Source organism: Saccopteryx bilineata, chromosome 6 (genome assembly GCF_036850765.1).
Source record: "Saccopteryx bilineata isolate mSacBil1 chromosome 6, mSacBil1_pri_phased_curated, whole genome shotgun sequence".
In the NCBI taxonomy this organism is placed as follows: Eukaryota; Metazoa; Chordata; class Mammalia; order Chiroptera; family Emballonuridae; genus Saccopteryx; species Saccopteryx bilineata.
In genome coordinates this window covers 4,513,753-4,802,110 of record NC_089495.1, presented here as the reverse complement: position 1 = coordinate 4,802,110, position 288,358 = coordinate 4,513,753, and the positions used below count along the sequence as shown (strand labels likewise).

At 42.3% G+C, this 288,358-nt stretch overlaps 1 protein-coding gene and 3 long non-coding RNA genes across 4 annotated transcripts; 1 reads left to right on the top strand and 3 right to left on the bottom strand.

Annotated features, from left to right (window-relative positions):
- Nucleotides 1-96,841: 96,841 nt before the first annotated feature.
- On the bottom strand, nucleotides 96,842-97,718 carry LOC136307658 (uncharacterized). The gene is made up of 2 exons (XR_010725978.1): nucleotides 97,451-97,718; nucleotides 96,842-97,073 (listed from the first exon to the last, which is right to left on the bottom strand). It is a non-coding gene; the product is annotated as an uncharacterized lncRNA (long non-coding RNA).
- A 3,839-nt stretch (nucleotides 97,719-101,557) lies between these two features.
- On the top strand, nucleotides 101,558-250,003 carry LOC136308487 (defensin alpha 4-like). Its single transcript, XM_066235872.1, has 2 exons — nucleotides 101,558-101,957; nucleotides 249,772-250,003. The coding sequence occupies exons 1-2, from the start codon at nucleotides 101,558-101,560 to the stop codon at nucleotides 249,882-249,884; spliced, it is 513 nt and encodes a 170-aa protein (XP_066091969.1). The 3' UTR covers nucleotides 249,885-250,003.
- Nucleotides 199,930-204,299, bottom strand: LOC136307661 (uncharacterized). Its single transcript, XR_010725981.1, has 3 exons — nucleotides 204,152-204,299; nucleotides 203,629-203,785; nucleotides 199,930-200,182 (listed from the first exon to the last, which is right to left on the bottom strand). It is a non-coding gene; the product is annotated as an uncharacterized lncRNA (long non-coding RNA).
- On the bottom strand, nucleotides 220,309-221,089 carry LOC136307662 (uncharacterized). Its single transcript, XR_010725982.1, has 2 exons — nucleotides 220,914-221,089; nucleotides 220,309-220,523 (listed from the first exon to the last, which is right to left on the bottom strand). It is a non-coding gene; the product is annotated as an uncharacterized lncRNA (long non-coding RNA).
- Nucleotides 250,004-288,358: the final 38,355 nt, after the last annotated feature.

The following is a 288,358-nucleotide window of genomic DNA, read 5'->3' as shown; positions in this document are numbered from 1 at the left end:
TAGAAATAGATTTTACTAAAGTAAAGCCACCTACACAAGAATACAATACCTCTTAGTTTTTATTGACACCTTTTCAGGATAGGTAGAAGATTTCTCTACTAGAAATGAGACCATAGTAACAGGTGTTAAGAAATTAGTATATGAAATGATTCCAATATTTAGGTCTAATAATAAGCCTGTGTTTATATCTAAGGTCTCACAGCTAGTAGGAAATGAACTCAATATTAATTATTAGATATTACATTGTGCTCACAGGCCTCAGAGTTCGGGAAAATAAAACCTAACACTGTAAGAATTTCTGACCAAATTTATTCTAAAACTGGTGGAAACTGGACTAGCTTATCCACCTACTTCTGCTAAAAGCTAAATGCACCCAAAATTCACCCCATATAGAATTATATTACTCAAGGTAACACCCCTTCTACCTAAGATCCCTTACAGACCCCCATGAAGACGGTGCAAACAATCCCACTAATCCCTGTAAGTGGACCCTGAGAAGGACCACATGCCCTGCTCCAGCCACAAACGAGGAACTGGCTGGTCTACATACTACAGAAGCTTGAGGAACTGTGCTGTGGATCTCCTTATAGTTGAACTTTGGGAAGGGAGGGACACTAAAATCAGGGAGAGGCCAGAGCAGGTCATCTTAAGGTCTGATACGTGTGCTGCTGTAGGTCATACAGAAGGGAAATATAAGCCCCTTTGCTAGAAGGGAAGCTACGAGGTAAATAATACATATGTGTGCTTATAGCTACCCTTATTAAGTAACCTATAAATATTAGCTACTTAGAGGGAGGACACTTCCAAAATAAGCATATTTTTAAAAAATTACTTGTTGCCAGCTTGGTTGTCACTAAAGTTTTAAATTTTTGAAATAAAGAGTTCTGATTAATTAGAAAGGGATTGTAGATTTTTAATAATGAATGGTAGGAAGTATAGAGATACTTTTGAAAGAAAAAAGAAGAAAGTAAGTTGTTATGAAAGCTAGTTATTTCTAAATAGATAAGAGTTCATAAAAGTTAAGAGTTATGTAAGTTGCAGAAGGTTTGTGCAAGTTGTAAGCACTTTGAAAGTAGGTAAACTCTATCAAATTAATGACACTCAGAAGTCACTATACCCTTATACTACAGGGTAATAAAAAGCTAAATCAAGGATTTGATTAAAACTTAAATAAAACCAGTGGGGAATGTAACAATGTGCCAAGAAAGTGTAAAACTGTTAGCATGAACAACGTCGGTTCGTATGCCTTATTTAATTACCATTATGAAATTTTTGCATTTCTGTAAGTGCAAACTTGCAAACTAAGTAAACTGCAAGTTGTCTTGTCAGCAAAGATACTTTAGCATGACAGAAACTGTGCAGCAGAACTTCCTGATAAGCTAACATTAGTTCTGCTTCTATAAATTGACGCTTGTGGTTTTTGCCTTTTAGACCATAGACCCTAAGTGTTCAGATCTGCAGGATTTGGGTCTGTCTTGCCCTGCAGTGGCTGGCTTAAAATAAAATTCCTGTTTTTTTCTGATTTACTTATTTCACTTCGTATCATGTTATCAAGATCCCACCATTTTGCTGTAAATGTTCCGATGTCATCATTTCTTATGGCTGAGTAGTATTCTATAGTGTATATGTGCCACATATTCTTTATCCAGTCATCTATTGACGGGCTTTTTGGTTGTTTCCATGTCCTGGCCACTGTGAACAATGCTGCAATGAACATGGGGCTGCATGTGTCTTTACGTATCAATGTTTCTGAGTTTTGGGGGTATATACCCAGTAGAGGGATTGCTGGGTCATAAGGTAATTCTATTTTCATTTTTTTGAGGAACCACCATACTTTCTTCCATAATGGTTGTACTACTTTACATTCCCACCAACAGTCAACAGTGTATGAGGGTTCCTTTTTCTCCACAGCCTCTCCAACATCTGCTATTACCTGTCTTGTTAATAATAGCTAATCTAACAGGTGTGAGGTGGTATTATTCCATACGTAGGTGGGACATAAAAGTGAAAGTAAGAGACATTGATAAGAGTGTGGTGGTTACGGGGGGGGAGGGGGGAGAGGGAGAGGGGAAGGGGGAGGGGGAGGGGCACAAAGAAACCTAGATAGAAGGTGACAGAGGACAATCTGACTTTGGGTGATGGGTATGCAACATAAGTGAATGATAAGATAACCTGGACTTGTTATCTTTAAATATATGTACCCTGATTTATTTATGTCACCCCATTAAAAATAAAATTATTAAAAAAATTTCCTTTTAAATTATTCTATAGTTTTGGTATCTTTCTGGAACTCGCTGGTCACTTTACAACACTTTCTCTCTCTCTCTCTCTCTCTCTCTCTCTCTCTCTCTCTCTCTCCCTTCCTCCCTCCCTCCCTTTCTTCCTTCCCTCCTTCCTACCTTCCTTCCTTCCTTCCTTCCTTCCTTCCAAGGCTGGTAGAAGAAATAGAAACTGTGTCCTCCTCTTGTATGTGCCCTTACTGGGGAATCGAAATGACCACCTTTGTGCTCCTGGTTGGCACTGCAATCAATTTGAGCAATCTAGCCCAGGGTTAATTTATTTTTATTTTTTTATTTTTATAAATAGAGAAAAGAGAGTAGAGAGAAGGAAGGGGGAAGGGAGCTAAAAGCTGCCCGTTCAAAAGGCAGGCGTAAAAGTTCCTGTGCTTCCCCATTTTTATCATCTTTTCCTTTTGCCAATGGCCCCATGACTCCCCAGTGTAATCCTTCATTCTACTGGCCCAGGATCTGGACAGCATGTCCCAGGCTTTTTTTTAGCTCAGAGTGACCAACAGACAGTGTTCTGACCAATAAAGTATAACTACTGACAGTTAAAGTTTAAAGAGGTATTTATATTTATTTATTTGTTTGTTTGTTTGTTTGTTTATAGTGAGAGAAAGGAAAGAGATTTCAATTATCATCTTGTTGCAGCATTTCTTCTGTTCATTGATTTATCTGATACCTGCATTGACCGAGGGCTCAATCCAAGCCAGTGAACCCTTGCTCAATCCTTCAAGCAGAATTTGGGTCTGCCTAGCCCTGCAGCAGCTGACTTAAAATAAAATTCCTTTTAAATTATTCTATAATTTTGGTATCTTTCTGGAACTCACTGGTCACTTTACAACACTTTCTTTCTTTCTTTCTCTCTTTCTTTCTCTCTGTCTCTGTCTCTCTGTCTCTGTCTCTCTGTCTCTGTCTCTGTCTCTCTCTCTCTCCCAAACCACTGAACTTGGACTCAAGTCTGTGATTTTTGAGCTGAATCCAGTGACCTTGGGCTCAAGCCAGCCACTTTGGGCTCAAGCCAGCGATCTTGGGATCACTTCTATGAGTCCAGCTAAGCTGTTGACCCCATTCTGAAGCTGGTGAGTCAACACTCAAATTGACGAACTTGAGTTTTCAAACGTGGGACCTCAGTGTCCCAGGTCAATGCTCTATCCACTGTGCCACCACGGCTCAGACAGAATTTTATTATTTTTATACAATAAAATAAAGTGTTTTTACTGAGTGTAGTTGTACAATGCTATTGTTAATATTTTGCTCTGTATCTGTATTGAAGGATAAAAGGACCTGAATTTGTGCAGCTCTGTTCTGACCAGGAAGAGGACAGTTACCAGATTTGGATGGTGGAACAGGAAAATGAGAGAATCCGTCCTGAGACCAAGTTGAGACATGACACCCACGTCCTGTCCTGCCCGCATGCAGATTGCTGTGACTTGGGAAAAATACTCCTTACTTTCTGCCGGCCCTGGTGGCTGGGATCCCGGGGCCCTGGTGTGGCTGAGAGCAGTCTGCACCTGGACTGTGAGGTTTGGGATCTTTTGAATGTGATTCTGAAGAACTCCGACATGGGGTCTGGGCTTTGTTTCTGTCACGAGTTAGAAAGGAGAACACATTCCCATGTCTAGGAAGTGCCTGTGTTTATTTTCTCCGAAGGTTCTTTCTGTTTGACATTGGTTCTGAAAAATGATATAGTTGGCCCATTTATTTAAGTAGGTTGTTCAGATTCATTTTTAAAATCAGAAAATGTCCTCTTCGTCCAAACAGACGCTGATCATTTCAAAGTGCGTCATTTCCCCTCTGCCTCTTTTTCTTTCCCTCAGATAATTTGCAGTATTATGAGGTTTTTAAAAGTTTTGGTAAATTTTGAGTTTTTCCCTTTGTCACTGCGGTCTGTATGTAAAGCCATGGTCACATGGTCTCCCACGTGTCAGTGCTCTCGTGTTTTGGAGGGGTGGAACTGAGAGGGACACATGGTGACTGATGGTAAAGGTTCAAAATAAAGTGTTTCTTCTCATTCAAACATTTGCAGAGAAAGGTCATCTGAAGTAGAAGTGGCCACAGGGCAAAGAGCACATAGAAGGTTCTATGAGCACAACACAGCCTCAGGGTAGAATCCAAGGTCCTGGCTTTAGGATGTGTGTGGCGACCTTGGAACAGGAAGAGGGGGCAGAGAGGTGCTTGTTGTCTGAAAATAAGGCTTGTCTGTCTCGGAGGCTTCCCTGCAGCCTCCCTCTCAGCTCAGGACTGAGTGCTTGTCTTTGGCATTGCTAAAAACATACTGTTTCTTTGTAGGTTATATTAGATTTAGGATGGGATTATTGTAACTAGTAGACTGAATCTCTTTAAACAGAGATAGAGAACGTTGAGACCAACTGTTTCCTTTGACATTGACTCATTTACCATTAGTGATCCAAACGAGGACCATTGAGGTCACGGTCACTAGACATGCTGAGCTTTACCAGTGGCTCTTGGAATCCCCTTTCTCAGTTCATTATTTGAGACCATTGATACTGTCATTATGCTCCAGTTTTGGTGTAGTTCTTACACTGTAGTTGGTGGCACCCTGATTTTGAGTCCTGGAGGTGGAAGCTGACAGTCTCATGGAAATTGATAGAGCTGTTCAAAGCATGAGAGAATTGAGATCAATTCTTGCACTGGTCAATGGGCTAATCTCACCACGGCATCCAAGGGGAACTATTTATTTCACTGCTCATTGGGCATGACCACTCTACTGAATGTCTCATTTTCCTTGTTTGAGACCACAGATGCTGGTTAATATACTGTTTTTTGGTGTCATTCTTACTTATCGCTGTTTGTTGCACATTGAACCATTAGGTCAGTTGATACAGCTAGGAATACGCACATGTGACTGAAACGCCTGCTTATCCTGAGAAAATATACATATCTCTACCCTCTCCCATCTTAAAATAAAAGAACATGTAACAGAGTCCATTGGAACCGCCTTTCCTGAATCAACAACACCTTTTGGAATACTCCAGACACCATTCTTCTTTGAGTTTACTTTTGAATGGATTAAATTTTGTCTGTTAAGTTTTTCTAAATATGCTCATTTTTGCTGCTTTTGTTATAGCTGTGAAAATGCTCAAATTGTTCATTATTGGGCTGGAAAAGCTGGATAACTTAATGTAGACCATTAAGGACAGAAATCCCTGTAACGGTGAATCACACACATAAGAAAAATGGAGGGAAAAAAAAGTGAAACCGTAATTTTAATGCTTGAAGTTTATTCAGGACAAAGAAAGGAGACAAGGGACAGGTACAGACACTAATGCACTCTCAGGTACTCAGCGGAATGTCACCGCGCTCTTGGTCTCGGGCCACAAACTCAGACGCAGCAACGAACAAATGCACCGCCAATTGTCCTGCATCTTCCAGACCTACGCTCATTTCTATGGCATCTTCCACGTCTACACAGGCAGACACCACCTCGTCTCCGAAGGGCTGTGTAGAAAAAAGGGGTTCGGGCACAGTACAGATGGACACAGGGAGCAGAGACACAGCGAGAGTAAGAGACATGAACTCAGGGAAGACGTGTCTACTATGGAAGAACATACCTGCCGGGTTAGGGTGAAGGGTCACGTGTCTAAGTTACAAACACTGGCTGACTCTGCATTGAACACACAGACCCATGACCATCTCTGACCGGAGTCCACCACATCCGTACTCATTCTCTGCCCCGCCCCCATCCTCCTCTCCCCTCGTGGTGCCTGCTTCTCTCCTCCCTCATCCCACCCCCCAATTGTGATCCCCGACTCCACACCCCTCTGACAGGCCCTATGATAGGGTCAGACACTTTAGGATGTGGGCAGTGTCACCTGAAGCTCCTTGAGTAACGCTTTCCACTTCTGGAAAGGGGACGGCCACATCCTGGTCCTTGGTCTCACGCTGGTCTTGGGCGGGCACCTGGTCAGCTGTCTCCTTCTCCGGCTGAGCCCTAGCCTGGAAGGCCAGGAGGAGCAGGGCAGCGAGGAGGGCGAGGGTCCTCATGGCTGAGAGTCCCCTGGAGGTGCGGGTCGGGTGTGAGAGAACAGTGAGTGGTGGGGAGGGCAGACCAGCCTGCACTTATAGTGGGGTGGGCGGGGCTAAGCTACCATAGGGCAGTGAGGGCAGCGGGGCCTCTGGCTGGACTGTGGCCAGAGCCATGTGGCCTCCCGCCCCTTTTTGGCAACAAGCATACCTGGGCTCAGGGCCCACACTTGATAATAATGATGACGAGGGCCTGGTGTGTGTTCTGTGTGCCATCGGCCTGGGTATTTACCTTCTAGTGTTCAGAGAGGATGAGGAATCGTGCTCTGCTTCAATGAGTACAGTTAACAACAGTTTTCTGTGTCTTGTGGGGCCCAGCTCCTATTTGAAGTGCCCGACACTTAAATGCAACTCTTGCCCCAATGGAGTGGAGGGACCAAGGTGCAACTTGAGGGTCATCACTACCTTGTGGAGGCAATTTTAATATCCTTGGTTATACGTTCTGTGGTGGAGGGGACTGTAATTCAGGCTCAGGTGAAGTGAGCGCATGGGACACAATGGAAGTTGTTGGTCAGAGCAAAGACAAGTAAACATGTGTTAAGGACGTCATAGAACTATGCTCATCACATAAACCACTAATCAGTTCCTTACATCTTTCTAAAAAATCACAAAGACAATTAAGTTTCCATAGACCCATTATGAGATATATGATGTTTTTCCTAAAAGTATAATTTTGGCCCTAGCTGTTCAGCCAAGCCTGTGGATGTCCCAGATTTGACTCCTGTTCAGGGCACACAAAAGAAGCGCCCATCTGCTTCTCCACCCCTTCTGCTATTCCTTCTCTCTCTCTCTTCCACTCCTACAGTCATGGCCCAATTGGAGTGAGTTGGCCTTGAGGGCTTAGGATGCCTCCACATCCTCCTCCTCAGGCACTAAGAAGAAATTGGTTGCTGAGCAACGGAGCTACTGCCCAGATGGGGAGATCATAAGGCCCTAGTAAGTTTACCGGGTGGATTTTGATTACGGTGCATGAGGGAATCTATCTGTGCCTCCTCTTCTCTCACTGAATAAGAAAATATAATATATATGTATATATCAATTTATGCACAAAGGAAAGTTGACAAGGCAGCTCAGTGATGAGTGAGAAACCCTGTCCTTCCTCCCTCGCTGCCCTCCCTTCCTTCTGCCGGAACCTGCATGGTCACGTGCTGTGATTCCTATTTCTTTTCTTTTTAAGAATATTTCTTCCATTGATTTCATGAGAGAGAGCTCTTGCACACTCATGCACATGAGAGAAGCATCAACTTGCACTTCTGCTTAGGTGTTCCAATTCCCTGTGCATTCATCGGTTGCTTCTCCTACGTGTTCTGACCAGGATAGACCCACGACCTCAGGGCTCTGGGACGATGCTCTATCCACTGAGACAGCCACCAGGGCTTCTTGTTTTTTTATTCAATGCAAGCATCGGCTTGAAAGAGTTATATCAGCACGCAAAGACTTGTGTAACTGTTTACAGTGTTCACATCCCAGTGTGATATATGTCACCATTCTTTAAAATTTTTAATTTTACTGATTTAGAAAAGAAGGGAAAGAAAGAGAGATAGGAACATCAATTTGTTCTACCATGTGCCCTGACCAGGGATCAAACCTGCAACCTCTAAGCTTCGGGACAATGCTCTAATAATCCCAGCTATCTGTCCATGGCTCTATGTCATCAGTCAGTGCTCTCTTATCATCATTAAACTCTGACAATTTTGTTATTTCTAAACATTTCCAGTTATAAGCGTGACTCCCATGAGTATACTTTTAAAAACACCATCTTGCTATTTCTGACTCTCTATTAGATAACAGTCAAGCAGTAGATTTTGGGGTCCAAGCACACATCTTATAAATCCAATAGACATTAATTTTTTATACTCAGTATAGCTCACCCTGATATCAGTCACCAAACATATGAGCCCCACCACTGCCCACCCTCAGGGAAAGGTGTTTAACAGGCACCGTGATTCCCCAACTTCATCCTCCTTTCTTCCAGCCTGGGTTTTGGGCAGCCACATATCTGTTAGAAATACACTGGATGTCCCTGAACACCTGCACTCAGAGTGACCAAAAAATGACATTTGGACGATTGAAAGGTAACATCTGAGACGGGTTCCTTTTTAAATAATAAAATGAATTACTGTTACTCCTTCATAGTTGTGTTAGGCTATTGTTTTATATTTTCTCCTCATTTCCGCATGGAGGACGGGAGCACCTGGACTGTGGCTGCCGTGTCTGACCAGGAAGAGGACAGGTCCTCGACATGGACGGCGTAGCAGGAAGAGGCGAGGTGTCCGTCCTGAGACCACAGGTGAGCTGTGTCCCCCACATTCCGAGCTGCCCACAGGCAGATTGCTGTGACTCAGGAAGACCACACTTCACACTTTCTGCCGGCCCTGGGGGCTGGGATCCGGGGACCTGGAGTGGCTGAGAGCAGTCTGCTCCCCGGACTGTGAGGTTTGGGACCTTTCCCAACCTGATAGGTAAGAACTGCTGTCCCACATGAGTCCTGGCTTTGTTTCTGTCATGAGTCAGCAGGAAAACACATCTCCACAACTGAGGAGTGCCTGAGTTTATATTCTTAGAATGTTCTTTTGATTTTAGCCTATGATTTGGAAAGAAAATATTTGGGTAATTTATTGTTGTAGATTTAAAGATTCATTTTTAAAATTGGGACATTATCTCTGACCCTAAGAAAAGACCTTCCCCCATTTGAGTACCCAGTTTGTTATCCAGGTTCAAGGACGGGGGCAGGGGTGCTACTCCAGGTAGTGTGATCTACTGAGGTGGGGGGGACAGTGACTCAGACTCTCTGAGGTGAGCCCAGAGGGACACAAGGGAAGGAGTTGGACAAAGTTAAGCTGAAAGACACATGCATTTCCTGACATTGGTAACATTTAAACATATCGTATGAACTGCTCTCCAATGACTTGTGTTCTTTTTTAGAAATAGGTGATACAACGAAGTTCCTGTAACCTGCCTCTGAAATTTCTGATGTTTTGAACTAAAAAAGAAATTCTTGCAACAAAAAGAAAATTCAAAAGGGAACTGAATGATGAGTGAGACTATCGGACCCCTCCCTGCGCCAGCCCTCCACCCACTCTGCAGGAGCCACCAGGGTCCCCGTGTTCTGAGTGTCCTTCCTCACCCCAGGCTTTACCTCAAACACTGTTCCAGCAGCGCACACAGTGTTTATATGTCACATTTTAGCAGTCTCTCATTGATCGTTAAATTCTCACAGTTTGGTTATTGCTAACTATTTTCAGTTCCAAGCATAACTACGGTGAGTTTCCTCTTCCTAAGTTCTGACTGTCTTTTAAAGAACTGTCCCTAGAAGAATGCAGGGTCAAAGTAACACATCCTAAACATTTAAGAGACGTTAATGTATCATCCCCTGCATAGGTCCTGTGGACATCGCTCACTGAAACATATGACCCCACCTTCTGCCCACGCACAGTGGGATCTGTGTAAAAGGCTTCGTGATCCCCCAATATTGCCATTTTTTTCGTTCAGCCTGGGCTCTGGGCAGCAGTGTGCTTTGTTCAAAATACATTAGACGTCACAGACCCTCTTGCAGCCCAGAGTGACTTTTAAACTGAGTTCAGACCATTTAAATGTAATCCTTGAGTCAGACCCATTATAAAAAAATAAAATGAATTACTGTCACTGTTTATAGTTGTGCTGTTATTGTTTTATATTTTTTCACTTTATTTCTACATGGAGGGCGGGAACAGCTGGACTTGGGGCCTCTCTGTTCTGCCCATTGGAAGGACAGTTACTGCAAGTGGATGGCGTAACCAGGCAATGGGAGATGCCCGTCCTGAGACCCCAGTTGAGGCACATCCACCACCTCCTGTGCTGCCTGCATGCCGATCGCTGTGAGCTGTAAATAACCTGCTCATGACTCTCTGAAACCCCTGGTAGTGGGGACCCTGAGGTCCAGGCATGGTGGAAAGCAGTCTGCTACCTGAACTGTGAGGGTTGACATCTCTCCCAGAGTGACTGGTAAGATGTGAAACCGGATGGAGTCCTGGCTTTGTGTCTCTCCTGAGTCACGGGGCAACATGTGTCCACATTGAACAAGTACCTCTGTTTATTTTCTCTGAATGTCCTTTCTTCTTGGCATCGGTTTTTGGAAATTAAATACTTGGCCGATTGATTCCTTTTGGGTTGTAGGGCTTATTTATACATTCAGGAAATTGTCACTCTGTTCCAGGGGCTGCGGAACATTTGCATGGTCTGTCATTTCCCTTTGGCTCTTTCTCTTGTTTACACAAATGCTTTGCATTTTTATGTGCTGTTAAATTTTTGGTCATTTGTGAGTTCTGTCTCTTCCCTACTACTGTTTGTAAAGCCAGTCTTCCGTGTGTCAATGGTCTCGTGTCCAGGGGCGAGGGCATCTGAGATGAGCACATGGTCGTTGCGGTTAAGTTTCAGAATAAAGTTTTTCTTGTTAGAAATATTCACTGGGAAAATTTTCTTGAATTACTTTATACACCATGTATAAGATGCATACCATATATACGACGCACCTTAATGTTAGGGCCCGAAATTTGAAAAAAAAATATATTACATCAAGTTATTAAACACAAGCGTTATTCAACATAAAACTCATACGAGTCCTCATCACTATCAAAACCTCCATCCAATACCTTGTCCTCGTCTGTGTCTGATGATGAATCACTGTCTACATATATTAACTTGTCCTCAGTTCCATCGATGGCATTGGAAATGCCACAACCACTGTATAAGATGCACCCAGGTTTTAGACCACAAAGTTTTTGGAAGAGGTTGCATCTTACACATGGGGAGATATGGTAAATATGGCTACAGTGCAAAGATCAAATGGCAGGTTCTAGGAGTACAACACAGTCTCAGGGTGGAATCCAAGGTCATGGCTTTAGGACGTATATGGCTACCCTGGAACAGGAAGAGGGGGGTAGAGAGGAGCTTGTCATCTGGAAATAAGGCTTCTCTGTCTCCTTGGCTTCCCTGCAGCCTCCCTCTAAGCTCAGGACTGAGATCCTGTTCGTGGCATTGCTAAAAACATACCATTTCTTGCTAGATTATGTTAGATTCAGTATGAGATTTTTGAGACTAGACTCCATCTCTTTAAAGAGAGTTGAGATCAACTCTTTTAATGTACAATGAACTAATCACCTTTTTAGGGTTCATGGGGGACCATCATTTCTCTGGTCAAAAGCATGACATGTGATACTGACCAGATCAGGAATCCCCTCCCTCTTGTGATTATTTGAGGTGACCAATGCTGGTCAGTCTGCTCTGGTTTGGGTGTAGTTCTTACTTTTCCTTGTTGGTGGTACCCTGGAACATTAGGTCACTTGATCTTGTTGATACAGCTAGGAATGTGCACATGTGACTAATACACTTGCTCATCCTGGAAAGTATCTCAGCATATCAATGTCCTTTCCTGCCTTAGAATAAAAAAAAACAAATACAATGCTCATTGGGTCTACTCTTCTTGAAGTTAATGGCACCTCTTTTTTTAAATTTTCTTACATGAGAAGCAGGCAGAGAGACAGAATGCTTCATGAACCCAACTGGGATCTACCTGGCAAGGCCCCTACAGGGCACTGCTCTGCCCTTATGGGGCCATTTCTCTTTGGCTTGGCAACAAAGCTATTTTAGTACCTGAGGTGAAACCGTGGAGCCACCCTTAGCACCTGGAGCTATCTTGCTCTAACTGAGCATGGTTTGGGGGGAAGAGAGAGAGAGAAAGTGAGAGAGAGAGAGAGAGAGAGAGAGATGGGAGAGGAGGAGGGGGAGAGAAGCATATGGTCACTTCTCCACTGTACTCTGACTGGTCATTGAACACAGGATGTCCATACACTGGGCTGATCCTCTACAATTGAGCCAATCATCCAGGCCCAATAACACCTTTTAGTACACTCCATAGAAACATTTCACTTTGAGGATTCCAAGATGCACAGACTCACAGCTCACATCACCAAACTGGATTACAAATTAATTTAGGAAGAATCAGCATGAAAAACCAACTCTGGACTACAAGAACAGCTCTCAAAAATTAAGGAGCAAAGAAGCAGCCATACTGAGCCTGGTACGGAGTACCAAGGAGTATTGAGTCTCCCCTGCTTACAGGAAGAAGGAGGGGGGGTGAGTCTGAGAGCTCAGAAGGGTTCTCACTCCAAGGAAAAGAGAAGAAAATATTGCTCACAGCCACTTGCCTGGGGCCCTGGTTTGAAGTGTGTTGAAAGGGCTGGCTTGTCTTTGTAAAAGAAAGGGGAGAGAGAGAGACAGACTGTGAAGGGCAGAGGAATACATGTGATGACTCATTCAGTGCTGGAGGCAGCCATACCTGGGGGAGGGGTTGATCATTCCATACAATACAGGACTAAAGTAGCTCTGGGTGACCCATCTTCTCCAGACACCTCTCCAGCTTTAATCAGCACAAAAAGACACAGATGAAAATAAGAAGTGTGGAGGAGGGAAGTAACTCAGTTCTCCATGGAGATCTGAGATACATCTCTTCCTACTGAAGCTAAGAAAACACCCTGCCCCCAGAAAGAGTAACTGGCAGATCAGGCCTTCAGAGTCTCAGGTTATAGCCATCGCATTCCTGGATGCAGTTTCAAATAAGCCCCCTACTAGGATTCATAAACAAGACTACCAAGTGTTAAGAAAACTGATAAGAAAACAAATCAAGACTTCAAAGCAGCTCTACTAGAAAAGCCAAATCTGAAAGTGAATTACAAATAACAGCTGATGTCAACCCAAGAAGACCTAAAAATAACACAGCTGATAACTGGAGGCAGACTACAACAAGCCTAAACTCAACCAGCTCTACAAAAATACACTCAAACACACAGACATAATGAGAAGACAAAGAAGTGCAATCCAAATGAAACCACAAGAGAAACCTCCAGGAAATGAACTGAGTGATATGGAAATAACCAAACTTTCATATGCAAAGTTTAAAATAATAATTGCAAGAATGTTTAGGGATCTTAGAACAACAATAAATGGTCATTGCAAACACTTAAATAAAGAAATAGCAAGTATAAAAAAGGACATTGAAATATTTAAAAAAAATCAATCAGGGATGACAAATACAATATCAGAAATAAAAACCACAATGGAAGAAATTAAAAACAGGATGGATGAAGCTGAGGATCAATGCAGCAATTTGGAGGAAAAGTATAACAAAGGCATGGAAGTAGAGCAGAAAAAGAAAAGAGACAAAAAAATTATAAGGAAACTCTTAGTGAGCTCTGTGACAACATGAAGAGAAATAACATCCGCCTCATAGGGGTTCCTGAAAAAGAAGAGAAATAACAAGAAATAAAGACTTTGTTTTAACATATCATAGCAGAAAACTTCCTTAAATTAATGCAGGAAAAACTCTCACAAGTTCAAGAAGCACAGAGAACTCCATTAAAGAGAAACCAAAAAAATCTATGCCAAGACACATCATAATTAAAATTCCAAAGCTAAGTGATAAAGATCAAATATTAAAAGCAGATAGAGAAAAAAGTCTATCACCTACTAAGAAGCCCACAAAAGGATGACATCCAAATTCTCAACAGAAACACTTGAGGCCAGAAGGGAATGGCAAAAAATATTCAAAGTAATGCAGAACAAGAACCTACAGCCAAGAGTACTTTATCCAGCTAGGCTATCATTTAAAATTTAAGGAGAAATAAAAAGTTTCCCAGACAAAAAAAGAACTCAAAGAATTCATTCCAACCAAATCAGTGCTGCAGGAAATGTTAAAGGGTCTGTTGTAAACATATCAAAGGGGGGAAAGTATATAGCAAAAGAGGAATACAGCTTTAAAGAATAAAATGGCAATAAACAACTACATATCAAACATAACCTTAAATATAAATGGATTAAATGATCCAATCAGAAGACATAGGGTAGCTACATGGATAAAAAAAACAGGACCCGTACATATGCTGTCTACAAGAGACACACCTTAAAACAAAAGATGCACATAGACTGAAGGTAAAAGAATAGAAAAAATATTTCATGCAAATGGAAATGAAAAAAAAGCTGGGGTAGTAATACTTTATCAGACAAAATGGACTTTAAAACAGAGGGTATAATAAGATATAAAGAAGGACACTACATAATGATAAAGGGAACAATCCAACAGGAAAATACAACCATTATAAATATCTACACACCTAATATAAGAGCACCTAAATATATAAAGCAGACTTTGATGGATATAAAAGGCGAGGTCAACAGCAATACTATAATAGTAAGAGATTACAATACTCCACTAACATCAGTAAATAGATCTGCAAAAAGAAAAATTAACAAAGAAACAGCAAACTTAAAGAACCTACTAGATCAACTGGATTTAATAAATATCTTTAGAACCTTTCACCCTAAAGCAGCAGAATATACATTCTTTTCAAGTGCTCATGATACATTCTCTAGGATAGACCACATTTTAGAGCACAAAAGTGGTCTCAACAAATTTAAGAAGATTGAAATCATATAAAGCACTTTCTCTGATCACAATGGCATGAAACTAGAAATCAACCACAACCGAAAAACTCAAAAATTCTCAAACACATAAAAATTAAAGAGCAGGTTGTTAAATAATGAATGTATTAACAATGAGATCAAAGAAAAATATAAAAATTCCTAGAAACAAATGATAATGAGCATACAACAACTCAAAATTTATGGGACACAGCAAAAGCAGTACTGAGAGGGAAGTTCATAGCACTACAAGCGTACTTTAAAAAGCCAGAAAAAGCTCAAATAAACAACTTAACTCTACATCTAAAAGAACGAGAAAAAAACAGCAAGTTTTTTTTCTTCCTTCTACTACATCTGGGCTGAAGGAAATAATAAAGATCAGAGAAGAAATAAATGACATAGAGGGAAAAAAATAATACAGAGTATCAGTGAAACCAGGAGCTGATTTTTGAAAAGGTGAACAAGATCAATGAACCTTTAATTAGACTCACCAAGAAAAAAAGAAAGAGAACTCGCATAAATAAAATTAGAAATGAGAATGGATATCTAGCAACTGACACCACAGAAATACAAAATATTGTAAGAAATACTATGAAGAACTGTATACCAAAAAACTAGACAACCTAGATGAAATGAAAAATTCCTTGAAACATACAATCTTCCAAAAATCAATCTGAAAGAATCAGAAAACATAAACAAACTGATTACAGCGAATGAGATAAAAACAGTTATCAAAAAACTCCCAAAGAAGAAAAGTCCTGAGCCTGATGGCTTCAAAATTGAATTCTACCAAATATTCAAAGAAGAACTAACTCCTATCCTTCTCAAGCTATTTCAAAAAATTCAAGCCCTGGCCGGTTGGCTCAGTGGTAGAGTGTCGGCCTGGCATGCAGAAGTCCTGGGTTTGATTCCTGGCCAGGGCACACAGGAGAAGTGCCCATCTGCTTCTCCACCTTCCCCTTCTCCTTCCTCTCTGTCTCTCTCTTCCCCTCCCGTAGCCAAGGCTCCATTGGAGCAAAGATGGCCTGGGTGCTGGGGATGGCTCCATGGCCTCTGCCTCAGGTGCTAGAGTGGCTCTGGTCACAACAGAGTGACGCTCCAAGATGGGCAGAGCATCGCCCCCTGGTGGGCGTGCCGGGTGGATCCCGGTCAAGCACATGGGGGAGTCTGTCTGACTATCTCCCTGTTTCCAGCTTCAGCAAAATAACAACAAAAAAAAAATTCAAGAGAAAGGAAGACTTTAAGATCCTTTTATGAGGTGAGCATAATTCTGATTCCAAAACCAGGCAAAGACAACACAAAGAAAGAAAATTATACACCTATATCCCTGATGAATATAGATGCTAAAATCCTCAACAAAATATTAGAAAACTGGATCCAGCAATATATGAAAAAAATCATACACCATGATCAAGTGGGATTTATTCTGAGGAGGCAAGGCTGGTACAATATTCACAAATCAATCAATGTGATTCATCACATAAACAAAAGGAAGGACAAAAACCATATGATAATTTTAATAGATGCAGAAAAAGCATTTGATACAATCCAGCACCCATTCATGATCAAAACTCTCAACAAAGTGGGAATACAGAGAATATAAATCAACATGGTAAAGGCCATCTATGACAAACCCACAGCCAACATCATACTCAATGGGAAAAAATTGAAAGCAATCCTGTGAAGATCAGTAACAAGGCAGGGGTGCCCCCTATCACCACTCTTATTCAACATAGTCCTGGAAGTCCTAGCCACAGCAATCAGACAAAAAGAAGAAATAAAGGGCATCCAAATTGAAAAAGAAGAAGTAAAACTATCATTATTTGCAGATAATATGCTATTGTATATAGAAAACCCTAAAGTTGCAGTAAAAAAACTACTGGACCTGATAAATGAATTCAGCAAAGTGGCAGGATATAAAATTAATACTGAAAAATCAGAGGCATTTTTATACACCAACAATGAACTGTCAGAAAGAGAAATTAAGGAAACAAGCTCCTTCACTATTGCAACAACAACAACAACAAAAATAAAGTCCCTAGGAGTAAATTTAACCAAGGAGATAAAAGACTTGTACTCGGAAAATTATAAAACATTGATAAAAGAAATCAAGGAAGATACAAACAAGTGGAAGCATATACCTTGCTCATGGATAGGAAGAATAAACATCATTAAAATGTCTATATTAACCAAAGTAATTTATAAATTCAATGCAATACCAATTAAAATACCAATGCCATACTTCAAAGTATAGAAAACATATTACAAAAATTTATATGGAACAACAAAAAAAAAGAACATGAATAGCATCAGCAATCTTGAAAAGGAAGAATAAAGTGGGAGGTATCACACTTCCCGATATCAAGTTATACTACAAGGCCATTTTACTCAAAACAGCCTGGTACTGGCATAAGACCAGGCATATAGAACAATGGAACAAAACAGATAACTCAGAAATAAACCCACAGCTCTATGGACAACTGATATTTGACAAAGGAGGTAAGAAAATACAATGGAGTAAAGACAACCTCTTTAATAAATGGTGGTGGGAAAATTGGACAGCTATATGAAAAAAAATGAAACTAGACTACCAACTTACACCATTCACAAAAATAAACTCAAAATGGATAAAAGACTTTAACGTAAGCCATGAAACCATAAGCATCTTAGAAGAAAATATAGGCAGTAAGCTCTCTGACATCTCTCGCAGCAATATATTTGCTGATTTATCTCCACAGGCAAGTGAAATAAAAGACAGGATAAAGAAATGGGACTATATCAAACTAAAAAGCTTTTGCACAGCTAAAGACAATAAGAACAGAATAAAAACACAAACTACACAGTGGGATAACATATTTGACAATACATCTGATAAGGGGTTAATAACCAAAATTTATAAAAAACTTTTAAATCTCAACACCAGGAAGACAAGCAATCCAATCCAAAACTGGGAAAAGAAATGAATAGCCTGACCAGGTGGTTGCACAGTGGATGGAGCGTCGGACTGGGATGCAGAGGACCCAGGTTTGAGACCCCAAGGTCGCCAGCTTGAGCGGGGGATCATCTTGCTTGAGCAGAAGCCCACCAGCTTGAACCCAAGGTTGCTGTTTCCAGCAAGGGGTTACTCAGTCTGCTGAAGGCCCACGGTCAAGGCACTTATGAGAAAGCAATCAATGAACAATTAAGGTGTCGCAAAGTGCAATGAAAAACTAATGATTGATGCTTCTCATCTCTCTTTGTTCCTGTCTGTCTGTCCCTATCTATCCCTCTCTTTGACTCACTCTCTGTCTCTGTAAAAAATAAATAAATAAAAATAAATAAAAATTTTAAAAAAATTAATAGACACTTCTCCAAAGAGGACATACAAATGGCCAATAGGCATATGAAAAAATGCTCAACATCACTAATTATTAGAGAAATGAAAATTAAAATCACAATGAGATATCACCTCACACCGGTCAGAATGGCGCTCATCAACAAAACAACACATGGCTCTTTCTTTTATCTCTGGGTAAGACATTCATACCTTGATACTTTTTTGTTTTTATAAAAAATTTTTGACCCTGGATGGTGGCTCAGTGGCTAGAGCATGGGCCGAGCATATGGATGTCCTGGGTTCATTTCCCTATCAGTCACACAGGCAAAGTAACCATCTGCTTCTTCCTTCTTCGATCTCCCCCTTCTTTCTCTCTTCGCTTCCTGCAGCAAAGGACTCGATTGGTTTGATGGATGGCTCAGGCACTGAGGATAGCTTGGTTGATCGGAGCCTTGGCCTCAGGCACTAAAAATAGCTCGAGACTCAAGCATTTGTTCCAGATGGGGTTGCCGGGTGGATCCCAGTTGGAGTACATGAGGTAGTCTGCCTTGCTATCTCCCCTCCTCTCGCCTAAAAAAAATTGTTTCAACTTTGGTCATTGGGGCTCTTTCAGATGTCCTTTATGAAATTTTAACACAGTGTGCTACATATTTCGGTAACATTATTTTACTTTCTGGCATTAGAAGATAATCCAGACTCATCCTGCATTTCCCTCCACCCTTTCAGAAGTCAGTCAGTTCTTCAAGGATCCCTAGTTCCATTTACTGGTAAATATTTAATAAGTTTTCAAAGTTATGTCAGTTATTTCTTCTCACTGCCTTTATTGTGGTCATACGATTAATCATAACCCAATTTTATCTGACTCAGTCTGCATCCCATTTTCAACCTACATTGACTTGAAATTTTTAAAAATGTACACACACTAAAATCCAAGCTTTGTGGTGTAGTATTCTAAGGGTTATCACATGAACCAATCATTCATTCCTTTTCATTGCTGCTTAGTATTCTGTTATACGATGTACCACCATTTATTTGCTAATTGAAAGACATCTGTATTGTTTCCCATATTTTGGGTAATTATTAGTAAAGCTGCTTTAAACAGTTTCATATAGGCTTTTAATGTGAACACACATTTTGACTTCCCCAGGGTGACTACCCAGGAGTGGGGTTAATGAATCGTTTGGTAAGCATGTGTGTCACTTTTACAAGCATAGGTTTAACTTGCCCAACTCTCTTCCAAAGCAGACTTATCATCTTGCATTCCTAGCAGCAGTGTATGAGAGATTGATCTGTTAGAAGAAGAAAGTCATTCAGCAGAAAGGTGACTAAGAAACTGTACCCTGACTATTTCAAACTGGGGGCTACTCTGTTACCACTGAAGACACCTTTCCCAGTTGTCTAGTCAGCAGGCTTCAGCTCTGCCATTCAAACCGCATCTGTGCTGGAAATGATTCCATGGGTTCTAAGGAAGTGGTTGTGAAGGACTCGGGCTATTTGGGAAGGCGCCTCTGGAGAGTAGAAGTCATCCCCATGTCTGTGAGTCTTGGCTCTCTGTGAAACAGTGGGTTGGGTTCTGTAATTCCTGAGTTCTGTTTCTATGGGAAAGTCTGAGTGGCAGCTGAAATCTTCCTACTCCTTGGGACTCTGACTAACTGGTTTACTGTTCAGTAATCAACCAACAGCCACAGCTGAGTACACAGGAGTCCTCAAGGGACATGAAAACAAGAACAAACTCTCAGCGCCTTTTCAACAAATAATACACACACACACACACACTCACACACATGGCCTCTCAAAACTCTTCTCCTCAGTCCATCAGTTTATGGACATGGGCAGACAGGTTCCAGGTGGCTCAGAGAACAGCAGTTTCAGTCGTGCAGGTGCAGACACTGAGGCCCAGGAAGGGAGACACCTGGCTGGGTGTCAGGCAGCTACTGAGTGCTGTGAGCAGACTCGGGACTGAAATGTCCCCGCACCCCAGTTCAGTGACCTGTCACTCAGGCATGCCCTGAAAAAGACCAGAAGCAGGACCTGTGTTAGTAGTGATGCTTTTATTCTGCAGAAGTCAGCACTGGCACGTCTCCCTGGCTGTGGGGGAGCACTCAGCTGTACCCAGAGTCGACTGTAGTGTCCGTACCAACTCCTGCAGTCCGCAGGCAGGATGGAGCTCCTGTGGGCTCTATGGTACCTGCAGGCACCTCTCATGGTTTTACATTCCAGCTTCCTCTTTTTTTTTCATTTCCTATGCAGGAAAGGGTGGCGGGGAAAGTATATATATATATAAACAAGACACAAAGGCATATTTCACCAAAGCTGCCCGCCTTCATCTTGTACAGCGAGACCATTTTGCTCTTTTATGATTCTGACGTGGCTGTTACCTCCGCACAACCTGGCACATGCTGACAGATACACAAGGTGGCCAGGTGGGACACTGGATATCCCATTAAATTTGAACTTTCAGATAAGCAACGGAAAATCTTTCTGTATAAGTATGTTTAAAGTATTGCATGCATCATAGTCATACTAAGAAGCATGCGTTGTTTACATTTAATTTAATAAGTAAATTTATTTTGGGGCTTTGTTGAATAGTCAATAAAACTCTCAGTCTTTGGAGCCAAGGCCACTTGGGATGGAGTGAAAGGCTTTCCTACATATAGTCCCCATGACTGGGAGCAAGTTACTTCCATTCTTATTGTCATGTGTGAGACAGGGCTATAAATACCTGCCCCGTACTTATCCATATTGTGACTAATGAGACAAAATGCGACTAATGAGACAAAAAATTCATAGACACAGTATGACGGTGACCAGAGAGAAAGGGAGACGGGGTGTTACTGAAAGGTAACGGGAGTCAAATATATCGTGGGTGACGAAAGGAGATGTGACTTTGGGTGGAGGGCACACAATACAACATACAGATGATGTATAATAGAATTGCATGGTTGAAACCTCTATAATTTTATTAACCAGTGTCACCCCAACACATTTAAGTAAAAATCGAAAAAGGAAATAAAACCAGTGAGATGAAAAGGTAGGTGCACATGGAAATAATTGGTTGGTAACGAAATGGAATTCAGAACTGAGAGGTCCATGAAAAACAAACAAACAAGAAGTAGAATAATAATTTTTGGAAATCAAGGGAAAGCTATTAGGGGTCCCCAATCTTTTTACATAGGGGGCCACTTCACTGTCCCTCAGACCATTGCAGGGCCGCCACATGCAGTACTCCTATCACTGACCACCAATGAAAGAGGTGCCCCTTCTGGAAGTGCGGTGGGGGCCAGATAAAGGGCCTCAGGGGGTTGCATGCGGCCCGTGGGCCATAGTTAGGGGATGCCTGGCAATGCTGGGAAACATTACATGCTACATTTCTGGTTGAATTTCTGGGATAAGGACAACTATTGAAGGATTTGTGAAGACTCATGCTTGAAAATATGAACTGTAAGTTCTCTTTGAAGGGACCAAAGGATTGGATAGTGTGAATGAGGAAGAGACTGGTGACAACATGACCCATGACACAGACAGGAACAGAATTCAATGGTGTAGCTCACTCCCATTCAGTTCTGTGGGGAGGACACAGTGGGGCTGAAGTCTTCATAGTACACTGATGGTGTCCCCTCTCCCCAGCGAGGGGTGACCAGAGCCCAGTACAACCCAAGTGCAATCATGAAATGGGAGCTTTCACATGACCCTGAGCCTGGGACTCTCTGAGGCAGAGGAAGCTTGCAGATGCATCATGGGTAGTCATGTGATTAAATAAATTTTCAAAGAAAAACACTGCAGAGTGTCCTTTGTCCCGGTTATGGGATTTGGGGTGCCCCCTTCAGTGTCGCACCAGCATGTGGTACATCCCCTCATCCTTGTCTTGGCTCTGAGATCGAGGGAGTCTATCTGGATAAACACATGTTCACTGGTATACTCTCCGACTTCTCTCTTCAATCAGGAGGCTCTGGGACCCTCAGGGGAAGGTTTCGGAGCTAAAGTGCGTCTACCCAGAGGGGATCCCTATGTGTGTTGAGTGAGGGGCTCATGTAGAGAAACAGAGCCCTGCTGACTTGGACAGGGCACCCCACAGAGCTCTGGGTTGAAGTCCCAGAGCCTCCCAGGAAAGAGACAGCAGGCGGGGTCAGCATCGGCACGCCCCCTGCCGGCCATGTTGTCCTCCTTCTGGTGGTCAGTGCCCTCCTCCTGTGTCCATGCTATGCTGTCCTGTTTACTTGTCCTTTCACAAAGGGCTGCTCTGTACACCTCTGACTTGGCTCCACCACGTCCACTGGAGGGAGTCACTTCGTCCTGCTCAGCTGTGCCACCCAGAGGGTAACCATTGATGAGGCTGTGTTTCCCCTCACAGACCAGTTCATAAAGGAACGGGACCAAGTCCACTCCCGTAGAGGTTTTATGGGCCAGATGGAGAATTAGCAGGTGACCACGTGTTAACCAGGCAGGACAGAGTGAGAAGCATGACGATAAAAGGAGTGAGGACTCGGGCGGAGCAGAGGAGGGAGGGGTCTGCCCTTTCTGTGGGGACCGGTGGTGATGTCCCCGAGGTGGAGGGGACCAGTGGGGTCCCAGTGAATGAGGCTCCCTTGGGAGGGGTGGTGTGGGGCGGGCAGGGGGCCTAGGAAAGCAAAAGGTAGGAATGCAGTGCCTAGTCACAGGAGAGCGTGGGGAACTTTAGGGGGGCAAAGGGGACTCAGAGGGAAACATTACCCTGGAAAGCACGGAAGGGCCCCTGCACAGTGTCCTGAAGTTTGTCAGTGAGCTTGAAAGGGCTCCTCAAGGATTTTGGAGAGTGACCTGTCAGGTCAGTCACCGCCCAGTAACCATAATGACAAGAGAGCAAAGTTCCTTGTCTTTGAAAGATGCTGTTTAATTTGATTTACATTTTATGTCTGTGCACAGGTCTTGTCTCTGATTCCTGAGGGTGACAGGACCCTTTGCTGGTGTATCGCTATTTTTTGCAGCATTTAAATCCTGGCAGGAAGCAATTGGCTACATGTGTTCTGTTTGCAAAGCAACGGAAGGGCTGGCACACGCCTCCTCTCTGCCTGCAGGTCTGAGCAAGACCTACAGAGAGAACAGAGAAGGCAGAGACATGTCAGAAATCCGAGCCTCGTGGCAGAAGGATGATCCGGTTCAGTGTCCCCTGGACAGATCCCAAAGATTGCAGGTTTTCTGTGACAATGACAAGAGATGAGTGTGTAATATGAGGATCCAGATTTAGGACAGAGACTAGAATGGCTGAAGTCGAGACGATCCGTATGTTTCTAGAACCAGCAGGTTAAAGGGTCTGAGCCGTAGGGAGTGAAAGACTGGACGAGAGTCCCTGCCACTTCAGGTCCTCCGAGTGAGGGACAGTCCCCACGAAGCCCCGCTGAGTCAGGGACACACACCTGTGGTCTCTGGATCAGATACAGCTAGTGGGTGTGTATTTTATCTCTTTGTTTTGTCAGCTAAGGATTTGAGCTGAGCAGCCTCTTTAATGTCTAAGAACTGTTTAAGAAGGACTTCGCATTGACATAACTTACAAGTGAAAATGGTGGTCGTGTTTCTGGACCCTGAGAACCCTCTCCGATCTGGACTGGGTCTCACTCTTCCTGGGCCTGCCCTTTCAGGCCACCCTGTGTCACTCTGCCTTCCTTCTTGTCTTCCTGGCCTCCTGCCTCCCCTCCCCACCCCGCCCTGCCCTTCCCTGGTCCTGCTCTGTGCTGGAATACAGCCAGGAGGAACACCGATTAAACGGGCTTTCTGGAATAATTTGTGATGTCTTAACCAATGACCTCACGTCTCAGTCTCACGCTACTCTCTCCCTCCTGTCTCCTTTCTTCCTTCATCCTTCTATTCGATCCCTGTAACACTGAGGAGACAGTCAAACATCAGCACCGAGGTCAGAGCCACCGGGACGGGCAGCTCCAAGCCCTGAACCAAGAGGAGCCTGGTCAGCGCGTGTCCTCGACACCTTCACGCTGAGAAGACAAAGGCACAGTGGTGTCCCCCACACAGTGTCCCCAAGTCCAGGCTGGCCTTGCTGTTCTCCACAGTTCTCTAGGTCACGGGAGACCCTGCCCTTTAGTTTAAAGAGTTAGTAAGTGACACTGTGCACTTCTGTTTTCCAACCAATTCAGATATCTTTCTATATGTAGGAAAAGCCATGTGACAGAGGCAGCCTCTGTGAGCAGCCCCATGTCTTGGAGGACGGTGAGCAGGTAGCATTTACCGGCTAACTGGCCCCTTCAAGGGCAGCTCTGAAAGGCTGGGAATTGCCAGGCCTGGCCCTGAACCGTCCTGTGGAGAAGAACTGTGTGCTTGGCTCTCCTGAGTCCTTACAATGGTCTATCTGGTCTGAAGGTATGTAGACGACAGAAGAGAGCAGGAGAGGGAGAGGAGGAGAGAGGGAGAGACAGAGAGAAGGAGAGACAGGGAAGTAGGTGGAGAGCTGGGGCACAGAGGGAGACTGTCCCGTCCGGTCCACCTGTCTGGCCCCTGGTGTCAGCCCCTCTTACCTGGAACAGCAAACAGAAACACGAGGAGCAAAGCAAACAGGAGCTGGTAGATCCTCATGGTGAAGCTGGTGAGCTGCACAGCTGAGTGGACAGCGAGCTCCACTTCGCTTCTTATAAAGGACCGGGTTCCCTTAGGATTCGGTGTGAGCTGCACCTCTGGTGACTTCACAGTAATTAAATTGTCTGTCTCTCATGTGCCATGACAAAGGCCCTGGGGCACCAAGTGCACCCAGTCATCCTAATGCAAATCGGGATGGAGACACCATCTGAAGGGACTGGCCCAGGAAGAGTGAGAGCCAGTCCGGGTCAGAGAGGGTTCTCAGGGTCCAAAAACACAACCACCATTTTCACTTGTAAGTTATGTCGATGTGAAGTCCTCCTTAAAGAGTCCCCCTGCCTTGGGACCAGCCCGGTCCCCCTGTGCCGCTGGGCACACGTGTGGCGTGGACGGACGGGATGCAGGCTGGGCTGTTTCCGTGTGGGAACAGACTTCCTGGAACGCACCTTCCCGCCCCGTGGCACTTTGAACAAGTCCACACTGTGTTTCCTGAGCACATGGGGATGGTCTCATCCACGCTGGGAGCCAAGCCTGTCTAATTGCAAGGAACAAGGGACACAGTGGGCCTGACCTGAGCCTCCGAGGTTCCTGTGGATGGTGACATTCATGTGGAATCTGCAGTGGTGGGGTTCAAATAATTTCACAACCGGTCTCTGTCCTCATGAGAGTAATAAGCATTAAAAAAAAAAAGATATAGCAAAAGGTAGTTCATTATTTCAAGCATTTAATATTTAAATAATAACAATAAAAGAGGTATAAAAAACTAGATTAAGTTATAAGAAAGAGTTGTTTTATACTTGACCAAAAACAATAAAATTGTTATTTAAGGTATTTACATATTGATACTTTTTTTATTCATTGAAAGGAGGGGGAGGCAGAAAAAACGGATTCTTGAATGTGCCTTGACCACGATCCTTCAGCAAGCCCACTTGGGGGCAAGGCTCTGCCCATCTGGGGAGTTTCTCCATTGCTCAATAACTGAGCTCTTGTTAGTGCCTGAGACAGAAGGCATTGAGCCATCCTCAGTGCCTGGGGCCAACTTGCTCCAATTGAGCCATATCTGCAGGAGGGTGAGAGAGAAACAGTGAGAGACAGAGAGAGAAGTAAGATGGGGAGAAGTGAAGAAGCAGATGGGAACTTCTACTATGTGCCCTGACTGGGAATTGAACCCAGGACATTCACATGCCAGGCCGATGATGCACCACTGAGCACACTGGCCAGGGGCCCATATTGTTTCTTGTTTACCATCCTCACTTGCAATTCTCTTTACTTTTATTTGAGTATAATTCGCTGTGTGATTTATCCTTAACCATCTCTTTCCTGTAGGAATAGGATCTCATTTCTTTAGAGGCAGGCTGACCAGGCTAACAGTCATTGTGTTTGATAGATTAGAAACACTTAGGTGACTTCTCTTCTCTGAATATATTATGTTCATCTTTGAAAAACCCCTTTCTGACAATATTTCTGACAATAATTTTAGCTCTTTAAATACTTTCAGGAATTGCATAGTTTCCTGAATTTTTAAAAAAGTTTTCCATGAAATCGAGATAATCATTAATATCAATCTGGTAAATAAAAATGTCATTAAAGACGAGCAACTGTTCTTCAACTGCTTTCTATATAAATAGCACATCTTCAATATTCCAGTAATCTCTGCAGTTGTGCAGATAAACTATAGAATACTACTCAGCCATAAGAAATGATGACATCGAATCATTTACAACAACATGGTTGGACCTTAATAACATTATACTGAGTGAAATAAATAAATCAGAAAAAACTAAGAACTATACGATTCCATACATAGGTGGGATATAAAAATGAGACTCAGAGACATGGACAAGAGTGTGGGGGTTACGGGGTGGGGGGGATGAGGGGGAGGTGGTTAGAGGATGGAAGGGGCACAAAGAAAACCAGTTAGAAGGTGACGGAAGACAATTGGACTTTGGGTGATGGGAATGCAGCATAATAAAATGTCAAAATAACCTAGAGATGTTTTCTCTGAACACATGTACCCTGATTTATCAATGTCACCCCTTTAAAATTAATTTTAAAAAAAAAGAATGAGGAATGTAAATTTGTGCTTTCCACATTGGGCGGCTGCCCAGCCACCGAACTTAGAGAGAAACCTGATTACAAAGTGCCATTTTAATAACCGGTTTACCAAACTCAACAAAAAATTAGGTATCAGTTCGCAAATAGAATTATTTAGGGAAATTACTCGTTGCCCGGCGTAGATTCTATTGCTGAAGGGATAGTGTCCATGTGTTCAGTCTGTGCCCAAGTAAATACTAAGCAAAGTAGGGAAATTAAGAAATAGGGAAAGAGGAACGTTCCCAGGTGAACATTTAGAAATAGATTTTACTAAAGTAAAGCCACCAACACAGGAATACAAGTACTTATTAGATTTTATTGACACCTTTTCAGGATACATAGAAGCTTTCTCTACTAGAAATGAGACCACAGTAACAGTTGTTAAGAAATTACTATATAAAATGATTCCCAGATTTAGCTTGCCCATTAATATTAGGTCTATTAATGGACCTGTGTTTATATCTAAGGTCTCACAGCTAGTAGGAAAGGCACTCAATATTAATTAGAAATTATATTGTGCTCATAGCCCTCAAAGTTCGAGAATATTAAACCAAACTCAGAAAGAAGTCCAAACCAAATTCATTCTAAAAACTGGTGAAAACTGAACTAGCTTACCCCCTAGTTCTGCTAAAAGCTAAATGTACCCAAAATTCACCCCATATAGAATTGTATTAGGGAGGCAACACCCCTTCTCCCTCAGTTCCCTTACAAACGCTCATGGAGACGGTGCAAACAGATCCCACCAAACCCTGCAAGTGGACCCTGAGAAGTACGACATGCCCTGCTCCAGCCACAAACATATGACAGAAGCTTGAGGAACTTCACCATGGGACTCCTCATAGTTAAACTTTGGGAAGGGAGGGAAACTAAAATCAGGGAAAGGCCAGAGCAGGTCATCTTAAGGTCTGATATGTGTGCTGTTGTAGGTCACACAGAAGGGAAATATAAGTCCCTTTGCTAGAAGGGAAGCTACGAGAAAAATAAAAAATATATGTGTGTTCTTATAGCTACCTCTATAAAGTAACCTATAAGTATTAGCTAATTAAAGGGAGGACACTTCCAAAAATAAGTATGTTTTTAAAAAATTGTTGCTAGCTTGGTTGTCAATAAACATTAAAATTTTTGAAATCAATAGTTCTGATTAATTAGAACAAAATTGTACAGTTTTTATACTGAAAGGTATAAAGAGATACTTTAAAAAGAAAAAGAAAGAAAGTTAGTTGTTATGAAAGCTAGTTATTTCTAAATAGATAAGAAAGTTCATAAAAGTTAAGGGTTATGTAAGTTGCAGAAGGTTTGTACAGGTTGTAGGCCATTTGAGAAAAGGTAAACTCTATCAAATTAATGACACTCAGATGTCATTATACCCTTATATTACAGGGTAATAAAAGCTAAAATAAGGATTTGATTAAAACTTAAATAAAACCAATGGAAAATGTAACAGTGTGCCAAGAAACTGTAAAACTGTTAGTATGAGCAATACCATTATTTATGCCTTCTGTAATCCCCGTTTTTGAAATTTTTGTATTTTTGTAAGTGCAAACTTGCAAACTGAGCTAAATCACAGGTAGTACTGTCAGCGAAGATACTGTAACATATCAGAAACTGCAGCAGAGACTTCCTGATAAGGTAACAGCCAGTTCTACTTCTGTAAACTGCTGCTTGTGGTTTTTGTCTTTATAAAGCCCAACACTCTAAGTGCTCAGGGTCGCATGATTTGGGTCTGTCTACCTCTGCAGTGGCTGACTTAAAACAAAACTACTTTCAAATTGTTCTGTAAATTTGGTGTCTTTCCAGAACTCGCTGGTCACTTTACAACACTTTCTTCCTTCATTTCTTTCTTTCTTCCTTCCTTCCTTCTTTCCTTCATCCCTCCCTCCCCCCTTCCTTCCCTTCCTTCCTTCCTTCCTTCCTTCCTTCCTCATTCTTTCCTTCTTTCCTTCATCCTTTCCTTTTTTCCTTCCCTTCCTTCCTTCCTTCCTTCCTTCCTTCCTTCCTTCCTTCCTTCCTTCCTTCCTTCCTTCTTTCCTTCTGAGGCTCATAGAAGAAATAGAAACCTTGTCCTGCTCTTCTATGTGTCCTTACTGTGGAATCAAACTGACCACCTCTGAGCTCCTGGCTGGCACTCCAAGCACCTGAGCTTTCTGGCCAGGGCTTAATTTTTTATTTTTACAGATATAGAGAAGAAGGGAGAGAGAGAGGGAAGAGGAAGGGAGCCCAATGCTGCCCACACACAGTGCAGGCGTAAAAGTCCCTGTGCTTCCTCATTCTAATCATTCATTCTTTTTGCCAAAGGCCCTGTTACTCCCCAATGTTTTCATTCCTTCTTACGGCCCGGGATCTGGGCAGCATGTCCCAGGCTTTCTTGTAGCTGAGAGTGACCAATAGACAGAGTTCTGACCTATAAACTGTAACTCCTCACAGTTTAAGTAATAAAGTAAATTTTATTTATTTGTTTATTTATTTAGAGAGAGAGAGAGAGAGAGAGAGGAAAGACAGATGAAAATCACCAACTTGTAGCAGCACTTCTGTTGTTCATTGATTTATATCATATGTGTATTGATGGGGGACAGGGGGCTCAAGTTAAGCCACTGAACCCTTGCTCTTGCCAGAGATTTTGAGCTAAAACCAGTGACCTTGGGCTCAGACCAGTGACCTTGGAATCACTTCTATGAGTCCAGCTAAGCTGTTGACCCCATTCTGGAGCTGGTGAGTCAGCACTCAAACCAGCAGCCTTGGTTTTCATACATGGGACCTCAGTGTCCCAGGTCAATGCTCTGTCCACTGTGCCACCACAGCTAAGACACTATTTTATTATATTTATACAATAAAATAAAGTGTTTTTACTGATAGTAGTTGCACAATGCCATTGTTAATATTTCGCTCCATATCTGTATTTGAAGTACAACAGCACCTGGACTTGTGCAGCTCTGTTCTGACCAGGAAGAGGACAGTTACCAGATATGGATGGCGGAACAGGAAAATGTGAGATGTCCATGCTGAGACCAAGTTGAGACATGACACCCACACCCTGTCCTGCCCGCATGCAGATTGCTGTGACTTGGGAAAAATAGACTCCTTACTTTCTGCCGGCCCTGGTGGCTGGGGTCCCGGGGCCCTGGTGTGGCTGAGAGCAGTCTGCACCTGGACTGTGAGGTTTGGGATCTTTTCCAATGTGATCCGTAAGAATTCCCACCCCAATTGGGTTCTGATTTTGTTTCTGTCACGAGTCAGCAGGGACAACACTTTCCCATGTCTAGGAAGTGCCTGTGTTTCTTTTCTCCGAAGGTCCTTTCTCTTTGGCATTGGTTATGAAAAATGAAATAGTTGTCCCATTTATTTCAGAAGGTTGTTAGGATCCATTTTTAAATTCAGGAAATGTCCTCTTTGTCCCAAGTACCGCAGATCATTTCAGAGTGTGTCACTTCTCTTCTGCCTCTTTCTCTTTCCTACAAATAATTCACATTATTACAAGGTTTTTAAAAGTTTTGGTTAATTTTGAACGTTGTTTCTTGCCCTCCATGGTCGGTAAAGCTGGTCTCCCATGGTCAGTGCTCTTATGTCTTGTCAGGACACTTGCTCACTGGTGGTAGAGGTTCAAAGTAAAGTGTTTCTCATTTGACTGTTTGCAAGAAAAAATCACCTGAAGTAGAAGAGGCCATGGTGCAGAGAACATGCAGAAGGTTCTATGAGTATAACACATCCTCAGGGTGAAATCCAAATTCGTGGCTTTAGGACATGTGTGGGGACCTGGGAACAGGAATAGAGGGGCTGAGAGGTGCTTGTCATCTGGAAATAAGGCTTCTCTGTCTCGGTGGCTTCCCTGCAGCCTCCCTTTCAGCTCAGAACCCAGCGCCTGTCCATGGCATTGTTAAAAATATGCTGTTTATTGCTAGATTATATTAGATTCAGTATGACATTTTTGAGACCAGTAGACTCTATCACTTCAAAGAGAGAGTTGAGATCAACTCTATTAATACAGAATGAATTATTCACTTTTTTCGGATTTATGGGGGACCATCATTTTCCTGGTCAAAGGCATGACCTGTGATACTGACCAAATCAGGACTCCCCTTCCCTCTGGCCATTATTTGAGATGACCGATGCTGGTCATTCTGCTCCGGTTTGGGTGTAGTTCTTACTTTTCCCTGTTGGTGGCACCCTGGAGCATTAGGTCACTTGATCTTGTTGATACAGCTAGGAACGTGCACATGTGACTGAAACACCTGCTTATCCAAGAAAATATCTCCACATATCAATGCCCTCTCCTGCCTTAAAATTAAAGAACAAGTACCATACTCATTGAGTCTAATCTTCTTGAAGTTAATGGCACTTATTTTTTTTTCCTTTTTAAAAAAATTTTCTTAAGTGAGAAGCAGGCAGGCAGAAAGACAGACTCCCTCATGTGACCTGACTGGGATCTACCTGGCAAGCCCCCTACTGGGTGATGCTGTGTCCTTCTGGGGCCATTTTTTTGTTGCACAGCAACTGAGTTATTTTAAAACCTGAGGTGAAGCCATGGAGCCATCCTCAGCACCTGGAGCCAACTTGCCCGAACTGAGCATGGCTAGGGAATTGGAAAAGAGAGAGAGAAGGGAGAGATATAGGGGGAAAGATGCAGATGGTCACTTCTCTGGTGTACCCTTACTGGGCATTGAACCCAGGATGTTCATACTCTGGGCCGACACTCTACCACTGAATCAAACTGCCAGAGCCCAATGGCACCTCTTACTACACTCCATAGGAACGTTTCACTTTGTGTTTCATTATGAATTGATTGAATATGGAAGGTTAAAGTTTTCTTAAATAAGAATCATAAAGCATTTTGCTGTTTTTGTTATTGCCATGTGATGCTCAAATGGTTCATCATCAGGATTAAAAAGGCCAGTTAATTTAATGTTGACCATTGAGGACATAATTTTCTGTACAAGTACATGACACTAACAAGAATAACAGAGAAAGAGACAAGATGGCCACAGAGCAGGCAGATGCTCCCACTCCCACTTCCCAGAACCAAGGTGGATTACAACTTAATTCTGAGAACACTCATCTTGAAAGTCCAACTTTGGGCTAAACTAAGAGGATTCTATAACCGAGGACCAACAATGAATCCAAGGTGAGACTAGTAGGAAAGGCAGAGACGTGGAAAAGGCTGCCTCGCTCCAGGGAGTGAGCAGGAGCCAGGAGGGATTCTTGTGAGGGTTGCCCAGAGATTTGTAAGTCCTCAGCCCCAAAACTAGAACTCAGCCTAGAGCCCTGGAGCCTGGAAGGGGCTTATACTGTATTTGAATGAGAAAGGAGCCTAGTTACATTTTGAGAGAAGGAGGAAGAACTGTTTGACCCAGGCTCTGTATTGAAAGGACTGCACACAGAGCCTTGCTCACAGCCCCTTCCCCAGAGTTCAGGAGCAGGAACCACTGGGACAACTGGATTTGCCAGGGCAGAGAGTGGTCTCAGAGGTGCAGGGGGAGACATTTTGAAGGATGGACAACCTAACCCCTGGGCTGAGTCACTCCCCAAATCTAAAGTGAACATTTTTCCTGGGAACAGCATCACCAGCAAAGGGAAGAAATTACCGGATCCACCTGAGGCTCCCCTACCCCATTTAGAAGAAAGAGGTGCTTAGAGGCAGGAGGCATGTTAGAGACACAAAGAGTGAGTGCAGTGGTCTAAGCTACATCGTCCCCTGTGCTGCTGCCTTTGCCTGGAGAGTAAGAGGCTCAAAGAGCTGGCAAATCCCCACTCTATCCCCACTCAGCACAGGGCACTGGGTAAGGCTCTATTTGTCAGAGCCGCTGGCATAATCAGGCGGGGCTGGGAGCCAGTTGTTTTCAAGGTGCCTTTCTATGCACCTCTAGGCGTGTCCAGAAGGCTTCAGCACTCTGTGGGACCACTTTCGCTAGGCTTTTGTTACTTTGTAACCTGTTTTGGCTGGGTAGAAGATGCCCTAGTCACTGTTTGCAAAGCAGGGGGTCTTACAAGCTGCCAAATCTCTCTTTTTAACATATAGCCCTGAGTATGAAAGCTTTGCCAATCAGAAATTGCCCCCACCCCTACGTGCATAGCATAGCAAGAGGCACTAAAAAATATCTCCCCTCTTGTCTTAGATCGCTGACCTGAGAGAGATCTTGTCAGTTAGGGTCTCATAGGTCAGTTGGGAGGTGAGCAGACTGTGGGTTAAGCTAATCCTTTCCTGTTCTGTTAGCTTGTATGGCTGGGTGAGGTGCCCCACCCTTCTGGAAAAGTTCGAGCATAGGGAATTTCGCTTTCGCGCACTCCCTGCGTGCCGCTCTTCAGGGCACAGGGGCGACACCGAGACTCTGGTCACAGCCCATGCAAAGGCCTCTGACTCTGCCCCTCTGTCCGGGAGCATGGGCACTCATTCCTGGGGCTCTAGGAGGAACCTCTCGCCCACTATCCGTGCTTGCTGACCAGGATATTGAGGTGGCCGCCCCTCGCCCAGGGTGAGGCACCCCGCCGCCCGGAGAAGTTCGAGTGTAGGGAAGTTCGCTTTCGTGGACTCCCCACGCACCACTCTTCAGGGTACAGGGGCAACCCCGGGACTCCGGTCATAGCTCACACAATGGCCTCTGATTCTGCCCCTCTGTCTGGAAACATGGGCGCCCACTCCCGGGGTGCTAGGAGGAACTTCTCGCACACTATCCACACTCACCGACCAGGAAATTGTGGCTAATGGTTGCCGCACTTGCGTGCCTTTGTCTAGGGTTTGGTACAAGTGTGAGCCTGTGTTGACTGGGTCGCCACAAGCACAGTCTTTCCTTGGCTTGGACGTCCGTGCCACAGCCTGGGTCAGACGTTTGTGCCGCAACCTGGCTCTATTCACCCGCTTTGCTCGCCTTAGTTCCTATTCTTTCAGTTCTAAGTGAAAGAAGCCCTTGTCTAGGTTAGTGAGGAAGGCGGAGTGTTCCTTTCTCAGTCTTATTTTCTTCGGGGTTGATTGTATATTTAGTCAATTTTTCGCTCGATCATACCTTCATGTTCAGTGTGGGACTTCTAGATGCTCCAAGGATAGAATTTTCTGTCTCTGGTTGAAGAACTTGTTGAAATTTTGGGGAGATTTATTGGTATTGCTCCTCACGGTGCCGTTTCTCTGACGTCACTTGTCATTGATCGTTAAATTCTGACAATTGGGTTTTCACTAAAGGTTTGTAATAAGTATAACTGCAGTGAATATCCTTTTATACACATTGTCTTGCTTATTTCTGACTATCTTCAAAAACCAAGAAAAGAAAGGCAGCTTAGACGGTGAAGGTGCTCACGGCTGAGGGTCATTGGGATGCACTGTGTAGATGAGAGGATAGGAGCTGGGTGTTAGGGTCGTGCAGACTCAGCCTGTGTTAATGAGAGAGTTAAAGGAGAGACAGCATTGCCCTCAGGGTGTGAATATGTGAGGGCACATGGCCTGTCCCAGGTCCTGCTCTTGCCCAGGGTCTCTTTGATGTCCTTCTGATCTCGCTGGTCCATCCATCGCATCTGTCTTTTTGCTTGGTGTTTATGCTTGTTTTTCATATGTGATGATTCATGTTTGCTCAGAACATGACAACCTTCCCTGTCTCTCACCCCCTGAGTGTTTACCAGTGCGAATGTGGGCTTGTGTGTCGGAGGGTCTCGAAGACATCAAGAGGTGCTTGTAAAACTCACTCAAGAGTGGCATAATCAGGGGGACATAAAGATTCTCTCCTGCGGCTCTGGGTACCCAATGGGATTTTTGACCCTTCTGAGGGAAACTACATTGAGTGTGCAATTCTATGCTGAGGAATAGTTTTTATGATTCACATTTGAACAAATGGTCATTTTTGGGATGTTCAGGAATTAAGGAAATGTGTTCAGCAGCATAAATACCTTTTGGAAAACACTGCTTAAGCCCTGACTCCTACCAAAGAAAGTATCCAAATAAGAAGACATTAGAGTAGAAAGACAGAGTTGGGAGAAAAATATCAGTAAAACTTATCTGAAGTCTTTTAATTAATTTAGCATAAATGGTTGATAAGGCTGTTGCTGAGAAATGATTAGTAAACAAAAGTAAAGTAAAAAAATATGTGAGCTGCCATTTGGAATCAATATTCCCAGTGTATTAGACCAAACGTGGGATTTGCTCAAGGGAGAAATGGGATCATGGGGTATTTTGAGATTACACAGATATTTTATTTCTCCTTTAAAAAAATTGCGGATCCTGCCTCAATTATGTGTATGGTGTTCTGATGATGATTTTGTATTTCCCATCACCTCTGTGTCTGATCATTGCCATTGTGCTATAAAGGAAAGTCATCCGTTCTCCATTACTCATCTAAATGTGGACACATGGCTCTTTCTTTTATTTCTGGGTTCGACTTCCATACTTTTTTGTTTTTATAAAACTGTTTCAGTCCTGGCCCATGGCTCACTGGATAGAACAACAGCCCAGTATATGAATATCCTGGGTTCATTTCCCAGTCAGGACCCAACTGCAAAGTGACCATTTGCTTATTCCAACCTCCCTCTCCCACTTCACTCTTTCTTCGCTTCCTGAAGCCAGTGACTCGATTGGTTTGAGGGATGGCCCAGGCACTGAGAATGGCTCAGTTTATCAGAGCATTGGCCTCAGGCCCTAAACATAGCTTGGTACTCATGCATTGGCCCCAGGTGTGGTTGCTGGGTGGATCCCAGTTGGGGCACATGTAGGAGCCTGCCTCACTGTCTCCCCTCCTCTTACCTAAAAATAAATTGTTTCAACTTTGGTCACTGGGGGCTCTTTCAGATTTCTGTTATGAACTTTAAACACAGTATGCTACATATTGAGGGACTATTTTTTTTACTTCCTGGCACTAGGAGATGCTCCAGACTCATCCTGCATTTTCCTCCCCCTTTTCAGAAGTCAGTTCTTCAGGATCCCTAGTTCCATTTACTGGAAAATATTTAACAAGGTTTCAAAGTTATTTCAGTTCTTTCTTCCCAACTGCCTTTAGTGCAGTCAGATGATTAATCATGACCCAATTTTATTTGTCACAGTCTGCATCCCATTTTTCAACCCACATGGAGGTGAAATTTTTAAAAATTTCCATACACTAATTACAAGCTTTATGGTGTAGTGTTCTAAGGGTTATCACATCAATCAATCATTCATTCCTCTTCATTGCAGCATAGTATTCTATTATATGATGTACCACCGTTAATTCACTAATTAAAGGACATCTGTATTGTTTCCCATTTTGTAGGGAAATTATGAGTAAAACTGCTATAAACATTTCATACAGGATTTTTTTTTAAAGAGGGAGTATGGTTGTTGTTGTTTTTTTTTTACATTTTTATTTATTCATTTTTTTAGAGAGAGGAGACACAGGGAGAAAGAGACAGAGAGAGGAAAGAGATAAAAAGAACAGAGGGAGTATCAGGAAGCATCAACTCCCATATGTGCCTTGACCAGGGAAGCCTGGGGTTTCGAACTGGCAACCTCAGCGCTCCAGGTTGATGCTTTTACCCACTGCACCACCACAGGTCAGGCCATACAGGCTTATAATGTGAACACACATTTTGACTCCCCAGGGTGACTACCCAGGAGTGGGGTTAATGAATCGTGCTGTCAGCATGTGTGTCACTCTTACAAGCATAGGTTTAACTTGCCCAACTCTCTTCCAAAGCAGACTTACTGTTTTGCATTCCTAGCAGCAGTGTATGGGAGTTTGATCTGTTAGAAGAAGAAAGTCACTCAGCAGAAAGGTGACTAAGAACCTGTACCCTGACTATTTCAAATGGGGGCTATTCTGTTACAACTGAAGACACCTTTCCCAGTCGTCTAGTCAGGAGTTCTTGGCTTTGCCATTCAAACCTCGTCTCTGCCTGAAATGATTCCCTGAGTTCTAAGGAAGTGGTTGTGAAGGACTCAGGCTATTTGTGAAGGTGCCTCTGGAGAGAAGTCATCCCCATGTCTGTGAGTCTTGGCTCTCTGTGAAACAGTGGGCTGGGTTCTTTAATCCCCAAGTTCTGGTTCTATGTGTTAATGTCTGAGTGACAGCTGTAATCTTCCTGCTCCTCAGGGCGCCTGACTAACTGGTTTCCCGGGATGTTCAGTAATCAACCGAGAGCCACTACTGGGTACACGAGAGCCCTCAAGGGACATGAAAACAAGAACAAACTTTGAGGAAGTTTTCCACAAATAATATACACACACCAACACACAAATAGTCTCTCTCTCTCTCTCTCTCTCTCTCTCACACACACACACACACACACACAGACACACACACACACACACACACAGGACCTCTTAAAGCTCTTCTCCTCAGTCCAGTGGTTTATGGACATGGGCAGACAGGTTCCAGGTGGCTCAGAGAACAGCAGTGTCAGCTGTGGCAGGGGCAGACACTGAGGCCCAGGAAAGGAGACACCTTGCTGTGTGTCAGGCAGCTACTTAGCGCTGTGAGCCGACTCAGGACTGAAATGTCACCCAAACGCTGCCCCTAGTTCAGTGACCTGTCAATTGGGTAAGCCCTTAGAAGGACCAGACACAGGACCTGCATGAATGAAGAGGCTTTTATTCCGCAGACGTCAGCAGTTGCACGTGTCCCTCACTATGAACGAACCCTCAGCTGCGCCCAGCGTCAGCAGCAGCGTCTGCACCGACTCCTGCAGTCCGCGGGCAGGACGGAGCACCTGTGGGTTCTCTGGTGTCTGCAGGCGCCTCCCATCATTTTACATTCCAGATTTCTCTCTATTTTATCATTTCCTGTGCAGGAAAGGGTGAAGGGAAAAAGAAGAAACAAACAAGGAATAAAGCAAGTTTAACTAAATCTGCCCATCTTCATCCTGTACAGCCAGACGCTGTCAGTTACTGTCCCCGGGACAAAATCTGACCGGTACCCGCTTTGCTGGGAACTGCGAGGGTAGAATGATTTTCAAATTTTTTAAATGATAGAAAATATTTTTAAAAAAACAGAAGAATAAAAATATTGGGTGATTTATGAGAATGATCTGAAATTCTAATGTGAGTGTCCATAACTATTGGTTTTATAGGAGGACAAGTGGCCCCTTCGTCCCCGTGTTGTTTGCAGCTGAAGTGACTTATCTTGACAGAGGACTTGTGGCGCACAAATATTAAAATATTAATTACCAGGCCTTTTCCTAAAACAGCTGCCCCGACCTCTGCAGGACAGTGTCTTGTTCTTTGCAGAAGAAGAAACTTTAGCTCAGACAGCGCCTGCGACGTGGCGGAACCACAAGATGACACGTATTCCTCACGGGTGTGTCATCAAAGCTTCCTGAAAGTGAGTGCCCTCTTCTTTGTCAGAGGGCAGCACCTCCCAAGCACGTGGCACCAGGGAGACAGTGGGTGTGGGACTGAGCATTCTGCCCCCTGCACACGGTGCCTCCCGCAACCCACGCAGTGAGAGCTGGCTCAGAAATTGTGATCTGTCTCAAGTGCTGCAGCCACGGCTCTGGTGAGCACGTGTGAGACAAGCCACACAGAAGGTGACAGGTCAGGGAGGTTGGCACCAGCAACTGTGACAGCACTGTGGGTGCAGGAAGGGTCTACAGAGAGCGAGGGGGACAAGGACAGGCAGCCACAGGGAGATCAGGAATGGGACATGTTTCCTTCAGAGTTCACGGCTTGTGAAGGCACCGTGTGGTGACGTCAGCATCCTCCACCAGGAGGTAGGAGACCCGCGCTTGATTCCTTCTCCTCCACAACCAGAGTTTCCTCTGGAAGCCCGGAGGCTCCTAATTTCCCATAAGAAGGCAAGGGAAAGTAATTATTCATTATACATGTGATTCATATATATTGATATGGATATATGAGTGTGTATCCAGATATTCATATATACATGTGGTTGATATCACTTATGTTATATGAATATGTATTTTTGTAGCTCCAACCCTACATTTACATCTATCTATCTATTTATCCCTGTATATATATTTATCTATATATTTACTTATATCTCTTGTGTGTCCATTTCCACCAGGCTGTTCACCAGGTCCATCCAGCTGTCTATTTTCATGACACAAAGTAGGAGTGACCTGCTGTGTAGTTGGGCAGGGCCAGAAGGCTTACATGGTGAATGAATTTGTTCTGCCCGAGCCCTTCATTACCAGTGTGTGACTGACACCCCTAACACTGTCCATCAACACGAGGACCAGCCACATTCACGGTGGTGGGGGCTGTGTCGGCCAGACCTCAGCAGTTAGGGGGAGCCAAGCACCCTGTGGCCACAGTCTATATGGACAAAAACAATGACCACTTTGCTCTTTTACAATTCTGATGTGGCTGTCACCACTGCACAACCTGGCACATGCTGACAGATACACAACGTTGCCAGTGGGACATGGGACACCCTGTTAAGTTTGAACTTTCAGATAAATAATGGAAAATCTTTCTGTATAAGTATGTTCCAAGTATTGCATGCGTCATAGTCATACTAAGAAGCATGCACTGTTTATATTTAATTTAATAAGTACATTTAATATTGGGAATTGTTGAATAGTCAATAAAAACTCGGTGTTTGGAGCCAAAGCCACGTAGGATTGAGTGAAAGGCTTTCCTACATATAGTCCTTCTGAGTGGGAGCAAGTTACTTCTGTTCTTATTCTCAGGTGTGAGACAGGGCTAAGAACACCTGCCCCGTACCTGTCCATATTGTGATGGGAGCAGGTGGGTAGTAGGATAAAGCTTCTGTGGTGACGTGGGGTTAAGGGGAAGAGGTCGATAGTGTTTGCTATTATTATGTGTCATTCGTAAGCTATGACGTCCCCTGTACATGTTATCTGTAAGCATTTCTAGTTACAGGCTTATTATCACCTGCTTCTGGAGGACAACCTTGTGAAAAGCTGTATAATTTCTGTAAGCATCTCCCTCCTTATTGGTGAAGCGAGTGCGCCGTGCACGCTGGGCTTCCATCAGGGGCGCTCTTCATCACTTCTCACGTATTTCGGGGCATCATTGGATTGCGAACCCCTTTGGCCCTTTCTGCCCTGGGTTCCAAGGTCACGCCTTTTAATCATCTTACCAGTCAGATGGCAGCTTACCTGTTACCATCTGTGTAAGACACTAGAAGACCAGGAAGAAGGAATAGTGGCCTCATCATGGAAATGAGTGTCTGGGGTCAGAGGAGGACCGGGCAGGGTCGGGGGGTGGCTCTTTCTCCAGTGTGCCCCGATGCAGGCAGGTCACCTGGGGACACAGGTGGGAGCCGTCAGCTGGAGAGAAGCAGCGCATATTCCTAATGCAGGTGCTCAGTGAGGGCGTGGCTGTGACTGGAGAATGGTCCCTCTATAGACACAGGCTCGCAGGTCCAAGCTCCTGCCTGAGTCAGAGGAAGGCCCTCATAGTAACGTCAGCACTTTGTAGCTGACTCTCACTTCTGCTATGACTTTGAGGTTTGGAGCTTTTTCTGTTTGAGAAAATAAACCAACTTCAAAACAGAGCTGTTTTTGCAAATCACCCAGTTATTCATTCATCTTCACTGCATATCAGCTGCCTGTTTAAGGCTGGGAAGAAAATCCCCATTTTAGCAGGCAGATGAGGAGAAATTCTGTAAAAGATAATCATCTCTTTTTTTTTCCTGTCATTAAAACTTTTTTGCTACCTGTTTAAAAGAGAGTGGATCCATCCTAGGCAAAGATCTTTACATGCCAAGCTCTTGAATAGAACACAACCAGAGGAGAATTTGGGTATGAGGGTATTTTTTTAACATTTTTTTTAAAAAGCTAACTTTATTGGGGTGACATTGGTTCAATGAGGTTCATAGGTTCCAAGTGCACAATCTATGACACATCATCTGTACACTGCACTGTGTGCCACCCAGAGTCGAGTCTTTCGTCATCACCATATATTTGACCCTCCTGACCTTATCCAACCCCCTCCCATCCCGTTTCCCTCTGGTAACCACCATACTGTTGTCTGTGTTTGGGAGTTTGTTTGTTTGTTTGTTGCTTTTTGTTTTACATCCCACATGAGTGACATCAGAGGGTTCTTGTCCTTTCCCACCTCACTAATTTTGCTTAGCGTGATACTCTCAAGATCCATCCATGTGGTCACAAATGACAGTATTTCTTTCCTGAGTATGTCTTAACACTTGCTGTACACTGCATGATTGTGGTAAAGCACAGAAGAATACGAGGAAAGCACTGAAATGCCTCCTTATGTCAGTTTTACTTTATAGTGTATATATGTGTCTCTTTTCTACCAAGCCATGCATTTCTAAAGTAACAGTCCTGTGACTATCTCACATTCTCAGTACCTGGAACACTTTGCCTGGTGTTGAGAAGATGGTCAAATATATGTTTAAATGAATGAGCACTAGTGTAGGAGAACTAATTCATGCATTAGTAAATAATTGCATGTATGGAGGGAATGAATGAGGGAGGGAAAGAAAGGAAAGAAAGTAAAGAAGGGCAGGAGGGAGGGAGGGAAGGAGGGAGGAAGGAAAGTAGGAAGGAAGGAAGGAAGGAAGGAAGGAAGGAAGGAAGGAAGGAAGGAAGGAAAGAAGAAGGGGACCCAAGGAACCTGACTTCCCTACTCTTCAACAATGGCCACCAATATTGGGGAGTAGAAATCTTTATTATAAACAACATGCAGACCTCAGATAAATCATCTGATCCATGAAATAAGCAGTGATCATTGGGTAGGTTAAAGGAGGCTTTTGCATCTTTTCATCAGCATTTAAATTTTTTACTATATAGACCTATTTCAGTTTAGTGATATTCACCTAAAAATAGAATAAATGTAGTAATCTGTTTAAATAAGTTACACTTAATTCTACACAGTAGCTTTGATGAATTTACTCCTTTACCCAAACATTAGTACTTTAATAGATATAATAATAACAATAATATTAATAAAAGTAATAACAGAAGAGAAAGTATAAATTGAAAGCTTTTGTCTGCATTCCTATCTCATGTATGTATATATATATATATATATTGAAAACAATAATTTTTATTGACTTCTAGATATAACACATGTATTCCCACCCCTTCTTCTACCACACAGGGTAGAAGAAACACCTACCGTGCAGCTGGTTCCTTCAGCCTCCCAGGCAGTCTGCTGCCTGTCCATTCAGACAGGGACACCTTAGAGTAGCTGCCTATTGCTACATAATGAGGGGTCAGATCAACAATGGACAGATGAGGGCTGAGGGAGGTCATGCAGGATGCACTATGATCCCTAAGGACAGGAGCTATTTTGGTGGAGAGGTGGAAACTAGTCAGACCTGCGAGCCATCAAACCCCCTGAGAGAATAATGAGAGGCAGTTGGGACAGTGTAGACACTCCTTCCAAAAATTGTGCTAAAAAAACAACAAACAAACAAACAAACAATAACCTAAAAGGACAAAATGAAGCAAAGGCTGATTAATGACATACAGTCTAAGAAGAGGTGTTTTAGTTTTTATACAAAAAAAAACAAATAACAACGTAAAAGACAAAATAAAGCAAAGACAATAAGCGAAGGCTGATTAACGACATAGAGTCAGAGAAGAGGTGTTTTAGTTTTTATCGAGAGCAGGTGAGAGTCTTGTCCATGAGTCAGTAAAGGAGGGAGCAGGACTCAGTGGAAGGAGCCCCTTAGGCTGCAGCATGAGCCCATGTGTTCATGATTCATGTGGAAAAGCCGTCCCCTCCTTGTGACTGAACTCAGGAGAGCATGTCTCCCAGGCAGGGGTCAGTATAAGGCACTCAGGCATGTGATGCCAACAGAACACGATCGATTTTTACAGAGTAAAAATTAAGTTTAGAAAAAATTAATATTCCCTTGAAGCAGATAAAAGTAAATAAATGGCAGAATCAGACAACAGTTAAGTGATAATTAAATAAACTAAAAATAAGGAAGAAAGGGGTGTGAGATGTGAAGTATGAGATAAAAGAGTAAATAAACCAGTGAGATGGATGTCACACACGTATATGGGATGGAAAAGTGAAAATGACTAATGAGCCAGAAACTCATAGACACAGAACAATGTGATGGTGACCAAAGGGAAAGGGCTGTTGGGTGTTACTGAAAAGTAACAGGTGAAATATATGGTGATGGAAGGAGACTTGACTTTGTGTGGTGGACACACAATACAATATACAGGTGATGTATATAATAGAATTCACACCTGAAACCTGTATAATTTTATTAACCAATGTCACCCAACACATTTAAGTAAAAATTAAAAAAGGAAATAAAACCAGTGAGATGAAAATGTAGGTGCACAACGAAGTTGGTTGTTAACAAAAAGGAGTATAGGTGGGAGAGGATCATGAAAAAACAAACAAATAAACTAGCAGTAGAATAATAATTTGTGGAAGTCAAGGGAAAGCTTAGATGCAGGAAAACAGATTACATGCTACATTACTGGTTGAATTTCTGGGATAAGGATAACTATTGAAGGATTTGGGAAGACTCATGCTTGAAAACATAAACTGTAAGTTCTCTTTGAAGAGACCACAAAATTGTTTATAGATAAGGAAGAGACTGGTGACATGACCCATGGGACAGACAGGAACAGAATTCAATGGTGTGACTCACTCCAGTTCAGTTGTGTGGGGAGACCACAGTGGGGTGGAAGTCTTCATAGAACACAGAAGGTGCCCACTCACCTCAGCCTGAGGGGTGACCTGAGCCCAGTACACCCCAAGTGCAATCATGAAATGGGAGCTTTCACATGACACTGAGCCCAGGACCCTCTGAGGCAGAGGAAGCTGGCAGATGCACCATGTGTGGTCATGGGATTAAATAAATTTTAAATGAACAATATTGCAAAGTGCCCTTTGTCTCTATTGTGGGATTTGGGAGCACACCCGTCAGTGTCACAGCAGCAGGGGTGCCTCCCCTCATCCTCGTCTGGCTCTGAGATCTGAGGGAGTCTTTCTGGAAAAAGCATGTTCACTGGAACAGTCTCCAGCTTCTCTCTTCAATCAGGAGGCTCTGGGACCCTCAGGGGAGATTTCGGAGCTAAAGTGCATCTACCCAGAGGGGAACCCTATGTGTGCTGTGTGAGGGGCTCATGTAGAGAAACAGAGCCCTGCTGACTTGGACAGGGCACCCCACAGAGCTCTGGGTTGAAGTCCCAGAGCCTCCCAGGAAAGAGACAGCAGGCGGGGTCAGCATCAGCACGCCCCCTGCCGGCCATGTTGTCCTCCTTCTGGTGGTCAGTGCCCTCCTCCTGTGTCCATGCTATGCTGTCCTGTTTACTTGTCCTTTCACAAAGGGCTGCTCTGTACACCTCTGACTTGGCTCCACCACGTCCACTGGAGGGAGTCAGTTCATCCTGCTCAGCTGTGCCACCCAGAGGGTAACCATTGACGAGGCCGTGTTTCCCCTCACAGACCAGGTCATAAAGGAACGGGACCAAGTCCACTCCCGTAGAGGTTTTATGGGCCAGACGGAGAATTAGCAGGTGACCACGTGTTAACCAGGCAGGACAGAGTGAGAAGCATGACGCAAAATGGAGTGAAGACTCGGGCAGAACAGAGGAGGAGGGGTCCCGCCCTTCCTGTGGGGACCGGAGGTGGTGTCCCCAAGGTGGAGGGGCTCCTGTGGGGACTGAGTGAATGAGCCCCCGTGGAAGGGGTGGTGTGGGGCAGGTCGGCGGACACAGGGCAGGAAGAAATAGCAGCGCTTTGTGTGTCATAGGAGAGCGCGGGGCACCTTTAGGAGGTGTGGGGGACTCAGGGGAACCATTACCCTGTAAAGCACAGTAGGGTACCCACAGCGTGTCCCTGAATATTAGTGGGGAAGCTTGAAGGGGCCCTCAAGGATTTCAGAGAGCGACCTGTCAGATCAGTCACCACCCAGTAACTACAATGACCAGAGGGCAACATTCCTGGTCTTTGAAAGATGCAGTTTAATTTGATTTTCATTTTATGTCTTTGCAAAGGGCACATCTCTGATTCCTGAAGGTGACAGGACCCTCTGCTGGAGCATGGCTGTTACTTGCAGCATCTAACTCGCCTCCCGAAGCAGTTGCCTATGCGTCTTCTGCCTCCAAAGCAACGGAGGGGCATGCACACGCCTCCTCTACTCCTGCAGGACTGAGTAAGACCTACAGAGAAAACAGAGAAACATGTCAGAAATCCGAGCCCTGTGGCAGAAGGACACACCAGGTCAGTGTCCCCTGGACACCCCCCCAAGGCCGCGGGTGTTCAGTGACAATGATAAGAGATGAGTGTGTAATATGAGGATCCAGATTTAGGACAGAGACTAGAACAGCTGAGGTTTGAGAGGATCCATATGTTTCTAGAACCAGCACATTAAAGGGTCTGAGCCGTGGGGAGGGACAGGCTGGCGAGAGTCCCTGCCACTTCAGGTCCTCAGAGTGAGAGACAGTCCCCAAGAAGCCCTGCTGAGTGGGTCACACAGGGTCAGTGGGCTCTGGATCAGACACAGCTGGTGGGTGTGTATTTTATCTCTTTGTTTGTCAGCTAAGGATTTCAGCTGAGCAGCCTCTTTAACGTCCAAGAACTGTTTCAGGAGGACTTGACATCGACGTAACTTACAACTGAAAATGGTGGTCGTGTTTCTGGCCCTGACAAACCTCACCGACCAAGTCCGGTTCTTACTCTTTCTGAGTCTGCCCTCCCCAGCCACCCTGGATGACTCCTGCCTTCCTTCTTGGCTTCCCGGCCTCCTGCCTCCCCTCCCCTCCCCTCCCCACCCCGCCCTTCCCTGGTCCTGCTCTGTGCTGGAACACAGCCAGGAGGAAATCTGATGAAACAGGCTTTCTGGAATAATTTGTGATGTCTTAACCGGTGACCTCACGTCTCAGTCTCACACTACTCTCTCCCTCCTGTCTCCTTTCTTCCTTCATCCTTCTGTTCGATCCCTGTAACACTGAGGAGACAGTCAAATGTCAGTCACAAAGGTCAGAACCACTGGGGCGGGCAGCTCCAAGTTCTGAACCAAAAGGAGCCTGGTCAGCACGTGTCCTCGACACTTTCAGGCTGAGAAGACAAAGGCACAGTGGTGTCCTTCACACAGTGTCCCCAAGTCCAGGCTGGCCTTGCTGTTTTACACAGTTCTCTAGGTCACGGGAGACCCTGCCCTTTAGTTTAAAGAGTCAGTAAGTGACACTGTGCACTTCTGTTTTTAAACCAAATCAGATATGTTTCTATACGTAAGAAAAGCCACGTGACAGAGGCGTCCTCTGTGAGCAGCCCCTCATCTCGGAGGATGGTGAGCAGGTGGCATTTACCAGCTAGCAGGCCCCTTCAGGGGGCTCAGGAAAGGCTGGGAATTGTCTGGCCTGGCCCTGACCCTCCTTTGTGGTGAGAGACAGGGTGCTTGGCTCTCCTGAGCGCTTCAGACAGTCTATCTGGTCTAAAGGTGTGTGTAGACGACAGAAGAGAGCAGGAGAGAGAGAGGAGGAGAGAGGGAGAGACAGGGAAGTATGTGGAGAGCTGGGGCACAGAGGGAGACTGTCTGGTCCTGTCCACCTGTCTGGCCCCAGGTGTCTGCCCCTCTTACCTGGAACAGCAAACAGGAACACGAGGAACAAAGCAAACAGGAGCTGGTAGACCCTCATGGTGACTCCAGTGAGCTGCACAGCTGAGTGGACAGTGAGCTCTGCTTCGCTCCTTATAAAGGACCCCAGTTCCCGTAGGGTTCTGTGTGGGCTGCACCTCTGGTGACTTCACAGTAATTAAATTGTCTGTCTCTCATGTGCCATGACAAAGGCCCTGGGGCACCAAGTGCACCCAGTCATCCTAATGCAAATCGGGATGGGGAAACCCCAGGGCACCTGTCCTCTGCCTTGGGACCAGCCACATCTCCCTGTGCCCTGGGCTCACGTGTGGCATGGACAGGACGTGGGCTGGGCTATTTCCATGTGAGAACAGACTTCCTGAAACTCACCTGCCTGCCCCGTGGCACATTGAACAAGCCCACGTTGTGTTTCCTGAGCACATGGGGATGGTCTCAGCCATGCTGGGAGCCAGGCCTGTCTAATTGCAAGGAACAAGGGACACAGTGGGCCTGACCTGAGCCTCCAAGGTTCCTGTGGATGGTGACATTCATGTGGAATCTGCAGTCGCGAGATTCAGATAATTTCACAACCTGTCTCTGTCCTAAGGACCGTTTTAAGTATTTAAAAAAAGATATGCCAAAAGGTAGTTTATTATTTCATGCATTTAATATTTAAATAATAACAATAAAAGAGCTATAAAAAACTAGATTAAGTTATAAGAAAGAGTTGTTTTTTACTTGACAAAAAACAATAAAATTATTATTAAAGGGATTTCCATATTGATACTTATTTTATTCATTGAAAAGAGGGGAGGCAGAAAAACAGATTCATTAATTTGCCTCAACCAGGATACACCCAGCAAGCCCACATGAAGGAGATGCTCTGCATAGCTGGGGAGATGCTCCATTGCTTAGTAACTGAGCTCCTCTTATTGCCTGAGGCAGAATCAATGGAGCCATCCTCAGTGCCTGGGGCCAACTTGCTCCAATTGAGCCATAGCTGCAGGAGGGTAAGACAGAGAGAGAGAGAAGAAAGATGGGTAGGAGTGGAGAAGCAGATGGGGACTTCTGCAGTGTGCCCTGACTGGAAATTGAACCTAGGACATCCACATGCCGGGCCGCTGCTAATCACTGATCAAACTGGCCAGGACACCATTTTGCTTCTTGTTTCGCAACCTCACTTGCAATTCTCTTCACTTTATTCGAGCATCTGTGGATGTGTGATTTATCCTTAACCATCTCTTTCCTGTACGAGTAGGATCCCATTCCTTTACAAGCAGGCTGAGTAGACTAACTGTCATTGTGTTTGATATATTAGAAACAGTTAGGGGACTTTTCTTCTCTTTATAGATTATGTTCATCTTTGAGAAACCCCATTCTGACAATAATTATAACTCTTTAAAGATTTTCAGGAATTACATAGTTTGAGGAATTTTTTAAAATATTTTCCATGAAATCTAGATACAGTCATCATTATTATCAATTTGGAAATAGACATGTCATTAAAAACAAGCAATTGTTTCTCAGTTGCTTTCTATGGAACAAGTACATCTTCAATATTCCAGCAATCTCTACAGTTGCGCAGATGAACACTAAAAAGAATGAGGAATGTAAATTTGAGATTTCCACGTTGGGCAGCTGCCCTGGCGCCCACCTTAGAGAGAACCCTGAGTACAAAGTGTCATTTTAACAACTGGTTCACCCAACTCAACAACAAATTAGGTATCAATTTGCTAATAGAATTAAAGAAATTACTATTTGCCAGGCTTAGGTTCTATTGCTGAAGGTATAGTGTCCAAGTGTTCAGTCTGAGCCCAAGTAGATACTAAGCAAAGTAGGGAAATTAAGAAATAGGGAAAGAGGAACTTTCCTAGGTAAACATTTAGAAATAGATTTTACTAAAGTAAAGCCACTGACACAGGAATACAAGTACCTCTTAGTTTTTATTGACATCTTTCCAGGATAAGTAGAAGATTTTCCTACTAGAAATGAGACCACAGTCACAGCTGTTAAGAAATTACTATATGAAATGATTCCCAGATTTAGCTTGACCATTAATATTAGGTCTCATAATGGGCCTGCGTTTATATCTAAGGTCTCACAGCTAGTAGGAAAGGCACTCAATATTAATTAGAAATTACATTGTGCTCACAGGCCTCAGAGTTTGGGAAAATTAAACCAAACTCTGAAAGAAGTCCTGACCAAATTCATTCTAAAAACTGGACTAGCTTACCCCCCTAGTTCTGCTAAAAGCTAAATTCACCCAAAATTCACCCCATATAGAATAGTATTAGGCAGGGCAACACCCCTTCTCCTCAGTTTCCTTACAGACCCCCATGGAGACGGTGCAAACAAATCCCACCAACCCCTGTAAGTGGACCCTGAGAAGGACCACATGCCCTGCTCCAACCATAAACCGGGAACTGGCTACTCTACATATGACAGAAGCTTGAGGAAATTCGCTGTGGGACTCCTTATAATTGAACTTTGGGAAGGGAGAGAAACTAAAATCAGGGAAAGGCCAGAGCAGGTCATCTTAAGGTCTGATACGTGTGCTGCTGTAGGTCACACAGAAGGGAAATATAAGTCCCTTTGCTAGAAGGGAAGCTATTAGGTAAATAAAAAATATATGTGTGTGCTTATAGCTACCCCTATAAAGTAACCTATAAATATTAGCTACTTAGAAGGAGGACACTTCCAAAAATAAATACATTTTTTAAAAATCACCTGTTGCCAGCGTGGTTGTCACTAAAGATTAAAATTTTGAAATGAAAAGTTCTGATTAATTAGAAAGGGGTTGTATAGCTTTAATAATAAAAGGCATAAGGTATAGAGATACTTTTGAAAGGAAAAGGAAGAAAGTAAGTTATTATGATAGCTAGTTATTTCTAAATAGATTAAAAAGTTAACAAAAGTTAAGAGTTATGTCTGTTGCAGAAAGTTTGTGCAGGTTGTAGACTTTTTAAGAAAAGGTAAACTCTATCAAATTAATGACACTCAGAAGTCACTATACCCTTTTAATATAGGCCTGGGGTCGGGAACCTATGGCTCACGAGCCAGTTGTGGCTCTTTTGATGGCTGCATCTGGCTCACAGGCAAATCTTTAATAAAACAATAATGTTAAAAATATAAAAAATTCTCATGTATTACAATCCATTCATTTCCTACCAGTCATGTTCATGGTTGCGGGTGGCTGGAGCCAATCAAAGCTGTGTTTCAGGACAACACCAAATTTTTATTAGATAATTCATAATGTACATTAGTCGTTGTATGGCTCTCACAGAATTACATTTTAAAATATGTGGCGTTCATGGCTCTCTCAGCCAAAAAGTTTACCGACCCCTGAAATAGGGTAATAAAAAGCTACATCAAGCATCTTTGATTAAAACTTAAATAAAACCAGGGGGGAATGTAATAACGAACCAAAAAACTGTAAAATTATTAGCATGAGCAACGCCATTTTGTATACTTTCTGTAATAACCATTTTGAAATTTTTGTAAGTGCAAACTTGCAAACTGAGCTAAATTTCAAGTTGTACTGTCAGCAAAGATACTGTAACATGTCAGACACTGTGCAGCCGAGACTTCCTGATAAGCTAACCGCCAGTTCTGCTTCTGTAAACTGCCTCTTGTGGTCATTGCCTTTTAAACCCTGGACCAGGCATGGCCAACATACGGCCCGCAGGCCGGACCCAGCCCGCGTAATGAGTTTATATGGCCCGCGATTAAAGTTTTAATATTCTTCGTATGAAGCACTGTGGAAATGAAATAAGTGGTACTTTTAAATCGTCATACATAAATTATGATATCTAACCATTGTACCACAATAAAATTGAAAATCTCAGCTACTCAGAAGCAGAAGCATCTTTGATTATTGGAAATCGAGATATTTAAGAAGATAGTGATACGTGGAAAAGAATCCCACGTGTAACTAATTTAGGTTTAACTTCCAATAATTGGTCAAATGGATCCATGATACTTCTTTATTTTTTAAAAAAATTTCATTATAAAGATTTACAACTTTTTACTCGTATGTGCAATTTTTATAAGCAATTGAATAATGAAAACTGTGGAAATTTAAAAAACATTACCAGGGAATATTTAGTAATCTTCAGCTCAACTTATATTTGTGAACAGACTTTTTCTTTAATGACTCTAAATAAAATACAACAAGATCAAGACTGAATGATTTACATTTAGAGGCTGTGTTAAGAATAGTTACTACAAGTATAGAGAGAGATATTTAAGAAATAAAAGGCAATGCAAAGCATCGCCACATCACATTAGATTTCTGTTAATTTGTTGTACTAAATTCTTACATTTATTCATAAACAAATTACATAATAAAATTTTGTTTACTTAAACAAATCGTTTTTGTATTTAACATTTTTTAATTTTAATATTTCGTCTGACCAGTGAAAAACATTTTCTTTCTAATCTGGCCCGGGGGCAAAAACTGTTGGCCACGCCCGCCCTAGACCCTAAGTGTTCAGGACTGAGTGATTTGGGTCTGTTTACCCCTGCAGCTGCTGGTTTAAAATAAAACTACTTTTAAACTGTTCTGTAATTTTGGTGTCTTTCAGAAACTCTCTGGTCACTTTAATCACTTCCTTCCTTCTTCCTTCCTTCCTTCCTTCCTTCCTTCCTTCCTTCCTTCCTTCTTCCTTCCTTCCTTCCTTCCTTCCTTCTTTCCTTCCTTCCTTCCTCCTTCCTTCCTTCCTTCCTCCCTTCCTCCTTCCTTCCTTTCTTCCCTCCTTCCTTCCTTCCTTCCTTCCTCCCTCCTTCTTTTCTCCTTCCCTCCTTCCTTCCTTCCTTCCTTCCTTCCTTCCTTCTTCCTTCCTTCCTTCCTTCCTTCCTTCCTTCCTTCCTTCCTCCTCCCTTCCTTCCTTCCTTCCTTTCTTCCTTTCTTCCTTCCTTCTTTCCTTCCTTCCTTCCTCCTTCCTTCTTTCCTTCCTCCCTTCCTCCTTCCTTCCTTCCTTCCTTCCTTCCTTCCTTTCTTCCTTTCTTCCTTCCTTCTTTCCTTCCTTCCTTCCTCCTTCCTTCTTTCCTTCCTCCCTTCCTCCTTCCTTCCTTCCTTCCCTCCTTCCTTCCTTCCTTCCTCCCTCCTTCTTTTCTCCTTCCCTCCTTCCTTCCTTCCTTCCTTCTTCCTTCCTTCCTTCCTTCCTTCCTTCCTCCTCCCTTCCTTCCTTCCTCCTTCCTTCTTTCCTCCTTCCCTCCTGCCTTCCTTCCTCCCTTTCTCTTTTCCTTCCTTCCTTCCTTCCTTCCTTCCTTCCTTCCTTCCTTCCTTCCATGCTTCCTTCCTTCTTTCCTTCCAAGACTGGGAGAAAAAAAGAGAAACCTTGTCCTGCTCTTGTTGCCCTTACTGTGGAATCGAACTGACCACCTCTGAGCTCCTAACTGGCACTCCAAGCACCTGAGCTGTCTGACCAGAACTTAATTTTTTTATTTTTATATATAGAAGAAGGGAGAGAGAGAGAAGAAAAAGGGAGCATAACGCTGCCCACACACTGGGTAGGCGTAAAGTCCCTGTGCCTCCCCATTTTTATCATCTTTTCTTTTTGCCAGTGGCCTGTGACTCCCCAATGTCTTCATTCCTTCTTCTGGCCCAGGATCAGGGTGGCATGTCCAAGAATTTTTTGTGGCTCAGAGTGACCAATAGACAGACTTCTGACCTATAAAGGGTAACACCTGAGAGTATAAGTAATAAAATGAATTTTATTTATTTATTTATTTATTTACTTATTTATTTATAGAGAGAGACACACAGAAAGAGAGATTGAGAAAGATAGAAGACAGAGATGAGAATCACCAACTTATTACAGCATATCTGTTGTTCATTGATTTATATCACACATGTGTTGACCTGGGGGAATATTTTAAGCCACTAACCCCTTGTTCACACCAATGATTTTGAGCTAAAACCAGTGACTTTGGGCTCAGACCAGTGCCTTTCGGCTCAACCCATGATCTTTGAGCTAAAGCCAATGACCTTGTGCTTAAGCCAGCCACTATGTGCTCAAACCAGTGATCTTGGGACTACTTATATGAGTCCCACTAAGCTGTTGACCCCATTCTGAAGCTGAAGAGTCAGCAGTCAAACCGGCAACCTTAGGGATTCAAACATGAGACCTCAGTGTCACAGGTCAATGCTGTATCCACTGTGCCACCACAGTTCAGAAATAATTTTATTGTTTTTATACAATAAAATAAAGTGTTTTTACTGATAGTAGTTGTACAATGCTATTATTAATATTTTGCTCGATGTCTGTATTTGAAGTACAACAGCACCTGGACATGTACAGCTCTGTTCTGACCAGGAAGAGGACAGTTACCGGATATGGATGGTGGAACAGGAAGATGTGAGATGTCCGTCCTGAGACCAAGTTGAGACATGACACCCATGTCCTGTCCTGCCCGCATGCAGATTGCTGTGACTCAGGAAAAACACTCCTTACTTTCTGCCGGCCCTGGTGGCTGGGATCCCGGGGCCCTGGTGTGGCTGAGAGCAGTCTGCACCTGGACTGTGAGGTTTGGGGTCTTTTCCAATGTGATCCATAAGAACTCCCACCCCAGTGGGGTCCAGGCTTTGTTTCTGTCACGAGTCAGCAGGGACAACACCATCTCATGTCTAGGAAGTGCCTGTGTTTATTTTCTCCAAAGGTCCTTTCTGTTTGACATTAGTTTCAAAAATGAAATGGTTGTCCCATTTATTTCAGTAGGTTGTTCAGATTCATTTTTAAAATCAGGAAATGTCCTCTTCGTCCAAGTACTGCAGATCATTTCAGAGTGTGTCATTTCCCCTCTGCCTCTTTCTCTTTCCTACGAATAATTTGCAGTATTATGAGGTTTTTAAAAGTTTTGGTAAATTTTGAGATTTTCCCTTTCCTACCACAGTCTGTATGTAAAGCCATGGTCACATGATCTTCCACACATCAGTGCTCTCGTGTCCTGGCGGTCGGAGCTGAGAAGGGTACATGGTGATTGTTGTTAAAGATTCAAAATAAAGTATTTCTCATTAGTTCGTTTCCAAGGAAAGGTCACGTGATGTAGAAGTGGCCACAGGTCGAAGAGCACATAGAAGGTTCTGAGAGCACAACACAGCCACAGGGTAGAACCAAAGGATGTGGCTTTAGGATGTGTGTGCAGACCATGAAACAGGGAGAGGGGGGCAGAGAGGTGCTTCTCTTCTGGAAATAAGGCTTCTCTGTCTCAGTGGCTTCCCTGCAGCCTCCCTCTCAGCTCATGATCAAGCGCCTGAACATACCGGTTCTTGCTAGGTTATATTAGATTCAGTTAGGAATTATTGTAACTAGTAGACTGAAACTCTTTAAACAGAGATAAAGAGACCAACTGTTTTCTATGACATTGACTCACTTACCATTTGTGATACGAACGAGGACCATTGAGGTCACAGTCACTGGGCATCTGAGCTTTACCAACAACTATGGACCTCCCCTTTCTCAGTTTATAATTTGAGACCACCGATGCTGGTCAGTATATTTTGGTTTGGGTGTAGTTCTTACTTTTCTCTGTTGGTGGCACCCTGATTTTGAGTCCTGGAGGTGGGAGCTGATAGTTTCATGGAAATTGATAGTACTGGTCAAGGCATGAGAGAATTGAGATTAACTCTTGCACTGGTCATTGGGCTAATCTAATCATCCAAGGGAACTATTTATTTCGCTGGTCTTCAGGCATGACCCACTGTACTGAATTGCTCATTGTCTTTGTTTGAGACCACAGATGCTGGTCAATATACTGTTGTTTTTATTGTAGTTCTTACTTTTCTCTGTTCGTGGCACCCTGATGCATTAGGTCACTTGATCTTGTTGTTACAGCTAGGAATGTGCACCTGTGACTGAAAAATATATATATATATATATATCACTGCCCTCTCCCATCTTAAAATAAAAGAACATGTAACACAGTCTATTGGAACTGCCCTTCCTGAAGTCAACAACACCTTCTGCTTCACTCCAGACACCTTTACCTTTGAGTTTTATTATGAATGGATTAAATTCTGTCTGTTAAGCTTGTTCTAAATATGTTTATTTGTTATTGCTGTGTAAATGCTCAAATTCTTCATAATTGGAAGGAAAAGCTGGGTAACATTGAGGATAGAAATCTCTGTAGAGCTGAACCACACACATAAGAAAAATGGAGCAAACAAAAAAAAAGGAACAGCAATTGTAATGCTTGAAGTTTATTCTGGAGAGAGGAAGAAGAGAAGGGACAGGTACACAGACTAAGTGCACTCTCAGGTCCTCAGTGGAGTGTCACAGCGCTCTGGGTCTCGGTCCACAAGCTCAGCCACGACAGCAGAAAGGGTACACACGGCCTCCTGACCTACAGCTTCCAGAGCGACGCTCCCTTCTAGCGCATCTGCCACGTCTGCACACGCAGACCCTTACTCTCCGAAGGGCTGTGGAGGGAAGAGGTGTTCGTGGGCACAGGGAGCAGAGGCATGGCCAGTATCAGGGACATCTACTCAGAGGAGACATGTCTACTATGAGAGACCACTCCTCCCAGGTTAGGGTGAAAGGTCACGTGTCTGTGTAAATCACAAGCACTGGCTGACTCTGTGTTGGTCACACAGACCCATGACCGTCTCTGACCCAAGTCCACCACATCCGTGCTCATTCTCTGCCCCGCCCCCATCCTCCTCTCCCCTCGTGGTGCCTGCTTCTCTCCCCCCTCATCCCACCCCCCGACTGTGAGCCCCAACTCCACGCCTTTCTGACAGGCCCTCTGATGGGGTCAGACCCTGTAGCATGTAGACAGGTGTCACCTGAACCTGCTTGCGTGACGCTTTCCACTTCTGTGACGGCAATGGCCTCCTCCTGGTTCCCAGGCTCAGGCTGGTTCTGGGGCTCAGGCTGGTTCTGGGCAGGCACCGGGTCAGCTGTCTCCTCCACGGCCTGAGCCCGGGCCTGGAAGGCCAGGAGGAGCAGGGCAGCGAGAAGGGCGAGGGTCCTCATGACTGAGTGTCACCTAGAAGTGTCTGTCGGTCAAGTGGGTAGACAGAGTGAGTGGTGGGGAGGGCAGAGCCAGCCTGCACTTATAGTGGGGTGGGCGGGACTCAGTGACCACAACACAGTGAGGGCAGTGGAGATACTGGCTGGCCTGGGGCATCTGATTTGGATAAGGAAATATTTGGTTGATTTATTTATGTAGATTTAAATTTTATTTTTAAAATAGGGACATTATCTCTGTGTCCTAAGTACTGCAGATCATTTCCAGAGAGTGTCATTTCCTTTTGGGCTCCTCCTGTTGTCTGCACAGATACTTTGTGGGGGGTTTTGAATGTAGTTTAAACATCTTTATTGTTAGTTTCTATGTTTGGTGTCTTTCCCACTAACGTTTGTAAAGGTAGTTCTTCCATGTGTTAGGGCTTTTGTGTCCTGCTGGTGGAAAGTGACAGTCTCATGGATATGGTGAGTAAATCACAAAATATACAGAGCGTTAAGATCAATTCTTTCATGGGACTTTGAGCTAATGTAACCGTGTGTCCAAAGGGGTCTCTTTATTTCACTGGTCATTGAGCATGACCAGGAACAATTATGTAATGGCTTCCGGTCATCATTCAGACTACCAACCATGGTCAGTATACTCTGGTTTTAGTGTCATTCTTACCCTGTCTGTTGGTGATACTGTGAAGCATTAGTTCACTCCATCTTGTTGATACATCTAGGAAAATGTATATGTAACTGATGTGTCTGCTTATCCAGATAATATCTACACATATCAATGCTCTCTGCGGTCTTAATACTGAAGAGTGAACAGCATGCCCCTTGGGTCCACCTTTCTTGGGGTCCCAGCCCCTGCTGGTGCACTCTGCAGAAATGTTTCCGTTCTGAGTTTCACTATGAGGGGGCTATATTTTGTAGACTGAAATTGTCTTAAATAAGAACTCTCTTCAAGTTTTTGAGAGCAGTTGACCGGTGTGAGTGGGTGCACGGATTAGTCAGGGTGGAGATTGTGAACAAAGAAGGGGGAAAAAATAGAAAAACTCATGGACAGGGACAACACTGTGACAATGGCTGGGGGACGGTGTGGGGGGAGGGGGAAGGAAATGGGAGTGGGGATTAACGGTGATTAAAAAAGAATAAATTATATTTCCTTTGGCTGGTTTGTGTTGCCCTGTGATGCTCAAATTGTGTATCATGGGGAAGCAACGACTGTTAACTTAGTGTAGCCCATTCAGAACAGAATTCTCTGTACAGGTGACCACACAGAGACGAATAGTGAAGAAGAAAAGAAAAAGCATTTAGTGAGTTTAAGGCTTGAGTTTATTCTGAGAGTGAAAGGAGAGAATGGACAGGTACAGGGATAAATGCTCTTTCTGGTCTTCAGTGGAACGCCGCAGTGCTCTGGGTGTGGGTCCACAGAGCTCAGTGACAGCAAAGCTTGCCGGGGTGGCCGTTGATCCTACAGTTCCCCTTGACACGCTCAAGGAAATTACATTAGGGGCCAGGTCGACATTGACAGCTGCTTATTATCCAAGGACCTGAGGAGGAAGAGGGGGTTCAGGCACGAAGGGCACGGTCACAGGTGCAGAGGCACAGCCAGACTCATGGAGAACTAGTGTCTATTTACCGTAGACACCTGCCAGGTTAGGGTGAACGGTCACTTGTCTCAGTAAATCACAAGGACAGGCTGACTCTGCGTTGGTCACACGGACCCATGACCATCTCTGACCGGAGTCCATCATGTCCGTGCTCATTCTCTGCCCCACGCCCATCCTCCTCTCCCCTCATGGTGCCTGCTTCTCTCCCCCCTCATTCTATTCCCGACTGTGAGCCTGGACTTCATGCCCCTCTGACAGTCCCACTGGTAGGGTCAGACCCTGTAACAGATGGACAGGTGTCACCTGAAGCCTCTCTAGCGAAACGTTCCTCTTCTGTGAAGGAGATGGCCACGTCCTGGTCCTCGGGCTCAGGCTGGTCCTGGGCAGGCACCTGGTCAGCTGTCTCCCGCAGGGGCTCAGCCCAGCCCAGGAAGGCCAGGAGGAGCAGGGCAGCGAGGAGGGCAAGGGTCCTCATGGCTGAGAGGCCCCTGGAGGTGCAGGTCGGGTGGGAGGGCAGAGTGAGTGGTAGGGAGGGCAGAGCCAGCCTGCACTTATAGTGGGGTGGGCGGGCTCAGCGACCACAGAGCAGTGAGGGAAGCGGTGGTTCTGGCTGGCCTGAGGCCAAGGCTACGGGGCCTCCCAGCCACTTTGATGCTCCTGTCCTCACTCCTTCTTGGCAGCACGTATCCGTGGGCTCAGTGTCCATACTTGTTTCATGGTGATAGTGATGATGAGGACCTATTGTGTGTTCTGTGTGCCATCTGCTTGGGTATTTACCTTCTAGTGTTCAAAGAGGACAAGGACTAGAGCTCTCAGTCATTGAGTAGAGGGAACAACGCTCTCTGTGTCTAATGCGGGGCCGTGCTCAGCTTTGGTGGCCCCGACCCTGTGACAAGGCCTTCCCCCACTGGAGCAGAGGGTTCTTTCTCCAGGTTCAAGGACTGTGGGGGAGGTGTGCTGGTCCTGGCTGGGTGATCTCCTGAGGTGGAGGGGACAGTGACTCAGACTCTGTGAAGTGAGCACAGAGGGACAGGAGGGAAGGAGTTGGTCAGAGTTCAGCTGAAAGACACGTTCATTTCCTGACGTCAGTAGGATGTAAACATATTGTATAAACTGCTCTCCAATGACTTGTGTCCTTAAGGAGAAGTACTCAACACAACAGAGTTCTTGAAAACTGCATCTGAAATTTCTGATGTTTAAAGTAAAAAAAAAAAAAAGTAGTTCTTGCACAAAAAAGAAAATTCGAAAGAAAGCTGAGTTATTAGTGAGACTATCGGTCTCCCCCCCTGTGCCAGCCCTTCACCTGCTCTGCAGGGGCCACCAGGGTCCCCGTGTTCTGAGTGTCCTTCCTCACCCCAGGCTTTACCTCAAACACTGTTCCAGCAGCGCTCACAGGACCGCATCCCTGTGTGAACAGCGTTGTATCATCCCAGCGTTTATAGGTCACCTTTTAGCGGTCATTCATTGATCACTAAATTCTGATAATTTGGTTTTTGCTAACTGTTTTCAGTTGCAAGCATGATGGCAGTGAGTATCCTCTGACTTATTAGTGACTGTCTTCTTTAGAAAGGTCCATAGGAGATTCTGGGTCATTTAAAAAACGTTAATATATCATCCTCTGCATAGACCCTGTCCACATCACTCACTAAAACATATGAGCCCACCTGCTGCCCACGCATAGTGGAAGTTGTTTAAAAGGCACCCTGATCCCCAATATCATCATTTTTCTTTCACTTAGCCTGGAATCTGGGCAGCCATGTGCTTTGTTAAAAACACACTGACTGTCCCTGACACTTTTGCAGCTGAGTGTGACCATTAAACAGAGTTCAGACCAATCAAATGTAAACTCTGAATCGAAACCATGAAGGGGGAGGGGGAGGGACACAAAGAAAACTAGATAGACGGTGACAGAGGACAATCTGACTTTGGATGATGGGTATGTAACATAATTGAATGACAAGATAACCTAGACATGTTTTCTTTGAATATATGTACTCTGTTTTATTTATGTCACCCCATTAACATTAATAAAAATTTATTTAATAAAATAAAATAAATTACTGTCACTGTTTATAGTCATTCTGTGTTATTATTTTATATTTTTTATCCTTATTTCTACTTGGAAGACGGGAGCAGCTGGACTTGTGGCCTCTCTGTTCTGCCCATGGGAAGGACAGTTACTGCATGTGGACGGCGTAGCCAGGCACTGGGAGATGCCTTTCCTGAGACCCCAGCTGAGACACGTCCCCCACCTCCGGTGCTGCCTGCATGCTGATCGCTGTGAGCTGTAAATAACCTGCTCCTGATTCTCTGAAACCCTTGGTGGCGGGGACCCTGGGGTCCAGGTGTGGCGGAAAGCAGTCTGCTACCTGAACTGTAAGGGTTGACATCTTTCCCAGAGTGACAGGTACGACCTGCATCCCGGATGGAGTCCTGGCTTTGTGTCTCTCCTGAGTCACGGGGCAACATGTGTCCACGTTGAAGAAATACTTCTGTTTATTTTCTCTGAATGTCCTTTCTTCTTGGCATCGGTTTTGGGAAATGGAATACTTGGTTATTTATTCCTTTTGGTTTGTAGTGCTTATTTATACATTCAGGAAATTGTCACTCTGTCCCAGGGGCTGTGGAACATTTGCATGATCTGTCATTTCCCTTTGACTCTTTCTCTTGTTTTAGTATATGCTTTGCATTTTTATGTGCTGTTAAAATTTTTGGTCATTTGTGAGTTTGTCTCTTCCCTACTACTGTTTGTAAAGCCCGGTCTTCCCTGGGTCAGTGCTCTTGTGTCCTGGGGGGGAGGGGCTAAGAGGGGTGCATGATCCTTGCCTGTTAAGATTTAGAATAAAGTGTTTCTAGTTTTATATATACACAGGGAAATTATTCTTGAATTACTGTATTTTCCCAGGTATAAGATGCTTCCCATGTATAAGATGAACCTTAATTTTGGAGCCCAAAATTTGAAAAAAAAAATGTATTACATAAAGTTATTGAACACAAGTTTGATTCATCATAAATTTTATACTTCTCATCACTGTCAACATTCCCGATCACTAGCTTTTCCCCATCTGTGTCTGATGACAAATCACTGTCTTCATATATTGCCTCTTCCTTGGTTCATCTAAGGCATTGGAAATGCCACAACCACTGTATAAGAAGCACCCAGGTTTTAGACACCAATTTTTTTGACAAAGGTTGTTTCTTATACATGGAGAAATACAGTCGATGTGGCCACAGTGCCAGGAGAAAATAGCAGGTTCTATGAGTACAACACAGCCTCAGGGTAGAATCCAAGGTCCTGGCTATAACAATGTGTGGCGACCTTGGAACAGGGGGAGGGGTTCAGAGAGGTGCTTGTCTTCTGCAAACAAGTCTTCTCTGCATCTCAGATACCTTTCAGTTTGGAGTTAAGGGCCTGTCATTGGCAAAACTGAAATATTCATTTCTTGCTGGCATTTATTAAAAGTAGTAACAGGTTTGTTTTAACTTGTATGTCATACCCTTTAAGAGAGAGCGGGCCATAAAGAGAGTTGAGACCAGCTGTTGCATTGGACAGTGGACTACCCTCCCTCTGGGAGCCCGAAGGGTAAGTCTGAGTAACCAGGACCAGTGACACTGACCAGATCGGGACTCCCCTGCCCTCCGGCTGTTATTTGAGATGACCAGTGCTGGTCAGTCTGCTCTGGTTCTGATGTCGTTCTTACTTTTCTCTATTGGTGGCACCCTGAAGCAGTAGGTCACTTGATCTTGTTAATACAGCTAGGAAAATGTATGTAACTGAAACACCAGCTTATCCTAGAAAATATCTACACATATCAATGCCTTCTCACATCTTAAAGAGTAAGAAACACGCGAATTGGATCCACCTTTCCTGGGATCAGCAACACCTTCTAAGACAACACATAGAAACTGCTGAATTTTCAGTTTCATTACGAATGGATTAAATTGTATAGGTTACCATTGCTTTCATTAGCAAATATATTTCTTTTTTTCATGTTTAGTTATTTCTGTGTGAATTCAAATTGTGCATCATGGGGATGCAAAGGCCGGTTGACTTAACGTAGACCATTGAGGGCAGATATCTCTGTCCGGGTGACCACACACGTAAAAATAGTGAAATGAAAACAATAAAAGACAGCCAGTGAGTGTAGTGCTTGTAGTTTATTCTGGAGAGAGAAAGGAGAAAAAGGACAGGTACACAGACTAAATGCACTCTCGGGTCCTCAGTGGAATGTCACAGTGCTCTGGGTCTCGGTCCACAAGGCTCAACGACAGCAAAGATTGTATAGCCGCCCATTCTTCCTACAGCTCCCAGAGAGACGCTCATCTCTATTGCATCTGCCATTTCTGCACGTGCAGACGGTCACTCTCCAAAGGGCTATGGAGGGAAGAGGAGGGTCAGGCAGGAAGGGGACAGGCACAGGGAGCAGAGGCACAGCCAGTATCAGGGACATCTACTCAGAGGAGATGTGTGTACCATGGGAGACCATAACTGCTGAGTTAGGGGTGACAGGTCACATAACTGTGTAAATCACAAGCACTGGCTGACTCTGCGTTGGTCACACAGACCCATGACCGTCTCTGACCCGAGTCCATCACGTCCGTGCTCATTCTCTGCCCCGCCCTCATCCTCCTCTCCCCTCGTGGTGCCTGCTTCTCTCCCCCTCATCCCACCCCCAACTGGGAGCCTGGATTCCACGCCCCTCTGACAGGCCCTCTGATGGGGTCAGACCCTGTAGCACGTGGGCAGGTGTCACCTGAAGCTTCTAGAGCGATTTCCTCTTCTGTGAAGGAGATGGCCACGTCCTGGTCCTCGGGCTCAGGCTGGTCCTGGGCAGGCACCTGGTCAGCTGTCTCCTGCAGGGGCTCAGCCTGGACTGGAAGGCTGAGGGCGAGGGTCCTCTTGGCTGAGAGTCCCCTGGAGCTGCGGGTAGGATAGGAGGGCAGAGTCAGTGGTGGGGAGGGCAGAGCCAGCCTGCACTTATAGTGGGGTGGGCGGGGCTCAGCGACCACAGCGCAGTGAGGGCAGCGGGACCTCTGGCTGGACTGCAGTTTGGGCCATTGGGCCTTTCAGCCCCTTTGATACTCCTGTCTTTGCCTCTTTCTGGCAGCACGTGTCCGTGGACTCAGTATCCACACTTTTTCATGTTAATAGTGATGATGAGGACCTGGTGTGTGTTCTCTGTGCCAATGCTTGAATATTTATTTCTAGTGTTGAAAGAGGACAAGGACTAGAGTTCTCAGTCAGTTAGAACAGGGAACAGTATTCTCTGTGTTTGATGTTGGACCATGCTCATCTCTGGGAACAAAGTTTTGCCCTCGTGGAGTGGAGGGCTCTCCTTGTAGGTTCAAGGGCATCAGTATCCTTTGAGGGAAGTTTTCAGGTACAGGGTGGATAGATTACGCGGTGGCAGCAAAGGTGCTCAGGTGCAGTGATCCCAGAGGGACACGAGGGAAGGAGCTGTCAGTATTAAGCTGAAAGACAGGTTCATTACCGGAAGTCAGTAGGCTGTAAACATACCACAGAAACTGCTTTCCAATGACTTGTGTCCTCTTGGAAAACAAAAAGCACAAAGATGTTCCTGTAACGTCCTTCCGAAATTTCTCATATTTCTCAATTTAAAAAAAATGAATTAATGCACACAGGAGAAAATTCAAAGTGACCTGAGTGATGAGAGAGACTACCGGTCCCCCTCCCTGCGCCAGCCCTCCACCCGTTCTGCAGGGGCCACCAGGGTCCCCGTGTTCTGAGTGTCCTTCCTCACCTCAGGCTTTACCGTAAACTCTCTTCCAGCAGTGCACACAGGACAGCGTCCCTGTGTGAACGGCGTTATCCCATCCCAGCGTTTATACGTCACCTTTTAGCAGTCTCCCATTGATCATTAATTTCTGACAGTTTGGTTATTTCTAAACATTTGCAGTTACAAGCATAACTGCAGTGAGTATCCTTTTACACACATCATCTTGCTCATATCTGACTGATTTTTAGATAAATGTCTATAATTAGATGGCCATGTTCAAGAACATGTCTCATACATTGAACAGACATTGATTTATTGTTCTCTGCAGAGGTCATCTCAGCATCACTCACCAAAATATATGAGCCCAATAGCTGCCCACGCACAAGAAGAGGTTTTTAAAAGCTGCCATGATTCCCCAGTTTTTCTTGGAAGCAATCTGGAGGTCATGTGCTTTGTTAAAGCAATACTTGATGTCTCAGACTTTCTTGCAGCTTAGAGTGAAGGTTCCTATGGAGACAGAATTAACAGAAATTGCAGGTAGAAAGACTAAACACTTCCTTAGGTCTTCAGTGCTCTGGGTATCGGTCCACAAGCTCAGTGACAGTGAAGCTTGTACAGACGGTCATTGATCCTACAGCTCCAGAATGATGCTCAAGAACATTTCAGATGTGTCCATGTCGACAGGTGCATATGTTTATTCTCTGAACACCTGTGGAGGGAAGAGGGGGATCAGGGACACTGGGGACGGGCACAGGGAGGAGAGGTACCTCTGACCTCATGGAGATCTTGTGAGAGGAACATGTCTACTCACCATAGACCAGACCTGCCAGTTTACGTGAGTTTGTGTAAATCACAGGGACTCTAAGCGACTCTGCATTGGTCATGCGGACTCATGGTTTCTTTGTAATGTCTATGATGTATGTGCTATCAAAATTTACCCAAGTGTCCCCATTCCAGCTTCATGTCCCACTCCTCCTTGATAATCTCTGTGTGTTTGACATCAGACTTGATAAAGCTATAAATCTAATTTGGATTTATATCAGCCGTCTAGCATAGTAAATGTTGGACCTAATGTCTCAGTAACATAAACTCCACCATGACAAGCATTAAGACCTCCGGTTGTGGCCAACAGAGCAGTTGTCTGTTTCCCCAACTCTGTTCGGCCAGGACAGCCATGGATGGTCCAAGAGGGTCTTGAAGGGGGAGCATCTGTGGACATTATTTAGAGGAGGTTTTTCTTCTGCTATTTGTTGAATCCTTCATGAATTATCACTGTAGACTTACAGATATTTTATACTTTCACGAATCATCCAATACTATGTCTTTCTTGCACAAATTATTCCAGCGTTGGCCACTAGGGGAGCTTTCAGTGTGCTCAGTCTCTTCCACTTGCCCCGAACATTTTAGAGCAGGCGACCCCAAACTACAGCCCGTGGGCCCCTGAGGCCATTTATCCGGCTCCCGCCGCACTTCCAGAAGGGGCACCTCTTTCATTGGTGGTCAGTGAGAGGAGCACTGTATGTGGTGGCCCTCAAAACAGTCTGAGGGACAGTGAACTGACCCCCTGTGTAAAAAGTTGGAGACCTCTGTTTTAGAGCCTTTTACTACTTTATGGCATCTTAGCAAAATACTTTTCAAGATGGCCATCACTTGGCTGAGGTAGTTCCTGCTAGAATTCTGCTCTACAAAGCTATAGTTTCTTTTGAAAATCACTAAGTAATTTGGAGATATTTTGAGATTATGCAAATATTTTATTTCTGCTTTAAAAAAATGGCAGATTATGCCTGAAATTCTGAGTATGCTGTTCTGATGTTGGTTTAGTTTTTCCCCATCACGTCTGTGTCTGCTCACTGCCGTAAGGAAAGTCATCCCTCTCCATTACTCATCTCAATCCAGACACATGGCTCTTTCTTTTATTTCTGGGTTAGACTTTCATACTTTTTTTGTTTTTATAAAAGTGTTTTGGTCCTGGCTGGTGGCTCAGTGGATAGAGCATTGGCCCAGCATATGGATGTCCTGGGTTTTGTTTCCAAGTCAAGGTACAGAAGTGACTGGAAATTTTCTGCTTCCTCCTCCCAGCCACTCCATCTTCTCTCCCTTTTCCCCTCCTGCAGTCAGTGGCTCAACTGATTCAAGGGCTGGCTCCTGCACTGAGGATGGCTCTGTTGGTTTGAGCATTGGCCTCAGGCACTAGAAATAGCTCAAGAACTAAGCATTGTCCCCAGATGTTGTCACTAAGTGGATCATTTTGGGGCACATGTCAGAGTCTGCCTTACTCTATCCCCTCCTCTTATGTAAAAATGTGTTTCAACTTTGGTTATTAGGGGCTCGTTCAGGTTTCTGTTGTGAAATTTAACACAGTAAGGTGCATTTTGGGAGACTGCTTTCTTACTTTATGGCTTTAGAAGATGCTCCAGACCAGACTCATCTTGCTTTTCCCTCCACTTTCCCAGAAGTCCGTCAGTTCTTCAGAGATCCCTAGGTCCATTTACTTGAAAATATATAACAAGTTTTCAAAGTTACTTATGTCAGTTCTTTTTTCCCCACCACCTTTAGGGTGGTCATAGTATTAATCATACCCAATTTTATTTGTCACAGCTGGCATCCTATTTTTAAATCCACATCAAGTTGAAATTTTTAAAAATTTACCTAAACTAAAAGCCAAGCCTTGTGGGTTTAAGAGTTATCGCATGAATCAATAATTCATTCATTTTTATTGCTGTATAGTATTCTATTATATGATAGAATAATACAATAGAATAATAGTACCATCGTTAATTTGCTAATTGAAAGACATCTGTACTGTTTCCATTTTGAGGGGCAATTATGAGTAAATTTGCTATAAACATTTTCATACAGGTTTTCATGTACACATACGATACATTTTTACTCTGCTAGATTGAATGCCCAGGAGTGGGGTTAGTGAATCGTTTGGTAAGCATGTGTGTCACTTTTACAAGCATAGGTTCAACTCACCCAACTCTCTTCCAAAGCAGACTTAGCATCTTGCATTCCTAGCAGCAGTGTATGGGAGTTTGATCTGTTAGAAGAAGAAAGTCACTCAGCAGAAAGATGACTAAGAACCTGTACCCTGACTATTTCAAACTGGGGGCTACTCCTTTACTGCTGAGACACCTTTCTCATCGTCCAGTCAGCAGGCCTTTGCTTTGCCGTTCAAATCTCGTCTGTGCTGGAAATTATAACGTGGATTCTAAGGCAGTGACTGTCAGGACTCGGGCTATTTGGGAAGATGCCTCAGGAGAGAAGAAGTAATCCCCATGTCTGTGAGTCTTGGCTCTCTGTGAAACAGTGGGCTGGGTTCTGTAATCCCCAAGTTCTGGTTCTGTAGTTTGATGTCTGAGTAACAGCTGAAATCTTCCTGCTCCTCGTGGCCCCGAACTAACTAGTTTCCCTGGTGGTTCAGTAATAAACTTAGAGCCCTCAGGGACACGAGAGCCCTCATGGACATGAAAACAAGAACAAACTCTCAGTGACTTTTCAATAAATAATCCACAAACACACACACAACACACACACACACACACACACACACACACACAGGACCTCTCAAAGCTCTTCTCCTCAGGCCATCGGTTTATTGACATGGGCAGACAGGTTCTAGGTGGCTCAGAGAACAGCAGTTTCAGACATGGCAGGTGCAGACACTGAGGCCCAGGAAAGTAGACACCTGGCTGGGTGTCAGGCAGCTGCTTAGCGGTATGAGCAGACTCAGGACTAAAATGTCCGCCACTACCCCCAGTTCAGTGACCAGTCACTAGGTCACACCCTGGGAAGGACCAGACACAGGACCCGTGTGAGTGGTGGCAACTTGTTTATTCTACAGACGTCAGCAGTTTCACGTGTCCCTCACTATGGACGAAACCTCAGCTGCACCTAGAATTGGCAGCAGCGTCTGTACCGACTCCTGCAGTCCACGGGCAGGACGGAGCACCCGTGGGTTCTCTGGTGCCTGCAGGCGCCTCCCATAGTTTTACATTCCAGCTTTCTCTTTATTTTTTAATTTCCTGTACAGGAAAGTGTGGAGGGAAAAGAAAAAAGAAACAAGGAATAAAGGCAAGTGTAACCCATGCTGCCCATGTCCATCTTGCACAGCAGACTCTGCCAGTTACTGTCCCCAGAACAAAATCAGCCCAGCACCTGCTTTGGTGGGACCTCCGAGGATAGAATGGGTTTCACATTTTTTAAACATAGACAAATTAAAAAAAAAAAAAAAGGACAACGAAAGAAAGAAAAATAAAGGATGATTTATGAGAAAGATCTGAAATTTGAATATGATTGTCCATAACTATTGATTTTATAGGAGGACGAGCAGGTCCCTTTGTCCCCATGTTATTTGCAGCTGAAGTGACTTATCTTGACAGAGAACTTGTGGCACACAAATATTAAAATATTAATTACTGGCCCTTTTCCCCAAAAAGGTGCTTGACCTCTGCAGGACAGTGTCCTGTCCTTTGCAGAAGAAGAAACTTTACCTCAGACAGAGCCTGCGACGTGGAGGGACCACAGGTGACACGTATTCCTCACGGGTGTGTCGTCAAAGCTTCCTGAGAGTGAGTGCCCTCTTCTTTGTCAGAGGGCAGCACCTCCCAAGCACGTGGCACCAGGGAGACAGTGGGTGTGGGGCTGAGCATTCTGCCCCCTGCACACGGCGCCTCCCGCAACCCACGCAGTGAGAGCTGGCTCAGAAATTGTGACCTGTCTCAAGTGCTGCAGCCACGACTCTGGTGAGCACGAGTGAGACAAGCCACACAGAAGGTGACAGGTCAGGGAGGTTGGCACCAGCAACTCTGACAGCACCGTGGGCGCAGGGAGGGTCTACAGAGAGTGAGGAGGAGAAGGACAGGCAGCCACAATGGAACTGAGAATGGGACATGTTTCTGTCGGAGTTCACGGCTTGAAAAGGCACCGTGTTGTGACAGACAGCATCCTCCACCAGGAGGTAGGAGACCCGGCTTCTGATTCCTCCTCCTCCACAACCAGTTTCCCCTGGAAGCCCGGAGGCTCCTAATTTCCCATAAGAAGGCAAGATAAAGGTAATGACTCATTATATATGTGAATCATATATATTGATATAGATATATGAGGATGTGATATTCATATATATCTGTAGTTGATATCATTTATGTTATATTAAAAGGAATATGTATAGAGATAGAGAGAGAGAGAGAGAGAGAGAGAGAGAGAGAGAGATAAAGAGAGAGGAGAGAGATGGGGAGGAGTGGAGAAGCAGATTGGGACTTTTCCTCGTGCCCTGACTGGGTGTCGAAACTGGGACAACCACATGCTGGGTGGATGCTCTACCACTGAGCACATTGGCCAGGGCCCCATATTGCTTCTTGGTTGCCAGCCTCACTTACAATTCTCTTCACTATTATTCAAGCATCAGTGGATGTGTGATTTATCCTCAACCATCTATTTCATGTATCAGTAAGATCACATTTCTTGAGAGGCAGGCTGAGTAGACTAACAGTCATTGTGATTGATATACTAGGAACAGTGAGGTGACTTCTCTCCTCTGAATACATTATGTACATCTTTGAAAAACACCTTTCCGACAATATTTCTGACAATAATTTTAGCTCTTTAAACACTTCCAGGGATTGCATAGTTTGAGGAATTTTTTTAAATGATTGCCATGATATCTAGATAATCATTAACATCAATATGGTAAATAGAAATGTCATCAAAGAGGAGCAATTGCTCTTCAGATGCTTTCTATGGAACTAGTACGTCTTCAATATTCCAGCAATCTGTGCAGTTGCGCAGATGAACGTTAAAAAGAATGAGGAAATTAAACTTGTGGTTTCCACATTGAGGGCTGTCCAGGCACCCATCTTAAAGGGAACCCTGATTAGAAAGTGCCATTTTAACAACCCGTTTACAAAACTCAAGAAAAAAGTAGGTATCAGTTCACTAACAGAATTATTTCAAAAAATATATTATTTGCCAGGCTTATAATCTATTGCTGAATGCATAGTATTCAAGTGTTCAGTCTGTGCCCAAGTAAATACTAAGCAAAGTAGGGAAATTAAGAAGTAGGGAAAGAGGAACTTTCCCAGGTGAACATTTAGAAATAGATTTTACTAAAGTAAAGCCACCATCACAGGAATAAAAGTACCTCTTAGTTTTTATTGACACCTTCTCAGGATGGACAGAAGATTTCACTACTTGAAATGAGAAACCAGTAACAGTTGGTATGAAATTAATCATTAATATTAAGTCTATTGATGGAACACCATTTATATCTTAGTTCTCACACCTAGTAAAAGAAGCACTCAATATTAACTAGAAATTACATTGTGCTCACAGGCCACAGAGTTCAGGAAAATTACACCAAACACTGAAAGAGTCCTGACCAAATTCGTTCTAAAAACTGGTGAAAAGTGTACTGGCTTACTTCCCCCCCCATTACTTTTAAACTCAAAATACACTCCAAATTCATGCCATATATAATTGTATTAGGCAGGGCAACACCCCTTCTCCATAAGATCCCTTACATACCCCCGCGGTGATGGTGCAAATGGATCCCACCAAGCCCTGTAAGTGTATACACTGTGAAGGACGACATGCCCTGCTCCAGCCACAAACCAGCAGCTGGCAGGTCTATGCACATCAGAAGCCCAAGGAACTTCACCATGGGAATCCTTATAATTGAACTTTGCAAGGAAGGTAAACTAAAATCAGAGAAAGGCCAGAGAAGGTCATCTTAAGGTCTGATACGTGTGCGGCTGTAGGTCATACAGAAGGGAAATATAAGAGTCTTTCCTAGAAAGAAAGCTACAAGGTAAATAAAAAATATATGTTATGCTTATAGCTACCCCTATAAAGTAACCTATATATATTAGCTACTGAGAGGAAGGACACCTCCCAAAAGAAGTATATTTTAACAAAATTACTTGTTGCCAGCTTGGTTGTCACTAAAGATTAAAATTTTTGAAATGATGAGTTCTGATTAATTATAAAGGGATAGTATACTTTTAATCATGAATGATAGAAAGTATAGAGATATACTTTAGAAGAAAAATGAAGAAAGTAAGTTGTTATGAAAGCTAGTTCTTTCTAAATAGATTTTAAAAGTTTATAAAAGTTAAAGGTTATGTAAGTTGCAGAAGGTTTGTGCAAGTTGTAGGCCATTTGAGGAAAGGTAAACTCTACCAAATTTATGACACTCAGAAGTCACTATACCCTTAAACTACAGGGTAATAAAAAGATAAATCAAAGATTGGATTAAAACTTAAATAAAACCAATGAAAAATGTAACAGGGTGCCAAGAAACTGTAAAACTGTTAGCATGAGCAATGCCATTTTATATACTTCCTATAATCCCCATTTTGAAATTTTTGTAAGTGCAAATTTGCAAACTAAGTAAACTGCAAGTTGTACTATCAGCAAAGACACTTTAACATGTCAGAAACTGTGCAGTAGAGACTTACTGATAAGCTAACAGCCGGCTCTGCTTCCATAAACTGACACTTGTGGTTTTTGCCTTTTAGACCCTAGACCCTAAGTGTTCAAATCCACAGGATTTAGGCATGCCTAGCCCTGAAGCGGCTGGCTTAAAATAACATTCCTTTTAAATTCTTCTGTAATTATAGTGTCTTTCTGGAACTCGCTGGTCACTTTAAACACTTTCTTTCTTTTTTTCTTTCTCTCTCTCTCTCTCTCTCTCTCTCTCTCTCTTTCTCTCTCTCCCTTCCTTCCTTCCTTCCTTCCTTCCTTCCTTCCTTCCTTCCTTCCTTCCTTCCTTCCTTCCTTCCCTCCAAGCTGTTAGAAGAAATAGAAACCATGTCGTCCTCTTGTATGTGTCCTTACTGGGGAATCAAACTGCCCTCCCTTGAACTCCAGGTTGGCACTCCAAGCAATTGAGCATCTGGCCAGGGCTTGATTTCCTGGGTGTTTTATTTTCTTTTATAGATAGAAATAAAAAAAAGGAAAGAGAACGAAGGGGAAGGGAGCCAAATTCTGCCCCTGCAATAAACAGGCGTAAAAGACCCTGTGCTTCCCCATAGTTATCTTTTCTTTTTGCCAATGACCCCGTGACTCCCCAATGTCTTCATTCCTTCTACTGGCTCAAGATCTGGTCAGCGTGTCCCAGGCTTTTTTCAGCTTAGGGAGACCAATAGACAGAGTTCTGACCAATAAAGTATAACTCTGTGAGTTAAAGTTATAAAAGCGATTTTATTTCTTTCTTTGTTTGTTTCTTTGTTTATAGTGAGAGAGAGAGAGAGAGAGAGAGAGAGAGAGAGAGAGAGAGGAGAGATGAGAAGCATCAACTTGTTGCAGCATTTCCATTGTTCATTGATTTCTTTCATATGTGCATTGAGCGGGGGCTCCATCTAAGCCAGTGAACCCTTGTTCAATCCTGCAAGCTTGGACTCAAACCAGTGACCTTCAGCTCTAGCCAGCCACTTAGGGCTCAAGCCAGCGATCTTCTGATCACTTCTATGAGTTCAGCTAAGCTGTTGACCCCATTCTGAAGCTGGTGAGTCAGCACTCAAACTGGTGAACTTGAGTTTTCAAACGTGGGACCTCAGTGTTCCAGGTCAATGCTGTATCCACTGTGCCACCACCACTCAGAGAGAATTTTATTATTTTTATACAATAAAATAGAGTTTTAACTGAGTGTAGTTGTACAATGCTATTGTTAATATTTTGATCCTTATCTTTACTTGATGTACAAAAGGACCTCGACTTGTGCAGCTCTGTTCTGATCAGGAAGAGGACAGTTACCGGATATGGATGGTGGAACAGGAAGATGTGAGATGTCCATCTGAGTCCAAGTTGAGATATGACACCCACATCCTATCCTTCCCACATGCAGATTGCTGTGACTCGGGAAAAACACTGCTTACTTTCTGCCGGCCCTGGTCGCTGGGGTCCCGGGGCCCTGGTGTGGCTGAGAGCAGTCTGCACCTGGACTGTGAGGTTTGGGATCTTTTCCAATGTGATCCGAAAGAACTCCCACCCCAATGGGGTCCGGGCTTTGTTTCTGTCACGAGTCAGCAGGGACAACAAGTTTCCATGTCCAGGAAGTGCCTGTGTTTATTTTCTCCGAAGGTCCTGTCTGTTTGAAATTAGTTTTCAAAAATGAAATAGTTGGCCCATTTATTTCAGTAGGTTGTTCAGATTCAATTCGGGAAATGTCCTCTTTGCCCCAAGTACCGCAAACCATTTCACAGTGTGTCATTTCCCCTCTGCGTTTTCTCTTTCCTATGGAAAATTTACAATCTTTTGATGTTTTTCAAAGTATTGGTAAATTTATGTTTTTCTCTTTGCCATCACAGTCTGTATGTAGAGCCACGGTCACATGGTCTCCCACACGTGAGTGTCAGTGCTCTCGTGTCCTGTGCGGGAAGGAGAAAAGAGGCTGAGAGGGGCGCATGCTGACTGATGGTAAAGGTTCAGAGTAAGTGTTTCTCATTTGACTGTTTGCAGGGAAAGGTCACCTGAAGTAGAAGTGGCCACAGGGCAACGAGCACATAGAAGGTTCTATGAGCACAACACAGCCTCAGGGTGGAATCCAAGGTCCTGGCTTTAGGATGTGTGTGGCCACCTTGGAACAGAGAGAGGGGGCAGAAAGGTGCTTGTCGTCTGGAAATAAGGCTTCTCTGTCTCAGTGGCTTCCCTCCAGCCTCCCTCTCAGCTGAGAAACAAGTGCCTGTCCATGGCATTGCTAAAAACATATTGTTTCTTGCAACATCATATTAGATTCAGGATGGGATTATTGTTAACTAGTAGATTGAATCTCTTTAAACAGAGATAGAGAATGTTGAGACCAATTGATTCTTTTAACATTGACTCATTTACCATTTGTGATCCAAATGAGGACCATTGAGTTCAAGGTCACTGGACATCTGAGCTTTACCAGTGGCTCTGGGACTCCCCTTTCTCAGTTCATTATTTGAGACCACCGATGCTGGCCATTATGCTCCAGTTTTGGTGTAGTTCTTACTTTTCTCTGTGGGTGGCACCCTGATTTTGAGTCCTGGAGGTGGAAGCTAACAGTCTCGTGGAAATTGATAGAGCTGGTCAAGGCATGAGAGAATTAAGATCAACTCTTACAGTGCTCATTGGATGAATTTAACCATTGCATCCAAGGGGAACTATTTATTTTGCTGGTCTTCGGGCATGACCCTCTATACTGATTGTCTCATTATCATTGTTTGGGATGACAGATGCTGGTTAATATACTGTTTTTTGGGTGTAGTTCTTACTTTTTTCTGTTGGTAGCACCCTGAAGCATTAGATTACTTGATCTTGTTGATATAGCTAGGCATACACATATGTGAATAAACACCTACTTATCCTGAGATAATATATAAATCAATGCCCTCTCACATCTTAAAATTAAAGAAAATGTAACACAGTTCATTAGAACTAGGTTTTCTGAAGTCAAAAACAAATTTTTGTATACTCCAGACACCTTTCACCTTTGAGTTTTATTATGAATGGATTAAATTTTTCTCTTAAGGTTGTTCTAAATATGTTCAGTTTTGCTGTTTTTGTTATTGCCATGTATATGCTCAAATTGTTCACTATTGAAATGGCAAAGCTAGATAACTTAATGTAGACCATTCAGAACAGAATTATCTGTAGGAGTTAAAAACACACATAAGAAAAATGGAGCACACACACACAAAAAAAGAAAGAAATACTAATTTAAATCTTCAAGATTATTCCAGAGATAAAAAGGAGAGAAGGGACAGGTACACAAATGAAATTGCACTCTTGGTTCCTCAATGGAATGTCACAGAACGCTCAAGACAGCAATGATTGTATGGACGGAAATTTCTCCAACACCTCCCAGAGAGACACTCATTTCTTTCACATGAGCCATTTCTGCACGAGCATTGGATGACTCTCGAAAAGGCTGCTGAGGGAAGACAAGGGTCAGGCAGGGAGGGGACTGGCAAAGGGCAGAGAGGCACAGCCAGTATCAGGGACATCTACTCAGTGGCGACGTGTCTACTATGGGAGACCACACCTGCCTGCTTAGGGTGAAAGGCCATGTGTCTGTGTAAATAACAAGGACCCAGGGTGACTATGCGTTGGTCGTGCAGTCCATGACATCTCTGACCCAAGTACATCACCTCCAGGCTCCTTCTGTGCCCTGTCCACGTACTCCTCTCCCCTCGTGCTGCCTGCTTCCCTCCCTCCTCATCCCACCCCTAATTGTGAGCCTGGACTCCACGCCCCTCTGACAGGCCCTCTGATGGGGTCAGACCCTGTAGCACGTAGGCAGGTGTCACCTGAAGCTTCTCCAGCAACATGTTCCAAACCAAAGAAGGAGATGGCCACGTCTTGGATCTAGGCCTCAGGCTAGTCCTGGGCGGGCACCTGGTCAGCTGTCTCTCGCAGAAGTTCAGCCTGGACCTGGAAGGCCAGGAGGAGCAGGGCAGCAAGGAGGGCGAGGGTCCTCATGGCTGAGAGTCTCTTGGAGGTGCGGGTTAAATGGGAAGGCAAACGTGAGTGGTGGGGAGGAAGAGCCAGCATGCATTTGTAGTGTGGTAGGTGGGGCTCAGGGACTAACCTGTGGGGCCTCTGGCTGGCCTGGGTCTAGGGCCACCAGGCTCCCAGCCTCTTTTTTGCTCCTGTCCCTGCCCCTTCATAGCAGCACATGTCCATGGTCTCAGTGCCCACATTTGTTTCATATTGATATTGATGATGAGGACCTGCTGTGTGTTCTGTGTGCCATCTGCTTGGGTATTTACCTTCTAGTGTTCAAAGAGGACAAGGACTAGAGCTCTCAGTCAGTGAGTACAGGGAACAACATTCTTCTGTGTCTGATGTGGGCCCTGCTCATCTCTGGAGGCCCCGACCCTGGGACCAGACCATCCCCCGTTGGAGTATGGGGTTTGTTCTCCAGGTTCAAGGACTGTGGGGGCGGGTTGCTGGTCCTGGCTGGGTGATCTCCTGAAGTGGAGGGGACAGTGACTCAGACTCTGTGAAGAGAGCACAGAGGGACATGAGGAAAGGAGTTGGTCAGAGTTAAGCTAGAAGAGAGGTTTATTTCCTGATGTCTGTAGGATTTAAACATATCATATAAACTGCTCTCCAATGACTTGTGTTCTTTTTTAGAAGTAGGTGATACAATGAAGTTTCTGCAAACTGCCTGTGATAGTTTTGATGTTTTAAAGTAAAAAAGTAATTCTTTGACAAAAAAAGAAAATTCAAAGGGAGCTGAGTGATGAGTGAGACTATCGGTCCCCCTCCCTGCGCCAGCCCTCCACCTGCTCTGCAGGGGCCACCAGGGTCCCCGTGTTCTGACTGTCCTTCCTCACCCCAGGCTTTACCTCAAACACTATTCCAGCAGCACAAACACTGTGTGAATGGTTATACCATCCTACTGTTTATACATCACCTCTTAGCAGTCTCTCATTCATCACTAAATTCTGACAGTTTGGTTATTCATAACTATTTTCAGTTGCAAGCATAATGTAAGTGAGAATCCTCCTGTTTATTTGTGACTGTCTTCTAGAGTAATGTCCATAGTAGCATGTAGGCTCAAAGTAACACGTCCTATACATTTAAGAGACGTTAATGTTTCATCCTCTGCATAGGCCCTGTCGACATTGCTCACTAAAACATATGAGCCCAACTGCTGCTCTCTAACTGTGGGAGTTGTTCATAAAGCCCTGTGATCCCCCAATTTTTTTGTTTATTTTTCTATGCCTGGGCTTCAAGCAGACATGTGCTTTGTTAAAAATACACCAGATGTCCATGACCCTCTTGCAGGTAAGAGTGACCATAAACAGAGTTCTGACCAAAGAGTCTTGACCAATCAAATGTAACATCTGACGCAGACCCATTATTAAATAATAAAATGAATTACGGTCACGGTTTATACTTCTTTTGTATTATTGTTTTATATTGTTTTCCTTTATTTCTACTTGGAGGACAGGAGCAGCTGGACTTGGGGCCTCTCTGTTCTGCCCATGGGAAGGACAGTTACTGCATGTGGACGGCGTAGCCAGGCAATGGGAGATGCCCGTCCTGAGACCCCAGTTGAGGCATGTCCCCCACCTCTGGTGCTGCCTGCATGCTGATTGCTGTGAGCTGTAAATAACCTGTTCCTGAGTTTCTGAAACCCCTGGTGGTGAGGACCCTGGGGTCCAGGTGTGGCAGAAAGCAGTCTGCTACCTGAACTGTGAGGGTTGACATCTTTTCCAGAGTGACAGGTAAGACCTGAACCCGGATGGAGTCTTGGCTTTGTGTCTTTTCTGAGTCACGGGGCTACATGTGTCCACACCGAAGAAGTGCCTCTGTTTATTTTCTCTGAATGTCCTTTCTTCTTGGCATCGGTTTTGGGAAATGTAATCCTTGGCCGATTTAGTCCTTTTGGTTTGTAGTGCTTACTTATACATTCAGGAAATTGACACTATTGTCCCAGGGCTGCGAAACATTTGTGTGGTCTCTCATTTCCCTTTGGCTCTTTCTCTGGTTTACACAAATACTTTGCATTTTTATGTGCTATTAAAATTTAAGGTCTTTTGTGAGTTTTATCCCTTCCCTACTAACATTTGTAAAGCCCGATCTTCCGTATGTCAGTGCTCTCGTGTCTAGAGCGGGGTTTGAGAGGGGCACATGGTCCTTGCTGGTTTAGTTTCAAATTAAAGTGTTTCTAGTTTGAAATATTCACAAGGAAAATTTTCTGGAATTACTGTATTTCCTCAGGTATAAGATGTTTCCATATATAAGACACACCTTTATATAGGGGCCCAAAATTTTAAAAATAAATTGTATTACATAAAGTTATGGAACTCAAGTTTTATTTATCATAAAATTCATACAAGTCCTCATCACTGTCAAGACACCAGTCCACTATCTTGTCCTCGTCTGCGTCTGATGAGGAATCACAGTCTTCCTATATTACCTCTTCCTCAGTTCCTTCTATGGCATTGGTTATGTCATAACCACTGTATAAGACACACCCAGTTATTAGACCCCAAATTTTTCAAAAAATGGTGCATCTTATACATGTGGCAATACGGTAGATGTGGCCAAAGTGCAAAGACCAAAGAGAAGGTTCTAGGAGTACAACACAGTCTCAGCGTGGAATCCAAGGTTGTGGCTCTAAGACGTGTGTGGCGACTGTGTAACAGGGAGAGAAAGGCAGAGTGGCTCTTGTCGTTGGAAATAAGGCTTCTCTGTCTCAGTGGCTTCCCTGCAGCCTCCCTCTCAGCTCAGGACCCAGCGCCTGTCCATGGCATGGCTAAAAACATACTGTTTATTGCTAGATTATATTAGATTCAGTACGAGATTTTTGTGACTAGTAGACTCAATCTCTTTAAAGAAAGAGTGGAGATCAACTCTTTCAATGGACAATGAACTAATCACCTTTTTAGGGTTCATGGGGGACCATCATTTCCCTGGTCAAAGATATAACCTATGATACTGACCGGATCAAGATTCTGCTTTTCTCTGGCCATTATTTGAGATGACCAATGCTGGTCAGTCTGCTCCGGTTTGGGTATAGTTCTTACTTTTCTCTGTTGGTGACATCCTGAAGCATTAGGTCACTTGATTTGTTGATACAGCTAGGAACGTGCATATGTGACTTAAATACCTGCTTATCCTAGAAAGTATCTCCGCATATGGATGTCCTCTCCTGCCTTAACATTAAAGAACAAGTACCATTCTCATTGGGTCTATTCTTCCTGAGGTTAATGGCACCTTTTTTTTTTTAATTTTCTTAAGTGAGAAGCAGGCAGGCAGAAAGACAGACTCCCTCATGTTACCCGCCTGGGATCTACTTGGAAAACCCCCTATTCGGCGATGCAATGTCCTTCTGGGGCCATTTATTAGTTGCCTGGCAACCAAGCAATTTTAGCACCTGAGGTGAAGCCATACAGCCATGCTTAGTGCCTGGGACCAACTGGTCCTAAACATGAGCAAGGCTAGGGGAGGGGAAAAGGGAGAGAGAGATGAGAAAAGAAGAGGGGGAAAGAAGCAGATGTTCACATCTCCAGTGTGTCAATACTGAGCATCGAACCCAGGATGTCCATACGCTGGGCCAATGCTCTACCACTGAGCCAACCAGCCAGGGTCCAATTGCACCTTTTAGTACACTCCATAGAAATGTTTCACTTTGAGTTTCATAATAAATCAATTGAATATGGAAAGTTAAAGTTTTCTTAAATAAGCATTGTGGTACTTTTTACTGGTTTTGTTATTGCTGTGTGATGCTCAAATGGTTCATCATCTGATTAAAAGGCTGGTGAACTTAAAGCTGACCATGCAGGACAGAATTTTCTGTGCAAATACATCACACTAACAAGAATAATAGAGGAAAAGACAAGATGGCCACAGAGTAGGTGGATGCTCCAATTCTCACTTCCCAGAAACAAAGAGGATTACAACTTAATTCTGAGAACATTCATTTTGAAAGACCAACTGTGGATTAACTAAGAGGATTCTATATCCAAGGACCACTGAAGAAGCCTCACTGAGACTGGTAGGAAAGGTAGAGATGTGGAAAGGGCTGTCCCGCTCCCTGGAGGAGCAGTGGCTGGGAGGGACTCTCACAATGGGGAGGGATGCCCAGTGAGTTGTGGTTCCTCATCAGCAAAATCAGAATTCCATCCTAGAACACTGGAGCTTGGAAGCAGATTTTAGACTGTATTTGCCTGAGAAAGATGCCTACATACTGTTTGAGAGAAGGAGGCAGAGCTCTCAGACCCAGGCTCTGTATTAAATGTACTGCATGGAGAGCCTCACTCACAGCCACTTTCCTGGAGCTCCAGGAGTGGGGAGCGCTGGGAGGACTGGAGTTGCCAGGGGAGAGTGTGGACTCAGAGGCACAGAGGGTGATACTCTGAAGGATGGACACCCTAACCCCCAGGCTGAGTCACTCCCCAAATCTAAAATGAACATTTTTCCTGGGAACAGCATCACCAGCAAAGGGAAGAAATTACCCTGCCCACCGGAAGCTTTACTGCCCCAGTTAGAACAAAGAGGTGCTTAAAGGCAGGCAGCAGGTTAGGGAAACAAATAGTGTGTTCAGAGGTCTAAGCTACTCTGCCCGCCGCACCGCTGAGTAATCACAGGGCATGGCCAGGATGAAGGCATCAGGGCACATTTTTGGAGGCCAGTGTGGTCCCTGTGAGCACGCAGACCAGCAGGCAGAGGCGGAAACCCTCCATGGCCACTACAGAGGTCTGGGCTTGCACATAGTCCTGCTTGCTGCGTGTTCCTTTTCTTGGAAGTGGAAGCTTAAAGAAGGGCTCCTCACACCTGACCCAGCTAAGACATAGAAAATGCCAACAGAAACAGCAAAGAGAAGAGAGATAACAGATAAGTAGTCCACTGTCGATTACAAGAAACAGCTGATGCCAACCCAAGAAAACCTAGAAAGAACACAACTAAAAATTGGAGGGAGACAATACCAACCCTAGCCTTAGCTAGCTTCACAAACAACACACTCAAATGAAGAGTGTCTACACAGACAAAATGGAAAGACAGAGAAATGCAATCCAAATGAATCAACAAGAAAAAACCCCAGATAAAGAACTGAGTGAGATGGAAATAACCAAACTATTGGATACAGAGTTTAAAATAATGATTTTAAGAATGCTCAAGGATCTTAGTGCAACAACGGATTGAAACAATGAGCACCTAAATAAAGAGATTACAAGCATCCAAAAGGACATTGAAATACTAAAGAAGAACCAGTCAGAAATGACAAATGCAATATCAGAAATGAAGACTATACTAGAAGCAATTCAAAGCAGGGAGGATGAAGCAGAGGACTGAATCAGTGATTTAGAAGACCAGATAAATGAAAGCACAGAAGTGAAGCAGAAAAATAAAAAGTGGCTCAAAAAGTCTGAAGAAACTCTAAGAGAGCTCAGTAACAACCTAAAGAGAAACAACATCCACATCATAACTATTCCTGAAGAAGAAGAAGAGAAAGAACAAGGGAGAGAGCATGTTTGAAGAAATCATAGCTGAAAATTTCCCTAAATTAATGCAGGAAAAAGTCACACAAGTACAAGAAGCACACAGAATTCCATTAAAAAGAAACCAGAACAAACCAACACCAAGACACATCATAATTTAAAAACCAAAGCTAAGAGACAAAGAAAAAATACTAAAAGATGCAAAGAAAAAATGTCAATCACCAACATAGGAGTCCCCATAAAGACGACATCTGACTTCTTAACAGAAACACTTGAGGCCAGAAGGGAATGGCAAGAAATATTCAAAATAATACAGAACAAGAGCCTACAAATAAGATTTCCTTATCCAGCAAGGCTATTGTTTAAAATTGAAGGAGAAATAAAAAGCTTCCCAGACAAACAAACAAACAAAAAAAACCCTCAAGGAATTTATTACAACGAAACCAATGTTGCAAGAAATGTTTAAAAGCCTATACTAAACAGCACACAGGAGGGGGGGGGAAATATAACAAAAGAGTAATTACATTTAAAGAATAAAATGGCAATAAACAACTACATTTTAAAATAACATTAAATGTAAATGGATTAAATGATCTGATCAAATGACATAGTGTAGCCGCGTGAATTAGAATACAGGACCCATACATATGTTGTCTACAAGAGACACACCTCAAAAAAAAAAAAAAGATTCACATAACCTGAAAATAAAAGCTTTAAAAAATATATTTCATGCAAATAGAAATGAAAAAAAAAACTGGGTAGCAATTCTTTTATCTGACAAAATAGACTTTAAAACAAAGGCTACAGTAAGGGATAATGAAGGTCACCACAGAATGATATTATTGAGTGCAATCCAACAGAAAGATATAACAATTATAAATATCTATGCACCTAATATGACAGCACATACATATATAAGCAGACTTTGATGGACATAAAGGCCAAGAGCAACAGTAATACAATAACAGTAGGGGATATCATTATCCCATTGACATCACTAGATAGATCCTCAAGAAAGAAAATTAACAAAGAAAAAGCAGACTTAAAAGACACACTAGATCAACTGGATTTAATAGATATCTTCAGAACCTTTCACCCTAAATCAGTAGACTATACATTCTTTTCAAGTGCTCATGGTACATTCTCTAGGATAGACCACATGTTAGGGCAAAAACGGTCTCAATAAATTTTTCTCTGATCACAATGCAATAAAAATAGAAATTAACTACAACAAAAAATCTGAAAAATACTCAAATACTTGGAAACTAAATAGCATATTATTAAATAACAAATGGGTTAACAATGAGACCCAAGAAGAAATCAAAAAAATTCTAGAAATGAATAAATATGACCATAAAACAACTCAAACTTTATGGAACACAGCTAAAGCAGTCCTGAGACGGAAGTTCATAACAATACAGGCATACCTCAAGAAGCTAGAAAAAGGTCTTACTATCAACTTAACCTTGCATCTAAAAGACCTAGAAAAAGAACAGCAAGTAAAGCCCAGAGGAAGTAGAAGGAAGAAAATAATAAAGATCAGAACAGAAATAAATGACAGAGAGTTAAAAAAAAAAATACAGATGATCAATGTAACTGGGAGCTGGTTCTTTGAAATGGTAAACAAGATCTATGAACCTATAATAAGACTCACCAAAAAAACAAAAAAAGAGAGAGGACTTAAATAAATAAAATTAGAAATGAGAGAGGAGAAATAACAACTGACACAAAAGAAATACAAAGGATTGTAAGAAAATACTGTGAAGAACTGTATGCCGAAAAATTAAACAACCTAGGTAAAATGCATAAATTCCTTAAAACATATAATCTTTCAAAAATCAATCTTCAAGAATCAGAAAAAATAAACAGAGCAATTACAACGAATGTAATCGAAACACTTATCAAAAATCAACCAACAAACTAAAGCCCTGGGCCAAATGGCTTCACAGGTGGATTCTACCAAACATTCAAAAAAGAACTAACTCTTATCCTTCTCAAGCTATTTCAAAATATTTAAGAGGAGGGAAGATTTCCAAGATCCTTTAATGAGGCAAGCATAATTCTGATTCCAAAACCAGGCAAAGACAACACAAAGAAAGAAAATTATAGGCCAATATCCCTGATGAATTTAGATGCTAAAATTCTCAACAAAATATTAGCAAACTGGATCCAGCAACACGTGAAAAAAAATCATACATCCTGTTCAGGAGGGATTTATTCTAGAGAGACAAGGGTGGTACAATATTCAGAAATCAATCAATGTGATTCATCACATAAACAAAAGGAAGAAAAAAAACCACATAGACATATCAACAAATGCAGAGAAAGCATTTGATAAAATCCAGCACCCATTTATGATCAAAACATTCAGTAGAGAGTAATGGCGGAGTAGGAAGCGATACCGATAAATCTCCCCCAAAACTCAACAAGATCTTCAACCAGAAACAGAAAAACGTATACTTGGAGCCTCCAGACGCTTCACAATACACCCGAAGGTATGGTCGAGTGAAAAATTGGCTAAATATATAACCAAATCCTGAAGGAAATAGGGAGTAAGAAATGCTCCGCCTTCCTCACTAACCTAAACAGGGCGGCTTTCTCTGGTAACTGTGAATATAGAAGCTGAGGCGGGCAAAGGGGGTGAATACATCCAGGCCGCGCACAAAAGGCCGAACCAGGCTGTGGCACGGAGATCCTAGCGGAGGAAAAACTGTTCCTGTGGCAAGCCGGGCAATACAAGCTAACACTCGCGCCAAACCCAAACAAAGAAAGACAAGCGGGGCAGCCATTTTACCCGTTCTCCTGGTTGGTGTGCAGTTAGTGGGCGAGAGATCTCTTCCTAAGCCCCAGAAGTGGGTGTCCGTGTTGCCCCACAGAGAGGCAGGGTCAGAGGCCTTTCTGTGGGCCGAAAGCAGAATCTCTGGGCAGCCCCAGTGCCCTGGGAAAGCCGCGCACGGGAGGGAGCGAGAACTAATTCCAACAGTGGAAATTTTCCGTGCTGGTGAGGGTTTCACTCAGGGAAACGCGGCCGGCCTCATATCCTGGTGTGCGCGCTCAGATAGGTAGTGAGCGATTCCTCCGAGTGCCTCGGCAGGGCGCACCCGTGTTATCACACAGAGGGGCAGAGTCAGGGGCCTTTGTGTGGGCAAAAGCGGAATCTCGGGCCGCCCCAGCGCCTTGCAAAAGCCGCGCACGGGGACGGAGCGAGAGCGAATTCCAGCGCAGCAAATTTCCATGCGGTTGGGGGTTTCACTCAGAGCGTGAGACTACTGGCCGGATATCCTGGTCTGCGCGCGCAGATAGTGAATGAGAGTTTCCTCCAAGCACCCCGGAAGTGGGTGCCCGCCTGTGTTACCGGACAGAGTGGCAGAGCCAGAGGTCTTTGAGTGGGCGGAAAGCCCGCCTGATTATGCTAGCAGCTCTGACTGACTGAGCCTTACCCAGAGCCCTGTGCTGAGTGGAAATAGAGTGGGGAGTTGCCAGCTCTTTGAGCCTCTTACTATCCAGGCAGAGGCAGCAGCAACCCCATAGCTGGATTATCAGGCTACTAATTGAGGAAGGAAAGACTAGGAGAAAGGCTCCAGGAACACGGACTCTCTCACTGTCGGAGCCTATGAAAGCTAATGAGCCTTGACTCCCAACGAGACTAAAGCACAATACATGACATTGCCATAGAGACTTATCAACTGCAAACCTCTACCTGAGCGTGCCAAAGGGGCAGAACCTGGGGTACAGAGTCACCGACCAGGAAGAGGGAGAGAAAAGAAAAAACAAGAAGATAACCTCTCAAAATCAAGAATAATCTGCAGACTTTATAACCTATCCCATTTTATTATATTTGTTCGTTTGTTTCTCTTATCTTCATTCTTGATACTTTTTTTCCTCCTCCAATTTGGCCGATTAACTCTCTGCCGGTCTTACTCTCTCCTCTCCTTGAACTACACTACCCATAAGTGTTACATCTCCCATTATCTTTTTTCTCCTCTTCCTTTCTCTCTATTAGGGTTGCACTCCAAAACCCTTAACTCTCTCTCTCTCCTTTCTTTTTTCTTCTTTTACTGGTTCCCTCTTTTTTTCTCTCTCTCTCTTTCTTTTCTCCCTCTATATTAGTTTCTTCCTTTCTCCTTTACATCTCCTCTCATTCAAACCTCAATAACAAACAAATTATCTTATCTGGGACTCAAACTTATGTTTGTGGCATTTTGGGGTGTTTTTACTTCACCTTTTTAACTCACTAGCTGTGCTCCCATCCCTGGTTCTCCATTTTATCTAGTTCTTGTTCCACTAAATACAATAGTATTTTTTTAATTTGTCCCCCCATTTTTCTGTTCTCTTATTCCTCTCATCATAACTCTTAGACAACACCAACACCTAAAAGCAAATCATTTTATTCTTGACCCAAATTTTTTCCTTATTTGCTTTTTGTGGGTCCATACCGCCCCCCCTTTTTTTTTTTCCTTTTTTTTTTCTTTTTTTTTTTTTTGCCCCTTTATTACTTTTCCCCAATTCAGGACCTCCATCACAGGCATTGTTTGTTATAATTCACAGTTCACCACAAGATTTTCTCAAGAAAAAGGGGAGAGGAGAGGAAAAAAGGAGGGGGGGAATAATTTCCTTTTTTTAAAAATTATTATTTTATTTTTCTTTATTTCATTATTAATTTTTTTAAAAAAAACAACTCTTTTTGATTTTTTATTTTTTTTAACTTTTTATTCTTTATTAAATCTCATTAATACTATCAACAAAACCACCCTCAGATGCCATTAAGGAAGAGAAAATCGAATATCATGGATACAAAAGAAAGAGAGGTAACACAGCTAGATGAGGAAAAATCTATGGAGAAAAAATTTAATATATTGGAAACCTTGGAGCTAAATGACAGAGAATTCAAGATAGAAATCCTAAAAATCCTCCGAGATATACAAGAAAATACAGAAAGGCAATTTAGGGAGCTCAGAAAACAACTCAATGAACACAAAGAATATATGTCCAAAGAAATTGAAACTATAAAAACAAATCAAACAGAGATGAAAAACTCAATTCACGAGCTGAAAAACGAAGTAACAAGCTTAGCTAATAGAACAGGTCAGATAGAAGAGAGGATTAGTGAAATAGAAGACAAGCAACTTGAGGCACAACAGAGAGAAGAAGAAAGAGACTCAAAAATTAAAAAAATGAGATAGCCCTACAAGAATTATCTGACTCCATCAAAAAGAATAACATAAGAATAATAGGTATATCAGAGGGAGAAGAGAGAGAAAATGGAATGGAGAACATACTCAAACAAATAATAGATGAGAACTTCCCAAGCCTGTGGAAAGAACTAAAGCCTCAAATTCAAGAAGCAAACAGAACACCGAGTTTTCTTAACCCCAACAAACCTACTCCAAGGCATATCATAATGAAATTGACACAAACCAACAGCAAAGAAAAAATTCTCAAGGCAGCCAGGGAAAAGAAGAATACAACATATAAAGGAAGGCCCATTAGATTATCATCAGATTTCTCAGCAGAAACTCTACAAGCTAGAAGAGAGTGGACCCCAATATTTAAAGTCCTGAAAGAGAGAAACTTTCAGCCACGAATTCTATACCCATCAAAGCTATCCTTCAAATATGAAGGAGAAATAAAAACATTCACAGATACAGAAAAGATGAGGGAATTTATCATCAGAAAACCCCCACTCCAGGAATTACTAAAGGGGGTTCTCCAATCAGATACAAAGAAAAAAAAAAAAACAGAGCCACAAGTAAAAGCTCCAAGAAGAACACAATAAAACCAAATTTAAACTGTAACAACAACAAAAAGAAAGAGGGGGAGAAGATGGAGATTAACAGTAGCAAAGGACGATGGAGTGCAAAAGTACTCACAAAATAGTTTGCTACAATGAACAGGGTAGGGACCCTTGTCATTACTCAAAGGTAACCACCATTGAAAAAACCACCACAGAAGCACATGAGATAAAAAAAGATAGCAACAGAGGAAAGATGTATGGAATACAACCAAATGAAAACAAAAGATAGAAAAACGAAAGAGAAGGATCAAACAAGACACAAAACTAACAGAAAGCAAGATATAAAATGGCAATAGGGAACTCACAAGTATCAATAATTACACTAAATGTAAACGGATTAAACTCACCAATAAAAAGGCACAGAGTAGCAGAATGGATTAAAAAAGAAAATCCAACTATATGCTGCCTACAGGAAACTCATCTAAGTAACAAGGATAAAAACAAATTCAAAGTGAAAGGCTGGAAGACAATACTCCAAGCAAATAACATCCAAAAAAAAGCAGGTGTAGCAATACTCATATCGGATAATGCTGACTACAAGACAGGAAAAGTACTCAGAGATAAAAATGGCCATTTCATAATGGCTAAGGGGACACTGAATCAAAAAGACATAACAATTCTTAATATATATGCACCAAACCAAGGAGCACCAAAATATATAAGACAGCTACTTATTGACCTTAAAACAAAAACTGACAAAAATACAATCATACTTGGAGACCTCAATACACCGCTGACGGCTCTAGATCGGTCATCCAAACAGAGAATCAACAAAGACATAGTGGCCTTAAACAAAACACTAGAGCACCTGGATATGATAGACATCTACAGGACATTTCATCCCAAAGTGACTGAGTATACATTTTTCTCCAGTGTACATGGATCATTCTCAAGAATTGACCATATGTTGGGCCACAAAAACAACATCAGCAAATTCAGAAAAATTGAAGTTGTACCAAGCATATTTTCTGATCATAAAGCCTTGAAACTAGAATTCAACTGCAAAAAAGAGGAAAAAAATCCCACAAAAATGTGGAAACTAAACAACATACTTTTAAAAAATGAATGGGTCAAAGAAGAAATAAGTGCAGAGATCAAAAGATTTATACAGACTAATGAAAATGACAATACGACATATCAGAATCTATGGGATGCAGCAAAAGCAGTGATAAGAGGGAAGTTCATATCACTTCAGGCATATATAAACAAACAAGAGAGAGCCCAAGTGAACCACTTAACTTCCCACCTTAAGGAACTAGAAAAAGAAGAGCAAAGACAACCCAAAAGCAGCCAAAGAAAGGAGATAATAAAAATCAGAGCAGAAATAAATGAATTAGAGAACAGAAAAACTATAGAAAAAATTAATAGAACAAGGAGCTGGTTCTTTGAAAAGATCAACAAAATTGACAAACCCTTGGCAAGACTTACCAAGGAAAAAAGAGAAAGAACTCATATAAACAAAATCCAAAATGAAAGAGGAGAAATCACCACGGACACCGTAGATATACAAAGAATTATTGTAGAATACTATGAAAAACTTTATGCCACTAAATTCAACAACCTAGAAGAAATGGATAAATTCCTAGAACAATACAACCTTCCTAGACTGAGTCAAGAAGAAGCAGAAAGCCTAAACAGACCTATCAGTAGAGAAGAAATAGAAAAAACCATTAAAAACCTCCCCAAAAATAAATGTTCAGGCCCTGACGGCTATACCAGCGAATTTTATCAAACATTCAAAGAAGACTTGGTTCCTATTCTACTCAAAGTCTTCCAAAAAATTGAAGAAGAAGCAATACTTCCAAACACATTTTATGAGGTCAACATAACCCTCATACCAAAACCAGGCAAGGATGGCACAAAAAAAGAAAACTACAGACCAATATCTCTAATGAATACAGATGCTAAAATACTAAACAAAATACTAGCAAATCGAATACAACAACATATTAAAAAAATAATACATCATGATCAAGTGGGATTCATCCCAGAATCTCAAGGATGGTTCAACATACGTAAAACGGTTAACGTAATACACCATATCAACAAAACAAAGAACAAAAACCACATGATCTTATCAATAGATGCAGAAAAGGCTTTCGATAAAATACAACACAATTTTATGTTTAAGACTCTCAACAAAATGGGTATAGAAGGAAAATATCTCAACATGATAAAGGCCATATATGATAAACCATCAGCTAACATCATATTAAATGGCACTAAACTGAAGGCTTTCCCCCTTAAATCAGGAACAAGACAGGGTTGTCCACTCTCTCCACTCTTATTTAATGTGGTACTAGAGGTTCTCGCCACAGCAATCAGACAAGACAAAGAAATAAAAGGCATCCATATCGGAACAGAAGAAGTAAAGGTATCACTTTTTGCAGATGATATGATCCTATACATCGAAAACCCCAAAGAATCTACAAAAAGACTACTAGAAACAATCAGCCAATACAGTAAGGTCGCAGGATACAAAATTAACATTCAGAAGTCAATAGCCTTTCTATATGCCAACAATGAAACAACTGAGAAGGAACTCAAAAGAATAATCCCCTTCACGATTGCAACAAAAAAAATAAAATACTTAGGAATAAACATAACAAAGAATGTAAAGGACTTATATAATGAAAACTATAAACCATTGTTAAGGGAAATTGAAAAAGATATAATGAGATGGAAGAATGTACCTTGTTCTTGGCTAGGAAGAATAAATATAATCAAGATGGCTATATTACCCAAAGCAATATACAAATTCAATGCAATTCCCATCAAACTTCCAATGACGTTTTTTAAAGAAATAGAGCAAAAAATCATCAGATTTATATGGAACTATAAAAAACCCCGAATAGCCAAAGCAATCCTAAAGAAAAAGAATGAAGCTGGGGGCATTACAATACCTGACTTCAAACTCTATTATAGGGCCACGACAATCAAAACAGCATGGTATTGGCAGAAAAATAGACACTCAGACCAATGGAACAGAATAGAAAGTCCAGAAATAAAACCACATATATATAGTCAAATAATTTTTGATAAAGGGGCCAACAACACACAATGGAGAAAAGAAAGCCTCTTCAATAAATGGTGCTGGGAAAACTGGAAAGCCACATGCAAAAGAATGAAACTGGACTACAGTTTGTCCCCCTGTACTAAAATTAACTCAAAATGGATCAAAGATCTAAACATAAGACCTGAAACAATTAAGTACATAGAAGAAGACATAGGTACTCAACTCATGGACCTGGGTTTTAAAGAGCATTTTATGAATTTGACTCCAATGGTAAGAGAAGTGAAGGCAAAAATTAATGAATGGGACTACATCAGACTAAGAAGTTTTTGCTCAGCAAGAGAAACTGATAACAAAATAAACAGAAAGCCAACTAAATGGGAAATGATATTTTCAAACAACAGCTCAGATAAGGGCCTAATATCCAAAATATACAAAGAACTCATAAAACTCAACAACAAACAAACAAACAATCCCATAAAAAAATGGGAAGAGGATATGAACAGACACTTCTCCCAGGAAGAAATACAAATGGCCAACAGATATATGAAAAGATGCTCATCTTCTTTAGCTATTAGAGAAATGCAAATCAAAACAGCAATGAGATACCACCTCACACCTGTTCGATTAGCTATTATTAGCAAGACAGGTAATAGCAAATGTTGGAGAGGCTGTGGAGAAAAAGGAACCCTCATACACTGTTGGTGGGAATGTAAAGTAGTACAACCATTATGGAAGAAAGTATGGTGGTTCCTCAAAAAACTGAAAATAGAACTACCTTATGACCCAGCAATCCCTCTACTGGGTATATACCCCAAAAACTCAGAAACATTGATACGTAAAGACACATGCAGCCCCATGTTTATTGCAGCATTGTTCACAGTGGCCAGGACATGGAAACAACCAAAAAGCCCATCAATAGATGACTGGATAAAGAAGATGTGGCACATATACACTATGGAATACTACTCAGCCATAAGAAATGATGACATCGGAACATTTACAGCAAAATGGTGGGATCTAGATAACATGATACGAAGCGAAATAAGTAAATCAGAAAAAAACAGGAACTGCATTATTCCATACGTAGGTGGGACATAAAATTGAAACTAAGAGACATTGATAAGAGTGTGGTGGTTACGGGGGGGGGGAGGGGGGAATGGGAGAGGGAAAGGGGGAGGGGGAGGGGCACAAAGAAAACAAGATAGAAGGTGACAGAGGACAATCTGACTTTGGGTGACGGGTATGCATCATAATTGAACGACAAGATACCCTGGTCTTGTTATCTTTGAATATATGTATCCTGATTTATTGATGTCACCCCATTAAAAAAATAAAATTATTTAAAAAAAAAAAATTCAGTAAAGTAGGAATACAGAAAACATACCATGACAAAGGCCATCTATAACAGACCCACAGCCAACATCATTCTAAATGGACAAAAGTTAAAAGCAATCCTCTTAAAATCAGGAACAAGGCAGGGGTGCCCCCTTTCATCACTCTTATTCAACATAGTTCTGAAAGTCCTAGCCACAAAAATCAGACAAGAAGAAGAATTAAGGGGCATCCAAATTGGAAAAAAAAGAGGTAAAACTATCATTATTTGCTCATGATATGATACTGTACATAGGAAACCCCAAAATTATAGTAAAAAAACTACTGTAACTGATAAATGAATTCAGCAAGATGGGAGGATATAAAATTAATACTCAGAAATCATAGGCATTTTCATACACCGACAATGATCTGTCAGAAAGAGAAATTAAAGAATCAACCCCCTTCACCATGGCAAAAAATAAATAAATAAAGTACCTAAGAGTAAATTGAACCAAGGAGATTAAAGATTTGTACTCAAAAATTATAAAACATTGATTAAAATAAATCAAGAAAGGTACAAACAAATTGAAGCATATACCGTGTTCATGAATTAGAAAAGTAAACATCATTAAAATGTCTATATTACCCAAAGCAATTTATAAATTCAATGCAATACTAATTAAAATACCAATGACATACTTCAAAGATATAAAACATATATTCCAAAAATTTATATGGAACCAAAGCAGAACACGAATAGCCTCAGCAGTCTTGAAAAACAAGAATAAAGTGGGAGGTATCACACTTCCTGATATCAAGTTATACTACTAGGCCATTGTACTCAAAACAGCTTGGTACTGGCATAAGAACAGGCATATAGATCAATGGAACAGAACAGAGAACCCAGAAATAAACTCACACCTTTATGGACAATTGATATTTGACAAAGGAGGTAAGAGCATACAATGGAGTAAAGACAGTCTCTTTAACAAATGGTGTAGGGAAAAAAAGACACCTACGTACAAGAAATGAAACTAGATCACTATTCACAAAAATAAACTCAAAATGGATAAAAGACTTAAATGTAAGTCATGAAACCATAAACATATTAGAAGAAAACATAAGCAGTAAGCTCTCTGACATCTCTTGCAGCAATGTATTTGCTGATTTATCCTCACGGGCAAGTGAAATAAAGGGCAGAATAAACAAATGAGACTATATCAAACTAGAAAGCTTTTGCACAGCTATATACAAAACACACAATGAAAGAACATATTCGACAATACTTCTCATAAGGGGTTAATAACCAAAACTTATAAAGAACTTGTATACTCAACACCAGGAAGATAAATAATCTAATCAAAAAATGGGAAAAGGAAATGAATAGATACTTCTCCAAAGAAGACATACAGATGAACAATAGGCAGATGAAAAAAAAGTTCAACATCACTAATCATGAGAAAAATGCAAATTAAGACCACAGTGAGGTATCACCTCACACCAGTCAGAGTGGCGCTCACTCATCAACAAAACAACACATAATAGGTGCTGGCGAGAATGTGGAGAAAAGGGAACCCTCCTGCACTGCTGGTGGGAATGCAGACTGGTGCAGCCACTGTGGAAATGATGCAAAATATCAGTATGGAGATTCTGCAAAATATTAAAAATCAAAGTGCCTTTTGACTCAGCCATCCCACTTTTAGGAATATACCCGAAGACAACCACATCAATGATTCAAAAGAAGAAATGCACCCTCATGTTTATGGCATGATTGTTCACAATAGCGAAGATCTGGAAAGAGCCCACGTGTCCGTAAGTGGATGAGTGGATTAAAAAGCCATGCTACATATACACAATGGAATACTATGGGGCCATGAAAAAGAAGGAAATCTTACCTTTTGTAACAACATGGATGGACCTGGAAACTATTATGTTAAGTGAAATAAGCAAAGCAGAGAAAGAAAAATGTCATATGACCTCATTCATTTGAGGAATCCAATAAACAATGTGAACTGAGGAACAGAATTAAGACAGAGGAGGGATCAAAGGGACCAGAGGAAAAGGGGATGAGAGGATGGGATAAACCTGAAGAGAAGTGGGGAGGACTCTGTGAGGAGGGGGGCAAGGGAGATGTTGAGGGGGAAACGGGGGAGGGGTGATGCATTCTGGGCTTCACTAGAATCTATGTAAACACAATAAATTAAAATCAATAAAAAATAAATGGAAAGAGGGAATAAAGCTGAACAGTGAGTTTATGCTTGAAGTTTATTATGGAGAGAGAGAAGAGAAGGTGCAGGTGCACAGATAGACGCTGTGTCAGGTCTTCAGAGGAACGTCACAGAGCTGTGGTCTCGGTTCACAAAGTATCGCTACAGCAAAGCCTGTATTTGTTACCAAAGCTAGTGCATCTCCCAGCATAAGACTCATTAACCCTGCAGAAGTGACCGGGTCGGCGCTTGCACCTGGTTCTTCCCTCAAGGCCTCTGGAGGGACAAGGAGGGTCAGACACAGTGGACACGGGCTCAGGGAGCAGAGGCACAGCCAGTATCAGGGACAGACACTGACAAGTGACCTGTCTATTGCCACAGACAATACCTGCTGCATTAGGGTGAAAGGTCACGTGTTGCATTCTCTGGCTCACCCTCATCCTCCTCTCCCCTCATGGTGCCTGCTTCTCTTCCCCGTCATCCCACCCCTGACTGTGAGCCCCAACTCCACATCCATCTTACAGGCTCTCAAATGGGATCAGACCCTGTAGCAAGTGGGCATGTGTCACCTGAAGCCTCTTGAGCGAAGCTTTCCTGTTCTGTGAAGGAGATGGCCACGTCGTGGTCCTTGGCCTCAGGCTGGTCCTGGGCAGACACCTAGTTAGCTGTCTCCTGCAGGGGCTCAGCCTGGGCCTGGAAGGCCAGGAGGAGCAGGGCAGTGAGGAGGGCAAGGGTCCTCATGGCTGAGAGGCCCCTGGAGGTGAGGGTCAGGTGGGAGGGCAGAGCCAGCCTGCACTTATAGTGGGATGGGTGGGGCTCAGTGACCACAGGGCAGTGAGGGCAGCAGGGCCTCTGGCAGGCCAGGGGCCAGGGCCACGGGGCCTCCCAGCCTTTTTGATGCTCTTGTCCCCGCCCCTTTTTGGCAGCACGCATTCGTGGGCTCAGTGTCCACACTTGTTTCATGTTGATAGTGATGATGAGGACCTGGTGTGTGTTCTGTGTGCCATCTGCTTGGGTATTTACCTTCCAGTGTTCAAAGAGGACAAGGAATAGAATTCCCTGTACTCATTCAGGGAGTACAGGGAACAACGTTCTTCTCTGTCTTTTGGGGCCATGCTCATCTCTGTAGACTACGGCACTTAGACTCAGTGGTTGACCCAATTGAGGGTAGGGTCCTATCTGCAAGTTTATGGTCATTACTACCCTGTGGGGGATATTTCAGTATCCTAAGGTATACTCTCCTATGGAGGACAGAGCAGTGACTCAGGCTCAGGTAAAGATGAGCACAGAAGGACAGAATGGACGCAGTTGGTCAGAGCAAAAGAGAAAGAGGCAAGAGTTAAGAATATCAGTAGAATCTGCACTCATCAGCCTGACCTGTGGTGGCGCAGTGGATAAAGCATCGACCTGGAAATGCTGAGGTTGCCGGTTCAAAACCCTGGGCTTGCCTGGTCAAGGCACATATGGGAGTTGATGCTTCCAGCTCAACCCCCCTTCTCTCTCTCTCTGTCTCTCCTCTCTCTGTCTCTCCCTCTCCTCTCTAAAAAAAATGAATAAATAAAAAATTTTTAAAAAAATAAAAAAAAAGAATCTGCACTCATCACATAAACCGTTCACCAGTTACTTATGTCCACTGTAAAAGTAACAAAGATAATGAAGTTTCCACAGACCCATTATGAGACTTGTGATGTTTTTTCAAAAAGTATTAATTTCGCCCTAGCTGTTTGGCCAAGCGTGTGGATGTCCCAGATTTGAATGCTGGTCAGTGCACACAAAAGAAGCGCCATCTGCTGCTGTACCCTCTCCCCTTCTCGCTTTTCTTTCTCCTTTTCTCTTCCGCTTCTGCAGCCATTGCTCAGTTGGAGTGAGTTGGCCTCGAGTGCTTAGGATGCCTCCATGTCCTCCCCCTCAGGCACAAAGAAGAGCTTGGTTGCTGAGCAATGGAGCTACGTCTCCACATAAGAGGACATTGGCCATAGAGGGCTTGCTGGGTGGATTCCGGTCAGGGCGCATGCAGGAATCTGTCTCTGCCTCCTCTCGTCTCACTGAATAAGAAAAAAATACATACATATATATACATATAGATATAGATATATAGATAGATATAGATAGATAGATAGATAGATAGATATAGATAAATAGATAGTGATAGATAGATAGATGATAGATAAATAGATAGATGATAGATAGATAGATAAATAGATAGATAGATAAATAGATAGGGCAATATATAAACTTATATACATACTTATAACTATATATATAAATTTATGCACAAAGGAAAGTTGACAAGGTAGCTAAGTGATGAGTGAGAACACCAGTCCTTCCTCCCTCACTGTCCTACCTCCATTCTGTGGAAACCTGCACTGTCACATGCAGCATATCCTATTTCTTTTCTTTTTAAGAAAATTTTATTTATTGATTTTATGAGAGAGAGCTGATGCACTCTCATGCAAGCAAGAGAAGCATCAACTGGCAGTGTTGCCCTGGCATTCCCATTCCTTGTGCATTCATTGGTTGCTTCACCTACGTGTTCTGACCTGGGATAGACCCACCACCTCAGAGCTCTGGGACGATGCTCTATCCACCAGGCAGCTGGCCAGGACCTCTGTCTCTTCATTCAACACTGGCCTTAGCCTATCACAGTTATGTCAGCAATCACAGACCTGCGTACCTATGTTTATATGTTCACTATCCCAGCGTAATATATGTCATCATTCTTCAAAAATGTCTATTTTGTTGATTTTAGAAAGGAAGGGAGACAGTAACAGGAACATCAATCTGTTCCACCATGTGCCCTGACTGGGGATCGAACCGGCAACCTCTGTGCTTCGGGAAAAATGCTTATCAATCTGGCTATCTGGCCAGGGCTTTATGTGATCAGTCAATGCTCTCTTATTATCATTAAATACTGACAATTTTTTTATTTCTAAACATTTCCAGTTATAAACTTGACTCCCATGTGCATACTTTTACAAACACCATCTTGTTTTTTCTGACTCTCTTATAGATAAAGGTCTAGGAGTAGATTGCAGGGTCCAAGCACACGTCTTATACATCTAACAAACGTTAGTTAATTTATTGTCCTCTGCAGAGCTCACCCCGACATCAGTCACCAAACATAAGAGCCCCACTACTGCCCACCCTCAGGGAAATGTGTTTAACAGGCCCTGTGATTCCCCAATTTCATTCTCCTTTCTTCCAGCCTGGGCTCTGGGCAGCCACGTGTTTGTTACAAATACACTGGATGTCCCTGAACACCTGCACTCAGAGTGACCCAAAAATGACATTTGGACGATTGAAATGTAACGTCTCAGACGAGCCCCTTTATAAATAATAAAATGAATTACTGTTACTCCTTCACAGTTCTGTCTTGCTATTGTTTTATATTTTTCTCGACATTTCTGCATGGAGGTCAGTCAGGTGTACCCGGACTTGTGGCCGCCGTGTCTGACCAGGAAGAGGACGGGTCCTCGACATGGACGGCGTAGCAGGAAGAGGCGAGGTGTCCGTCCTGAGACCACAGGTGAGCTGTGTCCCCACATTCCGAGCTGCCCACAGGCAGATTGCTGTGACTCTGGAAGACCACACTTCACACTTTCTGCCGGCCCTGGGGGCTGGGATCCGGGGACCTGGAGTGGCTGAGAGCAGTCTGCTCCCTGGACTGTGAAGTTTGGGACCTTTCCCAACCTGATAGGTAACAACTGCTGTCCCACATGAGTCCTGGCTTTGTTTCTGTCATGAGTCAGCAGGGAAACACATCTCCACGACTGAGGAGTGCCTGAGTTTGTATTCTTAGAATGTCCTTTCGATTTTAGCATCTATTTTGAAAAAAGGAATAGTTGGTTGATTTATTTCTGTAGACTTTTAGGATGCATTTCAAAATTCAGGACATTGTTTCTTGATCCCAGGAACGGCAGATAATTTCCAGAGCATCATTTTTGGGGGACCCTTTCTCTAGTCTATACAGATACTTTGGATTTTGATGTCATTTAAACATTTTTTGTTGTTGCTAGTTTCAGAGTTTTGGGTCTTTCCCAGTACTTTTGATAAGCCTGGTCTTCCAAGTGTTCATGCTTTTGTGTCCTGGAGGTAGAAGCTGACAGTCTCTTGGGAATTGATTGCACTCTTCAAAACATGAGAGAAGTTAGATCAACTCTTGCTCTGGTCATTGAACTAATCTCACCACTGCATCCAAGGGGGACTATTCATTTCAATGCTCACTGGGCATGACCCACTGTACTGAATGGCTCATTGTCATTGTTTGAGACCAACGATGCTGGTCAATATACTCTATTTTTGGTATAATTCTTAGTCTTAACAGTTGGTAGCATGCTGAAGCATGCTAGGAAAATGCATTGGTACAGCTAGGAAAATGCACATGTAACTGAAACACATACTTATCCTAGAAAATATCTGTATATACCAATGCCTCTACACATCTTACAGTGAAAGAGCCAGTGACATGCCCATGGAATCCACCATTCCTGCAGTCGACAACACCTTTCAGTACCTCCATAGGGAGCTTTTACTTGACTTTCACTTTGAAGGAATGAATGTGTTAGGTTCAAATGGTCCCAAATGAGATTTATGTTCATTTTTAAGGAGCAGGTTGGCAGCTGTGGGCAGTGAGTGTGGGCAGCTAGGGGGGAAGGGGACTGAGCACAAAGGACCAAAAAGAGGAAAAAAGATATTCTTATTGCCCGGGACAATAGTGTGGTGATTCCCAGGGACAGGGTGGAAGGGGGGAATCAAGGTGTTGGGAGATAAATGGAGATAGAAAATAATAACAAATATGGGCTCCCAAGGAATCAAGAGTTCAAATACTATAGAAATGTTTACCTGAACCTATGTACTCAGGTTGATCAATGTCACCCCTTTAAATTTAATTCATACAGAAAAGAAAAAAGACCAAAAATATAGAAAAGATCTATGTTCAATATTGCTATTTTTGTTAATGATGTTTAATGCTCAAATTGTTCATTATTGGGATGGAAAAGCCGGCTAATTTAATATAGACCATCCAGGACTGCAGTCTCCGTATGGGTGAACCACACACATAAGAAAAATGGAAGAAAAAAGAAAAGGGAAACAGTGAGTTTAATGCTTGAAGTTTATTCTGGAGAGAGAAAGAAGAGAAGGGACAGGTACTGAAAATAAATGCACTCTTGTGTCTTCAATAGAATATCACGGTGCTCTGGGTCTTGGTCCACAAAGCTCAGCGACAGCAAAGATTGTATAGACGGCCATTGATTGTACAGCTCCCAGAGAGACGCTCATTTCCTTTGCATCTGCCATTTCTGCACGTGCAGACGGAGACTCTCTGCAGGGCTGCGGAGGGAAGAGGAGGGTCAGGCACAGTGGGGACGGGCACAGGGAGAATAGACACAGCCAGTATCAGGGACATCTACTCAGAGGAGACGTGTCTACTATGGGAGACCACACCTGTCGGGTTAGGGTGAAAGGTCACGTGTCTGTGTAAATCACAAGCACTGGCTGACTCTGCGTTGGTCACACAGACACATGACCGTCTCTTCTGAGTCCATCACGTCCGTGCTCATTCTCTGCCCCGCCCCTGTCCTCCTCTCCCCTAGTGGTGCCTGCTTCTCTCCCCCCTCATCCCACCCCTGACTCTGAACCGCAATTCCACGCCCCTCTGACAGGCCCTCTGATGGGGTCAGACCCTGTAGCATGTGGGCAGGTGTCACCTGAAGCTTCTCGAGCGACACGTTCCTCTTCTGTGAAGGAGATGGCCACGTCCTGGTCCTCCGCCTCAGGCTGGTCCTGGGTGGGCACCTGGTCAGCTGTCTCCCACAGGGGCTCAGCCCGGGCCTGGAAGACCAGGAGGAGCAGGGCAGCGAGGAGGGCGAGGGTCCTCATGGCTGAGAGTCCCCTGGAGGTGCAGGTCAGGTGGGAGGGCAGATTGAGTGGTGGGGAGGGTAGAGCCAGCCTGCACTTATAGTGGGGTGGGCGGGGCTCAATGACCACAGCGCAGTGAGGGCAGCAGGGCCTCTGGCTGGCCTGGGACCAGGATACTCTTTGATACTCCTGTCCCCGCCCCTTCGTGCAAACACATGCCCAAGGGATCAGTGCCCACACTTGTTTCGTGTTGATAGTGATGATGAGGACCTGGTGTGTGTTCTGTGTGCCATCTGCTTGGGTATTTACCTTCTAGTGTTCAAAGAGGACAAGGACTAGAGCTGTCAGTCAGTGAGTACAGGGAACAACGTTTCTTCTGTGTCTGATGTGGGGCCCTGCTCATCTCTGCAGACCCCAACACTGAGACTCAACAGTTGCCTCAGTGGAGTGGAGGGTCCAACCGGCAAGTTCATGGTCATCTCTATGCTATGGTGGTGGTTTTACTATCTTAGGTTATAGGCTCCTGCGGTGGAGGAAGCAGTGACTCAGGCTCAGGTGAGGTGAGCACATGGGACACAATGGAAGTTGTTGGTCAGAACAAAGCTGAAGGACACAAGTGTTAAGGACATCAGTAGAATCTGTGCTCATCACAAAAACCACTCATCAGTTATTTAGGTTCTTCTATAAAAATAGCAAAGACAATGAAGTTTCTGCAGACTCATTATGAGATTATTGATTTTTTTTTAAGTATTAATTTTTCCCTAGCTGTTCAGCCAAGCATGTAGATGTCCCAGATTTGACTCCTGGTCAGTGCACACAAAAGAAGTGCCCATCTGCTTCTCCACTCCTTCCTGTCTCGTTTTTTTCTCTCCCTCTTCTCTGTCTCTCCATCTCTCTCTCCCTTTCTCTCTGTCTCTCTCTCTCTCCTTCTCTCTGTCTCAGTTTCTCTTCACCTCCTACAGCCATGGCTCAATTGGAGTTAGTTGCCATAGATAGCTTAGGATGCCTCCACGTCTTCCTTCTCAGGCACAAAAAGGAAATTGGTTGCTGAACAACGGAGCTACTACCCTAGATGGGGAGAGCATAGGACCGTGATGGCAAACCTATGACATACGTAGCCATTTTTGATGACACGCAGTAGCATGCAGACACATACCAGAGAAGTATGGGACCACATGCCTAGAAGGACGTTTCATCCTTCGCTCCTGCAAGGCCAGGTGCAGTGGTGAGGATAAAACATTTGCTCTAGTGCAGACACTCTGTGCAGGAGGTCTGTAGGCCAAAACAACAGAACTCCGGCACAGAGTGTCTGGTTCTGTTTAGGCCGTTTTTCTCAAAGTGACACACCACCCGAGTTATGCTCTGATTTTTGGCGAATTTTGACACACCAAGCTCAACAGCTTGCCCATCACTGGCATAGGACCTAGTGGGCTTGCCTGATGGATTCCAGTCAGGTCGTATGCTGGAAACTGTCTCTGCCTCCTCACCTCTCACTGAATAAGAAAAACAAAAAATAAAAAATAGAAAAAAAATATATATATATACATATATAAACTTATGCAGAAAAGGAAAGGTGACAAGGTAGCTGAATGATAAGGGAGAACACCAGTCCACATGCTGCGTTTCCTATTTCTTTTCTTTTTAAGAAAATTTGTTCCATTGATTTTATGAGAAAGAGCTCATTTACTCTCATGCACATGAGAGAAGCATCAATTCGCTGCTCTGCTAAATGTTCCAATTCCTTGTGCATTCAGTGGTTGCTTCTCCTACGTGTCCTAACCTGGGATAGACCCACCACCTCAGGGGTCTGGGACAACTTTCTATCCACTGAGACAGCTTCCAGGGCCTCTGTTTCTTTACTCAACACAGACATTGGCTTGAGCAGAATTATATCAGCACATACAGACCTGTGTAACTGTTTACAGTGTTCATCCCAGTGTGATATAAGGAACAATAGCATAACACAACTATGAAATAGTAACAGTAAATTTTTATTATTTAAAAATAGGCCCTTCTGAGACCTTACATTTCAATCTTCCAAATGTCATTTCTGGTGTCTCTGAGTGCAGGTGTTCAGGGATATCTAGTGAATTTCTAACAGACACGTGGCTTCCCAGAGCCCAGGCTGGAAGAAAGGAGGATGAAATTGGAGAATCACAGGCCTGTTAAACACCTTTCCCTGAGGGTGGGCAGCAGTTGGCCTCATGTGTTTGGTGACTGATGTTGGGGTGAGCTCTGCAGAGGAAATAGATTAATGTCTGTTACATGTATAAGATGTGTGCCAGGACCCAGGAATCTGCTCCTTGACTTTTATCTAAAGGGATTCAGTAATAGCAAGTTGGTTTTTGTAAAAAGTATTCTCATAGAAGTTATGCTTATAACTGAAAATGTTTAGAAATAAGAAAATTGTCATAACAAAATTATTTAATGATAATAAGATACAATTGACTGATGACCTTTAGCTCTGGCCGGATAGCTGGATTGTTAGAGCATTGTCTGAAGCTAAGAGGTTGCCGGTTCAATCCCCAGTTAGAGCACGTGGAGAAACAGATTGATATTCTAATCTCTCTCTCCCTCTCTTTCTTTCTAAAATCAATAAAAAAATAAATGTTTTTAAAGAATGGTGACATACATCACACTGGGATGGTGAACACTGTAAACAGTTATGCAGGTTTTTGCCAGCTGACATGACTGTGTCCAGGCTAAAGCCTGTGTGGAATGAAGAGACGGAGGCCCTGGTCAGCTGTCTCGGTGGGTAGAGCATCGTCCCGGAGCCCTGAGGTGGTGAGTCTATCCCAGGTCAGAACACGTAGGAGAAGCAACCAATGAATGCACAAGGAATTGAAACATCGAGCAGAACAGCAAGTTGATGCTTCTCTCACGTGCATGAGAGTAAAGGAGCTCTCTCTCATAAAATCAATGGATCAAAAATTTTTTAAAAGAAAAGAAATAGAAAACTCAGCATGTGACCGTGCAGGTTCCCACAGAACGGAGGTAGGACAGTGAGGGAGGAAGGACTGTGTTCTCACTCATCACTCAGCTACCTTGTCAACTTTCCTTTCCTCATAAATTTAAATATATATTTATATATCTTTTTTATCTTATTCAATGAGAGAAGAGGAGGCACAGATAGACTCCCTCATGCACCTTAACTGAAACCCAGCAAGTAAGCCCACTAGGGCCTATGCTCTCCCCATCTGGGCAGTAGCTCCATTGCTCAGCAACCATATTCTTCTTAGTGCCTGAGGAACGGGATGTGGAGGCATCCTAAGCACTAGTGGCCAACTCACTGCAATCAAGCTAAGGCTGCTAGAGGGGAAGAGAAAGAAAGAGAGAGAAGGAGAGAGAAGCAAGAAGGGGAAGGATGGAGAAGCAGATGGGCGCCTGTTTTGTGTGCACTGACCAGGAGTCAAATCTGGGACATACACACGCTTGGCCAAACAGCTAGGAGCAAAATTAATACTTTTATAAAAAATATCACAAATCTCATAATAGGATCTGGAAACTTTATTGTCTTTGCTGCTTTCATAGAAGAACCTAAGTAACTGATGAGCGGTTTTTGTGATGAGCACAGATTCTAATGAGATCCTTAACACTGTGTCCTTCTGCTTTGCTCTGACCAACTTTTTCCACTGTGTCCCATGTGCCCATCTTTACCTGAGTCTGAGTCACCATCCCCTCCACCGCAGGACCTATAACTTAAGATATTTAAACCTCCCCCACAGGGTAGTGATGACCCTCAACTTGCAGGTTGGACCCTACACTCTATTGGGGCAACTGTTGAGTTTAAGTGTCAGGGCGTCCAGAGATGATCAGGGCCCCACATCAGAAACAGAAGAATGTTGTTTCCTGTGCTCACTGAGAGCTCTAGTCCTTGTCCTCTTTGAACATGAGCAGGTAAATACCTAAGCAGATGGCACACAGAACAACAGCAGGTCCTCATCATCACTATCAACATGAAACAAGTGTGGACACTGAGCCCAGGGATGCCTGCTGCCACGAAGGGGCGGGGACAGGAGCATCAAAGAGGCTGGGAGGCCCGGCCGCCCTGGCCTCAGACCAGCCAGAGGCCCACTGCCGTCAGTGAGCTCTGCCCACTCCACTATAAGTGCAGGCTGGCTCTGCCCTCCCCACCACTCACTCTGTCCTCCAACCCGACCTGCAGCTCCAGGGGACTCTCAGCCATGAAGACCCTCGCCCTCCTCGCTGCCTTGCTCCTCCTGGCCTTCCAGGCCCAGGCTGAGCCCTTGCGGGAGACAGCTGACCAGAAGCCTGCCCAGGACCAGCCTGAGGCCGAGGACCAGGACGTGGCCATCTCCTTCATAGAAGAGGAACGAGTCGCTCGAGAAGTTTCAGGTGACACCTGTCCACGTGCTACAGGGTCTGACCCCATTTTAGGGCTTGTCAAAGGGTTGTGGTGTTCAGGCTCACAGTCGGGGGTTGGATGAGGGGGAGAGAAGCAGGCACCACGAGGAGAGAGGAGGATGGGGAGGGGCATTGAATGAGCACAGACCTGATGGACTTGGTTCAGAGACGCTCATGGGTCTGTGTGACCAACTCAGCCAGTGCTTGTGATTTACACAGACACGTGACCTTTCACCCTAGCCCTGCAGGTGTGGTCTCCCATAGTAGACACGTCTCCTCCACGTATATGTCCTTGATACAGGCTGTGCCTCTGCTCCCTGTGCCTGTCCCCAACGAGCCTGACCCTCCTCTTCCCTCCGCAGGCCTTCGGAGAGTCACCGTCTGCACGTGCAGAAATGGCAGATGCAATAGAGATGAGCGTCTCTCTGGGAGCTGTAGGAAGAATGGGCTTCTATACAATCTTTGCTGTCGCTGAGCTTTGTGAACTGAGACCCAGAGCACTGCGACATTCCACTGAGGACCCGAGATAGCGTTTAGTCTCTGCACCTGCACCTTGTCTTCCTCCTGTCTCCCTAATAAACTTCAAGCACTAAACTCAGTGTTTTGCTTTGTTTCGTTTCAATCCCTTTTCATACGGCTTGTTGATATGGTTCTCTCGTCTAGGAAATTGTCCCGAGTGCCCTATGGGACGGCACGCCATGTGGGTCTCACATCAGCTTTGCTCACGCCGGGTCTCGGGAACACAGAAAAGTGTCACAATTTGCTTGACGACCCAGCTTGTGCTCCTTGTATGTTGGCTCGGTTGCTGTATTTTCCCCAAATGCCGTCTTCATAGCCAGTTCTCCACGCCTGTACTTTTCTGATGTTTGACAAGTCAGGATGCTCTGGTGCAAACAATAAAACCCAGGTCCTATTTCAAAATGCAGGCTCCCTGACGGGAGAGTGGGAAGGAACGACCCTGTACGCGGGAGCGGCCTAAAGCTCCAAGGAGACAGCGAGTGTGTCTTCTCCAGCCGACACGTGCTCTTTCCGCCTGCACCTGTTCCCCTGTCCTTCCTGCGTGTGCTGGTCCCACGTGACTGGGCCGGCATTGCGGGGCTTGCCTGGTTACAACAGTTTCCGACCCCAGAGAGAAGGCTCGCATTGTTTGTGAAACTGCATCAAAGTTCCACGAGCGCGCTCAGGTGGATGAGGACTTGGGTCGATCCCTAGAGCGGTGAATTCGACCCCGAGCTCAAAGCATCCTGTGTCCAAGCTCCGCCTCCTCCTTCCTGCCAGTGGCGAACCCACTCCGCACACTGCGCACGCTCCGCAGGGAAGTGGTGTTCCACTCTGGGTTGCTGGGTTCGTACTTCAAGTACAGAAATGGAGAAAAGTATAGAACAATAGCATTGTACAACTATAATCAGTAAAGGTACTTTATCTCATATAAAAATAAAAACAGGCCCTGGCCGGTTGGCTCAGCGGTAGAGCGTCGGCCTGGCGTGCGGGGGACCCGGGTTCAATTCCCGGCCAGGGTACATAGGAGAAGCGCCCATTTGTTTCTCCACTCCCCCCACCTTCCTCTCTGTCTCTCTCTTCCCCTCCCGCAGCCAAGGCTCCATTGGAGCAAAGATGGCCCGGGCACTGGGGATGGCTCCTTGGCCTCTGCCCCAGGCACTAGAGTGGCTCTGGTCGCGGCAGAGCGACGCCCCGGAGGGGCAGAGCATCGCCCCCTGGTGGGCAGAGCGTCGCCCCTGGTGGGCGTGCCAGGTGGATCCCGGTCGGGCGCATGCGGGAGTCTGTCTGACTGTCTCTCCCCGTTTCCAGCTTCAGAGAAAAAAAAATTTATAAATAAATAAATAAATAAATAAAAACATCTGGCCTGACCTGTGTTGGAACAGTGGATCAAGCATCGACCTGGAACACTGAGGTCACCAGTTCAAAACCCTAGGCTTGCCTGGTCAAGGCACATATGGGAGTTGATGCTTCCTGATCCCCCCACATCTGTCTCTCTGTCTCTCTTCTCTAAAATGAATAAGTAAATAAATAAATGAATAATAAACATCTGTCTGAACAGCTGGTGCACAGTAGAGACGCGTTGACCTGCAACATTGAGGTCCTAGGTTTAAATCCCCAAGGTGGCCAGTTTGAGCGCAGGCTCACTGCTTCAACATAGGGTTAACAGCTTAGCTGGACTCATGGAAGTGATCCTAGGGTCACTGGCCTGAGCCCAATATCTCTGGATTGAGCCCAAGGTCACTGTCTTAAGCGCAAGGTCACTTGCTTGAATTCAAGATCTCTGGCTTGAGCCTAAAGGTCACTAGCTTGAAACCCAAGATTCCTGGCTTCAGCAAGGGGTCCCTGGTGTGGATTGAGACCCTGGTCAACACTCCAATGAGAAGAAATCAATGAACAACAGAAGTGCTGCAACAAGTTGATGATGCTTCTCATCTCTCTCTTCCATCTCTGTCTCTGTCGCTCACCATTGTATTACTTAAACTCTGAGGAGTTACACTTTATAGGTCAGAACTCTGTCTATTGGTCACTCTGACCTACAAGAAAGCCTGGGACATGCTGCCCATATCTTGGGGCGGAAGAAAGAATGAAGACATTGGGGAGTCATGGGGCCTTTGAAAAAAGAATAGATGTAGAATGGGGGCGGGGGGGCACGGGGACTTTAACATCTGACCTGTGAGTGGGCAACGTTGAGCTCATACGTTTTGTTGAATGATGGCGGAATATCCTCCACAGAAGAAAATAATGTAATGTCTGTTTTATGTCTAAAACAGTTCTTAGACTCCATATTCTAGGTCTAGGCCTTTGTATAACAGAATCACTAGTAAGCAAAATGATACATGTAAAGAGATACTCACTGCAGTTATGCTTACAACTGCAAATGTTTAGGAATAATCAAATTGTCCGAAGACAATGATCAATAATAAATAGAGAAATGATGACATATAAAACACTGTGACAAGCCTGACCATTAGCTCAGTCAGTGAAGAATGTCTTCCGGAACTGACAAAGTTGCAGGTTCGATCCCCAGTCAGGGCACAACATGGGACACAACCAGTGTATGTACGACTGAATAGAACAATAGATGAATGCCTCTGTTCTCCATCCCTTCTCTCTCCCTTCCTATCTCTACTGCTAAAAAATAAAAATTAAAAAGTTTAAGCCCTGGTTACAGAGGTCAGTAGATTGGAGAGCCATCTTGGAGCACAGAATTCCAGGTTCAATTCCCTGGTCAGGGCACATACAGGAGCAGCACAATGTTCCTGTATCTCTCTCCCTGCCTATCTCAAAAAAAAAAAAAAAAGAAAAGAATGAAAGAAGAAAGGGAGGGAGAAAGGGAGGGAGGGTAAGAGGGGTAGGGAGGGGAGGGTAAGAGGGGTAGGGAGGGAGGAAGGAAGGGAGGGAGGAAGGGAGGGAGGGAGGAAGGAAGGAAGGAAGGAAGGAAGGAAGGAAGGAAGGAAGGAAGGAAGGAAGGAAAAAAGGGGATACAAGGAACCTGACTTCCCTACTATTCTAACAATGGCCACCAATAATGGGGAGTAGAAAGATATATCATGAATGACATGCAGACCTCAAATAAATCATCTGAGCCATGAAGTAAGCAGTAAATTTTGGGGTTGGTTAAAGGAGGCTTTTGCATCTTTTCATCAACATTTTAATTTTTCACTATATAGAGACCTATTTCAGTTTAGAAAATATTCACCTAAAAATAGAGTAAATGTAGTAATCTGTTTAAATAAGTTACACTTAATTCTACATACTAGCTTTGATGAATTTACTCCTTGACCCCAACAATAGTACCTCAATAGATATAATAATAACAATAATATTAATAAAAATAACAGAAAATAAACTATAAATTGTAAGGTTTTGTCTACATTCCTATCTCTTATGCTTATATATTGAAAACTATCATTTTCATTGACTTTCTAGATATAACACATATATCCCCACTCCTTTCTTCAACCACACAGAATAGAAGAAACACCTACCGTGCAGCTGGTTCCTTCAGCCTCCCAGACAGTCTGCTGCCTGTCCATTCAGACAGGGACACCTGACAGCAGCTGCCCATTGCTATGTAATTAGAGGTCAGATCAACAATGGACAGAGAAGGGCTGAGGGAGGTCATGCAGGATGCATTATAATCCTAAAATGCACCTGCCTGCCCAGTGGAACTTTGAACAAGTCCACACTGTGTTTTCTGAGCACATGGTGATAGTCTCAGCCATGCTGGGAGCCAGCCCTATCTAATTGCAAGGAACAAGGGACACAGTGGGCCTGACCTGAAACTCTGAGGTTCCCGTAGTTGGGGACATTCATGTGGAATCTGCAGTGGTAGAATTTAATACTTTCACAAATGGTTCTCTGTCCAAATGACCGTTTTAAGTATTAAAAAAACTTATGCCAAGAGGTAGCTTATTTTTTCATACATTTAATACTTAAATAAGAACAATTAAAGAGGTATACATAATTAAATTATTTTATAAGAAAGAGTTGTTTTATACTTAACAAAAAACAATAAAATTTTTATTTAAGAGATTTTCATATTGCTACCTTTTTTTCTATTCATCAAGAGGAGAAGAGGCAGCAAGTCAGATTATTGAATGCACCTACACAATGACCCACCCAGCAACCAATTAAGCGGCAATTTTCTGCCCATCTGGAAAGTTGCTCTGTTGTTCAATAACCAAGCTCTTCTTAGTGCCTGAGGCAGAAGCCATGGAGCCAACCGAGAGAGAGAGAGAGAGAGAGAGAGAGAGAGAAGCAAATGGGGAGGAGTAGAGAAGCAGATGGGGACTTCTCTTGTGTGCCCTGACTGAGAATTGAACCTGGTATATCAACATGCCGGACCTATGTTCTACCACTGCACAAACTGGCCAGGGCTCCAAATTGCTTCTTGTTTGACATCCTCACTTGCAATTTTATTCACTTTTATTTGAGCATCATTCACTATGTGATTTATCCTCAACCATCTCTTTCCTGTAGGAGTAGGATCCCATTTCTTTAGAGGCAGGCTGAGTAGGCTAATAGTCATTGTGTTTGATATATTAGAAACAGTAAGGTGACTTCATTCTCTAAATATGTTTTGTTCCTTTTTGAAAAACCACTTTCCAACAATATTTCTGACAATAATTTTAGCTCTTTAAACACTTTCAGTAATTGCAGAGTTTTAAAACGTTTTCTATGAAATCTAGATAATTGTTAATATCAATATGGTAAATAGAGATGTTACTAAAGACGTTCAATAGTTCTTCAGCTGATTTCTATGGAAATAGTACATCTTCAATATTCCAGCAATCTCTACAGTTGCGCAGATGAACACTAAAAAAGAATGAGGAATGTAAATTTGAGATTTCCACGTTGGGCAGCTGCCCTGGCGCCCACCTTAGAGAGAACCCCAATTACAAAAGGCCATTTTAACAGCTGGTTCAGCCAACTCATCAAAAAATTAGGTAAGGTTCAATAATAGAATGATTTAAGGAAATCACTATTTGCCAGGCTTAGATTCTACAGCTGAAGGCATAGTGTCCAAGTGTTCAGTCTGAGCCCAAGTAAATACTAAGCAAAGTAGGGAAATTAAGAAATAGGGAAAGAGGAACATTCCCAGGTGAATATTTAGAAATAGATTTTACTAAAGTAAAGTCACCCCAGCACAGGAATATAAGTACCTCTTAGTATGTATTGACACCTTGTCAGGATAGGTAGAAGCTTCCTCTATTAGAAATGAGACCACAGTAACAGGTCTCATGTGTTAGAAATTAGTATATGAAATGATTCTGATATTTAGGTCTCATAATGGGCCTGTGTTTTTTCTAAGGCCTCACAGCTAGTAGAAAAGGTTCTCAATGTTTATTAGAAATTACATTGTGCTTACAGGGCTCAGAGCTCAGGAGAATAAAACCAATCTCTGTAAGAATTCCAGACCAAATTTATTCTAAATCTGGTGAAAACTGGACTAGCTTACCCTCCTACTTCTCCTAAAAGCTAAATGCACCCAAAATTGACACCATATAGAACTGTATTAGGCATGGTAATACATACCCCTTCTCCCTCAGTTCCCTTACAGACCCCCACGTAGATGGTGGAAACAAATACCACCAACCCCTGTAAATGAACCCTGAGAAGGACCACATGCCCTGCTCCAGCCACAAACCGGAAGCTGGTTGGTCTATATATAACAGAAGCTTGAGGAACTTCACCGTGGGAATCCTTATAATTGAACTTTGGGAAGGGAGGGAAACTAAAATCAGGAAAAGGCCAGAGCAGGTCATCTTAAGGTCTGATAAGTGTGCTTCGGTAGGTCATAAAGAAGGGAAATATAAGTCCCTATGCTACAAGGGAAGCTGTGATGTAAATAAAAATATATGTGCATGCTTATAGCTACCCCTATAAAGTAACCTATAAATATAAGATTCCATACATTGGTGGGACATAAAAATGAGACTAAGAGACATGGACAGGAGTGTGGTGGTTACAGGGGGTGAGGGGAGGGAAAGAGGGAGAGGGGGAGGGGGAGGGGTACAAAGAAAACTGGATAGAGGGTGACGGAGGACGATCTCTCTTTGGGTGATGGGTATGCAACAGAATTAAATGACAAGATAACCTGGAAATGTTTTCTTTGAATATATGTACCCTGATATATTGATGTCAACCCATCAAAATAAAAATTTATTTATAAAAAAAAATAAAATAAAATCTAAATTGGCAAAAAAAAAAGAAATAACAGCTGACACAACAGAAATACAGTGGATTTTAAGAAAATACTGTGAAGAAAAGTATGCCAAAAAATTAGACAACCTAGGTGAAATGAATAATTTTCTTAAAACGTATAACCTCTCAAAAATCAATCTGGAAGAATCAGATTACCTAAACAGACCGATTACACCAAATGTGATTTAAACAGTTATCAAAAAACTCTCAACAAACAAAAGCCCTGAGCCAGATGGCTTCATAGGCCAATTCAACCAAACATTCAAAACAGAACTAACTCCTATTTTTCTCAAAAAATTCAAAAGGAGGAAAGACTTCCAAGCTTCTTTTATGAGGCAAGCATAATTCTGATTTCAAAACCAGGCAAAGACAACACAAAGAAAGAAAACTATAGGCCAATATCCCTGATGAATTTAGATGCTAAAATTCTCAACAAAATATTAACAGACCAAATCCAGCAATAGATGAAAAAAATCATACATCATGATCAAGTGGGATTTATTCTGGGTGGGGGGGGGGCAAGATTGGTATAATATTTGCAAATGAATCAATGTGATTCATCACATAAACAAAAGGAAGGAAAAAAACCACAAGATAATATAAATACAGAAAAAGCATTTGATAAAATCCAGCACCATTTATGATTCCCTCAGCAAAGTGGGAATACATGGAACATACCTCAACATGATGAAGGCCATTTATGACAGACCAACAGCCCATAACATGCTCAATGGAGAAAAGTTAAAAGCAATCACCTTAAGGTCAGAAACAAGGCAGGAGTGCCTTCTTTCACCACTCTTATTCAACATAGTTCTGGAAGTGCTAGCCACAGCAATCAGACAAGAAGAAAAAATAAAAAGCATCCAAATTTGAAAAGAAGAAGTAAAACTATCATTACTTGCTGACGATATGATAGTGTATATAGAAAACAATAAAGTTGAAGTAAAAAAACTACTGGACCTGATAAACAAAATCAGCAAGGTGGCAGGATATAAAATAAATGCTCAGAAATCAGAGGCATTTTTACACACCAACAATGAATGGTCAGAAAATAAAATTAAGGAATCAATCACCTTTACTAATGCAACAAACAAAATAAAGTACCTAGAGTAAATTTAACCAAGGAGATTAAAGACTTGTACTTAGAAAATTATAAAACATTGATAAAAGAAATCAAGGAAGAAATAAACAAGTTAAAGCATATACCATGTTCATGAATAGAAAGAATAAACATCATTAAAATGTCTATATTACCCAAAGCAATTTATAAATTCAATGCAATACTAATTAAAATACCAATAACATACTTCAAATATATAGAACACATATTCCAAAAATTTATATAGAACCAAAAAAGAACACGAATAGCCTCAGCAATATTGAAAAAGAAGAATAAAGTGGGTGGTATCACACTTCCGGATATCAAGTTATATTATAGGCCATTGTACTCAAAACAGCCTCATACTGGCATAGGAACAGCCGTTTAATCATTGGAACAGAACAGAGAACTCAGAAATAAACCAACGCCTTTATGGACAATTAATATTTGACAAAGGAGGTAGGAGCATACAATGGAGTAATGACAGTCTCTTTAACAAATGGTGTTGGGAAAATTGAACAGGAATGAAACTTGACTACCAATTCACACTACTCACAAAAATAAACTCAAAATGGATAAAAGATTTAAATGTAAGTCATGAAACCATAAACACCTTAGAAGAAAACATAGGCAGTAAGCTCTCCAACATCTCTCTCAACAATATATTTGCTGATTTATCTGCACAGGCAAGGGAAATAAAAGACAGAATAAACAAATGGGACTATATCAAACTAAAAATCTTTTGCACAGCTAAAGACAATATGAACAGAATAAAAAGACAAACCACACAATAGGAGAACATATTCGACAATACATCTGATAATGGGTTAAAAACTAAAATTTATACTGAACTTGTAGAACTCAACACCAGGAAGATAAACAATTCAATTTAAAAAATGAGCAAAAGAATGAATAGACACTTCTGCAAAGAGGACATACAGAAGGCCAAAAGGCAGATGAAAAAATTGTCAACATCACTAATCATTAGAGAAATGCAAAATTAAAACCACAATTTGATATCACCTCACACCAGTCAGAATGGTGCTTATTAACAAAACAGCACATAATTAGTGCTGGGAAGGGTGTGGAGAAAAGGGAACCCTCCTGCACTGCTGGTGGGAATGCAGACTGGTGCAGCCACTGTGGAAAACAGTATGGAGATTCCTCAAAAAATGAAAAATGGAACTGCCTTTTGACACAGCCATCTCACTTTTAGAAATATAACCAAAGAACACCATATCACTGATTCAAAAAAAGAAATGCTCCCCCATGTTTATGGCATGTGTTTACAATAGCCAAGATTGGGAAACAGCCAAAGTGTCCATCAATGGATGAATGGATTAAAAAGCATGGTACATAAAAACAATGAAATAATATTGGGCCATGTAAAAGAAAAAAATCTTACCTTTTGCAACAACATGGATGGACCTGGAAACTATTATATTAAGTGAAATTAGCCAGGAAGAGTAAGAAAAATGTCATATGACCTCACTCATTTGAGGAATCCAATGAACAATGTGAACTGAGGAATGGTATTGAGACAGAGGAGGAATGAAAGGGACCAGAGGAAAAGAGAACAGAGGGAAAGGGGATGAGAGGATGGGATAAACCTGAAGGGGAGGGGGGAGGGTACTGTGGGGAGGGGGCAAGGGAAATGTTTTGGGGAATATGGGGGAGGGGGGATGCATTCGGGGCAACACTAGAATCTATGTAAACACAATAAATTAAAATCAATAAAAAAAAGAATAATGGAAAGAGAGAATAACTAAACAGTGAGTTTATGCTTGAAGTTTATTATGGAGAGAGAAGGAAGAGAAGGTGCAGGTGCACAGATAAACGCTGTGTCAGGTCTTCAGAGGAACATCACAGAGCTGTGGTCTCCGTTCACAAAGTATCGTGACAGAAAAGTTTGTATTTGTTACCAAAGCTAGTGCATCTTCCAGCATAAGACTCATTAACCCTGCAGAAGTGACCAGGTCAGCACGTGCACCTGGCTCCTCTCTCAAGGCCTGGGGAGGGAAGAGGAGGGTCAGGCACAGTGGAACCGGGCTCAGGGAGCAGAGGCACAGCCAGTATCAGGGACAGACACGAGAAGTGACCTGTCTATTGCCACAGACAATATCTGCCTCATTAGGGTGAAAGGGCACGTGATGCCCCACCCCCATCCTCCTCTCCCCTCGTGGTGCCTGATTCTCACCCCCCTCATTCTACCCCCAACTGTGAGTCCAAACTCCAGGCCCCTCTGACAGGCCCTCTGATGGGGTCAGACCCTATAACACGGAGGCAGGTGTCACCTGAAGCTTCTTGAGTGACGTGTTCCTCTTCTGTGAAGGAGATGGCCACGTCCTGGTCCTCGGACTCAGGCTGGTCCTGGGCCGGCACCTGGTCAGCTGTCTCCACCAGAGGCTCAGTCTGGGCTGGAAGGCCAGGAGGATCAGGGCAGTGAGGAGGGCGAGGGTCCTCATGGCTGAGAGTCCCCTGGAGGTGTGGGTCAGGTGGGAGGGCAGATTGAGTGGTGGGGAGGGCAGAGCCAGCCTGCACTTATAGTGGGGTGGCCAGACTCAGCAACCACAGCACAGTGAGGGCAGCAGGGCCTCCCAGCCTCTTTGATGCTCCTGTCACCGCCCATTCATGGCAGCACACGTCCATGGGCTCAGTGTCTACACTTGTGTCATGTTGATAGTGATGATGAGGACTTGGTGTGTGTTCTGTGTGCCATCTGCTTGGGTATTTACCTTCTAGTGTTCAAAGAGGACAAGGACTAGAGCTGTCATTCAGTGAGTACAGGGAACAACAGTTCTGTGTCTGACACGGGGCCCTGCTCATCTCTGGAGGCCCCCACCATTTACAACAGACTTTCACCTCAATGTAGTTGATGGTCTGTTCTGCCAGCACAGGGTCATCACTACCTTTTGGGGAAGGTTTTCATGTTCTGGATGGATAGGCTCTTGGAGTGGAGTAGACAGTGTCTCAGGCTCTGTGAAGGGAACACAGAGGGCCACGAGGGAAGGAGCTTGTCAGAGTTCAGCTGAAAGACAGATTTATTTCCTGACGTCAGTAGGATTTAAACATATCCTATAATGACCTTTGTCCTCTTGGAGAAATAGGTGACAAAAAATTTCCTGAAACCTGACTTCTAAAATTTTTATGTTTTAAAGTAAAAAGTAATTCTTGAACAAAAAAGAAAATTCAAAGAAAGCTGAGTGATGAGTGAGACTATCGGTCCCCCTCCCTGCACCAGCCCTCCACCCGCTCTGCAGGGACCACCAGGGTCCCGTGTTCTGAGTGTCCTTCCTCACCCCAGCAGCGCACAGGACTGCATCCCTGTGTGAATGGCGTTGTACCAACTTAGAGGTTTCTTTTTTGCTTTCTTTCTTCTCTCTTCTTTCTTTCTTTCTTTCTTTTTTCTTTCTTTCTTTCTTTGTTTTATCTTTTTTTCTTTCTTTCTTCATTCTTTTCTTCCTCCCTTCCTTACTTCCTTCCTTCCTTTTTTCCTTCCTTCCTTTTTTCCTTCCTTCCCTCTTTCCTTTCTTCCTTCCTTCCCTCTTTCCTTTCTTCCTTCCTTCCAGTGGATGGGAGATACTGAGATCCTTCCTTCCTTCTTTCTTTCCTTCCTTCCTTTTTTCATTTCTTCTTTCCTTCCTTCCTTCCCTCCAGAGGATGGAAGATACTGAGGTAGATTCCCACATGCACCCCAATCGAGATCAACTTGGCAACCTCATCAGGGCTGATGCTTGAGTACTGAGCTATTTTTAGCACTTGAGGCTGATGAGCTCCAACAGAGCTAATCCCAGCAATGGGGCTGATACTCAAAGCAATTCAGCCACTGGCTACAGGAGAGGAAGAGTGAGAGAAGCAGATGGTCACTTTCCCTGTGTTCTTTGATGGGGGATCAAACCTGGGATGTCCATATACTGGGCCAACGCTCTATTCACTAAGCCAGTGGTCCCCAACTTTTCTTGGACCACGTACCAGTTTAATGTCAGAAAACATTTTCACAGACCGGCCTTTAGGATGGGATAGATAAATGTATCACATGACCAAGACAAGCGTCAAGAGTGAATCTTAGACGAATGTAACAGAGGGAATTTTTTAAAAATCAAACATCGTTCAGACTTAAATATAAATAAAACAGAAATAATATATTTATTCTTCCTCTGCGGACCGGTACCAAATGGCCCATGGACCGGTACCGGTCGCCGCCCGGGGGTTGGGGACCACTGCACTAAGCTACGGTCCAGGGCCGACAGAGTACTTTCATGAGCAGTGAGGTTGGGGCGTCCTGGTTCGATGGAAGTTTTTCCTTTCTTGCACAGGGAACGTGAGGCTTTCTTCCCAGAACAAACATTCTTGGTCTCTCTACACGTCAGTGGCACGGTGACATGCGCGGCTTCTGTGACTCCAGCGTGAGCGTCAGCCTGCGGAGGAAGAAGAAGTGCACACTCCACATGCCAGGGCTGTGCCTGGGGGAGCTTCTGTTGTGACAGAACAAGTGAGCCGAGGCTTTCTCCTTCCATGTAGCGGCCCCACGCTAAGTACACTGAAGAGTTCACGTGTAGCGTGTCTACTCTGAATTAATTCTGAAGGCCGAGTCCTCGTGATGCCCTGTTCTTTATTCACTGGTTCATTTACTTTGCTGACACCTGCTGACCACCCGCCTTGTGCTGGGAACTGCAGAGGTGACTGGGGAGTGTGGATTCTTCTGCTAAGACACGCACGGACGCGGACATCTTATCCGACTTGGGTGCATCTGGAATGTCTTCCCAGGGAGGTGACTATGAGCAGAGTGTTTAAAAAATGAGTATGACTCATCCAGGGAGAGGTACAGGAGACAGTGGCACATGTGTTCTGATAATTAGGGAACAGCACATGCAAGGGCACCATGTCAGAACCATGACTTCCATCAGGTGAGGGGTGGGCTGTGATGAGAGATGAAGGCAGAGGAAGTGTGGTCCATGGATGGAGGACTTTAGACCTGAAAGAAAATTTGACCCTGTCTTTACAGCCTCAGGGAAGCACTGAAGAATGGAGAATGAAGGCGTGGAGGAGAGATGGAGAAGCTAGAAATCCACAGGCCATTTCAGTTATGATGCAATAATTGAAGTGTCAATGACTGAGGTGAAGGGTGGGAATTCAGACATTGACAAAGACATCAAGCAGGAGGCAGTTTTTAAACACCCGGGAGAGGAAGCGTGAGGAGCTGGTGCTTGGAGGTGGAAAGTGAGGAGAAGCCGGTTTCCGTTCTGTTTGACTCATCGGGTGATGGAGGTTTCCAGGAGTGGGGTCCCTGTCGAGAGGATGAAGGAGAGGTCAAGAATGGAGAGAATGATTCATGAGACATTAGGATGGACAGGGGCCAGGCTTCCGGCAGAGACAGAGGAGCAGTGGAGATGAGAGAGGACTGGATGGTGGAGATGCCACGAAGCCCCCGGATGGAGACACAGCCTATGGGAGCTTCCTGTTTCCATTCTGACGGCACCACAGTCAATTCAAAGTTACCAAAGACCTCTGAGGTGACAGCCATTCTGATGACCACGCCAACCCTGAGGTCTATTACAATGATCATGTCTACCTTAACAATAATTGAATTTATTACACTTATTAATTATTTTAACTCAATAATTAAACTTATTAGAGTATTACATTATCTAGGCCATTAAATATTGCCATTTGGTGTTTGATAGTCTAACCTTCTCAGGACATCAGTGGTGGGATTTCCCATTGTCCGCAGATTACAGAAGACAAGCAATTTGGAACTTCCCACACATTAGGGGCTCCCTTCACTAATGAGCTATTTAATGTGTTTGTTTGTGAAGAGATCGTCCTCTGAGCCCTTGCAGGGGTCAGTCAGAGTGAACCTCTGTGGTCACAGGTGATGAATCAATCCCAACATCCCATCCTATGTCTTTCGATTCGTTCTCTGAGGTAAATTTCAGATGCCCTGACAGCTCAAATTTCTTTAACCTGTCACTAAATTAATGTTTAAGTTAACCAAGCATCCTTCCAAACCACTCCTAGCAGCTTGAGCTAAATTATTTAAGCCAGAATCACTGATTTCTACATACCCGACCATATATTTGCCCAGTCCAATGCTCTGTTGTCTCCTTTCTGTTCTAACACTCTCTCAGGATGATTTCAAACAATATATGAATTGGTCCAACATTTGCAAAACCTTGCAATTCTTTTGACATGCACAGCACCTCCTCACGGTGAGACCTGCAGTGTTTCAGATTGTTGTCTAGCCATGATCTAGAAGCAAGGAGACACTGACCAGGTGTGTCTTCAGAAACACCTACATCTCCATCAACTGAGCCTTCTACACCTGCAGGCTAATATCTTTGCCTGAGGAGGAGGCTTCCATCAGCACGCAATGCAAAGAACTGGGAGTTCCATGTATTCACAATTATCAAAATTTACCCAAGTGTCCCCATTCCAGCTTCAGGTCCCACTCCTCCTTGATAAGCTCTGTGTGTTTGACTTCGGACTTGATAAGGCTATAAATTTCCCTTGGATTGTAAATCAGCTGTCTACATAGTAAATGTTGAGCCTAGTCCCATGATGGTGAACCTATGACACGCGTGTCAGCACTGACACATGTAGCCATTTCAATGACTCGCGGACGCATGCGGTCGCATACTAGAGAAGTATGAGGCTGCATGCTGAGAAGGACGTTTCATCCTTGGTTTCTTTACTGCCAGGTGCAGGAGCCGAGGATTTGCTGTAGTGTAGATACTCTGTGCTGGAGGTCTGTAGGCCAAAACAACAGAACTCCAGCACACAGCGTCTAGTTCTGGGGCTTCTGGTTAGGCTGTTTTTCTCGAAGTGACACACCACCCAAGTTATCCTCAGTTTTTTTGGAAAATTTCGACACACCAAGCTGAAAAGATTGCCCATCACTTTCAGAAACATAAACTCTGCCAATGCAAGCATTAAGACCTTCGGTTGTGGCCGACAGAGAAGCTGTCTGTTTCCCCGACTCTGTTCGGCCAGGAGAGCAATGGATGGGGCACCAGGGTCCTGAGGGCTGAGGGGAGGAAGGAAGCTGGTGATTTCCCCTTTATAGATTTTCCTTTAATTCATCTGTTTTCAGCTCAGAGCCCCTCGTTGACACCTTAGCCCAGCCCAGGGTCCCAAGTCCACAACCTTTCTGGTGCAGCCTTTCTGAAAGAAAACTATCCACCATCAACGGAGGTGGAGAGAGAGCAGGGTGAGCTGGGGAAGGGAACCCAGGGTCAGACTCCTCCTTGTTCAGACTTTCAGTCCCTTCCACGTGACTTCAGCCTCACTGTCTCCCTGCTCGCTGGTCCCTGTTAAATTATGTGTGACTAGTGCAGAGTTTCTCCACACCTGCGTCCAGTTTCCCCTATTGTTAATATCCTATGTGACCATGATGTATGTATGTCCTGACTCATGATGTAACGTTGATACATCATTATGAACTAAATTCCACACTTAATATGGGTTTCATTCATATTTCACCCATATCCTTGTTTATTTTTTCTTTTCTAAGCTCCCATCCAGGTGCTCTGTTACATTTAGTCACAATGATCCATTAATCTCTGGGCACTGTCTCAGGCTTTCCTTGTTTTCAAAGACCTTGGAAATTTTAAGGATTATCGTTAAGAGAGTTTGTGATTTATGACTGCCTAATGTGTGTGTGTGTGTGTGTGTATATATATATTTATGATAAGTCTGGGTGATAGGATTTTGGGAGGAAGATCACGGAGCTGAAGTGCCCTCCTCACCACATCAAGATGAGAGAACAGTACATGCTGTCAGCATGTCTTATTACAGATGCTGGAAACCTTGACCATCCAGCTGGAGGTGGTATCTCTTCACTGGGCAGGTGACCTCTTCCCTCATGCATGCTGTCCTCTTTGAAAGGAAGTTGTGAGCTCAGGTGTAGAGTTATCCTCCACCTTCTTAAGGGGGAGCATCTATGGACATTATTTAGAGGAGATTCTTCTTTCTTCTACTTGTGGAATCCTTCATGTATTATCAGTATGGACTTACAGATATTTTATACTTTTACTGATCACCCAATACTATGTCACTTGTTGGATAAATTATTCCAGCATTGTCCACAGGGGAGCTTTCAGTGGGCTCCTGTGTCTCATTCACTCACCCCCAACATTTTTGTGCATTTTACTACCTTTTGGCATCTTAGCCAAATACTTTTGCAAGAAAGTGATCTCTTGCCTAAGGTGGTTCCTGATAAATTCTTCTCTGCAAAGCTATAGTTTCTCTTTGAAATTACTAAGTAATTTGGACATATTTTGAGATTACACAGATATTTTATTTCTGTTTTTTAAAAAATGGCAGATCTCGTCTGCAATTATGTGTGTGGTGTTCTGATGTTGATTTTGTATTTCCCATCACGTCTGTGTCTGCTCACTGCCGTTTTGTCGTAATGAAAAGTCATCCCTTCTCCATTACTCATCTAAATACAGACACATGGCTCTTTCTTTTATCTCTGGGTTAGATGTTCATATTTTGGTACTTTTTTGTTTTTATAAAAGCTTTTCGACCCTGGCTGGTGGCTGAATGGATAGAACATCGGCCCAGCATATGGATGTCCTGGGTTCATTTCCCTATCAGGACACACAGGTCAAGTGACCATCTGCTTCTTCCTTCCTCGACCTCCCCTTTCTTTCTCTCTTCGCTTTCTTCAGCCAATGACTCGATTGGTTTGATGGATGGCTCAGGCACTGAGGATAGCTCAGTTGATCGGAGCCTTGGCCTCAGGCACTAAAAATAGCTCGAGACTCAAGCATTTGCCCCAGATGGGGTTGCCAGGTGGATCCCAATTGGGGTACATGAGGTAGTCTCCCTCACTATCTCCCCTCCTCTCACCTAAAAAAATTGTTTCAACTTTGGTCATTGGGGACTCTTTCAGATATCCTTTATGAAGTTTCAACACTGTATGCTACATTTTGGGGTAACATTATTTTACTTTCTGGCATTAGAAGATAATCCAGACTCATCCTGCATTTCCCTCCACCCTTTCAGAAGTCAGTCATTCTTCAAGGATCCCTAGTTCCATATACTGGAAAATATTTAATAAGTTTTCAAAGTTATGTCAGTTATTTCTTCTCACTGCCTTTATTGTGGTCATAGGATTAATCATAACCCAATTTTTTCTGACTCAGTCTGCATCCCATTTTAAACCTACATCGAGTTGAAATTTTTATATATTTCCAAACACTAAAATCCAAGCTTTGTAGTATAGTGTTCTAAGGGTTATCATATCAATCAATCATTCATTCCTTTTCATTGCTGCTTAGTATTCTATGATAAGGTGTACCACCATTTATTTGCTAATTGAAAGACATCTGTACTGTTTCCCATATTTTGGGTAATTATGAGTAAACCTGTTTTAAACATTTTTATACAGACTTTTAATGTGAACATATATTTTGACTTCCCCAGGGTGACTACCCAGGAGTGGGGTTAATGAATTGTTTGGTAAGCATGTGTGTCACTTTTACAAGCATAGGTTTAACTTGCCCAGCTCTCTTCCAAAGCAGACTTAGCATTTTGCATTCCTAGAGGCAGTGTATGGAAGTTTGATCTGTTAGAAGTTTGATCTGTTAGAAGAAGAAATCACTCAGCAGAAAGGTGACTAAGAAACTGTACCCTGACTATTTCAAACTGGGGGCTACTCCTTTACTGCTGAAGACACCTTTCCCAGTCGTCTAGTCAGCAGGCTTGGGCTTTGCCATTTAAATCTTGTCTGTGCTGGAAATGATTCCATGGGTTCTAAGGAAATGGTTGTCAAGGGCTCAGGCTATTTGGGAAGGTGCCTCTGGAGAGTAGAAGTCATCCCCATGTCTGTGAGTCTTGGCTCTCTGTGAAACAGTGCACTGTGTTCTGTAATCCCTGAATTCTAGTTCTGTGTGTTGATGTGTGAGTGGCAGCTGAAATCTTCCTGCTCCTCGGGGCGCCTGACTAACTGGTTTCCCCCGCTGTTCAGTAATCAACCGAGAGCCACAGCTGAGTACACAGGAGCCCTCAAGGGACATAAAAATGAAAACAAACTCTCAGCAACTTTTCAAAAAATAATACACACACACACACACACACACACTCAAAGCTCTTCTCCTCAGTCCATTGGTTTATGGACATGGGCAGACAGGTTCCAGGTGGCTCAGAGAACAGCAGTTTCAGTCGTGCAGGTGCAGACACTGAGGCCCAGGAAGGGAGACACCTTGCTGGGTATCAGGCAGCTACTTAGTGGTGTGAGCAGACTCAGGACTGAAATGTCCCTGCCCCTCAGTTCAGTGACCTGTCACTCAGGCACGCCCTGGAAAGACAAGACATAGCACCCGCGTGAGGGGTGACGTTTTTATTCGGCAGAAGTCAACATTGGCATGTTTCCCTGGCTGCGGGGGGTATGGGAGGGGCCCTCAGCTGCACTGCGAGTCAGCGGCAGTGTCCATACTGACTCCTGCAGTCCGCGGGCAGCATGGAGCCACCGTGGGTTCTCTGGTGGCTGCAGGCGCCTCCCATAGTTTTACATTCCAGCTTCCTCTTTAGTTTTTCATTTCCTGTGCAGGAAAGGGTGGTGAGAAAAAGAAAATATAAACAAGACACAAAGGCATGTTTCACCACAGCTGCCCGCCTTCATCTTGCACAGTGAGACCACTTTGCTCTTTTATGATTCTGACGTGGCTGTCACCACCGCACAACCTGGCACATGCTGACAGATACACAAGGTGGCCAGGTGGGACACAGGACACCCCATTAAATTTGAACTTTCAGATAAGCAACGGAAAATCGTTTTGTACATGTATGTTCCAAGTATTGCATGCATCATAGTCATACTAAGAAGCATGTGTTGTTTCTATTTAATTTAATAAGTAAATTTATTTTGGGTGATTGTTGAATAGTCAATAAAAACTCGGTATTTGGAGCCAAAGCCACTTGAGATTAAGTGGAAGGCTTTCCTACATATAGTCCCCATGAGTGGTAGCAAGTTACTTCTGTTCTCATTCTCAGGTGTGAGACCTGGCTAAGAACACGTGCCCCGTACTTATCCATATTGTGACTAATGAGACAAAATGTGACTAATGAGACACAAACTCATAGACACAGAACAGTATGACGGTGACCAGAGGGAAAGGGAGGTTGGGCGTTACTGAAAGGTAACAGGTCAAATATATGGTGATGGAAGGAGACTTGACTTTGGGTGGTGGACACACAATACAACATACAGATGATGTATAATAGAATTGCACAGCTGAAACCTCTATAATTTTATTAACCAATGTCACCCAAGACATTTAAGTAAAAATTGAAAAAGGAAATAAAACCAGTGAGATGAAAAGGTAGGTGCACAGTAGAAAGAGTCAGTTGGTAACAAAAAGGAATTCAGAACTGAGAGGTTCATGAAAAAACAAACAAACAAATAATAACAGAATAATAATTTTTGGAAGTCAAGGGAAAGCTTAGATGCTGGGAAACAGATAACATGCTACAGTTTTGGTTGAATTCCTGGGCTAAGGAACACTATGGAAGAATATGAGAAGACAGATGCTTGAAAATAAGACCTGTAAGGTCTCTTTGAAGTGACCACAGAGTTGTCCGTGTAGATAAGGAACAGACTGGTGACAATATGACCCATAGGACAGACAGTCAATGGTGTGACTCACTCCCATTTAGTTGTGTGGGAAGAACACAGTGGGGCAGAAGTCTTCATACAACACTGATGGTGCCCCCTCTTACCAGCCTGAGGGGTGACCTGAGCCCAGTACACCCCAAGTGCAATCATAAAATGGCAGCTTTCACATGAAACTGAGCCCAGGACCCTCTGAGGCACAGGAAGCTGGCAGATGCACCCTGGGTGGACATGGGATTAAATAAATTTTAAAGGAAGAATATTGCAGAGTGCCCTTTGTCCGGGTTATGGGATTTGGGGCACCACCTTCAGTGTCACACCAGCAGGGATGCCACCCCTCATCCTCATCTTGGCTCCAAGATCAAGGGAGTCTATCTGGATAAACACATGTTCACTTGAACAATATCCGACTTCTCTCTTCAATCGGGAGACTCTGGGACCCTCAGGGGAAGATTTCAAAGCTAAAGTGCATCTACCCAGAGGGGAACCTTATATGTGTTGAGTGAGGGGCTCATGTAGAGAAACAGAGCCCTGCTAACTTGGACAGGGCACCCCACAGAGCTCTGGGTTGAAGTCCCAGAGCCTCCCAGGAAAGAGACAGCAGGTGGGGTCAGCATCAGCATGCCTCCTGCCGGCCATGTTGTCCTCCTTCTGGTGGTCAGTGCTCTCCTCCTGTGTCCATGCTACGCTGTCCTGTTTAATTGTCCTTTCACAAAGGGCTGCTCTGTACAATTCTGACTTGGCTCCACCACGTCCACTGGAGGGAGTCACTTCATCCTGCTCAGCTGTGCCACCCAGAGGGTAACCATTGACGAGTCCATGTTTCCCCTCACAGACCAGTTCATAAAGGAATGGGACCAAGTCCACTCCCGTAGAGGTTTTATGGGCCAGACGGAGAATTAGCAGGTGACCACATGTTAACCAGGCAGGAGGGGCCCCGTGGGAGGGGTGGTGTGGGGCGGGCCAGGGGACACAGGGCAGGAAGACGTAGGAGCACAGTGCGTGTCATAGGAGAGTGCGGGGAGACTTCAGGGGCCGTAGGGGACTCAGAGGAAATCATTACCCTGTAAAACACAGGAGAGTCCCTGCACGGTGTCCCTGAAGTTTGTCAGGGAGCTTGAAAGGGGTCCTCAAGGATTTCGGAGAGAGACCTGTATGGACAGTCACCGCCCAGTAACCGCAATGACCAGAAGGCAACATTCTTGGTCTTTGAAAGATGCAGTTTAATTTGATTTACATTTTATGTCTTTGCGAAGGGCACATCTCTGATTCCTGAAGGTGACAGAACCCTTTGCTGGTGTATCGCTATTTTTTGCAGCATTTAAATCCTGGCAGGAAGCAATTGGCTACATGTGTTCTGTTTCCAAAGCAACCGAAGAGCTGGCACACGCCTCCTCTCTGCCTGCAGGACTGAGCAAGACCTACAGAGAGAACAGAGAAGGCAGAAACGTGTCAGAAATCCAAGCCCCGTGGCAGAAGGATGCAACGGATCAATGTCCCATGGACACACCCCCAAGGCCAGAGACTAGAACGGCTGAGATTCGTGAGGATCCGTATGTTTCTAGAAGCAGCAGGTTAAAGGGTCTGAGCCATGTGGAGGGACAGGCTGGTTGAGAGTTTCTGCCACTTCAGATTTTCCCAGTGAGAGACAGTCCCCACGAAGTCCTGCTGAGTCAGGGTCACACACGGGCCAGAGATCTCTGGATCAGACACAGCTGGTGGGAGTCTATTTTATCTTTGTTTTGTCAGTTAAGAATTTGAGCTGAGCAGCATCTTTAATGTCCAAGAACTGTTTAAGGAGGACCTAACATTGACGTAACTTACAACCAAAAATGGTGGTCCTGTTTCTGGACCCTGAGATCTCTCTCTGACCAGGTCCAGCTCTCACTCTTCCTGGGCCTGCCCTTTCAGGCCGCCCTCGGTGATTCGAGCCTTCCTTCTTGTCTTCCCAGCCTCCTGTCTCCCCTCCCACCCTGCCCACCATTCCCTGGTCCTGCTGGAATACAGCCAGGATGAAAACCGATAAAACAAGCTTTCTGGAATAATTTGTGATGTCTTAACTGGTGACCTCACATCTCAGTCTCACACTGCTCTCTCTCTCCTGTCTCCTTTCTTCCTTCATCCTTCTATTCGGTCCCTGTAACACTGAGGAGACAGTCAAACCTGAGCACCGAGGTCAGAGCCACTGGAGACGGGCAGCTCCAAGCCCTGAACCAAGAGGAGCCTGGTCAGCGCGTGTCCTTGACACCTTCACGCTGAGAAGACAAAGGCACAGTGGTGTCCCCCACACAGTGTCCCTGACTCCAGGCTGGCCTTGCTGTTCTCCACAGTTCGCTTGGTCATAGGAGACCCTGCCTTTTAGTTTAAAGAGTTAGTAAGTGACACTGTGCACTTCTGTTTTCAAAGCAAATAAGATATCTTTCTATACGTAAGAAAAGCCACGTGACACCTGCATGCTCTGTGAGCAGCCCCTCATCTCAGAGGACGGTGAGCAGGTGGCATTTACAGGCTAGCAGGCCTCTTCTGGCAGCTCAGGAAAGGCTGGGAATTCCCTGGCCCGGCTCTCACCCACCTTCGTGGCGAAGGACAGGGTGCTAGGCTTCCTGAGCGTTCAGACAGTCTATCTGGTCTAACAGTGTGTGTAGTCGAGAGAAGAGAGCAGGAGAGGGAGAGGAGGAGAGAGGGAGAGACAGAGAGAAGGAGAGACAGGGAAGGAGGGTGGAGAGCTGGGGCACAGAGGGGGACTATCCCGTCTGGTCCACCTGTCTGGCCCCTGGTGCCAACCCCTCTTACTTGGAACAGCGAACAGGAACATGAGAAGCAAAGCAAACAGTAGCTGGTAGACCCTCATGGTGACACCAGTGAGCTGCACAGCTGAGTGGACAGCAAGCTCTTTTCACTCCTTATAAAGGACCTCAGTTCCTATAAGGGTTTGGTGTGGGCTGTACCTCTGGTGACTTCACAGTAATTAAATTGTCTCTTACTTGTGCCATGACAAAGGCCCTGGGGCACCAAGTGTACCGAGTCATCTTAATGCAAATTGGGATGGGGAAACCCCAGGACACTGGTCCCCCTGCCTTGGGACCAGCCACATCTCCTTGTGCCACTGGGCTCACATGTGGTGTGGACAGGACACAACTGGGCTGTATCCGTGTAGGAACAGAGTCCCTATAATGCACCTTCCTGCCCCGTGGCACTTTGAACAAGCCCACGCTGTGTTTCCTGAGCACATGGGGATGGTCTCATCCATGCTGGGAGCCAGGCCTGTCTCATTGCAAGAAACAAGGGACACAGTGGGCCTGACCTGAGCCTTCAAGGGTCTGTGGATGGTGACATTCATGTGGAATCTGCAGTGGTGGGATTCAAATAATTTCACAACTGGTCTCTGTCCTAATGACCATTTTAAGTATTAAAAAAAAAGATACACCAAAAGGTATTTTATTATTTCATGCATTTAATATTTATATAACAACAATAAAAGCATTATAAAAAAACTAGGCTAAGTTATAAGAAAGAGTTGTTTTATACCTGACAAAAAAACAATAAAATTGTTATTTATGATATTTTCATATTGATACTTTTTTATTCTTTGAGAGGAGGGGAGGCAGAGAGACAGATTCTTGAATGCATCTCGACCAGGATCCACCCAGCAATCCCACTTGGGGGTGATGCTCTGCCCAGCTGGGGAGATGCTCCGTTGCTCAGTAACTGAGCTCCTCTTATTGCCTGAGGCAGAAGCAATGGAGCCATCCTCAGTGCCTGAGGTCAACTTGCTCCAATTGAGCCATAACTGCAGGAGGGTAAGACAGAGATAGAGTGAGAGACAGAGAGAGAATCAAGAGGGGGAGAAGTGAAGAAGCAGATGGAGACTTCTACTGTGTGCCCTGATGGGATTGGAACCCAGGACATCCACATGCCAGGCCAATGCTCTACCACTGAGCACACTGGTCAGGGCCGTATATTGCTTCTTGATTATCATCCTCACTTGCAATTCTCTTCACTATTATTTGAGTATCATTGGCTATGTGATTTATCCTTAACCATCTCTTTCCTGTAGGAGTAGGATCCCATTCTTTTGATGCAGGCTGAGTAGACTAATAGTCATTGTGTTTGATATTAGAAACAGTTAGGTAACTTCTCTTCTCTAAATATATTATGGTACTCTTTGAAAAACCCCTTTCTGACAATACTTTTAGTTCTTTAAACACTTTCAGGAATTGCATAGTTTCCTGAATTTTTAAAAAAGTTTTCCATGAAATCGAGATAATCATTAATATCAATATGGTAAATAGAAATGTCATTAAAGATGAGCAATTGTTCTTCAGCTGCTTTCTATGGAACTAGTACATCTTCAATATTCCAGTAATCTGCGCAGTTGCGCAGATGAACGTTAAAAAAGAATAAGGAGGATTATAAACTAATTTATGAATAATCAGTGTTAAAAACCAAATCTGGACTACAAGAACAGCTTTCAAAAACCAAGGAGCAAAGAAAAATCCACAACAAACCTGGTAGGGAGTGCCTGAATCTCCCCTGCTTACAGAAACAGAGGGGGCGGGAGGTGAGGCTGGGCTCTCACTCCAAGGAAAAGAGCAGTAAATATTGCTCACAGCCACTTGTCTGGCAACCGGGGAACGAGGTGTGTTGAAAGGGCCCGTTTGTCTTCCAAAAAGAAAGGGGAGAGAGAGAGATGGTGAGGGGGAGAGGAATGCAGGTGGTGACCTGAAAAGCTGACTCATTCAGTGCTGGAGGTGGCCATAACTGGGGGAGGAGCTGATCCTTCCACAAAGCAAAATACAAAGGTATTTCCAGGTCACAGAGATACAGACATCTCTCCAGCTCCAATAAGCACAACAAGACACAGCTGAAAACAAGAAGTGGGGAGGAGGGGCAGTAACTCAGGTCTCCATAGAGATCTCAGATACACCTCCCCCTACTGAAGCTGAGAAAGCAACCCACCCCCAGAGAGATTAACTGGCAGAAGAGCACTTCAGAGCCTCAGGTCACACCCACCAAATTCCTGGATACAGTTTCAAATAAGCCCCCTGCTGAGATCAGCAAACAAGACAATCACCTGTTAAGAAAACAAACAAATCAAGACTTCAAAGCAGCCCAAATTCTAAAGTGGATACAAATAATACCTAATGCCAACCCAAGAAGACCTAGAAACAACACAAGTGAAAACTGGAGACAGACAACACCAAGCCTAGACTCAACCAACTCTACAAAGAAAAAAACCAAACATACAGACATAATGAGAAGACAAAGAAGTGCAATCCAAATGAAACCACAAGAGAAACCTTCAGGAGATGAACTGAGTGATATAAAAATAATCAAACTTCCGGATACGGAGTTTAAAATAATGATTGTAAGGATGCTTAGGAATCTTAGAACAATAATGGATGGTCATCACGAACACCTAAATAAAGAAATAGCAAGTATAAAAAAGGATATTGAAATATTAAACAAGAATCAGTCAGACATGACAAATACAATATCAGAAATGAAGACCACAATGGAAGTAATTAAAAACAAGATGGATAGAGCTGAGGATTGAATCAGCAACTTGGAGGACAACTGGAATGAAGGCATGAATGCAAAGAAGAAAAAAGAAAAGAGACTCAAAAAGTCTGAGGAAACTCTTAGATAGCTTTGTGACAACATAAAGAGAAATAACATCCACATCATAGGGGTTCTTGAAGAAGAAGAGAAAAAACAAGGGATAGAGGCTTTGTTCAATCATATCATAGCTGAAAACTTCCTTAAATTAATGCAGGAGAAACTCTCACAAGTTCAAGAAGCACAGAGGACTCCACTAAAAAGAAACTGAAAGAAACCTACACCAAGACACATCATAATTAAAATACGAAAGCTAAGTGATAAAGAGAAAATATTAAAAGCTGCGAGAGAAAAAAAGGCTATCACCTACAAAGGAGCCCCCATAAGGATGACATCAGACTTCTCAACAGAAACACTTGAGGCTAGAAGGGAATGGCAAGAAATATTCAAAGTAATGCAGAACAAGAACCTACAACCAAGACTACTTTATCCAGCAAGCGTATCATTTAAAATTGAAGGAGAAATAAAACATTTCCCAGACCAAAAAAAAAAAACCTCAAAAAATTTATTACAACCAAACCAATGCTGCAGGAAATGTTAAGGGGCATGGTGTAAACACATCAAAGTGGGAAAAGAATATAGCAAAAGAGGAATACAGCTTTAAAGAATAAAATGACAATAAACAACTACATATCAATAATAACCTTAAATATAAATGGATTAAATGATCCAATCAAAAGACATAGGGTAGCTGCATGGATAAGAAAACAGGACCCGTACATATGCTGTCTACAAGAGACAAACCTTAAAACAAAAGATGCACATAGATTGAAGGTAAAAGCATGGAAAAAAAACATTTCATGCAAATGGAAATGAAAAAAAAGCTGGGGTAGCAATACCTATATTAGACAAAATGGACTTTAAGCCAAAGAATATAGTAAGAGATAAAGAAGGCCACTACATAATGATAAAGGGAGCAATCCAACAAGAAGATATAACTATTATAAATATCTACGCACCTAATATAGGAGCACCTAAATATATAAAGCAGACTTTGATGGATATAAAGAGCGAGATCAACAGCAGCACTATAATAGTAGAAAATTTTAATACCCCACTAACATCAATAGATAGATTCTCAAGAAAGAAAATTAACAAAGAAGCAGCAGACTTAAAGGACACACTAGATCAACTCGATTTAATAGATATCTTCAGAACCTTTCACCCTAAAGCAGCAGAATATACATTCTTTTCAAGTGCTCATGGTACATTCTCTAGGATAGACCACATGTTAGGGCACAAAAGTGGTCTCAACAAATTTAAGAAGATTGAAATCATATCAAGCACTTTCTCTAATTACAATGGCATGAAACTAGAAATCAACCACAACAGAAAAGCTCAAAAATTCTTAAAGACATGGAAACTAAATAACAGGTTGTTAAATAACGAATGGATTAACAATGAGATCAAAGAAGAAATAAAAAAATTCCTAGAAATGAATGATAATGAGCATACAACAACTCAAAATAAGTGCTGGTGAGGATGTGGAGAAAAGGAAACCCTCCTATACTGCTGGTAGGAATGCAGACTGGTGCAGCCTCTGTGGAAAACAGTATGGAGATTCCTCAAAAAATTGAAAATCGAACTGCCTTTTGACCCAGCCATCCCACTTTTAGGAATATACCCCAAGAAGGCCATAGAACGGTTCCAGAAGGAGAAATGCACCCCCATGTTTATAGCAGCATTGTTCACAAGAGCGAAGATCTGGAAACAGCCCAAGTGTCTGTCAGAGGATGAGTGGAGTAAAAAGATTTGGTACATATATACTATGGAATACTACTCATCCATAAGAAATGATGACATCGGATCATTTACAATAACATGGATGGACCTTGATAACATTATACAGAGTGAAATAAGTAAATCAGAAAAAACTAAGAACTATATGAACCCATGCATAGATGGGACATAAAAATGAGACTCAGAGACATGGACAAGAATGTGATGGTAACAGGGAGTGCGGTAAAGGGGTGGGGTGGGGGTGAGGAAGGGAGGGAGTGGGGTGGGGGAGGGTTGGGGCACAAAGAAAACCAGATAGAAGGTGACAGAGGATGATTTGACTTTGGGTGAGGGGTATACAGCATAATCAAATGTCAAAATAATCTGGAGATGTTTTCTCGGAACATATGTACCCTGATTTATCAATGTCACTACATTAATATTAATAAAAATAAGATAAAAAAAGAATAAGGAATGTAAATTTGTGCTTTCCACATTGGGCGGCTGCCCAGTCACCGAACTTAGAGAGAAACCTGAGTACAAAGTGCCATTTTAAGAACCGGTTCACCCGACTCAACAAAAAATTAGGTATATCAGTTCACTAATGGAATTATTTAAGGAAATTACTATTTGCCTGGCTTAGATTCTACTGCTGAAGGCATAGTGTCCAAGTGTTTAGTCTGAGCCCAAGTAAATACTAAGCAAAGTAGGGAAATTAAGAAATAGGGAAAGAGGAACTTTCCCAGGTGAACATTTAGAAATAGATTTTACTAAAGTAAAGCCACCAGCACAGGAATACAAGTACCTCTTAATTTTTATTGACACCTTTCAGGATAGGTAGAAGATTTCTCTACTAGAAATGAGACCACAGTCACAGTTGTTAAGAAATTCCTATATGAAATGATTCCCAGATTTAGTTTGACCATTAATATTAGGTCTCATAATGGGCCTGAATTTATATCTAAGGTCTCACAAGTAGTAGGAAAAGCACTCAGTATTAATTAGAAATTACATTGTGCTCACAGGCCTCAGAGTTCAGGAAAATTAAACCCAACTCTGAAAAATGTCCTGACCAAATTCATTTTAAAAAGTGGTGAAAATTGAACTATCTTACCCTCCCCCCAGTTCTGCTAAAAGCTGAATGCACCCAAAATTTACCTCATATAAAATAGTACTACTGAGGCAACACTCCTTCTCTTTCAGTTCCCTTACAGACCCCCATGGAGATGGTGCAAACAGATCCCATCAAACCCTGCAAGTGGACCCTGAGAAGGACGGCATGCCCTGCTCCAGCCACAAACCGGAAGCTGGCTACTCTACGTATGACAGAAGCTTGAAGAACCTCACTGTGGGAATCCTCATAATTGAATTTTGGGAAGGGAGGGAAACTAAAATCAGGGAGAGGCCAGAGCAGGTCATCTTAAGGTCTGATACGTGTGCTGCTGTAAGTCATACGGAAAGGAAATAGAAGTCCCTTTGCTAGAAGGGAAGCTATGAGGTAAGTAAAAATTATTTGTGTGTGCTTATAGCTACCCCTAAAAAGTAACCTTAAATATTAGCTACTTAGAGGGAGGACACTTCCAAAAATAAGTATGTTTTTAAAAAATTACTTGTTGCCAGCTTGGTTGTCACTAAAGATTAAAATTTTTGAAATTAAGAGTTCTGATTAATTAGAAAGGGATTGTACAGTTTTAATAATGAAAGACATAAAGTATAGAGATACTTTAGAAAGAAAAAGGAAGAAAGTAAATTGTTATGAAAGCTAGTTCGTTAAGAAAGTTCATAAAAGTTAGGGGTTATGTAAGTTGCAGAAGGTTTTTGCAGGTTGTAGGCAGTTTGAGAAAAGGTAAACTCTATCAAATTAATGACACTCAGAAGTCACCAAACCCTTATACTACAGGGTAACAAAAAGCTAAATCAAGGATTTGATTAAAACTTAAATAAAAACAATGGAAAATGTAACACGGTGACAAAAAACTGTAAAACTGTTAGCATGAGCAACGCCGTTCTGTATGCCTTCTGTAATCCCCATTTTTTTAATTTTTGCATTATTGTAAGTGCAAACTTGCAAACTGAGGTAAACCGCAAGTCGTACTGTCAGCAAAGATACTGTAACATGTCAGAAACTGTGCAGCAGAGACTTCCTGATAAGGTAACAGACAGTTCTGTCTCTTAAACTGCCACTAGTGGTTGTTGTCTTTATAAAGCCCTACACGCTAATTGTTCAGGGCTGCGTGATTTGGGTCTGTCTACTCCTGCAGTGGATGACATAAAATAAAACTACTTTTAAATTGTTTTGTAATTTTGGTTTCCTTCCTTCCTTCCTTCCTTCCTTCCTTCCTTCCTTCCTTCCTTCCTTCCTCCCTCCCTCCCTCCCTTCCTTCCTTCCTTTCTTCCTTCCTTCCTTCCTTCCTTCTTTCCTTCCTTCCTTCCTTCCTTCCTTCCTTCCTTCCTTCCTTCCTTCCTTCCTTCCTTCCTTCCTTCCTTCCTTCCTTCCTTCCTCCCGTCCTTTCAAGGCTGGAAGAAGAAATAGAAACCTTGTCCAGCTCTTCTATGTGTCCTTACTGTGGAATCAAACTGACCACCTCTGAGCTCCTGGCTGGCACTCCAAGCACCTGAGCTTTCTGGACAGGGCTTATTTTTTTTTTTTTTTTATAGATAGAGAGAAGAAGGGAGAGAGGGGGAAGAGGAAGGGAGCCCAATGCTGCCCATGCACAAGGCAGGCGTAAAAGTCCCTGTGCTTCCCCATTGTTATCATCCATTCTTTTAGCCAAAGGCCCCGTGACTCCCCAATGTCTTCATTCCTAAATCCAGCCCAGGACTTGGGCAGCATGTCCCAGGCTTTCTTGTAGGTCAGAGTGACCAATAGACAGAATTCTGACCAATAAAATGTAACTCTTGAGAGATTAAGTAATAAAATGGATTTTTCCTATTTATTTATTTATTTATTTATATGAGAGAGAGAGAGAGAGAGAGAGAAAGGGAAGACAGAGATGAAAATCACCAGCTTATAGCAGCACTTCTGTTGTTCATTGATTTATATCATACGTGCATTGACAGGGGAGAGGTATCACTTTAAGCCACTGAACCCTTGCTCATGCCAGGGATTTTGAGCTAAAACCAGTGACCTGGGGCTCAAAACAGTGACCTTGGTCTCAAGCCTGTGACCTTTGAGCTGAATCCAGTGACCTTGAGCTCAAGCCAGCCACTTTGAACTCAAACCAGCATCTCGGGATCACTTCTATGAGTCCAGCTAAGCTGTTGACCCCATTCTGGAGCTGGTGAGTCAGCACTCAAACCGGCAAACTTGAGTTTTCAAACGTGGGACCTCAGTGTCCCAGGTCAATGCTCTGTCCACTGTGCCACCACGGTGGCTCAGACACTATTTTATTATTTTTATACAATAAAATAGTTTTTACTGAGTGTAGTTATACAATGCTATTGTTTAATATTTTGCTCCATATCTGTATTGAAGTATAAAAGGACCTGGACTTGTGCATCTCTGTTCTGATCAGGAAGAGGACAGTTACCGGATATGGATGGTGGAACAGGGAAATGTGAGATGTCCGTCCTGAGACCAAGTTGAAAGATGACACCCACATCCTGTCCTGCTCGCCCGCAGATTGCTGTGACTCGGGAAAAACACTCCTTACTTTCTGCCGGCCCTGGAAGCTGGGATCCCGGGGCCCTGGTGTGGCTGAGAGCAGTCTACACCTGGACTGTGAGGTTTGGGATCTTTTCCAATGTGATCTGTAAGAACTCCCACCCCAATGGGGTCCGGGCTTTGTTTCTGTCACGAGTCAGCAGGGACAACACGTTCCCATGTCTAGGAAGTGCCTGTGTTTATTTTCTCCGAAGGTCCTTTCTGTTTGGCACTGGTTATGAAAAATGAAATATTTGACCCATTTGTTTAAGTAGATTGTTAGGATCTATTTTTAAATTCAGGAAAGATCCTCTTCTTCCCCAGTGCCGCAGATCATTTCAGAGTGTGTAACTTCCCCTCTGCCTCTTTCTCTTTCCTACGAATAATTTGCATTATTACGAGGTTTTTAAAAGTTTTGGTAAATTTGGAGTGTTGTCTCTTGCTCTCCACAGTCTGTAAAACTGGTCTCCCATGGTCAGTGCTCTCCTGTCTTCTCAGGACACGTGCTCACTGTTGTTAAAGGTTCAAAGTTAAGTGTTTCTCATTTGACAGTTTGCAGGGAAAGGTCACCTGAAGTAGAAGTGACCACAGGGCAAAGAGCACATAGAAGGTTCTATGAGCACAACAAAGTCTCAGGGTGAAATTCAAGGTCATGGCTGTAGGATGTGTGTGATGACCTTGGAACAGGAATAAGGAGTCAGAGAGGTGCTTGTCGTCTGGAAATAAGGCTTCTCTGTGTCCCTGTCTTCCCTGCAGCCTCCCTCTCAGCTCAGGGCCGAGCTCCTGTCCGTGGCATTGCTAAAAACATACCATTTCTTGTTAGACTATATTAGATTATTTTAGAATTAATATGTGATTATTGTAACTAGGAGTTTGTATCTCTTTTAGCAGATATAGAGAACATCGAGGCCAACTGATTCCTTTGACATTGACTCATTTACCATTTGTGATCCAAACGAGGACCATTGAATCAGTCACTGGACATGCTGAGCTTTACCAGTGGCTTTGGGACTCCCCTTTCTCAGTTCATTATTTGAGACTACCAATACTGGTCATTATGCTCCGGTTTTGGTGTAGTTCTTACTTTTCTCTGTTGGTGGCACCCTGATTTTGAGTCCTGGAGGTGGAAGCTGACAGTCTCATGGAAATTGAGCGTGCTGTTCAAGGCATGAGAGAATTGAGATCAACTCTTGCACTGGTAATAGGGTTAATCTCACCACTGCATCCAAAGAAAATTATTTATTTCACTGGTCATTGGTCATGACCCACTATACAGAATGTCTCATTGTCCTTGTTTGAGACCACAGATACTGGTTAATATACTGTTTTTTTTTTCTCTCTGTTCATGGCATCCTGAAGCATTAGGTCACTTGATCTTGTTGATACAGCTAGGAATATGCACTCGTGACTGAAACACCTGCTTATCCTGAGAAAATGTATATATCACTGCCCTCTCTCGTCTTAAAATAAAAGAACATGTAACAGAGTCCATTGGAACTGCCTTTCCTGAAATCAACAACACCTTTTGGTTCATTCCAGAGACCTTTCTCCTTGGAGTTTTTAAATGGATTAAATTTTGTCTGTTAAGCTTGTTCTAAGTATGTTTATTTTTGCTGTTTTTGTTATTGCTGTGTAAGTGTTCAAATTGTTAAGTATTGGGATGGAAAAGCTGGATAACATAATGTACATCATTCAGGACAGAAATCTCTGTAGAGGTAAACCACACACATAAGAAAAATAGAGCAAAAAAAAAGAGAAACTGTAATTTTAATGCTTAAAGTTTATTCTGGAGAAAGAAAGGAGAGAAAGTACAGGTACACAGACTAAATTCACTTTCAGGTGTTCAGTGGAGTGTCACAGGGCTCTGGGTCTCGATCCACAAAGCTCAGAGGCAGCAAAAAGCATATAAACAGCCATTTTTCCTGCATCTTCCAGAGTAACACTCATTTCTAGCACATCTGCCACATCTGCACACGGAGACCCTTACTCTCTGAAGGGCTGTGGAGGGAAGAAGGATTCAGGTATGTTAGGGACTGACTCAGGGAGTAGAGACACAGCCAGTATCAGGAACATTTACTCAGAGGAGACATGTCTACTATGGGAGACCACACCTGTCGGGTTAGGGTGAAAGGTCACGTGTCTGTGTAAATCACAAGCACTGGCTGACTGTGTGTTAGTCACACTGACTCATGACTGTCTCTGACTTGAGTCCATCACATCCATGCTCATTCTGGCCCTGCACCCATCCTCCTCTCTCCTCGTGGTGCCTGCTTCTCTCCCCCTCATCCAACCCCCGACTGTGAGCCTGAACACCACAACCCTTTGACAAGCCCTAAAATGGGGTCAGACCCTGTAGCACATGGGCAGGTGTCACCTGAACCTACTTAAGTGAGGCGTTCCTCTTCTGTGAAGGAGATGTCCTTGTCCTGGTCCTCGGCCTCCAGGTGGTCCTCGGTGGGCACTTGGTCAGCTGTTTCCTCCATGGTCTGAGCCCAGGCCTGAAAAGAGAGGAGGAGCAAGGCAGCGAGGCGGGCGAGGGTCCTCATGGCTGAGAGTCCCCTGGAGGTGTGGGTCGGGTGGGAGGGCAGAGTGAGTGGTGGGGAGGGCAGAGCCAGCCTGCACTTATAGTGGGGTGGGCGGGGCTCAGCGACCACAGTGCAGTGAGGGCAGTGGGGCCTCTGGTGGACCTGGAGCGATGGCCGCTGGGCATCTCAGCCCCTCTGATACTCCTGTCCCCGCCCCTTCGTGGCAGCATGCGTCATGAGCTCAGTGTCCACACTTGTTTTATGTTGATAGTGATGATGAGGACCTGGTCTGTGTTCTTTGTGGCATCTGCTTGGATATTTATCTTCTAGTTTTCAAAGAGGACAAGGACTAGAGCTCTCATTCAGTGAGTACAGGGAACAACGTTCTTCTCTGTCTTGTAGGGCCCTGCTCATCTCTGGATACCCTGACACTTAGACTCAGTGGTTGACCCAATTGAGTGGAAGACCCTACTTCCCGTTTAGGGTCATCACTATCCTGTGGGGGAAGTTATAATATCTTAGGTTATAGGCTCCTGCGGTGGAGGGAACAGTGACTCAGGCTCAATTGAGGTGAGCACATGGGACACAATGGAAGGAGTTGGTTAGAGCAAAGCAGAAGGAGACAAGTGTTAAGGACGTCAGTAGAATCTGTGCTCATCACATAAACCACTCACCAGTTACTTATGTCCTGCTGTAAAAGTAGCAAAGACAATGAAGTTTCTGTAGACCCGTTATGAGATTTCTGATGTTTTTTTCTAAAAGTATTAATTTGACCCTAGCTGTTTGGCCAAGCGTGTGGATGTCCCAGATTTGACTCCTGCTCAGGGCACACAAAAGAAGTACCCATCTGCTACTGTACCCCTCCCTCTCTTGCTTCTCTCTCTCTCTCTCTCTCTCTCTTTCAATTCTCCATTGTTCGATTGAAATGACTTGGCACCAAGTGCTTAGGATGTCTCCATGTCCTCTTCCTCAGGCACTAAGAAGAGCTCAGTTGCTGAGCAACAAAGCTAAGGTCGCAGAAGGGGAGAACATAGGCCCAGTGGGCTTGCTGGGTGGATTCTAGTCAGGGCCATGCAGGAATCTGTCTCTGCCTCCTCTCATCTCATTGAATAATATATATGGTGTGTGTGTGTGTGTGTGTGTATATATATATATACACACACACACACACACACACACACACACACACACACACAAAGGAAAGTTGACAAGGTAGCTGAATGATGATTGAGAACAACAGTCCTTCCTCCCTCACTGTCCTATCCTCATTCTACCCTAACCTGCACTGTCACATGCTGCATATCCTATTTCTTTTCTTTTTAAGAAAATTTTATTTATTGATTTTATGAGAGAGAGCTGATGCACGCTCATGCAAGCAAGAAAGCATCAACTGGCAGTTTTGCCTAGGTGTTCCCATTCCTTGTGCATTCATTGGTTGCTTCACCTACGTGTTCTGTCTGACCTGGGATAGACCCACAACCTCAGGGCTCTGGGATGATGCTCTATCCACCAAGGCAGCTTGCTGGGCCTCAGTCTGATTATTCAACACAGGCTTTAGCCTGTCACAGTCATATCAGCAGACACAGACCTCCGTAACTATGTTTATAGTGTTCACCATCCAAGTGTGATATATGTCATCATACTTTTAAAATGTTTATTTTATTGATTTTAGAAAGGAAGGGAGGAAGAGACAGGAACATCAATCTGTTGCTCCACATGCCCTGACTGAGGATCAAACCAGCAACCTCTGAGCTTCAGGACAATGCTCTAACAATCGGCTATACGGCCAGGGCTTTATGTCATCAGACAGCACTCTCTTATTATCATTAAATACTGACAATTTTGTTATTTCTAAACATTTTCAGTTATACGCATAACTCCCATGAGTATACTTTTACAAACACCATCTTGCTATTTCTGACTCTCTATTAGATAAAAGTCTAGTAGATTGCGGGGTCCAAGCACACATCTTATACATCTAACAGAGATTAATTTATTGTCCTCTGCAGAGCTTACCCCGACATCAGTCACCAAACATATGAGCCCCACCACTGCCCACCCTCAGGGAAAGGTGTTTAACAGGCCCCGTGATTCCCCAATTTTGTCCTCCTTACTTCCAGCCTGGGCTCTGGGCAGCCACGTGTCTGTTAGAAATACACCGGATATTCCTGAACACCTGCACTCAGAGTGACCAAAAAATGACATTTGGACGATTAAAATGTAACATCTGAGACAGGCTTCTTTTTAAATAATAAAATGAATTACTGTTACTCCTTCATGGTTGTGTTAGGCTATTGTTTTATATTTCTCCACATTTCTGCATGGAGGTCAGTCAGGTGTACCCGGACTTGTGGCCGCCGTGTCTGACCAGGAAGAGGACAGGTCCTCGACATGGACGGCGTAGCAGGAAAAGGAGAGGTGTCCGTCCTGAGACCACAGGTGAGCTGTGTCCCCCACATTCCGAGCTGCCCACAGGCAGATTGCTGTGACTCGGGAAGACCACACTTCACACTTTCTGCCGGCCCTGGGGGCTGGGATCCGGGGACCTGGAGTGGCTGAGAGCAGTCTGCTCCCTGGACTGTGAGGTTTGGGACCTTTCCCAACCTGATAGGTAAGAACTGCTGTCCCCAATGAGTCCTGGCTTTGCTTCTGTCATGAGTCAGCAGGGAAACACATCTCCACGACTGAGGAGTGCCTGAGTTTGTATTCTTAGAATGTTCTTTTGATTTTAGCCTCTGATTTGAATAAAAAAATATTTAGTTGATTAATTATGGTAGATTTTAAGATTTACTTTTTAAATTGGAACATTATCTCTGACCCTGGGACCAGACTGTTCCTTATAGTATTAGAGGTTTTGTTCTCCAGGTTCAAGGACTGTGGGGGAGGTATGATGGCCCTGGCTGGGTGATCTCCTGAGGTGGAGGGGACAGTGACTCAGACTCTGTGAAGTGAGCACAGAGGGACACGAGGGAAGGAGTTGGTCAGAGTTAAGCTGAAAGACACGTTCATTTCCTGACGTCAGTAGGATTTAAACGTATCATATAAATTGCTCTCCAATGACTTGTGTTCTTTTTTAGAAATAGGTGACAAAACAAAGTTCCTGCAACCTGCCTGTGAAGTTTCTGATGTTTTAAAGTAAAAAAGTAATTCTTGTACAAAAATAAAATTTGAAAGGGAGCTTAGTGATGAGTGAGACTGTCGATCCCCCTCCCTGTGCCAGCCCTCCACCCGCTCTGCAGAAGCCACCAGGGTCCCCGTGTTCTGAGTGTCCTTCTTCACCCCAGACTTTACCTCGAACTCTGTTCCAGCAGTGCACACAGGACTGCGTGCCTGTGTGAACGGTGTTTTACATCCCAGCGTTTATCAATCAACTTATAGCGGCCTCTCATTGATCACTGAATTCTGACAATTTGGTTGTTGCTAACTATTTATATTTTCAGTTACAAGCATAACTGCAGTGAGTATCCTATTGCTAATTTCTGTCTTCTAGAGAACTGTCCCTAGTAGAATGCAGGTTCAAAGTAACACATCCTAAACATTTAAAAGATGTTAATGTATCATCCTCTGCATAGGTCCTGTTGACATAGCTTTCTAAATCATATGAGCCCACCTGCTGCCCACACACAGTGGGAGGTGTTTAAAAGGCTCTGTATTCCCCAAATTTCACCGTTTTTTCATACAGCCAGGGCTCTGAGCAGCAGTGTGCTCTGTAAAAAATACACTGGGTCTCCCAGACCCTCTTGCAGCTGAGAGTGACCATTACACAGAGTTCAGACCAATCAAATGTAACCTCTGAGTCGGACCCATTATTAAAAAATAAAATGAATCACTGTCACTGTTTATAGTTGTGCTGTGTTATTGTTTTATAATTTTTCTCCTTATTTCTACTTGGAGGATGGGAGCAGATGGACTTGTGGCCTCTCTGTCCTGCCCATGGGAAGGACAGTTACTGCATGTGGACGGCGTAGCCAGGCAATGGGAGATGCCCGTCCTGAGACCCCAGTTGAGGCACATCCCCCACCTCCGGTGCTGCCTGCATGCCAATCGCTGTGAGCTGTAAATAAACTGCTCCTGACTTTCTGAAACCCCTGATGGCGGGGACCCTGGGGCCCAGGCGTGGCAGAAAGCAGTCTGCTACCTGAACTGTGAGGGTTGACATCTTTCCCAGAGTGACAGGTAAGACCTGCAACCCGGATGGATTCCTGGCTTTGTGTCTCTCCTGAGTCACGGGGCAACATGTGTCCACATTGAAGAAGTGCCTCTGTTTATTTTCTCTGAATGTCCTTTCTTCTTGGCATTTGTTCTGGAAAATGGAATATTTGGCCGATTTATTCCTTTTGGTTTGTAGTGCTTATTTATACATTCAGGAAATTGTCACTCTGTCCCAGGGGCTGTGGAACATTTGCATGGTCTGTCATTTCCCTTTGGCTCTTTCCCTTGTTTACACAAATACTTTGCATTTTATGTGCTATTAAAATTTAACATCTTTTGTGAGTTTTATCTCTTCCCTGCTACCATTTGTAAAACCCAGTCTTCCGTGTGTCAGTGCTCTCGTGTCCTGGGGGTGAGGGGCTGAGAGTGGCACAGGGTCCCTCCTGGTTAAGTTTCAAAATAAAGTATTTCTAGTTTGAAATATTCTCAGGACAAAATTTCTTGAATTACAGTATCTTTCCAGGTTTAAGATGCACCTTAATATTGGGGCACAAAATTTGGGAAAAAAGAAGTAGTACATAAAGTTATTGAAGTCAAGTTTTATTCATCCAAAAAATTCATATACTCATCATCATCATCAAAACTCCTGTCCATTAGCTTGTCCTCATCTGTGTCTGATGACAAATCACTGTCTTCATATACTGCCTCTTCCTCAGGTCCATCTATGGCGTTGGAAATGCCACAACCACTGTATAAGATGCACCCAGCATTTAGACCCCAATTTTTTTGACAAAGGTTGTGTCTTATACATGGGGAAATACGGTAGGTGTGGTCACAGTGCAAGGATCAAATAGAAGGTTCTATGAGTACAACACAGCCTCAGGGTAGAATCCAAGGTCATGGTTATAAGACATGTGTGGCGACCTTGGAACAGGGGGAGGGGTTCAGAGAGGTGCTTGTCTTCTGCAAACAAGTCTTCTCTGCATCTCATATACCTTTCTGTTTGGAGTTAAGGGCTTGTCATTGGAAAAACTAAAATATTTATTTCTTGATGGAATTTATTAAAATTAGAAACAAGTTCGTTTTAACTCATAACTCATACTCTTTAAGAGAGAGCGGGACATAAAGAGAGTTGAGACCAGCTGTTGCATTGGACAGTGGACTACCCTCCCTCTGGGAGCCCGAAGAGCATGCCTGAGTAACCAGGACCAGTGACACTGACCGGATCGGGACTCCCCTGCCCTCCGGCTGTTATTTGAGATGACCAGTGCTGGTCAGTCTGCTCTGGTTCTGGTGTCGTTCTTACTCTTCTCTGTTGGTGGCACCCTGGAGCATTAGTTCACTTGATCTTGTTAGTACAGCTAGGAAAATGTATGTAACTGAAACACCAGCCTATCCTAGAAAATATCTACACATACCAATGCCTTCTCACATCCTAAAATTAAAGAGTAAGAAACATGCGTATTGGATCCACCTTTCCTGGGATCAGCAACCCCATAGAAACCGTTTACTTTTCAGTTTCATTACAAATGGATTAAATTGTGTAGGTTAACATTTCTTTAATTAGCAATTATGTTTCTTCTCTCATTTAGTTATTACTGTGTAAACTCAAATAGTGCATCACGGGAATGCAAAGGCCGGACGACTTAGACCATTGAGGGCAGAAATCTCCGTACGGGTGACCACACACGTAAGAATAGTGTAAAGGAAAAAAAAAGGCGACCAGTGAATTTAATGCTTGAAGTTTATTCTGGAGAAAGGAGAGAAGGGACAGGTACACAGACTAAATGCACTCTCGGGTCCTCAGTGGAATGTCACAGTGCTCTGGGTCTCGGTCCACAAAGATTGTATACATGACCATTCTTCCTAAGGCTCCCAGAGAGACGCTCATCTCTATTGCATCTGCCATTTCTGCACGTGCAGACGGTGACTCTCCGAAGGCCTGCGAAGGGAAGAGGAGGATCTGGCACGGTGGGGACAGGCACAGGGAGCAGAGGCACAGCCAGTATCAGGGACATCTACTCAGAGGAGACATGTCTACCATGGGAGACCATAGCAGCCAGGTTAGAGTGAAAGGTCTCGTGTCTGTGTGAATCACAAGCACGGCTGACTCTGCGTTGGTCACACAGACCCATGACCGTCTCTGACCCGAGTCCATCACGTCCGTGCTCATTCTCTGCCCCGCCCCATCCCCCTCTCCCCTCGTGATGCCTGCTTCTGTCCTACCTCATCCCACCCCTGACTGTGAGTCTCAACTCCACACCCCTCTGACAGGCCCTCTGATGGGGTAACACATGGGCAGGTGTCACCTGAAGCTTCTCAAGCAGCAAGTTTCTCTTCTGTGAAGGAGATGGCCACATCCAGGTCCTCAGCCTCAGGTTGGTCTTGGATGGGCACCTGCTCAGCTGTCTCCTGCAGGGGCACAGCCCACGCCTGGAAGGCCAGGAGGAGCAGGGCAGCGATGAGAGCGAGGGTCCTCATGACTGAGAGTCCCTGAAGGTGTGGGTCGGGTGGGAGGGCAGAGTGAGTGGTGAGGAGGGCAGAGCCAACCTGCACTTATAGTGGGGTGGGCGGGGCTCAGCCTCTTTGATGCTCCTGTCCCCAACCCTTTGTGATGATGAGGACCTGGTATGTGTTCTGAGTGCCATCTGCTTAGGTATTTACCTTCTAGTGTTCAAAGAGGACAAGGACTAGAGCTCTCATTCAGTTAGAACAGGGAACAATGTTCTTCTGTGTCTGATGTGGGGCCCTGCTCATCTCTGAGACCAAAGCTTTGCCTTTGTGGAGTGAGGATCACCTTGAAGGTTAAAGCGCATCTTTATGCTTCCATGGAGGTTTTCAATTTCTGGGTCGATAGGTTCCTGGGGCTTAGGGGACAGGCACTCAGGCTCAGGTGCAGTGAGCTCAGTGGGACACGAGGGAAGGAGTTGGTCAGAGTTAAGCTGAGAGACAGATTTATTACAGATGTCAGTAGGATTTAAACATATCACATAAACTGCTGTACAATAACTTGTGTCCTTTTGGAGAAATAGCTGATGCAACAAAATTTCTGCAACCTGTATCTGCAATTGCTGATATGATATTTAAAGTAAAAAAAGTATTCTTGCACAAAAGAGAAAATTTGAAAGGGAGCTGAGTGATGAGTGAGACTATCGGTCCCCCTCCCTGCGCCAGCCCTCCACCCGCTCTGCAGGAGCCACCAGGGTCCCGGTGTTCTGAGTGTCCTTCCTCACCCCAGGCTTTACCTCGAACTCTGTTCCAGCAGCGTGAACAGGACTGTGTCCCTATGTGAACAGTGTTATACCATCCCAGCATTTATATGTCACCTTTTAGCAGTCTGTCATTGATTGTTCAATTCTGACAATTGGGTTTTGCTCAGGGTTTGTAATTATAAGCATAACTGCAGTAAGTATCCTTTTACACACATCGTCTTGCTTATATCTGACTATCTTGGAAGACTAAGAAAAGAAAGGCAGCTTAGAGGGTGAGGGTGCTCACGGCCGAGGGTCACTGGGATGCACTGTGTAGATGAGAGCTCACGGCTGAGAGTCATTTGATGCACTGTGTAGAGGAGAGCTCAGGGCCGAGGGTCACTGGGAAGCACTGTGTAGAGAACAGCTCAGGGCCGAGGGTCACTGGGATGCACTGTGTAGATGAGAGGACAGGAGCTGGGTGTTAGGATTGTGCAGAATCAGCCTGTGTTTATGAGAGAGTTGGAGGAGAGAGAGCATTGCCCTCAGTGTGTGAATATGTGAGGGCGGGTGGCCTGTCCCAGGTCCTGCTCTTGCCCAGGGTCCCTTTGATGTCCTTCTGATCTCGCTGGTCCATCCATCGTGTCTGCCTTTTTGCTTGGTGTTTATGCTTGTTTTTCATATGTGATGATTCATGTTTGCTCGGAACATGACAACCTTCCCTGTCTCTCATCTGTCTGAGTGTTTACCAGGGCGGATGTGGGCTTGTGTGTTGGAAGCCTTGAAGACATCAGGGGGCGCTTGAAAACTTGCTCAGAAGTGGTGTAATCAGGGGGACATAAAGGTTCTCACCTGGGGCTCTGGGTACCCAATGAAATTTTTGACCCTTCTGAGGGGAACTACATTGAACGTGCAATTCTGTGCTGAGGAATTTTTTTTATGATTCACATTTATAGGGACAAATAGTCTTTTGGGGATGTTGAGGAATTTAGGAAATTTGATCTACACAAATCCCTTTTGGAAAACACTGCTTAAGCCCTGACTCCTACCAAATAAAAGATCCAAATAAGAAGACATGAGAGTAGAAAGACAGAGTTGGGGGAAAATATCAGTAAAACTTATTTGTAGTCTTTCAATTAATTTCTCATAAATGGTTGATAAGGCTGTTGCTGAGAAAAGATTAGTAAACAAAAGTAAAGGAAAAAAAAATATGTGAGCTCCCATTTGGAATCAAATTCCCCAATGCATTAAACAAAACATGTGATTTGCTCAAGGGAGAAAATGGGATCATGGGGATATTTTGAGATTACACAGATATTTTATTTCTCCTTTAAAAAAAATGGCGAATGTTGCCTGCAATTTTGAGTATGCTGTTCTGATGTTGATTTTGTATTTCCCATCAGGTCTGTGTCTGCTCACTGCCGTTTTGCTATAAAGGAAAGTTGTCCCTTCTCCATTACTCATCTCAATGTGGACACATGGCTCTTTTTTTTATCTCTGGGTTTGACTTCCATAATTTTTGTTTTTATAAAAGTGTTTTGGTCCTGGCTGGTGGCTCAGTGAATAGAGCATCGACCCAGCATATAAAAGTTCTGAGCTCGTTTCCCAGTCAGGACCCACCTGCAAAGTGAGCGTCTGCATCTTCCTACCCACCTCTCTCCCTTCTTTCTCTCTTCTCTTCCAGTGGCCAGTGACTTGATTGGTTTGGGGAATGGCCCAGGCACTGAGAATGGCTCAGTTACTCAGAGCATTGGACTCTAGCACTTAAAATAGCTCAGTACTCAAGCTTTTGGCCCCAGATGGGGTTGTGGGGTGGATCCCAGTTGGGGCACGTGTTGGAACCTGAATCACTACCTCCTCTCCTCTTACCTAAAAATAAATTGTTTCAACTTTGGAACAGTGCTATGGTGTGCTTAAGGCATATTCCTAAAAGTGGGATAGCTTGGTCAAAAGGCAGTTACATGTTTAATTATTTGAGGAATCTCCATACTGTTTTCCACAGTGGCTGCACCAGTCTGCATTCCCACCAGCAGTGCAGGAGGGTTCCCTTTTCTTCACATCCTCGTCAGCAATTATTCTGTGTTGTTTTGTTGATGAGCGCCATTCTGACTGGTGTGAGGTGATATCTCATTGTGGTTTTAATTTGCATTTCTCTAATGATTAGTGATGTTGAGCATTTTTTCATATGCCTATTGGTCATCTGTATACCCTCTTTGGAGAAGTGTCTATTCATTTATTTTGGCCATTTTTTGATTGGATTGTTTGTCTTCCTGCTGTTGAGTTTTACAAGTTCTTTATAAATTTTGGTAATTAACCCCTTATCAGTCGTATTGTTGAATATGTTCTGCCATTGTTTCATTTTTCTTTTTATTCTGTTCTTATTGTCTTTAGCTGTGCAAAAGCTTTTTAGTTTGATATAGTCCCATTTGTTTATCCTGTCTTTTATTACACTTGCCCGTAGAGATAAATTGGCAAATATATTGCTGCGATGCATGTCAGAGAGCTTATTGCCTATGTTTTCTTCTAAGATGCTTATGGCTTCACGACTTACTTTTAAGTCATTTATCCATTTTGAGTTTATTTTTGTGAATGGTGTAAGTTGGTGGTCTACTTTCATTTTTTTGCAGGTAGATGTCCAATTTTCCCAACACCATTTGGTAAAGAGACTGTCTTTACTCCATTGTATGCTCTTACTTTCTTTGACAAATATCAGTTGTCCATAAAGGTGTGGGTTTATTTCTGGGTTCTCTGTTCTGTTCCATTGATCTATATGCCTGTTCTTATGCCAGTACCAGCTGTTTTGAATATAGTGGCCTTGTAGTATAATTTGATATCGAGATGTGTGACACTTCCCACTTTGTTCTTTTGTTTCAAGATTGCTAAGGCTATTCGTATTCATTTTTGGTTCCATATAAGTATTTATAATATGTGTTCTATATCTCTGAAGTATGTCATTGGTATTGCATTGAATTTGTAAATTGCTTTGGGTAATATAGACATTTAAATGATGTTTATTCTTCCTAACCATGAGCACAGTATATGCTTCCACTTGTTTATATCTTCCTTGATTTACCAATGTTTTAATTTTTTCTGAGTACGAATCTTTATTCTCCTTGGTTAAATTTACTCCTAGGTACTTTATTTTTTATTACAATAGTGAAAAGGATTGATTCCTTAATTTCTCTTTCTGACATTGTTGGTGTATAAAAATGCCTCTGATTTCTGAGTATTAATTTTATATCCTGTCACCTTGCTGAATTCATTTATCAGGTCCAGTAGTTTTTTTGACTGAGACTTTAGGATTTTCTATATACAATATCATATCTTCTGCAAGTAATGACTCTTTTACTTCTTCTTTTCCAATTTGGATGCCTTTTATTTCTTCTTCTTATCTGATTGCTGTAGCTAGGACTTTCAGGACTATGTTGAATAAGGGTGGTGGAAGGGGGCACTCCTGCCTTGTTCCTGATCTTAAGAGGATTGCTTTTAATTTTTGCCCATTGAGTATGATGTTGGCTTTGGGTTTGTCATAAATGGCCTTTATCATGTTGAGGTATGATCTCTGTATTCCCACTTTGCTGAGAGTATTGAAAATGAATAGGTTCTGGATTTTATCAAATGCTTATTCCGCATTTATTGAAATTATCATGTGGTTTTTCTCCTTCCTTTAGTTTATGTGTTGAATAACATTGAATGATTTGCGAATATTGTACCAGCCTTGCCTCCCCAAAATAAATCCCACTTGATCATGACGTATAATTTTTTTCATATATTGCTGGATCCAGTTTGCTAATACTTTGTTGAGGATTTTAGCATCTATATTCATCAGGGATATTGGCCTATAATTTTCTTTCTTTGTGTTGTCTTTGCCTAGTTTTGGAATCAGAATTATGCTCGCCTCATAAAAGAAGCTTGGAAGACTTCCTTCCTCTTGAATTTTTTGAAATAGCTTGAGGAGGATAGGAGTTAGTTCTTCTTTGAATATTTGGTAGAATTCACTTGTGAAGCCATCAGACCCAGGACTTTTCTTTGTTGGGATTTTTTTGATAACTGTTTCGATCTCATTTGTTGTAATCGGTCTGTTTAGGTTTTCTGATTCTTCCAGATTGATTTTTTAAAGATTGTATGTTTCAAGGAATTTGTCCATTTCATCTAGGTTGTCTAGTTTTTTGGCATATGTTTCTTCATAGTATTTTCTTACAATATTTTGTATTTCTGTTGTGTCAGTTGTTATTTCTCCTCTCTCATTTCTAATTTTATTTATTTGAGTCCTCTCTCTTTTTCTTGGTAAGTCTAGTTAAAGGTCATCAATCTTGTTTAACTTTTCAAAGAACCAGCTCCTGGTTTCTTTAATCCTCTGTATTGTTTCTTTAGCCCCTATGTCATTTATTTCTGCTCTGATCTTTATTATTTCCTTCCTTCTACTACATTTGGCCTTTACTTGCTGTTCGTTTTCTAGTTCTTTTAGATGCAGGGTCAAGTCATTTATTTGAGCTTTTTCTAGCTTCTTAAGGTATGCCTGTAATGTTATGAACTTCCCACTCAGTACCTCTTTTGCTGTGTTCCATAAATATTGTGTAGATGTATGCTCATTAGCATTCATTTCCAGAATTTTTTTATATCTTCTTTGATCTCATTGTTAACTCATTCATTATTTAATAATATGCTATTTTGTTTCCAAGTGTTTAGTATTTTTAAGTTTTTCTGTTATGATTGATTTCTAGATTCATGCCACTGTGATCCAAGAAAATGCTTGATATTATTTCAATCTTTTTAAATTTGTTGAGACACGTTTTGTGCCCTAACATGTGGTCTATCCTAGAGAATGTACCATGAGCACTTGAAAAGAATGTATATTCTGCTGCTTTAGGGTGAAAGGTTCTGAAAATATCTATTAAATCGAGTTGATCAAGTGTGTCCTTTAAGTCTGCTGTTTTTTTATTAATTTTTTTTCTTGAGGATCTATGTAGTGATGATAGTGGGGTATTGAAATCCATTACTATTATAGTATTGCTGTTGTTCTCATCCTTTATATTCATCAAAGTCTGCTTTATATATTTAGATGCTCCTATATTAAGTACGTAGATATTTATAACGGTTATATCTTCCTGTTGAATTGCTCCCTTTATCATTATATAGTGTCCTTCTTTATCTCTTATTATAACCTTTGTTTTAAAGTCCATTTTGTCTGATATAAGTATTGCTACCCCAGCTTTTTTTTCATTTCCTTTTCCATGAAATGCTTTTTTCCATCCTTTTCCCTTCAGTCTATGTGCATCTTTTTTTTTAAGGTTTGTCTCTTGTACACAGCATGTGTAAGCATCCTGTTTTCTTATCCATGCAGCTATCCTATGTCTTTTGATTGGATCATTTAATCCATTTACATTTAAGATTATTATTAGTCTGTACTTGTTTATTGCCATTTTATTCTTTAAAGCTGTATTTCTCTTGCTATATCATCTTCTCCCTTTGATCTGTTTACAACAGACCCCTTAGCATTTCTTGTAGCATTGGTTTGGTTGTAGTAAATTCCTAGAGTAGTTTTTTGTTGTTGTTGTTGTTGTTGTTGTTGTTTGTTGTTGTTGTTTTTTGTCTGGGAAGCTTTTTATTTCTCCTTCTATTTTAAATAATAACCATGCTGGATAAAGTAGTCTTGGTTGTAGGTTCTTATTCTGCATTATTTTGAATATTTCTTGCCATTCCCTTCTGGCCTCAAGAGATTCTGTTGAGAAGTCGGATGCCATCCTTATGGGGGCTCCTTTGTAGGTGATAGCCTTTTTTTCCTCTTGCAGTTTTAATATTTTCTCTTAATTGCTTAGCTTTGTGTTTTAATTATGATGTGTCTTGGTGTAGATTTCTTTAGGTTTCTCTTTAATGGGGTTCTCTATGCTTCTTGAATGTGTGAGGCTTTTTTCTGCCTCCATTTAGGGAAGTTTTCAGCTATGATTTGATTGAAAAAGGTTTCTATCCCTTGTTTTAGCTCTTTCTTCAGGAACCCTTATGGTGTCGATGTTATTTCTCTTCATGTTGTCACAGAGCTCTCTTAGAGTTTCCTCAGACTTTTTTAAGTCTCTTTTCTTTTTTCTGCTCTGCTTCCATGCCTTCATTTATCTTGTCCTCTAACTCGCTGATGCAATCCTCAGCTTCATTCATCCTGCTTTTAACTCCTTCCATTGTGGTCTTCAATTCTGATGTTGTATTTGTCATTTCTGACTAATTCCTTTTTATTATTTCAATGTCCTTTTTTTATATTTGCTATCTCTTTATTTAGGTGTTTGTAATGAGCATCTATTGTTCTTCTAAGCTCTTTGAACATCCTAACAATCATTATTTTAAACTCTGCATCTGGTAATTTGGTTATAGTTGACTCATTCAGGTCCTTCTCTGGGGATTTCTCTTAATTTATTTGAGTTGCATTTCTCTGCCTGCCCATTTTGTCTGTGTATAAGAAGGGTTTGCTGCTGGAGTACAATGGATGTTGCCTCTGTGTTCCCTAGCTGTGGTCTGTTTGTAGGCCTGCCACCCCCTCTGCCATTGCCTCGGGGGTTGGGTATGGGCATTGCCCATGCCTCTTGTTGCTGCTGTCACTACAGTTTCTGCCTCTCCTCCACAGGAGGGGATGTGTTCATGTACCAGGCTCTACAAGCCTCAGCCAGTCTCAGCCTGCACCCGGTCCCTGCATATGACCTTGCACTCTGCTCATGGGCCACAAGCCTTGGCCCTGAGGGCAGGGTGAACACCTTTGCTCAGCTACGGGTCTCTGCCTGTTTCGGTGCTTTCACCCCACCCCACAGTCAGAGGCAGCTCCTGTGTTGGGCCGCAAGCCTCGACTCCACAGGCCGATGGGGCTGCGGGTGCTCGCTCAGCTGCAGATCTCCACTCATTCTGGGCTTTTGCCCTGCCCTGGCTCACGTGTAGGGCCGCAAGCCTCAGCTTCACAGGTTGGGTGAGTCTGCATCCCAAACACCCGTGCCCTTGATCAGCAGCCGCTTTTTATGCTCTGCTCTTCCCATTTCCCTGCTCCTGCCCTTCCCCTGCCAGCAGGGTTGCAGACCAGTCTGCAGCCAGGCCAAACCACTTTCTCACATCCCCTCTGCCCCCACCAGGCTAGATTGAGCTCACACCAGGCTTCCGCCACCCCTCCCCCAGGGAATTGTGCTTCCCTGTCTTGCTACCTCCTGCCCTCCGGCGAGCCCTCAGCCATGTGGGGTGGGGATTCTGCAGCTCAGACTCTAAGACTCATTACTACCTGAAAGCTCCCTCCTTCTAAGCGGCTCTGCTCTGAATACCGCAGGAGAGCTTGTGTGGCTGGTGTCCTGGTTCCCTGTGCTGGTAATGCTGTTTCCAGGGGAAATATTCACTTCATATTTGGGGAGTGACTCATCCCAGGGGTTAGGGTGGCTGTCTTTCAAAGTGTTTCTCCCTGTGTCTCCTAGATTATACTCTCTTCCTGCTACTCCGGTCCTCTCCTCTCTCCCCATCCCCCAGAGCCCCGGGTGAGTGGTGGTGAGAGAGGTGTTCTGCGCGGTCCCTTTAAGAAGAATCCTGGGTCTGAGAAAACTGTCTCTCATAAACAGTATCCTGACTTGTTTTGCAGCTAAATACTGTCCATACGCCTCTTCTAGACTCTGGGGCTGCAGGCTGGGGCTTTGTCCTGGAGCCCAGGTCTCTGTCCTCTCAGCTAAACTATCTTTCCGTCACGCAAGTCTCTCCAGGCTGCAGTTCACTCCGGGGAGTTGGGCAGCCCTCTCCGAGTTTCTGCTTTTCCTACCAGTCTCAACATGGCTTCTTAAATGATACTTGGTTAAACAGTCCTCTTAGTTTAGTTCAAAGTTGGTTTTTCCAGATAATGGTTCTTAAATTAAGTTGTAATCCACTTTGGTTCTGGGAGTTGGAACTTGGTACATCCGCCTACTCCATCACCATTTTGCCGCCTCCATATAAGCTTTTAACGTGAATATATATTTTGACTTCCCCAGGGAGAATACCCAGGAGCAGGGTTACTGAATCATTTGGTCAGCATGTGTGTCACTTTTACAAGCATAAGTTTAACTTACCAGACTATGTCCCAAAGCAGACTTATCATTTTGCATTCCTACTAGCAGTGTATGACAGTTTGATCTGTTAGAAGAAGAAAGTCACTGAGCAGAAAGGTGACTAAGAACCTGTACCCTGACTATTTCATACTGGGGGCTACTCCATTACTTATGAAGACACATTTCCTAGTCGTCAGCAGGCCTTGGCTTTACCATTCAAACCTCGTCTGTGCTGGAAACGATTCCATGGGTTCTAAGTAAGTGGTTGTCAAGGACTCGGGCTATTTGGAAAGGCGCCTCTAGAGAGTAGAAATAGTCCCCATGTCTGTGAGTCTTGGCTCTCTGTGAAATAGTGGGTTGGGTTCTGTAATCCCTGAGTTCTGGTTCTATGGGTTGATGTCTGAGTGGCAGCAGAAATCTTCCTGCTCCTCAGGGTCTCTGACTAACTGGTTTCCCCGGCTATTCAGTAATCAACTACGAGCCACTGCTGGGTACACAACAGCCCTCAAGGGACATGAAAATAAGAACAAACTCTCAGTGAGTTTTCAACAAATAATCCACACACACACACACACACACACACACACGGCCTCTCAAAGCTCTTCTCCTCTGTCCATCAGTTTATGGACATGGGCAGACAGGTTCCAGGTGACTCAGAGAACAGTAGTTTCAGTCTTGGCAGGTGCAGACACTGAGGCCCAGGAAAGAAGACACTTTGCTGGGTGTCAGGCAGCTATTTAGCAGTGTGAGCAGACTCAGGACAAAAATGCCCCCTGTTCAGCGACCTGTCACTCAGGCATACCCTGGGAAAGACCCGACACTGTACCCGTGTGAGTGATGATGAATTTATTCTGCAGACGTCAGTGGTGACGCGTCTCCCTCACTGTGGGGGACCCTCAGCTGCGCCCAGAGTCGGCAGCAGTGTCTGTACCGACTCCTGCAGTCCACGGGCAGGATGGAGCACCTGTGGATTCTCTGGTGCCTACAGGCACCTCCCATAGTTTTACATTCCAGCTTTCTCTTTATTTTTATTTATTTTATTTTATTTTTTTTGCAGGAAGGGATGGTGGGAAAAAGAAGAAACAAACAAAAAAGAAATGAAAGTTTCACCAAAGCTGTCTGCCTTCATCTTGTACAGCAAGACACTGCCAGTTACTGTCCCTGGGACAAAATCAGCCCTGTACCCGCCTTGGTGGGACCAGTGATGGAGAAAGGTTTCCACATTTCTTAAATGGTAGAAAAATAAAAAATAAAAACAGAAGAAAAACAATAAAGGGTGATTTATGAGAATGATCTGAAATTCAAATGTGAGTGTCCAGAATTATTGGTTTTATAGGAAGACAAGTGGCCCCTTTGTCCCCTTGTTGTTTGTGGTGGAGGTGAGTTTACGTGACAGAGGACATGTGGCTCACAAAGAACAAAATATTAATTACCAGGCCCTTTCCCAAAAAAAACTGCTCGATCTCTGCAGGACAGTGTCTTTTCCTATGCATAGGAAGAAACTTTACCTCAGACAGAGCCTGCTATGTGGCAGTACCACAAGATGACACGTTTCTTCACGTGTGTGTCATCAAAGCTTCCTGAAAGTGAGTGCCCTCTTCTTTGTCAGAGGGCAGCACCTCCCAAGCACATGGCACCAGGGAGACAGTGGGTGTGGGACTGAGCATTCTGCCCCTGCACATGGCGCCTCCCGCAACCCACGCAGTGAGAGCTGGCTCAGAAATTGTGATCTGTCTCAAGTGCTGCAGCCACGGCTCTGGTGAGCACGTGTGAGACAAGCCGCACAGAAAGTGACAGGAAAGGGAGGTTGGCACCAGCAACTCAGAAAGCACCGTGGGTGCAGGGAAGGCCTACAGAGAGTGAGGGGGAGATGGACAGGCAGCCATGAAGGGACTGGGAATGGGACGTGTTTCTGTCGGAGTTCACGGCTTGTGAAGTCACCGTGTTGTGACGTCAGCATCCTCCACCAGGAGGTAGGAGACCCGGCTTCTGATTCCTCCTCCTCCACAACCAGAGTTTCCCCTGGAGACAGGAGGCTCCTAATTTCCCTTAAGAAGGCAAGATAAAGGTAATTACTCATTATATTAATATATGTGATTCATATATATTGATATGGATATATGAGTATGTGATATTCATATATAGCTGTAATTGATATCATTTAGATTATATTAATATGAATATGTATTTGCATAGATCTAACCCTACATTTATATCTACATCTATCTGTCTATCCACACTTATATCTCCTGTGTGTCCACTTCCTCAAAGGTTTTAACAAGGTCCATCCAGCTGTCTATTATCATGACACAGCACAGGGTTTACATGCTGTGTAGATGGGCGTGGCCAGAAGGCTTACTTGGTCAAAGAATTTTGAGCAGAAGGGACATGTCCTGCCGGAGCCCTTCATTACCAGTGTGGGGCTCCCCGAACGCTGTCCTTCGACACAGAACCAGCCACATTCACAGTGGTGGGGGCTCTGTCAGCCGGACCTCAGCAGTTACAGGGAGCAGAGAACCTGGTGCACACAGTCAATATGGATGGGCAACAATGAGCACTTTGCTCTTTCATGATTCTGACATGGCTGTCACCACCGCACAGCCTGGCACGTGCTGACGGATACATATGGTTGCCAGGTAGGACACGGGACACCCCGTTAAATTTGAACTTTCAGATAAACAACGGAAAATCATTTTGTATACTTACGTTCCAAGTACTGCACGTGTCATAGTCATACTAGGAAGCATACACTGTTTATATTTAATTTAATAAGTAAATTTATTTTGTAGGATGGTTGAATAGTCAATAAAAACTCTGTGTTGGGAGCCAAATCCACTTAGGATTGAGTGAAAGGATTTTCTATTAATACATATAGTCTACATGAGTTGGAATAAGTTACTTCTGTTCTTATTTTCAGGTGTGAGACAGGGCTAAGAACACCTGCCCCGTACCTGTCCATATTGTGATGAGAGCAGGTGGGTAGTAGGGTAAAGCTTCTGCTTGGCCTCGTCAATGGTTACCCTCGGGGTGGCACAGCTGAGCAGGATGAAGTGACTCCCTCCAGTGGACGTGGTGGAGCCAAGTCAGAGGTGTACAGAGCGCCCTTTGTGAAAGGACAAATAAACAAGGACAGCGTAGCATGGACACAGGACGAGGACACTGACCACCAGAAGGAGGACAACATGACCGGCAGAGGAGGGAGGGGTCCCGCCCTTCCTGTGGGGGCCAGTGGTGGTGTCCCAAGGCAGAGGGGCTCCTGTGGGGACCGGGTGAATGAGGCCCCGTGGGAAGGGTGGTGTGTGGTGGGCCAGGGGACGCAGGGCAGGAAGATATAGGAGCGCAGTGCGTGTCATAGGAGAGTGTGGGTAGCATTCAGGTGGCCATAGGGGACTCAAAGGGAACCATTACCCTAGAAACCTCAGAAGGGTCCCTGCATGATGTCCCGGAAGGTTAGTTGGGGAGCTTGTAAGGGTTCCCCAAGGATTTTGGAGAGCTACTTGTCAGGTCAGTCACCGAAGAGTAACCTTAACAACCAGAGGGTGACAGATGCTGGTCTTTGATGCTGTTTAACTTGATTCATATTTTATGTCTTTGCGAAGGGCACGTCTCTGATTCCTGAAGGTGACAGGACCCTTGCTGGTGCATCGCTATTATTTGCAGCAATGCGGTAGGTACCCGAAGCAGCTGCCTATCTTTTTTCTGCCTCCACCGCAAGGCCTGAGCTGGCATACGCCGCCGCTGCGCTTGCAGGCCCGAGAACAGAATACAGCAAGACCCAGAGAGAAACAGAGAAGTCAGAAACATGTCAGAAATCTGAGCCCTGTGGCAGAAGGACTCACCTGGTCAGTGTCCCCTGGAAACAACCCCAAGGCCACGGGTGTTCCGTGACAATGATAAGAGATGAGTGTGTAATATGAGGATCCAGATTTTAGACAGAGACTAGAACAGCTGAGGTTCGAGAGGATCCGTATGTTTCTAGAACCAGCACATTAAAGGGTCTGAGCCGTGGGGAGGGACAGGCTGGATGAGAGTCCCTGCCACTTCAGGTCCTCAGAGTGAGAGACAGTCCCCAGGAAGCCCTGCTGAGTCAGGGACACACACGGGTCAGTGGTCTCTGGATCAGACACAACTGGTGGGTCTGTATTTTATCTCTTTGTTTGTTAGCTAAGGATTTCAGCTGAGCAGCCTCTTTAACATCCAAGAACTGTTTAAGGAGGACTTCACATCGACGTAACTTACAACTGAAAATGGTGGTCGTGTTTCTGGCCCTGGGAACCCTCTCCGACCAGGTCTGGCTCTCACACTTCCTGGGCCCGCCCTTCCCAGCCTCCCTGGGTCACTCCTGCCTTCCTTCTTGTCTTCTCGTCCTCCTGCCTCCTCTCCCAGCCCCGCCCCGCCCTTCCCTGGTCCTGCTCTGTGCTGGAATACAGCCAGGAGGAAAACCGATAAAACGGGCTTTCCAGAATAATTTGTGATGTCTTAACCGGTGACCTCAGGTCTCAGTCTCACACTACTCTCTCCCTCCTGTCTCCTTTCTTCCTTCATCCTTCTATTCGATCCCCATAACACTGAGGAGAGACTCAAATGTCAGCATCGAGTTCAGAGCCACTGGAGACGGACAGCTCCAAGCCCTGAACCAAGAGGAGCCTGGTCAGTGCGTGTCCTCGACACCTTCACGCTGAGAAGACAAAGGCACAATGGTGTCCCACACACAGTGTCCCCAAGTCCAGGCTGGCCTTGCTGTTCTCCACAGTTCTCTAGGTCATGGAAGACCCCATCCTTTAGTTTAAAGAGTCAGTAAGTGACACTGTGCACTTCTGTTTTTAAACCAAATCAGATATCTTTCTATACGTAAGAAAAGCCACGTGACAGAGGTGTCCTCTGTGAGCAGCCCCTCATCTCAGAGGATGGTGAGCAGGTGGCATTTACCAGTTAGGGGGCCCCTTCAGGGAGCTCAAGAAAGGCTGGGAATTGCCCAGCCTAGCCCTGACCCTCCTCTGCGGTGAGGGACAGGGTGCTTGGCTCTCCTGAGCGCTTCAGACAGTCTATCTGGTCTAAAGGTGTGTGTAGAAGAGAGCAGGAGAGAGAGAGGAGGAGAGACAGAGGGACAGAGAGAAGGAGAGACAGGGAAGGAGGGTGGAGAGCTGGGGGCACAGAGGAAGACAGTACCATCCAGTCCACCTGTTGGCCCCTGGTGCCAGCATCTCTTACCTGGAACAGCGAACAGGAACACGAGGAGCAAAGCAAACAGGAGCTGGTAGATCCTCATGGTGACTCCAGTGAGCTGCACAGCTGAGTGGACAGTGAGATCTACTTCACTCCTTATAAAGGACCTCAGTCCCCGTAGGGTTCTGTGTGGGCTGCACCTCTGGTGACTTCACAGTCATTAAATTGTCTGTCTCTCATGTGCCATGACAAAGGCCCTGGGGCACCAAGTGCACCCAGTCATCCTAATGCAAACTGGGATGGGGACACACCAGAGCACCTGTCCTCTGCCTTGGAAACAACCACATCTCCCTGTTCCGATGGGTTCATGTGTGGTGTGGACAGGACGTGGGCTGGGCTCTTTCTGTGTGAGAACAGACTTCCTGGAACGCACCTGCCCGTCCTGTGGCACTTTGAACAAACCCACGTTGCATTTCCTGAGCACATGGGGATGGTCTCATCCACGCTGGGAGCCAGGCCTGACTGACGGTAAGGAGCAAGGGACACGGTGGGCCTGACCTGAGCCCCCGAGGTTCCTGTGGATGGGGACATTCATGTGGAATCTGCAGTGGTGGGATTCAAATAATTTCACCACCAGTCTCTGTCCTAACGACCGTTTTAAGTATTAAAAAAAGATACACCAAAAGGTAGTTCATTATTTCATGCATTTAATATTTAAATAATAACAATAAAAGAGGTATGAAAAGCTATATTGTTTTAAGAAAGAGTTTTATACTTGACAAAAAACAATAAAGTTGATATTAAAGGTATTTCCAAGCCACATGCAAAAGAATGAAACTGGACTACAGTCTGTCCCCTTGTACTAAAATTAACTCAAAATGGATCAAAGATCTAAACATAAGACCTGAAACAATTAAGTACATAGAAGAAGACATAGGTACTCAACTCATGGACCTGGGTTTTAAAGAGCATTTTATGAATTTGACTCCAAAGGCAAGAGTCAAACTTGGAAGGCAAAAATTAATGAATGGGACATCAGACTAAGAAGTTTTTGCCCAGCAAGAGAAACTGATAACAAAATAAACAGCCAACTAAATGGGAAATGATATTTTCAAACAACTGCTCAGATAAGGGCCTAATATCCAAAATATACAAAGAACTCATAAAACTCAACAACAAACAAACAAACAATCCAATAAAGAAATGGGAAGAGGACATGAACAGACACTTCTCCCAGGAGGAAATACAAATGGCCAACAGATATATGAAAAGAAGCTCATCTTCTTTAGTTATTAGAGAAATGCAAATAAAAACTGCAATGAGATACCACCTCACACCTGTTAGATTAGCTATTATTAACAAGACAGGTAATAGCAAATGTTGGAGAGGCTGTGGAGAAAAAGGAACCCTCATACACTGTTGGTGGGAATGTAAAGTAGTACAACCATTATGAAAGAAAGTATGGTGGTTCCTCAAAAAACTGAAAATAGAATTACCTTATGACGCAGCAATCCCTCTACTGGGTATATACCTCAAAAACTCAGAAACATTGATACGTAAAGACACATGCAGCCCCATGTTCATTGCAGCATTGTTCACAGTGGCCAGGACATGGAAACAACCAAAAAGCCCGTCAATAGATGTCTGGATAAAGAAGATGTGGCACATATACACTATGGAATACTACTCAGCCATAAGAAATGATGACATAGGATCATTTACAGCAAAACGGTGGGATCTTGATAACATTATACGAAGTGAAATAAGTAAATCAGAAAAAACCAGGAACTGCATTATTCCATACGTAGGTGGGACATAAAAGTGAAACTAAGAGACATTGATAAGAGTGTGGTGGTTACGGGGGGGAGGAGGAGAGAAGGAGAGGGAAAGGAGAAGGGGAGGGGGAGGGGCACAAAGAAAACTAGATAGAAAGTGACAGAGGACAATTAGACTTTCGGGTGATGGGTATGCAACATAAGTGAATGACAAGATAGCCTGGACTTGTTATCTTTGAATATATGTATCCTGATTTATTGATGTCGCCCCATTAAAAATAAAATTATTTTTAAAAAAAAGTGCCTCTGTTTATTTTCTCTGAATGTCATTTCTTCTTGGCATCGGTTTTAGGAAATGGAATACTTGGCCAATTTATTTTTTTTGTTTGTAGTGCTTATAAATACACTCAAGAAATTGTCACTCTGTCCCAGGGGCTGTGGAACATTTGCATGGTCTGTCATTCCCCTTTGGCTCTTTCTCTTGTTTACACAAATACTTTGCATTTCTATGTGCTTTTAAATTTTTTAGTCATTTGTGAGTTTTGTCTCTTCCCTACTACTGTTTGTAAAGCCCGGTCTTCCCTGTGTCAGTGCTCTCGTGTCCTGGGGGGAGGGGGGAGAGGGGTGCATGGTCCTTGCCAGTTAAGATTCAGAATAAAATGTTTCTAGTATTTTATATACACAGGGAAAATTTTCTTGAATTACTGTACTTTCCCAGGTATAAGATGCTTCCCATGTATAAGATGCACCTTAATTTTGGAGTCCAATATTTGAAAAAAAAATGTATTACATAAAGTTATTGAACACAAGTTTGATTCATCATAAATTTTATGCAATTTCTGATCACTGTCAACATTCCCGATCACTAGCTTTTCCCCATCTGTGTCTGATGACAAATCACTGTCTTCATATATTGCCTCTTCCTTGGTTCATCTAAGGCATTGGAAATGCCACAACCACTGTATAAGAAGCACCCAGGTTTTAGACACCAATTTTTTTGACAAAGGTTGTGTCTTATACATGGAGAAATACAGTCGATGTGGCCACAGTGCCAGGAGAAAATAGCAGGTTCTATGAGTACAACACAGCCTCAGGGTTAGAATCCAAGGTCCTGGCTATAACAATGTTGTGGCGACCTTGGAACAGGGGGAGGGGTTCAGAGAGGTGCTTGTCTTCTGCAAACAAGTCTGCTCTGCATCTCAGATACCTTTCAGTTTGGAGTTAAGGGCCTGTCATGGCAAAAACTGAAATATTCATTTCTTGCTGGCATTTATTAAAATAGTAACAGGTTTGTTTTAACTTGTATGTCATACCCTTTAAGACGAGAGCGGGCCATAAAGAGAGTTGAGACCCAGCTGTTGCATTGGACAGTGGACTACCCTCCCTCTGGGAGCCCGAAAGGTAAGCTGCTGAGTAACCAGGACCAGTGACACTGACCAGATCGGGACTCCCCTTCCCTCCGGCTGTTATTTGAGATGACCAGTGCTGGTCAGTCTGCTCTGGTTCTGGTGTCGTTCTTACTTTTCTCTGTTGGTGGCACCCTGGAGCATTAGTTCACTTGATCTTGTTAGTACAGCTAGAAAAATGTATGTAGAGGATGACGTCAGAGTAATGGCGGAGTAGGAAGCGATACCGATAAATCTCCCCCAAAACTCAACAAGATCTTCAACCAGAAACAGAAAAACGTATACTTGGAGCTTCCACATGCTTCGCAATACACCCAAAGGTATGATTGAGTGAAAAATTGGCTAAATATTATAACCAAACCCCGAAGGAAATAGGGAGTAAGAAATGCTCGCCTTCCTCACTAACCTAAACAGGGCGGCTTTCTCTGGTAACTGTGAATATAGAAAACTGAGGTGGGCAAAGGGGGTGAATAGATCCAGCCGCCGCAGCAAAAACGGCCGAACCAGGCTGTGGCTCAGAGATCCAAGCCGAGGAAAATCTGATCCTGTGGCAACCCGGGCAATACAAGCTAACACTCGCGCCAAACCCAAACAAAGAAAGACAAGCGGAGCGGCCATTTTACCCGGTTCTCCTGGTCGGTGCGCAGTTAGTGGAAGAGAGATTTCTTCCTAAGCCGCGGAGTGGGTGCCCGTGTTGCCCCACGGAGAGGCAGGGTCAGAGGCCTTTCTGTGGCGCTGAGGCAGAGTCTCTGGGCAGCACCCAGGCGTGTCCCTGGGAAAGCCACGCACGGAGGGAGTGAGTAACTAATCCCAACGGTGGAGATTTTCCGTGCTGGAGGCTGTTTCACTCAGAGGGAACCGCGGCTGGCCTCATATCCTGGTTTGCGCGCTGCAGATAAGGAGTGAGTGATTCCTCCTGAGTGCCTCGGCAGTGCTGCGCCCGTGTTATCGCAGAAGGGGCAGAGTCAGGGGCCTTTGTGTGGGCCAAAAGCGAATCTCGAGCCGCCCAGCGCCTTGCAAAAGCCGCACACGGGGACGGAGCGAGACTCAATTCCAACGCTGCAACTTTTCCCTGCGGTTGGGGGTTTCACTCACTAGCGTGAGACTGCTGGCTGGATATCCTGGTTGCAGACAGGTGAGTGAGAGTTTCTCAAAGCGCCCCGGAAGTGGGCGCCCGCTTTGTGTTACCGGATAGAGTGGCAGAGCCAGAGGTCTTCGATGTGGGCGGAAAGCGCCGCCTGATTATGCTAGCAGCTCTGACTGACTGAGCCTTACCCAGAGCCCTGTGCTGAGTGGAAATAGAGTGGGGAGTTGCCAGCAATTTGAGCCTCTTACTATCCAGGCAGAGGCAGCAGCAACCCCATAGCTGGACTATCAGGCTACTAATTGAGGAAGGAAAGACTAGGAGAAAGGCTCCAGGAACACGGACTCTCTCACTGTTGGAGCCTATAAATGCTAATGAGCCTCGACTCCTAACGAGAATAAAGCACAATACATGACATTGCCATAGAGACTTATCAACTGCAAACCTCTACCTGAGCGTGCCAAAGGGGCAGAACCCGGGGTACAGAGTCACCTACCAGGAAGAGGGAGAGAAAAGAAAAAGCAAGAAGATAACCTCTCAAAATCAAGAATAATCTGCAGACTTTATAACCTATCCCATTTATTATATTTGTTCGTTTGTTTCTCTTATCTTCATTCTTGATACTTTTTTTTCCTCCTCCAATTTGGCCGATTAACTCTCTACCGGTCTTACTCTTTCCTCTCCTTGAACTACACTACCCATAAGTGTTACATCTCCCATTATCTTTTCTCTTCTCTTCCTTTCTCTCTATGAGGGTTGCACTCCAAAACCCTCTTAACTCTCTCTCTCTCTCTCTCCTTTCTTTTTCTTCTTTTAGTGGTTCCCTCTTTTTTTCTCTCTCTCTCTTTCTTTTCTCCCTCTATATTAGTTTCTTCCTTTCTCCTTTACAACTCCTCTCATTCAAACCTCAATAACAAACAAATTATCTTATCTGGGACTCAAACTATATATGTGGCATTTTGGGGGGTTTTTACTTCACCTTTTTAACTCACTAGCAGTGCTCCCATCCCTGGCTCTCCATATTATCTAGTTCTGGTTCCACTAAATACAATAGTAAGTTTTTAATTTGTCCCCCCATTTTTCCATTTTCCTCTTATTCCTCTCATCATAACTCTTAGAAAACCAACACCTACAAGCAAATCATTTTATTCTTGACCCAAATTTTTTCCTTATTTGCTTTTTGTGGGTCCATACGCTCTTTTTTTTTTCTTTTTTCTTTTATTTTTTTTTTCTTCCCTTTTTTTTTTTTTTTTTTTTTCTTTCTCTCTCTTTTGCCCCTTTATTACTTTTCCCCAATTCAAGCCCTCCATCACAGGCATTGTTTGTTATAACTCACAGTCCACCACAAGATTTTCTCAAGAAAGAGGGGAGAGGAGAGGAGAGGAAAAAAAGAGGGGGGGAATAATTTCCTTTTTTAAAAAATTTTTATTTTATTTTATTTTTCTTTATTTCATTATTAATTTTTTTAAAAAATAACAACTCTTTTCGATTTGTTATTTTTTTTATTTTTTTTAACTTTTTATTCTTTATTAAATCTCATTAATACTATCAACAAAACCACCCTCAGATGCCATTAAGGAAGAGAAAATCGAATATCACGGATACAAAAGAAAGAGAGGTAACACAGCTAGATGAGGAAAAATCTATGGAGAAAAAATTTAATATATTGGAAACCTTGGAGCTAAATGACAGAGAATTCAAGATAGAAATCCTAAAAATCCTCCGAGATATACAAGATAACACAGAAAGGCAATATAGGGAGCTCAGAAAACAACTCCATGAACACAAAGAATATATGTCCAAGGAAATTGAAACTATAAAAACAAATCAAACAGAGATGAAAAACTCAATTCACGAGCTGAAAAACGAAGTAACAAGCTTAGCTAATAGAACAGGTCAGATAGAAGAGAGGATTAGTGAAATAGAAGTCAAGCAACTTGAGGCACAACAGAGAGAAGAAGAAAGAGACTCAAAAATTAAAAAAAATGAGATAGCCCTACAAGAATTATCTGACTCCATCAAAAAGAATAACATAAGAATAATAGGTATATCAGAGGGAGAAGAGAGAGAAAATGGAATGGAGAACATACTTAAACAAATAATTGATGAGAACTTCCCAAGCCTGTGGAAAGAACTAAAGCCTCAAGTTCAAGAAGCAAACAGAACTCCAAGTTTTCTTAACCCCAACAAACCTACTCCAAGGCATATCATAATGAAATTGACACAAACCAACAGCAAAGAAAAAATTCTCAAGGCAGCCAGGGAAAAGAAGAATACAACATATAAAGGAAGGCCCATTAGATTATCATCAGATTTCTCAGCAGAAACTCTACAAGCTAGAAGAGAGTGGACCCCAATATTTAAAGTCCTGAAAGAGAGGAACTTTCAGCCATGAATACTATACCCATCAAAGCTATCCTTCAAATACGAAGGAGAAATAAAAACATTCACAGATACAGAAAAGATGAGGGAATTTATCATCAGAAAACCCCCACTCCAGGAATTACTAAAGGGGGTTCTCCAATCAGATACAAAGAACAAAAAAAAAACAGAGCCACAAGTAAAAGCTCCAAGAAGAACACAATAAAACCAAATTTAAACTGTGACAACAACAAAAAGAAAGAGGGGGAGAAGACGGAGATTAACAGTAGCAAAGGACGATGGAGTGCAAAAGTACTCACAAAATAGTTCGCTACAATGAACAGGGTAGGGACCCTTTTCATTACTCAAAGGTAACCACCATTGAAAAAACCACCACAGAAGCACATGAGATTAAAAAGATAGCAACAGAGGAAAGATGTATGGAATACAACCAAATAAAAACAAAAGATAGAAAAACAAAAGAGAAGGATCAAACAAGACACAAAACTAACAGAAAGCAAGATATAAAATGGCAATAGGGAACTCACAAGTATCAATAATTACACTAAATGTAAATGGATTAAACTCACCAATAAAAAGGCACAGAGTAGCAGAATGGATTAAAAAAGAAAATCCAACTGTATGCTGCCTACAGGAAACTCATCTAAGTAACAAGGATAAAAACAAATTCAAAGTGAAAGGCTGGAAAACAATACTCCAAGCAAATAACATCCAAAAAAAAGCAGGTGTAGCAATACTCATATCGGATAATGCTGACTACAAGACAGGAAAAGTACTTAGAGACAAAAATGGCCATTTCATAATGGCTAAGGGGACACTGAATCAAGAAGACATAACAATTCTTAATATATATGCACCAAACCAAGGAGCACCAAAATATATAAGACAGCTACTTATTGACCTTAAAACAAAAACTGACAAAAATACAATCATACTTGGAGACCTCAATACACCGCTGACGGCTCTAGATCGGTCATCCAAACAGAGAATCAACAAAGACATAGTGGCCTTAAACAAAACACTAGAGCACCTGGATATGATAGACATCTACAGGACATTTCATCCCAAAGTGACTGAGTATACATTTTTCTCCAGTGTACATGGATCATTCTCAAGAATTGACCATATGTTGGGCCACAAAAACAATATCAGCAAATTCAGAAAAATTGAAGTTGTACCAAGCATATTTTCTGATCATAAAGCCTTGAAACTAGAATTCAACTGCAAAAAAGAGGAAAAAAATCCCACAAAAATGTGGAAACTAAACAACATACTTTTAAAAAATGAATGGGTCAAAGAAGAAATAAGTGCAGAGATCAAAAGATATATACAGACTAATGAAAATGACAATACGACATATCAGAATCTATGGGATGCAGCAAAAGCAGTGATAAGAGGGAAGTTCATATCGCTTCAGGCATATATGAACAAACAAGAGAGAGCCCAAGTGAACCACTTAACTTCCCACCTTAAGGAACTAGAAAAAGAAGAACAAAGACAACCCAAAACCAGCCGAAGAAAGGAGATAATAAAAATCAGAGCAGAAATAAATGAATTAGAGAACAGAAAAACTATAGAAAAAATTAATAGAACAAGGAGCTGGTTCTTTGAAAAGATCAACAAAATTGACAAACCCTTGGCAAGACTTACCAAGGAAAAAAGAGAAAGAACTCATATAAACAAAATACAAAATGAAAGAGGAGAAATCACCACGGACACCATAGATATACAAAGAATTATTGTAGAATACTATGAAAAACTTTATGCCACTAAATTCAACAACCTAGAAGAAATGGATAAATTCCTAGAACAATACAACCTTCCTAGACTGAGTCAAGAAGAAGCAGAAAGCCTAAACAGACCTATCAGTAGAGAAGAAATAGAAAAAACCATTAAAAACCTCCCCAAAAATAAAAGTCCAGGCCCTGACGGCTATACCAGCGAATTTTATCAAACATTCAAAGAAGACTTGGTTCCTATTCTACTCAAAGTCTTCCAAAAAATTGAAGAAGAAGCAATACTTCCAAACACATTTTATGAGGCCAACATAACCCTCATACCAAAACCAGGCAAGGATGGCACAAAAAAAGAAAACTACAGACCAATATCTCTAATGAATACAGATGCTAAAATACTAAACAAAATACTAGCAAATCGAATACAACAACATATTAAAAAAATAATACATCATGATCAAGTGGGATTCATCCCAGAATCTCAAGGATGGTTCAACATACATAAAACGGTTAATGTAATACACCATATCAACAAAACAAAGAACAAAAACCACATGATCTTATCAATAGACGCAGAAAAGGCTTTCGATAAAATACAACACAATTTTATGTTTAAGACTCTCAACAAAATGGGTATAGAAGGAAAGTATCTCAACATGATAAAGGCCATATATGATAAACCATCAGCTAACATCATATTAAATGGCACTAAACTGAAGGCTTTCCCCCTTAAATCAGGAACAAGACAGGGTTGTCCACTCTCTCCACTCTTATTTAATGTGGTACTAGAGGTTCTAGCCAGAGCAATCAGACAAGACAAAGAAATAAAAGGCATCCATATCGGAAAAGAAGAAGTAAAGGTATCACTTTTTGCAGATGATATGATCCTATACATCGAAAACCCCAAAGAATCCACAAAAAGACTACTAGAAACAATAAGCCAATACAGTAAGGTCGCAGGATACAAAATTAACATACAGAAGTCAATAGCCTTTCTATATGCCAACAATGAAACAACTGAGAAGGAACTCAAAAGAATAATCCCCTTCACGATTGCAACAAAAAAAATAAAATACTTAGGAATAAACATAACAAAGAATGTAAAGGACTTATATAATGAAAACTATAAACCATTGTTAAGGGAAATCGAAAAAGATATAATGAGATGGAAGAATATACCTTGTTCTTGGCTAGGAAGAATAAATATAATCAAGATGGCTATATTACCCAAAGCAATATACAAATTTAATGCAATTCCCATCAAAATTCCAATGACATTTTTTAAAGAAATAGAGCAAAAAATCATCAGATTTATATGGAACTATAAAAAACCCCGAATAGCCAAAGCAATCCTAAAGAAAAAGAATGAAGCTGGGGGCATAACAATACCTGACTTCAAACTCTATTATAGGGCCACGACAATCAAAACAGCATGGTATTGGCAGAAAAATAGACACTCAGACCAATGGAACAGAATAGAAAGTCCAGAAATAAAACCACATATATATAGTCAAATAATTTTTGATAAAGGGGCCAACAACACACAATGGAGAAAAGAAAGCCTCTTCAATAAATGGTGCTGGGAAAACTGGAAAGCCACATGCAAAAGAATGAAACTGGACTACAGTCTCTCCCCCTGTACAAAAATTAACTCAAAATGGATCAAAGATCTAAACATAAGACCTGAAACAATTAAGTACATAGAAGAAGACATAGGTACTCAACTCATGGACCTGGGTTTTAAAGAGCATTTTATGAATTTGACTCCAATGGCAAGAGAAGTGAAGGCAAAAATTAATGAATGGGACTACATCAGACTAAGAAGTTTTTGCTCAGCAAGGGAAACTGATAACAAAATAAACAGAAAGCCAACTAAATGGGAAATGATATTTTCAAACAACAGCTCAGATAAGGGCCTAATATCCAAAATATACAAAGAACTCATAAAACTCAACAACAAACAAACAAACAATCCAATAAAAAAATGGGAAGAGGATATGAATAGACACTTCTCCCAGGAAGAAATACAAATGGCCAACAGATATATGAAAAGATGCTCATCTTCTTTAGCTATTAGAGAAATGCAAATCAAAACGGCAATGAGATACCACCTCACACCTGTTCGATTAGCTGTTATTAGCAAGTCAGGTAATAGCAAATGTTGGAGAGGCTGTGGAGAAAAAGGAACCCTCATACACTGTTGGTGGGAATGTAAAGTAGTACAACCATTATGAAAGAAAGTATGGTGGTTCCTCAAAAAACTGAAAATAGAACTACCTTATGACCCAGCAATCCCTCTACTGGGTATATATCCCCAAAACTCAGAAACATTGATACGTAAAGACACATGCAGCCCCATGTTTATTGCAGCATTGTTCACAGTGGCCAGGACATGGAAACAACCAAAAAGCCCATCAATAGATGACTGGATAAAGAAGATGTGGCACATATACACTATGGAATACTACTCAGCCATAAGAAATGATGACATCGGAACATTTACAGCAAAATGGTGGGATCTTGATAATATGATACGAAGCGAAATAAGTAAATCAGAAAAAAACAGGAACTGTATTATTCCATACGTAGGTGGGACATAATAGTGAAACTAGGAGACATTGATAAGAGTGTGGTGGTTACGGGGGGGAGGGGGGAATGGGAGAGGGATAGGGGGTGGGAGGGGCACAAAGAAAACAAGATAGAAGGTGGCAGAGGACAATCTGACTTTGGGTGGTGGGTATGCAACATAATTGAACGAGAAGATAACCTGGACTTGTTATCTTTGAATATATGTATCCTGATTTATTGATGTCACCCCATTAAAAAATAAAATTATAAAAAAAAAAAATGTATGTAACTGAAACACCAGCCTATCCTAGAATATATCTACACATACCAATGCCTTCTCACGTCTTAAAGAGTAAGAAACACGCGTATTGGATCCACCTTTTCTGGGATCAGCAACACCTTCTAAGACAACACATAAAAACTGTTTAGTTTTCAGCTTCATTACCAATGGAATAAATTGTACAGGTAAACACTGCTTTCATTAGCAATTATATTTCTTTTTTTCAGGTTTACTTATTACTGTGTGAATTCAAATAGTGAATCACAAGGATTAAAGACCGGTTGACTTAATGTAGACCGTTGAGGGCAGATATCTCTGTACAGGTGACCGCACATGTAAGAATAGTGAAATGAAAACAATAACAGGTGACCAGTGAGTGTAGTGCTTGTAGTTTATTCTGGAGAGACAAAGGAGAAAAAGGACAGGTACTCCGATTAAATATACTATTGGTTCCTCAGTAGAATGTCACAGTGCTCTAGGTCTCAGTCACAAAGCTCAGCGACAGTAAAGATTGTATAGACGGCCATTTCTCCCACAGCTCCCTGAGAGACGCTCATCTCTATAGTATAAGCCATTTCTGCACGAGCAGATGGTCACTCTCCGAAGGCCTGTGGAGGGAAGAGGAGGCTCAGGCACAGAGGGAACAGGCACAGGGAGCAGAGGCACAGCCAGTATCAGGGACATCTACTCAGAGGAGACGTGTCTACTATGGGAGACCACAGCTGCAGAGTTCGGGGTGAAAGGTCACATGTCTGTGTACATCAGAAGCACTGGCTGACTCTGTGTTGGTCACACAGACTCATGAGTGTCTCTGACCCGAGTCCATCATGTCCGTGCTCATTCTCTGCCTCGCCCCCATCCTCTTATTCCATCACTGGGCCTGCTTCTCTCCACCTCAGCCCACCCCCAACTGGGAGCCTAGAGTCCATACCCCTCTGACAGGCCCTCTGATGCTGTTACACCCTGTAGCACGTGGGCAAGTGTCACCTGAAGCTTCTCGAGTGACACAATTCTCTTCTGTGAAGGAGAAGTCCAGGTCCTGGTCCTCGGCCTCAGGCTATTCCTGGGTGGGCACCTGGTCAGCTGTCTCCCTCAGGGGCTCAGCCCGGGCCTGGAAGGCCAGGAGGAGCAGGGCAGCGAGGAGGGCGAGGGTCCTCATGGCTGAGAGTCCCCTGGAGGTGCGGGTCGGGTGGGAGGGCAGAGAGAGTGGTGGGGAGGGCAGAGCCAGCCTGCACTTATAGTGAGGTGGGCGGGGCTCAGCGACCACAGTGCAGTGAGGGCAGTGGGACCTCTGGCTGGACTGCAGTTAGGGCCATTGGGCCTTTCAGCCCCTTTGATACTCCTATCCCCACCCCTTTCTAGCAGCACGTGTCCATGAACTCACTATCCACACTTGTTTCATGTTAATAGTGATGATGAGGACCTGGTATGTGTTCTGTGTGCCATCTGCTTTAATATTTATTTTCTGGTGTTGAAAGAAGACAAGGATTAGAGCTCTCAGTCAGTGAGTACAAAGAACAGTGTTCTCTGTGTCTGATGTTCAGCCCTGCTCAAGTCTGGGTCAAATATTTGCCCTTGTGGAGTGGAGGGTTCTCCTTGTAGGTTCAAGGGCATCACTACCCTTTGAGGGAAGTTTTCAGGTACGGGGCGGATAGACTACAGGGGTGGCAGGGACAGTGACTTAGGCTCAGGTGCAATGATCCCAGAGGGACACAAGGGAAGGAGCTGTCAGTATTAAGCTGAAAGACAGGTTCATTACCGGAAGTCAGTAGGATTTAAACATATCATATAAACTGCTGTCCAATGACTTGTGTCCTTTTGGAAAAAAGATAGCACAAAGATGTTCCTGCAACATCCTTCTGAAATTTCTCATATTTCTCAATAAAAAAAAAATGAATTAATGCACACAGGAGAAAATTCAAAGTGAGCTGAGTGATGAGTGAGACTATCGGTCCCCCTCCCTGTGCCAGCCCTCCACCCGCTCTGCAGGGGCCACCAGGGTCCCCGTGTTCTGAGTGTCCGTCCTCACCTCAGGCTTTACCGTGAACTCTGTTCCAGCAGTGCACACAGGACAGCGTCCCTGTGTGAACGGCGTTATCCCATCCCAGCGTTTATACGTCACCTTTTAGCTGTCTCCCATTGATCATTAATTTCTGACAGTTTGGTTATTTCTAAACATTTGCAGTTACAAGCATAACTGCAGTGAGTATCCTTTTGCACACATCATCTGGCTTATTTCTGACTGACATTCAGATAAATGTCTATAATTAGATGGCCATGTTTAAGAACATGTCTCATACATTGAACAGACATTGATTTATTGTTCTCTGCAGAGGTCATCTCAGCATCACTCACCAAAATATATGAGCCCAATAGCTGCCCACGCACAAGAAAAGGTTTTTAATAGCTGCCATGATTCCTCAGTTCTTCTTGGCAGCAATCTGGGGGTCATGTGCTCTTTAAAGCAATACTTCATATCTCAGACTTTTTTGAAGCTAAGAGTGAATGTTACTATGGAGACAGAATTAACAGAAATTGCAGGTACAAAGACTAAACACTTCCTAGGTCTTCAGTGCTCTGGGTATCGGTCCACAAGCTCAGTGACAGAGAAGCTTGTACAGACGGTCATTGATCCTACAGCTCCCAGAATGATGCTCAAGAATATTTCAGATGTGTCCATGTTAACACATGCAGATGTTTATTCTCTGAACACCTGTGGAGGGAAGAGGGGGATCAGGGACACTGGGGACGGGCACAGGGAGGAGAGGTACCTCTGACCTCATGGAGATCTTGTGAGAGGTACATGTCTACTCACCATAGACCAGACCTGCCAGTTTACGTGAGTTTGTGTGAATCACAGGGACTCTAAGCGACTCTGCATTGGTCATGCGGACTCATGGTTTCTTTGTAATGTCTATGATGTACGTGCTATCAAAATTTACCCAAGTGTCCACATTCCAGCTTCAGGTCCCACTCCTCCTTGATAATCTCTGTGTGTTTGACATCAGACTTGATAAAGCTATAAATCTAATTTGGATTTATATCAGCCGTCTAGCATAGTAAATGTTGGACCTAATGTCTCAGTAACATAAACTCCACCATGACAAGCATTAAGACCTCCGGTTGTGGCCGACAGAGCAGTTGTCTGTTTCCCCAACTCTGTTCGGCCAGGACAGCCATGGATGGTCCAAGAGGGTCTTGAAGGGGGAGCATCTGTGGACATTATTTAGAGGAGGTTTTTCTTCTGCTATTTGTTGAATCCTTCATGAATTATCACTGTAGACTTACAGATATTTTATACTTTCACTAATCATCCAATACTATGTCTTTCTTGCACAAATTATTCCAGCGTTGGCCACTAGGGGAGCTTTCAGTGTGCTCAGTCTCTTCCACTTGCCCCAAACATTTTAGAGCAGGTGACCCCAAACTACAGCCCGTGGGGCCCTGAGGCCATTTATCCGGCTCCCGCCGCACTTCCAGAAGGGGCACCTCTTTCATTGGTGGTCAGTGAGAGGAGCACTGTATGTGGCGGCCCTCAAAACGGCCTGAGGGACAGTGAATTGACCCCCGTGTAAAAAGTTTGGGGACCCCTGTTAGAGCCTTTTACTACTTTTTTGCATCTTAGCAAAATACTTTTCAAGATGGCCATCACTTGGCTGAGGTAGTTCCTGCTAGAATTCTGCTCTACAAAGCTATAGTTTCTTTTGAAAATTACTAAGTAATTTGGAGATATTTTGAGATTATGCAAATATTTTATTTCTGCTTTAAAAAAAAATGACAGATGATGCCTGATGTTCTGAGTATGCTATTATGACGTTGATTTTGTATTTCCCCATCACGTCTGTGTCTGCTCACTGCCATTTTGCTGTAAAGGAAAGTCGTCCTTCTCCATTACTCATCTCAATGTAGACACATGGCTTTTTCTTTTATCTGGGTTAGACTTCCATACTTTTTTGTTTTTATAAAAGTGTTTTGGGGACCTAAAAATAACACAACTGAAAACTGGAGGCAGACAACACCAAGCCTAGACTCAATCAACTCTACAAATAAAAAAAAAAAGAAGAAGAAGATGAGAAAACAAAGGAGTGCAATCCAAATGAAACCACAAGAGACACTTTCGAGAGATGAACTGAGTGATATAGAAATAATCAAACTTCCAGATGCGGAGTTCAAAATAATGATTGTAAGGATGCTTAGGGATCTTAGAACAACAATGGAGGGGCAGTTTGAAAACCTAAATAAAGAAATAGCAAGTATAAAAAAGAATCAGTTGGAGACGACAAATACAATATCAGAAATAAAGACCACAATGGAAGGAATTAAAAACAGGATAGATAGAGCAGAGGATCGAATCAGCGAGTTAGAAGACAACTGGAATGAAGGCATGAAAGCAGAGAAGAAAAGAGAAAAAAGACTCAAAAAGTCAGAGGAAACTCTTAGAGAGCTCTGTGACAACATGAAGAGAAATAACATCCGCATCATAGGGTTTCCTGAAGAAGAAGAAAAAGAACAAGGGATAGAGACTTTGTTCAATCATATCATAGCTGAAAACTTCCCTAAATTAATGCAAAAGAAACTCTCACAAATCCAAGAAGCACAGAGGACTCCATTAAAGAGAAACCCAAAGAAACCTACACCAAGACACATCATAATTAAAATACCAAAGCTAAGCGATAAAGAGAAAATATTAAAAGCTGCAAGAGAAAAAAAAGTTATCACCTACAAAGGAGCCCCCATAAGGATGACATCTGACTTCTCAACAGAAACACTTGAGGCCAGAAGGGAATGGCAAGAAATATTCAAAGTAATGCAGAACAAGAACCTACAACCAAGACTACTTTATCCAGCAAGGCTATCGTTTAAAATTGAAGGAGAAATAAAAAGCTTCCCAGACAAAAAACAACTCAAGGAATTCATTACAACCAAACCAATGCTGCAGGAAATATTAAGGGGCCTGGTGTAAACAGATAAAGTGGGAAAAGAATACAGAAAAAAAAAAAAAGAAAAAGGAATACACCTTTAAAGAAGAAAATGGCAATAAACAACTACATATCAATAATAACCTTAAATGTAAATGGATTAAATGATCCAATCAAAAGACATAGGGTAGCTGCGTGGATAAGAAAACAGGACCCATACATATGTTGTCTACAAGAGACACACCTTAGAACAAAAGACACACACAGATTGAAGGTAGAAGGATGGAAAAAAATGTTTCATGCAAATGGAAATGAAAAAAAAGCTGGGGTAGCAATACTTATATCAGACAAATTGGACTTTAAAACAAAGGATATAGTAAGAGATAAAGAAGGCCACTACATAATGATAAAGGGAGTAATCCAACAGGAAGATATAACTATTATAAATATCTATGCACCTAATATAGGAGCACCCAAATATATAAAACAGACTTTGATGGATTTAAAGGGCGAGATCAACAGCAATACTATAATAGTAGGGGATTTCAATACCCCACTAACATCACTAGATAGATCCTCAAGAAAGAAAATTAACAAAGAAACAGCAGACTTATTGGAAACACTAGATCAACTCGATTTAATAGATATCTTCAGAACCTTTCACCCTAAAGCAGCAGAATATACATTCTTTTCAAGTGCTCATGGTACATTCTCTAGGATAGACCACATGTTAGGGCACAAAAGTGCACTCAACAAATTTAAGGAGACTGAAATCATATCAAGCACTTTCTCCGATCACAACGGCATGAAACTAGAAATGAATCACAGCAGAAAAGCTCAAAAATTCTCAAACACATGGAAACTAAATAGCAGGGTGTTAAATAATGAATGGATTAAGAATGAGATCAAAGAAGAAATAAAGAAATTCCTAGAAACGAATGACAATGAACATACAACAACTCAAAATTTATGGGACACAGCGAAAGCAGTGCTGAGAGGGAAGTTCATAGCACTACAGGCACACTTTCAGAAGCTAGAAAAAGCTCAAATAAACAACTTAACCCTGCATCTAAAAGAATTAGAAAAAGAACAGCAAGTAAAGCCCAAATGTAGTAGAAGGAAGGAAATAATAAAGATCAGAGCAGAAATAAATGACATAGAGGCTAAAGAAACAATACAGAGGATCAATGAAACTAGGAGCTGGTTCTTTGAAAAGGTAAACAAGATTGATGCACCTTTAAGTAGACTCACCAAGAAAAAGAGAGAGAGGACTCAAATAAATAAAATTAGAAATGAGAGAGGAGAAATAACAACTGACACAACAGAAATACAAAATATTGTAAGAAAATACTATGAAGAACTGTATGCCAAAAAACTAGACAACCTAGATGAAATGGACAAATTCCTTGAAACGTACAATCTTCCAAAAATCAATCTGGAAGAATCAGAAAACTTAAACAGACCAATTACACCAAAGGAGATCGAAACAGTTATCAAAAAACTCCCAACAAAGAAAAGTCCGGGGCCCGATGGCTTCACAACGGAATTCTACCAAATATTCAAAGAAGAACTAACTCCTATCCTTCTCAAACTATTTCAAAAAATTCAAGAGGAAGGAAGACTTCCAAACTCCTTTTATGAGGCGAGCATAATTCTGATTCCAAAACCAGGCAAAGACCACACAAAGAAAGAAAATTATAGGCCAATATCTCTGATGAATATAGATGCTAAAATCCTCAACAAAATATTAGCAAACCGGATCCAACAATATATGGAAAAAATCATACACCATGATCAAGTGGGATTTATTCTGGGGAGGCAAGGATGGTACAATATTTGTAAATCAATCAATGTGATTCATCACATAAACAAAAAGAAGGAGAAAAACCATATGATAATTTCAATAGATGCAGAAAAAGCATTTGATAAAATCCAGCACCCATTCATGATCAAAACTCTCAGCAAAGTGGGAATACAGGGAACATACCTCAACATGATAAAAGCCATCTATGAGAAACCCACAGCCAACATCATACTCAATGGGCAAAAATTAAAAGCAATACCCTTAAGATCAGGAACAAGGCAGGGGTGCCCCCTTTCACCACTCTTAATTAACATAGTCCTGGAAGTCCTAGCCACAGCAATCAGACAAGAAGAAGAAATAAAAGGCATTCAAGTTGGAAAAGAAGAAGTAAAACTATCATTATTTACAGATGATATGATATTGTATATAGAAAACCCTAAAGTCTCAGTCAAAAAACTACTGGACCTGATAAATAAATTCAGCAAAGTGGCAGGATATAAAATCAATATTCAGAAATCAGAAGCATTTTTATACACCAACAATGAACAGTCAGAAAGAGAAATTAAGGAAACAATCCCCTTCACAATTACAACCAAAAAAATAAAGTACCTAGGAATAAACTTAACCAAGGAGACTAAAGACTTGTACTCGGAAAATTACAAAACATTGATAAAAGAAATCAAGGAAGATACTAACAAGTGGAAGCATATACCGTGCTCATGGTTAGGAAGAATAAACATCATTAAAATGTCTATATTACCCAAAGCAATTTATAAATTCAATGCAATACCAATTAAAATACCAATGACATACTTCAAAGATATAGAACACATATTCCAAAAATTTATATGGAACCAAAAAAGGACACGAATAGCCTCAGCAATCTTAAAAAAGAAGAATAAAGTGGGAGGTATCACACTTCCTGATATCAAGTTATACTACAAGGCCATTGTACTCAAAACAGCCTGGTACTGGCATAAGAACAGGCATATAGATCAATGGAATAGAACAGAGAACCCAGAAATAAACCCACAGTTCTATGGACAACTAATGTTTGACAAAGGAAGTAAGGAAATACAATGGAGTAAAGACAGCCTCTTTAACAAATGGTGTTGGGAAAATTGGACAGCTACCTGCAAAAAAATGAAACTAGATCACCAGCTTACACCACTCACAAAAATAAACTCAAAATGGATAAAAGACTTGAATGTAGGCCGTGAAACCATAAGCATCTTAGAAGAAAACATAGGCAGTAAGCTCTCCGACATCTCTCGGAGCAATATATTTGCTGATTTATCTCCACGGGGAAGTGAAATAAAAGACAGGATAAACAAATGGGACTATATCAAACTAAAAAGCTTTTGCACAGCTAAAGACAACAAGAACAGAATAAAAAGACAAACTACACAATGGGAGAACATATTTGGCAATACGTCTGATAAGGGGTTAATAACCAAAATTTATAAAGAACTTGTAAAACTCAACACCAGGAAGACAAACAACCCAATCCAAAAATGGGCAAAAGAGATGAATAGACACTTCTCCAAAGAGGACATACAGATGGCCAATAGGCATATGAAAAAATGCTCAACATGACTAATCATTAGAGAAATGCAAATTAAAACCACAATGAGATATCACCTTACACCAGTCAGAATGGCGCTTATCAACAAAACAACACAGAATAAGTGCTGGCGAGGATGTGGAGAAAAGGGGACCCTCCTGCACTGCTGGTGGGAATGCAGACTGGTGCAGCCACTGTGGAAAACAATATGGAGATTCCTCAAAAAACTGAAAATCGAACCGCCTTTTGACCCAGCTATCCCACTTTTAGGAATATACCCCAAGGACACCATAGAACGGCTCGAAAAGGAGAAATGCACCCGCATGTTTGTGGCAGCATTGTTCACAATAGCGAAGATCTGGAAACAGCCCAAGTGTCCGTCAGAGGACAAGTGGATTAAAAAACTTTGGTACATATATACTATGGAATACTACTCAGCCATAAGAAATGATGACATCGGATCATTTACAATAACATGGATGGACCTTGATAACATTATATGGAGTGAAATAAGTAAATCAGAAAAAAAACTGAGATGAATCCATACATAGAAGGGACATAAAAACGAGACTCAGAGACATGAACAAGAATGTGATGGCAACAGGGGCGGGGGGGTTGGGGGAGGGGGGAGGGGGTGAAGAAGGAGAGAGGGGTTAGGGGAGGGGAGGGGCACAAAGAAAACCAGATAGAAGGTGACAGAAGGCAATTTAACTTTGCGGGAGGGGTATACAGCACAATCAAATGTCAAAATAATCTAGAGATATTTTCTCTCAACATATGTACCCTGATTTATCAATGTCACTGCATTAAATTTAATTTAAAAAAAAAAGTGTTTTGGTTCTGGCCCTGGCCAGTTGGCTCAGTGGTAGAGCGTCGGCCTGGCATGTAGAAGTCCCGGGTTCGATTCCCGGCCAGGGCACACAGGAGAGGTGCCCATCTGCTTCTCCACCACTCCCCCTCTCCTTCCTCTCTGTCTCTCTCTTCCCCTCCCACAGCTGAGGCTCCATTGGAGCAAAGATGGCCCGGACGCTGGGGATGGCTCCTTGGCCTCTGCTCCAGGTGCTGGAGTGGCTCTGGTTGCAACAGAGCAACACCCCAGAGGGGCAGAGCATCGCCCCCTGGTGGGCAGAGCGTCGCCCCCTGGTGGGCATGCCGGGTGGATCCCGGTTGGGTGCATGCGGGAGTCTGTCTGACTGTCTCTCCCCATTTCCAGCTTCAGAAAAATACAAAAAAAAAAAAGTGTTTTGGTTCTGGCTGGTGGCTCTGGATAGAGCATCGGCCCAGCAAATGGATGTCCTGAGTTTGTTTCCCAGTCAAGGTACAGAGGTGACTGGGAATTCTCTGCTTCTTCCCTCAGCCACTCCATCTTCTCTCCCTTTTCCGCTGCTGCAGTCAGTGGCTCCATTGGTTCAAGGGTTGGCCCCTGCACTGAGAATGGCTCTGTTGGTTGGAGCATTGGTCTCAGACACTAAAAATAGCTCAGGAACTAAGCACTGTCCCCATTTGGGGTTACTAAGTGATCCTTTTGTGGCACATGTCGGAGTCTGCCTTACTCTATCCCCTCCTCTTACGTAAAAATATGTTTCAACTTTGGTTATTAAGGGCTCATTCAGGTTTCTGTTGTGAAATTTAACACAGTAAGGTGCATTTTGGGAGACCACTTTCTTACTTTCTGGTTCTAGAAGATGCTCCAGACCAGACTCATCTTGCTTTTCCCTCCACTTTCCCAGAAGTCCGTCAGTTCTTCAGAGATCCCTAGGTCCATTTACTTGAAAATATATAACAAGTTTTCTAAGTTATTTATGTCAGTTCTTTCTTTCCCACCACCTTCAGTGTGGTCATAATATTAATCATAACCCAATTTTATTTGTCACTGTCAGCATGCTATTTTTCAATCCACATCAAGTTGAAATTTTTAAAAATTTACCTACACTAAAACCCAAGCCTTGTAGGTTTAAGAGTTATCAGATGAATCAATAATTCATTCATTTTCATTGCTGTATAGTATTCTATTATATGATAGAATAATATGATAGAATAATAGTACCACGATTAATTTGCTCATTGAAAGACATCTGTACTGTTTCCCATTTTGGGGGGCAATTATGAGTAAATTTGCTATAAACATTTTCATACAGGTTTTAATGTACACATATGATACATTTTTACTCTGCTAGAGTGAATACCCAGCAGTGGGGTTAGTGAATCGTTTGGTAAGCATGTGTGTCACTTTTACAAGCATAGGTTCAACTCACCCAACTCTCTTCCAAAGCAGACTTAGCGTTTTGCATTCCTAGTAGCAGTGTATGGGAGATTGATCTGTTAGAAGAAGAAAGTCACTCAGCAGAAAGGTGACTAAGAACCTGTACCCTGACTATTTCAAACTGGGGGCTACTCCTTTACTGCTGAAAACATCTTTCTCATTGTCTAGTCAGGAGTCTTAGGCTTTGCCATTTACACCTCATCTGTGCTGGAAATGATTCCGTGGGTTCTAAGGAAGTGGTTGTCAAGGACTCGGGCTATTTGCGAAGGCGCCTCTGGAGAGAAGAAGTCATCCCCATGTCTGTGAGTCTTGGCTCTCTGTGAAACAGTGGGCTGGGTTCTGTAATCCCCGAGTTCTGGTTCTGTGGTTTGATGTCTCAGTGGCAGCTGAAACCTTCCTGGTCCTTGGGGCCCCTGACTAACTGGTTTCCCTGGTGGTTCAGTAATCAACTGAGAGCCACTGCTGGGTACACGAGAGCCCTCAGGGACATGAAAACAAGAACAAACTCTCAGTGACTTTTCATCAAATATCCACAAACATACACACCACACACACACACACACACACTCACACACACAGCCTCTCAAAGCTCTTCTCCTCAGTCCATCGGTGTATGGACATGGGCAGACAGGTTCCAGGTGGCTCAGAGAACAGCAGTTTCAGTCGTGCAGGTGCAGACACTGAGGCCCAGGAAAGGAGACACCTTGCTGGGTGTCAGGCACCTAGTTAGAGGTGTGAGCAGACTCAGGACTGAAATGTCCCCCAGCCCTTGTCCCCAGATCAGTGACCTGTCACTTATGCACGCCCTGGGAAAGACCAAACACTGGACCTGTATGAGTGGTGGCAACTTGTTTATTCTACAGACATCACCGGTTGCACGTGTCCCTCACTATGGAAGAAACCTCAGCTGCGACCAGAGTCGGCAGCAGCGTCTGTACCGACTCCTGCAGTCCACAGGCAGGACGGAGCACCCATGGGTTCTCTGGTGCCTGCAGCCGCCTCCCATAGTTTTACATTCCAGCTTCCTCTTTATATTTTAATTTCCTGTACAGGAAAGTGTGGAGGGAAAAGAAAAAAAAAAAAAGAATAAAGGCAAGTTTAACCCAAGCTGCCCGTGTTCATCTTGTACCGCGAGACTCTGCCAGTTACTGTCCCCAGAACAAAATCAGCCCAACACCCGCTTTGGTGGGACCTCCGAGGATAGAATAGTTTTCACATTTTTTAAATGTAGACAAATTTTTTAAAAAAAAAGGACAACGAGAGGAAGAAAAATAAAGGATGATTTATGAGAATGATCTGAAATTCAAATGTGAGTGTCCATAACTATTGGTTTTATAGAAGGACAAGCAGGTCCCTTTGTCCCCATGTTATTTGCAGCTGAAGTGACTTATCTTGACAGAGGACTTGTGGTGCACAAATATTAAAATATTAATTACTGGCCCTTTTCCCCAAAAAGGTGCTTGACCTCTGCAGGACAGTGTCCTGCCCTTTGCAGAAGAAGAAACTTTACCTCAGACAGAGCCTGCGACGTGGAGGGACCACAGGTGACACGTATTCCTCACGGGTGTGTCGTCAAAGCTTCCTGAGAGTGAGTGCCCTCTTCTTTGTCAGAGGGCAGCACCTCCCAAGCACGTGGCACCAGGGAGACAGTGGGTGTGGGACTGAGCATTCTGCCCCCTGCACACGGTGCCTCCCGCAACCCACGCAGTGAGAGCTGGCTCAGAAATTGTGACCTGTCTCAAGTGCCGCAGCCACGGCTCTGGTGAGCACGTGTGAGACAAGCCGCACAGAAGGTGACAGGTCAGGGAGGTTGGCACCAGCAACTCTGACAGCACCGTGGGCGCAGGGAGGGTCTACAGAGAGTGAGGGGGAGACGGACAGGCAGCCACGATGGAACTGAGAATGGGACATGTTTCTGTCAGAGTTCACGGCTTGAAAAGGCACCGTGTTGTGACAGACAGCATCCTCCACCAGGAGGTAGGAGACCTGGCTTCTGATTCCTCCTCCTCCACAACCAGAGTTTCCCCTGGAAACCTGGAGACTCCTAATTTCCCATAAGAAGGCAAGAAAAAGGTAATTACTCATTATGTATGTAATTCATATATATTGATATGGATACATACGTATGTTATAATTCATATATATCTTAATATATTAAAATGAATATGTATAAAGATAGAGAGAGACAGAGAGAGAGAGAGAGAGAGAGAGAGAGAGAGAGAGAGAGAGGAGGAGAGAGATGGGGAGGAGTGGAGAAGCAGATTGGGACTTTTCCTTGTGCCCTGACAGGGTATCGAAACTGGGACAACCTAATGCCAGGCTGATGCTCTACCACTGAGAACACTGGCCAGGGACCCATATTGCTTCTTCACTGCCAGCCTCACTTGCAATTCTCTTCACTTTTATTCGAGCATCAATGGATGTGTGATTTATCCTCAACCATCTATTTTATATATCAGTAAGATCACATTTCTTGAGAGGCAGGTTGAGTAGACTAACAGTCATTGTGTTTGATATATTAGGAACAGTGAGGTGACTTCTCTAAATATATTATGTTTTTCTTTGAAAAACACCTTTCTGACAATAATTTAAGCTCTTTAAACACTTTCAGGGATTGCATGGTTTGAGGAATTTTTTAAAACATTTACCATGAAATGTAGAAAATCATTAACATCATTTTGGTAAATAGAAATGTCATCAAAGACGAGTGACTGCTCTTCAGCTGCTTCCTATGGAACTAGTACGTCTTCAATATTCCAGCAATCTGTGCAGTTGCGCAGACGAACGTTAAAAAGAATAAGGAATGTGAACTTGTGGTTTCCACATTGAGGGCTGCCCAGGCATTCAACTTAGAGAGAACCCTGTTAATAAAGTGCCACTTTAAAAACCCATTTACAAAACTCTAGAAAAAATTAGGTATCAGTTCACTAATAGAATTATTTAAGAAAATTACAATTTACCCAGCTTAGAATCTTTTGCTGAAGGCATAGTGTTCAAGTGTTCAGTCTGAGCCCAAGTAAAAACTAAGCAAAGTAGGGAAATTAAGAAATAGGGAAAGAGGAACTTTCCCAGGTGAACATTTAGAAATAGATTTTACTAAAGTAAAGCCACCAGCACAGGAATAAAAGTACCTCTTAGTTTTTATTGACACGTTTTCAGAATAAATAGAAGCTTTCACTACTAGAAATGAGACCGCAATAGCAATTGTTATGAAATAATTATATGAAATTAATCATTAAAATTATGTCTATTAATGGAACAGCATTTATATCTAAGTTCTCACACCTAGTAAAAAAGGCACACAATATTAATTAGAAATTACATTGTGGCTTTCCTGAAGGCCACAGACTTCAGGAAAATTACACTGAACACTGAAAGAATCCTGACCAAATTCATTCTAAAAACTGGTGAAAAGTGCACTGGCTTACTTCCCCCCCATTGCTTTTAAATTCAAAATACACCCCAAATTCACGCCATATATAATTGTATTAGGCAGGGCAACACCTATTCTCCATAAGATCCCTTACATACCTTCACAGTGATGGTGCAAACGGATCCCACCAAGCCCTGTAAGTGGACCCTGAGAAGGATAACATGCCCTGCTCCAGCCACAAACCAGAAGCTTGGCAGGTCTATGCACATCAGAAGCCCAAGGAGCTTTGCCATGGGAACCTTTATAATTGAACTTTGGGAAGGAAGGTAAACTAAAATCAGAGAAAGGCCAGAGCAGGTCATCTTAAGGTCTGATACGTGTGCTGCTGTAGGTCATACAGAAGGGAGATATAAGAGTCTTCCCTAGAAGGAAAGCTACAATGTAAATAAATAATATACGTGTGTGCTTATAGCTACCCCTATAAAGTAACCTATAAATATTAACGTCTTAGAGGAAGGACACCTCCTAAAAGAAGTATATTTTTTAAAAATCACTTGTTGTCAGCTTCGTTGTCCCTAAAGATTAAAATTTTTGAAATGACGAGTTTTGATTAATTAGAAAGGAATAGTATACTTTAATAATGAATGGTAGAAAGTACATAGATAGTTTAGAAAGAAAAAGGAAGAAAGTAAGTTGTTATGAAAGCTAGTTCTTTCTAAATAGATAAAAAGTTTATAAAAGTTAAGGGTTATGTAAGTTGCAGAAGTTTTGTGCAACTTGTAGGCCATTTGAGAAAAGGTAAACTCTACCAAATTAGTGACACTCAGAAGTCACTATACCCTTAAACTACAGGGTAATATAAAGCAAAATCAAGAATTTGATTAAAACAAATAAAACCAATGGAAAATGTAACAAGGTGCCAAGAAACTGTAAAATTGTTAGCAGGAGTAAAGCCATTTTATATACTTTCTGTAATCCCCATTTTGAAATTTTTGTATTTTTGTAACTGCAAACTTGCAAGCTAAGTAAACTGCAAGTTGTACTGTCAGCAAAGATACTGTAACATGTCAGAAACTGGGCAGCAGAGACTTCCTGATAAGATAACAGTAGTTCTGCTTCTGTAAACTGCCGCTAGTGGTTTTTGCCTTTTAGACCCTAAACCAGTGTTTCCCAACCTTTTTTGTGCCATGCCCCACCTTAACCTTTCTAAAATTTTTATGTCCCCCATGTAACATACATAATTTTTAACATTAAAAAATTGATTTGTTCACTTAATAAACATAAATGATAGGTTCTAGGAAGAAATCACTATGAAATTGTTAACAAAACATAGTAAGTAAAATTTCAAAACATATAATGAAAAACAGAAATTTAAATTCCAAATAATTTTAATACAGATTTTTCTATATTAATTTATTATTTTAATTTAGTGTGATCCTTGTGCTTGATGCTTGCTGCACAGAGATTTTATATTAGGTTCCAATTTGGTTAGCTTTAGTCTCAAGTCTCCACGTTGTGCTATATCCAGCCAATTTCTTTTTTTTACCAGTAAATCATTTACAGCACTAAATCCACATTCAGCTAAAAATGAAGATGAAAACGGTAGCAATAGTTTTCTTGCACATTTGGTTGAATTTGGGTATTTGATTTCTGTTTCCTCACAAAGCCATGCCATCGCTCCTTTGATATTAAATAAAGCTTTAACTGACTCATCATTTTGCAATTCTGCGAGTTCATCTTGATACTGCATATTTGATATATCAGACAAACCCACTAACATTGGCTGCATCATCCATGTTGGGAAATCAATTTGTTTTAAATCAGAAAATCTTTCTTTTAAATCAGCCGATAGAATATTCAAATGATTGACAATAATAAGTAAAGCAGTATCAGTTACTTCACATTTTTGGAGCCAATGAAACTGTTTAAAGTTCTTGTTTTTAATATGTTGCTGACATAACTCAATATTGGTAATGAAACCAAATATCTTTGCATTTGCATTGACAAGTTTTATTTGTTCCTTGAAGTTGCTTATTTAATATATTTAGTTTTTTAAAGATATCGGCTAAATAACTCACAAATGCTTTACCATCTATTGTTAACAGATACTTCATTTCAGGTTTGTCGCTTAAAAAATCACTAAGAGTATCAAACAGTTCCATAAATCTTTTCAAACAGTTTCCTTTAGATAGCCATCTTACTTCAGTATGAAGTAAAAGTCTCACATGGTCTTCATTTTGTTCTTTACAAAATAGCTTGAAAAGACACTCACATTTGGCACTAGCTTTAATAGCATTAACACACTTTATTACTGTATGTAATACTTCATTCAGAACAGGCGAGATGTTTTTAGCTACCAAGTTTTCCCTATGAATAACACAATGCACAAGAATCATTTCTGGATTCGCATCTTTCATCAATTTTAAGCAGCCATTTTTCTTGCCCATCATATTGGGAGCACCATCTGCAGCACAAGATGTTATCTTTTTCATTGGTATATCATTGACATCTAAGTAGTTTTTTAGCTTATTATATATATCTTTGGAGGTAATGGTGCTTTCTAATATTTTACAGAACAACATTACTTCAGCAAAATGTCCTTTATCAATATATCTTATGTAAGTTATCAATACTGCCTCACTGTCTCTCAAAGTTGATTCTTCCATTTGCAAGGAGAATTTTCTTGTTTTCAGCTTTTCAATAAGTTGTTTTTCAATATCCTCACTCATTTCGTCTATTCTTCTGCTAACAGAATTGTTACTGAGTGGCATAGCTTTTACATCTTTGTCATCTTTTTCAAGAACTGTTTTAAGAAATGCTGATATTGATGGTTTTATTAAATTCTCTCCTATAGTGTGATTTTCTCCAGTTTTAGCGATGAATAAAGAAATTTGATAACTAGCCTCAAGAACACGATTATTAGTTGAAGTATGAGCAGTAAATAGAGACTTTAATGTTGTTCTTTTTTCAAAATTTTTCTTTAAAGTTTTAAAGTAACTCAAATCTGAATTACTATGAGCACTATGTTTCGCCTTCAAATGCGCCTCAAGATGACCTCGTTTCATTGATTCGTTGGTCAAGCATTGCTGGCATAAAAGACAAAAAGGAATCCGCTCATCGTGAACAGAGGGTATGAACCCAAATTTTAAATATTCCTCCGAATATTGATGAGTTTTTTTCTTGCTTGCACCACTCATTTTACTATGAGCTATAATAAAAATAAGATCAATTAAAAATTAATATTAAAATATGTGTTAAAATATATTCAATGTGACATAGAGTAAACGTATACTAAAAATTCATATTTATTTAAATGTATATAACACATTTACTATACTACCACTGCAAATCAAAAGGTATCTATATTTTTTCCACTTGACAAAATTTTCTGGAAAGTTATGCTTCTAAAATTAAAATTGCTGTGCATGCACTATTATAGCCCAAATAATATTTATAAAATATTAGTGCTTTCTAGCCCCGATGCAAGAAGTACTTAATAAAAAGTTTAATATTGATAAAAATAAAATTAAATACTTACCAATTATATCTATACAATATATATGTATATTTATTAAATCAACAAGCTTTTACAACAGTTTTGACTGACATTTATTTTAAATTAACACCAACTGAATGATGTGAAACACTACAGAAGTTGCGATGGGCCAATTAGGTGAGAATAACTGCGTTGTTTAGTGAGTTTTTAAAACGTCCAGGGTTCCCCACGGCAGACGGCACGCTCCGCTGTGAACCCAGGACGAAGTTTACTTGACGATGCCAATCATCCAGTTGATATTTTGGTCTCGTCAAACGAAATTATACTTAATAATTATTTACCGCAATTATTTAAGAATTGCATTTTTTGTTAAATTTGGCACCGATATCTAGCATTGCATTTAAATGGCCTGGGGCGAAAGAGTTAAAGTCGTGTCGAGTCCATTTTCAAATTGCCCCCCTTAACTATCGAATTGCCCCCCTGTGGGGAGTGGGCCCCGCGTTGGGAAACACCGCCCTAAACCCTAAATGTTCAGATCTGCAGGATTTGGTCTGTCTAGGCCTGCAGTGGCTGGCTTAAAATAAAATCCTTTTAAATTCTTCTGTAATTTTAGGCCTGACCTGTGGTGGCGCAGTGGATAAAGCGTCGACCTGGAAATGCTGAGGTCACCGGTTCGAAACCCTGGGCTTGCCTGGTCAAGGCACATATGGGAGTTGATGCTTCCAGCTCCTCCCCCCTTCTCTCTCTCTCTCTTTCTCTCTCTCTCTCTCTCTCTCCCCCTCTCCTCTCTAAAATGAATAAATAAAAAATAAAATTTATAAAAAAAAAAAATTCTTCTGTAATTTTAGTGTCTTTCTGGAATTCGCTGGTCACTTTAAACACTTTCTTTCTTTCTTTCTCCCTATCTCTCTCTCACCTCCCTCCCTTTTTCTTTCCTTCTTACCTTCCTTCTTTCCTTCCTTCCTTTCTTCCAAGGCTGGTAGAAGAACTAGAAACCGTGTCCTCCTCTTGTATGTGCCCTTACTGGAGAATCAAAATGACCACCTTTGTGCTCCTGGTTGGCACTGCAATCAATTGAGCCATCTGGCCAGGGCTTAATTTTTTGTTTTGTTTTTCTTTTATAGATAGAAAAAAGAAGAGAGAAGGGAGGGGGAAGGGAACCAAATGCTGCCCATGGAAAAGGCAGGTGTAAAAGTCCCTGTGCTTCCCCATTTTTATCATGTTTTCTTTTTGCCAGTGACCCCATGACTCACCAATGTCTTCATTCCTTCTACTGGCCCAGGATCTGGGCAGCATGTCCTGGGCTTTATTCAGCTCAGAGTGATCAATATACAGAGTGCTGACCAAAAAGTATAAATCTTGAGAGGTAAAGTTAAAAAAGGGATTTTATTTATTTGTTTGTTTGTTTGTTTGTTTGTTTATAGTGAGAGAGAGAGAGAGAGAGGAAAGAGAGAGATGAGAATCATCAGCTTGTTGCAGCATTTCCATTGTTCATTGATTTCTTTCATATGTGCATAGACCGGGGGCTCCATCTAAGCCAGTGAACCTATGCTCAATCCTGCAAGTTTGGACTCAAACCAGTGACCTTGGGCTCTAGCCAGCCACTTAGGGCTCAAGCCAGCGATCTTCGGATCACTTCTATGAGTCCAGCTAAGCTGTTGACCCCATGCTGAAGCTCGTGAGTCAGCACTCAAACCAGCGACCTTGAGTTTTCAAACGTGGGACCTCAGTGTTCCAGGTCAATGCTGTATCCACTGTGCCACCACCACTCAGACAGAATTTTATTATTTTTATACAATAAAATAGAGTTTTAACTGAGTGTAGTTGTACAATGCTATTGTTAATATTTTGATCCTTATCTTTACTTGATGTACAAAAGGACCTCGACTTGTGCAGCTCTGTTCTGATCAGGAAGAGGACAGTTACCGGATATGGATGGTGGAACAGGAAGATGTGAGATGTCCATCTGAGTCCAAGTTGAGATATGACACCCACATCCTATCCTTCCCACATGCAGATTGCTGTGACTCGGGAAAAACACTCCTTACTTTCTGCCGGCCCTGGTGGCTGGGATCCCAGGGCCCTGGTGTGGCTGAGAGCAGTCTGCACCTGGACTGTGAGGTTTGGGATCTTTTCCAATGTGATCCGAAAGAACTCCCACCCCAATGGGGTCCGGGCTTTGTTTCTGTCATGAGTCAGCAGGGACAACAAGTTTCCATGTCCAGGAAGTGCCTGTGTTTATTTTCTCCGAAGGTCCTGTCTGTTTGAAATTAGTTTTCAAAAATGAAATAGTTGGCCCATTTATTTCAGTAGGTTGTTCAGATTCAATTCGGGAAATGTCCTCTTTGCCCCAAGTACCGCAAACCATTTCACAGTGTGTCATTTCCCCTCTGCGTTTTCTCTTTCCTATGGAAAATTTACAATCTTTTGATGTTTTTCAAAGTATTGGTAAATTTATGTTTTTCTCTTTGCCACCACAGTCTGTATGTAGAGCCATAGTCACATGGTCTCCCACACGTGAGTGTCAGTGCTCTCGTGTCCTGTGCGGGAAGGAGAAAAGAGGCTGAGAGGGGCGCATGCTGACTGATGGTAAAGGTTCAGAGTAAGTGTTTCTCATTTGACTGTTTGCAGGGAAAGGTCACCTGAAGTAGAAGTGGCCACAGGGCAACGAGCACATAGAAGGTTCTATGAGCACAACACAGCCTCAGGGTAGAATCCAAGTTCCTGGCTTTAAGACGTGTGTGGTGACCAAGGAACTGAGAGAGGGGGCAGAGGGCTGCTTGTCATCTGGAAATAAGGCTTCTCTGTCTCGGTGGCTTCCCTGCAGTCTCCCTCTCAGCTCAGGACCAAGCAAGCACCTGTCCGTGGCATTGCTAAAAATATATCGTTTCTTGTTAGGTTATATTAGATTCAGGATGTAATTATTGTTAACTAGTAGATTGAATCTCTATAAAAAGACATAGAGCCCTGGCCGGTTGGCTCAGCGGTAGAGCGTCGGCCTGGCGTGTGGGGGACCCAGGTTCGATTCCCGGCCAGGGCATATAGGAGAAGCACCCATTTGCTTCTCCACCCCACCCCCTCCTTCCTCTCTGTCTCTCTCTTCCCCTCCCGCAGCCAAGGCTCCATTGGAGCAAAGATGGCCCGGGCGCTGGGGATGGTTCCTTGGCCTCTGCCCCAGGCGCTAGAGTGGCTCTGGTCGCGGCAGAGAGACGCCCCAGAGGGGCAGAGCATCACCCCCTGGTGGGCAGAGCGTCGCCCCTGGTGGGCGTGCCGGTTGGATCCCGGTCGGACGCATGAGGGAGTCTGTCTGACTGTCTCTCCCCGTTTCCAGCTTCAGAAAAGTACAAAAAAAAAAAAAAAAGACATAGAGAACATTGAGACCAACTCTTTCCTTTGATATTGACTCATTTACCATTTGTGATCCCAATGAAGACCGCTGAGTTCACCGTCACTGGGCATCTGAGCTTTACCAGTGGCTCTGGGACTCCCCTTTCTCAGTTCATTATTTGAGACCACTGATGCTGGCCATTATGCTCCGGTTTTGGTGTAGTTCTTACTTTTCCCTGTTGGTGGCACCCTGATTTTGAGTCCTGGAGGTGGAAGCTGACAGTCTCATGGAAATTGATAGAGCTGGTCAAGGCATGAGAGAATTAAGATTAACTCTTACAGTGGTCATTGGGGAAATCTAACCATTGCATCCAAGGGGAACTATTTATTTCGCTGGTCTTCGGGTATGACCCACTATATTGATTGTCTCATTGTCATTGTTTGGGATTACAGATGCTGGTCAATATACTGTTTTTTGGGTGTAGTTCTTACTTTTCTCTATTGGTAGCACACTGAAGCATTAGGTTACTTGATCTTGTTGACATAGCTAGGAATACACACATGTGACTGCTATCCTGAGATAATATACATATCAATGCCCTCTCACATCTTAAAATTAAAGAAAATGTAACACAGTCCATTAGTACCATGTTTTCTGAAATCAAAAACAACATTTTGTTCACTCCAGACACCTTTCACATTTGAGTTTTATTATGAATGGATTAAATGTTGTCTTTTAATGTTATTCTAAATATATTCAATTTTGATGTTTTTGTTATTGCCATGTAAATGCTCAAAATGTTCATTATTGAAATGGAAAAGCTGGATAACTTAATGTAGATCATTCAGGATGTCTCTGACCCGAGTCCATCACCTCCATGCTCATTCTCTGCCCCGCCCACATACTCCTCTCCTCTCATGGTGCCTGCTTCTCTCCCCCCTCATCCCACGCCCCTCTGACAGGCCCTCAGATGGGGTCAGACCCTGTAGCATGTGGACAAGTGTCACCTGAACCTTCTCCAGCAACATGTTCCGTACCAAAGAAGGAGATGGCCACGTCCTGCTCCTTGTCCTCAGGCTGCTCCTGGGCGGGCACCTGGTCAGCTGTCTCCTTCAGGGGCTCAGCCCGGGCCTGGAAGGCCAGGAGGAGCAGGGCAGCGAGGAGGGTGAGGGTCCTCATGGCTGAGAGTCCCCTAGAAGTGCTGGTTAAGTGGGAGGGCAAACATGAGTGGTGGGGAGGAAGAGCCAGCATGCACTTATAGTGCAGTAAGTGGGGCTCAGGGACTAACCTGTGGGGCCTCTGGCTGGCCTGGGTCTAGGGCCACCAGGCATCCAGCCTCTTTGATGCTCCTGTCCACGCCCCTTCATGTCAGCAGGCATCCAAGGGCTCAGTGTCCACACTTGTTTAATGTTGATAGTGATAACAAGGACCTGGTATGCGTTCTGTGTGCCATCTTCTTGGGTATTTACCTTCTAGTGTTCAAAGAGGACAAGGACTAGAGCTCTCATTCAGTGAGCACAGGGAACAGCTTTATTCTGTGCCTAATGTGGGGCCCTGCTCATCACTGGAGGCCCCAACCCTGGGACCAGACCTTCCCCCATTGGAGTAGAGGGTTCGTTCTCCAGGTTCAAGGACTGTGGGGAGGTTGCTAGGCTTGGCTGGGTGATCTCCTGAGGTGGAGGGGACAGTGACTCAGACTCTGTGAAGAGAGCACAGAGGGACAGGAGGGAAGGAGTTGGTCAGAGTTCAGCTGAAAGAGACGTTCATTTCCTGACGTCTGTAGAATTTAAACATATCACATAGACTGCTCTCCAATGACTTGTGTTCTTTTTTAGAAATAAGTGATACAAAAAAGTTTCTGCAACCTTCCTCTGAAAGTTTTGATGTTTTAAAGTAAAAAATAATTCTTGCACAAAAAAGAGAATTCTAAAGAAAACTGAGTGATGAGTGAGACTATTGGTCCCCCTCCCTGCGCCAGCCCTCCACCTGTTCTGCAGGGGCCACCAGGGTCCCCGTGTTCTGAGTATCCTTCCTCACCCCAGAATTACCTCAAACACTATTCCAGCAGCACAAACACTGTGTGAATGGTGTTATACCATCCTACTGTTTATACATCACCTCTTAGCAGTCTCTCATTCATCACTAAATTCTGACAGTTTGGTTATTCTTAACTATATTCAGTTGCAAGCATAACAGCAGTGAGTATCCTCCTGTTTATTTGTGACTGTTTTCTAGAGAACTGTCCCTAGTAGCATGTAGGTTCAAAGTAACACGTACTATACATTTAAGAGATATTAATGTATCATCCTCTGCATAGGCCCTGTCAACATCACCCCCTAAAAAATATGAGCCCTACTGCTGCCCACGCACTCTGGGAGGTGATTATAAGTCCCTGTGATCCTCCAATTTTATTGTTTATGTTTCTAAGCCTGGGCTCCGGGCAGCCATGTGCTTTGTTAAAAATACACTGCATGTCCATGACCCTCTTGCAGCTGAGAGTGACCATTACACAGAGTTCTGACCAATCAAATGTAACATCTGAGTCAGACCCATTATTAAATAATAAAATGAATTAATGTAACGGTTAATAGTAGTGCTGTGTTATTCTTTTATATTTTTTCCCTTTATTTTTAATTGGAGGATGGGAGCAGCTTAACTTGTGGCCTCTCTGTCCTGCCCATGGGAAGGACAGTTACTGCATGTGGATGGCGTAGCCAGGCAATGGGAGATGCCCGTCCTGAGACCCCAGTTGAGGCACGTCCCCCACCTCCGGTGCTGCCTGCATGCCGATCGCTGTGAGCTGTAAATAACCTGCTCCTGACTCTCTGAAACCCTGGTGGCGGGGACCCTGGGGTCCAGGCGTGGCGGAAAGCAGTCTGCTACCTGAACTGTGAGGGTTGATCTCTGTCCCAGAGTGACAGGTAAGACCTGCAACTCGGATGGAGTCCTGGCTTTGTGTCTCTCCTGAGTCACGGGGCAACATGTATCCACATTGAAGAAGTGCCTCTGTTTATTTTCTCTGAATGTCCTTTCTTCTTAGCATCGGTTTTGGGAAATGAAATATTGAATACTTGGCCGATTTATTCCTTTTAGTTTGTAGTGCTTATTTATACATTCAGGAAATTGTCACTCTGTCCCAGGGCCAATAGAACATTTGCATGGTCTGTCACTTCCCTTTGGCTCTTTCTCTTGTTTACACATATACTTTGCATTTTCATGTGCTGTTAAAATTTAAGGTCTTTTGTGAGTTTTGTCTCTTCCTTACTTCCGTTTGTGAAGCTCGGTCTTCCGTGTGTCAGTGCTCCCGTGTCTTGAGCGGGACTTGAGAGGGGAGCATGGTCCTTTCTAATTTAGTTTCAATTTAAGTGTTTTTAGTTTGAAATATTCACAAGGAAAATTTTCTTGAATTACTGTATTTCCCCAGGTATAAGATGTTTCCATGTATAAGACACACCTTAATATAGGGGCCCAAAGTTTGAAAAATAAATTGTATTACATAAAGTTATTGAACTCAAGTTTTATTCATCATAAAATTCATACAAGTCCTCATCACTGTCACAACACCAGCCCACTAGCTTGTCCTCATCTGTGTCTGATGTCGAATCACAGTCTTCATATATTGCCTCTTCCTCAGTTCCTTCTATGGCATTGGTTATGTCACAACCACTGTATAAGATGCACCCAGTTTTTAGACCCCAAAATTTTCAAAAAATGGTGCATCTGGTGCATCTTATACATGTAGAAATACTGTAGATGTGGCCAAAGTGCACAGATCAAATAGAAGGTTCTATGAGTACAACACAGCCTCAGGCTAGAATCCAAGGTCATGGCTTTAGGGTGTGTGTGGCGACTGTGTAACAGGGAGAGGGGGGCAGAGAGGTGCTTGTCTTCTGGAAATAAGGCTTCTGTCTCGGTGGCTTCCCTGCAGCCTCCCTCTCAGCTCAGGACCGAGTGCCTATCTGTGGCATTGCTGAAAATGTACCGTTTTTTGATAGATTATATTAGATTCAATACAAGATTTTTGTGACTGGTAGACTCAATCTCTTTAAAAAGAGAATTGAGATAAACTCTTACAATGGACAGTGAACTAATCACCATTTTAGGTTTCGTGAGGGGACCATCATTTCATTGGTGATAGGCATGACCTGTGTTACTGACCGGATCAAAACTCTGCTTTCCTCTGGCCATTATTTGAGATGAGCAATGCTGGTCAGTCTACTCCATTTTGAGTGCAGTTCTTACTTTTCCTTGTTGGTGGCACCCTGAAGCATTAGGTCACTTGATCTTGATACGGCTAGGAATGTGCACATGTGAGTGAAACACCTGCTTATCCTATAAAGTATCTCCACATATCAATGTCCTCTCCTGCTTTCAAATTAAAGAACAAGTACCATGCTCGTTGAAACTACTCTTCTTGAAGTTAATGGCACCTTTTTTTAATTTTCTTAAGTGAAAAGCAGGCAGGCAGAGAGACAGACTCCCTCATGTGACCCAACTGGGATCTACCTGGCAAACCCCCTGCTGGGCAAAGCTCTGCACTTCTGGGGCCATTCATCTGCTGCCTGGAAGCCAAGCTATTTTAGCACCTGAGGTGAGGTCATGCAGCCATCCTCAGTGCCTGGGGCCAACTGGCCCTAACTGACCATGGCTAGGGGAGGGGAAAAGAGAGAGAGAGAGAAAGAGAGAGAGACAGAGGGAAACAGAAAAAGAGGAGGAAGAGAGAAGCAGATTTCACATCTCCAGTGTGCCATTACTGAGCATCGAACCCAGGATGTCCATACGCTGGGCCAACGCTCTACCACTGAGTCAACCAGCCAGGGTTCAATTGCATCTTTTAGTACACTACATAGGAATGTTTCACTTTGAGTTTCATTATGAATCAATTGAATATGGAAAGTTAAAGTTTTCTTAATTAAGCATCATGGTCCTTTTTACTGGTTTTCTTATTGCCGTGTGAGCTCAAATGGTTCATCATCTGATTAAAAGGCTGGTTAATTTAATGCTGACTATGCAGGACAGAATTTTCTGTGCAAATACATCACACTAATTAAAATAATAGAGGAAGAGACAAGATGGCCACAGAGTAGGTGGACGCTCCAACTCCCACTTCCCAGAAACAGGGTGGATTACAACTTAATTCTGAGAACACTCATCTTGAAAGACTAACTTTGGATTAACTAAGAAAATTCTATATCCAAGGACCACTGAAGAAGCCTCACTGAGACTGGTAGGAAAGGTAGAGATGTGGAAAGGGCTATCCCACTCCCTGGAGGAGCACCAGCTGGGAGGGATTCTCACAATGGGGAGGGATGCCCAGCAAGTTGTGGGTCTTCATCAGCAAAACCAGAATTCCAGCCTAGAACCCTGGAGCCTGAAAGTGGATTTTAGACTGTATTTGCCTGAAAAAGGTGCCTAGATACTGTTTGAGAGAAGGAGGAAGAACTCTCAGACCCAAGCTCTATATTAAAAAACAGCATGGAGAGCCTCACTCAGAGCCAATTTCCCAGAATTCCAGGAGTGGTGAGTGCTGGGAGGACTAGAGTTGCCAGGGGAGAGTGTGGACTCAGAGGCACAGGGGTAAACACTTTGAGAGATGGACAACTTAACTCCTGGGCTGAGTCATTCCCCAATTTCCTGGGAACAGCATCAACAAAAAAGGGAAGAAATTACCCTGCCCATCAGAAGCTTTCCTGCCCCAGTTAGAAAAAAGAGGTGCTGCCCTGGCCGGTTTGCTCAGTGGTAGAGCATCGGCCTGACATGCAGAAGTCCCAGGTTTGATTCCCGGCCAGGGCACACAGGAGAAGCACCCATCTGCTTCTCCACCTCTCCCCCTCTCCTTCCTCTCTGTCTCTCTCTTCCCATTCTGCAGCCAAGGCTCCACTGGAGCAAAGAGGGCCCGGGCGCTGGGGGTGGCTCCATGGCCTCTGCCTCAGGTGCTAGAGTGGCTCTGGTCGCAACACAGCGACGCCCAGGATGGGCATAGCATTGCCCCCTGGTGGGCGAGTCGGGTAGATCCTGGTCGGGTGCATGCAGGAATCTGTCTGACTGCCTCCCTTTCCAGCTTCAGAAAAATACAAAAAAAAAAAAAAAGAGGTGCTTAAAGGCAGGCAGCATGTTAGGGAAACAAATAGTGTGTTCAGAGGTCTATGATACACTGCCCGCCGCACTGCTGACTGATCACAGGGCATGGCCGGGACGGAGGCATCAGGGCGTGGTTGTGGAGGCCAGCATGGTCCCTGTGAGCATGCAGGCTAGGAGGCAGAGGCATAAACCCTAGGCGTCCACAGCAGAGTCTGGGATCGCACACAGTCCTGCTTGCTGCGTGGGCCTTTTTTTTGGAAGTGCAAGCTTAAAGAAGAGCTCCTCACACCTGACCCAGCTAAAACATAGAAAACACCAACACAAACAGCAAAAGGAAGAATAATAGCAGATAAGTAGTCCACAGTGGATTACAAACAACAGCTGATGCCAACCCAAGAAAACCTAAAAATAACACAACTGAAAATTGGAGAGAGACAATACCAACCCTAGACTTAGCTAGCTTCACAAACAACACACCCAAATGAGGAATGTCTACACAGACAAAATGGGAAGACAGAGAAATGCAATCCAAATGAATCAATAAGAAAACCCCCAAATAAAGAACTGACTGAGATTGAAATAACCAAACTACTGGATGCAGAGTTTAAAATAATGATTTTAAGAATGCTCAATGATCTTAGAGCAACAATGGATTGAAACAATGAGCACCTATATAAAGACATAACAAGCATCAAAAAGGACATTGAAATACTACAGAAGAACCAGTCAGAAATGACAAATGCAATATCAGAAATGAAGACTACTCTAGAAGCAATTAAAAGCAGGCTAGATGAAGCAGAGGATTGAATCAGCGATTTAGAAGACTAGATAAATGAAAGCACCGAAGCAGAAAAATAAAAAGAGGCTGAAAAAGTCTGAGGAAACTCTAAGACAGCTCTGTGACAACAGGAAGAGAAACAACATCTGCATCATAGGGGTTCCTGAAAAAGAAGAGAAAGAACAAGGGAGAGTGCTGGTTTGAAAAAATTATAACTGAAAACTTCCCTAAGTTGATGCAGGAAAAAGTCACACAAATTCAAGAAGCACAGAGAACTCCATTAAAAAGAAACCAGAACAAACCTACACCAAGACACATCATAATTAAAATACTAAAGTTAAGAGATACATAAAAAACACTAAAAGTATAAGAGAAAAAATGTCAATCACCTACAAAAGAGCCCCCATAAGAAGCACTTCCAAATTCTCAATGAAACATTGAGACCAGAAGGGAATGGCAAGAAATATTCAAAATAGTGCAGAACAAGAGCCTATAAATAAGACTTCCTTATCCAGCAAGGCTATTGTTTAAAATTGAAGGAGAAATAAAAAGCTTCCTGGAAAAAATAAAAAACCTCAAGGAATTCATTACAACAAAACCAATGCTGCAAGAAATGTTTAAAAGCCTATAGTAAACAGCACACAGGAGGAAAAATATAGCAAAATAGGAATGCAGATTTAAAAAATAAAATGGAAATAAAAAACTACATATCAATGATAACATTAAATGTAAATGGATTTAATTATCCAATCAAATGACATAAGGTAGCTGCGTGAATTAGAATACAGGACCCATACATATGCTGTCTACAAGAGACACACCTCAAAAAAAAAAAAAGATACACATAGCCTAAAAATAAAAGGTTTAAAAAAATATTTCATGCAAATGGAAATGTAAAAAAACTGAGTAGCAATTCTTTTATCTGACAAAATAGACATTAAAACAAAGGCTACAGTAAGGGAGTGTGAAGGTCACTACATAATGATATTATTGAGTGCAATCCAACAGGAAGATATAAACATTATAAATATCTATGCACCTAATATAACAGCACATACATATATAAGAAGACTTTGATGGACATAAAGGCCAAGAGCAACAGTAATACTATAATAGTAGAGGGTTTCAATACCCCACTGACATCACTAGATAGATCCTCAAGAAAGAAAATTAACAAAGAAACAGCAGACTTAAAGGACACACTGGGTCAACTGGATTTAATAGATATCTTCAGAACCTTTCACCCTAAATCAGAAGAATATACATTCTTTTCAAGTGCTCATGGTACATTCTCTAGAATAGACGACATGTTAGGGCACAAAATGGTTTCAACAAATTTTTCTCTGATCACAATGGAATGAAAATAGAAATTAACTACAACAGAAAAACTGAAAAATATTCAAATACTTGGAAACTAAATAGCATATTATTAAATAACAAATGGGTTAACAATGAGATCCAAGAAGAAACAAAAAATTTCTAGAAATGAATGAATATGACCATACAACAACTCAAACTTTATGGGACACAGCTAAAGCAGTCCTGAGACGGAAGTTCATAGCAATACAGGCACCCCACAAGAAGCTAGAAAAAGCTCAAATTATCAACTTAACCCTGCATCTAAAAGATCTAAAAAAAAGAACAGAAAGTAAAGCCCAGAGGAAGTAGAAGGAAGGAAATAATAAAGATCAGAGCACAAATAAATGACATAGAGGCTAAAAAACAATACAGAGAATCAATGAAACCAAGAGCTGGTCCTTTGAAATGGTAAACAAGATCTATGAACCTATAATCAGACTCACCAAAAAAAAAAAAAGGACTTAAATAAATAAAATTAGAAATGAAAGAGGAGAAATAACAACTGACACAAAAGAAATACAAAGATTGTAAGAAAATACTATGAAGAACTGTATGCTGAAAATTTTTTTAAACCTAGGTAAAATGGACAAATTCCTTAAAACATATCAACTTTCAAAAATCAATCTTGAAGAATCAGAAAAAATAAACAGAGCAATTACAACAAATGTGATCGAAACACTTATCAAAAAACTCCCAACAAAAGCCCTGGGCCAGATGGCTTCACAGGTAGATTCTATTAAACATTCAAAAAAGAACTAATGTCGATACTTGTCAAGCTATTTCAAAATACTTAAGAGGAGGAAAGATTTCCAAGATCCTTTTATGAGGCAAGTATAATTCTGCTTTCAAAACCAGGCAAAGACAACATAAAGAAAGAATATTATAGGCAATATCCCTGATGAATTTAGATGCTAAAATTCTCAACAAAATATTAGCAAACCATATCCAGCAACACATGAAAAAAATCGTACATCTTGATCAGGTGGGATTTACTCTAGGGAGACAAGGCTAGTACAATATTCGCAAATCAATCCATGTGATTCATCACATAAACAAAAAGAAGGAAAAAAAACACATGATAATATCAACAGATGCAGAGAAAGCATTTCATAAAATCCAGCACCTATTTATAATCAAAACACTCAGCAAAGTGGGAATACAGGGAACATACCTCAACATGACAAAGGCCATCTATGACAGACCCACAGCCAACATCATTCCAAATGGACAAAAGTTAAAAGCAATCCTCTTAAAATCAGGAACAAGGCAGGGGTGCCTCCTTTCAGCACTCTTATTCAACATAGTTTTGAAAGTCCTAGCCACAAAAATCAGACAAGAAGAAGAAATAAAAGGCATCCAAATTAGAAAAGAAGCGGTAAAACTATCATTATTTGCTCGTGATATGATACTGTACATAGGAAACCCCAAAATTATAGTAAAAAAACTACTGTAACTAATAAATGAATTCAGCAAGATGGGAGAATATAAAATTAATACTCAGAAATCAGAGGCACTTTTATACACCAACTATGATCTGTCAGAAAAAGAAATTAAGAAATCAACCCCCTTCACTATGGCAACAAAAAAATAAACTACCTAAAAGTAAATTTAACCAAGGAGATTAAAAACTTGTACTCAAAAATTATAAAACATTGATAAAAATAATCAAGGAAGGTACAACCAAGTTGAAGCATATACCGTGTTCATGAATTAGAAGAATAAACATCATTAAAATGTCTATATTACCCAAAGAAATTTATAAATTCAATGCAATACCAATTAAAATACCAATGACATACTTCAAAGATATAGAAAACATATTCCAAAAATTTATATGGAACCAAAAAAGAACACGAATAGCCTCAGCAAACTTGAAAGGGAAGAATAAAGCAGGAGGTATCACACTTCCTGATATCAAGTTATACTACTAGGCCATTGTACTCAAAACAACTTGGTACTGGCATAAGAGCAGGCATAGAGATTAATGGAACAGAATGGAGAACCCAGAAATAAACTCACAGCTTTATGGAAAATTGATTTTTGACAAAGGAGGTAAGAGCATACAATGGAGTAAAGACAGACTCTTTAACAAATGGTGTTGGGAAAATCGGACACCTAAGTACAAAAAATGAAACTAGACCACCAACATACACCATTCACAAAATAAAATCAAAATGGATAAAAGACTTAAATGTAAACATAAATATGAATATATAAACATATTAGAAGAAAACATAGGCAGTAAGCTCTCCGACATCTCTCGCAGCAATATATATTATATTTGCTGATTTATCTCGAAGGGCAAGGGAAATAAAGGACAAAATAAACAAATGGGACTATATCAAATTAAAAAGCTTTTTCACAGCTAAAGACAAAACACACAATGAAAGAACATATTCGACAATATGTCTGATAAGGGGTTAATAACCAAAATTTATAAAGAACTTGTAATACTGAACACCAGGAAGATAAAAAATCCAATAAAAAAAATGGGAAAAAGAAATGAATAGACACTTCTCCAAAGAGGACATACAGATGGACAATAGGCAGATGAACAAATGTTCAACATCACTAATCATTAGAGAAATGCAAATGAAAACCACAGTGAAATATCACCTGACACCAGTCAGAATGGCGCTCATTAATGAAACAACACAGAATAAGTGCTGGCAAGGATGTGGAGAAAACGAAACCCTCCTGCACTGCTGGTGGGAATGCAGACTGGTGCAGCCACTGTGGAAAACAGAATGGAGATTCCACAAAAAATTAAAAATCGAACTGCCTTTTTACCCAGCCATCCCACTTTTAGGAATATATCCCAAGACCACCACATCATTGATTCAAAAAAAGAAATGCACCCTCATGTTTATGGCATGATTGTTCACAAAGTATCACGACAGAAAAGCCTGTATTTGTTACCAAAGCTAGTGCATCTTCCAGCATAAGACTCATTAACCCTGCAAAGCAGCCAGGTTGGCACATACACCTGGCTCCTCTCTCAAGGCCTGCAGAGAGAAGAGGAGGGTCAGGTACAGTGGACATGGTCAGAGGGAGCAGAGGCAGAGCCAGTATCAGGGACAGCCACTGAGAAGTGACCTGACTAATGCCACAGACAATACTTGCTGCATTAGGGTGAAAGGTCGCGTGAAACTTTCTCAGCTCCGCCCCCATCCTCCTCTCTCCTCCTGGTGCCTGCTTCTCTTCCCCCTCCTCCCACCCCTGACTGTGAGCCCCAACTCCACATCCATCTTACAGGCTCTCAAATGGGATCAGACCCAGTACCATGTGGGCAAGTGTCACCTGAAGCTTCTTGAGCGACGTGTTCCTGTTCTTTAAAGGAGATGGCCATGTCTTGGTCCTAGGGCTCAGGGTCGTCCTGGGTGGGCACCTGGTCAGCTGTCTCCTGCAGGGGCACAGCCTGGGCCTGGAAGGCCAGGAGGAGCAGGGCAGCGAGGAGGGCGAGGGTCCTCATGACTGAGAGTCCCCTGGAGGTGCGGGTCGGGTGGGAGGGCAGAGTGAGTGGTGGGGAGGGCAGAGCCAGCCTGCACTTATAGTGGGGTGGGCGGGGCTCAGCGACCACAGGGCAGTGAGGGCAGCAGGGCCTCTGGCTGGCCAGGGGCCAAGGCCGCGGGGCCGCCCAGCCTTTTTGATGCTCCTGTCCCCACCTCTTTGTGGCAGCATGCGTCCCTGGGCTCAGTGTTCACTTCTTTCATGTTGATAGTGATGACGAGGACCTGGTGTATATTCTATGTGCCATCTGCTTGGGTATTTACCTTCCAGTGTTCAAAGAGAACAAGGACTAGAGCTCTCATCCAGGGAGTACAGGGAACAACGTTCTTCTGTGTCTGGTGCAGGGCCCTGCTCATCTCTGTAGACTACGACACTTAGACTCAATGGTTGACACAATTGAGGGGAGGGCCCAACAAGTTTACGGTCATTACTGCCCCGTGGGGGATATTTCAGTATCCTAGGGTATAGTTTCCTATGGAGGACAGAGCAGTGACTCAGGCTCAGGTAAAGATGAGCACAGAGGGACAGAATGGAAGCAGTTGGTCAGAGCAAAAGAGAAGGAGACAAGAGTTAAAGACGTCAGTAGAATCTGCACTCATCACATAAACCATTCACCAGTTACTTATGTCCACTGTAAAAGTAGTAAAGATAATGAAGTTTCCACAGACCCATTATGAGATTTGTAATGTTTTTTATAAAAGTATTAATTTAGCCCTGTTTGGCCAAGCGGGTGCATGTCCCAGATTTGACTCCTAGTCAGTGCACACAAAAGAAGCGCCATCTGCTGCTGTACCATATCCCTTTCTTGCTTCTCTCTTTTTCTCTTCTGCTTCTGCAGCCATTGCTCAATTGGAGTGAGTTGGCCCTGAGTGCATAGGATGCCTCCACGTCCTCCTCCTCATGCATGAAGAAGAGTTTGGTTGCTGAGCAATGGAGTTACGTCCCCAAATGGGAGGACATAGGCCATAGAGGGCTTGCTGGGTGGATTCCGGTCAGGGCGCATGCAGGAATCTGTCTCTGCCTTCTCTCATCTCACTGAATAAGAAAAAAAATTCATATACATATATATATATATATAAATATAGATATAGATATAGACAGATATAGATAGATAGATAGATGATAGAAAGATAGATAGATAGATAGATAGAGCAATATATGAAGTTATATATAAATCTATGCACAAAGGAAAGTTGACAAGGTAGCTGAGTGATGAGGGAGAACACCAGTCCTTCCTCCCTCACTGTCCTACGTCCATTATGCCGGAACCTGCAGGGTCATATGCTATATTTCCTATCTCTTTTCTTTTTAAGAAAACTTTATTTATTGATTTTATGAGAAAGAGCTCATGCAAGCAAGAAAAGCATCAACTGGCAGTGTTGCCTAGGAGTTCCCACTCCTTTGCATTTATTGGTTGCTTCTCCTACGTGTTCTGACCGGGATAGACCCACCACCTCAGGGCTCCGGGACGATGCTCTATCCACTAGGCAGCTGGCCAGGGCTTCTGTCTCTTCATTCAACAGAGGCTTTAGCCTGACCACAGTTATGTCAGCAATCACAGACCAGCATAACTATGTTTATAGTGTTCACCATCCCAGTGTAATATATGTCATCATTCTTCAAAAATGTCTATTTTGTTGATTTTAGAAAGGAAGGGAGACAGTAACAGGAACATCAATCTGTTCCACCATGTGCCCTGACCGGGGATCGAACTGGCAACCTCTGAGCACCGGGACAATGCTTTAACAATCTGGCTATCTGGCCAGGGCTTTATGTGATCAGTCAATGCTCTCTTATTATCATTAAATACTGAAAATTTTGTTATTTCTAAACATTTCCAGTTATAAGCATAACTCCCATGAGTATACATTTACAAACACCATCTTGCTTTTTCTGACTCTCTTATAGATAAACATCTAGGAGTAGATTGTGGGGTCCCAGCACACATCTTATACATCTAACAGCATTAATTTATTGTCCTCTGCAGAGCTCACCCCAATATCAGTCACCAAACATATGAACCCCACCACTGCCCACCCTCAGGGAAAGGTGTTTAACAGGCCCTGTGATTCCCCAATATCATCCTCCTTTCTTCCAGCCTGGGCTCTGGGCAGCCACGTGTCTGTTAGAAATACACTGGATGTCCCTGAACACCTGCACTCAGAGTGACCAAAAAATGACATTTGGACGATTGAAATGTAATATCTGAGACAGGCCTATTTATTAATAAAAAAATTAATTACTGTTACTCCTTCATGGTTGTGTTAGGCTATTGTTTTATATTTCTCCACATTTTCGCATGGAGGACGGGGGCACCTGGACTGTGGCCGCTGTGTCTGACCAGGAAGAGGACGGGTCCTCGACATGGACGGCGTAGCAGGAAGAGGCGAGGTGTCCGTCCTGAGACCACAGGTGAGCTGTGTCCCCCACATTCCGAGCTGCCCACAGGCAAATTGCTGTGACTCGGGAAGACCACACTTCACTCTTTCTGCAGGTCCTGGGGGCTGGGATCTGGGGACCTGGAGTGGCTGAGAGCAGTCTGCTCCCTGGACTGTGAGATTTGGGACCTTTCCCAACCTGATAGGTAAGAACTGCTGTCCCCAATGAGTCCTGGCTTTGTTTCTGTCATGAGTCAGCAGGGAAAACACATCTCCATGACTGAGGAGTGCCTGGGTTTATATTCTTAGAATGTCCTTTCAATTTTAGCATCTGCTTTGGAAAAAGAAAGAGTTGGTTGATTTATTTCTGTAGACTTTTAGGATGCATTTCAAAATTCAGGACATTGTGTCTTTGTCCCAGGAATGACAGATCATTTCCAGAGCATCATTTCTGGGGAGACCTCTTTTTCTAGTCAGTGCAGATACTTTGGATTTTGATGTCATTTAAACATTTTTTGTTGTTGCTAGTTTCTGAGTTTTGGGTCTTTCCCAGTACTTTTGATAAGCCTGGTCTTCCAAGTGTTCATGCTTTCGTGTCCTGGAGGTAGAAGCTGACAGTTTCTTGGGAATTGATTGCACTCTTCAAAACATGAGAGAAGTTAGATCAACTCTTGCACTGGTCATTGGGCTAATCTCACCACTGCATCCAAGGGAGACTATCCATTTCACTGGTCATTGGGCATGACCCACAATACTGAATGACTCAATGCCATTGTTTGAGACCACCGATGCTGGTCAATATACTCTATTTTTGGTAAAGTACTTAGTCTTAACAGTTGGTAGCACGCTGATGGATTAGTTCACTCGATCTTGTTGGTACAGCTAGGAACTTGCACATGTAACTGAAAAACATGCTTATCCTAGAAAATATCTGTATATACCAATACCTCTACACATCTTACAGTGAAAAAGCCAGTAACATGGCCATGGAATCCACCATTCCTGCAGTCGACAACACCTTTCAGTACCTCCATAGGGAGTTTTTACTTGACTTTCACTTTGAAGGAATGAATGTGTTAGGTTCAAATGGTCCCAAATGAGAATTACGTTCATTTTTATGGAGCAGGGTGACAGCTGTGGGCAGTGAGTGTGCGTAGCTAGGGGGAAAGGGGACTGAGCACAAAGGACCAAAAAGAGAAAAACAGGCACTCTTATTGCCAGGACAATAGTGTGGTGATTCCCAGGGACAGGGTGGAAGGGGGGAATCAAGAGGTTGGGAGATACATGGAGATAGAAAATAATAACAAATATGGGCTCCCAAGGAATCAAGAGTTCAAATACTATAGAAATGTTTACCTGAACCTATGTACTCAGGTTGATCAATGTCACCTCTTTCAATTTAATTCATACAGAAAAGAAAAAAGAGCAAAAAAAATAGAAAAGATCTATGTTCAATATTGCTGTTTTTGGTAATGTTGTTTAATGCTCAAATTGTTCATTATTGGGATGGAAAGCTGGTTAATTTAATGTAGACCATCCAGGACTACAATTTCCATACAGATAAACCACACAAATAAGAAAAATAGAAGAGGCCCTAGCCAGTTGGCTCAGTGGTAGAACATCAGCCTGGCATGCGAGAGTCCCGGGTTCGATTCCTGGCCAGGGCACAGAAAAGGAGTGCCAATCTGCTTCTCCACCCCTCCCCCTCTCCTTCCTCTCTGTCTCTCTCTTCCCCTCCTGCAGCTGAGGCTCCATGGAGCAAAGTTGACCCCGGGCGCTGAGGATGGCTCCATGGCCTCTGCCTCAGGTGATAGAATGGCTCTGGTCGCAACAGAGTGACGGCCCAGATGGGCAGAGCATCGCCCCCTGGTGGGCATGCTGAGTGGATCCCAGTCGGGCGCATGCAGTAGTCTGTCTGACTGCCTCCCTGTTTCCAACTTCAGGAAAAAAGAAAGAAAGAAAGAAAGAAAAATGGAAGAAAGAATAGAAAGGGAAACAGTGAGTTTAATGCTTGAAGTTCATTCTGAAGAGAGAAAGAAGAAAAGGGACAGGTCTTCCGTGGAATGTCACACATTGGCGGTTCAGTGGTGGTAGAATTCTCACCTGCCGTGGAATGTCACAATGCTCTGGGTCTCGGTCCACAAAGTTCACTGAGAGCAAAGATTGTATAGACGGCCATTGATTGTACAGTTCCCAGAGGGACGCTCACTTCTTTTGCATGAACCTTTTCTGCACGTGCAGACGGTGACTCTCTGCAGGCCTGCGGAGGGAAGAGGAGGGTCAGGCACGGAGGAAACGGGCACAGGGAGCAGGGGCAGAGCCTATATCAGGGAGAGCCGCTGAAAAGTGATCTATCTATTTACCATAAACAACACCTGCCAGATTAGGGTGACAGGTCACATGTCTGTGTAAATCACAAGCACTGGCTGACTCTGCGTTGGTCACACAGACCCATGACCGTCTCTGACCCGAGTCCATCACGTCCGTGCTCATTCTTTGCCCCGTCCCCATCCTCCACACCCCTCTTAGTACCTGCTTCTCTCTCTCCTCATCCCACCCCCGACTGTGACCTGGACTCCAACCCCTCTGATGCGGTCAGACCCTGTAGCACGTGGTCAGGTGTCACCTGAAGATTCTCTAGCGACACGTTCCTCTTCTGTGAAGGAGATGGACACACCCTGGTCCATTGCCTCAGGATAGTCCCGGGTGGGCACCTGGTCAGTTGACTCCTGGGAGGCCAGGAGGAGCAGGACAGCGAGGAGGGCGAGGGTCCTCATGGCTGAGAGTCCCCTGGAAGTGCGGGTCAGGTGGGAGAACAGAGTGAGTGGTGGGGAGGGCAGAGCCAGCCTACACTTGTAGTGGGGTGGGCGGGGCTCAGTGACCACAGAGTAGTGAGTGCGGGGCGGGGCGGGGGGGGGGGTGGAGGGCGGCTCAGGCTGGCCTGGGGCCAGGGCATCTGGGCCTCCCAGCCTCGTTGATGCTGTCCCTGCCCCTTTGTGGCAGCACGTCCGTGGGATCAATGTCCACGCTTGCTTCACTTTGATAGTGATGATGTGGACCTGGTGTGTGTTCTGTGTGCCATCTGCTTTGATATTTACCTTCTAGTGTTCAAAGAGGACAGGGACTAGAGCTCTCATTCAGGGAGTACAGAGAACAACGTTCAACAACGTTCTTCAGTGTCTTGTGGGGCCCTGCTCATCTCTGGAGATCCCGACATTTAGACTCAATGGTTGACACAATGGAGTGGAGGGTCCAACCTGAAAGTGCAGTGTCATCACTACCCTGTGGGGGAGGTTTTAATATCTGAGGTTATAGGCTCCTGCGGTGGAGGGGACAGTGACTCAGGCTCAGGTATGGTGAGCACATGGGACACGATGGAAGGAGTTGGTCAGAGCAAAGCAGAAGGACACAGGGTTAAGGACGTCAGTAGAATCTGTGCTCATCACAAAAACTGCTCACCAGGTACTTAGGTTCTTCTATGAAAATAGCAAAGACAATGAAGTTTCTGCTCACTTCTTATGAGATTATTGATGTTTTTTATAAAAGTAATAATTTTGCCCTAGCTGTTTGGCCAAGCGTGTGGATGTCCCACATTTGACACTGGTCAATGCACAAACAAGAAGTGCCCATCTGCTTCTCCACTCCTTCCTCTCTCGCTTCTCTCTCTCTCTCTCTCTCTCTCTCTCTCTCTCTCTCTCTCTCTCTCTCTCTTTCTCTATCTCTGAGTTTCTCTTCACCTCCTGCAGCCATGGCTCAATTCGAGTTAGTTACCCCCGATGACGTAGGATGCCTCCACGTCTTCCTCCTCAGGCATGAAAAAAAATCTGTTGTTGAGCAACAGAGCTACTACCCTAGATGGGGAGAGCATAGGACATTGATGGCGAACCTATGACATGTGTGTCTGCACTGACACGTGTAGCCATTTTTGATGACAGGCAGCCACATGTGGCCACATACCAGAGAAGTATGGGGCCACATATCGAGAACGACATTTCTTCTTTGGCTCCTGCATGGCCAGGTGCAGTGGTTAGGATAAAACATTTGCTGTAGTGCAGACACTCTGTGCCGGAGGTCTGTAGGCCAAAACAACAGAACTCCAGCGCAGAGTGTCTGGTTCTGGGACTTCTGCTTAGGCCGTTTTTCTCAAAGTGACACACCACTCGAGTTATGCTCGGTTTTTTGACGAACTTTGACACACCAAGCTCAAAAGATTGCCCATCACTGGACTAGGACCTAGTGGGGTTGCCCGGTGGATTCCAGTCAGGGCGCATGCAGAAGTCTGTCTCTGCCTCCTCTCCTCTCACTGAATAAAAAAAAGACCAGTCCTTCCTTCCTCACGGTCCTACCTCTGTTCTGCAGGAACCTGCCCAGCCACATGCTGTGTTTCCTATTTCTTTTCTTTTTAATAAAAAAATTGTTCCTTTTATTCTATGAGAAAGAGCTCATTTACTCTCATGCACATGAGAGAAGCATCAACTCGCTGCTCTGCTAAATGTTCTAATTCCTTGTGCATTCAATGGTTACTTCTCCTACATGTCCTGACCTGAGACAGACCCACCACCTCAGGGCTCCGGGACGATGTTCTATCTACCGAGACAACTGACCAGGACCTTGTTTCATTGCTCAACACAGGCTTTAGCCTGAACACAGTCATGTCAGCAGGCACAGACCTGCAAAACTGTGTTTACAGTGTTCACCTTCCCAGTGTGATATGTGAAACAATAGCATAACACAACTATGAAAAAGTAACAGTAATTTTTATTATTTAAAAATGGGTCCTTCTGAGACCTTATATTTCAATCGTCCAAATGTCATTTCTGGTCACTCTGAGTGCAGATGTTCAGGGATATCTAGTGAATTTCTAAGAGACACATGGCTGCCCAGAGCCCAGGCTAGAAGAAAAGAGGATGAAATTGGGGAATCACAGGGCCTGTTAAACACCTTTCCCTGAAGGTGGCAGTGGTGTGGCTCATATGTTTGGTGACTGATGTCAGGGTGAGCTCTGCAGAGGAAATAGATTAATGTCTATTAGATTTATAAGACGTGTGCTTGGACCCCGCAATCTACTCCTAGACTTTTATCTAAAGGGATACAGAAATAGCAAGTGGGTTTTTGTAAAATATACTCATGAGAGTTATGCTTATAACTGAAAATGTTTAGAAATAACAAATTTTTCAGAGTTTAATGATAATAAGAGAGCACTGACTGATGACCTTTAGCCCTGGCCAAATACTGGATTGTTAGAGCATTGTCTGAAGCTCAGAGGTTGCCGGTTCGATCCCCGGTCAGAGCACATGGAGAAACAGATTGATGTTCTTATCTGTCTCTCCATCCCTTTCTCTCTAAAATCAATAAAAAATAAATGTTTTTATAAAGTGGTGACATATATCACACTGAGATGGTGAACACTGTAAACAGTTAAGCAGGTTTTTGCCAGCTGACATGACTGTGTCCAGGCTAAAGCCTGTGTGGAATGAAGAGAAGGAGGCTCTGCTCAGCTGTCTCGGTGGGTAGAGCATCGTCCCGGATCCCTCAGGTGGTGGGTCTATCCCAGGTCAGAACACGTAGGAGAAGCAACCAATGAGTGCACAAGGAATGGAAACAGCTAGAACAGCGAGTTGATGCTTCTCTCACGTGCACGAGAGTAAATGAGTCTCTGTCTCGTAAAAGCAATAGATCAAATTTTCTTAAAAAGAAAATAAATAGGAAACTCAGCATGTGGCTGTGCAGGTTCCCACAGAACGGAGGTAAGACAGTGAGGGAGGAAGGACTGTGTTCTCCCTCATCACTGAGCTACCTTGTCAACTTTCCTTTGTGTGTAAATTTATATATATTTTTTTTCCTTATTCAGTGAGAGAAGAGGAGGCACAGATAGGCTTCCTCATGCACCTTAATCAAAATCCACCCAGTAAGCCCACTAGGGCCTATGCTCTCTCCATCTGGGCAGCAGCTCAGTTGCTCAGCAACCACTTTCTTCTTAGTGCTTGAGGAAGGGGACGTAGAGGCATCCTAAGCACTTGTGGCCAACTCACTGCAGTCGAGCTATGGCTGCAGAAGAGGAAGAGAAACCGAGAGAGAGAGAGAGAAGCAAGAAGGGGAAGGGTGGAGAAGCAGATGGCACTTCTTTTGGTGCCTTGACCAGGAATTAAATCAAGCACATCCACACGCTTGGCCAAACAGCTGGGGAAAAATAAATACCTTTATAAAAAACATCACAAATCTCATAATGGTCTCTGGAAACTTTATTGTCTTTGCTATTTTCTTAGAAGAGCCTAAGTAACTGGTGAGTGGTTTTTGTGATGAGTACAGATTCTACTGACGTCCTCAACACTGTGTCCTTCTGCTTTGCTCTGACCAACTCTTTCCATTGTGTCCCATGTGCTCACCTCACCTAAACCTGAGTCACTGTTTCCTCCACCACAGGAGCCTATAACCTAAGATATTAGAACCTTCCCCACAGGGTACTGATGACCCTGAACTTGTAGGTTGGACCCTATACTCCATTGAGGCAACTGTTGAGTTTAAGTGTCAGGGCATCCATAAATGAGCGGGGGCCCAAATCAGACACAGAAGAACGTTGTTCCCTGTACTCACTGACTGAGAGCTCTAGTCCTTGTCCTCTTTGAACACTAGAAGGTAAATACCCAAGCAGATGGCACACAGAACACACACCAGGTCCTCATCATCACTATCAACATGAAACAAGTGTGGACGCTGAGCCCACGGACGCGTGCTGCAAAAAAGGGGCAGGGACAGGAGCATCGAAGAGGCTTGGGAGGCTCAGTTGGCCTCACTGCACTGTGGTCACTGAGCCCTGCCCACCCCACTATAAGTGCAGGCTGGCTCTGCCCTCCCCACCACTCACTCTGCCCTCCCACCTGACCCGCACCTCCAAGGGAGTCTCAGCCATGAAGACCCTCGCCCTCTTCGCTGCCCTACTCCTCCTCGCCTTCCAGGCCTGGGCTGAGCTCCTGTGGGAGACAGCAGACCAGGTGCCCGCCCAGGACCAGTCTGCTGTGGAGGAGCAGAACGTGGCAATCTCCTTCATTGAAGAGGAACGTGTCGGTCGAGAAGCTTCAGGTGACACCTGCCCACGTGCTACAGGGTCTGACCGCATCAGAGGGCCTGTCAGAGGGGCATGGAGTCCGGGCTCACAGTCGGGGATGACATGAGTGGGGAGAGAAGCAGGCACCACGAGGGGGGAGGAGGATGGGGGTGGGGCACGGAAGTGATGTGGACTTGGGTCATAGACAGTCATGTATCTGTGTGACCACGCAGAGTCAGCCACTATTTGTGATTTACACAGACACGTGACTTTTCACCCTAACCCTGCAGGTGTGGTCTCCCATAGTAGACACGTCTCCTCTGAGTAGATGTCCCTGACACTGGCTGTGCCTCTGCTCCCTGTGCCTGTCCCCAACGTGCCTGACCCTCCTGTTCCCTCCGCAGGCCTTGGGAGAGTCTCCGTCTGCACGTGCAGAAATGGCAGATGCAATAGAGATGAGCGTCTCTCTGGGAGCTGTAGGAAGAATGGCCGTCTATACAATCTTTGCTGTCGCTGAGCTTTGTGGATCGAGACCCAGAGCACTGAGACATTCCACTGAGGACCCGAGAGTGCATTTAGTCTGTGTACCTGTCCCTTCTCACCTTTCTCTCTCCAGAATAAACTTCAAGCATTAAACTCACTGTCTCCCTTTTTTTACATTTTATTTTTCTTTTTTTTTTTAATTTTTTATTTATTTATTCATTTTAGAGAGGAGAGGGAGAGACAGAGAGAGAGAGAGAGAGGAGAGAGGAGAGAGAGAGACAGAGAGAGGGGGGAGGAGCTGGAAGTATCAACTCCCATATGTGCCTTGACCAGGCAAGCCCAGGGTTTCGAACCGGCGACCTTAGCATTTCCAGGTTGACGCTTTATCCACTGCGCCATCACAGGTCAGGCCACATTTTATTTTTCTTACGTGTGTGGATCACCCATATCGACAATTCTGTCCTAAATGGTGTATATTAAGTTATACAGCTTTTCCATTCCAATAATGAACAGTTTGAGTATTACACGGCATTAACTAAGAAAAAATGAACATAATTACAGCAAGCTTAACAGAGAAAATTTAATTCATTCATAATAAAATTCAAAGGACAAAGGTGTTTAGTGTATACATAAAGGTGTGGTTCACTTCAGAAAAACTGGTTCCAATGGACTGTGTTACATGTTCTTTCATTTTAAGATGGGAGAGGGCAGTGATATGTATATTTTCTCAGGATAAGCAGGGGTTTTAGTCACATGTGCATCTTCCTAGCTTTAAGAACCAGATCAAGTGACCTAATGCCTCAGGGTGCAACCAAGAGAGAAAAGTAAGAACTACACCCAAACCAGAGCATACTGGCCAGCATCAGTGGTCTCAAATAATGAACTGAGAAAGGGGATCCCAGAGCCACTGGTAAAGCTCAGATGCCCAGTGACCGTGACCTCAATTGTCCTAGTTTGGACAAAAAAAGGTAGATCAGTCAATGTCAAAGAAAACTGTTGGTCTCAATGTACTGTATCTCTCTTTAAACAGATTCAGTCTACCAGTTACAATAATCCCGTACTGATTCTAATATAATCTAGCAAGAAATGGTATGTTTTTAGCAATGCCACGGACAGCCGCTCAGTCCTGAGCTGAGAGGGAGGCTGCAGGGAAGCCACCAAGACAGAGAAGCCTTATTTCCAGATGACAAGCACCTCTCTGCTCTCCTCTTTCTGATCCATGGTCGCCACACACATCCTAAAGCACGACCTTGGATTCTACGCTGAGGCTGTGCTGTGCTCATAGAACCTTCTCTTCGCTCCTTGCCCTGTGGCCACTGTCATTGCAGGAGACTCTTCCCTGCAAACAGTCATCCAGTCACACTTTACTCTGAACCTTCACCATCAGTCAGCATGCGCCCCTCTCAGCTTTCCCCTCCCCCATCCAGGACACGAGAGCACTGACACATGGGACACCCACCTTTACAAACCATGGTAGGAAAGGGACAAAATTCCAAATACTGCAAATTTTAAAACCACATAAAAATTCAAAATATCTTGTAGACAAAGAGAAGAGTCACAGAGAAAAGACAAACCCTGACAGTGTACACAGTACCTGGGACAAAGTGTGAATTTTATGAATTCATACATAAAATTCATTTTTTTTTTTGCTCATTTTTTTTCTTTTTTTTTTTTTCTTTTTCTGAAGCTGGAAACGGGGAGAGACAGTCAGACAGACTCCCGCATGCACCCGACCGGGATCCACCCGGCACACCCACCAGGGGCGATGCTCTGCCCACCAGGGGGCAATGCTCTGCCCCTCCGGGGCGTCGCTCTGCCGCAACCAGAGCCACTCCAGCACCTGGGGCAGAGGCCAAGGAGCCATCCCCAGCACCCGGGCCATCTTTGCTCCAATGGAGCCTTGGCTGCGGGAGGGGAAGAGAGAGACAGAGAGGAAGGAGGGGCGGAGGTGGAGAAGCAAATGGGCGCTTCTCCTATGTGCCCTGGCCGGGAATCGAACACGGGTCCCCTGCACGCCAGGCCGACGCTCTACCGCTGAGCCAACCGGCCAGGACTTTTGCTCATTTTTTAATTGGATTGTTTATCTTCCTGGTGTTGAGTTTAACAAGTTCTTTATAAATTTTGGTTATTAACCCCTTATCAGACGTATTATATAATATGTTCTCCCATTGTGCGGTTTGCCTTATTATTTTGTTCATATTGTCTTTAGCTGTGCAAAAGCTATTTAGTTTGATATAGTCCCATTTGTTTATCCGGTCTTTTATTTCCCTTGCCCGTGGAGATAAATCAGCAAATGTATAGCTGTGAGTGATGTCGGAGAGCTTACTGCCTATGTTTTCTTATAGGATGCTTATGGTTTCACTCCTTACATTTAAGTCCTTTATTCATTTTGAGTTTATGTTTCTGCATGGTTTAAGTTGGTGGTCTAGTTTCATTTTTTTGAAGGTACCTATCCAAATTTTCCAACACTATTTGTTAAAGAGACTGTCTTTACTCCACTGTATGCTTTTATCTTTTTTGTCAAATAACAATTGTGCATAAAGGTATAGGTTTATTTTTGGATTCTCTGTTCTGTTCCATTGATCAACATGCCTGTTCTTTTGCCAGTACCAGGCTGTTTTGAGTACAATGGCCTTGTAGTATAACTTGATATCAGGAAGTGTGATACCATCCACTTTATTCTTCCTTTTCAAGATTGCTGATGATATTTGTGTTCTTTCTTGGTTCCATATAAATTTTTATAATATATGTTCTATATCTTTGAAGTATGTCATTGGTATTTTAATAGAAGTTGCATTGAATTTATAAATTGCTTTGGGTAATATAGTCATTTTAATGATGTTTATTCTTCCTAGCCATGAATACAGTATATGCTACCTCTTGTTTGTATCTTCCTTGATTTCTTTTATCAAAGCTTTATAATTTTTTGAGTACCACTCTTCAACCTTCTTTGTTAAATGTACTCCAAGGTAATTTTTTTTTTTGAAATACTAAAGGGCATTGTTTTCTTAATTTCTCTTTCAGACAGATCATCATTACTGTATAAAAATGTCTCTGATTTCTGAGTATTAATTTTATATCCAGCCACCATGCTGAATTCATTTATCAGGTCCAGTAGTTTTTTTACTGCAACTTAAGGGTTTTCTATGTAGCATATTATCTGCAAATAATGATAGTTGTACTGCTTCTTTTCCAATCTGGATGCCTTTTATTTCTTCTTCTTGACTGATTGCTGTGGCTAGGACTTCCAGAACTATGTTGAATAAGACTGGTGAAAACGGGCACCCAGTCTTCTTTCTGATCTTAAGGGAATTACTTTTAACTTTAGCCCATTGAATATGATGTTTGCTGTGGGTCTGTCATAGATGTCCTTTATTATGTTGAGGTATGTTTTCTATATTCCCACTTTGCTGAGAGTTTTGATCATAAATGGGTGCTGAATTTTATCAAATGCTTTTTCTACATCTATTGATATTATCATCTGGTTTTACTCATTCCTTTATTTTATGTGATGAATCACATTAATTGATTTGCAAATATTGTACCAGGTTTGCCTCCCCAGAATAAATCCCACTTGATCATGATGTATGACTTTTTTCATCTATTGCTGGATCAGGTCTGATAATATTTTGTTAAGAATTTTAGCATCTGAATTCATCAGGGACATTGACCTATAGTTTTCTTTCTTTGTGTTGTCTTTACCTGGTTTTGGAATCAGAATTATGCTCACCTCATAAAAGGAGCTTGGAAGTCTTCCTTCCTCTTCAATCTTTAAAATAGCTTGAGAAGGATAGGAGTTAGTTACTTTTTGAATGCTTGGAAGAATTGGCTTTTGAAGCCATCCTGCCCAGGGCTTTTGTTGGGACTTCTTTGATAACTGCTTAAATCTCATATGTTGTAATCAGTCTATTTAGGTTTTCTGATTCTTTAAGATTGCTTTTTGAGAGATTATATTTTTCAGAAAATTGGTTCATTTCACCTAGGTTGTCTAATTTTTTGGCATACACTTCTTCATAGTATTTTTTTACAATCCTTTGTATTTCTGCTGTGTCATTGTTACTTCTCCACTCTCGTTCCTAATTTTATTTATTTGAGTCCTCCCTCTTTTCTTTCATTTGGTGAGTCTTGTTAAAGGTTTATCTATCTTGGTTACCTTTTCAAAAAACCAGCTCTTGTTTCATTGATCTTCTATATTGTTTTTTTAGCCTCTCTGTGATTTATTTCAGCTCCAATATTTATTATTTCCTTTTTTCTACTTCCTCTGTACTTAACTTGCTGTTCTTTTTATAGTTTTTTTAAATGCTGGGTTAAGTCATTTATTTGAGCATTTTCTAGCTTCTCAAAGTATGCCTGAAATGCTATGAACTTCCCTCAGGACTGCTTTGGCTGTGCCTCATAAATTTTGAATTGTTGTATGCTCATTCCACTTGTTCAAGGATAATTTTATTCTTTGACCTCATTGTTGACCCATTCATTATTATAAACATGCCGTTTAGTTTCCAAGTGTTTACATGTTTTTCAGTTTTTCTATTGTTGTTGATTTCTATTTTCATGCCATTATGGTCAGAGAAGATGCTTGATATGATTTCAATCTTCTTAAATTTGTTGAGATTCGTTTTGTACCCTAATTTGTCATCTCTCCTAGAGAATGTACCATGAGCACTTGAAAAGAATGTATATTCTGCTGCTTTAGGTGGAAAGTTTCTGAAGAAAACTATTAAATTCAGTTAATCTTGTGTGTCTTTTGAGTCTGCCGTTTATTTGTTAATTTTCTTTCTAGAGTATCTATCTAGTGATATTAGTGGGGTATTGAAATCCCCTACTATTATAGTATTGCTTCTGATCTCACCATTTTTTTTCCATTAAAGTCTTTGTTTCTTTAGGTGCTCTTATATTAGGTGAATAGATATTTATAATGGTGAACTCTTCTTGTTGACTTGTTCCTTTATCATTATGTAGTGACCTTTTTTAACCCTTACTATGTCTTTGTTTAAAAGTCTGTTTTGTCAGATATAAGTATTGTTACCCCAGCTTTTTTTCATTTCCATTTGCATGAAATATCTTTTCCATCCTTCTACTTCTAGTCTATGTGTATCTTTTGTTTTGAGTTGGGAATCTGGTAGACAGCATATGTATGGGCCCTGTTTTCTTATCCATTTAGCTCCCTATGTCTTTTGATTGTATCATTTAATTTATTTACATTTAAGGTTATTATTGATATGTAGTTGTTTATTGCCATTTTTATCTTTAAATCTACATTCTTCTTTGTTTTGTTTGTTTGGGGTTTTTTGGGTTTTTTGTATTTTTCTGAAGCTAGAAATGGGGAGACAGTCAGACAGACTCTCGCATGCGCCCGACCGGGATCCACCTGACACGCCCATCAGGGGCGACGCTCTGCCCACCAGGGGGCGATGCTCTGCCCCTCCGAGGCGTCGCTCTGCGGCAACCAGTGCCACTCTAGCGCCTGGGGCAGGGACCCAGGAGCCATCCCCAGCGCCCGGGCCATCTTTGCTCCAATGGAGCCTTTGCTACAGGATGGGAAGAGAGAGAAAGATAGGAAGGAGGGGGGGTGGAGAAGCAAATGGGCGCTTCTCCTATGTGCCCTGGCCGGGAATCGAACCCGGGTCCCCCGCATGCCAGGCCGATGCTCTACCGCTGAGCCAACCAGCCAGGGCTACATTCTTCTTTTAATAGATTATTTTCTACTTTGTTCTGTCTACAGCAGACCACTTACCATTTCTTGCAGCATTGGTTTGGTTGTGATGAATTCCTTGAAGTTTTTTTGTCTGGAAAGCTTTTTATTTCTCCTTCAATTTTAAATGTTACCCTTTCAGGATAAAGAAGTCTTGGTTGTAAGTTCTTGTTCTGCATTACTTTGAATATTTCTTACCATTCATTTCTGACCTCAAGTGTTTCTATTGAAAAGTCAGATCTCATCCTAATGGCAGCTCCTTTGTAGGTGATTGTTTTATTCTTCCTGCTTTTAATTTTTTCTTTATTTTATAGCTTTGGTATTTTGATTATGACTTGTCTTTGTGTAGGTCTTTGGGGGTTCTTGTTTAATGGGTTTCTCTCTGATTCTTGAACCTGTATGACTCCTTCCTGCATCATTTTAGGGACAGTTTTAGCTGTAGTTTTTTCAGTCAGGTTCTCTATCCCTTGTTCTTTCTCTTCTTCTTCAGGAACCCCTATTAAGCGGATGTTGTTTCTCATCATGTTGTCACAGAGCTCTCTTAGAGTTTCCTCAAGCTTTATAATCCTCTTTTATTTTTGCTGTTCTGCTTTCGTGCTTTCGCTTATCTTGTCCTCTAAGTCACTGATTTGATGCTTTTATTTATTCGGCCTGCTTTAAATTCCTTCTATTGTAGTCTTCATTTCTGATATTGTGTTTGTCACTTATGTCTGGTTCTTTTTTATAATTTGGTGTCCTTTTATGCTTACTATTTCTTTATTTAGGTACTCATTAAGTCCATCCATTGTAGATTTAAGATCCTTAAGCACACTAAGAATCATTATTTTATACTCTGCATCCCGTAATTTGATTACTTTCATTTTATCCAGATTATTTTCTGAGTATTTTTCTTGTTAATGCATATGAGTTAAGTTCCTCGGTCTTCCCATTGTTCCTGTGTGTGGTTTGCAGTCTTGTTCTAGTTGTGGTCTCCTTACCTAGTAAAGGCGCTTTGAAGTCTTAATTTGCCTCTTTTCAGTTTGCTTAACTCAGCAGGGAGCATGTTTACTGATCTCAGCAAGGGGTTTATTTGGAACTGAATTCAGGAATGCAGTGGGTGTGTCCTCTGAGAATCTGAAGGCATGCTCTGCAAGTTACTGTCCAGAAATAGGGCACATTCTCAGTATCAGAAGGGGGTGGTGTATCTCAGGTCTCTCTGGAAACCTGAGTTTCTTCCCCTCCATTTTATTTCCTGTTTCTACTATGTCATTCATGCTGATTGGAGCTGGAAAGCTTTTTGGAGGTGAGACACCCTGAACCACTCAAGTTTCTGCTCTGTTGAGGAGTCAACCAGTCTCCCAGCTATGGCCACCTCTGCACTGGATAATGAGTCAGCTTCACAGGTTAGCACAGTCACTCTTCTCCCCATCATTGTTTCTCTCGTGCTCCCTACTTTTCTCATGCAACACGAGTTAATACGCTCAGATCTCCTCACCCCGGAAACACAGGCAAGTGGCTGTGAGCTATATTATCTGTTCTGTCCCTTTACGGCACCCCAGCCACTTCCCACATAAAGAACTTTCTTTCTTCTCCCCACTAAAGCTGTATGTCTGTCTCATCCAGTCCCTGAATTTCTAACTGGGTCACCAGATCTGAGACTGAGGGCCCCATCTCTCAGGGTCTCTCTCCCTGTAATGAGAGCCCTTCTGGAACCTCAGCCTCAGCCTCCCCTTGCTCCTGGGAGCAGGGGAGTTCCCAGCATATCCCCACACTCCTTACCAGGATTATTGTGGATTCTTCTGTGCTCTTTCATTTTTGATACCTGTTCTCTTAGTCCAAAGTTGGTTTTTCACAGTCATTGTTCCCAAATTAATTTGTAATCCAGTTTGGTGGTGTGAGCTGGCAGTTTGTGCATCTGCCTACTCTGCTGCCATCTTGGAATCCATTAGTATTTCATTTTAGAAATTAAAAATGGAATCTTTCCCATGAGTAATATTTTATTGACATAAATCTGTTTATTGGCCATGCTGAGCTTCAAGAGAGCAGGGACATCCAGTGTATTTTTAACAGAGCACAGACCAGCCAGAAGAAAAGATGACAAAATTGGGGAATCATGGGAACTTTTAAACACATGCCAATGTCTGTGCACCTCAGTTGGGCTCATATATTGTGGTGAGTGATGTTGAGATGACCTCTGCAAAGGATAATAAACAAACTTTTGTTAAATGTGGAAGATATGTTCTTTGAAGCCACCATGAACTTCTAGACATTTATCTGAAAAACAAGCAGAAATAAGCAAAATGATGTGTGTAAAAGAATACACACTGTAGTTATAATTGCAACTGAGAGTGGTTATGAATTACCCAATTGTCAGGGTTTAAATATAAATGAGAGATAGCTAAAAGCTGACATATGAATGCTGCTATGTGTAACATCGTTCACACAGGGAGTTGGTCCTTTGCTTACTGCAGAATCAGAGTTGGGGTTAAGCCTGGGGTTAGAAAAAAAAACAGAACATGAGGACCCTGGTGGCTCCTGCAGAGCAGGTAGAGGGCTGGCACAAGAAGGGTGACCAATAGTCCACTCATCACTCAGCAACGTTTGAATTTTCTTTGTGCATGATTTATTTTTATTATTTTACAAGCTTGAAGACATAAGAAGGAATCAAGTGTTATTGTTGTGTTTGCTATTTCTCCAAGATGAGAGATGTAACTGGTAAGCAGTTAATGCAACATCTTAAGATTATACTGATGTCCAAATAAATCTCTCCTTCAGGATTCCTCTGACCAACTCCTTCCCTCGTGTCCCTGTGTGCTCACTTCCCCTGAGCCTGAGTCACTGTCCTCTGTGTCCTAGCACCTATCCACCCAAGACATGAAAACCTCCTTCATATGGTCATGATGCCCATGAACCTGGATAATCACCCCTTCAACAAATGGAAGAGGACTGGATTAAAGAGGTGGGACCTCCATAAATGAGCAGGGCTCCAAATCAGACACAGAAGAACTTTGTACTCACTGAATTAGAGCTCTAGTCCTCATCCACTTTGAACACTAGAAGGTAAATATCGAAGCAGATGGCACACAGAATACACACCTGGTCTTCATCATCACTATGAACATGAAACAAGTGTGGACCCTGAGCCCTCGGATGAGTGCTACCACGAAGGGGTGGGGATTGGAGCATGAAAGAGGCTAAGAGGCCAAGTGGCCCAGGCCCAAGGCCAACCAGCGGCCTGCTGCCCTCACTGCAATCTGGTCGCTGGGCCCTGCCCACCACTATATAATTGCAGGCTGGCTCTGCTTTGTCTGCAACACACTTTCCCTTCCCACCCAACTCGCACCTCCAGGGGACTTTCAGCCATGAGGACCCTCACACTCTTCACTGCCCTGCTCCTCCTGGCCTTTCAGGTTACGACTGAGCCCCTGCGGGAGACAGCTGACCAGGTACCCACCCAGGACCAGGCTGAGGCCAAGACCTGAATGTGGCTATCTCCTTCACAGAATTGGAACGCGTCACTAGAGAAGCTAAAAGTGACACCTGCCCATGTGCTACAGGGTCTGATTTCATCAGAGGGACTGTTAGAGGAATGTGGAGTCAAGACTCACAGTTGGCGACTTGATGAGGTGGGAGAGACAGGCTCCACGAAGGAGAGGAGGAGGATGGTGGGGCAGAGAATGAGCATGGACATGATGGACTTGAGGAATTTTTTAAATGTTTTTCATGAAATTTTGATAAGCAATATTATCAATTTCATAAATACAAATGTCATTAAAGACAAGCAATTGTTCTTCAGCTGCTTTTTATGGAACTAGTACATCTTCAATATACCAGTAATCTGTGCAGTTGCGCAGATGAATGTTAAAAAGAAGGAGGAATGTAAATTTGTCGTTTCCACATTGGGCGGCTGCCCAGGAACCCAACTTAGAGAGAACCCTGATTACAAAGTTCCATTTTAACAACCAGTTTACCCAACTCAACAAAATATTAGGTGTCAGTTTGCTAATAGAATTATTTAAGGAAATCACTATTTGCCAGGCTTAGATTCTACTGCTGAAGGCATAGTGTCCAAGTGTTCACTATGTGCCCAAATAAATACTAAGCAAAGTAGGGAAATTAAGAAATAAGGAAAGAGGAACTTTCCCCGATGAACATTTAGAAATAGATTTTACTAAAGTAAAGCCACCTGCACAGGAATACAAGTACCTCTTAGTTTTTATTGACACCCTTTCAGCATAGGTAGAAGCTTTCTCTACTAGAAATGAGACTACAGTAACAGGTGTTAAGAAATTACTATATAAAATGATTCCCAGATTTATCTTGCCCATTAATATTAGGTCTCATAATGGGCCTGCGTTTATATCTAAGGTCTCACAGCTAGTAGGAAAGGCACTCAGTATTAATTAGAAATTACATGGTGCTTACAAGCCTCAGATTTTAGGAAAGCCAAACCAAAATCTGAAAAAAGTCTTGACCAAATTTATTCTAAAAACTGGTGAAAACTGGACTAGCTTACTGTCCTAGTTCTGCTAAAAGCTAAATGCACCAAAAATTAACCCCATATAGAATAGTACTAGTGAGGCAATACCCCTTTTCCCTCAGTTCCCTTACAGACCCCCATGAAGACTATACAAACACATCCCACCAACTCCTTTAAGTGGACCCTGAGAAGGCCCAGATGCCCTGCACCAGCCACAATCGGAAGCTGGCCACTCAACGTATGACAGAAGCTTGAGGAACTTCACTGTGGGAATCCTTATAATTGAACTTTGGGAAGGGAGGGAAACTAAAATCAGGGAGAGGCCAGAGCAGGTCATCTTAAGTTCTGATACATGTGCTGCTGTAAGTAACACAGAAGGGAGATATAAGTCCCTTTGCTAGAAGGGAAGCTACGAGGTAAATAAAAAATATATGTGTGTTCTTATAGCTACCTCTATAAAGTAACCTATAAATATAAGATACTTAAAGGGAGGACACTTCAAAAATAAGTATGTTTTTAAAAAATTACTTGTTGCCAGCGTGCTTGTCACTAAAAATTAAAATTTTTGAAATGACGAGTTCTGATTAATTAGAAAGGGATATAATCCCTTTAATAAAGAACAGTAGAAAGTACAGAGATACTTTAGGGGAAAAAAAGAAGAAAGTAAGTTGTTATGAAATCTAGTTCTTTCTAAATGATAAAAAAAAGTTTATAAAAGTTAATGGTTATGTGAGTTGCAGAAGGTTTGTGCAGGGTGTAGGCAGTTTGAGAAAAAGTATACTCTAGCAAGTTAATGACACTCAGAAGTCACTCTTTCCTTAAACTACAGGGTAATAAAAAGCTAAATCAAGGATTTGCTTAGAAGTTAAATAAAACCAGTGGAAAATGTAACAATGTGCCAAGAAACTGTAAAACTGTTAGCAGTTTCATTTTTGCTGTTTTTGTTATTGCCATATAAATGCTCAAATTGTTCATTATTGGGATGGAAAAGCTGGATAACTTAATGTAGACCATTCAGGACAGAATACTCCATTAGGGCTAACCACACACATCAAAAAAATGGAGCACAAAAAAAAAGAGAGATGGGGGGTGGGGGAGAAACAGTAATTTTAAATCTTGAAGTTTATTCCAGAGAGAGAAAGGAGAGAAGGGAAAGTGACACAGATGAAATACACTCTTGGTTCCTCAGAGGAATGTCACAGTGCTCTCAAAACAGCAGTTATTGTGTGGACGGAAATTTCTCCAACACCTTCCAGAGAAACGCTGATTTCTTTCACATGAGCCACTTCTGCACATGCATACGATGAGTCTCGTAAGGGCTGCGGAAAGAAGACCAAGGTCAGGCATGGGGGGTGACAGACACAGGGCAGAGAGGCACAGTCAGTATCAGGGACATCTACTCAGTGGAGACGTGTCTACTATGGGAGACCACACCTGCTGGCTTAGGGTGAAAGCTTGTCTGTGTAAATAACAAGGACTCTGCGTTGGTCATGCAGACCCATGAGTGTCTCTCACACAAGTCTATCACATCCGTGCTCATTCTCTGCCCCGCCCCAGTCCTCCTCTCCCCTCGTGGTGCCTGCTTCTCTCCCACCTCATCCCACCCGCGACTGAGAGCCTGGAGTCCACGTCCCACTGACAGGCTCTCTGATGGGGTCAGACCCTGGAGCACGTGTCATCTGAAGCTTCTGCAGCAAAGCTTTCCTCACATGAGAAGGTGATGGACACATCCTTCTCCTTGGCCTCAAGTAGGTTCTCAGCAGGCACCTGGTCAGCTGTCCCCTCCACAGGCTGAGCCTGGGCATGGAAGGCCAGGAGGAGCAGGGCAGAGAGGAGGGCGAGGGTCCTCATGGCTGAGAGTCCCCTGGAGGTGCAGGTCAGGTGGGAGGGCAGAGTGAGTGGTGGAGAGGGCAGAGCCAGCCTGCACTTATAGTGGGGTGGGCGGGGCTCAGCGACCACAGTGCAGTGAGGAGAGTGGAGCTATTGGCTGAAATGGGGCCAGGGCCACGGGGCCTTCCACCCTCTTTGATGCTCCTGTCCCCGCCTTTTCATGGAAGCACGTGTCTGTGGGCACAGTTTCCACACTTGTTTCATGTTGATAGTGATGATGAGGACCTGGTGTGTATTCCGTGTGCCATCCACTTGGGTATTTACCTTCCAGTGTTCAAAGAGGACAAGGACTAGAGCTCTCAGTCAGTGAGTACAGGAAACAATGTTCTTGTGTGCTGATGCAAGACCCTGGTCACCTCTGAGGGTCCTCACCCTGCGACCGGACCATCCCTTACTATTAGAAGGTTTGTTCACCAGGTTCAAGGACTGTGTGGGAGGTTGCTGGCCCTGGCTGGGTGATCTCCTGAGGCGGAGGGGCGGTGACTCAGACTCTGTGAAGTGAGCACAAAGGGACACAAAGAAAGGAGTTGGTCAGAGCTAAGCTGAAGAACACGATCATTTCCTGATGTCAGTCGGATTTAAACATATCACATAAACTGCTCTCCAATGACTTGGGTTCTTTTTTAGAAATAGGTGATACAACGAAATTCCGGCAACCCGCCTCTGATATTTCTGTTTTAAATAAAAAAAGTAATTCTTGCACCAAAAAGAAAATTTGAAGGGGAGCTGAGTGATGAGTGAGACTATAGGTCCCCTCCCTGAGCCAGCCCTCCCCCTGCTCTGCAGGGGCCACCAGGGTCCCTGTGTTCTGAGTGTCCGTCCTCACCTCAGGTTTTACCTAAAACTCTGTTCCAGCAGCACACACAGGACCGTGTCCCTGTGTAAACGGTGTTATACCATTCCAGCATTTATAAGTCACCTTTTAGCAGTCTCTCATTGGTTGTTAAATTCTGACAGTTTGGTTATTCCTAACTATTTTCGGTTGCAGGCATAACTGCAGTGAGTATCTTCTGGCTTATTTCTGACTGTCTTCTAAAGAAATGTCCCTAGTAGATTCTGGGGTCAAAGTAACACATCCTATACATTTAAGTGATATTAACGTATCTTCCTGTCCATAGGTTTTGTCAACATCGCTCACTAAAACATATGAGCCCACCTGCTGCCCATGCACAGTGGGAGGTGTTTAAAAGGTCCTGTGATTCCCAATAATGTTCTTTATTTTTCTTACCCTGGGCTCCAGGCAGCCACGTGATTTGTTATAAATACTTTGGATGTCCCTGACCCTCTGGCAGCTCAGAGTGACTGTTAAACAGAGTTCTGACCAATCAAATGTAACCTCTGAGTTGGACCCATTATTAAAAAATATTGAATTATTCTTATAGTTAATAGTGGTGCTGTGTTATTGTTTTATATTTTTTTCTCTTTATTTCTACTTGGAGGATGGGAGCAACTGGAATTGTGGCCTTTCGGTTCTGCCCATGGGAAGGACAGTTACTGCATGTGGAATCATAGCCAGGCAATGAGAGATGCCCGTCTTCAGACCCCAATTGAGGCACATCCCGCGCCTCCAGTGCTGCCTGCAGGCCGATTGCTGTGAGCTGTAAATAACCTGCTCCTGACTTTCTGAAACCCCCAGTGGCGGGGACCCTGGGGTCCAGGCATGGCGGAAAGCAGTCTGCTACCTGAACTGTGAGGGTTGACATCTCTCCCAGAGTGACAGGTAAGACCTGCAACCCAGATGGAGTCCTGGCTTTCTGTCTCTCCTGAGTCACGGGGCTACATGTGTCCACATTGAAGAAGTGCTTCTGTTTATTTTCTCTGAATGTCCTTTCTTCTTGGCATCAGTTTTTGGAAATAAAATACTTGGCCGATTTATTCCTTTTGGTTTGTAGGGTTTATTTATACATTCAGGAAATTGTCACTCTGTCCCAGGGGCTTCGAAACATTTGCATGGTCTGTCATTTCCCTTTGGCTCTTTCTCTTTTTTACATAAATACTTTGCATTTTTATGTACTGTCAATATTTTTGGTCATTTGTGAGTTTGTCTCTTCCCTACTACTGTGTGTAAAGCCTGGTCTTCCCTGGGTCAGTGCTCTCGTGTCCGTGTCCTGGGGGAGGGGGGGGCTGAGAGGGGCACATGGTCATTGACGATAAGTTTCAATTTAAAAGTATTTCTAGTTTAAAGTATTCACAGGACAAATTTTCTTGAATTACTGTATTTCCCCAGGTATATAAGATGCTCCCATGTATAAGATGCACCTTGATATTGGGGCCTAAAATATGAAAAGAAAAATGTATTAAATAAAGTTATTGAACTCAAGTTTTATTCATTATAAAATTCATACAAGTCCTTATCTCTGTCAAAACCCCCATCCACTACCTTGTCCTCATCTGTGTCTGATGACAAATCACTGTCTTCATATATTGCCTCCTCCTCAGTTCCATCTATGACATTGGAAATATCATATCCACTGTAAAAGACGCACCCAGTTTTTATTCCTCAAATGTTTTGAAACACGATCCGTCTTATACATGGGGAGATACAGTAGATGTGGTCATACTGCAAAGATCCTATAGAAGTTTCTAGGTGTACAACACAGCCTCAGGGTGGAACCCAAGGTCATGGCTTTGGGACGTGTGTACAGACCTGGAACAGGGAGAGGGGGGCAGAGAGGTGCTTGTCATCTGGAAATAAGGCTTCTCTGTCTCGGTGGCTTCCCTGCAGCCTCCCTCTCAGCTCAGGACCAAGCACCATTCGGTGACATTGCTAAAAACATACTGTTTCTTGCTAGATTATATTAGATTCAGTATGATATTTTTGTGACTAGTAGACTCCATCTCTTTAAAGAGAGAGTTGAGATCAACTCTTTTAATACACAATGAACTAATCACCTTTTTATGGTTCATGGGGGACCATCATTTCCCTGGTCGAAGGCATGACTTGTGATACTGACCAGATCAGGACTCTGATTTCCTCTGGCCATTATTTGAGATGACTGATGCTGGTCAGTCTGCTCTGGTTTGGGTGTAGTTCTTAATTTTCTCTGTTGGTGGCATCCTGGAGCATTAGGTCACTTGATCTTGTTGATACAGCTATGTGAATGTGCACATGTGAATGAAACATCTGCTTATCCTAGAAAGTATCTCTGCATATCAATCTCCTCTCCAGCCTTAAAATAAAAGAACAAGTAACATGCTTATTGGGTCTACTCTTCTCGAAGTTAATGGCACCTTATTTATGTCCTTTGTTAAAATTTTCCTAAGTGATAAGCAGGCAGTCAGAGAGACAGACTCCCTCATGTAAGCTGACTGGGATCTACCTGGCAAGCCCCCTACTGGGCAAAGCTCTACCCTTCTTGGGTCATTTCTATGTTGCTCAGCAACAGAGCTGTTTTAGCACTTAAGGTGAAGCCACAGAGCAATCCTCAGTTCCAAGGGCCAACTTTACCTAACTGGGCATGGTTGTGGTGGGGGGAGTGAAGGACAGAGAGAAAGAGAGAGAGAGAGACAGAAGAAGAGGGGTAGGGAAGCAGATGGTCGCTACTGCGGTGTGCCCTGACCGGACACCTAACCCAGGATGTCCATACGATAGGCCTGTGCTCTACCACTGAGCCGAACAGCCAGGGTTCAATGGCACCTTTTAATACCCTCCATAGAAACATTTCACTTTAAGTTTCATTATTAATCGATTGAATATAGAAGGTTAAAGTTTCCTTAAAAAAGAATCATGGTCCGTTTGTTGGTTTTATTATTGCCGTGTGATGCTCAAATGGTTCATCATCAGGATGAAAAGGCTGGTTCATTTAATGCTGATGACACAGGACAGAATTTTCTGTGCAAGTGCATCACACTAACAGGATAAATAGAGAAAGATACAAGATGTCCACAGAGTAGGTGGACATTCCAAGTCCCTCTTCCGGAAAACAAGGTGGATTATAACTTAATTCTGAGAACACTCATATTGAAAGACCAACTTTGGATAAACTAAGAGAATTCTACAGCCAAGGACCACCAAAGAAGCCATGGAAACTGGTAGGAAGGGCAAATACGCAGAAAGGGCTGCCTTACTCCCTGGAGTGATCAGTAGCTGGGAGGGACACCCATGACCGTGATGATTACCCAGAGAGTTGTGGGTCCTCAGCCCCAAAACTGGAATTCCAGCCTAGAGCACTGGAGCCTGGAAGGGCTTACGCTGTATTTGGCTGAGAAAGGAGCCAAGGATCTGTTTGATTGAAGGAAGCAGAACTGTCGGACCCAGGCTCTGTATTAAAGGGACTGCACAGAGAGCCTCAGTCACAGTCACTTTCCTGGAGCTCCAGGAGCAGGGACAGGGGGTATATTGGATTTCCCAGGGGAGAGAGTGGTCTCAGAGGATCAGGGGGAGACACTCTGAGGGAAGGACACCCTAACCCCTGGGCGGATTCACTCCCCAAATCTAAAGTAAACACTATTCCTGGGAATAGCATCACCAGCAAAGGGAAGAAACTACTCTGCCCACAGAGACTCCCCTGCTCCAGTTAGAACAAAAAGGGGCTTAGAGGCAGCAGCACGTTAGGAATACAAATGTGATTGCAGAGATCTAAAATACACCGCCACTCTCATGGCTGGGTGCTCATCAGTATGGACGAACGGGAGGCATCAAGGCGTGTCTGTGGAGGCCAGGAGCATGCTCGGTATGGCCCGTGGAGACTGAAACCCACAGCAGCTGCTACACAGGTCCCAGTTCACACAGTTCGGATTGAGGCATGGGCCCTCCCTTGGCAGGGGCGGAAGCCTGAACAAGCATTCATGTGTGCAAGCCCACAAGCAATGGTGAAGGCCGCGGCTGCTGCTGCAGAGGTCCCACCCCGCATGCAAACCCACCCATGGTACAGGCATGCCCTCAGAACACGGGTGGTCCAAGCTGGTGCTGGCAGGTGGAATCCCGCAAAGATGCTGAGGAGGTTTGAGGTGAGTCTCAAACCCACCACTGCGATATGGACCAGCCCTCGGCAGCAGCAGAGCCCAAGGCAAGTTCAAAAGCAGTCCAAGCTGGTGTGTGCGAGCCCGCCAGAGACAGCAGAGGCGAGTTGGCCACGGAAGCAAGCTAATGCCAATACCACCTTAGCACCAAACAGCAACAGCCGCGGCGGGCCAACGGACATACCACACACCATAAGCACAGGGGTCACATTCACTGGACCCCACTGACTACACCCTACAGAGTGCTGAAAAAGAATAAAAAAACTAAAACTAAAATATAAACTAAATAAGCAAATAACAATTTTGATAGAATGACACCTGAGGTTAATACAGGCCACATCTGATACCATACCTAATCACTGAATTACAGTACTGAGTCCAACAAGTAACCAGCAATAAGAAGCAACAGAAAGCAGATCTCAGGGGAACTTGAACTTTTTTTTTTTTTTTTTTAATATATAATTTTATTTTTTTAATGGGGTGACATCAATAAATCAGGATACATATATTCAAAGATAACAAGTCCAGGTTATCTTGTCGTTCAATTATGTTGCATACCCACCACCCAAAGTCAGATTGTCCTCTGTCACCTTCTATCTTGTTTGCTTTGTGCCCCTCCCCACCCCCTATCCCTCTCCCATTCCCCCCTCCCCCCCGTAACCACCACACTCTTGTCAATGTCTCTTAGTTTCACTATTATGTCCCACCTACGTATGGAATAATACAGTTCCTGTTTTTTTCTGATTTACTTATTTCGCTTCGTATCATGTTATCAAGATCCCACCATTTTGCTGTAAATGTTCCGATGTCATCATTTCTTATGGCTGAGTAGTATTCCATAGTGTATATGTGCCACATCTTCTTTATCCAGTCATCTATTGATGGGCTTTTTGGTTGTTTCCATGTCCTGGCCACTGTGAACAATGCTGCAATAAACATGGGGCTGCATGTGTCTTTACGTATCAATGTTTCTGAGTTTTGGGGGTATATACCCAGTAGAGGGATTGCTGGGTCATAAGGTAGTTCTATTTGCAGTTTTTTGAGGAACCACCATACTTTCTTCCATAATGGTTGTACTACTTTACATTCCCACCAACAGTGGATGAGGGTTCCTTTTTCTCCACAGCCTCTCCAACATTTGCTATTACCTGACTTGCTAATAACAGCTAATCGAACAGGTGAGAGGTGGTATCTCATTGCCGTTTTGATTTGCATTTCTCTAATAGCTAAAGAAGATGAGCATCTTTTCATATATCTGTTGGCCATTTGTATTTCTTCCTGGGAGAAGTGTCTATTCATATCCTCTTCCCATTTTTTTATTGGATTGTTTGTTTGTTTGTTGTTGAGTTTTATGAGTTCTTTGTATATTTTGGATATTAGGCCCTTATCTGAGCTGTTGTTTGAAAATATCATTTCCCATTTAGTTGGCTTTCTTTTTATTTTGTTATCAGTTTCTCTTGCTGAGCAAAAACTTCTTAGTCTGATGTAGTCCCATTCATTAATTTTTGCCTTCACTTCTCTTGCCATTGGAGTCAAATTCATAAAATGCTCTTTAAAACCCAGGTCCATGAGTTGAGTACCTATGTCTTCTTCTATGTACTTAATTGTTTCAGGTCTTATGTTTAGATCTTTGATCCATTTTGAGTTAATTTTTGTACAGGGAGAGAGACTGTAGTCCAGTTTCATTCTTTTGCATGTGGCTTTCCAGTTTTCCCAGCACCATTTATTGAAGAGGCTTTCTTTTCTCCATTGTGTGTTGTTGGCCCCTTTATCAAAAATTATTTGACTATATATATGTGGTTTTATTTCTGGACTTTCTATTCTGTTCCATTGGTCTGAGTGTCTATTTTTCTGCCAATACCATGCTGTTTTGATTGTCGTGGCCCTATAATAGAGTTTGAAGTCAGGTATTGTTATGCCCCCAGCTTCATTCTTTTTCTTTAGGATTGCTTTGGCTATTCGGGGTTTTTTATAGTTCCATATAAATCTGATGATTTTTTGCTCTATTTCTTTAAAAAATGTCATTGGAAGTTTGATGGGAATTGCATTAAATTTGTATATTGCTTTGGGTAATATAGCCATCTTGATTATATTTATTCTTCCTAGCCAAGAACAAGGTATATTCTTCCATCTCATTATATCTTTTTCGATTTCCCTTAACAATGGTTTATAGTTTTCATTATATAAGTCCTTTACATTCTTTGTTATGTTTATTCCTAAGTATTTTATTTTTTTTGTTGCAATCGTGAAGGGGATTATTCTTCTGAGTTCCTTCTCAGTTGTTTCATTGTTGGCATATAGAAAGGCTATTGACTTCTGTATGTTAATTTTGTATCCTGCGACCTTACTGTATTGGCTTATTGTTTCTAGTAGTCTTTTTGTGGATTCTTTGGGGTTTTCGATGTATAGGATCATATCATCTGCAAAAAGTGATACCTTTACTTCTTCTTTTCCGATATGGATGCCTTTTATTTCTTTGTCTTGTCTGATTGCTCTGGCTAGAACCTCTAGTACCACATTAAATAAGAGTGGAGACAGTGGACAACCCTGTCTTGTTCCTGATTTAAGGGGGAAAGCCTTCAGTTTAGTGCCATTTAATATGATGTTAGCTGATGGTTTATCATATATGGCCTTTATCATGTTGAGATATTTTCCTTCTATACCCATTTTGTTGAGAGTCTTAAACATAAAATTGTGTTGTATTTTATCGAAAGCCTTTTCTGCGTCTATTGATAAGATCATGTGGTTTTTGTTCTTTGTTTTGTTGATATGGTGTATTACATTAACCGTTTTACGTATGTTGAACCATCCTTGAGATTCTGGGATGAATCCCACTTGATCATGATGTATTATTTTTTTAATATGTTGTTGTATTCGATTTGCTAGTATTTTGTTTAGTATTTTAGCATCTGTATTCATTAGAGATATTGGTCTGTAGTTTTCTTTTTTTGTGCCATCCTTGCCTGGTTTTGGGATGAGGGTTATGTTGGCCTCATAAAATGTGTTTGGAAGTATTGCTTCTTCTTCAATTTTTTGGAAGACTTTGAGTAGAATAGGAACCAAGTCTTCTTTGAATGTTTGATAAAATTCGCTGGTATAGCCGTCAGGGCCTGGACTTTTATTTTTGGGGAGGTTTTTAATGGTTTTTTCTATTTCTTCTCTACTGATAGGTCTGTTTAGGCTTTCTGCTTCTTCTTGACTCAGTCTAGGAAGGTTGTATTTTTCTAGGAATTTATCCATTTCTTCTAGGTTGTTGAATTTAGTGGCATAAAGTTTTTCATAGTATTCTACAATAATTCTTTGTATATCTACGATGTCCGTGGTGATTTCTCCTCTTTCATTTTGGATTTTGTTTATATGAGTTCTTTCTCTTTTTTCCTTGGTAAGTCTTGCCAAGGGTTTGTCAATTTTGTTGATCTTTTCAAAGAACCAGCTCCTTGTTCTATTAATTTTTTCTATAGTTTTTCTGTTCTCTAATTCATTTATTTCTGCTCTGATTTTTATTATTTCCTTTCTTCGGCTGGTTTTGGGTTGTCTTTGTTCTTCTTTTTCTAGTTCCTTAAGGTGGGAAGTTAAGTGGTTCACTTGGGCTCTCTCTTGTTTGTTCATATATGCCTGAAGCGATATGAACTTCCCTCTTATCACTGCTTTTGCTGCATCCCATAGATTCTGATATGTCGTATTGTCATTTTCATTAGTCTGTATATATCTTTTGATCTCTGCACTTATTTCTTCTTTGACCCATTCATTTTTTAAAAGTATGTTGTTTAGTTTCCACATTTTTGTGGGATTTTTTTCCTCTTTTTTGCAGTTGAATTCTAGTTTCAAGGCTTTATGATCAGAAAATATGCTTGGTACAACTTCAATTTTTCTGAATTTGCTGATGTTGTTTTTGTGGCCCAACATATGGTCAATTCTTGAGAATGATCCATGTACACTGGAGAAAAATGTATACTCAGTCACTTTGGGATGAAATGTCCTGTAGATGTCTATCATATCCAGGTGCTCTAGTGTTTTGTTTAAGGCCACTATGTCTTTGTTGATTCTCTGTTTGGATGACCGATCTAGAGCCGTCAGCGGTGTATTGAGGTCTCCAAGTATTATTGTATTTTTATCAGTTTTTGTTTTAAGATCAATAAGTAGCTGTCTTATATATTTTGGTGCTTCTTGGTTTGGTGCATATATATTAAGAATTGTTATGTCTTCTTGATTCAGTGTCCCCTTAGCCATTATGAAATGGACATTTTTGTCTCTGAGTACTTTTCCTGTCTTGTAGTCAGCATTATCCGATATGAGTATTGCTACACCTGCTTTTTTTTGGATGTTATTTGCTTGGAGTATTGTTTTCCAGCCTTTCACTTTGAATTTGTTTTTATCCTTGTTACTTAGATGAGTTTCCTGTAGGCAGCATACAGTTGGATTTTCTTTTTTAATCCATTCTGCTACTCTGTGCCTTTTTATTGGTGAGTTTAATCCGTTTACATTTAGTGTAATTATTGATACTTGTGAGTTCCCTATTGCCATTTTATATCTTGCTTTCTGTTAGTTTTGTGTCTTGTTTGATCCTTCTCTTTCGTTTTTCTATCTTTTGTTTTTATTTGGTTGTATTCCATACATCTTTCCTCTGTTGCTATCTTTTTTATCTCATGTGCTTCTGTGGTGGTTTTTTCAATGGTGGTTACCTTTGAGTAATGAAAAGGGTCCCTACCCTGTTCATTGTAGCGAACTATTTTGTGAGTACTTTTGCACTCCATCGTCCTTTGCTACTGTTAATCTCCATCTTCTCCCCCTCTTTCTTTTTGTTGTTGTCACAGTTTAAATTTGGTTTTATTGTGTTCTTCTTGGAGCTTTTACTTGTGGCTCTGTTTTTTTTTGTTCTTTGTATCTGATTGGAGAACCCCCTTTAGTAATTCCTGGAGTGGGGGTTTTCTGATGATAAATTCCCTCATCTTTTCTGTATCTGTGAATGTTTTTATTTCTCCTTCGTATTTGAAGGATAGCTTTGATGGGTATAGTATTCGTGGCTGAAAGTTCCTCTCTTTCAGGACTTTAAATATTGGGGTCCACTCTCTTCTAGCTTGTAGAGTTTCTGCTGAGAAATCTGATGATAATCTAATGGGCCTTCCTTTATATGTTGTATTCTTCTTTTCCCTGGCTGCCTTGAGAATTTTTTCTTTGCTGTTGGTTTGTGTCAATTTCATTATGATATGCCTTGGAGTAGGTTTGTTGGGGTTAAGAAAACTTGGAGTTCTGTTTGCTTCTTGAACTTGAGGCTTTAGTTCTTTCCACAGGCTTGGGAAGTTCTCATCTATTATTTGTTTGAGTATGTTCTCCATTCCATTTTCTCTCTCTTCTCCCTCTGATATACCTATTATTCTTATGTTATTCTTTTTGATGGAGTCAGATAATTCTTGTAGGGCTATCTCATTTTTTTTAATTTTTGAGTCTCTTTCTTCTTCTCTCTGTTGTGCCTCAAGTTGCTTGTCTTCTATTTCACTAATCCTCTCTTCTATCTGACCTGTTCTATTAGCTAAGCTTGTTACTTCGTTTTTCAGCTCGTGAATTGAGTTTTTCATCTCTGTTTGATTTGTTTTTATAGTTTCAATTTCCTTGGACATATATTCTTTGTGTTCATGGAGTTGTTTTCTGAGCTCCCTATATTGCCTTTCTGTGTTTTCTTGTATATCTCGGAGGATTTTTAGGATTTCTATCTTGAATTCTCTGTCATTTAGCTCCAAGGTTTCCAATATATTAAATTTTTTCTCCATAGATTTTTCCTCATCTAGCTGTGTTACCTCTCTTTCTTTTGTATCCATGATATTCGATTTTCTCTTCCTCAATGGCATCTGAGGGTGGTTTTGTTGATAGTATTAATGAGATTTAATAAAGAATAAAAAGTTAAAAAAATAAAAAAAATAAAAAATCGAAAAGTTTTTTTTTTAAAAAAATTAATAATGAAATAAAGAAAAATAAAATAAAATACAAATTTTTTAAAAAAGGAAATTATTCCCCCCCTCCTTTTTTCCTCTCCTCTCCTCTCCCCTCTTTCTTGAGAAAATCTTGTGGTGGACTGTGAGTTATAACAAACAATGCCTGTGATGGAGGGCCTGAATTGGGGAAAAGTAATAAAGGAGCAAAAAAGAAAAAAAGAAAAAAAAAAAAAAGGAAAAAAAAAAAAGAGCGTATGAACCCACAAAAAGCAAATAAGGAAAAAATTTGGGTCAAGAATAAAATGATTTGCTTTTAGGTGTTGGTTGTCTAAGAGTTATGATGAGAGGAATAAGAGGAAAATGGAAAAATGGGGGGACAAATTAAAAACTTACTATTGTATTTAGTGGAACAAGAACTAGATAATATGGAGAGCCAGGGATGGGAGTACTGCTAGTGAGTTAAAAAGGTGAAGTAAAAACCCCCCAAAATGCCACAAACATAGGTTTGAGTCCCAGATAAGATAATTTGTTTGTTATTGAGGTTTGAATGAGAGGAGATGTAAAGGAGAAAGGAAGAAACTAATATAGAGGGAGAAAAGAAGGAGAGAGAGAGAAAAAAAAGAGGGAACCAGTAAAAGAAGAAAAAAGAAAGGAGAGAGAGAGAGTTAAGGGTTTTGGAGTGCAACCCTCATAGAGAGAAAGGAAGAGAAGAGAAAAGATAATGGGAGATGTAACACTTAGGGGTAGTGTAGTTCAAGGAGAGGAGAGAGTAAGACCAGTAGAGAGTTAATCGGCCAAATTGGAAAAAAAAGTATCAAGAATGAAGATAAGAGAAACAAACGAACAAATATAATAAAATGTGATAGGTTATAAAGTCTGCAGATTATTCTTGATTTTGAGAGGTTATCTTCTTGCTTTTTCTTTTCTCTCCCTCTTCCTGGTCGGTGACTCTGTACCCCGGGTTCTGCCCCTTTGGCACGCTCAGGTAGAGGCTTGCAGTTGATAAGTCTCTATGGCAATGTCATGTATTGTGCTTTAGTCCCGTGGGAGTCGAGGCTCATTAGCATTTATAGGCTCCGACAGTGAGAGAGTCCGTGTTCCTGGAGCCTTTCTCCTAGTCTTTCCTTCCTCAATTAGTAGCCTGATAATCCAGCTATGGGGTTGCTGCTGCCTCTGCCTGGATAGTAAGAGGCTCAAAGAGCTGGCAACTCCCCACTCTATTTCCACTCAGCACAGGGCTCTGGGTAAGGCTCAGTCAGTCAGAGCTGCTAGCATAATCAGGCGGGCTTTCCGCCCACTCAAAGACCACTGGCTCTGCCACTCTGTCCAGTAACACAAGCGGGCGCCCACTTCTGGGGGGCGCTTGGAGGAAACTCTCACTCACTGTCTGCGACCAGGATATCCAGCCAGCAGTCTCACGCTCTGAGTGAAACCCCCAACCGCAGGGGAAAGTTGCAGCGTTGGAATTGAGTCTCGCTCCGTCCCCGTGCGCGGCTTTTGCAAGGCGCTGGGGCGGCTCGAGATTCCGCTTTGGCCCACACAAAGGCCCCTGACTCTGCCCCTCTGTGCAATAACACGGGCGCGCCCTGCCGAGGCACTCGGAGGAATCACTCACTCCTTATCTGCGCGCGCAAACCAGGATATGAGGCCGGCCGCGGTTCCCTCTGAGTGAAACAGCCTCCAGCACGGAAAATCTCCACCGTTGGAATTAGTTCTCACTCCCTCCCATGCGTGGCTTTCCCAGGGCGCTGGGGCTGCCCAGAGACTCTTTCCTCGGCCCACAGAAAGGCCTCTGACCCTGCCTCTCCGTGGGGCAACACGGGCACCCACTCTCGGGGCCTAGGAAGAAATTCTCGCCCACTAACTGCGCACCGACCAGGAGACCGGGTAAAATGGCCGCTCCGCTTGTCTTTCTTTGTTTGGGTTTGGCGCGAGTGTTAGCTTGTATTGCCCGGGTTGCCACAGGATCAGATTTTCCTCGGCTTGGATCTGTGTGCCACAGCCTGGTTCGGCCGTTTGTGCCGTGGCGGCCTGGATCTATTCACCCCCTTTGCCCGCCTCAGTTTCTATATTCACAGTTACCAGAGAAAGCCGCCCTGTTTAGGTTAGTGAGGAAGGCGGAGCATTTCTTACTCCCTATTTCCTTCGGGGTTTGGTTATATATTTAGCCAATTTTTCACTCAATCATACCTTTGGGTGTATTGCGAAGCATCTGGAAGCTCCAAGTATAGGTTTTTCTGTTTCTGGTTGAAGATCTTGTTGAGTTTTGGGGGAGATTTATCGGAATGGCTTCCTACCCCGCCATTACTCTGACGTCATCTCAGGAACTTGAACTTTTAAAGGAGCTTCCCCCAAGCCTAGAGGAGATAAAACAAGCCTAGAAGTGCAGCTGGTATTTACAATAGCACCTGTGCCCAATAGAGGCTGCCACAGGAACTCGATCACCTGTAGCTCCAAAAAGGTTGACAAGAGCCGATCATAGGCAATGACCACCCCCCCCCCCGATCTGTACCAGGCCCCAGACAGGGAGGTCCAGGAAAGTCACATTCTGTGGTCAGATAGGGAAAGCACCAGTTCAGGACCTTACAAACCTTGTTAGAGTGGAAGCTTATAAAGGGCTCCTCACACTGACCCAGCTAAAACAAAGAAAACACTGACACAAACAACAATAAGAACAGTGATAGCAGATAAGTAGCCCACAGACAATTACAAACAACAGCTGATTCCAACCCAAGCAGACCTAGAAAGAACAGAAGAAAAAATTGGAGACAGACATTACCAACCCTAAAATTAGCTAACTTCACAAAAACCACACCCAAACGAGGACAAAATTGAAAGAGAAATGCAATCCAAATAAATCAACAAGAGAAAACCCCAGAAAAGGAACTGAGTGAGATGGAAATAACCAACCTACTGGATGCAGAGTTTAAAATAATGATTATTGGAATGCTCAAAGATCTTAGAGCAACAATGGATGGACACAATGAGCACATTAAAAAAAATATTAAGCATCAAAAAATACCACTGAAATAATAAAGAAGAAGCAGTCAGAAATGACAAATCCCATATCAGAAATAAAGACTACACTAGAAGGAATTAAAATAAGGCTGGATGAAGCAGAGGATCAAATCAGCCAGCTAGAGGACAAAATAAATGAAAGCACTGAAGTGCAGCACTAAAAAGAAAAGAAGCTCAGAAGTGTGAGGAAATCTAAGAGAGCTTGTGACAACAGAAATAGAAACAACATCCGCATCATAGTGGTTCCTGAAAAAGAAGAGAAAGAACAAAGGATAAAGAGCCTGTTTGAAGAAATCCAAGCTGAAAACTTCCCTAAATTGATGCAGGAAAAAGTCACACAAGTTCAAGAAGCACAGAGAACTCCATTAAAGAGAAACCCAAAGATACCTACACCAAGACACATCATAATTAAAACACCAAAGCTAAGAGATAAAAAAATAATAATAAAGCTGCAAGAGAAAAAAAGTCAATCACCTACAAAGGAGCCCCCATAAAGATGACATCAAACTTCTCAACAAAAACATTGAGGACAGGAGGGAATGGCAAGAAATACTCAAAGTAATGCAAAACAAGAACCTAAAACCAAGACTTCATTATCCAGCAAGGTTATCGTTTAAAATTAAAGGAGAAATAAATAGCTTCCCAGGCAAAAAAAAAGAAAAACTCAAGGAATTCATTACAACCAAACCAATGCTGGAAGGAATTATAAGGGGCCTGTTTTAACCAAACCAATGGGAAAAAATATAGTAAAAAATGGAATGTAGAGTTAAAGAATAAAATGGCAATTAACAACTACATATCAATAATAAACTTAACTGTAACTGGATTAATTGATCCAATCAAAGGACATAGATGGCATCATGGATAAGAAAACAGGACCCGGACATATGTTTTGAGACACACCTCAAAACAAAAGATTCATAGAGACTGAAAATAAAAGGTTGAAAAAGATATTCCAAGCAAATGGAAATGAAAAAAAAAAAAACTATGGTAGCAATACATATATCTGACAAAATAGACTTTAAAACAAAGGCTATATTGAGGGATAAATAAGGTCACTACATAATGATAAAGGGAGTAATCCAACAGGAAGAGATAATCATTAAAAATGTCTATAAAAGGCCCTGGTCTGTTGACTCAGTGGTACAGTGTCACCCTGGAGTGCAGGAGTCCCGGGTTTGATTCCTGGCCAGGGCACACAGGAGAAGTGCCCATCTGCTTCTCCAATACTCCCCCTCTCCTTCCTCTCTGTCTCTCTCTTCCTCTCCCACAACCAAGGCTCCATCTGCCTCAGGTGCTAGCATGGCTCTGGTTGCAACAGAGTGACCCCCCAGATGGGCAGAGCATCACCCCCTGGTGGGCATGCCAGGTGGATCCTGGACGAGCACATGTGGGAGTCTGTCTGACTGCCTCTGCATTTCCAATTTCAGAAAAATACAAAAGAAAAAAATATCTATACATCTAATATAGAAGCACCTAAATATATAAAGTAGACTGATGGACATAAAGGGCGAGATCAACAGCAATACTATAATAGTAGAGGATTTCAGCACCCCTCTAACATTGCTAGATAGATTATCAACAAAGAAAATTAACAAAGAAATAGCAAACTTAAAAGACACAACAGATCAAGGGGATTTAATAGAGATCATCAGAACCTTTCATTCTAAAGCAGCAGAATATACATCCTTTTCAAGTGCTCATGGTACATTCTCTAGGTGACCAAATGGTAGGGCAAAAAATGGGTATCAGCAAATTGAAGAAGATTAAAATCATATCAAACATATTCTCTGATCACAATGCCATGAAACTAGAAATCAACCACAACAGAAAAACTTAAATATACTCAAACACTTGGAAACAAAATAGCATGTTATTAAATAATGAATGGGTGAAAAATGAGATCACAGTAGAAATAAAAAAAATTCCTAGAAACATTTGAAAATGAGCATACAACAACTCAAAATTTATGGGACACAGCAAAAGCAGCTTAAGAGGGAAGTTCATAGCATTACACGCATAACTGAAGAAGCTAGAAAAAGCTCAAATAAACAACTTGACCCGGCATTTAAATGAACTAGAAAAAAAACAGCAAGTAAATCACAGAAGAAGTAGAAAGAAGGAAATAATAAAGATCAGAGCAGAAATATATTACATAGAAGCTAAAAAAACAATGTACAGGATCAATAAAAGCAAGAGCTGGATCTTTGGAAAGGTAAAAAAGAGCAATGAAACTTTAACCAGACTCAACAAGAGAAAAAGAGAGAGGACTCAAATATATAAAATTAGAAATGAGAGTGGAGAAATAACAACTGATACAACAGGAATTCAAAGAATTTTAAGAAAATGCTGTGAAGAACTGTATGCTAAAAAATTTAACAACAACCTAGATGAAATGAACAAATTCCTTGAAAAATATAATCTTTCAAAAATCAATCTAGAAGAATCAGAAAACCTAAATAGACCAACTACAACAATTGAGATTGAAACACTTATCAAAATACTCCCAATAAACAGCCTGACCAGGAGGTGGAGCAGTGGATAGAGCGTTGAACTGGGATGCGGAGGACCCAGGTTCGAGACCCTGAAGTGACCAGCTTGAGTGTGGGCTCATCTGGTGTGAGCAAACGGCTCGCCAGCTTGGATTCAAGGTTGCTGGTTTGAGCGACGGGTTGCTTGGTCTGCTGAGGGCCCACGGTCAAGGCGCGTGTGGGAAGGCAATCAATGAACAACTAAGGTGTTACAGCGAAAGGCTGATGATTGATGCTTCTCATCTCTCTCTGTTGCTGTCTGTCCCTGTCTATCCCTCTCTCTGACTCAAGCTCTGACTCTTAAAAAAAAAAAAAAAATACTCCTAACAAACAAAAGCCCTGGGCCAGATGGCTTCACAGTCTAATTCTACCAAATATTCAAAGAAGTACTAACTCCAATTTTTCTCAAGCTATTTCAAAAAATTCAATATGACAGAAGACTTCCAAGCTCCTTTTATGAGTCAAGCATAATTCTGATTCCAAAACCAGGCAAAGACAACACAAAGACAAAAGTTATAAGCCAATACCCCTGATAAATTTAGGTGCTAAAATTCTCAACAAAATATTAGCAAACTGAATTCAGCAATACATTAAAGAAATTATACATCATGATCAAGTGGGATATATTCTGGAGAGGCAAGGCTGGGACAATATTTGCAAATCAATCAATGTGATTCATCAAATGAAAAAAAAAAGAAAGAAAAACCATATGATAATATCAATAGATTCAGAAACAGCATTTGATAAAATGAAGCACCCATATATGATCAAAACTCTCAGCAAAGTGGGAATACAAGGAACATTCCTCAACATAATAAAGGCCATCTATGACAGACCCACAGCCAACATCATACTCAATGAACAAAAGTTACAAGAAATTTCCTTAAGATAAGGAACAAGTCAGGGGTGCCCCCTTTCACCACTCTTATTCAACATAGTTCTGGAAGTCCTAGCCACAGTAATCAGCAAGAAGAAGAAATAAAAGGCATCCAAATTGGGAGAGAAGAAGTAAAAGAGTCATTATATGTAGATGATATGGTACTGTACATAGAAAAACCTAAAGTTGCAATAAAAAACTACTTGACATGATCAATAAATTCAGCAAGGTGGCAGGATATAAAATTAATACTCAAGTACCAGAGGCATTTTATACACAAACAATGAACTTTCAGAAAGAGAAATTTAAAAACACAATCCCCTTCACTATTGCAACAAAAAAATTAACTACCTACCACTAAATTTAACCAAGAAGATTAAAAACTTTCACTCACAACATTATAAAACATTGATAAAAGAATCAAGGAGAATACAAACAGGTGGAGGCCATATACTATGTTCATGGGTAGGAGAAATAAACATAACTAAAATGTCTATATTACCCAAGGAAATTTATATATTCAATGCAATACCAATTTAAATACCAATGACATAATTTAAAGATATAGAACAAATATTCCAAAAATTTAGATGGAACCAAAAAAAAACACGAATAGCCCCAGCAATTTGAAAAAGAAGGATAAAGTGGGGGGTATCACACTTCCTGATACCAAGTTATACTACAAGGCCATTGTACTCAAAACAGGTTGGTACTGGCATAAGAACAGACATACAGATCAAAGGAACAGAACCGAGAAGCCAGAAATAAAACCACACCTCTATAAACAGTTGATATTTGACAAAGGAGGTAAGAGCATATAATCGAGTAAAGACAGACTCTTTAACAAATGGTGTTGGGAAAATCGGACAGCTACCAGCAATAAAATAAAACTAGACCACCCACTTACATCATTCAAAAAATAAACTCATGGTCAAGGCACATATGAAAAAACAATCAATGAACAACTAAGGTGTCGCAATACACAACGAAAAACTAGTGATTGATGCTTCTCATCTCTCCATTCCTGTCTGTCTGTCCCTGTCTATCCCTCTCTCTCTGTCTCTTTAAAAAAAATAAAATAAAATAAATAAATAAACTCAAAATGGATAAAAAACTTAAATGTAAGTAGTGAAACCATAAGCATCTTAGAAGAAAACATAGGCAATAAGCTCTCCGACATCACTCGCAGCAATATATTTGCTGATTTTATCTCCATGGACAAGTGAAATAAAAGAAAAGATAAACAAATTAGACTAAATCAAACTAAAAAGGCTTTGGACAGCTAAAGACAATATGAAGAGAGTAAGAAGACAAACCACACAATGGGAGAACATATTTGACAATACATCTGATAAGGGGTTAGTAACGAAAATTTATAAAGAACTTGTAAAACTCAAAACCAGGAAGATAAACAATCCAATCAAAAAAATGGGCAAAATAATTGAATAGACACTTCTCCAAAGAGTACATACAGATGGCCAACAGGCAGATTAAAAAATGTTCAACATCACTAATCATTAGAGAAATACAAATTAAAACCACAATAACATATCTACAAAACAACACAGAATAAGTGCTGGCGAGAAAGTAGAGAAAAGAGAACCCTCCTGCTCTGCTGGTGGGAATGCAGACTTGTGCAGCCACTGTGGAAAACTATATGGAGATTCTTCAAAAAATTAAAAATCAAACTGCCTTTTGACCTAGCCATCCCACTTTTGGGAATATATCCCAAGAACACCATATCACTGAATTAAAAGGAGAAATGCACCTCACGTTTATGTCAGCATTGTTTATAATAGCCAAGATCTGGAAACAGCCCAAGGGTCCATCAGTGATTGAGTGGATTAAAAAGCCATGGTACATATACACAATGAAATACTATGGAGCCATGAAAAGGAAGGGAATCTTACTATTTGCAACAACATGAAGAGACCTGGAAAATATTATATTAAGTGAAATAAGCCAGGTAGAAAAAGAAAAATATTATATGACCTCACTCATTTGAGGAATCCAATGAACAATGTGAACTGAAGAACAGAATTGAAACAGAGGAGAGATCAAAGGGACCAGAGGAAAAGAGGACAGAGGGAAAAGAAATGATAGGATGGGATAAACCTGAAGGGGAGAGGGGAGGGAGATGTTGAGGGGAATAGGGAAAGGGGAGATGCATTTGTGGTGACTCCAGAATCTATGTAAACACAATAAATTAAAATAAATAAATAAAAAGAAAAATGGAAAGAAGGAAAAAGCTAAACAGTGAGTTTCTGCTTGAAGTTTATTATGGAGAGAGAGAAGAGAAGGTGCAGGTGCACAGATAAACGCTGTGTCAGGTCTTCAGAGGAACGTGGCAGAGCTGTAGTTTCGGTTCACAAAGTAACTGGACAGCAAGTTGTATTTGTTACCAAAGCTAATGCATCTTCCAGCATAAGACTCATTAACCCTGCAGAGGCCAGGTCAGCATGTGCACTTGCTCTTCTCTCAAGGCCTGCGGAGGGAAGAGGAGGGTCAGGCACAGTGGACACGGGCACAGGGAGCAGAGGCAGAGCCAGTATCAGGGACAGACACTGAGAACTGACCTGTCTATTGCCTCAGACAATACCTGCTGCGTTAGGGTGAAAGGTCACGTGTCACATTCTCTGTCCCTCCTCCATCCTCCTCTTTCCTAACGGTGCTTCTTTCTCTCCCCCCTCACCGCACCCTTGACTGTGATCCCCAACCTCATGTCCTCTGACAGGCCCTCTGATGCGGTCAGACCCTGTAGCACGTGGGCAGGTGTCACCTGAAGCTTCTCCAGCGACTCGTTCCTCTTCTGTGAAGGAGATGGCCAAATCCTGGTTCTTGGCCTCAGGCTAGTCCTGGGTGGGTACCTGGTCAGCTGTCTCCAACAGGGGCTCGGCCTGGGACTGGAAGACCCGGAGGAGCAGGGCAGAATGGAGGGCGAGGGTCCTCATGGCTGAGAGTCCCCTGGAGGTGTCGTTCGGGTGGGAGGGCAGAGTGAGAGGTGGGGAGGGCAGAGCCAGCCTGCACTTATAGTGGGGTGGGTGGGGCTCAATGATCATAGGGCAGTGAGGGCAGTGGGTCCTCTGGCTGGCCTAGGGCGAGAGCTGCTGGGCCTCCCAGCCTCTTTGATGCTCCTGTTTCTGCCCCTTTGTGGCAGCACACGTCCATGGGCTGTTTCATGTTGATAGTGATGATGAGGACCTGGCATGTGTTGTCTGTGCCATCTGCTTGGGTATTTACCTTCTAGTGTTCAAAGAGGACAAGGACTAGAGCTCTCCATCAGTGAGTAATGGGAACAATAGTCAACTACGTTCTTCTGTGTCTTTTGGGGCCCTGCTCATCTCTGGAGACCGCAAAACTTAAACTCAATAGTTGACCAATGGAGTGGAGGGTCCAACCTGAAAGTGTAGTGTCATCACTACCCTGTGGGGGAGATTTTAATATCTTAGGTTATAGGCTCCTGTGGTGGAGGGGACAGTGACTCAGGCTCAGGTGAAGTGAGCACATATGACACAATGGAAGGAGTTGGTCAGAGCAAAGCAGAAGGACACAGTGTTAAGGACGTCAGTAGAATCTGTACTCATCACAAAAACCGCTCACCACTTACTTAGGTTCTTCTATGAAAATAGCAAAAACAATGAAGTTTCTGCTGACTCATTATGAGATCATTGATGTTTATTCTAAAAGTATTAATTTTGCCCAAGCTGTTTGACCAAGCACGTAGATGTCCGAGATTTGTCTCCTGCTCAGTGCACAAACAAGAAGTGCCCATCTGCTTCAGTGCACAAACAAGAAGTGCCCATCTGCTTCTCCACTCCTTCCTGTCTCACTTCTCTCTCTCCCTCTCTCTCTTTCTCTTTCTCTCTCTCTCTCTCTCTCTCTCTCTCTCTCTCTCTCTCTCTTTCTCTATCTCTGTCTCAGTTTCTCTTCATCTCCTGCAGCCATGGCTCAATTGGAGTTAGTTGCCCCCGATGACGTAGAATGCCTCCACGTCTTCCTCCTCAAGTATTAAAAAAAAAATCAGTTGCTGCCTGACCAGGCGGTGGCGCAGTGGATAGAGCATCGGACTGGGAGGCGGAAGGACCCAGGTTCGAGGCCCCCGAGGTCGCCAGCTTGAGTGCAGGCTCATCTGGTTTGAGCAAGGCTCACCAGCTTGGACCCAAGGCCGCTGGCCCAGCAAGGGGTTGCTCAGTCTGCTGAAGGCCCACGGTCAAGGCACATGTAAGAAAGCAATCAATGAACAACTAAGGTGTAGCAATGAACAACTAAGGTGTTGCAACACGCAATGAAAAACTAATGATGATGCTTCTCATCTCTCTCCGTTCCTGTCTGTCTGTTCCTGTCTATCTCTCTCTCTGACTCACTCTCTATCTCTGTAAAATAAAAAAATAAATAAATAAATTTTAAAAAAAATCAGTTGCTGAGCAACAGAGCTACTACCCTAGATGGGGAGAGCATAGGACATTGATGGCGAACCTATGACATGCGTGTCTGCACTGACACGTGTAGCCATTTTTGATGACAGGCAGCCACATGTGGCCACATACCAGAGAAGTATGGGGCCACATGTCGAGAAGGACATTTCTTCTTTGGCTCCTGCATGGCCAGGTGCAGTAGTGAGGATAAAACATTTGCTGTAGTGCAGACACTCTGTGCAGGAGGTCTGTAGGCTAAAACAACAGAACTCCAGTGCAGGGCATATAGTTCTGGGACTTCTGGTTAGGCCGTTTTTCTCGAAGTGACACACCACTCGAGTTATGCTCGGTTTATTGATGAATTTTGAAACACCAAGCTCAAAAGATTGCCCATGACTAGCATAGGACCTAGTGGGCTTGCCTGGTGGATTCCAGTCAGAGTGCATGCAGGAGTCTGTCTTGGCCTCCTCTCCTCTCACTGAATAAGAAAAACAAAAAAGAAATATATATATATATATATATTATATGTGGCTTAAGTGTCTGTTTGTCGCCGATAGCTTATTGGTTGCTTGTGTAACTGTACTAGCCAATGGGGTGAAGTTGCCACAGCTGAACACAAATTGAGCGGGTCAGGGGGAAGGTGAACATTTGTTTGCATTGGCAATCATCTGTTTTACATAAAAACTACCTCTTAATGTAATTTCTTTTAAGAATGCCTCCTAGAAAATACAGCACTGAAGAGGAGAGAAAAGGAGCTAAAGCTGCACAAAAATGGCTTTCTCGACAAACAGAAACCACTGAGCAGAGAAAGACAAGGCTTGCTTCACTCGCAGAGCAAATGCGTCTTTCTCTGCAAAATGGGACTGATGAGCATAGAGAAACAAGGCTTGCCTCAGATGCAAGACAAAAAAACCTGTCTCGACAAAATGAGTTCCTTGAACAAAGGCAGCAGAGAAATGCAAAAAAATGACAGAGTAATGTTGACAGAAATGCAAAAAGTATTAAAACAGTTTCAAACAGAGAAACTTTAATTTTTGAGCATTCCTCTGGTGACATAAATATTAAATGTGAACACTGTCAGTCCTTAAACTTCAAGTTAGAAACTAATCGATTTGACCATGGCAAGAAAGAATTTTCTCAATGTTGCAAGTACAGAAACATTGTAATTCCACTAATTGAGAATTATCCACCACTCTTGAATAAATTATTGACTAATCAGCATCCAAATAGCAAACAGTACATGGATAGCATTTGATCCATTAATAGTTTGTTTGCTTTTGCATCCATAGGAAACAAACCAATTGACTTGCCTGGACCAGGACTTTATTGCTTTCGACTTCATGGTCAAGTTTACCATCAAACTGGAACTTTGCATCCTTCTGATGGGAAAAGAAAGTTTGCTCAATTATATATACTTGATCCCTCAGAAGCCAGTTCGGCACGTTTAGAATGGAATAAAAGAGTTCCTGAGACCTTACTTAATGAAATGGGGGAATTATTTCAAGACATTAACCCATTTGCTACTGCATATAAAATGATGCACGAAGTTGAAAAAAAGTTGGCCTCTAATGCTATAGCAAGCAATGAGCCAGCAATCAGCATTGCCATGGCCATTGTCTGTGATCGTAACTTAGATCAAAGGTGGTATAATGTCCAACAAGCCAACGAAGTGGCTGTCATATTTGAAAACACTGATGGAGAGCCACCGCATGAGCGAGATTTAACAATTTACCCAAAGGCTCAACCTGGACAAACTGAATTAAAGCGAATCAGCACATGGGATCCAAATCTTGACCCAATGATGTATCCTTTACTTTTTCCATGAGGAGAGCAAGGCTGGAAGCCTAAACTTGGCTTAAATAATCCTGGAAAAAATAGATCACAAATTTCAGAAATGGAATTTTATAGCTATATGTTGTCAGTTCGAGACAACTTTAATCCGCTTATAATGGCAGGAAAATTAAGTTCAGCAACTCTTTTGTGATTGGTATTGCCGAATGGAATCTGGGTGACTTTCTCCAATTGAAAAATAATGTCATAATAGCTAAGTCTTTGACTGCTTCCTCTAAAGGTGAAATATATGTCATTCCAAGAATTGATTTGGCTCCATCTCAAACAGGGTTGCCGTTTCAATTGAGATGTAGACAATTTCCTGTAAAACTTGCCTTTGCTATGACCATCAATAAGTCTCAGGGCCAAACGCTTAAGGGTGTTGGCATTTTTTTACCTGAGCCTGCATTTGGACATGGTCAACTTTATGTTGCCTGTTCAAGAGTTCGTGAAAGAACGGACGTAAAATTAAAAATAATTGATGGTCCTCTGCAAGGCGAGCTTAAAAATGATGGAAAGATCTACACAAGAAATATTGTGTACAAAGAGATCTTTGACATGTGAATTAACATTTTAATATTTAAATCACCTTTATTTATTGAGCTAGCCGTGGCTCTTAAGAAATGTACCACCAGTGGTTTCCTTCATTGCACTCTACTTTAAGCAATTAAGCAAGTAGAAGGGGGAAACCCTGTGGGGCACTAAGCGAAGGGACATCCACACCACCTGCCCTGGGTAATTCAGTTTGAATTAGCAGACACCTCTGCACAAATCATTTTAATTACAATTTATAATATCTAGAACAGCGGTCATTTTGTATGACGGCCGGGCTTTCTAGTGTGTGTGTGTGTGTGTGTGTGTATGTGTGTGTGTGTGTGTGTGTGTGTGTGTGTGTGTATATATATATATGCACACAAAGGAAAGTTGACAAAGTAGCTGAGTGATGAGGGAGAACACCAGTCCCTCCTTCCTCACGGTCCTACCTCTATTCTGTTGAAACCTGCACAGCCACATGCTGTGTTTCCTATTTCTTTTCTTTTTAAGAAAATTTGATGTATTGATTTTATGAGAGAGAGCTCATTTACTCTCATGCACATGAGAGAAGCATCAACTCGTGCTCTGCTAAATGTTCCAGTTCCCTGTGTATTCAATGGTTGCTTCTCCTACGTGTCCTGACTGGGGACAGACCCACCGCCTCAGGGCTCCAGGACGATGTTCTGTCCACCGAGACAGCCGACCAGGGCCATGTTTCATTGCTCAACACAGTCATGTCAGCAGGCACAGACCTGCGTAACTGCATTTACAGTGTTCACCTTCCCAGTGTGATATATGAAACAATAGCATAACACAACTATTAAAAAGTAACAGTAATTTTTATTATTTAAAAATGGGCCCTTCTGGCCCTGGCTGGTTGGTTCAGTGGTAGAGCGTCGGCCTGGCGTGCGGGGGACCCAGGTTCGATTCTCGGCCAGGGCACATAGGAGAAGAGCCCATTTGCTTCTCCACCCCGCCCCCCTCCTTCCTCTCTGTCTCTCTCTTCCCCTCCCGCAGCCAAGGCTCCATTGGAGCAAAGATGGCCCGGGTGCTGGGGATGGCTCCTTGGCCTCTGCCCCAGGCACTAGAGTGGCTCTGGTGGTGGCAGAGCGACGCCCCGGAGGGGCAGAGCATCGCCCCCTGGTGGGCAGAGCGTCGCCCCTGGTGGGCGTGCCGGGTGGATCCTGGTCGGGCGCATGCGGGAGTCTGTCTGACTGTCTCTCCTTATTTCCAGCTTCAGAAAAATACAAAAAAAAATAAAAAATAAAAAAATAAAATAAAAATGGGCCCTTCTGAGACATTACATTTCAATCGTCCAAATGTCATTTCTGGTCACTCTGAGTGCAGGTGTTCAGGGACATCCAGTGTATTTCTAACAGACACATGTCTGCCCAGAGCCCAGGCTGGAAGAGAGGAGGATGAAATAGGGGAAACACGGGGCCTGTTAAACCCCTTTCCTTGAGGATGGGCAGCGGTGGGGCTCATATGTTTGGTGACTGATGTCAGGGTGAGCTCTGCAGAGGACAATAGATTAATGTCTATTAGATTTATAAGACGTACGCTTGGACCCAAGTTTCCATTCCTAGACTTTTATAAAAAGGGATTCAGAAATAGCAAGTGAGTTTTTGTAAAATATACTCATGGGAGTTATGTTTATAACTGAAAATGTTTAGAAATAACAAAATTGTCAGACCTTAATTATAATAAGAGAGCACTGACTGATGACCTTTAGCCCTAGCCAATTAGCCTGTATTGTTAGAGCATTGTCTGAAGCTAATAGGTTGCCAGTTTGATACCCGGTCAGAGCACATGGAGAAACAGATTGATGTTCTTATCTCTCTCTCCCTCCCTTTCTTTCTAAAATCAATAAAAAATAAAAGTTTTTAAAGAATGGTGACATACATCACACTGGGATGGTGAACACTGTAAAAAGTTTTGCAGATTTTTGCCAGCTGACATGACTGTGTCCAGGCTAAAGCCTGTGTTGAATAAAGAGACAGAGGCTCTGCCTGACCAGGAGGTGGCGCAGTGGATAGAGCGTCGGACTGGGATGCGGAAGGACCCAGGTTCGAGACCCCGAGGTCGCCAGCTTAAGTGCAGACTCATCTGGTTTGAGCAAAGCTCACCAGCTTGGACCCAAGGTTGCTGGCTCAACCAAGGGGTTACTCGGTCTGCTGAAGGCCCACGGTCAAGGCACATATGAGAAAGCAATCAATGAACAACTAAGGTGTTGCAACGCACAATGGAAAAACTAATGATTGATGCTTCTCATCTCTCTCCATTCCTGTCTGTCTGTCCCTGTCTATCCCTCTCTCTGACTCACTCTCTGTCTCTGTAAAAAATAAATAAATTAAAAAAATTTTTTAAAAAAAAGAGACAGAGGCCCTGCTCAGCTGTCTCAGTGGGTATAGCATCATCCTGAATCCCTCAGGTGGTGGTTCTATCCCAGGTCAGAACACGTAGGAGAAGCATCCAATGAATGCACAAGGAATTGAAACATCTAGAACAGCGAATTGATGCTTCTCTCATGTGCACAAGAGTAAATGAGCTCTCTCTCATAAAATCAATAGATCAAATTTTATTAAAAAGAAAAGTAATGGCCTGACCTGTGGTGGCGCAGTGGATAAAGCGTTGATCTGGAAACGCTGAGGTTGCCGGTTCAAAACCCTGGGCTTGCCTAGTCAAGGCACATATGGGAGTTGATGCTTCCAGCTCCTCCCCCTTCTCTCTCTCTGTCTCTCTCTCCTCTCTCTCCCTCTCTCTCCTCTCTAAAAATGAATAAATAAATAAATTTTAAAAAAAAGAAATAGGAAACGCAGTATGTGGCTGTGCAGGTTCCAACAGAACAGAGGTAGGACAGTGAGGAAGGAAGGACTGATGTTCTCCCTCATCACTCAGCTACCTTGTCAACTTTCCTTTGTGCATAAATATATATATGCACAAAGCATATATATATATGTTCTTATTCAGTGAGAGGAGAGGAGGCTCAGATAGACTCTTCTCATGCACCTTAATCGAAACCCAGCCAGTAAGCCCACTAGGGCCTATGCTTTCCACATCTGGGCAGTAGCTCAGTTGCTCAGCAACCAAACTCTTCTTAGTGCCTGAGGAGGAGGACATGGAGGCATCCTAAGCACTTGTGGCCAACTCACTGCAATCGAGCTAAGGCTGCAGAAGGGGAAGAGAAACTGAAAGAGAGAGAGAGAGAAGCAAGAAGGGGAAGGGTGGAGAAGCAGATGGCGCCTCTTTTGTGTGCCCTGACCAGGAGTCAAATCTGGGACATCCACATGCTTGGCCGAACAGCTAGGGCAAAATTAATACTTTTATAAAAAAACATCACAAATCTCATAATGGGCTCTGGAAACTTTATTGTCTTTGCTATTTTCATAGAAGAACCTAAGTAACTGGTCAGTGGTTTATGTGATGAGCACAGATTCTACTGACGTCCTTAACCCTGTGTCCTTCTGATTTGCTCTGACCAAGTCCTTCCATTGTGTCCCGTATGCTCACCTCATATGAGCCTGAGTCACTGTCCCCTCCACCGCAGGAGCCTATAACCTAAGATATTAAAACCTCCCTCACTGGGTAGTGATGACCCTCAACTTGCAGGTTGGACCCTCTACTACATGGAGGCAACAGTTTAGTTTAAGTGCCAGGGTCTCCAAAGGTGAGCAGGGCCCCACATTAGACACAGAAGAACATTGTTCCCTCTGCTCACTGGCTGAGAGCTCTAGTCTTTGTCCTCTTTGCACACTATAAGGTAAATACCCAAGCAGATGGCACATGAAACACACACCAGGTCCTCATCATCACTATCAACATGAAACAAGTGTGGGCACTGAGACCATGGACGCGTGCTGCCAAAAAGGGGAGGGGACAGGAGCATCAAAGAGGCTGGGAGGTCCTGCTGCCCTCACTGCACTGTGGTCACTGAGCCCCGCCCACCCCACTATAAATGCAGGCTGGCTCTGCCCTCCCCACCACTCACTCTGCCCTCACCCGACCCGCAGCTCCAGGGGACTCTCAGCCATGAGGACCCTCACCCTCCTCTCTGCCCTGCTCCTGCTGACCTTCCAGGCCCGGGCTGAGCCCCTGTGGGAGACAGCTGACCAGGTGCCCGCCTAAGACTAGCCTGAGGCTGAGGACCAGGACGTGGCCATCTCCTTCACAGAAGAGGAACGCATCGCTCGAGAAGCTTCAGGTGACACCTGTCCATGTGCTACTGGATCTGACCCCATCAGAGGGCCTGTAAGAGGGGCGAGGAGTCAAGGCTCACAGTTGGGGATGACATGAGGAGGGAGAAAACCAGGGACCACAAGGGGACAGGAGGATGGGAGCGGCAGAGAGAATGAGAATGGATGGGATCAACTCAGGTCAGAGATGGTCATGTGTCTGTGTGACCAATGCAGAGTCAGCCAGTGCTTGTGATTTACACAGACACGTGACCTTTCACCCTAATTCAGCAGGTATGGTCTCCCATAGTAGACACATCTCCTCTGAGTAGATGTCCCTGATACTGGCTGTGCCTCTGCTCCCTGTGCCTGTTCCCACCGTGCCTGACCCTCCTCTTCCCTCCGCAGGCCTTCGAAGAGTCACCGTCTGCACGTGCAGAAATGGCAGATGCAATAGAGATGAGCGTCTCTCTGGGAGCTGTAGGAAGAATGGCCGTCTATACAATCTTTGCTCTCGCTGAGCTTTGTGGACTGAGACCCAGAGCACTGTGATATTCCACTGAGGACCCGAGAGTGCATTAAGTCTGTGTACCTGTCCCTTCTCTCCTTTTTCTCTCCAGAATAAACTTCAAGCATTAAACTCACTGTTTGCCTTTTATTTTACATTTCATTTTTCTTACATGTGTGGTTCACCATATCGACAATTCTGTCCTAAATGGTGTATATTAAGTTATACAGCTTTTCCATCCCAATAATGAACAATTTGAGTATTACACGGCATTAACTAAACCAGAAAAAAATGAACATAATTACAGCAAGCTTAACAGACAAAACTTAATCCATTCGTAATAAAATTCAAAGGACAAAGGTGTTTGGTGTATACACAAAGGTGTGGTTCACTTCAGAAAAACTGGTTCCAATGGACTGTGTTACATGTCCTTTAATTTTAAGATGGGAGAGGGCAGTGATATGTATATTTTCTCAGGATAAGCAGGGGTTTTAGTCACATGTGCATCTTCAAAGCTATATCAACAAAATCAAGTGACCTAATGCCTCAGGGTACCACCAACAGAGAAAAGTAAGAACTACACCCAAACCGGAGCAGACTGACCAGCATCGGTGGTCTCAAATAATGACCTGAGAAAGGGGATCCCAGAGCCACTGGTAAAGCTCAGCATGCCCAGTGACCGTGACCTCAATGGGCTCATTTGGACAACAAAAGGTAGATGAGTCAATGTCGAAGAAAACAGTTGGTGTCAACACACTATCTCTCTTTAAACAGATTCAGTCTACTAGTTACAATAATCCCGTACTGATTCTAATATAATCTAGCAAGAAATGGTATGTTTTTAGCAATGCCACGGACAGCCGCTCAGTCCTGAGCTGAGAGGGAGGCTGCAGGGAAGCCACCAAGACAGAGAAGCCTTATTTCCAGAGGACAGCCACTCTCTGCTCTCCTCTTTCTGATCCATGGTCGCCACACACATCCTAAAGCACGACCTTGGATTCTACGCTGAGGCTGTGCTGTGCTCATAGAACCTTCTCTTCGCTCCTTGCCCTGTGGCCACTGTCATTGCAGGAGACTCTTCCCTGCAAACAGTCATCCAGTCACACTTTACTCTGAACCTTCACCATCAGTCAGCATGCGCCCCTCTCAGCTGTTCCCGCCCCCAGCCAGGACACGAGAGCACTGACACATGGGACACCCACCTTTACAAACCATGGTAGGAAAGGGACAAAATTCCAAATACTGCAAATATTAAAACCACATAAAAATTCAAAATATCTTGTAGACAAAAACCAGAATCAGAGAGAAAAGACAAACCCTGACAGTGCACACAGTACCTGGGACAAAGTGTGAATTTCATGAACTCGTACATAAACACTATAAATCGGCCAACTATTCCATTTCCAAAAACTGATGAGGAAAGAACAGCATGCCAAACAGAGCCCGTACAGCACTTCTGAGTCAGCAGACACACTGCCCCGAGCCTCAGGAGAGGAACAAAGCCAGGACTCCTGGGGCTGCAGTTCTCACTATCAGTGCAGGAAAGACCCCTCACCTCAGTCACCGGAGCAGACTGCTGTCAGCCACACCTGCACCCCAGGACCCAGCCACCGGGGACTGCAGAAAGTAAGGAGCATCTTTCTCCCCACAATTCCCACACAGACAGCCCGGGAAGTGGGGACAGGGCTCCACCACACCCTTGAGGACGGGCGTCTCTCATCTCCCCGCTCTGCCGTCCATGTGCTGTCACTGTCCCCCTCACGATCAGAGCACAGGGGCCACGTCCAGTGCTACTGTCCTCCAGTGGGAACAGCGAGACAGATACACAAGCCGTAGCTAAGCACACGTGTGAAGCAATAACAGTACTTCATTTTTTTTATTTTAAATTATTGTGTTTACATAGATTCTAGTGTCCCCCCGAATGCATCCCCTCCTCCCCGTGTTCCCCACAACTTTCCCCTTTTCCCCCTCCCTGCAAAGCACCCCCCTTTTCACTCCAGGATTTGCTTTTCTGCATTCTATAACACTGTGTTATATGTATATAATTTTCCAATCTCTTTCTCTTTTCTGATCCCATCCTCTCATTCCCTTTCCCTCTGTCCACTTACCCTCTGGACCCTTTGATCTCGCCTCTGTCTCTATTCCGTTCCTCCATCTATATTATTCATTGGGTTTCTCAAATGAGTGAGGTCATATGATATTTTTCCTTCTCTATCTGGCTTATTTCACTTAACATAATACTTTCCAGGTCAATCTATATTGTCGCAAAAGGTAAGATTTCTTTCTTTTTCATGGCCCCATAGTATTCCATTGTGTATATATGTACCATGGTTTATTTTGTTTGTTTTGTTTTGTTTTTTATTAATTTTACTAGGGTGACATCAATAAATCAGGGTACATATATTCAAAGAAATGTCCAGGTTATCTTGTCAATCAATTATGTTGCTTACCCATCACCCAAAGTCAGATTTTCCTCTGTCACCTTCTATCTTGTTTTCTTTGTGCCCCTCCCCCTCCCTTTCTTCCACCCCCTGTAACCACCATATTCTTATCAATGTCTCTTAGTCTCACTTTTATATCCCACGTATGTATGGAATAATGCAGTTCCTGTTTTTTTCTGATTTACTTATTTCACTTCGTATAATGTTATCAAGATCCCATCATTTTGCTGTAAATGATCCGATGTCATCATTTCTTATGGCTGAGTAGTATTCCATAGTGTATATGTGCCACATCTTCTTTATCCAGTCATCTATTGACGGGCTTTTTGGTTGTTTCCATGTCCTGGCCACTGTGAACAATGCTGCAATAAACATGGGGCTGCATGTGTCTTTACGTATCAATGTTTCTGAGTTTATGGGGTATATACCCAGTAGAGGGATTGCTGGGTCATAAGGTAGTTATATTTTTAATTTTTTCAGGAACCACCATACTTTCTTCCATAATGGTTGTACTACTTTACATTCCCATCAACAGTGAATGGGGGTTCCTTTCTCTCCACAGCCTCTCCAACATTTGCTATTACCTGTCTTGTTAATAATAGCTAATCCAGTGTTTCCCAACCTTTTTTGTGCCATGCCCCACCTTAACCTTTCTAAAATTTTTATGCCCCCCCTATGTAACATACATAATTTTTAACATTAAAAAATTGATTTGTTCATTTAATAAACATAAATGATAGGTTCTAGGAAGAAATCACTATGAAATTGTTAACAAAACACAGTAAGTAAATTTCAAAACATATAATGAAAAACAGAAATTTAAATTCCAAATAATTTTAATACAGATTTTTCTATATTAATTTATTATTTTTATTTAGTGTGATCCTTGCGCTTGATGCTTGCTGCACAGAGATTTTATATTAGGTTCCAATTTGGTTAGCTTTAGTCTCAAGTCTCCACATTGTGTTATATCCAGCCAATTTCTTTTTTTTACCAGTAAATCATTTACAGCACTAAATCCACATTCAACTAAAAATGAAGGTGGAAATGGTAGCAATAGTTTTCTTGCACATTTGGTTGAATTTGGGTATTTGATTTCTGTTTCCTCACAAAGCCATGCCATCGCTCCTTTGATATTAAATAAAGCTTTAACTGACTCATCATTTTGCAATTCTGCGAGTTCTTCTTGATACTACATAGTTGATATATCAGACAAATCCACTAACATTGGCTGCATCATCCATGTTGGGAAATCAATTTGTTTTAAATCAGAAAATCTTTCTTTTAAATCAGCCGATAGAATATTCAAATGATTGACAATAACAAGTAAAGCGGTATCAGTTACTTCACATTTTTGAAGCCAATGAAACTGTTTAAAGTTTTTGTTGTTAATATGTTTCTGACATAACTCAATATTGGTAATGAAACCAAATATCTTTGCTTTTGCATCAACAAGAGTTTTATTTGTTCCTTGAATTTGCTTATTTAATATATTTAGTTTTTCAAAGATATCAGCTAAATAACTCACAAATGCTTTACCATCTATTGTGAACAGATACTTCATTTCAGGTTTGTTGCTTAAAAAATCACTAAGAGTATCAAACAGTTCCATAAATCTTTTCACACAGTTTCCTTTAGATAGCCATCTGACTTCAGTATGAAGTAAAAGTATCACATGGTCTTCATTTTGTTTTTCACAAAATAGCTTGAAAAGACGTTCACATTTGGCACTAGCTTTAATAGCATTAACACACTTTATTACTGTATGTAATACTTCATTCAGAACAGGCGAGATGTTTTTAGCTACCAAGTTTTCCCTATGAATAACAATGCACAAGAATCATTTCTGGATTTGCATCTTTCATCAATTTTAAGCAGCCATTTTTCTTGCCCATCATATTGGGAGCACCATCTGCAGCACAAGATGTTATATTTTTCATTGGTATATCATTGACATCTAAGTAGTTTGTTAGCTTATTATATATATATATCTTTGGAGGTAGTGGTGCTTTCTAATCTTTTACAGAACAACATTTCTTCAGCAAAATGTCCTTTATCAATATATCTTACGTAAGTTATCAATACTGCCTCACTGTCTCTCAAAGTTGATTCATCCATTTGCAAGGAGAATTTTCTTGTTTTCAGCTTTTCAATAAGTTGTTTTTCAATATCCTCACTCATTTCGTCTATTCTTCTGCTAACAGAATTGTTACTGAGTGGCATAGCTTTTACATCTTTGTCATCTTTTTCAAGAATCGTTTTAAGAAATGCTGATATTGATGGTTTTATTAAATTCTCTCCTAAGTGTGATTTTCTCCAGTTTTAGCTGTGAATAAAGAAATTTGATAACTAGCCTCAAGAACACGATTATTAGTTGAAGTATGAGCGTAAATAGAGACTTTAATGTTGTTCCTTTTTCAAAATTTTTCTTTAAAGTTTTAAAGTAACTCAAATCTGAATTAATATGAGCACTATGTTTCGCCTTCAAATGTGCCTCAAGACGACCTCGTTTCATTGATTCGTTGGCCAAGCATTGCTTGCATAAAAGACAAAAAGGAATCCACTCATCGTAAATAGTGGGTATGAACCAAAATTTTAAATATTCCTCCAAATATTGACGAGTTTTTTTCTTGCTTGCACCACTAATTTTACTATGGGCTATAACAAATAAAAATAAGATCAATTAAAAACTAATATTAAAATATGTGTTAAAATATATTCAATGTGACATAGAGTAAACGTATACTAAAAATTCATATTTATTTAAATGTATATAACACAATTACTACACTACCACTGCAAATCAAAAGGTATCTATATTTTTTCCACTTGACAAAATTTTCTGAAAAGTTGTGCTTCTAAAATTAAAATTGTCATGCATGCACTATTATAGCCCCAATAATATTTATAAAATATTAGTGCTTTCTAGCCCCGATGCAAGAAGTACTTAATAAAAAGTTTAATATTGATAAAAATAAAATCAAATACTTACCAATTATATCTATACAATATATATGTATATTTATTAAATCAACGAACTTTTACAACAGTTTTGACTGACACTTATTTCAAATTAACACCAACTGAATGATGTGAAACACTACAGAAGTTGTGATGGGCCAATTAGGTGAGAATAACTGCGTTGTTTAGTGAGTTTTTAAACCTCCGGGGTTCCTCGCGGCAGACGGCATGCTCCGCGGTGAACCCAGGACGAAGTTTACTTGACGATGCCAATCACCCAGGTGATATTTTGGTCTCGTCAAACGAAATTATACTTAATAATTATTTACCGCAATTATTTAAGAATTGCATTTTTTGTTAAATTTGGCACCGATATCTAGCATTGCATTTAAATGGCCCGGGGCGAAAGAGTTAAAGTCTTGTCGAGTCCATTTTCAAATTGCTCCCCTTAACTATCGAATTGCCCCCCTGTGGGGCGTGGGTCCCACGTTGGGAAACACCAAGCTAATCTAACATGTGTGAGGTGGTATCTCATTGCAGTTTTGATTTGCATTTCTCTAATAACTAAAGAAGATGAACATCTTTTCATATATGTGTTGGCCATTTGTATTTCTTCCTGGGAGAAGTGTCTGTTCATGTCCTCTTCCTATTTTTTATTGGATTGTTTGTTTGTTTGTTGTTGAGTTTTATGAGTTCTTTGTATATTTTGAATATTAGGCCCTTATCTGAGCAGTTGTTTGAAAATATCATTTCCCATTTAGTTGGCTGTCTGTTTATTTTGTTACCAGTTTCTCTTGCTGAGCAAAAACTTCTTAGTCTGATGTAGTCCCATTCATTAATTTTTGCCTTCACTTCTCTTGCCTTTGGAGTCAAATTCATAAAATTCTCTTTAAAAGCACGGTCCATGATTTTAGTACCTATGTCTTCTTCTATGTACTTTATTGTTTCAGGTCTTATATTTAGATCTTTGATCCATTTTGAATTAATTTTAGTACAAGGAGACAAACTGTAGTCCAGTTTATTCTTTTGCATGTGGCTTTTCAGTTTTCGCAGCACCATTTTTTGAAGAGGCTTTCTTTTCTCCATTGTGTGTTCTTGGCCCCATTTTCAAAAATTATTTGACCATATATATGTGGTTCTATTTCTGGGCTTTCTATTCTGTTCCATTGATCAGAGTGTCTATTTTTCAGCCAATACCATGCTCTTTTGATTGTTGTGACCCTATAATAGAGTTTGAAGTCAAGTATTGTAATGCCCCCACCTTCATTCTTTTTCTTTAGGATTGCTTTGGCTATTCGGGGTTTTTTATAGTTCCATATAAATCTGATGGTTTTTTGTTCCATTTTTTTAAAAAATGTCATTGGAATTTTGATGGGAATTGCATTAAATTTGTATATTGCTTTGGGTAAAATGGCCATCTTGATTATATTTATTCTTCTTAACCAAGAACAAGGAATATTCTTCCATCTCATTGTATCTTTTCCAATTTCCCTTAACAATGGTTTGTAGTTTTCATTATATAAGTCCTTTACATTCTTTCTTATGCTTATTTCTAGGTATTTTATTTTTGTTGTTGTTGCAATAGTGAAGGGGATTATATTTTTGAGTTTGTTCTCAAATGTTTCATTCTTGGCACATAGAAAAGCTATGGACTTTTGTATGTTAATATTGTATCCTGCGACCTTACTGTATTGGCTTATTGTTTCTAGTAGTCTTTTTGTGGATTCTTTTGGGTTTTCAATGTATAGGATTATATCATCTGCAAAAAGTGATACCTTTACTTCTTCTTTTCCGATATGGATGACTTTTATTTCTTTGTCTTGTTTGATTGCTCTGGCTAGAACCTCTAGTACCACATTAAATAAGAGTGGAGAGAGTGGACACCCTGTCTTGTTCCTGATTTAAGGGAAAAGCCTTTACTTTTGTCCATTTAATATGATGTTAGCTGATGGCTTATCATATATGGCCTTTATCATGTTGAGATATTTTCCTTCTATACCCATTTTGTTGAGAGTCTTAAACATAAAATTGTGTTGTATTTTACCAAATGCCTTTTCTGCATCTATTGATAAGATCATGTGGGTTTTGTTCTTTGTTTTGTTGATATGGTGTATTACATTAACCGTTTTACATATGTTGAACCATCCTTGAGATTCTGAGATCAATCCCACTTGATCATGATGTATTATTTTTTTAATATGTTGTTGTATTTGATTGGCTAGTATTTTGTTTAGAATTTTAGCATCTGTATTCATTAGAGATATTGGTCTGTTGTTTTCTTTTTTTGTTTCATCCTTGCCTGGTTTTGGTATGAGGGTTATGTTCGCCTCATAAAATGTGTTTGGTAGTATTGCTTCTTCCTCAATTTTTTGGAAGACTTTCAGTAGAATAAGAACCAAGTCTTCTTTGAATGTTTGATAAAATTCGCTAATATAGCCGTCTGGGCCTGGACTTTTATTTTTGGGGAGGTTTTTAATGGTTTTTTCTATTTCTTCTCTACTAATAGATCTGTTTAGGCTTTCTGCTTCTTCACTCAGTCTAGGAAGGTTGTATTGTTCTAGGAATTTATCCATTTCTTCTAGGTTGTTGAATTTAGTGGCATAAAGTTTTTCATAGTACTCTACAATAATTCTTTGTATATCTATGATGTCCGTGGTGATTTCTCCTCTTTCATTTTGGATTTTGTTTATATGAGTTCTTTTTCTTTTTTCCTTGTTAAGTCTTGCCAAAGGTTTGTCAATTTTGTTGATCTTTTCAAAGAACCAGCTCCTTGTTCTATTAATTTTTTCTATAATTATTCTGTTCTCTATTTCATTTATTTCTGCTCTGATTTTTATTATCTCCTTTCTTCAGCTAGTTTTGGGTTGTCTTTGTTCTTCTTTTTCCAGTTCCTTAAGGTGTGAAGTTAAGTGGTTCACTTGGGCTCTCTCTTGTTTGTTCATATATGCCTGAAATGATATGAACTTCCCTCTTATCACTGCTTTTGTTGCATCCCATAGATTCTGATATGTTGTATTGTCATTTTCATTTGTCTGTATATATCTTTTGATCTCTGAGCTTATTTCTTCTTTGACCCATTCTTTTTTTTTTTCTTTTTGAACACATTTTATTCATGTACTGGCCCTCAGCTGGGCTACAGATCTCTAGAAGACATGACATTTTCTGAATGATGTGATTGTTGTTATGATGAGAATACATTCCACTGTCACTTAACAGGAAAAGAACAGGGAGACGAGACTGTTTCCATACATGGAAAGGCTTACAAAACGAATCATTATTGTAAGTATCAGACAAATCTCAAAAGTCCCATGATATATCCCTGTAACTGAAAATCTGTTTACATTTATCTGAATTTAGACACTTTGTAAATTTTATATGCAAACACACAACATTTTTGTATGGTTTCAGTTAAGATACAGTACATTTTTTAACAGTATAACAACCAAGAAAATTGAGGAAAATTATACACTTTAGAGATATGTCTCCAATGAGTAACCACATAGATGTCATTTGACTTCTGGATGATGCCTGAATTTGGGAATGGCCATAGCTCTGACTCACTCATTTTAGTTTTCAGTGGTCTTACTGTTCCCTTGCTCTTACCCACTGATGTTCTAAACCCCAGCATTCACTAGCATCAAGGGGTACAGAAGCACAGACAGAATTCTAGATCTGTTTCCAGAAATAGTTAAATGTTCTATATACTATTCTCAGGCTATACATGCATAATGGACTATAACAGTAAACTTATGCTAAAAAAGTACAACCTAATTATATGCAAATATTGAATGAAAAAATTTTTTATAATAATTTTACTTTTTAATGGGGTGACATCAATAAATCAGGATACACATATTCAAAGATAACAAGTCCAGGTTATCATGTCGTTCAATTATGTTGCATACCCATCACCCAAAGTCAGATTATCCTCTGTTACCTTCTATCTTGTTTTCTTTGTGCCCCTCCCCCTCCCTCTTTCCCTCTCCCATTTTCCCCTCCCCCCCCCCCGTAACCACCACACTCTTATCAATGTCTCTTAGTTTCAATTTTATGTCCCACCTACGTATGGAATAATGCAGTTCCAGGTTTTTTCTGATTTCCTTATTTCGCTTTGTATCATGTTATCAAGATCCCACCATTTTGCTGTAAATGATCCGATGTCATCATTTCTTATGGCTGAGTAGTATTCCATAGTGTATATGTGCCACATCTTCTTTATCCAGTCATCTATTGACGGGCTTTTTGGTTGTTTCCATGTCCTGGCCACTGTGAACAATGCTGCAATAAACATGGGGCTGCATGTGTCTTTACATATCAATGTTTCTGAGTTTATGGGGTATATACAGAGTAGAGGGATTGCTGGGTCATAAGGTAGTTCTATTTTCAGTTTTTTGAGGAACCATCATACTTTCTTCCATAATGGTTGTACTACTTTACATTCCCACCAACAGTGGATGAGGGTTCCTTTTTCTCCACAGCCTCTCCAACATTTGCTATTACCTGTCTTGCTAATAATAGCTAATCGAACAGGTGTGAGGTGGTATCTCATTGCTGTTTTGATTTGCATTTCTCTAATAGCTAAAGAAGATGAGCATCTTTTCATATATCTCTTGGCCATTTGTATTTCTTCCTGGGAGAAGTGTCTGCTCATATCCACTTCCCATTTTTTTATTGGATTGTTTGTTTGTTTGTTGTTGAGTTTTATGAGTTCTTTGTATATTTTGGATATTAGGCCCTTATCTGAGCTGTTGTTTGAAAATATAATTTCCCATTCAGTTGGCTTTCTGTTTATTTTGTTATCAGTTTCTCCTGCTGAGCGAAAACTTCTTAGTCTGATGTAGTCCCATTCATTAATTTTGCTTTCACTTCTCTTGCCTGTGGAGTCAAATTCATAAAATGCTCTTTAAAACCCAGGTCCATGAGTTGAGTACCTATGTCTTCTTCTATGTATTTAATTGTTTCAGGTCTTATGTTTAGATCTTTGATCCATTTTGAGTTAATTTTTGTACAGGGGGACAAACTGTAGTCCAGTTTCATTCTTTTGCATATGGCTTTCCAGTTTTCCCAGCACCATTTATTGAAGAGGCTTTCTTTTCTCCATTGTGTGTTGTTGGCCCCTTTATCAAAAATTATTTGACCATATATATGTGGTTTTATTTCTGGACTTTCTATTCTGTTCCATTGGTCTAAATGTCTATTTTTCTGCCAATACCATGATGTTTTGATTGTCGTGGCCCTATAATAGAGTTTGAAGTCAGGTATTGTAATGCCCCCAGCTTCATTCTTTTTCTTTAGGATTGCTTTGGCTATTCGGGGGTTTTTATAGTTCCATATACATCTGATGATTTTTTGCTCTATTTCTTTAAAAAATGTCATTAGAAGTTTGATGGGAATTGCATTAAATTTGTATATTGCTTTGGGCAATATGGCCATCTTGATTATATTTATTCTTCCTAGCCAAGAACAAGGTATATTCTTCCATCTCATTATATCTTTTTCGATTTCCCTTAACAATGGTTTATAGTTTTCATTATATAAGTCCTTTACATTCTTTGTTCTGTTTATTTCTAAGTATTTTTTTTTTTTGGTTGCAATCATGAAGGGTATTATTCTTTAGAGTTCGTTCTCAATTGTTTCATTGTTGGAATATAGAAAGGCTATTGACTTCTGTATGTTAATTTTGTATCCTGCGACTTTACTGTATTGGCTTATTGTTTCTAGTAGTCTTTTTGTGGATTTTTTGGGGTTTTCGATGTATAGGATCATATCATCTGCAAAAAGTGATACCTTTACTTCTTCTTTTCCGATATGGATGACTTTTATTTCTTTGTCTTGTCTGAATGCTCTGGCTAGAACCTCTAGTACCACATTAAATAAGAGTGGAGAGAGTGGACAACCCTGTCTTGTTCCTGATTTAAAGGGGAAAGCCTTCAGTTTAGTGCCATTTAATATGATGTTAGTTGATGGTTTATCATATATGGCCTTTATCATGTTGAGATATTTTCCTTCTATACCCATTTTGTTGAGAGTCTTAAACATAAAATTGTGTTGTATTTTATCAAAAGCCTTTTCTGCATCTATTGATAAGATCATGTGGGTTTTCTTCTTTGTTTTGTTGATATGGTATATTACGTTAACCGTTTTACGTATGTTGAACCATCCTTGAGATTCTGGGATGAATCCCACTTGATCATGATGTATTATTTTTTTAATATGTTGTTGTATTCGATTTGCTAGTATTTTGTTTAGTATTTTAGCTTCTGTATTCATTAGAGATATTGGTCTGTTGTTTTCTTTTTTTGTACCATCCTTGCCTGGTTTTGGTATGAGGGTTATGTTGGCCTCATAAAATGTGTTTGGAAGTATTGCTTCTTCTTCAATTTTTTGGAAGACATTCAGTAGAATAAGAACCAAGTCTTTGAATGTTTGATAGAATTTAGTATTATAGCCATCTGGGCCTGGACTTTTATTTTGGGGGAGGTTTTTAATGGTTTTTTTCTATTTCTTCTCTACTAATAAGTCTGTTTAGGCTTTCTGCTTCTTCTTGACTCAGTCTAGGAAGGTTGTATTGTTCTAGGAATTTATCCATTTCTTCTAGGTTGTTGAATTTAGTGGCATAAAGTTTTTCATAGTATTCTACAATAATTCTTTGTATATCTACAGTGTCCGTGGTGATTTCTCCTCTTTCATTTTGGATTTTGTTTATATGAGTTCTTTTTCTTTTTTCCTTGTTAAGTCTTGCCAAGGGTTTGTCAATTTTGTTGATCTTTTCAAAGAACCAGCTCCTTGTTCTATTAATTTTTTCTATACTTTTTCTGTTCTCTAATTCATTTATTTCTGCTCTGATTTTTATTATCTCCTTTCTTCGGCTGGTTTTGGGGTTTTTTTGTTCTTCTTTCTCTAGTTCCTTAAGGTGTGAAGTCAAGTGGTTCACTTGGGCTCTCTCTTGTTTGTTCATATATGCCTGAAGTGATATGAACTTCCCTCTTATCACTGCTTTTGCTGCATCCCATAGATTCTGATATGTCGTATTGTCATTTTCATTAGTCTGTATATATTGGATCTCTGCACTTATTTCTTCTTTGATCCATTCATTTTTTAAAAGTATGTTGTTTAGTTTCCACATTTTTGTGGGGGGGGTTTCTCTTTTTTGCATTTGAATTCTAGTTTCAAGTCTTTATGATCAGAAAATATACTTGGTACAACTTCAATTTTTCTGAATTTACTGATGTTGTTTTTGTGGCCCAACATATGGTCAATTCTTGAGAATGATCCATGTACACTAGAAAAAAACGTATACTCTGTCACTTTGAGATGAAATGTCCTATAGATGTCTATTATAACCACGTGCTCTAGTGTTTTGTTTAAAGCCAATATATCTTTATTGATTCTCTGTTTGGATGACCGATCTAGAGCCGTCAGCACTGTATTGAGGTCTCCAAGTATGATTGTATTTTTGTCAGTTTTTGTTTTAAGGTCAATAAGTAGCTGTCTTATATATTTTGGTGCTCCTTGTTTTGGTGCATATATATTAAGAATTGTTATGTCTTCTTGATTCAGTGTCCCCTTAATCATTATGAAATGACCATGTTTGTCTCTGAGTACATTTGCTTTCTTGTAGTCAGCATTATCAGATATGAGTATTGCTATGCCTGCTTTTATTTTGGATGTTATTTGCTTGGAGTATTGTTTTCCAGCCTTTCACTTTGAATTTGTTTTTATCCTTGTCACTTAGATGAGTTTCTTGTAGGCAGCATACAGTTGGATTTTCTTTTTTAATCCATTCTGCTACTCTGTGCCTTTTTATTGGTTAGTTTAATTCATTTACATTTCGTGTAATTATTGACACTTGTGAGTTCCCTATTGCCATTTTATAGATTGCTTTCTGTTAGTTTTGTGCCTTGTTTGATCCTTCTCTTTCGTTTTTCTATCTTTTGTTTTTATTTGGTTATATTCCATACATCTTTCCTCTGTTGCTATCTTTTTTAAATCCTGTGCTTCTGTGGTGGTTTTTTCAAGAGTGGTTACCTTTAACTAATGAAAATGGTTCCTACCCTGTTCATTGTAGTGCACTATCTTGTGAGTACTTTTGCATTCCATCGTCCTTTGCTACTGTTAATCTCCATCTTTTCCCTTCCTTTTTTTTTTTTTTTTTTTTTGTTGTCACAGTTTAAATTTGGTTTTATTGTGTTCTTGGTGGAGCTTTTACTTGTGGTTTTGTTTTTTGCTGTTCTTTGTTTCTGGTTGGAGAACCCCCTTTAGTAATTCCTGGAGTGGGGGTTTTCTGATGATAAATTCCCTCATCTTTTCTGTATCTGTGAATGTTTTTATTTCTTGTTCATATTTGATGGACAGCTTTGATGTGTATAGTATTCATGGCTGAAAGTTCTTCTCTTTCAGGACTTTAAATATTGGGGTCCACTCTCTTCTAGCTTGTAGAGTTTCTGCTGAGAAATCTGATAATAATCTAATGGGCCTTCCTTTATATGTTGTATTCTTCTTTTCCCTGGCTGCCTTGAGAATTTTTTTTTGTCATTGGTTTGTGCCAATTTTATTATGATATGCCTTGGAGTAGGTTTGTTGGGGTTAAGAAAACTCGGAGTTCTGTTTGTTTCTTGAATTTCAGGCTTTAATTCTTTCCACATGCTTGGGAAGTTCTCATCTATTATTTGTTTGAATATGTTCTCCATTCCATTTTCTCTCTCTTCTCCCTCTGATATATTTATTATTTTTATGTTATTCTTTTTGATGGAGTCAGACAATTCCTGTAGGGCTCTCATTTTTTTAATTTTTGGGTCTCTTTCTTCTTCTCTCTGTTGTGCCTCAAGTTGTTTGTCTTTTATTTCACTAATCCTACTCTCTATCTGGCCTGTTCTATTAGCTAAGCTTGTTACCTCATTTTTCAGCTCATGAATTGAGTTTTCATCTCTGTTTGATTTGTTTTTATAGTTTCAATTTCCTTGGTAATATATTCTTTCTGTTCATTGAGTTGTTTTCTGAACTCCCTAAATTGCCTTTCTGTGTTTTCTTGTATATCTCTGAGTATTTTTAAAATTTTTATTTTAAATTCTCTGTCATTTAGCTCCAAGGTTTTCAATATATTAAATTTTATCTCCATAGATTTTTCCTCATCTATCTGTGTTACCTCTCTTTCTTTTGTATCCATGATATTTGATTTCCTCTTCCTTAATGGCACCTGAGGGTGGTTTTATTGATAGTATTAATGAGAATTAATAAAGAATAAAAAGTAAAAAAAATAAATAAAAAAGAATTTTAAAAAAATTTAAAAATTTAAAAAAATTATTTCCCCCTCCCCTTTTTTTTTCTCTCCTCTCCTCTCCCCTCTTTCTTTAAAAAATCTTGTGGTGTACTGTGAATTATATTGTGCTAAATAGAACAAACAATACTTATAATGGAGGGCCTGAGTTGGGGAGAAGTAATAAAGGGGCAAAAAAAGGGGATATGGACCCACAAAATGCAAATAAAAAAAATTTGGATCAAGAATAAAATGATTTGCTTTTAGGTGTTGGTTGACTAAGAGATATGATGGGAGGAATAAAACAGAAACAGGAAAAAGGGGGGGGAAATTTAAAAATTACTATTGTATTTAGTGGAATAAGAAGTAGATAAAATGGAGAACTAGGGTTGGGAGCACTGCTAGTGAGTTAAAAAAGCAAAGTAAAAAAAACCCAAAAGGCCACAAACATAAGTTTGAGTCCCAGATAAAATAACTTGTTCATTTTTGAGGATTGAATGAGAGGAGACATAAAAGAGAAAGGAAGAAACTAATATAGAGGGAGAAAAGAAAGAGAGAAAAAAAGAGGGAACCACTAAAAAAAGAAAAAAGAACAAAAGGAGAGAAAGAGAGAGAGTTAGGATTTTGGAGTGCAACCCTCATAGAGAGAAAGAAAGAAGAAAGAAAAGATAATGGGAGATGTAACACTTATGGGTAGTGTAGTTCAAGGAGAGGAGAGAGTAAGACCCAAAGAGAATTAAATGACCAAATTGGAAAAGGAGAAAAAATAGTCAAGACATGAAGATAAGAGAAACAAATGAGCAAATATAATAAAATGGAATAGGTTATAAAGTCTTTGGATTATTCTTGATTTTAAGAGGTTATCTTCTTGCTTTTACTTTTCTCTCCCTCTTCCTGGTCTGTGACTCTGTACCCCGGGTTCTGCCCCTGTGGCACGCTTAGGTAGAGGTTTTCAGTTGATAAGTCTCTATGGTGATGTCATATATTGGGCTTCAGTCTTGTTTGCAGTCGAGACTCATTAGCATTTGTAGGCTCCAACAGTGAGAGAGTCCATGTTCCTGGAGTCTCTCTCCTAGTCTTTCCTTCCTGAATTAGTAGCCTGATGATCTAGCTATGAGGTTGCTGCTGCCTCTTTCTGGAGAGCTAGAGGCTCAAAGAGCTGGCAAATCCCCACTCTTTTCCCACTCCACGCAGGGCTCTGGGTAAGGCTCAATCAGTCAGAGCTGCTAGCAAAATCAGGCGAGGCTTCCGCCCACACAAAGACCTCTGACTCTGCCCCTCTGTCCAGTAACATGGGTGCTCATTCCCGGGGCACTCGGAAGAATCTCTCGCTCACTATCTGTGCACACAGACCAGGATAAGGAGCAGGCCGCCTCGCACTCTGAATGAGACCCCTGCCCGCATGGAAAAGTTTCAGCGTTGGAATTTGCTCTCGCTCCCTCCCCATGTGGGGCTTTTTCAGGGCACTGGGACAGCCTTGAGATTCTGCTTTCAGTCCACACAAAGGCCTCTGACTCTGCCCCTCTGTTGGCTAACACGGGCGCTCACTCCCGGGGCTCTAGGAGGAATCTCTCACCCACTATCTGCGTGCGCCAACCAGGAGATCGGGACGGATGTCTGTCCCAAGTGCCTTTCTTTGTCTGAGTTTGGCGCAAGCGTTATTTTGTATTGATTAGTTAGGATTGCCACAAGCACAGTTTTTCCTTGGCTTGGATCTCCATGCCACAGCCTGGTTCAACCGTTTGTGCCACGGCCTGGATCTATTCACCCACTTTGCCTGACTTAGTTCTTATACTCTCAGTTCCCAGTGAAAGCAGCCCTTATTTAGGTTAGTGAGGAAGGTGGAGTGTTTCTTACTCCTTATTTCCTTAGGGGTTTGGTTATATATTTAGCCAATTTTCACTTGACCATACCCTCACATGTATTGCGGAACATCTGGAGGATCCAGGGATAAATTTTTCTGTTTCTGGTTGAAGATCTTGTTGAATTTTTGGGCAGATTTATTGGTATTGCTCCTTACAATGCCATTACTCTGACGTCATCCTCTGTACCACGGTTTTTTAATCTAGTCATACACTGACAGACACTGGGCTGTTTCCAGATCTTGGCTATTGTAAACAATGCTGCCATAGACATGAAGGTGCATTTCTTCCTTTGAATCAGTGATATGGTGTTCTTGGGATATATTCCTAAAAGTGGGATGGCTGGGTTGAAAGACAGTTTCATTTATAATTTTTTGAGGAATTCTCAAACTTTTTTCCACAGAGGCTGCACCAGTTTGCATTTCCACCAGCAGTGCAGTAGGGTTCCCTTTCCTCCACACCCTTCTTAGCACTTATTATGTGTTGTTTGTTAATGAACCCATTCTGACTGGTGTGAGGTGATATCTCATTGTGGTTTTAATTTACATTTCTCTAATAATTAGTGATGTTGAGCATTTTGTCATCTGTCTGTTGACCATCTGTATGTACCCTTTGGAGAAGTGTCTATTCATTTTCTCTTTTTTTTTTTTTTTCTTATTTTTTGAATGGATTTTTTTTCTCCTGGTGATGATTTTTGCAAGTTCTTCATAAATTTTGGTTATTAACCCCTTATCAGACGTATTATCGAATATGTTCTCCCACTGTGTGGTTTGTCCTTTTATTTTGTTCATATTGTCTTTAGCTGTGAAAAAGCTATTTAGTTTGATAGTGTCACATTTGTTTATCCTGTCCTTTATTTCCCTTGCCCTTGGAAATAAATCAGCATATGTATTGCTGCAAGTGATGTCGGAGAGCTTACTGCCTTATGCTTTCTTATAGAATGCTTATGGTTTCACGCCTTACATTTAAGTCTTTTATTCATTTTGAGTTTATGTTTGTGAATGGTTTAAGTTGGTGGTCTACTCTCATTTTTTTTTTTTGCAGGTATCTGTCAAATTTTTCCAACACTATTTGTTAAAGAGACTGTCTTTACTCCATTGTATGCTCTTATCTTTTTTGTCAAATAACAATTGTGCATAAAGGTGTGGTTTTATGTCTGGATTCTTTGTTCTGTTCCATTGATCAACATGCCTGCTCTTTTACCAGTACAAGGCTGTTTTGAGTACAATGGCCTTGTAGTATAACTTGATATCACGAAATGTGATACCACCCACTTTATTCTTTTTTTCAAGATTGCAGATGATATTTGTGTTCTATTTTGGTTCCATATAGACTTTTGGAATATGTGTTCTATATATTTGAAGTATCTCATTGGGATTTTAATACAAGTTGCATTGAATTTATAAATTGCTTTGGGTAATAAAGACATTTTAATGATGTTTATTCTTCCTAACCGTGAATATGTTATATGCTCCCAGTTGTTTGTATCTTCCTAGATTTCTTTTATCAAAGTTTTATAATATTCTGAGTACCAGTCTTTAACCTTCTTGGTTAAATTTACTCCTAGGTAATTTTATTATTTTTGTGTGTGTGTGTGTGCAAAACTAAAGGGCAATGTTTTCTTAATTTCTCTTTCAGATAGATCATTGTTGCAGTATAAAAATGTCTCTGATTTTTGGGTATTAATTTTATATCCAGCCACCGTGCTGAATTCATTTGTCAGGTCCAGTAGTTTTTTTACTGCAACTTTAGGGTTTTCTATGTACAGTATCATATCATCTGTAAATAATGATAGTTTTACTTCTTCTTTTCCAATTTGGATGCCTTTTATTTCTTCTTCTTGACTGATTGCTGTGGCTAGGACTTCAGAACTATGTTGAATAAGAGAGGTGAAAGGGGGCACCCCAGCCTTTTTTTTATCTTAAGGGGATTGCTTTTAACTTTTGTACATTGAGTATGATGTTTGCTGTGGGTGTGTCATAAATCTCCTTTATCATGTTGAGGTATGTTTCCTATATTCCCACTTTACTGAGAGTTTTGATCATAAATGAGTGCTGGATTTTATGAAATGCTTTTTCTGCAGTTATTGATATTATCATGTGGTTTTACTCATTCCTTTATTTTATGTGATGAATCACATTAATTGATTTGCAAATATTGTACCAGCCTGCCTCCCTAGAATAAATCCCAGTTAATCATGATGTATGCCTTTTTTCATCTATTGCTGGATCAGGTCTGATAATAATTTGTTAAGAATTTTAGCATCTAAATTCATCAGGGACATTGGCTTTTAGTTTTCTTTGTGTTGTTTTGCCTCGTTTTGGAATCACAATTATGCTCACCTCATAAAAGGAGCTTGGAAGTCTTCCCTCCTCTTCAATTTTTGAAATAGCTTGAGAAGGATAGGAGTTAGTTATTTTTTGAATGTTTGGTAGAATTGGCCTTTGAAGCCATACTGCAGAGGGCTTTTGTTGGGACTTTTTTGATAACTGCTTAAATCTCATTTGTTGTAATCTGTCTATTTAGGTTTTCTGATTCTTTCAGATTGGTTTTTGAGAGATTATATTTTTCAGAAAATTTGTCCATTTCACCTAGGTTGTCTAAATTTTTGGCATACAGTTCTTCATAGTATTTTCTTACACTCTTTTGTATTTCTTCTATGTCGTTATTTCTCCACTCTCCTTCCTAATTTTATTCATTTGAGTCCTCCCTTTTTTCTTTCATTTCATGAGTCTGGTTTAAGGTTTATCTATCTTGGTTACCTTTTCAAAAACCCAGCTCTTACATTGAAAAGAGTGTGGTGGTTACGGGGGGGAGGGGAGAGAAGGAGAGGGAAAGGAGAAGGGGAGGGGGAGGGGCACAAAGAAAACTAGATAGAAAGTGACAGAGGACAATTAGACTTTCGGTGATGGGTATGCAATATAATTGAACGACAAGATAACCTGGACATGTTATCTTTGAATATCTGTATCCTGATTTATTGATGGCGCCCCCTTAAAAAAATAAAAAAAACAGCTCTTCGTTTCCTTGATTCTCTGTATTGTTTTTGTTTTTGTTTTGTTTTTTTTTTTTTTTTGCCTCTTTCATTTATTTCCACTCGGATATTTATTATTTTCTTTTTCTACTTCCTCTGAACTTAATTTGCTGTTCTTTTTATAGTTCTTTTAAATGCTGGGTTAAGTAATTTATTTGAGCATTTTCAAGCTTCTTGAGGTATGCCTGTAATGCTATGAACTTCCCTCTCAGGACTGCTTTGGCTGTGTCTCATAAATTTTGAATTGTTGTATGCTAATTTCCATTAGTTCAAGGAAAATTTTATTTCTTCCCTGATCTTATTGTTGACCCATTCATTATTATAAACATGCTGTTTAGTTTCCAAGTGTTTACATGTTTTTCAGTTTTTCTATTGTTGTTGATTTCTATTTTCATGTCATTATAGTTAGAGAAGATGCTTGATATGATTTGAATCTTCTTAAATTTGTTGAGATTCGTTTTGTGCCCTGAATTGTCATCTCTCCTAGGGAATGTACCATGAGCACTTGAAAAGAATGTATATTCTGCTGCTTTAGGGGGAAAGTTTCTGAAGAAAACAATTAAATTCAGATAATCAAGTGTGTCCTTTGAGTCTGCCGTTTATTTCTTAATTTTCTTTCTAGAGTATCTATCTAGTGTTGTTAGTGGGGTATTGAAATACTCTACTATTATAGTATTGCTGTTGATCTCACCATTTTTTTCCATTGAAGTCTGCTTTGTATCCTTAGGTGCTCTTATATTAGGTGAATAGATATTTATCATGGTTATCTATCTCTTCTTGTTGAATTGTTCTTTTATCATTATGAAGTGAACTTTTTTAACCCTTACTATGTCTTTGCTTAAAAGTCTGTTTTGTCAGATGTAAGTATTGCTACCCCAGCTTCTTTTCATTTCCATTTGCATGAATTATCTTTTCCATCCTTTTCCTTTTAGTTTATGCGTATCTTTTGTTTTGAGTTGGGAATCTGGTAGACAGCATATGTATGAGCCCTGTTTTCTTATCCATTTAGCTTCCTATGTCTTTTGCTTGTAACCTTTAATTTATTTATGTTTAAGGTTATTATTGATATGTAGTTGTTTATTGCCATTTTTTTCCTTTAAATCTACATTCTTCTTTGTTTTGTTTTGTTTGGGGTTTTTTGGGTTTTTTTATGTTTTTCTGAAGCTAGAAATGGGGAGACAGTCAGACAGACTCTCGCATGCGCCCGACCGGGATCCACCTGACACGCCCATCAGGGGCGACGCTCTGCCCACCAGGGGGCGATGCTCTGCCCCTCCGAGGCGTCGCTCTGCGGCAACCAGTGCCACTCTAGCGCCTGGGGCAGGGACCCAGGAGCCATCCCCAGCGCCCGGGCCATCTTTGCTCCAATGGAGCCTTTGCTACAGGATGGGAAGAGAGAGAAAGATAGGAAGGAGGGGGGGTGGAGAAGCAAATGGGCGCTTCTCCTATGTGCCCTGGCCGGGAATCGAACCCGGGTCCCCCGCATGCCAGGCCGATGCTCTACCGCTGAGCCAACCAGCCAGGGCTACATTCCTATTTTAATAGATTATTTTTTCACTCTGTTCTGTCTACAGCAGGCCACTTACCATTTCTTGCAGCATTGGTTTGGTTGTGACGAATTCCTTGAGGTTTTATTTGTCTGGAAGCTTTTTATTTCTCCTTCAATTTTAAATGATAGCCTTGCAGGAAAAAGAAGTCTTGGTTGTAAGTTCTTGTTCTGCATTACTTTGAATATTTCTTGCCATTCCCTTCTGACCTCAAGTGTTTCTATTGAAAAGTCGGACATCATCCTTATGGCGGCTTCTTTGTAGGTGATTGACTGTTTTACTCTTGCTGCTTTTAATTTTTTCTTTATTTTATAGCTTTGGTATTTTGATTAAGACTTGTCTTTGTGTAGGTCTTTGGGGGTTCTTTTTTAATGGGTTTCTTTCTGCTTCTTAAACCTGTATGATTCTTTCCTGCATCATTTTAGGGACAGTTTCAGCTGTAATTTCTTCAATCAGGTTCTCTATTTCTTGTTCTTCTCTTCTTCTTCAGAAACACCTATTATGTGGATGTTGTTTCTCATTATGTTGTCACAGAGCTCTCTTAGAGTTTCCTCAGGCATTATAATGCTCTTTTCATTTTGCTGTTCTGCTTTCATGCTTTCGCTTATCTTGTCCTATAAGTCACTGATTTTATGCTCTTATTTATCCACACTGCTTTAAATTCCTTCTATTATAGTCTTCATTTCTGATATTGTGTTTGTCACTTCTGTATGGTTTTTTTTTTATAATTTGGTGCCCTTTTTGATGCTTACTATTTTTTTATTTACGTACTCATTAAGTCCACCCATTGCAGCTTTGAGATCCTTAAGCACACTAAGAATCATTATTTTATACTCTGCATCCAGTAACTTAATTACTTTCATTTTATCCAGATTTTTTTCTGAGGATTTTTCCCGTTGATTCATATGAGTTAGATTCTCTGTCTTCCCATTGTTACTCTGTATGGTTTGCAGGCTTGTTCAAGTTGTGGTCTCCTTAACTAATAAAGCCACTTTGAAGTCTTAATTTGCCTCTTTTCAGTTTGCTTAACTCAGCAGGGAGCATGTTTACTGATCTCAGCAAGGGGTTTATTTGGAACTGAATTCAGGAATGCAGTGGGTGTGTCCTCTGAGAATCTGAAGGCATGGTCTGCCAGTTACTCTCCAGGGATGAGGCATATTCTCAGTATCAGGAGGAGGAGGTGTATCTCAGGTATCTCTGGAAACCTGAGTTACTTCCCCTCCCTTTTATTTCCTGCTTTCCACTGTGTCATTCATGGTGATTGTAGCTGGAAAGCTTTTTGGAGGTGGGACACCCTGAACTACTTCAAGTTTCTGCTGTGTACAGGAGTCAACCAGTCTCCCAGCTATGGCCACCTCTGCACTGGAGAATGAGTCAGCTTCTCAGGTCAGCCCAGTCACTCTTCTCCCCACCATAGTTTGTCTCATGCTCCCTACTTTCCTCATGCAACACAAGTTAATATGCTCAGATCTCCTCACCCTGGAACTCCAGGCAAGTGGTTGTGAGTTATATTTTCTGTTTTGTCCCTTTAAGGCACCCCAGCCACTTCTCACACACAGAACTTTTGTTCTTCTCCACACTAAAACTGTATGTCTGTCTCCTCCAGGCCCTGGATTTCTAGCTTGGTCACCAGTTCTGAGACTGAGAACCCCATCTCGCAGGGTCTCTCTTCCTGTAATGAGAGCCCTTCAGCCTCAGCCTCGCCTCACTCCTGGGAGCAGGGGAGTTCCCAGTGTATCCCCACACTCCCTACCAGGATCATTGTGGATTCTTCTGTGCTCTATCATTTCTGCTATCTGCTCTTTTAGTCCAAAGTTTGTTTTTCACAATCATTGTTCCTAAATTAATTTGTAATCCAGTTTGGTGGTGTAAGCTGGCAGTTTGTGCATCTGCCTACTCCACTGCAATCTTGAAGTCCAACAGTATGTCATTTTATGAATTAAAAATGATGCCGTTCCCATGGGTTACATTTTATTGGTCATAAATCTGTTTATTGGCCATGCTGAGCTCCAAGAGAGCAAAGGACATCCAGTGTATTTTTAACAGAGCCCATTGTTGACTAGAGACCAGCCAGAAGAAAAGATGACAAAATGGGGAACCATGGTGACTTTTAAATAACTGGCATGGTGCATGGGCCACAGTTGGGCTCATATATTGTGGTGAGTGATGTTGAGATGACCTCTGCAAAGGATAACAAATAAACTTTTGTTAAATGTGTGAGATACGTTCTTTGAAGCCACAATCTACTTCTAGACATTTAACTTAAAGGCAGACAGAAATAAGCAAGATGATCTTTTTAAAAGAATACTCACTGCAGTTATAATTGCAACTGACAGTGGTTAGGAATCACCAAATGGTCAGAATTTAAATATAAATGAGAGCTAGCTAAAAGCTGACATATGAATGCTGCTATGTGTGACATCGTTCACACAGAATGTTGGTCCTCTGCTTACTGTGGGACCTCCATAAATGAGCAGGGCTCCAAATCAGACAGTTTGGGGTTAATCCTGTGGTTAGAAAAGAAACACAGAACATGGGGACCCTGGTGGCTCCTGCAGAGCAGGTAGAGGGCTGGCACAAGAAGGGTGACCAATAGTCCACTCATCACTCAGCAACATTTGTTTTTCTCCGTTGGGCATAATTTATTTTTATTATTTTACAAGTTTGAAAACCTAAGAAGCAGTCAAATGTTATCACTGTAGTGTTTGTTACTTCTCCAAGATGAGAGATGTAACTGGTAAGCAGTTAATGCAACATCTTAAGATTATACTGATGTCCAAATAAATCTCTCCTTCAGGATTCCTCTGACCAACTCCTTCCCTCGTGTCCCTGTGTGCTCACTTCCCCTGAGCCTGAGTCACTGTCCTTTGTGTCCCAGCACCTGTCCACCCAAGACCTGAAAACCTCCTTCATATGGTCATGATGCCCAAGAACCTGGATAATCACCCCTTCAACAAATGGGAGAGGACTGGATTAAAGAGGTGGGACCTCCATAAATGAGCAGGGCTCCAAATCAGACACACAAGAACTTTGTACTCACTCAATGAGAGCTCTAGTCCTCATCCACTTTGAACACTAGAAGGTAAATACCCAAGCAGATGGCACACAGAACACACACCAGGTCCTCATCATCACTATCAACATGAAACAAGTGTGGACACTGAGCCTTCGGACGAGTGCTGCCACGAAGGTGTGCGGACAGAAGCATGAAAGAGGCTAAGAGGACCAGAGGCCCTGGCACAAGGTCAACCAGCGGCCTGCTTCCTTCACTGCACTGTGGTCGTTGAGTCCTGCCCTCCTCACTATAAGTGCAGGCTGGCTCTGCCTTCCCCACAACTCACTCTCCCTTCCCACCCAACCCATACCTTCAGGAGACTCTCAGCCATGAGGACCCTCGCCCTCCTCACTGCCATGCTCTTCCTAGCCTTTCAGGTTACGACTGAGCCCCTGCGGGAGACAGCTGACCAGGTGCCCACCCAGGACCAGGCTGAGGCCGAGACCTGAATGTGGCTATCTCCTTCACAGAATTGGAACGCGTCACTAGAGAAGCTAAAAGTGACACCTTCCCATGTGCTACAGGGTCTGATTTCATCAGAGGAACTGTCAGAGGGACGTGGAGTCGGGACTCACAGTTGGCGACTTGATGAGGTGGGAGAGACAGGCTCCACGAAGGAGAGGAGGATGATGGTGGGGCAGAGAATGAGCATGGACATGATGGACTTGAGGAATTTTTTAAATGTTTTTCATGAAATTTTGATAAGCAATATTATCAATTTCATAAATACAAATGTCATTAAAGACAAACAATTGTTCTTCAGCTGCTTTTTATGGAACTAGTACATCTTCAATATACCAGTAATCTGTGCAGTTGTGCAGATGAATATTAAAAAAATGAGGAATGTAAATTTGTGGTTTTAACATTGGGCAGCTGCCCAGGAAACCAACTTAGAGAGAACACTGATTACAAAGTCCCATTTTAACAAGCAGTTCACCCAACTCAACAAAATATTAGGTGTCAGTTCGCTAATAGAATTATTTAAGAAAATTCTTTTTGCTTGGCTTAGATTCTATTGCTAAAGGCATAGTGTCCAAGTGTTCAGTCTGTGCCCAAATAAATACTAAGCAAAGTAGGGAAATTAAGAAAGAAGGAAAGAAGAACTTTCCCCGGTGAACATTTAGAAATAGATTTTACTAAAGTAAAGCCTCCGGCACAGGATAGAAGTACCTCTTAGTTTTTATTGACACCCTTTCAGCATAAGTAGAAGCTTTCACTACTAGAAATGAAACTACAGTAAAAGGTGTTAAGAAATTACTATATAAAATGATTCAAAGATTTATCTTGCCCATTAATATTAGGTTTTGGAATGGGCCTGTGTTTATATCTAAGGTCTCACAGCTAGTAGGAAATGCACTCAGTATTAATTAGAAATTACATGGTGCTCACAAGCCTCAGATTTTAGGAAAATGAAACCAAACTCTAAAAAAAGTCCTGACCAAATTCATCCTAAAAACTGGTGAAAACTGGACTAGCTTACTTTCCTAGTTCTGCTAAAAGCTAAATGCACCCAAAATTCACCCCATATAGAATAGTACTAGTGAGGCAACACCCCTTCTCCCTCAGTTCCCTTACAGACCCCCATGGAGACGGTGTAAACAAATCCCACCAACCCCTGTAAGTGGACCCTCAGAAGGACCACATGCCCTGCTCCAGCCACAAACCAGAAGCTTGCCACTCAACATATGACAGAAGCTTGAGAAACTTCACCGTGGGAATCCTTATAATTGAACTTTGGGAAGGGAGGGAAACTAAAATAGGGAGAGGCCAGAGTAGGTCATCTTAAGTTCTGATACGTGTGCTACTGTAGGTCACACAAAAGGGAAATAAGTCCCTTTGCTAGAAGGGAAGCTATGAGGTAAATAAAAAATATATGTGTGTTCTTATAGCTACCCCTATAAAGTAACCTATAAGTATTAGCTACTTAAAGGGAGGCCACTTCCAAAAATAAGTATGTTTTTAAAAATTACTTGTTGGCAGCTTGCTTGTCACTAAAGATTAAAATTTTTGAAATGATGAGTTCTGATTAATTAGAAAGGGATATAATTTGTTTAATAATGAACAGTATAAAGTACAGAGATACTTTAGGGGAAAAAAGGAAGAAAGTAAGTTGTTATGAAATCTAGTTCTTTCTAAATAGATTTTAAAAAGTTTATAAAAGTTAAGGATTATGTATGTTGCAGAAGGTTTGTGCAGCTTGTAGGCAGATTGAGAAAAGGTAAACTCTACCAAATTAATGACACTCAGAAGTCACTATTTCCTTAAACTACACGGTAATAAAAAGCTAAATCAAGGATTTACTTAGAAGTTAAATAAAACCAGTGGAAAATGTAACAATGTGCCAAGAAACTGTAAAACTGTTAGCAGTTTCATTTTTGCTGTTTTTGTTATTGCCGTGTAAATGCTCAAATTGTTCATTAATGGGATGGCAATGCTGAATAACTTAATGTAGACCACTCAGGACAGAACTCTCCATTAGGGTTAACCACACACATAAGAAAAATGGAGCACAAAAAAAAAAAGGAAAGAAAGAAAGAGAGAGAGAGAGAAACAGTAATTTTAATACTTGAAGTTTATTCCAGAGAGAGAAAGGAGAGAAGGGACAGGGACACAGACGAAATACACTCTTGGTTCCTCAATGGAATGTCACAGTGCAGTCAAACAGCAATGATTGAGTGGACGGAAATTTCTCCAACACCTCCCAGAAAAATGCTCATTTCTTTTGCATGAGCCACTTCTGCATGAGCATATGATGATTTTCGTACCGCCTGAGGAAAGAAGACCAAGGTCAGGCATGGAGGTGACAGGCACATGGCAGAGAGGCACAGTCAGTATCAGGGACATCTACTCAGTGGAGACGTGTCTATTATGGGAGACCACACCTGCTGGCTTAGGGTGAAAGGTCACATGTCTGTGTAACTAGTAAGAACCCTAGGTGACTCTGCATTGGTCGTGCAGACTCATCCGTGTCTCTCACACAAGTCCATCACGTCCGTGCTCATTCTCTGCCCCGCCCCCATCCTCCTCTCCCCTGGTTGTGCTGTCTTCTCTCCCACCTCATCCCACCCACTACTGTGAGCCCGGGCTCCACTTCCCTGTGACAGGCCCTCTGATGAGGTCAGACCCTGTAGCACGTGGGCAGGTGTCACCTGAAGCTTCTCAAGCAACGCGTTCCTCACCAAAGAAGGAGATGGACACGTCCAGGTCTGAGGGCTCAAGTTGGTTCTCAGGGGGCACCTGGTCAGCTGTCCCATCCATGGGCTGAGCCCGGGCCTGGAAGGCCAGGAGGAGCAGGGCAGCGAGGAGGGCGAGGGTCCTCATGGCTGAGTGTCACATAGAAGTGCAAGTCAAGTGGAAGGGCAGAGTGAGTGGTGGGGAGGGCAGAGCCAGCCTGCACTTATAGTGGGGTGGGCGGGGCTCAGTGACCACAGTGCAGTGAGGAGAGTGGAGCTACTGGCTGGCCTGGGGCTAGGGCTGCTGGGCCTCCAGCCTCTTTGATGCTCCTGTCCCCGCCCCTTCGTGGAAGCAGGTGTCTGTGGGCACAGTTTCCACACTTGTGTCATGTTGATAATGATGATGAGGACGTGGTGTGTGTTCTGTGCCATCTGCTTGGGTATTTACCTTCTAGTGTTCAAAGATGACAAGGACTAGAGCTCTCAGTCAGTGAGTACAGGAAACAACGTTGTGGTGTGTCTGATGCAAGACCCTGGTCAACTCTTAAGGTCTTGACCCTGGGACAGGACCATCCCTTAGTATTAGATGGTTTGTTCTCCAGGTTCAAGGAATGTGGGGGAGGTTGCTGGCCCTGGCTGGGTGATCTCCTGAGGCGGAGGGGCGGTGACTCAGACTCTGTGAAGTGAGCACAAAGGGACACAAAGGAAGGAGTTGGTCAGAGCTAAGCTGAAAGACACGATCATTTCCTGATGTCAGTCGGATTTAAACATATCACATAAACTGCTCTCCAATGACTTGTGTTCTTTTTTAGAAATAGGTGATACAACGAAGTTCTTGCACCAGCCTCTGAAATTTCTGATATTTTAAAGTAAAAAAGTAATTTTTGCACAAAAAAGAAAATTCAAAGGGGAGCTGAATGATGAGTGAGACTATAGGTCCCCTCCCTGAGCCAGCCCTCCTTCTGCTCTGCAAGGGCCACTAGGGTCCCTGTGTTCTGAGTGTCCGTCCTCACCTCAGGTTTTACCTCAAACTCTGTTCCAGCAGCACACACAGGACCGTGTCCCTGTGTAAACGGTGTTATACCATTCCAGCATTTATAAGTCACCTTTTAGCAGTCTCTCATTGATTGTTAAATTCTGACAGTTTGGTTATTCCTAACTATTTTCGGTTGCAGGCATAACTGCAGTGAGTATCTTCTGGCTTATTTCTGACTGTCTTCTAAAGAAATGTCCCTAGTAGATTCTGGGTCAAAGTAACACATCCTATACATTTAAGTGATATTAACGTATTTTCCTGTCCATAGGTCTTGTCGACATCGCTCACTAAAACATATGAGCCCACCTGCTGCCCATGCACAGTGGGAGGTGTTTAAAAGGCCTTGTGATCCCCCAATAATGTTCTTTATTTTTCTAACCCTGGGCTCCAAGCAGACAAGTGATTTGTTATAAATACACTGGATGTTCCTGACCCTCTGGCAGCTCAGAGTGACCGTTAAACAGAGTTCTGACCAATCAAATGTAACCTCTGAGTTGGACCCATTATTAAAAAATATTGAATTATTCTCATAGTTAATAGTAGTGCTGTGTTATTGTTTTATATTTTTTCTCCTTATGTCTATTTGGAGGACAGGAGCAGCTGGACTGGTGGCCTCTCTGTTCTGCCCATGGGAAGGACAGTTACTGCATGTGGACGGCGTAGCCAGGCAATGGGAGATGCCCGTCCTGAGACCCCAGTTGAGGCACGTCCCCCACCTCCGGTGCTGCCTGCATGCTGATCGCTGTGAGCTGTAAATAACCTGCTCCTGACTTTCTGAAACCCCTGGTGGCGGGGACCCTGGGGTCCAGGCGTGGCAGAAAGCAGTCTGCTACCTGAACTGTGAGGGTTGACATCTCTCCCAGAGTGACAGGTAAGACCTGCAACCCGGATGGAGTCCTGGCTTTGTGTCTCTCCTGAGTAACGGGGCATCATGTGTCCACATCACAGAAATGTCTCTGTTTATTTTCTCTGAATGTCCTTTCTTATTGGCATTGGTTCTGGGAAATGGAATATTTGGCCGATTTATTCCTTTTGGTTTGTAGTGCTTTTTTATACATTCAGGAAATTGTCACTCTGTCTCAGGGACTGCAGAACATTTGCATGGTCTGTCATTTCCCTTTGGCTCTTTCTCTTTTTTACATAAATACTTTGCATTTTTATGTACTGTCAATATTTTTGGTCATTTGTGAGTTTTGTCTCTTCCCTACTACTGTGTGTAAAGCCTGGTCTTCCCTGTGTCAGTGCTCTCATGTCCTGGGGGGGGGGGGGCTGAGAGGGGCACATGGTCATTGACGATAAGTTTCAATTTAAAAGTGTTTCTAGTTTAAAGTATTCACAGGACAAATTTTCTTGAATTACTGTATTTCCCCAGGTATATAAGATGCTCCCATGTATAAGATGCACCTTGATATTGGGGCCTAAAATATGAAAAGAAAAATGTATTAAATAAAGTTATTGAACTCAAGTTTTATTCATTATAAAATTCATACAAGTCCTTATCTCTGTCAAAACCCCCATCCACTACCTTGTCCTCATCTGTGTCTGATGACAAATCACTGTCTTCATATATTGCCTCCTCCTCAGTTCCATCTATGACATTGGAAATATCACATCCACTGTAAAAGACGCACCCAGTTTTTATTCCTCAAATGTTTTGAAACACGATCCGTCTTATACATGGGGAGATACAGTAGATGTGGTCACACTGCAAAGATCCTATAGAAGTTTCTAGGTGTACAACACAGCCTCAGGGTAGAATCCAAGGTCCTGGCTTTAGGACATGTGTGGCCACCTTGGAAAAGAGGGGGGGGGGCAGAGAAGTGCTTGTCATCTAAAAATAAGGCTTCTCTGTCTCGGTGGCTTCCCTGCAGCCTCCCTCACAGCTCAGAACTGAGTGCCTCTCTGTGACATGGCTAAAAACATACTGTTTCTTGCTAGATTATATTAGATTCAGTACAAGATTTTTTGTGACTAGTAGACTCCATCTCTTTAAAGAGAGTTGAGATCAATTCTTTCAATACACAATGAGCTAATCACCTTTTTAAGATCATGGAGGACCATCATTTCCCTGGTCGAAGGCATGACCTGTGATACTGACCGGATCAGGACTGTGCTTTCCTCTGGCCGTTATTTCAGATGACTGATGCTGGTCAGTCTTCTCCAGTTTGGGTGAAGTTTTAACTTTTCCTTGTTGGTGGCACCCTGAAACATTAGGTCACTTGAACTTGTTGATACAGCTAGGAACATGCACATGTGACTGAAACATCTGCTTATCCTAGAAAGTATCTCCGCATATAAATATCCTCTCTGCCTTAAAATAAAAGAACAAGTACCATGCTTATTGGGTCTAATCTTCTCAAAGTTAATGGCACCTTATATATTTTTTTTTTGTTAAAAATTTCCTAAGTGATAAGCAGGCAGTCAGAGAGACAGCCTCCCTCCTGTAAGCTGTCTGGGATCTACATGGCAAGCCCCCTACTGGGAAATGCTCTGCCCTTCTAGGGCCAATTCTCTGTTGATCAGCAACAGAGCTATTTTAGCACCTGAAGTGAAGCCACAGAGCCATCCTCAGCCCCAAGGGCCAACTTTACCTAACTGGGCATGGTTGGGGGGGGGGAGTGAGGGACAGAGAGAGAGAGAGAAAGAGAGACAGGAGAGGAAGAGGGGTAGGGAAGCAGATGGTCGCTACTGCGGTGTGCCCTGACTGGACACCTAACCCAGAATGTCCATATACTAGGCCTACGCTCTACCACTGAGACGAACAGCCAGGGTTCAATGGCACCTTTTAATACCCTCCATAGAAACATTTCACTTTAAGTTTCATTATGAAACGATTGAATATAGAAGGTTAAAGTTTCTTTAGCCCTGGCCGGTTGGCTCAGCGGTAGAGCGTCTGCCTAGCGTGCGGAGGACCCGGGTTCGATTCCCGGCCAGGGCACACAGGAGAAGCGCCCATTTGCTTCTCCACCCCTCCGCCGCGCTTTCCTCTCTGTTTCTCTCTTCCCCTCCCACAGCCAAGGCTCCATTGGAGCAAAGATGGCCCGGGCGCTGGGCATGGCTCTGTGGCCTCTGCCTCAGGCGCTAGAGTGGCTCTGGTCGCAACATGGAGATGCCCAGGATGGGCAGAGCATCGCCCCCTCGTGGGCAGAGCGTCACCCCTGGTGGGCGTACTGGGTGGATCCCGGTCGGGCGCATGCGGGAGTCTGTCTGACTGTCTCTCCCTGTTTCCAGCTTCAGAAAAATGGAAAAGAAAAAAAAAATTTTTTTAAAAAAAAAGTTTCTTTAAAAAAGAATCATGGTCCTTTTTGTTGGTTTTATTATTTTTGTGTGATGCTCAAATGGTTCTTCATCAGGATGAAAAGGCTGGTTCATTTAATGATGACGACACAGGACAGAATTTTCTGTGCAAGTGCATCACACTAACAAGATAGATAGAGAAAGATACAAGATGTCCACAGAGTAGGTGAACATTCCAAGTCCCACTTCCGGAAACCAAGGTGGATTATAACTTAATTCTGAGAGCTCTCATATTGAAAGACCAACTTTGGATAAACTAAGAGAATTCTACAGCCGAGGACCACCACAGATGCCATGGAGACTGGTAAGAAGGGCGAATACTGCCTCACTAACAGGAGTGATCAGCAGCCAGGAGGGACTCCCATGACCAGGAATATTACCCAGAGAGTTGTGGGTCCTCAGCCCCAAAATTGGAATTCCAGCCTAGTGCAGTGGAGCCTGCTATATTTGGCTTACGCTATATTTGGCTGAGAAAGAAGCCGAGAATCTGTTTGAGAGAAGGAGGCAGAACTGTCGGACCCAGGCTCTGTATTAAAGGGACTGCACAGAGAGCCTCAGTCACAGTCACTTTCCCGGAGCTCCAGGAGCAGGGACGAGGGGAATAGTGGAGTCGCTAGGGGAGAGCGTGGTCTCAGAGGATCAGAGGGAGACACTCTGAGGGATGGACACCCTAACCCCTGGGTGGATTTATTCCCCAAATCTAAAGTGAACATTATTCCTGGGAACAGCATCACCAGCAAAGGGAAGAAACTAGTCTGCCCACAGAGGCTCCCCTGCCTCAGTTAGAAAAAAAAGGGGGCTTAGAGGCAAGCTGCACGTTAGGGATACAAATGTGATTGCAGAGATCTAAAATACACTGCCACTCTCATGGCTGGGTGCTCATCAGTATGGACGGATGAGAGGCATCAAGGCATGTCTGTAGAGGCCAGGAGCGTGCTCAGTATGGCCCGTTGAGGCGGAAACCCACAACGGCTGCTGCACAGTTCCGGGTTCACACAGTTCTGATTGCGGCATGGGCCCTCCCTTGGCAGGGGCGGAGGCCTGAACAAGCGTTCATGTGTGCAAGCCCGCAAGCAATGGTTGAAGCCGTGGGGGCTGCTGCGGAGGTTCCAGCCGGCACGCAAACCCACCCAAGGTACAGGCATGCCCTCAGAACACGGGGTGGTCCAAGCTGGTGCTGGCAGGTAGAAAACTGCAATGATGCTGAGGAGGTTTGAGGTGAGGCTCAAACCCACCGCTGCGATGTGGACTGGCCCTCGGCAGCAGCAGAGCCCAAGGCAGGCTCAAAAGCAGTCCAAGCTGGTGTGTAAGAGCCCTCCAGGGACAGCAGAAGACGCGGTGGCCACGGAAGAAAGCTAACGCCAAAACCACCTTAGCACAAATGCACCAAACAGCAAGATCCGCGGCTGGCCAGCGGACATACCACACACCATAAGCACAGGGATCACATCCAATGGGACCCGGTGACTACACCCTACAGAGTGCTGAAAAAGAAGAAAAAAATAAAATAAAATAAGTAAATAACAATTTCTATAGAATGACACCTGAGGTTAAGACAGGCCACATCTGATACCATACCTAATCACTAAATTACAGTACTGAGTCCAACAAGTAACCAGCAATAAGAGGCAACAGAAAGCAGATCTCAGGGGAACTTGAACTTTTAAAGGAGCTTCCCCTAGGCCTAGAGGAGATAAAAGCAAGCCTAGCAGTGCAGCTGATATTTACAATGGCACCTGTGCCCAACAGATGCTGCCACAGGAACTCGATCACCTGTAGCTCCAAAAAAGTTGACAAGAGCCAGTCATAGGCACTGACCCCCCCGATCTGTACCAGGCCCCAGACAGGGAGGTCCAGGGAAGTCATATTCTGTGGTCAGATAGGGAAAGCACCATTTCAGGACCTTACAAACTTTGTTAGAGTGGAAGCTTAAGAAAGGGCTCCTCACACTGAACCAGCAAAAATAAAGAAAACACTGACACAAACAACAACAAGAACAGTGATAGCAGATAAGTAGCCCACAGACAATTACAAACAACAGCTGATTCCAACCCAAGCAGACCTAGAAAGAACACAACGGAAAATTGGATACAGACAATACCAACCCTAAATTAAGCTTACTTCACAAACAACACCCCCAAACAAGGAGTGTATACACAGACAAAATTGAAAGAGAAATGCAATCCAAATAAATCAACAAGAGAAACCCCCAGAAAAGAAACTGAGTGAGATGGAAATTATCAAACTACTGGATGAAGAGTTTAAAATAATGATTATTGGAATGCTCAAAGATCTTAGAGCAACAATGGATGAACACAATGAGTACCTTAAAAAGAAAAATTAAGCATCAAAAAGGACATTGAAATAATAAAGAAGAACCAATCAGAAATGACAGATACCATATCAGAAATGAAAACTACACTTGAAGAAATTAAAAGCAGGCTGGATGAAGCAGAGGATCAAATCAATCAGTTAGAGGACAAAATAAATGAAAGCACTGAAATGGAACACTAAAAAGAAAAGAGGCTCAGAAGTCTGAGGAAATCTAAGAGAGCTCTGTGACAACATAAATAGAAACAACATCCGCATCATAGGAGTTCCTGAAAAAAAAAGAGAAAGAACAAAGGATAAAGAGTCTGTTTGAAGAAATCCTAGCTGAAAACTTCCCTAAATTGATGCAGGAAAAAGTCACACAAGTTCAATAAGCACAGAGAACTCCCATTAAAGAGAAACTGAAAGAAACCTACACCAAGATACATCATAATTAAAATATCAAAGCTAAGAGATAAAAAATAATAATAAAGCTGCAAGAAAAAAAAAGTCAATCACCTACAAAGGAGCCCCCATAAGGATGACATCCAACTTCTCAACAAAAACATTGAGGAAAGGAAGGAATGGCAAGAAATACTCAAAGTAATGCAGAACAAGAACCTAATACTAAGACTTCATTATCCAGCAAGGTTGTCGTTTAAAATTAAAGCTTCCCAGACAAAAAAAAAAAAAAAAAACCTCAATGAATTCATTACAACCAAATATATGTTGCAAGGAATGTTAAGGGACCTGTTGTAAACAAAACAAAGGGGAAAAATATAGTAAAAAATGGAATGCAGATTTAAAGAATAAAATGGCAATTAAAAACTACATATCAATAATAACCTTAAATGTAAATTGATTAATTGATCCAATCAAAAAACATAGAATGGCTGTGTGCATAAGAAAACAGGACCAATACTTATGCTATCTACTAGAGACATCTACTATCACGATGCTATCTACTCAAAACAAAAGATTCATATAGACTGAAAGTAAAAGGTTAAAAAATATTCCATGCAAATGGAAATGAAAAAAAAGCTATGGTAGCAATACTTATATCTGACAAAATAGACTTGAAAACAAAGCTATATTGAGGGATAAATAAGGTCACTACATAGTGATAAAGGGAGTAATCCAACAGGAAGAGATAATCTTTAAAAATATCTATACATTTAAAATAGAACCACCTAAATATATAAAGTAGACTTTGATGGACATAAAAGGCGAGACCAACAGCAATACTATAATAATAGGGGACTTCAATACCCCTGTAACATCACTAGATAGATCCTCAACAAAGAAAATTAACAAAGAAATAGCAGGCTTAAAGGACACAACAGATCAAGGGGAATTAATAGAAATCATCAGAACCTTTTATTCTATACAGCAGAATATACATCCTTTTCAAGTGCTCATGGTACATTCTCTAGGGTGACCAAATGGTAGGGCACAAAATGGGTATCAGCAAATTTAAGAAGATTGAAATCATATCAAACATCTTCTCTGATCACAATGCCATGAAACTAGAAGTCAACTACAACAGAAAAACTTAAAAATACTCAAACATTTGGAAACAAAATAGCATGTTATTAAATAACGAATGGGTGAACAATGAAATCACAGAAGAAATTTAAAAAATCCTAAAAACAAATGAAAATGAGCCTACAACAACTCAAAATTTATGGGACACAGCAAAAGCAGTTTACGAGGGAAGTTCATAGCATTACACGCATAACTGAAGAAGCTAGAAAAAGCTCAAATAAACAAGTGGACCTGGCATCTAAACGAACTAGAAAAAAAAACAAGTAAATCGCAGAAGAAGAAGAAGGAACGAAATAATAAAGATCAGAGCAGAAATAAATTACATAGAAGCTAAAAAACAATGCACAGGATCAATAAAAGCAAGAGCTGGAACTTTGGAAAGGTAAAAAAGAGCAATGAACCTTTAACCAGACTCAACAAGAGAAAAAGAGAGAGGACTCGAATATATAAAATTAGAAATGAGAGTGGAGAAATAACAACTGACAAAACAGAAATACAAAGGATTTTAAGAAAATGCTATGAAGAACTGTATGCCAAAAAATTCAACAACCTAGATGAAATGGACAAATTCCTTGAAAAATGTAATCTTTCAAAAATCAATCTAGAAGAATCAGAAAACCTAAACAGACCAACTATAACAATTGAGATTGAAACACTTATCAAAAAACTCCCAACAAATAAAATTCCTGGGCCAGATGGCTTCACAGTCTAATTCTACCAAATATTAAAGAATAACTCCAATCCTTCTCAAGGTATTTCAAAAAATTCAAAATGACAGAAGACTTCCAAGCTCCTTTTATGCATCGAGCATAATTCTGATTCCAAAACCAGGCAAAGACAACACAAAAAAAAATATTATAAGCCAATATCCCTGATGAATTCAGGTGCTAAAATTCTCAACAAAATATTAGCAAACCAAATTCAGCAAGACATTAAAGAAATTATACATCATGATCACGTGGGATTTATTCTGGGGAGGCAAGGCTGGTACAATATTTGCAAATCAATCAATGTGATTCATCAAATAAACAAAAAAAAAGAAAGAAAAACTATATGATAATATCAATAGATTCAGAAAAAGCATTTGATAAAATCAAGCACCCATATATGATCAAAACTCTTAGCGAAGTGGGAATAAAGGGAACATTTCTCAATATAATATAGGCCATCTATGACAGACCCACAGCCAACATCATACTCAATGAACAAAAGTTACAAGCAATTCCCTTAAGATCAGCAACAAGGCAGGGGTGCCCCTTTTCACCACTCTTATTCAACATAGTTCTGGAAGTCCTAGCCACAGCAAACAGCAAGAAGAAGAAATAAAAGGCATCCATATTGGAAGAGAAGAAGTAAAAGAGTCATGATATGTAGATAATATGATACTGTACATAGAAAAATTTAAAGATGCAATAAAAAAATTACTTGACCTGATCAATAAATTCAGCAAGGTGGCAGGATATAAAATTAATACTCAAGTATCAGAGGCATTTTTATACACAAACAATGAACTGTCAGAAAGAGAAATTTAAAAAAAACAATGCCCTTTACTATTGCAAAAAAAAAAAATAAAGTACCTACCATTAAATTTAACCAAGAAGATTAAAAACTTTTACTCACAACATTATAAAACATTGATTAAAAAAAAAATCAAGGAGAATAGAAACAAGTGGAGGCATATACCATGTTCATGGATAGGAAGAATAAACATAACTAAAATATCTATATTACCCAAAAAAAATTATATATTCAATGCAATACCAATTTAAATACCAATGACATAATTTAAAGATATAGAACAAATATTCCAAAATTTTATATGGAACCAAAAAAAAAAAAAAAACACGAAGAGCCTCAGCAATTTAAAAAAGAAGAATAAAGTGGGAGGTATCACACTTCCTGATACCAAGTTATACTACAAGGCCATTGTACTCAAAACAGCTTTGTACTGGCATAAGAACATACAGATCAATGGAACAGAACAGAGAAGCCAGTAATAAAACCACATCTTTATAGACAATTAATATTTGACAAAGGAGGTAAGAGCATATAATGGAGTAAAGACAGACTATTTAACAAATGGTGTTGAAAAAATCAGACAGCTACCAGCAATAAAATAAAACTAGACCACCAACTTACATCATTCAAAAAATAAACTCGTGGTCAAGGCACATATGAGAAAGCAATCAATGAATAACTAAGGTGTCTCAATGTGCAACGAAAAACTAATGATTGATGCTTCTCATCTCTCCATTCCTGTCTGTCTGTCCCTGTCTATACCTCTCTCTCTGTCTCTACAAAAAAAATAATAAATAAATAAACTCAAAATGGATAAAAAACTTAAATATAAGTACTGAAACCATAAGCATATTAGAAGAAAACATAGGCAATAAGCTCTCCGACATCACTTGCAGCAATATATTTGCTGATTTTATCTCCGTGGACAAGTGAAATAAAAGACAGAATAAACAAATGGGACTAAATCAAATTAAAAGCCTTTGGACAGCTAAAGATAATATGAACAGAATAAGAAGACAAACTACACAATGGGAGAACATATTTGACAATACATCTGATAAGGGGTTAGTAACGAAAATTTATAAAGAACTTGTAAAACTCAAAACCAGGAAGATAAACAATCCAATCAAAAAATGGGCAAAAGAAATGAATAGACACTCTCCAAAGAGGACATACAGATGGCCAACAGGCAGATGAAAAAATGTTCAACATCACTAATCATTAGAGAAATGCAAATTAAAACCACAATAAGATATCACCTCACACTAGTCAGAATGGCACTCATCAACAAAACAACACAGAATAAGTGCTGGCGAGGATGTGGAGAAAAGGGAACCCTCCTGCACTGCTGGTGGGAATGCAGACTTGTGCAGCCACTGTGAAAAACCATATGGATATTCCTCAAAAAATTAAAAATCAAACTGCCTTTTTACCCATCCAACCCACTTTTAG

What these genes read in the sequence shown, in the direction of transcription:
- LOC136308487 (XM_066235872.1), top strand. Translation starts at nt 101,558, where the DNA reads ATGAAACAAGTGTGGACACTGAGCCCAGGGATGCCTGCTGCCACGAAG. An exon ending in AGTCGCTCGAGAAGTTTCAG is followed by an intron (nt 101,958 to 249,771) that starts GTGACACCTGTC and finishes TTCCCTCCGCAG; the next exon opens with GCCTTCGAAGAGTCACCGTC.